This window comes from Melospiza georgiana, chromosome 1 (genome assembly GCF_028018845.1).
Source record: "Melospiza georgiana isolate bMelGeo1 chromosome 1, bMelGeo1.pri, whole genome shotgun sequence".
NCBI lineage: Eukaryota > Metazoa > Chordata > Aves > Passeriformes > Passerellidae > Melospiza > Melospiza georgiana.
The window spans coordinates 44,682,149-44,970,506 of record NC_080430.1 but is presented as its reverse complement, the minus strand read 5'-3'; the positions used below and the strand labels follow the sequence as shown (position 1 = coordinate 44,970,506).

At 42.8% G+C, this 288,358-nt stretch overlaps 10 protein-coding genes and 2 non-coding genes across 16 annotated transcripts; 5 read left to right on the top strand and 7 right to left on the bottom strand.

Annotated features, from left to right (window-relative positions):
- The first annotated feature begins 66,758 nt into the window (after window positions 1–66,758).
- On the top strand, window positions 66,759–97,633 carry TMC2 (transmembrane channel like 2). The gene is made up of 20 exons (XM_058033785.1): window positions 66,759–66,804; window positions 67,116–67,163; window positions 69,120–69,471; window positions 70,216–70,371; window positions 72,592–72,682; window positions 73,600–73,681; window positions 73,971–74,077; window positions 75,897–75,995; window positions 79,253–79,395; window positions 80,814–80,961; window positions 81,396–81,584; window positions 83,057–83,236; window positions 84,043–84,195; window positions 85,558–85,686; window positions 87,882–87,949; window positions 88,405–88,644; window positions 90,214–90,339; window positions 94,696–94,774; window positions 95,902–96,022; window positions 97,128–97,633. The coding sequence occupies exons 1-20, from the start codon at window positions 66,759–66,761 to the stop codon at window positions 97,379–97,381; spliced, it is 2,811 nt and encodes a 936-aa protein (XP_057889768.1). The 3' UTR covers window positions 97,382–97,633.
- Window positions 97,634–111,193: 13,560 nt separating this feature from the next.
- On the bottom strand, window positions 111,194–115,774 carry RPSA (ribosomal protein SA). The gene is made up of 7 exons (XM_058025709.1): window positions 115,705–115,774; window positions 115,287–115,454; window positions 114,273–114,391; window positions 112,792–113,037; window positions 111,833–111,961; window positions 111,425–111,593; window positions 111,194–111,333 (listed from the first exon to the last, which is right to left on the bottom strand). The coding sequence occupies exons 1-7, from the start codon at window positions 115,772–115,774 to the stop codon at window positions 111,239–111,241; spliced, it is 996 nt and encodes a 331-aa protein (XP_057881692.1). The 3' UTR covers window positions 111,194–111,238.
- On the bottom strand, window positions 112,482–112,640 carry LOC131094919 (small nucleolar RNA SNORA62/SNORA6 family). Its single transcript, XR_009115818.1, has one exon. It is a non-coding gene; the product is annotated as a small nucleolar RNA SNORA62/SNORA6 family (small nucleolar RNA).
- LOC131094912 (small nucleolar RNA SNORA62/SNORA6 family) lies at window positions 113,534–113,691 on the bottom strand. The gene has a single exon (XR_009115816.1). It is a non-coding gene; the product is annotated as a small nucleolar RNA SNORA62/SNORA6 family (small nucleolar RNA).
- A 4,210-nt stretch (window positions 115,775–119,984) lies between the features above and the next one.
- Window positions 119,985–129,510, bottom strand: SLC25A38 (solute carrier family 25 member 38). 3 transcript variants are annotated; one of them, XM_058039064.1, is made up of 7 exons: window positions 129,436–129,510; window positions 127,399–127,520; window positions 126,666–126,750; window positions 125,985–126,164; window positions 125,388–125,556; window positions 124,554–124,720; window positions 119,985–123,691 (listed from the first exon to the last, which is right to left on the bottom strand). In XM_058039064.1, exons 1-7 carry the CDS (start codon window positions 129,508–129,510, stop codon window positions 123,569–123,571), a joined length of 921 nt encoding a protein of 306 aa, XP_057895047.1. In that variant the 3' UTR covers window positions 119,985–123,568. The 3 variants fall into 3 exon arrangements, with proteins under 3 accessions (XP_057895047.1, XP_057895056.1, XP_057895062.1); XM_058039073.1 differs by lacking the exon at window positions 129,436–129,510 and adding an exon at window positions 128,504–128,573; XM_058039079.1 differs by lacking the exon at window positions 129,436–129,510 and adding an exon at window positions 128,345–128,442.
- Window positions 129,511–133,263: 3,753 nt separating this feature from the next.
- On the top strand, window positions 133,264–135,270 carry LOC131091824 (C-C chemokine receptor type 8-like). The gene is made up of 2 exons (XM_058038120.1): window positions 133,264–133,317; window positions 134,191–135,270. The coding sequence occupies exons 1-2, from the start codon at window positions 133,264–133,266 to the stop codon at window positions 135,268–135,270; spliced, it is 1,134 nt and encodes a 377-aa protein (XP_057894103.1).
- A 9,591-nt stretch (window positions 135,271–144,861) lies between these two features.
- On the top strand, window positions 144,862–156,685 carry CX3CR1 (C-X3-C motif chemokine receptor 1). The gene is made up of 3 exons (XM_058034232.1): window positions 144,862–145,001; window positions 146,242–146,313; window positions 155,107–156,685. Exon 3 carries the CDS (start codon window positions 155,121–155,123, stop codon window positions 156,180–156,182), a length of 1,062 nt encoding a protein of 353 aa, XP_057890215.1. The 5' UTR covers window positions 144,862–145,001; window positions 146,242–146,313; window positions 155,107–155,120; the 3' UTR covers window positions 156,183–156,685.
- Window positions 156,686–168,077: 11,392 nt separating this feature from the next.
- On the top strand, window positions 168,078–171,693 carry CCR4 (C-C motif chemokine receptor 4). The gene is made up of 2 exons (XM_058028661.1): window positions 168,078–168,604; window positions 169,891–171,693. The coding sequence occupies exon 2, from the start codon at window positions 169,907–169,909 to the stop codon at window positions 170,981–170,983; it is 1,077 nt and encodes a 358-aa protein (XP_057884644.1). The 5' UTR covers window positions 168,078–168,604; window positions 169,891–169,906; the 3' UTR covers window positions 170,984–171,693.
- Window positions 171,694–185,369: 13,676 nt separating this feature from the next.
- On the bottom strand, window positions 185,370–226,234 carry GLB1 (galactosidase beta 1). The gene is made up of 16 exons (XM_058029489.1): window positions 226,122–226,234; window positions 216,211–216,380; window positions 210,508–210,658; window positions 210,158–210,218; window positions 209,256–209,350; window positions 207,842–208,022; window positions 206,188–206,246; window positions 205,184–205,305; window positions 205,062–205,102; window positions 204,493–204,605; window positions 201,534–201,608; window positions 196,313–196,402; window positions 195,110–195,223; window positions 193,965–194,096; window positions 190,650–190,889; window positions 185,370–186,939 (listed from the first exon to the last, which is right to left on the bottom strand). Exons 1-16 carry the CDS (start codon window positions 226,173–226,175, stop codon window positions 186,679–186,681), a joined length of 1,959 nt encoding a protein of 652 aa, XP_057885472.1. The 5' UTR covers window positions 226,176–226,234; the 3' UTR covers window positions 185,370–186,678.
- TMPPE (transmembrane protein with metallophosphoesterase domain) lies at window positions 218,360–226,203 on the bottom strand. Its single transcript, XM_058029501.1, has 2 exons — window positions 226,122–226,203; window positions 218,360–223,447 (listed from the first exon to the last, which is right to left on the bottom strand). The coding sequence occupies exon 2, from the start codon at window positions 223,356–223,358 to the stop codon at window positions 222,042–222,044; it is 1,317 nt and encodes a 438-aa protein (XP_057885484.1). The 5' UTR covers window positions 223,359–223,447; window positions 226,122–226,203; the 3' UTR covers window positions 218,360–222,041.
- On the top strand, window positions 226,174–233,886 carry LOC131081320 (C-C chemokine receptor type 9-like). Its single transcript, XM_058020386.1, has 2 exons — window positions 226,174–226,716; window positions 232,726–233,886. Exons 1-2 carry the CDS (start codon window positions 226,174–226,176, stop codon window positions 233,884–233,886), a joined length of 1,704 nt encoding a protein of 567 aa, XP_057876369.1.
- Window positions 233,887–237,454: 3,568 nt separating this feature from the next.
- FYCO1 (FYVE and coiled-coil domain autophagy adaptor 1) lies at window positions 237,455–283,440 on the bottom strand. Of its 3 annotated transcripts, XM_058033046.1 has the most exons (19): window positions 283,362–283,440; window positions 274,006–274,182; window positions 271,959–272,065; window positions 270,732–270,857; window positions 267,397–267,503; window positions 266,456–266,599; window positions 265,634–265,727; window positions 262,583–265,213; window positions 261,693–261,785; window positions 260,543–260,661; window positions 259,481–259,648; window positions 258,873–259,022; window positions 257,236–257,441; window positions 256,749–256,893; window positions 247,907–247,990; window positions 244,955–245,044; window positions 243,062–243,272; window positions 241,679–241,788; window positions 237,455–241,254 (listed from the first exon to the last, which is right to left on the bottom strand). In XM_058033046.1, the coding sequence occupies exons 2-19, from the start codon at window positions 274,058–274,060 to the stop codon at window positions 241,179–241,181; spliced, it is 4,716 nt and encodes a 1,571-aa protein (XP_057889029.1). In that variant the 5' UTR covers window positions 274,061–274,182; window positions 283,362–283,440; the 3' UTR covers window positions 237,455–241,178. The 3 variants fall into 3 exon arrangements, with proteins under 3 accessions (XP_057889029.1, XP_057889010.1, XP_057889018.1); XM_058033027.1 differs by lacking the exon at window positions 247,907–247,990; XM_058033035.1 differs by lacking the exons at window positions 247,907–247,990; window positions 283,362–283,440 and adding an exon at window positions 282,458–282,527.
- Between the last annotated feature and the right edge of the window lie 4,918 nt (window positions 283,441–288,358).

Genomic DNA, 288,358 nt, shown 5'->3' with positions numbered 1-288,358 from the left:
CAAACACTGAAGAGCAATAAAGAAATTAATTATTATGAGATAATTTGGCTACATCCCAATAAATGGGAATTGCTTTGCCTTATTCTAGGAAGACATAAGCCCATCCTTCGCAAGGACTTATATCAGTCTATGGAGAAAACAGAGTACAGAGTGTGAATTCAGCACTTGGTTTAAAGGAACTGGAAAATGTCGTCATAAACCCAATTCTCACAATTGTGTATTTCAAGGGGAATCTGGACATTTCCACCCCTTCCACAAAGTCCTGTGCCCATAACAAGATTTAAGAGCTGTGCTGCCTTGTTACAGGATGAGAAGCAGCCAAGAGAATTATGTCAAACAAATTCGTGCTCATATAAATTACAAAGTAAAGCCCAGAGCAGTATCTATTTCATAATAGTGTGATGATCCTGTCTGCCAGAAACCAACGTCATCAGTAATGCTTATCTCTCAAAGCAGTTATATGTATCAATTTATATTTCAGGCACTATCTTGCAATTAAATTTCTGGGCTTAAAAAGCCTGTTTCCCACTCCCTCCCCCTTTTCAATTCTAGGTCCTCCAAGATTAACAAAACATCCTCTGTGGCAGCAAATTAATCACATTACAAAACTAAACTGTTCATTAGAGATGCAGCACACCAAAACTGCTATTAAAAACTCAATACTGCTATTTTTTGTCTTTAATTTTGTGGTGCTGTTTGCAGCATATCCTCCTCTAAGTATACACGCTGCCAAAACAAATACAGGGATAAGCCCTGAACCCTGATGGGTATTGATGTGCCATGAGCTTGCAGTGAGCTACAACATCAGAGCCCTTGTCTAGGAGCTTTTTGATGTCTACAATGTGCAAATTCCCACAAACATCAACTCCCATGGGATTTGCCAAGACAGCCCCAAAGCATTGCCTTAGCCCACATTCACTGATGCTTTGCTGCAGAGGATGAGCAGAGATGCAGCTCCACTCCCATCTTTAGCAATGACCTTGCCAGTGCCCTCTCCCTTTTCTGGCCTTTCCTTTCCCCCCCTGAAAAATCTTTAGTCTTTTTTCCTTCCTGATCCTTCACCTCTTTGGAAAGAACTCACTGATCTAGTGAGCAGGATCTCCTTCTCAGGATCTCCTCTGTTCCCTGCTCCAGGGTTTTGTAAGCTGGCTGACTACGGGCTCGTGCATGGGTCATCTGTCTTTTCTACCATTTCACCCTGGGGGAATGTCCTCTGGGTATTCATAACGTCAGCTCCTCATGAGATTTCCTTTTTTATTTAAAGCTTCTGCTTTTGTTTTGTTGCTTGTTTTGCTGTTGGGAGTACATGGGATTTTAAGCTCCTTCTTCAAAGGTAATGCTGTAGAGCAAGGGACAGCCTTGCATTTTGGATAAAAGCAAGTTGTTTCATCAAAAGCTGAGCTCCTTTGCCCTGGTGTGCAGGCTGAGGTATATACCATGGAACCCTGCTCTTAGACATCTCATTTCATATTTTGCAAAGAAAGAAAACAAGAAAGCAAAACTTGAAGAAAGCAACCCTTAAAGAAAACATGGATGTGAGCTCTCTCAAGGACTGGCTAGATCCACTGGGAGTCTACAGGAAAATGCAGCAGCCCCATCAACAAATCTCCTCATGCCCTGCAGTTTCCCTGAGTCAGCTATTGCATTAAGCACTGAAAGAAGCCCTCAGGCTTGGGCACCTCTGACTTGCAGGTAAATTATGCATGATGTTAAACATGCAAAATGAGTCCTGCGCTCCAAGGCTTCTGCTGAAGAAAGAACCCCTTTATAGAGCTTAAGCAAGAAGGTCTTAACCTGAGGAGAGCAGAGCTTTGAACCCTCTAAAAAACACCTGGGTGTAGGCTGCGGTCCTGACTTGATGAGGACAACGAAACCATGGCTTTGCTGCAGGACTCTCCCCCACATCCTGCTCCCACCCTGAGGCACAGAAGGCACATCAAAGGCACAGCAGAAGATACAGCCCTGGAGAGTCATCTCTCTCCTTAGAAGCTGTGGGAAGTCACCAGAACTCAGGCAAACTCACCTCTCCTCTGGCAAAATATCTGCCATGCCATTTAAAGAAACCCTCTTGCCTTCTATCACTCCTTACCTAAATGTGCGAAGGGGAAGACAATGAAATTTCCTTTTCTATAACACACAGATCCCTATCACTTGCTTACAAAATAATTGTGTTAATCTTGCAGCTTTCTTGCCAAAGCAGTACAGAATAGCAAATTAGTTTAAGCTTTTAGATGTGAAATACAGTGTCCAGCACTCAAGTGCTCTGATTAAATATGCATCAGCAGTACTCACGCATTGCTAGCAACCTCAACTGCTAAACAAAACTCTTCCTTACATTGCTGTCATCTCTATTTTGCTTGTTGTAATCATATATGACATTTGAAGTTGAGTAATATCATAGCTCTGTGAATTATAGTCACCTTGGCTTGCTTGCCAAGTATTCCCTATTAAAATCTGCCCCAAATCACAGGGGCATTTCTTGTTACATCTGTACAAATAGCAGCATATCTGATGTGCTTTGCTCTCTTGGAGACATCAGCTTTTTCAGCTTTAGCAAACAGGTCCTGAACAAGGACTCCAGGACTCATCAAAGAGTTTCCCCCACATTAGCAGCAGGACTGAAACAAGCTTTCTCTGAAAACCAGAAACACAGGTCTGCAGCCCTGTGCTCCTCCAGATTTTGCCTCTGCTCCCCTCTGCCCACCAATGCCCTGACAGACTGCTGGGTACCCAGCGTGAGACTTTGTCAAGCAATTTGCTTCCCCCCAGGTGTGCTGCAGGATCTGCTGGGATGCTGGAATGGTGTTTAACTCCCCACTGGGAAATCCAAGGTCCTGTTCCACTGCCTGTGCGAGCAGCTGGAGCTGGAAAGCAGAGCAGAAGAGGGAGGATGCTGGAAAGGGAGAAGGGAGAAGTGCAGGTGACAAAACACTAAGGTGAAAGCTAAACTGATTCTGCATGAGAGCTTGCAAATGCCTTTCTGATGGGAGAAACTTTACAAAGGGAAAAGAGCGCTCCTTATCCTGGAGCTGGGGTGTGAGGAGGTGCCAAGGAGCCTCCTGCAATCCTGTGGCTCCGTCCCTGGATGGAGAACCCAAAGAATGCATCATGAGTGGGATGGCTGGAGGCACCTCTACTTGTCTATCCAGCTGCAGCTTTCCCATCCTCTGTACTTCATTATTTTATTAGCAAACAGCAGTTTCCTCTGGTGATACTCATGATACTGTGGCTATTATTTTTTGAAGTGTTTATCAAAGAGATCATCAAAGCAACAGTTTTTTCTTACTTTCCCTGCTTACTTGTGTGTTTCTGCAGTAAAGAAAACAGAAGTTAATTAGTTGACTATTACCTTCATTCCTGGTGCACATGCATATACCTTACAAATTAATGTATATTTTTATTCAGATAGTGGTGTCACACAGAAACAAGATCTTGACCTAAAATATCCTGCTGTTGGTGCTGGCAGAGAAATGATGTAAAGAAGGTAGTAGCCATTTTTGTTATTCAAAATTTTGTTGTATATTACTCTATAGTTCTACAAAATGTATAGGTGGTTTTTGAACCAACCCTGTCATGATGTGGGTGCCTAGAAGTTTAGGACTTTCCTTATTTGTTTTGACTGCTTCAAACTTTGCAGATTAATTTTCATCCTCCCTTGGGGAGCCACATTTTACACCTGTCTAAAGGTGTGATGTAGCAGTGGAATGGTTTTTTAGCAAAGCAATAACTTCTTTCTTGGCCATGCTCTTCCTTCCTTCTCCCCACCACACGGCCCTGTCTCCTCCTCCTTGCTGACACAAGGAACTTCAGAGTTTGTGCCCACACAAAGAACTTCTTGCTCTTGCTCTAGATCTGGGGAAACAGGCTCAGGCACCTCAGCTTGAAATCTGAACCCATTTGGTGATCATGGCAGTGTTGGCAAATATTTTGGCTTCTCTAGAGCTCAGCTGTTAAACCCTTGCAGGTCAGAAGAGGGAACACTACTTATACCTTGCTCTCTGACCTCCCACACACCCAACATTCCCACTTTCTTGTGATTTTGCGGAGCCCAGCTACACTGGTGGAACAAGGAGCATACCTCTCCCTCTCCTCTGTAGCCCCGACAAGGTGGCATAGGGTCAAGGCATAACCTTATCTCTTAATTCTTCTTTAAATAAAATTCAGTTCAAAGCCTTAAACCCCAAATGCGGCCAAGGGGAAATCTCTCCATTTTTGTCTTTATAAAAATTCAAAGAATATTTTTTAAAAATTGCCAGTCAAGCATTTTCTTGTCTGGCTTCTGGCTTTAGGCACCTGATTCAGGGCCATTTTAAAGGGTCTAATTTTCAGAATGTGCTTAGTACCAACTTTCTTCTGAAAACCCTATTCTAACAAGTGTCTCTCAGGAGAGAAGGTATACAAACAGCCAACCTGACCCCTGTACTAAGATTCCCTGTCTTGTTGCCTGTGCTGTCTCCAGCCAAGATGCTCAAAGACACAAAAAACTTCTTTGAGCCAAGAAAAGCCCTCAGTGATGGACTGTGATACTGCAGAAAACACTGGATTTAGAGCCCTGGAGATTAGAAGCCATTACTTAGTGACAGCAGGTTTTGCAGCAGAAGCATTAAGAAAGTGCCTCACAAAATAGGTATATCATGAACACATTTCCTTCCATCATTGTAAAATCAATCTCTAAGGGGATGAGGAGATCTTCAGACACAGCTTCACTGATCAGCTGTGCTCCAGTGCTTTGCTCCTGATCCCTTAGCAGATATGTAGCTTTCAGACATGAAATATTCCTGGTCAGCATGCATTTTTCCATTAGGAGTATGATTTATTTCTTGGTAGAATCATATTTGCTTGCTTGGGAACTTTCTTCCATGCATCTCTCAGTCAGAATACCAATCAAGTGGAAATTGCTTGAGATGATATCACCAAATCACAAAATAAGCTGAGCTGGAAGAGACCCACAAGGATGATCCAGTCCAACTCCTAGCCCTGCACAGAACACCGCAAGAATCACACCTTGTGCCTGAGAGCATTGTTCAACAGCTTCCTGAACTCTGTCAGGTTGGTGCTATGACCACTTCCCTGGGGAGCCTGTTCAGTGCCCAGCCACCCTCTGGGTGAAAAAGCTTTTTCTTACACCCAGCCTAAACCTCCCTTGACACAACTTCAGGCCATTCCTTTGTGTCCTGTTACTGGCCACCACAGATAAGAAACAAGTGTCTGCCCCTTCTCTTTCACAAGGAAGTTGTAACTGCAATGAGGTCTGTCCTCAGTCTCCTCTTTTCCAGCTGAACAGACCAAGTGACATCAGCTGCTCCTCACACGGCTTCCCCTCACAGCCCTGATTCACCATCTCATAGCCCTCCTTTGGACTCTCCAATACCTTAATGTCTTTCTTATATTGTGGCTCCCAAAACTGCCCCCAGCACTCGAGGTGAGGCTGCCCCAGTGCAGAGCAGAGCAGAACAGAGCAGGGCAGGACAGTCCCCTCCTTTGCCTGGCTGGTGATGCTGTCCCTGATGCCTCCCAAGACACTCCTGGCCCTCCTGGCTCCCAGGGCACTGGTGAATCACGTTCAACTTGCCATCAACCAGGTCAGCAAATTCCCATTTGTGGTTGCACACTCTTTGCTGGCTTCTAGTCTGTGTTGGAACCAGGCCTTTGACTATGGTGAGCAGGACATTTTATCGTTGTTATCTGGAGTTTGCTCTTTCTGTGCCCCAGTGGAATTGCACCTGAGCTTTCAATATCTTTTAAAGTTCAGCTGAGCTAAAAGTGGTCAAAATCAACATTAAGGCTTTAGGGAAATTACTGAAAGCCTTCCTCTGGCTGTAAGTAATATTAAAAGCTGTTATCCTTGTTTAAACTCAGATGATGAACATTACTCAGCCCTTTCCCTGAGGCCAGTTCAGAGTTTTGCATCTTGTCAGTGCTGAGTGACATACTGCTTATCTGGTCTTTTTTGTTTGTGAACAGGCTGTTTGGGTTGACGTTGAAAAGAATAGATCTGCATGAATAACTGTGCAGAAAAACAAGAGCCTGTGCTCTCTTCAAGCTCAGTGACAGCCAGAAATACCAGCCAAAATACAGACTGTGTGGCTGTATCAGTATAGCACCAAGCTCAAGTGGTCTGTTCATGAGGGTTTGGCTTCCCCAGCCTGTGATTAAGCAACTGGATATTGCATATTTTGAACCTAGCAAGTCCTTTGGCGTTCTCTCCTGCAGCCTCTTCATAACCCAACTGATGTGGTGTCAACAGGATAACTGAAACATAAAGTGGGTGGAAATGTGGCTGGCCAAAGGGTTTTGACCAGCAGAACAGAATCCAGCTACCAGCCCACTGGTACTTGAGCCAATGTTTAGCACTTTTGCTAACACCAGAAAATGGGAATAGAATGAGGGCTCAGCAAGTTCACAAGACCAGCCTGAGGGAGCAATGGGCATGCTGCAGGATCAAGCTGCTCTTCAGGGACCTGGGCTGGGCAGGCAGGAGAGAGGGTGTTTGGGAGCATCATTAATTGAGCAAAGGCAAATCCTGTGGCTGGGATGTGATAAACCCTGCAGCACCACAGCCTAGGGGGGCTGGCAAGCAAGGATCAGTCTGGATCTGGCCTCTCATCCCACACAGCTCAAACTTCACAGCTGGAGCTGCAGCCAGGTCCCATCACAGTCATCAGGGCACCAGCACTGCAAGCTGATGTCTGCAGCACAGCTCATGAAGACATAAAACACCAGGGAAGAAGCTGGGCAAAACTGATGAGGCAAGTGCTGCTCCAGATAAGCCAAGTGGTGCAAATAGGCACCTGGCTTCCTGCACTCCTTCATGAGAGGAACAAAGATACACGGGAGAGGAGGAGTGGAGGTGCCATGACACTGCAGTCCGTGCTCCTTGCTCAGCCTGTGGCAGCTTACCTGGATCAAGAGGTAATCCCTTCCTTCCTGGGGTAAGTCCACTGCCCTGGGCCCAGCCAAGGAGTCACTCCTGGGGGATCAGCCTGCTCCAGCAGCAGGAAGGGATTTCTGTGCCTTCGATTTCTGTGAAGGTTCATGTCTTCCATAATGCGTCCTGCGCCCTGTCACTGCACAGGGAAAGGCGCAAGGCTTCTGCTGAAATTCTGAGATGACCAAAGCTCACCCCAACAGGTAACCCACTAGCAGAGACTTCCATTGGAGGATGTGGAAGGGGAAGAACAGACATGGATGTGCTAGCTCATGGCACATTCTGTTCTCTCAGGGTGAAAAACAGTGCTGACAGCACTCTCAAGTCCACCACTAATCTAACAACCCATTTCTCATCCAAAATATTTTGAGATCACTGAAAATGTTCAGTCTTTACATTTCATGATTATATGATTTTCTTTCCTCTCCTCTTTTAACCCAGGGATAAAACACTGATAACCTCAGTATAGCCCTGGCTTTGTGGCTCCTCTCAAACGAGGCAAGTCCAGCAATGGTGAATATCTCTGTGTTGTTTACTGCTATAAATTGAAAATGCTTTTGTGATATTTCAGAGAACTCCTATTTTACAACCTCTTCCTCTAGCTGTATAGCAATTTGTTTGGCTTATTACCTAGGAAAACACTTGCCATACAAAATATACTACTTCAAAGCAGAGTTAAAATGTACCCAAATTACATTGCTCTGTTATTACAAACACTAACATGTATTGAGAGAAAATTACATTACTCTGTTATTACTAACACTAAGGTATATTGAGAGCTTTACTTACATAAGCAGTTGGGTAAGGCTTAACTACACTTGCTTTTGTGCAGAATTCAAATTCTGGTATGGAAAAATACTCTATTTTGCATTCAGAAGGACTGAGCATTTGGCTGTAGATGAAATGTAGTTTTGTTTTGTAAGCAGCAGTTAGTAATTATCAGACTTGCCTATGGCTGTTTCATGGGAGGTGGGATATGAATATATTCATATTTACTGGTGCTTTATAAGGAATTATAGGTCACGTTAACACATCTAAATTATGTTTCTTTTTGAATTAATTGCTATAAATGCAGACAATCTTATAAAAACCCTGTAGTTAAATTGTCCAACATAGAAACATATGAAAACCTTCTCTTCTAAAAGAACATTTTACAACAGACCTATTTTAGTTTTCTCTTGTCACGCATCTGCTTTGCCTTCGATCCTCCTCCACTTGTGCCTTCCCTCCCTCTGCTCCACTTTACCTTTCAGAGCAGCAGCAGCAGCATCTGCAGCACTACCCACAGCTGAGCCTCTCCATCACCGGCTCTAGGGGAGCTGCTGGCAGCTCACCTTTCAATCCCGAGCATGCGGCAGCTGCGTCCGTGCTGCCGTTTTCCAACAGGAAGCTTATGGAAAGGTTCAGGAGAGATAAAAAGCGAATGAAATGCCACGGTAAAAATAACTCCCGAGGGCACGAACCATCCTTGGCATACCAGGAGCACTGAGAACAGCTGTGCCCAGGGATCTTTACCTACAGAAGTGAGGAGGTGCCTTTATTATAATTTATAATTATAAAAAAATTATAAATCTCTGCCTGTTATCTATAATTGATGCCTGTGCTCCTTAAGGACTCTTGTGACAAGCAAAGCCTCCCTGTCCCAAGCAGAAAGCCCATCCCTGCCCCACGGAGCTGGCTGTGGTGTGGTTTGAGAGGGGACATGTGCCCAGGGCAGGCAGGGGAAGGATGTGGGCAAGGGGAGGCAGGGCCAGCTCACAGAGTGACCACCAGCATCCCATCCCCAGCCTGGGGTTATCCACATCTGTGCAAGGGTCATAGCAACGGCTGATGGAGGAGTTTTTGAAAATCTATCTTTATGGTCATTGTTAGTGTTTTTCTTTTTTCTTCTCTGCTAGAATGAACAGCGTTGGAAAAAACAGAAAATGATTTGATTAAAAATTTGGCAAACAAGTGATAATGGATTATGCTCAGGCAAGAGGAAGTAGGATGATACAGCTTCCAAGTGTAGAGGGATGGGAAAGGTCATATTTACCCCAAATCTGGGCCTACAGATGGGGAGAGCATCCCCCCATCTGCAGCCAGCACCTGTGGTGTAGACACAGGACAGGTCCCTGCTTTGGGAGGAGAGATTTCTGCCCACACAAATGGTGGGGCACTTCCCATCTTGGGAAGAAAGTGCCTGCCTGTTCCCAAAAGAGATGCATTTCTTTTGCTCTGGCCAAGTAAATAAGGAATACAAAATTCACACATAATTGCTGCAGTTCTTGATGCCCAGTGAAAACTTTAGGGACTTCATTTGAGCATTATCATGCATCCTGTTATTACATTAAATCTCAACAACTCCAAAGAAGTCAATATTTATTACAGTTAATATTTATTACATCTGCATCTTTGCTAAGGAAATGCAGATGAGGTTTTCTCTGCAGATCTAGCTACTAGCTAAAGATTCACTGAGATATCTATGTGAGAAAATACAGAAGTAATATCCAGGGAGGTTTTATTTTAATAATTTCTTTTCTGCCTGTATTTCATTCTTTCTGCTGATTTTCAACTGTTCCTCTCGGGTCAGGACCTCAGTTAAAGCACAGAGGTAGAGTGCCCTATAATTCCTTTTGCCAGCTCCAAAGTGAGGAAAGCTTCAGAAAGTCAAAATGAAAAACAAGAAAGAGAAAAGTGAAGGAGGGGGGGAAGAACCCCCAAACCTACTTATATTTTTTTTTATTTCTCTTTTCTTCCAGATTGCAAGACAAGATGTTTTCTATTACCATCTGTATAGCAGATTATCTTTTGTCAAGTGGGCAGTTTGCCTTATCTCTCTCTTTGGGTGACCACAATCACTCCTCCCTCAGGAGGGGACATCTGCTGATAACAGACTATTGGATGTCACTGCATGACTGATAAGAACTAAAGCATCCCATTGTGAGATGCTCCACCCAGAGGGAGGAGCCAAGCATTCCTACCCAGATATAATCCAGAGGTTTTTGAGACACCAGCATGGCCTTCTCCACGGGATTCCCCAGAGGAACACCAGCTGTCTCTCCTTCCACTGGATTCTCAGAGGAAGAATACATCCTTCTCTACAGGACCCCCTGCTCCAACAGAACCATACCTGACACTCCAGGAGGACTGCAGCCACATTTCCAATTGACTGCTACCAGCACCCTGACCCACAGGGTGTCAGGTTGGGTTCTGACTCTGTCAGTGTTGATCTAGCGTACTGCATTGTTTATTTTATCCTTGTATTTTTTTCTTCCCTAATAAAGAACTATTATTTCTTGGTCCCATATTTTTGCCTGAGAGCCCCTAATTTAAATTTTATAGTAATTCAGAGGGGTGGGGAAGGTTTACATTCTCCATTTCAGGGAATGCTCCTGCCTTCTTTAGCAGACTCCTGTCTTTCCAAACCAAGACATTCATATTTAATTGCAGAAACAGAAAGAAAAGGGGCATACAGGAGCTCCCCTTTTGATGAAAAATTATAGATAAAAAAGAAGTTGCTAATTTATAAACATTTCCAAAGGGAAATTGTTGAGCACTGCCTCAGAAACATGCCTGTACTCTTGTGCCTTGGTGGTGCGCTGCCTCCAGCTGCATGTGACTGGGTCTGCTGGGGACTGCTGGAGTCCCCTGCTCTGTGAAGTGGCAGTGCCACAAAACTGCTTCAGTTCTTCCAAAGAATAAACTCAGAAACCCTGAAAGAGCAAGCCTATGGGATATGGGCCAGGTGCATGGCATTTCCACAGCTACAGAAGCAGGAATTTTTGCACTAAGGGGGGACACTAAATCTGCAGCTTTTTCCTGGCAGTTGGGCAGGAGTTGGGGTCTGAGCTGGTGAAATACAAGGTGCTTGGTGCTTTCATGGTGACTGTGCCACCCAGGCTCTGCATTCTCATGTTCCTTCCACTCCAGAGACCTCCACAATGCCCTGACTTACCTGGACCCTTCAGCAGCATCACGAGACCAGCAGTGCAGCCTTTGGGAGGAGAAATAGGTGGGTAATAAACAGGCCCCTTGTTAAAAGAAGAGTTACCTGACAGCAGAACAGCCTTGCCTTATTTAAGGAAATCCCAAATGATGATCATCTCCCAGCTACCCTGAGCTCAAGCTTGAGGGGAACGTGTCTGGCTGGAGGTTGTCTTAGGAAATCTGTTTTGCCATCATGAACCCCTGATTTACATTCAGGGGTTCATGATGGCAAAAAGCAAGGAAACCACATCTTGTCTTCCAGCACAGAAGGCTGGAAAGTGTCTTTAAAGCCAGAAGTAAATATGGAGTAGAGAACTGCTGCTGCAGATGAGAACAATTTTAGGTGTCTGCAGACAATCAATAAATTCCCTGATATTAAATAAAGGAGAAAAAGGGAGGAAATAGCTCTAGGCAGATCCAATACAGGGAAAATTGGGTGTTTCTCACTGCAGAGCAGACCACAGCTGGCTAAATAACCACACATGACTCTGTCTGGAGTGCTGGCAGCAACTCTGAACATATGGCTTTTGCCATTGGGCAGGCAATTGCTTTTATGAACATGAATCCCTCCTGGCCAAGAGGATGACTTTTGGCAATCAAAAGGCATAACAAGTAGACCCAAAAATGAAGCAAAAGTTATAAATGGAAAGTAGTTATGTAGTAAAAACATTTCTGGAACAATGTGGGAGTTCAGCCCTCACAAGCACCGAAGCCACCACTGAGCTGTATGAGATCACTGCAATATCAGTAAATTACACAGGACAATTATTCCCTTGCAGGGCATCACAGACCCAGCACAAGTGGGAATGGGCTCCTATGGGTCTCCATTCCAACCCTGCTCCAGTGTTTGTTCTTTTACCCCAGGGAAAAGGGGGTTCCTTAAAGCTAATCAAAGTCTTCCTTTTTCCAGCTTGTGCCTGCTGAAGAATATTAGGTCTAAAGGTCCAGATTCTCTAAGATGCCAGCTGTTCACTCAATGAGTAGGCTGTACCATGCCCATTTTTAATTTCTGGTGTGATCACTTGAGAGGGCAGAATGGGAAATAAAATAATTTAGATGCACAGAGTAAGAAGGAGTAGGAAATAAAAGGAAATCAAATATAGGGTAACAAAAGACAATATAGGCTAACAAAAGACAAATAATCAATCTCCTGAGGACAATTGCTGTTCTTTAAAGACTCAGTGCAGGACAGGATAAAAAAGACTGGATTTGGAACATAAGACAAAGGTCTGGAGGTTACAAAAGAAACTAAATTAATAAAATAGTAAGCTGTGTGATTTATTACTTTGTGATTCAGAGTATGACTATCCTAAGGAACCTGCAATAATGTCACTGAGAAAAGTTATTCAGGAGTGCTAACTAGCCTGAAGAGTCTGGTCTTCCTCACAGCCCCCTTAAGCCAGACAATGAGCCATTCAGGGATATTTTACACATTGAAATAAATCACCTCTCTGCATTATTCCATAACTGTCTTTACATTACTGGGGAAACATAATGTGGTAGAGAAAAACAAGCTTAAAACTTTTAAATGTATCAGCTCAAAAAATGGACTGCTATCATAAATATTAAAGGAAAACCTGCAGTTGAGTGAACATCATTCATCACTTCTCATGACAATCACTTTTCCTTAACTGGAGTAGACATTTCATAGTAATAAAGATAAGTTCTTGTTCTTAAAAATTGTGTTCTTAAAAATCTATTGCCAAAGTCAGAACAAGCATGATGCTCTTCCATCCACAAGTTCAACTGTGCAATAAAAAAAGGATTAATAAAAGATAAATGCTTTTACAGTGAACCCTCACAGGGTCCCAGCTGCTGCTGTTGTTGTCACCACTGCAAGAAGTTCATTTGAATCTCTTCTGGTGCTACAGCCCAAAAACTACATCTTGTTTATCAACATGCACAAGAGCACAGCAGCTCTCAATGCTTCAGATGAGGGTAGGATTAGAAAAAAGGCACAGTTAAGTGATAAACAAAGGTTTCCAGACAAAATCATTACCAGATTTTGACAAGAGCGCTGCGACTAACATGTGAGCATTTGTTAAATGATAAAGATTTACTAACTGTAGGAAGAAGAAGGTCTTCAGATTTTATTTCATTTCTTTCAGAAGAATATACTGCTACATATTGGTAGAGATAAAATGTGCCACCAGCTCATGATCAACATCTGTCTGGCATGGCCCTCTGGCTTTGCTGGGTAGAGGAAGAGCACAGACTGGCATCTGTGACTACCAAGGCACAGATCATCCCATTTGTGTACCAACACTGCTTTCTTCACTTGCTTATCCCTAAAACCAACTCTGAATATTAAACAGGGTCTGTCTCATAGGGTATCTGTGAGACCAGAGCCCAGGCTCTGATTGCTGTCCCCATGACTCAATGGCATAATATGCAGCCAGCTCCCTACCAGAATCTGGTGGTTTATTTCCTACAAACAAGTATCAAATAATCAGAAACTGAAACCTGAGAGAAGGACCCACACATTCATCCTTGGAGGAAAACTTCTGAAAAATGGCAGTCTTTACCCTAGCAAAAGAGCATCTGACTGGTGATGTGGAATAACTACTATAAATATGTATTGAGATGTCAGGAAGAAGATGGGAAATCAATGACATCAAATATTCAGAGAATATTTGAGGAAAGAAAATAATAGTGAGCTCACAATAATGAAATAGGAGAAAAAGCCCCAATTCCAAACTGAAAATAGGAGATGGCTAAGAAATCACTCAATCAACAGTGAACTAAGAAAAAAAACATATAATACCTGCTTTTATCCCATATAACCCTCATCCCAAATGCTTCTTCCTATGTTGACCCTCATTAAAATTATTTATATGCAAGCAATAACTCTGAAAGGTGGAATATAGTGGTTATCCTGTAATGAGACAATGCTCCCAAGCTCATTTCTTAGCTAGATGGGCACATTAGGATGTAACTTGTTCCTTTATAGTAATGCTGTCCAAAAGGTTTTAGTTCAGCTTCATTGGAAAGTCCCTGTGAATTAGAATCTGGCTGCAAGTAATCCTTAGAAATTCAGGACTGCCTGCAGGTAATTATTTCTGATTGTTATTCAAGGATGGTTTCCACATGCATTTTCATACAGTTTGGGGATACTTGGTTAAAGACCGCACAAAAAAATAGAATTCTGCCATTTTGGTAATCTGTACGTGAGAAAATAACAATCTGCCCTTCTGCAGCATCCAAAGGGACTGAATCCATTGCTGTACTTTTTATGCATGTAGGGAAACTGCAGCACTGGAAACATTTTGCTATTTCTTAGGGACCCTCTCTGTAGGTATCTCCAACTCTGTAGGTATCTGACTGGGAAATCCACGAGGTGTTTCACACCTTGCAGCTACCAAATGATCCAGTTTCTAATCTACCATCAAAGATCCATCCCTTCATGCCACCCCTAGTTTGGTTTTTTCCCCTTTAAGCTGTATGCCCCTTATACTACCACAGCCATTTCAGATACAACTGTAATTATCTTTGTTGCTCATGAGTTTTTCAATATGTCACCTTCAGCATAGGCAGATGATGAATGTTCATGAATTTTACTGAATTTTACTCATTATTCAGCCAAGTCTGTCTGTATCTCCCAGAAATAAAATGCATGCTTGATGGCCTCTTGTCATCTGCTGCAGCACAAACTACTTTCAAGAGACAATCCCCCCTTTTTAATAGGAAAAAAATCACAACTTTATCATTAGCAAGGAAAATGACAACAACTACTGACCTATGACCAAAAATGTGCTGTTTCTCAGAGAAAGGGAATTAAATACTGATGTGACCAAATATCAGAGGCAAACTAGAAGGATACGTAAATTGAAGCAAGTGCGGGGGTCTTCTGAAAGAGCACCAGTTTAGCAGCAGGGGAAGAGAAAAGTAAAGAAAAAATTCTGTACATTATGATGAATACCTAGTCACACTAATTCCATTTAATATACAGAATCGTAGAGCAGAATCATAGAATAGTCTGGGTTGGAATGGACCTTAAAGAGCATCTATTTCCAACCTCTGTGTCATGGGCAGGGACACCACCCATTAAACCAGGTTGCTCAAAGCCCCTTCCAGCCTGGCCTTGAACACTGCCAGGGATGGGGAATCCACAACTTCTCTGGGCAACCTATTCAAGTGCTTCATCACCCTCAGAGTAAAGCCCTTTCTTCTGCATATCTAACCTAAATTTCCCCTCTTTGAGTTTGAGGCCATTATCCTGTGTCCTACCACTAGAGCTCCTGACAAAGAGTTGCTCTCCAGCTTCCTTGTAGGCCTACCCTTCAGCAGGGATTATCCTGTACTTATTAACATATAAATGCACAGGTTTTAAAAAAGCAGTAGAAAGACATTTGAGGAGAAAAAATATATTTGAAGCCAAGACTGCCCTGCTTTTAAGACGTTTTGATGACAGCACATGACACTATGCAAGTCTTTACTCTCTGGACAGCATCAGACTCTTCTTCTGGGTTTTGATGCTCTCACCCTTTCCAAGAGCAAAGCCATCTCAAGGCTTGTATCTGAGCAGCATTCAGTGCAACATTTGAGGAGAACACTGTGTTTATTTCATGTAGAAAATATTTCATCTTTGCTCTTTAATTTCAGTCCCTTGAAGTCAATTTTCCGAGCCTGTGGCACAGCCTAAATCCAAGTACCTGCTGGTAAAGCCCCAGCTACTGAAACCTAGCAGCCAGTCCCTCTCCTCCAAAAACTCACCTTCCTCTCCAACCCAATCAGACTTAAACAAATGGAAAAAGGAGACAGCTATGATCCCAGGCTCCACAAATTATTCAGGATCCTGAGAGTTTTGCCAAGAGCAGTCAGCTCACTGTGCTGGCACAGCCAGGGATGCTCTTGGTCATAGCTGTTCCTTTGGTCACAGCCAGCTATTGTTGCTTAAAAAAAAAACATCACTCCTGGTCTTACTGCTGTGCCATATAGCATTGCATTACCATCCAACAGGGAAAAAACAGAAATTAAAAAAATATCATTGTGATGAATAACAGAATAGCCCCACATTGGTCTCTCCCACCAGAAGTCCTTATTGACCAGATAACTTGTTACCACCATACCAGGTGCTGAAGGACCCTGCCAGGTGCTGCTGTGTGGGCACTGAGCCTGCAGCCCCTGTACAAAGCCTTACATGACCTCCTCCAGCTCCCCTGTCCAAACAGAGGATTTGAGAGGCACCAGGTGGGCATGGACACCACACATGGCAAGAGGGGGCATGGGCTGCCACAGGCTGCTCCCCTGGGTGCAGGTCCTGTAGCAGGTCTTGTCCTGACAGGTCTAAAAACAGCGGCCAAGTACACCCCATGGTCTACTCACCTCTGGGAATCTGTCCCACGTCCTCATCTTCAGCTTGAATGGAGCCAACATCCGAGTATGTGAGTCAGAAACTGCCTTGCTCTACTGCTGCCCCATCCTCCCCAGAGCTCCCCTCTCACTGCTCTTTCCTCTTAACCTCTTGGCAGGTCTCCTGCATGCTAATCAGACAGCGCTGGGTGCTTACCTAGCCAGGCATTGTCTCAGGAATTCATTCAGATTTTAGATATCCCATGCAGCATCTCTGGGTGATTGATGGATGGCTGACTTGCCAGATGCACAAAGTCTGGGGCCTGGGGAAAATAAGCATACAACACAGCTCTGGTGTGAGAAACCACTGCCTCTGAAAGGCAGTCCTGCTTGATTTCATCCCTTTGTTACCTCTAGATCTAAAGAGAAAGCAGGCAGATATTTTAGATTCTAATCTCTAGCATTAAAAAAGTAATAAAAAATAATAGTAGCACAATAAGTGTTTTCAGGCTGAAGAAAGGGAATAGCAACATTTCCTAAACTGTGTTAGGTAAGAGTGAAACAAATAGATTTTACGATCTTGAAATGCCACTGCAGTGGGCTGACTTTAAGTGATAAAATGGCTTCATGCATCTTATGGCAAAATTGAAGCTAGAAACATGTATAAATAAAATTATTCCCAGTTTCCTAATAAAAGACAAACCTGTTTTATATAAATAAGTTACGCGGTGACAACCTAAATGTATTTCAAAAAGTTCCCTGTCTTCCTTTGAACTATTAAATAAATGCAGCTTTGTCCCTTTGGAGCTCTAATGAAAATCCCATCAAAATCCAATTTACAGAATGCTGCGACATAGTGCAAGTTAGGAGCGTTAAATTAATTGATTTGCCTTAAAGAGTTATCAAGACTGGATTTGTCAATCATATTTGGATGTGGAAATCTGTTGTGTTTTAGCAGGAAGATGCTCCCTTTCTCACAGCACTTCAGGGTAGCAGTAGTCATTTCTTTGGTACTCTTTCCCCATGTGCCCCTGGATGAGCTGAAGACAGGTTCACACATCTCTGCAGGAAGGCTGTGGGACACCCACCCTGCACTGAACCTCCCCCTGCTGCCCACTGGCTCTGGCACTCGTTGGGACAGCTGGGATGGACATTTCTTCCAGCTCTCCTCAGCTCCTATCTTGGAGAAGGAAGCTCCCAAGCAGGATTGATAGTGTGTGTAAAACCAGCAATGGTGTGTGGGGTCCCAAGCCAGGGTACAGGTGGAGCCAAGCCCACAAGTGAAGCCCACAAGTCAAGACTCCCCTCCTCTCCCCTGCTAACACAATTCTGGGCTGTGGAATTCTTCCCCCTCCTGCTTTCCACCTGGGATCCAAGATAGCAGTTTCTCTAGTTACACCTGAACTGCGAGATTAAATCAAGTTCAAGATTTTGCCCAAAAAAAGTGAAATAAAATTCTGCAAGTAATGTGTTGGCCTAAGGAAAAATAATAAAATCAAGAATTAAAAATTATCCATTGTTTGCGTCAAATTCAGCAGTGGATTCAGTGGGTTTGAAATAAGAATTGTTAGGTGAACTACAGCCAAAAAATGGAGGGGAAAGGGTCACTAGCAGCTTGCTGTATATTTTTAAGGCTAAAGGCCTAAAGTGGACGAGAAGAGCTGGCTCAGTTTCCTGTCACCCTTGAAGGGGTAAGATAGGACAGCCAGAGCTCCCCGTGTTCTGGGAATGTGCTCTAAACACCATGCTGTACAACACTCCCAAGGGAGCTGGCCTTCTCTCCTGGTAGCCTTATTTGAAGTTTTATAGAAGAAAAATTGACTGTCAGTGAAGGACACCCAGGATTCAAATCAGTCCTTGAACTTGGTCTCAATTTCTACCATCCTGGTTTGCCTGATGATGACAAACTAGAAATGAAAACTGAAATGTTGTCTGAGCCTCAAAGTAAGGACTTCATTCAAATAAAAAAACCCATGTGTCACTAATACTGTTACTTATTTAGTTCTAATACATGGGGAGTCAAGACAGACCCACCTAAAATGGATTTGAGCCGAGAGCAAAAGGGTGCATTCAATGGAACACACCTGAAGATGAACACAATTCTGTAGTCATTACCCTTCAACAGATATGGGTTCAAACCTTTTCTGCTTCCTCAGCTTCCCCTGAGATTTCATATAATTCATTTATAGTTTGCACAGACTCTCCTTCTGTTGAACCCTCCATTTCCCACACCTCTGCTACTCTTGTCACTCTAGACTGCAATTTGTGTTCTTAAACCTGGAGAGACCTCTCATGGCATCACAGGGATGTTTTCAAGATAAACAGCACCAAGAACAACCACTCTTGGGCTTTATATGGAAGCTTGGGGAATTAAAAAAGAAGTATTAAATGCATCTTTGATGAACATAACCCCTTGCCCCCAGGAACAGCACTGGGTTTTCCAGAGGATGCTGGGAGCACAGTAGAAAGTCCCAGCTTGCTGGGAGATACATTGCTCATTTATGGGCTTCCCTCAGTTTTCCTCCAATGCTTGCCTCTCCCCTTTGTGCCAGTCTTTGGACCACATGATGGGAGCTGCAGAGAAGCTCCTTTTCCTCTGTCCCCGAGGAACATGCTTTAATATTGTCCGTGCAGTTCTTCCTCAGAAAGCAGTGTTATTCCTTCTCTTGTTCTTAACAAGGTTTAAACAGAAATTAATAGTGGCTTGAGGAGGTGCATAAATGCTTGGAAGATCGTGTGGCTTCACTGGCACTGGGAGTGGACACCAAAATATGCACATGCACAAGCTGATATGCCAGCAGCTCCAAACAGCAAACCTGAAGTGACCATTTTGTTTCTGGTGTGGCAGCTTTTTTCTGCCAAGGAAGACTCAGACTGATCCGATGCTTCACAGAGGAAATTCATCGACTGTAAGCATTTCACAATATTCCTTGGACACCCTATTTTTGGCAGCTTTTAAATACCTCTTCCCATAGCTTCTGGATAAGAATCTAAATACATTTTTCAATCCATTGCGAGGGAGAAGGGGCTTAATTATTTTCCAGTTTTATTAAGCAATAGAATTACAACGAGCAGCATGAAACCCAAACTTATTAGCTGTGGTGGAAATAGGATTTAATACAGAAGTAAAAATAGCCCAGCTCTACTTACACTAGTGCAAAAAGCATTAAGAGATGCAAACTCCTAAAACAGGCAGAGTCCTTTTTAATTTTGCTTTATTTAGGCCTGTCTTCTAAACATCTGTGCACTCATGTGAGATGAATACCTAAAACAGTAATAACTGCAGATAGGTATTACATAAAATGATTCATACCTATCATTACCTAGTGCTTTTTGCCCCAAAAGGATTGCACAGAATTTACAACCTGTGGCTGAGATATAGTACATTAAAATGAAGTGCTCCATCCATCACTGATAGGAACAGGTAAGAAACATGATAGGAGTTTAATGTCAGAAAAAATATCAGAATTAAAGACAAGAAGATATTAAATGCTATTTTTAATATTTGAATGTCATCAAAAGGAAGTTTTCCTATATTCTGTTCTCAAATGGTAAATGAGCAACCGAGAGAAAGAGTGATGAAAGTGGTCAAGAGCTGAATTAAAATTTTAACCAGAGAATTCAAACTTTTAAAAATCAAGCAGCATCATGCTGAGAGCTGTAGCACATTGTGTCTGTGATGCTTAAAATCTAATCACTTCCGAGCATTTTCCATTTTCCTTATGGAGGGTGCTACCCAAGTGTGGGGACATGGGAGGAGGTCAAAAATTCCCTTCAATTCCCAAAATACTTACAAAGGAAACAAATGTTTTCCAAGCTGGAAATATTTAGAAGCTGAATTTGAGGATCTATCACATAGTACACTTATGTCCTATGAGCTGAACACATGGGTTCCAGCAAAAATGGGGCCAAGGATCCACAAAAGGGAAATATGAAAACCGGTGAGCTTTAAATTTATTTTCGTGACATGAAAGCATTGTTCTGGATCTCTTGTTACCTGCATGACACAGCTTTTTGTATCATAATGTTGGAGATCACCAACAGTGTACACATTGTGTGTACATTGAGTGTGTACTGAGCCTTCAGCGTGGAGTAGAGGCCCTGGTTTCTATCCACTCTAACTTATTTACATTAAATTGCCTCTAAATCAGCTTTCACATGGCCTAAGCTTTATTAGCAGAGGCTGTTCCAGGCAAGTTGAGTTCAGCTGCTCTTTTCAAACTAGGTGGGATTTTATGGAGCATAAAGGAGGTGGGTTTGGCCAGTCCCAACCTCAGCCTCTCCAAATCAAGTTTGAAGTAACAAACATACTTGCAGACCTGTCCCAATCCCACACTGGAATCATGTAATGTTTCACCTACAGGAAACTCTTACAGAATGCTAACCAGAGACAGCCCTGGTCTTAACTCCAGCACAGTTTTAACTGAAAAAGAGATGTTTGAGGGACAACACCTAAAAAGATAATCTCAGACTGCTTTCCCTATGCTTTTAGGCACAGACCATTTTTCCTGGGTCTGATCTGACATAGGTTCCTGCATCTAGTTTGAGCTCAGCAATGGTAAATGACAGCATGGCCGTGGATAATCTGATAGAGAGGCAGTGGTTGTGAATTCTACACGAGCTGACCTTGGCCTGAGAGAAGAGGACACTATCTACATCCCAGTCTCTTCAGTCTTCCCTTCTCCTTCCCTAGCATAAATGCTGGCATAACAATTATCTTTGGTTCTTCTGCCAAGCTCATTCACATGGGCCCATCCTATAAAATCACTGCCTGCCAGCCAAGCGGCTATAATGCACCTGTGAATGTTTCCAGACATTTTGAGGAGTTTAATACATGGACTTTCATTTTTCCATGAGGGTAAGATAGGCCCTGAGGCTGGTGCCTGCAGCACAGCTCTAACTCCTCCTGTGAGGCTGTGGGGCCACTTGGGACCTTCAGGACATGTCTGTGAGCTGGGTGTGAGCAGAGTCCAGTTGAATCAAAACTATTTCTGTTTTAGTTCAGCCAACAACACAAGGCATGCAGCAGGTCTGGTGCCCGAGACCTGGTTTACGTGTAAGACAATTAATTTGATGCAAGTGGAAATTGAAATTATTTTAAATTGATAATCTGATCCTGTACACACACACCTTCATAATTCTCTTTGAATGTAGAGCATGATTTTGACTGGCAGTTTCGTGCAGTCCATCCTGGGGACCTTTAGAAGTAATCACACATTTTAAACTAACTACACAGATAGCAGTCATAGGGATCCCAAAACTCTTTGAGATATGGGAACAGATTGCTAAGAAATAGAGGTTTCAGACATGATTGACATGCAAGTCAATTGCCTTCCTGACCAGAAAAGAAAAATATCAGTTCTCATTGAAGTTTGCTTCCTTCATCATTACAGACACTTGCAGATTTGGGATCATGAATGTATCTACAATACAGAAGATCTGCCTCTAGCAATTATCTTACATTGTGCTGCAATGCCACATGCAATTAGGACTGCTCCTCCAACACATCAGACAGGTATACTTCTTGCCCAGAATTATTTTTCATCTGACAGCACTGGGAAGGAAAGTGGAAAAGACAAGTAGAGAAAGCAGCTAAAGCAAATGGGGGCATTCACAGTGCCTTGGAAAGTGGAGAACCTGAAGAAAAAGCATGTAAGGTGCAGGAGGAGAAAGATCCCCAATACAAACCTCAAAAAACTCAGACTGGCTTCTCCCAAATGCTACTGAGGGCAAGTATAGGCTGTGTTGCTCCAGCATAGATATGTGTTCAGAGATGCCACTACAGGATGCCCAGCATTTCCCCCAGTAGGAGAGAGGCGCAGGAAGCCAGGTTGTGGTGGGAACAACTTCCTGCACGCAGCCTTGAAGTTACATTCAGCTCAGTCTCCCCTGCACTTCAGGCTCCCTGGGTTTCTGCTACCTCTGCACTCTTCTTCTTGCAAACCACTTCCCTGCTCTCCTTGCTAGCCTGTTCGTGCTTTTGGGAATCCACATCAGCAATATTTGGTGCTTGTGTGGCATTTTTCAGAGGCAAGTCTTGGAAAATAATCCTGTGCCCTGTCAGTCTCAGCAGTGCTTCTGTGGAAGCTGCCAAGCCAAATGGGGCCGTGGAGGGGTAGGGGAAAAAAACTGTCCCCAGAGATCAGAGGAATGGGATTGAGTATGCTAGAGAGAAAAAATTGATGTCACCATATAGTTATCAGTATTTTGCAGACTTCTGTTGGTATCAGCAAACTTTTGATCAGCTTTAAAAAGCTTCTTTTTCCAAATGGAAAAACACAGATCAAAAGTAAAACCTCTCTGAATTTGGATTGCACAGGCCACTCTGCAGCCAGATCCCTTGACTGCTCTATGTGCTGTTCCCTTCTCTGCTTTGATACAGCCAGGAGGCTGTGAATCTTTCCCATCTCACTCACATAACTGGGAATGGGACCCTGAGTGTGCAAAGATGTTTGACTTAAAAGACCAATTCAAGTGACATTTGACCTGGCCAGGATTTGCCATTTTCAGACAAGAAATAAGAGAAATGTTCAGCTGCCTAGCAGATGCCTTTCTTCCTCCCTTCACACGTCTTAAATACCAGCTCAAATGCAAGATGTGTACAATGTGAAAATAAACACCTCATCCGTGATTTTAATTGTTAGAATAATCATCTCTTCCCTTTGCATGAAGATGTGTGAATTCATACATTTAAATGTCATGTATTTGACAAATAGGCCTAAAGAGCAAGCCATCTGGAATCGAAAAAATATTGTGACAAATCTGACACTGTTTTCATATTTTTATGAATTGCTTCCCACAACACAAGCAAACAGATTAAAGGTCACTGAACAGAGAAAATGTGTATTTGTGAGTGGTTTGCTTCCTTATGCTTTATGTTTGCCTGTGAATGTGAGATATTTTACCTTTGCTTTTAGGGAAGGAGGGCAAAGAGGAGGCTGTGGGAGGACAGAGGGGCCTTTGCCTTAGAAACCAAAAGCAAATTGTTCAGCCTTCCCTGGAGACCTTGACTAATCAGGGAGTCAGCATAAGCCATGAGTATGGAGAACACCTGCTTTTTATTCAGGCTATTATTTTTTTTTTTTTTGCAAGTATCTATTAAACTTCAATTTTTAATTTTTTTTTTAAGTGTCAGCAGTTTCCCTTCCCCACGGAGACCTCAGTGCCATCCTGAAAAGAATCAACACTGATGCTAGCATAAAGGACTATTTTAAAGTTAGAGGCTGGAATTTGTATCAATACAGCAGGAGATGCCTTTCCTCCATATCTCAAGGAGATAAAAGCAAAGTTACAAACATTTCTAGGCATCTTAAGTGCCTTTTCCTGTGCAAGTCACCTCCTTTACAGAAGAGCTTTACAGAGGGTTGAGGTTGATGACTGTAGTCTGGAAATGAGGGTGTGTCCCTGATGAAGCCTACAGCTCCCAAAGTTTCCTCAGACACTCCTAGCCACAGCAATGTTTGTCAAAGAGATAATCCAAAATCTCTTGTCCATCACTGTATCTTTCCAGAGGTTAATGACTGCGCTGACCAGACTTTAATGGTTGAATACAGGCCTTGAGATCAAGCAGCATCAGCTGAATTTTAAAGCCTATCTCATGTCAAACCAGTCTGGGCAATAGGCCTTATTACAACAGGTAATTGACTCATTTTATCAATAGGAACTTTCACAGAAACTCTGTTATCAGTTTAGTAGTTTTGCATATATTTTCACCAATTGCATGCATTGAAAAGGATTTCCAGATCCAAGACTCCTAAAGAGTAAAACCCATAAACTCCAGGCTCAAGTCCTGGCTTTATAAAGTTTTTGACTGAGTTCTCATGGATGATGATACAAGTGAGTTTTCATGCACGGTCTGTACACACAATTATCTGTATTGATGTAGGTTACATCACCATGTTTATGAACTAATTTTTACTCAGAAATGCTGGCACTGAAGTGCTCAAAAATAGCAGCTGCTAGTTTACAAATTTCTCTTGCAAAGCCTCACCAGGAAATAAAATTGTCCTAGAGTGTACTTTGCTGTAACAGAACAAAAAAATTTAAAAGACCTTTGCAAATAGATAAATTAAGTAGAGTATAATTGCTTGAGGCATTTCCTATCTTTGCTTGTCAGAAGACAGATAAGAAATTGGGCACCAGTGTGTTTTAATTAATGTTTCCTGGTGCCCATTTGCCAGATTGTCGATCTATTTGGGCTTTTCAAGTACTTAGATTTTCCATTTAAAAAAATCAACTTCCAAATGCTGAGGGAAATAACTAAGTAGTACTTAATTGCCAAGCACAGAAGCAACTACTCCCATCTGAGTTAACTCTGCAGAAATGGCACTTAGTGACCGAGGTGTGTGCACTCTGCCAGCAAGGACACAGAACTCCTGGGGACAAAGTCATTCAGGAATATGAATAGTTGCACTCTCTCCTGTGTTTAGGAAAAACCTAGATTTCCATGACCTGCTGCATTATGTAAAGTAAACTAAAATAAACCAAGCCAAAACCATATTCCTTCAATCTTGTGGCCTCTCTCCCTTTTAAATATGAGCAAGTGAGTTGGTTATCTGGCCCAAGAGACTTGGGAAAATGTTGCTTGCTGCAGACCAAAGGAAAGCCTTTAGGTTAATGCTCTATTTAAACTCCTTAAATGCAAACAACAAAAGCATCCTTGGAAGCTACAGGCCACGTTGGGAGCAAAGCAATCTGTCAGGATTTAATCTTACTTACATCCTGTCCAACAGAGTGTTTGGTTGTGTTCTGCCTCCCTGTGATGATCCAGAATCCTGTCACTTTTATACTCAGGGTATATTTTATAGCATGTTATTCCAATGAGACACTTTAAAGAATGAATTTGAGAACTGGTGCCTTGAGCTAATAATTTTTCCATTTAAAGCAGCAAGTGAGGAGACTGGCATGGTGAGGGGGTACTGTGAAAAAGTGGAGAGTGATATGATTGCATGCACTGATAGGGCCAATCTTAAAGAGAGGTTTAAGTATGTGTCTTAAAGAGAGATTTAAGTATTGTGTCTTAAAGAGAGATTTTAAGTATGCCCAAAACACAAAACACAGCCATGTTAAACACTTGCATTTGAGCAGGGGTCCAGGCAGCCTGCCCACCAGAGGGAACAAAAGGGATAAAGAGTGATTGTCTGCTTCAAAACTGGGGTGCAGCCTCCAGACACCCCAGTGCTGGTCCTCTGTGAGCATCTTGCTTGAACACAGCCTCTGTTCTTGCTGCAGCTGCAGGCACTTATTTTTGGAAGCCTTCCCTATCACCTCATTTCTTCAATAAGGCAAGGAACACATATACACCTCAAAGAATGGTGAATATCTCAAGAATTTCTCTGCTGAGCAAATGAGTTTTTAGCCCTCAATACTGAACTAAAATTTAATAACAAAATCTCAAGGTGGGAAAAAAAGTTCATTTCACTGCAGAGAAGGACTTATGGTTGCAAAAAAGAAGAATGCAATGGTCTGTGTAGTTTGAACTATCTGTGGAGATGTCATTCATCAATAGATAATGCAATTTATTCCTCAGACATTTGCCAGTGTCTCAAAAACGTTGATAACAAGATCTGTACTGGCAGGATCTAATTGAGTTTAAAGGTTGCCTGCTTAGTAGAAGTCTTTAGAACAAGAAGAGTTTGGCTTACATTTCTGATTTGAGAAACCTTTGTTAAACACTACCAATAAAACAGTGAAATAGTCATGATAGACCTAGAAGGGTGGAATGGTCACAAAGAGAATTTGCTTCTCATTTCTAGCATTTTTTTATCCCCAAAGAGTTGTATCAATAAATATCTATGAGGATTTTATCTTCTGTATGCACCTCAGGAAAAAACTTCTTGGCCTTTTACTTGTACATGTGCTCTCTCTAGAGCAACCAACAGAAGTGACCATGTGGGAGCCACTCTGCCCATCCATATGAGGGACAGCAAAGAGAAATACAAAGGAAAAAACTAAATGTGAGCTCTCATTTTGGAGGGAAATATAATCTACTGTGCAATAAAGGAGTGAGAAAGACAAGGATTTTATATTGCTTGCTAGATTTTATCAAATCCACAAGAAAGCCAAGCCAACAGTCAAGCACTCCACATTTACATCTCAGCATCAAAATCTAAGGTCTCAACAGCACAGCTGAATTTTACAAGGAGTCAATCCAAAGTACCTCAAATTACAGATATTTCAGACTAAGAAGAGCACTTTTTTCTGACTCCTACAGAAATTAGGATAGGAATGCTGAACTGGTGAAGCCACACACAAAGTTGAGAAATAGAAATCCCAAAGTGCTGGCCAATGTTACTTCCCCCTGGGTATACTTAGATTTCCAAGTACTTGGATCTGGCATGCCATGCTGAGTTCTACTTTGTTACTCAAGTCCATGACTGGAAGTTGATCTGGTATGATTTTAATGTGCAAAGTATTAAGGAAACTAAAATAATGAGCAAAAAAACTCTTACTGCTATGATAGCTTTTTAGGCTAACTACTGCCACTTTCTTTTCTATGAAATATAAATTTTTGTAAAATAAACACGCACATGATTTGTGAGGCTGGGCCTTGAGAGCTTTTTCATTCCCTTTCCACTGTTTTACAAGTGCAAACACTAACAGAAGTGTTTGATAGAGTGCAGGATTGTTTTGGGAGGCAGCCGAGTCAGTGATCTAATGAAATGTAATTCCATTTGTGGTGGCTACAGATTATGCAGTCTTGGCCCAGTATAAGGATTTTCAAACTCAGAAAAATTCAACAGAGCTTTCAAAAAGTATTTGTGAAAAATGCTCAGTGGTGGAGGGGAAGGAGATGGAACAGCTACTGCCCCATTGCGCTGGAGAGTTCCTGAAACAGTCATGCACTCAAACAGCTCTGCTCCAGGCCAAATAGAAATGCTTCCAAGTACACACAAGGCATGTAGCACAACTTGGCTGGTGCTGCAGCACAGATGATCACAAGAATAAGAGAACTGAAATGAGGCCTCAGTGAAGGCCATGTTTGAAAAAGTATTTTGGAATTATTTGAATTGGGAGGCCCTGGATTGTGATACAAGAACAGCCTTTGTCTGACATGTCATCTTGACCCATTCAGAGACAGAGACTCCAGAAAAACATTTCCACACAGTGTGTTGTTGATGTGAAGCTCTCCATCTGTAGTTATTGCACTGTATGGTGTCACTTGATAAGCAGAGAAAATACATTTGAAATATCTCAAGAGCAAACTGGATTTTACTGAAGAAAGGAAAGAAATAAAGGATGTAGAGTCTTGCTGTTTAAATGAGATTTCTTCTGGCAACATTTATTAAAGTACAGTCCTGTACTTTGGAAATGTCTTCATTTTATTGTAAAGAATATTTTGATCCATCGCATCAGAGACAGTGAATTGCAAGATTATTATTCTTCAGGGAGTGAAACCCAGACCAAATGAATCCTGTTTCGTCATTTATCACTAAGAGGACTGCAGTTCCTGTGGCATTTTACAACCAGTCCTTTCATTAATTATTTGCATTGCAGTGATGAGAGATCAAGAGATAATAAACTGGGGCACACTGACCCAGCCACTGTATATTTCAAATTTTAAAGAAGAAATAATTCTTGCCCCAAATATCTCAAAGCTCTGCAAACCTATGCAGAGGGACTCCTGGGAAATTGTGTTAAAAAGAAGAAAGTATGGCTCCTGCAGCAGAATTTTCATGCAACGCAGATCAATTGGTCCACGCAAAACAAGCAAGGAAGCAGCTCAGTATCTGGTAGGGCTTTTAACCCATGCCCCAGGGGAACTTCTCCAGCTCAACTGCCCTCTCAGTGCTGCAACTCTGCACTGCACCTGAGAATGCAGAAACCTGTGGTAAATCTGATCCTGTAGGAGAGAATTCTGATTGTCCACCCACACTGTGGTTTTGGCCAAGAGTGGTGTCATCCATTTAGTCCGCCACTTGCATCCAGCAGTGCAGTGAATTTCTTTAATCTATTCTAAACGATAAAACCACTCTTAAAAGGAGCCAATTCAGCTGAGATAATGATTCCTACATGACACAGTTTAGTATTTAATAGACATAACACCATCTGTTCTAGCTTTAAACAATAAAATCTGAGACAACGGAACCAGAAGCTGCAATCATTAAAAAAAAAAAAAAACAGCCAAAGGCAGAGGAAGGAGGTGAGTGAATACATGCAGTACATGCATAGAAAATTATTGCAGGGGAAACTTTATCAAGGTACTTTGCAAGAAAGAGCTTATTGCTGCCTTCTGTATTCTGCACAGCATGTATCTGTGTTTTTTCATCTGTTTTAGGAGCAAACTAGTGGGGGACACAGGGTAATAGAGCACTACCCTGAAACAGTGAATGCCCATCAGTGCTGATTTCTTCACAGCAAACAGGGATTTACAGACAGGCCTTTTTCTTACACTGGAGAGATTATTAGATTAAATGCAGCGAGGAAGATAACACTTTTCTCTCTGGGCTGCAGACTGGTCTGAGTTGGACCTAGGGTTTATTTCCTGCTAAGTCCAGGGTCTGCATTTTCCACAAGGCATGCCTTTGCCAGCACTGCAGCACCGAGGGGGAGCAATGTTTCTGGAACCAAGAACAATACATCAGACAGGTACAAGACTGTGTTCCCTCTCTGCATCTTTTCTAGATACCTCTGCCAGTGAGCTAAAGCAACAACTGGACTGTTTTCACCAACCCTCACCCAGAGTGTCTCTTGTCAAATAGTTATAGCCTGAAGAAGATATTTGGTTGCGTTCAAAAAGGTAAAATTACATTTCACACTATTTTTTCTGAAGAAAGTTTTAAGGCTGAATAAAAATCAACCAAATAGATGATCAATCTTTATGAGCGTGTATAAGAACATGATTGCAGAAAAGTCTGTAAGGATATGCAACAGAAGAACTAAGATTTAGGATCTGATTTTAAACCTATGTCATCTTTTAATCTTACTACAGTGACATGTGTCAAAATCAAAAAGATAGCTACTGTCAGGAGAGTTAAACCCATGCTATAAAACCACAGATGAAATCAGGCTCAGTGTCTTATGTCTTACACATTCAGTGAACTCCTATTTAAAAACAAACAAACAAACAAAAAAAAACCTACAGTGGGCAGAAAGCTTTGCCAAGCATTTCAGACGAATACCATAAGAGTAACACTAGAAAAGGGATATCAAAATCCACTTGTGTCTTTAAGAGGAGCTGTGAACAATATTTGGTAAAATATCTGGGAAAGAAAACCAACGAGCCATCTGAGCAGCTGCTCCTTGTATGCACTACACCAAGAAATACACTATGCATAAATAGCTACTATACAGCCCTCAATACAGTACTAAGCCTTTGAAATAGAGCCTTATTCTCCAGTTAAAACAGTCTAAAAACACTGAAAGCTCTACAGCCAAGCCTCCTTGTACTACTTCAAGAACAGCTAAGTGTCAACCTTGATTTTATTAATAAATCAATCTTAAGCCCTAGTGAAATTTCAGCTGAAGATTCTCTCAACTTGGCTCTCAAACATTTGCCTTAAGGATTTTTCTCTTTTCTAAATCCCTCTGCACTTTCTCCCGGCAGTCCTCCCTGCCTCCTTGCTTCAAACCTGTTTTAGTGAAGAGTGTCTTGGGTCACCCCACCTGCCTAGAGGAGGTGATCATAAATCATATCCTATGACTACATCACGCAGAAATGTGAAGACCAGAAGACATGAGTGAATACTTGCCCTGTGCTGTCACTATGAGGTATCTAGTGCAAAGACAGGTGCCCAAGTCAGATTCTGACAAGATGGTCCAGTCATATATTTTACTTGCATGTCAATCAGTTTCTCCAAGGAGGTTGTAATTTTTTTTTCATTATGCCTCTTGTCTTGAAGCTTTTTCTAAATTTTCTTTGCTCGCTATTCTTTGGAAACCTGAAGGGGAAGCCTCCAGCTGGAGTCAACTTCAGTGAGACATGCTGTGGGACTCTGGAACTGACAGGATCATGTGGAAACAGCTGAGCAACAAAATCAATTAGACTATGAGGAATATAATGTAAAACACTATGCAAGATGAGTTAACGTGCCGAAACCTACATTTAAGGATGAAAATTTTGGAAGAATTAGTATAAAGTTAGAGCAGTGGCTTCTAAGATGACAAAAGCTGAACTAGACAGATTTATTTCACTGTTTTAACATGGTTTTCGTAGATAGGATAACCTTTCCCTGTGAAGAGCTTGTTCAAGATGGGTGCCAAGATGAAACTTGGATAGCATAGTACTGGTTTTGTTTGGACATCTGCTGCTACTGCTCCTATTTACGTGTTTTGGTGAACATTTGACTTGCTTGCAATAAACATGATTGTTACTGAAGGTCTGGAGCATATGCGTCATGTCTGTGGAACTAAGTGGTGAAGAACTTGGAGCTTGTTGGGTTTACTTTCAAGCAAACAATGAAATCAGCTATTTCAATTCTGGATATTGCCAAAACCATTATTTTAGTGAAATAATATGTAGTCTTTTCAGGCCTGAGGCACGAAAGAATAATCAGTGTATATAAGCTATTTTAATTTGCTTGTTTCTTTTATGTGGTTGTAACAGGACAGATGGAAGACTTGCACTGATGAGCCAAGATAAAGCCATTGATATGTTCCTGAAGGGACTTGTTATTCTGTCATGTGGAAAAGAAAATATGCCACTGAAGCATGTTTTCTTGCCATGTGTTGTGAAATCATTAGTAAATTCTAGTCGTTAATACTAACTAGATAAAGACAATGTGGTATTTAAATAATCTTAAAATGCCACACTAGATAAATCTTATCCTGGCATTTAAATAATAACATAATTTTTTAAAAAACTCTCTCCTCTGAGCTGCACCTTGGCTTGGGACAGTATTGGCAGACATGTGAGGACCATGATTGGTACAGGAAAGATGTCCCACCCTGTGAACAGGAATGTAAAGCCTGCAGAACGCTAGGCACTGAAGAGCTGCCAGCCCATGCCACAGGGAATGAGCAGAGTACATCCAGCATCCCAGTTCAACAACAGGTACCAGCAGGTACCAGTATCAGCTCCTCTGTGCCACAGCTGACACCTACCAGGACACAGGGAATAATCACTGCTGACAGAAAGGAGCGCTGCCTCCCTCGGGACTGTCCCCCCTACCCAAGCTGCCAAGCCTGACACACACAATGAGCAGACAAATCTGCTGCCTAGCTACTCTTGTGTTAGGCTAAATTGTGAGCAAACACATGAGGAGTTATCCCATCTGCCTGGGGATATCCACAAAAATTGGCAAGGTTAATAATAACCTTTATTAATTCAAGGAGAAGCTGCCTTTGTGGCTGTCTCTCTGCCCCAGTCAGTGAAGGAGGAGAAGCTCCTTTACAAAACGGGGTCAGTTCCTTCTCTTAACCTTCCTTTACAATTTCAAGAAATTTTCAAAGAATGCCCCTCCCATGAGGAGAAAACCACCTTTCACAATCTTTAAAAGAAGAAAAGGAAAACAACCTGTATACTTGATGAAAAGCCTAAACTACTCTTCATAAGGGCTCAAGAAACAATAAATGCAATATATGTAATGCACACTGAGTGAAGACAAATGATATCAAATTATATGCTGAATAAGAAATTAAATGCAATGAACTCAGAAACTTCACTTAGCTCTCTGTGGAGAGCTGGTGTTGTGCACAGGAGAGAACCTGCATGTGCATCAATGAAACAAATATGAAAGCTTCACCCAGTAGTGGGGCTGTTCTTTATTATCTGTGCTCCTGTGCTGGTTTTGCCTGGGGTAGGCTTAATTATCTTCACAGTGGCTGGAATGAGGCTGTGTTTTGGATTTGTGCTGAACACAGGGTTGATAATGTAGAGATATGTTTCTTATTGCTGAGCAGGCCTTGCACACAGCCAAGGCTTTTCCTGCCTTCCATACTGCCACACTGGCTGGGAAGGCTGGGAGGAGACACAGCCAGGACAGGAGACCCAAAGTGACCAAAGGGACATTCCAGACCATGTGACATCATGCTCAGTGTATGACAAAGTGGGGGGAAAAGGAGGAAGAGGGGATGTTGGAGTGATGGTGCTTGTCTTCCCAAGTCAGTCTTGTGTGTGATGGGGCCCTGTTCTCCTGGAGATGGCTGAACACCTGCCTGCCCATGGGAAACAGGGAATGAATCCCTTGGTTTGCTTGGCATGGGCAGCTTTGGCTTTCTCTATTAAACTGCCTTGATCTCAGCCCATGAGTTTTCTGGGTTTTGCTCTTCTGATTCTTCCCCCGGTCCTGCTGGCGGGGCAGTGAGCAAGTGGCTGTGTGGTGCCTGGCTGCTGGCTGGGTTTTAGCCCTGACACCTACTAAAATAAAGCTACTCTATCACATATAAAGCAAGGACATCTGTTTGGTTATTTGTGATCAGGCCCATTCAGTTGTTCATGCTTCTAGGAAATCTCTGACTCAGTCTGTTGGCTCTGTGTTGTCCTTATTGTATTTTGCTATTTTGCTGTGACCTCAGTTTGGATCTCTAATGTCAAGGTAAGACCAATGTGGTCTGTACGTTCATCACGAAGACTGATAAATACTTTTCTTAAAAAAGTGTAACTGTATTTGAACTCTACTGCTGCATGAAAAGGGCTAGAGGCTGTCTGTAATACACTGAGTTGCCCTCTAAAGAATCCTCTTTTACTGCCATGGCTCTATCAATGCCCAGAAAAGGAAACAAAGGCAGACATATCAGAGCTGTAGGTAGATGAACTCGGAGGATACAAACTCTGTCCATAATGTCCTGCAACCACCTTACAGTACCTGTCACACGCTGAGGTAAACTGAGTCACCTGCTCATGACTCAGTCATTGGAGGGGTGGGTTAACTAATTCCTGATATGCAGAGATTATTTTTGACTAGTACATAAAATACCTAATACTTTGGTGTCATACTAAAAATGTATGCACCATCAACTAGTAAAGTTTGTCATTAGGAATGCAGTTACTTTTTCTAAGGTGTTCCTCAGTTAAGGTTAAATAGCTAAAAATCCCCCACAGAAACAGAAGCCTTCAAGAACTAGTGCTAGATTCTGCCAAATAAAGTGGTGTCAGTAGCTGGAATTTCAGAGCATAAATATGACAAGTGGGAATAAAACTGAGAACTCAGGACTCAGAGATTCAATAAAGCATTGTATCTGCAGGCAAAAATAAGAAGTGGAGAACTCTGTTCATAACAGTGAGAGGACCTGGAAAGCAGGAGGGAAGATAATTTAAAACTAATAACTTCATGATGAATAGCCTGATCAGAAAATGCAAAGCAGATAAAGACTGGCTCTCCAAGACTGGCTTGGAGATACGTCAAAAAATAATGTTTGAACAACTTCCAAAATGCTTCTATGGTCTCAAAAGGCATGATATCAGGAGAAACAAATAAACCAAAATTAAATCTGTAAACTTGGAAAAATACTCCAGGAACTGGGAGGAAATATTTGGCAATCTTTGAGGAAAAGAAAGAAATGCAAAGCAAGCACAACCAAAAGCAAAGCACAGCTGAAAGCTGGTAAGAGGTTTCCTTCATCACAGAATCACAGAATTATTAAGGCTGGAAAAGACATTCAAGATCACTGAGTCCAACCTTAGATCACCATCCTGTCAACTGGACCACAGCTTTAAGTGCCATACCCAGCTGTTTCTTGAACACCTTCAGGGACAGTAGTGGTGTTCCACCATCACATCCTTGGACAATCTGTTCCAATGCCTGACCAGTCTTCCAGTGAAGAAATTCCTCATTACAATCCAACCCAAACTTCCCCCAGCACAGCTTGAGGCTAAGTCCCCTTGTCCTGTATCTGGTTGCCTGGGAGAAGAGGCTGACCTCCATCTGGCTACAATCTCCTTTCAGGGAGTTGTAGAGAGTGATAAGGTCACCCCTGAGCCTCCTTTTCTCCAGACTAGGCAACCCCAGCTCCTCAGTTGCTCCTTATATGATTTATTCTCCAGAGCTTTCACCAGCTTTGTTGCCCTCTCTGGACATACTCCAGTGCCTTGATGTCTTTATTTTTGCTGTGAGGGGCCTAGAACAGGACACAGCACTTGAGGTGTGGCCTCACCAGTCCAGGGGGACAATCCCTGCCCTGCTCCTGCTGGCCACACTTTGCTGGCACAGGCCAGGATGCCATTGGCCTTCTTGGCCACCTGGGCACACCCTGGCTCCTGTTCAGCAGCTGTCATCCAGCTGGTCCTTCTCCACCTTTCAGCTTTCCAGCCACTCTTTTCCCAGCCCATAGCGCTGCCTGGGTTGTTGTGAGCCAAGGGCAGGACCTGGCACTTGCTCTTCATGAGCCTCATGCAATTTGCCTCAGCCCATTGATCCAGATAATGGAAGGTAATATATGTCTGCACTTGTGTTCAGGAGAGACTGAAACACTTCCTCCCTTGGTAAATGACTTTGTAAGACGGACAACACAAACATCCAATGTTTTGCTGCCTCTTAGTGATTCTACTGGAAGGAGAGAAAAAGCAATAAAATTTGAATCCAGACAATAGCTTGCCATGAACCCTTCAGAGGACAGAAAAGCCTGGAAAGACATGGGAAAGCATCTTTTTGTACAAGCAATCCCTGCTAAGAGAGCATGGACAAGGAGTTGCCACGCAGGGGCACAGACATAGGAGGGAAGCTGCTGGGGAAGAGTGATTTGAAACAGTTTTTACTTCTCCAATAGTCACATATAAAATGGGGGCACTGCAGTAAGTTGAGAGCAAATACTGCTGGGAACAGCTCTGCCAGAAGAGAGGAGTGGATGGTCTCAAGTAAAATACAGCCACCTTCTCCCATTCCTGGGGAAAGGCACTGGGGGAACATCAGAACAGTGGAGGAGATGAAGCTGCCTGTTGCCACCCTACACGAGTGCTCACACAGTTTCACCCCAGAGGAGTCTGTGCCCACTCTCTCAGTGCTGGATTCCCATCACTGCTGCCTCACAGCACTGCGGACAGGAGCTGCTCTCCAGGAGGCAGAACAGCTGCTGCTTAAATTGACAGCACTTTGCTGAACTTGTAGCACAGCAGGCAGGAGTGCAAGGGGAGATGGCATTTCAGTCAGGATTTACTGGTTGCTGGGACACGGCTTGGCAGGGAGCACACACACACCTTGATGGGGAGGTGGCAGGGGTGGGAAGGACACACGTGCAGGCACCAGGCTCTCCTTTCCCAGGGCTCTGCAGCAAAATCATTGTGGGTGCGACAGTGGGGCACAAATATCAAACACGGAGCTGAAATGCTCTGAAGCTAGGATTTAAGGTTATTTGATCGTCTTTTCCAGTAGAAACTTTTGCTTTTGTGTGAGTATAAAAATACTCCTAAGAGAAATTGCAACCCAGAGGCACCAATTTTGATCTGAATTGTTCAGTGTTGAAGTGAGCTCAGATTTTGTGTTCATCATAAAATTATTCAATTTATTTTTTTCCTACATGAGTTCTGTGCAGCAGATGTTATCCTATGAAGAAAGGCAAATAGGACACAGAATAGAATACTAGGAGTAATTAATGGTGTTGCATGCCTCCAATTTTCAGGTACCAAAGTCTGAAATACCCTAAAAGGTAAAAGGAATGATTTTAAGAAACAGTTTTTACTGTGCCTTTTCTAGAAATCAGATTTCCTCACAAATTTTGAAAGTAAGAATCAAAAAAATTATTCAAAAATTATTTAAATTCTTGTTTCTAATGTCTGTGAAGAATAGCCTCAGTTAGCAAGTCTCTGAAACTGCAGCATCAGTCAAAGCAAACCCTAGAGCAAAAGTTAAATTTTTTTTCACACTTCTGGATATTCAGTTGCACTGATGTCACAAAAACTCTGTCCTGCAGACAAAAGGACTCAATCCAGGGCTGTAACCCTGGTTACATCATGCAGGCTCCCACAGACATGTGGATGACTTTTCTGGGACTGAACTGATCACAAACTCTATTTACAGAAGTGGAACTGAGGGTACCTGAGCCAAACCCACAGATTTCAGGGACCAACAGGTGCCAAAATGATAAAGATTTTGTCTGAAGGCTGCATGCAGCTCTGAGCAACCACTGTCACTACTGTGAAAACAAAGATTGGACCTGCAGTAGTGGAATAGCAGACCTAAAGCAATTACAAGAGGTTGCTGATCTAGAGTAGCTCTAAAAAGCATTCAAGCAGGGATGTAATTCAAGCTGCCTTTGTGCAGAATTTTATTTCAAGGGAACACAATGCTTTTGCTTTATAGCATCATGCAGTCATACACCCTTTCAAGCCAAGGGGCATCGGCTTTGTTTTCAGGAGACTCCAGAGGGGAAAAAATGAGGGAAAAAAGGCTTTTAAGCCTTCAATTTCACATTTTCCAGCCTCCTCTATGCACTGAATTTCACTTTGACACAGCACCATTGATGACAAGGGATTGGCTCTCACTCGTGCTGCATGCCCAGCTCTCTGCACACTGTGATGTCTGTGATGACAGTAAATACTCTGGGCTATCCCTCCCTTCCTCCAGCAGCCCAAAGCTCTGAGATCAAGAGGGAATCTGTTTCCTGAGAGGCAGTGAGAAATGCTCTTCAATAAGGATGCTTTCCCTGAAGCAGATCCATCTCTGACAGCATCATAAGGCGTTTCAAACACATGGGGTACCAAAGTTGCTGTCAAGAATAACCCAAAAATGGCTCTGCCTGAACCAAAATGAGAATGAGAAAAATGAGAATCCAGTCTCTAGACATGGTCAACACATCCCATCAAAATCCCAAGTGATCTGGGCTCAACAGCCCTGGATGGCCAGAGTCAAACTGGCAGCTTGTCAGTCAATTCAGGAGCTCAGGGGCAGTTTAATTTGACTTTAGCAGTTCACACATGGGCACGTTCCCATGACCAGAGGGCCAGGCTTTGACAAGTGTTAATATCACTGAAGGGAGCACAGAAGGTTTTTTGTGAGCTCTCAGCAATCCCCCACCCCAAAAAATGTCCTGTGAGTCTTTTTATCCCTGATCATGGAAACACTTTGAAAATGCAGCCAACATATCAAAATTTTCAAATCAGATGTGAAAATAACAGCCTCTTTTCTCTAAAGGCCCGGGAATCTAGGCTAGGTATATGCAAGATAAGAGATTCAATTGCAATACAGGATTAAATAAATACATGAAGTTAAATGTTCCAAGACAAAACTACATTGAATGAAAATAGAATCATATCAGCAAATTGCCTTAATCTGACAAATTCAACAAGTCATCTAGGCTTCAGTTAATGCTATTGCCTCTCCAAAATGAGCATGATGATATTTCACAGCTCCAGAAGCCTCAAGTTAATTTAACCACTGCTGTTCCTGAGCTCCAGGAGCCTTGCCAATATGACCTTTTGTTTGCTCATCACTATTGATGCAATTGATGTCATCACAGAATTGGTCTCATTTCCTGTCCTCAACATGAGATGTTTCATTATGTACTGTACCCTCTGACACCTGGCCTGGAAAACCACCAGCTACATCCAGTGCTTCACGGTAATTTTGGCTGACATAATTGCCAGGTAGTGAGAGTGACACCTCCTGCCTAGGAACTGGAGTGAGTGTGAAGATCAAGCCCTGCTGTTGGGCTCAGCTTTGTGCACCATTCCCCTCGGAGGAGGTGGGTGTCTGAATGTGAGAGCTGACAGACAGCAGAAGATGCAGGCAACTGAGCCAGCAAGAGATGATGCTCTTTTAAAGTTGGGTTTGGCACCTAATGAAGGGATTCTGAAAGAGCCACTTGAAGGAAGTAGTCTGGGATGGAGAAATTCTGAGCTGTTTACATTTAAAGAATCAAAGAGAGAGATGGGCGTCTTACAAAGGCACATGTGGAAAAATAAGGAGATCTTCTGGAAATGTAAGTCTGCTGGACTGAAAAGCTTGGAGCCTTTGGAATGCCAGAGGCTTGATATTTCCATATATCTGAGGGGAAAAGTGTTTTTTGAAGTTTCCACACGAAGCCAGAGAAGAAGCCTGTGAGAAAGCGTTCCCAGAGGGAAGGAGGACAGATCATTCGGCCTGCTAAAACCAAGGATGGGATAGGATGGTTTGGATTTAGAGGCTGAAAACACTAAGGGATATCTAGAATCCATCCCAAATCTAAGTTGAGTTGGTTTTGCCCTTTTCCAGACAATCACGTTAAAGAGGCAAAGGCAGCACAGTGACTTCCAACACTGGGATTTATGCAGCAGAATGTGGAAGAAGAGCAAATACTGTTTGGTTTTTTTTAGGAAGAGATGAACAGGACTTTGAGGGCATCCTTGAGATGTAACAGTCTGGTCTCACCAGCAAGTGTTCAGAAGAAAGCAGAGAAGAAAAGAGTCATTAAAGATAAAAAAGGGGATAACATTTAGCATATATTTAGCAATTCCAGTTATGTTGGACTAGATTCTTGTCTTTCTTTGATAAAAAAAAACTTATTATCTAGATGAAGGAAAATGTGGTAAATTGCATTCATTGGAACTTTGTTAAACCACTGTGGAGTATTATGACATGAACTGAGAATTAATACAGGAAATTTCAAGTGATTAAAGTGACTGCAACCAGCTGGGCTGAAGAAAGGTTTCATCAGGCCAGAGGAAGATTATAAGCAGAATTCATTACTGATCAATCTTTTCAAAATTTTTTTCTATTCATATTCATTAGTGTTTTCGTTGCTTACATTGTGCAATCAGCACATTTCTTACCAAGATTTCAAAGTGAGAATTCACAGTTAGTAAAGATGACAATTTGAAGATTGTCTAAGAAAAACTAGAGAACCCTGGAGGGAGGAAACAGTGGAAATTTAATTATAAAAAGTAGTAGATTGTGCACTTAAATGCCGTAGTGAATCAGATACTTCTCTGTTGGATGCCAAGGAGAGTGGGGAAGAGTGAGCTGGTTTACAATTGCCATCCAAGGTTTGGTTTGTTCCATTTGTGGACACACAGCTGCCCTCTGTAAAGAGGGGTTGGAAGCACAGGGCCTAGTGGAACAACACATGAGAATAAACTGGCCAGGAATAAATGTCTAGAGCACTCTGGTGTTAAAGCAACATCCAAAATTAATAAATAAGCCAAATTATTTGGACTACCATATTTTCAAGATAACAGCCTTTATATGATCTATAAATATTGTATAAATCAGCAACTGTGGGGGCTGCAGTCATGCACAGCTCACTGGAAAAGAACACTGTAGTCATCTGCAATCCTCTGATTTCCCCTCTGAGTTGGAGTTTTCCTCTGGAACTATTGTATTTTTGCACATGTAATCCAAACTGCCTGAAAAACACTGCTCCTCTAAAGGGGATCTGGATTCATTGCTAGTGGGAATTATTCAATGTGGTAGCTTGCAGCAGTAAAGCCTCAGGCCTGTGGCTGTAGGGACCTGTTTTACATGCTAACTCAGCCTGGGAGTGGCTGTCCCCACATCTTTAGGTGAGGAAATTAAAGACATAGGAATGGCTGTACAGGGTGGGATCAGAGGTGACCCAGCTCCTCGCAGAGGGTTTTTGCTGTAACAAGTGCCCAAAGCAGAGTGCAGAAATAGGGAAAGTGCATGGAAGTGCTTCATTGCACACTCTCCTGGGAAGCAGGGACTGAAGCAGACTATAAAGGTGATAAGACATGAAAGATTATCACTTTATAGAAGGCAATAATATCCTGCCCTCACTGAAGTCACTGTCTTGTCTATCAACTAAGCTGAAAAAATGCCATTGAGCATAGTCTGTGTGTTAGAAAAGAGCAAATACATTTGTGACTTATAGTCACAGGATGCTGCAGAATGACTTCCCACATAATTTATTTCTGCTGTCCCCAAGGCTTTTTCTCACAGATGCTGTTAGTAGAAATTAGGGAAACTCCTACCCTAAAACTGTGCTACTACATGGTATATAGTCACTTGAATTTCTCTATATTATTTCTGTAAGAAAAATATGAATAAGTAAAAAACTGTTTACCTCCTTGATAGTATACTATTAGCTTTGCCTGACCCCTGATTTTGTTAAAAATGGAAAGGTATTTTAGATTTCAGACAGTCCTAAAATATGTAATTGTACTGGGTTTGAATAGCAAGACTTTGGTAGTGGGAGGCTTTTGAGTCACTTCTGTGAGAAGCCACTGGAAGTTTCTCCATGTCCAATAAACCCAGTGCCAGATGTCTGTCTGGAAGATGGCCATGCCACTGCCCTTATCTCAACCCACAAGACTTTTGTTCTGTTTTCTCTTCCCTGTCCAGTTGAGGAGGGGAGCAACAGAGCAGATTTGATGTGCACCTGGCATCCAGCCAGAGCAAACCCACCACAGAAACAAATTCACGTAGTTCTGCATTAAGATCCCATGCAGATCTGAAGTAATGAGCCCTCAGCACCCTGAGCATATTTATTTTTCCCTCTGTAAGACTGCAGTGGAGCAAACTACTGCAGACCATTCTGAAAACACATAATTCCATTTCCATAACGATAAATGCTGCACTATGCAAATCTGAAGCATATATCCAATGCCATTATTCTACCAAGTGTGTTGGTGCTGTTCTGTAATAAAGGGGATTATTTGAACTGCTGGCTTCCCAGGCCAACACACCCCCAATTTCCTTGACTGTCCTGCCTGGTTCTCTTGTTTTCTTTGCTCCATTCCCTGAAGAAATTTAGATGGCAATTTCTCTAATTCACAGCAATGTACTGGCAAGCTCGGTAGCAGCTCCTGTCAGTAGCAGGGATAGAAATCATATTGATTTAGACACAGATTTTAGATTTATAACACAGCTTTCCAGTGTGCAGGCAGCAGGATTGCAGCGTGTAAGAGAAAAATCAAAGCTGATAGCCCCCAGGAATGATGGCTGCTCCAGCAACTGGCTCTTTGCCAGCCATCAAAACAAAGGAGAGGGGAGATCTTCAGTAAAATTAAGTATAAGGGAAACTGCAAAAATGTATTGGAGGAAGCCAGGCCCATATTCATCATGTACACAGTAAACAGGCTCAATAACAGGAATTTCTATGTATTTCAAGTAGGTGCAAAGGTTCATCAGTGAATGACTGGAGAAACAGAGTTCATCCATCAAAGCCTCAATTACTCCCACTTATCCGGGAGAGGGTATGGTTTAAATATAGACCAATGCTGGCTTCACGTCAGCTTTATGCCTTCTGTGTCAGAGGGTTTGTTTTCCTGGCAAACTTGACAGCTCTGTAACAGCAAAAAAGATGCTCTCCAAAAGGTTTGGATGGGGGGACATGTCAGCGAGGCTCTTCTGTGGCCTGAGCTGAGGTCAGCACATCAGGAAGACCTGGGGAGGCTCAGAGGAAGCTATGGATAAATAAATCTCAAAAGGAATATTCCTAGATCTGCTCTCAAAATCAGGGGAGAGAGGAATTTTTAAATCTCTCTGTCTTGTCCCTTCTTGTTTTGGCACACAGGGAGACATCTCTGCCCGTGGTGTTGAGGGATCCCTGTACTCTGGAGGGGAATAAATACAAGAAAACAGCTTGGAACACAGTGACCCCACGGCTTGGTACACATACACTTGTGAGATGGGATCAGACTGAGTCTTCCATAATCTCTTCAGTGTCAGATTTATCCTTTCCTGTTCCTCAGAAAGAGAGCCCCAAGATCTCCAGGAGATACTCAGTCCAGGTAGACACAGGGAACTGGAAGAAGATGGAGATCTGCACTTTAGGAGCTCCATCTTCTTCCAGACTGGTGGTGGTGTCTTTTCTAAAATAACAACAATTATTGTGACTCATGATTTTCAGGGCTGGTGCGTCCTAATTACAGATGCCTGTTCATTTTATATGCTCATTACACTGAATTACATCTTAGATGGAAACTTACCATTTTATTCTCAAAAAACAAAACAAAACAAAAAAATTTAGAAAACCAATTAGTCTCCCACATGTTTGAAACTCCTCAACAGTCTCTTTCTGGAAATTTAAGAAGTTGTTGAAAAACAGCCTAAATCACTAAGAGCTAGATACCCTGCTAGACAAAAGTAAATAATGAATGTGAATACCTGACTATGAAACCAGATGTTGAGGGGGGGCACCAGAATTCTGCCCCTACCAGAAAGAAAATGGAGGCAGAATACAACATTTCCCTTCAGTGAGACTGGAAGGATGAATCAATGGGAATATTCATATTCCTTATGAAATAATTCCACTAATAAACACAGTAAGCTAAAACAACCCAAAAATATGATCCCCCATAAAAGGACTTCTGCTTCTAGTCATCTGGACTCATCTGGAAAAAACAGATTTCTAGAATTGTTTTGCCAGCCCAAAATAAGGCATAAAATTTAAAGCCATTGCTAAATTTATAAGGCTTCTAAAGATTCTCCTGACACAGGTTTGCACCAGCTCAGGTGTTGCTGGCTCATGCCATGTCATGGTATGCTTATCCCACAGAGTTCCATCAGCCCTCAGCAGGCTGTGAAGCAGATGAGGACCCAACGGTCTGAGTCACATGAATTACTTAAAACTATGACTAAAAGAGCCAACTTGAACTCTAATTTGCAGGCTTTGCCAGTTTGTCAACCTAGTGATTTTCCCCAACCCTGTAAAATAAATGAAGAGCAGTATATGTGATGCTATACTCAATATTTCCATTACCTGCACAGTCCAAGACCATTTTTATGGACTTAATGTTTTGAAGGTAACAAACAAACAGTTTGTCAAATTTACAAAGCTGACTGAGCTTAACAAATTTCACAAATTGGAAACTAACTCCTGATAGATTCACTGCCAGCATCCTACAATTGTAGACAACACATAAACAGTCAGACCAATCTGCAATAAATTTGTAGAGTAAAACTGGGACTAAGACACTGAGAAACAGCTCGTATCAGGTGTGTATGCATGCCCAGGCAAAGGCTTGGGAAAACAACCAGTTGGAAAATGTGTGATGATCCCATATGCTGCCATTTCCAGTGGTCTCCTTATCTTAGCACCTACATCTACATTTGTGCAATGATCAGATCCTGTCTGCTGGCCCTAGTGGGACTCCAGGCCTTGACAGCTTCCTTCCTCAAACTCATTGTGGATAAAATAATATATAAACAATAACATCTAGTTTCTCTTTGAAATAAAAAATATATATGTTGAGAGTGTAAATGCCCCAAGTGTGTGTTATTCCAATATGACAAATTAAAATAACCTACCAGTACAAACAAGTTGATTATGATAAGAAGGGAATAAAATCACTTTTTTTTTCTGAGTATTTTGGTGTTTTTTCTCAGGTTGTTGATATATTTTGTAAACTGCAGAGATTAAATAGATCCCTGGGGTTCCCAGGTGTGAAAGATCAGCACTACTGAAAGTAGCTGAGGGAGGGAATGTTCACGAACTGTATTCTGTCATCATTAAATCATTTTGCTGAATACATCAAAATGCTAAACAGAAATATTTACATATAAATCAATTCCTCTATCTATTGACATTGCTAGCACAAACACACAAAACATATACAGAAATGTAACAGGTCCCTCCAAGGGTTTTTCCCCCAAAAAAATAATCAGAAAGGAAATTCACTATGAGAAAAATCTAAGTGATAACCCGGGATGTTACTGAGCTGTCACAGCAGCAGCTTGAGTTTGTAAACAAGCAAACCCAGCAGTTCAGACAGCATGAATCACCTGTGCTCATCTCAGGGGGGCATTAGCAGCGTTCCCAACAAGGAGCCTCCAACGCAGAAACACCGGGAGTTGTTTCACTGCTGCCCAAAGTGGGAGCGAAAGAGAAACCTGTGTGACGCACTTGGAGCAATGCCGTACTTTGGCACCACGCTGATGGAGGAGTGCCAGCTCCCAGGGGGTCTCTGCAACATTAGGGAGCCATGTCCACAGCGCTGGGGAGTTGTGCCAGGGAAGAGCCTGGTTCACCTCTTCCCAAACAGAATTTCCTTTCTCCATAGGGAGGGATTCAGAACTATAGGTAACTACTGTGACCACCTGGCTCAAACTCAGCAACCCCTACAATCCTTATGCTGTAGGCTGTCTGCACAGCCTTTACTGCTGCCAGTACTGTAGACCAGTACTGTAATCTTGCTGGTATTTTGGTTATCATTCCCAGCAGCACAGGCTTTGCTCTCCTCAAATAAAGGCAAGGGTTAGAGAATCAGGCCTTCAGCATGGCAGGATAAAGCCTCCATCTGTTTAAATTAAGGTATGGCATTGATTTATCTCCACACAGGGACCAAGATGGGCCAAGGGAGCAGCACAGAGCACTCACAGAGATTTTGTTTTCTTGCAGAACCCATCATGTCCCCTCTCATAAAACCTACATGAAAAAAGGGGACCAAACTCCAAACACACACTGGAGATTTTCAGCAATTATTGATTTTGTTATTCAAGTAGAAAGAGCGGTTCCCGTGGCAACGAGCCCATCACTCCCTACCTATGGCATCACTTGCTCTCACAACACAAAATCTTTATTTAAAGAAATATGTATGTTCCCAGAGCTGCCCCTTGGAGACTGATTTCCTTTCATTTCTCCCTGGCATAAGCAATGAACCACTCTGTGTCTGGCTGCTTGAAACCGCACTGCAAGCTTTTCCCACATTCCAGAGTTTCCACAGGAAGGGCAATGGTGGCAGCCTGGGGGTGACCCCCCAGCAGTGCTGGGGCTGATGCTGCTCCAAAGCACTTCCAGGTGAGCTTCCAAGGGAACACCCCCTTGTGCTGCTCTTTGGGGGCTCAGTGAAACCCTGCTCCTTTTGCATCAGCACTACACAAGGACAGGGGTGACCCCCCAGTTTTTATTGGTTGTGTCACAGTGAATCTGGTATTGGTGGGAGGAAAATTTACCTTCACAGTATTGCTTAAACAAAATAGAACAAGTATATAAGTTAAGTAATTAATTAATTAAAAGTGATATCACTTCACCACAGAAAATTATGGCAGTTCTGATTAGGAAAAGTCAAGCACTTTTGGTGCTTTCACCACTTAAAATAATGGACCAGCAGGACAGGCTGGCTCCTTGGGAGGTGCAAATCAGCACAGCTACCTGCAGTTTTAATGGCAGTCAGGTTGCACAGGCTGATGAGCAGGCTGCTCATCACAGAAAGAGAAACACTGCTCAGAAAGAGGGGAGGCAGCAGGTCTTCTTGGGGTGGTTGGCAGGGCAGCACTTGGGGAAATCAGGTCACACCACAACCCCTGGCTCACAGCAGGGCTTTATGTTCATCATGTGGCCCTCCCCATGCTGGGAAAGGGGAGGAAAAGGTCCCACATGCACCTGTGAGCAGCACATGGCTGGGCAGCAGCCCCCTGCAGCCACCAGGGAAGGCATTTGGGCTCAAACTAGAAATGTGAGAAGCAGCAGTGGCACTGGCTCACCTGGAAAGTTAAAAGCAAAGTCTAGTCCAGATGCAAGATCTGCTCTCTTAAAATTAGCCAGTGAAAGAGAGGAAGTGGGGATTGGTGTGACAGAGCAGGGAAAACCTGTGGCTGGGATGAAAAGGCAGCTCACTTTGCTTCTGATTATGCATGGGAGGAAAACACATGTACAGACCCAGAAATTAGACCCTGCTCACAAGTGACTTTCAGGTGAAGTTCAGTCTCCTGGCAAAATTTTATGAAACATAAGCTATTCCCAAACTCTTTTCTCACACAGCTCCAGGCCCCTTAACCATAACCTTGTGCACCCTGGCTGGGGCTACCAGTGCCTATGTGAGCAGGATTCTGGCCCCAGATGCATTTCCAGGTTGTGGTACCTAAGGGATTTGCAGCAAGATGCCTTGGTGGCTTTGCAGATCAAAAAAACCCAACATGGTGTGCACAAGCCCAGCCACTCATCTGAGCTACAGATAGTGGGGTGGCACTGCCAGAGGTGCCAGGAACCTGGACAGGAGAACCTCAAACCAGGCACAGAGGAAGGAGATGAAAATGCCTGTTCTGGAAGATGATAGAGGGAATTGTGGAGAGAATTACAGTGAGGGAGATCAGACAAGCCTTGGCTTGGAAGAAGCAAAGGTGTTAGAGCTGAAGAAACAGTGGCTAGACTGAGGAGAAGAATAAATACTAAAAGCAACAGCTGAAGGAAACAGATCAATTGGAATAGCTGGAAGTGAAAAGATACAAGATCATCAGACATATTACAGTGCAGAGCCTCCAGAGATGCAACAAAGATTGATGAGACATTAATGGATTTCAAAAAAAATGTTTTAAAAAGAGTCTCCAAGAGATGCTGGATATGAGAAAAGATGATGTGAGGAATCTTTTTGTTTTCCTATGCTTGTGTCCAGATCTGTAAAATTCCACTCAATACAAGTGAACCTCTGTTTCACAGATACTACTGGTTTGAGAGCATTAGCAAGCGTGAAGTAAATCAAGGGGTGATAGAGGGTAGGACTTGTACTTTATCAGCCCAATAATTCAGCAAAGACAAAACTGTATTTCCACTACTAATTTGCATTTTAGTCAGTTACTATAGCTGAACATATAGTCCTAAGACATGATAGAATAATTAAAAATAAGACAGGAAAGAAAGTCACTGATGTCTTGTATCACACGCTGCTTATCTAATGCCACTGATTACAGCAAAACTGCTTGTTTACCCTCAAGGCACAGAAGCTTGAGGTTCTTGCTATTTTGCCTCCTTTCCTCTTTCCATTTTCCACTGATTTTCATGGTGTTGAAGGCACTGTATCACATCTAAGGATCAGCCTATAGAGAGGCATTAAAGAGGGATGAGAGAATTATTCCTTTTTATGCAGCAGGATGCTTTGATAGGAATTATCAAATCTTTTTCAGTGTTCGTTTTTGCACCTGCACAGAATGGCTAATGAGGAATCTGAAAGAAATTCTCTGGGAATAACAGTGGGCATCAAGGTATTCCATACAGAGCCCCATTGCAGCACAGCCAGCTGTTGCCTACTGTAATGGGAAGGGAGCTGTGCAAGACAGATATCCATCTACAAGAGAATTGCTGTCAATTTAGTGCAGCCAATGTAGGAATAACAGAAGGCTTCTCCCTGCAAATATGATTGCTGCACTATTCAAGCAGAAAAAGCTGTGGCATTAGGGTTTTTTTTTTTTACTTCATTGCTGAACAAGCCTGGGATACAATAGGAAAAATGACCTTGACATCTCTTACAAAGACACATAAACAACAATAAGCCTCTTCTTGATGTCCATTGCATTAGTCATGCCTTTATAGTGCAGAATTGAGAAAGACTCCTTTACGTATAAAAAGGAGTAAATACATCTGTTTCATGATCACATCCATTAGGATAGAAAGAAAGGGATTAAAAAGTAGTTCCTCATATTTAATCTTAGGAGAATGGATGGCTCTTTTTCTGTCAACATAGAATTATTCCATGAATTAGTCATGATGGTTCAATTATGTTCAAATATGTAAAGCACAGCCTTCTAAGCAGACTAATTTGTGAGCTTGCTTCATGGTCCTCTGCTTCAATTTACCATTTAGTCCTAGATTAAAGGACAATTTGCCTTGGGGAGGTGGCATGGAGGATGTGACAGCAGGGTTTGTCTTTCCTCCTGTGAGAGCAGCGTGCTTCTTCTGTGTGTCATGGGATCAGAAAACTTGACTGCTTTTTCCATAGGACAAGCTCAAAAAGAGCACAAATGTCTCTTGTATTGTCAGAGAATGAGAGAGAAAGAAAGATCAGAGAGGATGTGAACATGGCAGGGGTTAAAATTTGCAAGTTTTGATCTTCTCCAAAGCTGCTCTGAGTTTAATCCATTGTTGAACAGCAGCCCCAAGCATCAGTGTCCTGTGGGGATGTTGCAGTTCACATGGTGGGCAGTTTGGGCACCTAGAGGCACCCACTTAATCCAGTCCATCATTAGCAAAACCACCACAGGGTTTATGTTCAAAGGTCCTCTGCTTCAATTTACCACTTACCAAAGTGCACAGGAGCTTGAAAGGACCAGGGCAGTGTGCAGCCATGAAGTGCCCTCACGTTGCACCTTCCCCAGGCTGTTTCACTGCCCCAAAGCCCAGCCCAGGCTGCCTCTGCCACAGAACCTTCCCTGCCCTGCATTTCCAACGGGAGAGGGCTCCCAGGCTCCTTGCCATCACAAAGCACCCAACATGCAGGGGACAGCAAAGCGGTGAAGAAGGTGGGAAATAATGCACTTATGAAGACAGCAAGGACATGTCTGGGACAGGAGAAAAGGAGCACCCCAAGCTGAAATAAGCTGTGAACATTTCTATGCGTACGAATGAAGGAGGCTGTAAAAAAGGATGCTTCTGGATATATATAACAGGATACTGCTTCTGCAGACATTTGAAAGTTTTTTTATTAATTGGCAAAAGCTCAGAAAATAATGATTTTTGATCTAGCAATTTGTACCTTAAATTTTTCAATGAATGCAATTCAATCTAGAAACTGTATCCAGAACTTTATCTGTACCTAGTTTGGTAAGAATCCTCTAGGACTTACAAAGAAAATCACACATACATTTACAGATGAACCCGAACTATCAGGTAAAATTGAAAAGAATATATTCATGACAATAAGATTCATCCCAAGTAAAGACTAAAAAGAAGGAGAAAGTATTTTTCTGCAATGATTGATGGAATAAGGTGGCTTGAAACGCGCTGGATCTTAGCTGTGCAAAGTCTTTAGCTTTCCAGGAAAGAGATACTTGAACCCAGCCAAAAATTTAGGCATTCACAAATGAACAAAATGCAATTACTTGACCCATGCGACAGGGAAAGCCAGATTCAAGATTCATAATTATTTGCCCAGCATTTAACTGGACTGATATCTGTCTTGCTGGTGGTAAGGATTAGGACATCTTCCAGAAGAAATTCTTCAGGGAGGGAGGTCTTCAGGCTCTAGATGCAGTGGGAAACCCTCTGAATAGGTCTACAATAGGATTTTTGATTTTTTTAGCACCTCCCCATTCACATATATTGATTTACAGCATCAGAGTTGTGAAAACCTGTTCTCCCTTAATGATCTGGGAACTACCCAAAGCCAGGATTTCTACCATTCCCACAGAGACTATTTCTAAAAGTCATCCTATGCTAGGTTTATGCAGGTTTGTATAGAAATACTAATTTTTTTTCAGTCCATACATAAGTCTTCTTTTTGGTGTAAGAAATCAGATACTAACTGATTAATAGATATTGACTGTTTCAAAGACAAACAATGTGAAAATGAAACCAGTTGTCTGTACTAGTGAATGCCCCAAGATATGAACTTGTAACCACTGATCTGAAAATAAGACACCTTCTGATACTTTCCCTTAGGCAGAGGTCAGACTACAAGGAGCAGCTCAGAAATTCCAAGACTGAAGAGTGGTTTCTGACAGGAACTGCAAAAGCAAGAGGATGATGGGGATGGACCCACCTCTCTGGGCTCTTTGGTTCTTGTGCTGGGTGTGGGGATGCTTGATGCTGCACTTCAGAACAAAGAAACAGATTGCCACAAAGGTGGTGCAGGAATACAGCCCAAGACAAATTAACAGATGCTCTCTCCTTTTTCTGAGTCCCTTGGGGCAGGCAACTTCGGATTTAACTGCTGAAAACGCAGTTAACCATAATCTGTTGCCAGATGTTTAAGAATTGAGTGGGATTCTCAGGAAGGGGTTCCCATGGAGGAGGATCAGCACACAGCTTTGTGAGTGATGTGCCAGTCAGCAGGGTAGCAGCCTCCTCCTGGGATACACAAATTGAAGGTGGTGGAGCAGAAAGGTGGAGGCTTCTGCTAACTTCACTCAAGAATGATGATTAAAAAAATTAAAAAACCCACACTAAGTAAAAGCATTGCTTCCTTTACATTGCAAAACACAGGGAGACAGCACAGAGGGCCAGTAAGAGGGACAAAAAAAAAAAATCCTCTGTGACTGGAAGTCAGGAGACCAGTCAAAAATGTGGTTTGTGTTTGCAGAGCTTCTTTAAATCCACGAGTCTTGCCATATTTTAAATCCACAGGGATTTTCCCTTTCCAGGGAGCTAATTAAACTACACAGCTTGTTTTGTTAGCTAACAAGAAGCTTATATCCTTCATGGGACTATGAAAAACTCCAAGAAGAAAGAGCCATCACGAGCAAGCACCGCACACAGGCACTGATGTTGGCAGTGCTGTGTAATGCCAAGCACACCAGCACTTCTCAAATGCTTTTCCAGGCTTTCAGAGGTTCTTTTTACCCCTAATTCCCAGTTTCCCTCCATTTCCACCTGATGCTGACTTTTTTAATTTTCCACCCAGCTGACCAGTGGAGGGCACAGCCAATATTGCTCCACACATGAGGGATGTTGCCACTCCAGGAGTATTTATGCAATAACCAAGAGAATAATTATGGATCTCATCTGCTTAAATGCAGGTGGCACCAGAGGAGGTGGGTCTGTCACCACCTAAGTTTGGGAGGATAAAAAACTCAGAGGGACTTCTGTGCTGCCTCTTTCCCTCTGGGAAAATGACCCAGTGCTGTGCCAGCAGCACCACGTGCCCAGCCCCCTGAGCTGGACGAGCTCCCTGCAGACAATCACTCTCCAACATCAGGAGCTAACACTGAATTCACACTATTGTTCTCCTTGGAAACCTTGTTCCTCTGCATGGCCAATGCTGCATTTCAAAATCTGCACTGCTTGCTCTGCTGTGCATGACCTTGGATGTTTCATCACAAGCAGCCCCTATCTTAGCCCTGAGCTCAGCATCCAGACAAAGACTGAAAGAAGTCTTGAGTTTGGCCAAAATGCGAGGCAAGATTTCTGAAAAACAAAACTAACCTTTCTCTCTAATTAGAGATCAGAGGGCCTGGCCATTAACAGTGATAGTAATTTTTCAAACACTGGGGGAGGGAAAGAAAGAAAACCAGGATGCAGCAGGAGTCTTTCCAATAATTTCCTCTTTTCTTGCTCTAACCCTCAAGTTCCACATAGGGAAAGAGACATGCCTACACGAAACGCACTGAACTACAATCAGAGGTTTGCTTTTCCTCTGCTGAGAATAAGGAAGTGCCTCACAGGCCATGCTAGACAGCCATGTATTTTGAAATGCTGGATACTGTAATTATTTCTATTCCATTTTAAGAATAACACATCAATAGTCAAGCAGCAAACATTCCCTCCACAGCAAACTGACGGAAGAGCCAGCGAGCTTGTTTAAAATTCAACACATCAGCCAGAAAAAGTGCAGCCAGAGAGAAAAGCCTGTGTGCATTTCTGCTAGCTGTCTTGAAAGAAGACAGAAGTCAGACACAGGCCACGTCAGAGGTGACAGCAGTGACCCAGAGTGAGTTCTGCCCAGCCAGCTTGCAGAATCCCATGTCCTCACTGCCATGGCCCAGCCAGCCTGCACCTGTCCTGTACCACAGGGCAGAAAAGGCAGCAAACAAACACATCATCAGCTTTCCTCTCTTCTGGGGAATGAAGGGACTTCTCTGCTTCATACGGTGCTGGGGAGATAATTTATGTATATTTGAAAGTGTACAAATACTGCAGTAGTATTACAGTGCTTAACAAGAGAGCTAACACCTCCACTTTTCCAGACTGTATCCAAAACTGATTCTTTTTGTGTTATCCCATATTTAAATTCCATCTGGGAAGCTTGACCATAGCTTTCCCTAATGCTACAAAATGGCCTTGCTGAACTATGGACTTGAACATTTGACAGTGATTTATTAATGACATCTCCTAAAAACACTGACTGCACTCAAACCAACACTAACTCTGCTTTGGCCAGCATTTCTAAACGAGACTTGTCTGGGGAAATGCACAGCTAACAAAAGGAGGCAGTGTGGGTGTCTTTGGATACAGATCTGGCCAGGTTTCCAACACTGAATAGGAATAGTAATGCTCTTCAGTACAAAAAGATGATTTATACTTTCTGAACCTCAAGGCATCATTGAGGTCTTCATCCTTATATATGAATCACAACCTTATTTCCACATGAATGAAATAGAGATATATATACACACACAGACATACATATGTATGTATATATTCACAGAGCAAGGAATCTGCAAGAACTCAGAAGAATAACCTTTCTGTTTTGCATTTCTGTGATTCTTGAGAAGAATTTGCAAAGCATTTCATGTCACAGCAAGTTGGCTGAACATGTACAGAACTCGTGATAAGAAGCTCAGGAAGAAATAAATTCAGATAAAAGGACAATGTGTCCCATCACTATGAAACCCAAAATTTAAACTGCCCAGAATGTTTCTGGCCACCCCACAGGACATCCTTCCATCCCTACTAGTGTAGGGATCACTCCTGTCAGAGTTCACGCTTCACAATGCAGATTTCTGAGTGCTTTGTGCTCACAGTTCACTACAGCACTCCTTGTGATGGTTTACTCTCCTGTGACTGCTTTCACTCTAGCATAACATTTTAATTGGGAGCAAATTAACAAAAAAATACTCCATAATATCCTTCTTTCCTCCAAGTAGTACTGAGAAGCCAGTAGGTGCCCCAGCATCATTCTTGCCTGTAGTCCAGTACAGTGATATGATGCATGGGCTTTTGTACCATGGGGATTGTAAATTGTAATTGGTTACTGATGTATTTGCTTGTGATCAAAAAGTGCCATTGACTGCCAGGGGGTGGTTCTTCAATTCATCTTCTTTGACCTAGCATATACTGGCCTTTTTCTGCTTCAGTCTCATATACATTACAATTCTGGCTTGTGTTAGTCAATATAAGAATATACACATTTGCCATTTGCCTTCTATCAAAACGTGAGGGCTTGCAGATTCCTAAAGTCAAGTATCCTTTTTCCTCAAAGCAATCTTCTCTTCATCCTGCCCTGCATCTTTCAAAAAACTGACATTTAGAAACAGATTCTTTTCAAAATTTCCTTTTGAAATCATCCACAAGAGCTTGTTCAAATCATCCACAAGAGCTTGTTCTGATTTCACACAGGATCTCTATTGTGCTTTCAACCTCTGCTACCAGTTTGCACGCTTGCAATTTTTGTTTGTGGAATCACTCTGCTAAAACAATGCACAAACAACGCTTGCGTGCCTCAAAACTGACAGAAGTATAAAAAAAAAAAAAGGATCCAGCCAGTCAAGCTTGTAAGAAACTCCAGGGAGTGAAGAAGAGCAGCCTGAATTCCATCCTGACAGCTGCTGCTGGTGATAAACACAGCAAGGAAGTTTGCTATGTGAAGAAAAGGTTGGATTTTATCTGTAGGGACCCAGGAGGGCTCTTCTGACAGACAGACTGAGATGCTTTCTAAGGTGTAAATCTATTCAAGCAACTTTGGAGGGGCCTGAAGAATTGAAAACAAATATCTTCCTTTTATCTGGCAAATATCACAGTTTATCTTCCTTTTATCTTGTCTGAAAACTTACTCGTCTGTTAATGATATCCTAATTTTCCTTTAAAAATGCCTTGGCTGTTTGACTTTTATGGATTGATCACTACACAAATCTACTGCTGCAATCATTCTCTCTCCTCTGCATTTATAGCCTTGCATCCATTAGATTTGCATATATATATATTCAAATAGGCACTTGAATCTCTGAGTTTCTTGACAGAGCAATCTAATTTTTATAATTTATATATTTTATTATAATAGCAACATTTCATTGCCAGTAAATTACCAAGTTGTTTTCAGTGGGTGCAGTAACACAACTCAGCACTCTTTCTCTGAGAAAGCAGCAAGAATCCTTCCTCTACCTCCCAATGTAACAAAACCCACTTGAGACAACACCAGTTTGCAGAATCTGGGGGAGGAAGGGTCAAAAGTGAAACCCCCCTGAAGTGGTACACTGCCATCAATGATGAGCATTGCTCAGATCCATACATCATTGTCAATATCATCTTATTTATAGCAGAATAAATTGGCTCAAACAAGCACATAGAATTAGTTTTTGTTTCATCTAGGTCTGTCTTGGTTGAAAAGGCAGTAGCTTACCCTCTTGGGGCTACTGGGGCACTGTTTGAGCTGTGGAAATCATCAAATACCTCATGTACCCAAGGACCACAAGGGATCTATTGGCTGTTACTCATCTGCCCCTGCACTCAAGCCACCCAGGATACAGCCAGGAGTGACAACATGCCTGAGGCATTTGCATTTTTAGTTCACTCTACCATAACATCTCCTTTTGGTCAGCACTGTTCTCACAGAAGATGCAGCCCCTCCAAAAGGTGCTGGGAGTCAGTGGAGATCCTGGCCTTGAGATGGTGCTTCCACATTCACTTCTCCAGATACCTCTCTGGCCATGGTCAGATACTGATAATATAGGTGCTTCCAAATTAAATTTTTGCTCTACCTAGTTTGCATTCTCACCCCGGCCTATTCAGCAGGGCAATGTCTTAATAATGGTTTTAGGAATTGCAATTCAATAAAATGGGAATTTGGTCCTACTCAGAAATCTCTAGCAGGAGAAACACATGCTCATGAAACCAAAGGTGAGGTGCAAAACCTGCAAGTAAATGTGGGTAAGAGACAAATCTGGGAATTAGAAGAGCAAAGCTGAAGAATTCATTAACCTTCTGGAGCTCCTAGTTTAACACCCTGCAGGCTCACTTTCCCTGTGGCAAAACAAGAACAAAGCTGGATTTCTCCTGGGGAAAATTTTGCTGATATTTCTCTATAGAAATGCAACATATATAAGCAGCAGTACTTTGGTAACTTAAATTGTCACAGACTGAAAATTCTTTTAGCATAACTTAGCAGGATAAAAATTTGACTCTTAGGCAAATCCCAGAAGGATTCCGAGTTTTGCAGGTCAAAATGAAGGCCTGTCACATCTTTTTCATATTCATAAAAGCATGAGGGTTAGGGAAAACTCTTCAACTTCCTATAAAGCAAAAGAAAACAAACAGTCTGGTGCTCTGGGGAAACAGGAATAGCTTTCAGGCTGGAAGCAGCAGGTGTGTGACAGCATTTCTCTCTGTCACACAGACAGAGCCCTAGCATCCTTTTTGCAAAGAAAAGGAGGGATTAAGAACTCTAGCCCAAAGTAAAGGTTTAGATTATATAGTTTAGATTAGCAGCCCTTCCTTCATTCCCTACAGAACAGCTCCCATTAGCTCACAAGTGCATGATATTTTAAAGTAAGATAGTTCAGGCTGAAAGGACACCTCAGGATGTCTCAAGTTCAACCCCTTGCTCAAAACAGGGTCCAAGGGAAGTTCAGACTGGGTTTCTTAGGACTTTGTCCATTTGGTCTTGATAGACACAGTTTGAGCTCTCTCTTCAATGGCTAGAGCAAGTTAATACTGATTCTGACAAGAGTCCTGCAGTCACAGCAAGCAGCTACAAACCAGAGGCAGGTTACTGAGGCAAAAGCATGACTGTGTAGTGACACTGGAAATGAGCACTTGCTAACAAATTGCCTCAGGAGCCAGGCCAATGCAGTTAAAGCAAAACCAAAAACCAAAATCCATTCTGCACTCCACACACAAGATTAATAGTTTAATCAACAGGGTTTTGTCTTGTTTAACTAACCTATCTTTCAAACCCTCTCATTTGGGTCTTCATGGCAGTGTAGTTCACCTCATCTTAATCTCACTCAAGGGTGATTTAACAAATTCTGTAATAAAAGTCTCTGATCAGAGAAGCACCCAAAAAACTGAGCCAGTGACTATGAGCTTTATAAAATTTAAAGCATCAGGCTAAATTTCCCCTTGTTTCACTACCACACGAGCCAAGTTTACCAGGAGTGGCTCAGCAATAACACTCAGGCTGATCTGCCCAGTGAACAACAAAACATTTCTTGGGAGTTTGCCTAAGAAACTGTTTTTCCAGCCTGTTTCAGCTTCCAGAAGATCATGAATTGCCCCAAATGGTAACACAGACAAGATGATGGAAAAGGTTGTTTGCACACACCTGCATACAATATTTAATTTAAAGTTTTGGAAAAAATCCGGTTTCATTACAAAACTGGAAACCTCATCTATACCAGCTCAGTTTTAGTTTTAACACTTGATTTACCCAACTCAAAACCTGAATCCTCCAGAAGGTGAAGGCAATATATATATTTGTAAGCTCAAAAGAAAATGAACATGAAGCCATGGCCACACAGCAGGAGAGGCATGCAGATATGTTTTACATTACACATTATATTCATTACTATATACACTCTATTAATGATAGCCATGAAATTTCAGCACATAAACACACACAAAAACACATGATCACAAACATATAGGCACACACACCTGTTATTAATAATAGGAACAAATCACCCTCTTCTTACTTCTCTAAACAAAGGGAGCTTCATCACAAACCATCAAAAGGGAATAAATGCACCAGCAGATACTCAGTGACTTTAAATAAACCCCAGGTAAAAACAATAGCTCCTCATAAGCCAATTATATCTGCCACATACTCCAGGCTAGGAAAGGACAGACTTTTATAACTATATTTTTCTTACTTATTATTTAATAATACACAATCATTTTTAATAATAAGCATGGAAATAATGAACATTTAAAAAACATGTAACTTGTTGGTGATTTTCTTCCTTTGCTACTTATTGGAAATTTAATTTGTTCATGAGACCAAAAAAACAAATGTTTCCACTGAATTTAAGGAATATTTCTCCATGAATGAGAATCAAGATGTTTCTGAAGACATTGTGGCCTGTTGCCTTAAAATTTGATACCTAAGTGTATCAGTAATACACTTAAAAATGAAACATCATAAAAGCAAATTGGGATAATTTAGAGAGACAGCCCAGAATTTTTCTTCAACAAGAGCTTTAGGTACTTCTGAAATGGATCTTTCCAGCATCACTAGACTTATACCTAAAATCAAAAGGGTTTAATTCCCGGCCTTGTGTGCCATCAGACCAACCAAGCTCCTGACACCATGCCTAGCACAAAGTATTTCCATGGCAGGGCTGCTGTCAGGTAAGTTAACTTCTCACACATTTGCACAGCCTTATCTAGCCTCATATCTAAATAATTTTCTCTTATTGTGCTGAATTACTGACCTCAGATCCCAGGCTCAGCCCTCCTGTGCAGACTGGCTGACTTGCTGAGCTCGGCTGTGATGGATGCCTCATCAAACCACCCTGCTGGGAAATAACAAGTTTGTTTTCTTCCAGCCCCTCCCCCACTAGTTTGGGGCTCTTCCTAAAGATATTTGTGATAAAGGAAAATTTTGAAAACTCTTCAGGTTAATAGTCCGAAGAGATTTTTCTCATCTGCTTTTGTTAACAAAGAGGGAATTCCAACCCCATATCTGCTTTGTTAAGGACATGAATTTATTAAAAAAAAGATAAAAAAGAAAGAAAACAGATCCTTCAATAGCAAGGTATTTCACAGAATCACAGAATAATGAGGTTGGAAGAGTCCTCTAAGATCATCTAGTCCAACCTATGCCCTAACACCTCAACTAGACTATAGCACCAAGTGCCATGTCCACTCTTTTTTTAAACACATCCAGAGATGGTGATTCTACCACCTCCCTGGGAAGAGCATTCCAGTACTTTATTATTCTTTTGGTGACAAAATTAATTTCATTTCATTTAATAGTAGTACTTCAAAGGAAAAAAATAAAAACAAAGAAAAAAAGTAGAATAGATAGAATATAAAAATTCTTCTATTAATGACTTACACGATATGAAATTAATATTGTAAATGGCCTGGCATGTCAGCCATTTGGGATAAGTGGAAGTTTAAGCCCTCAATTCCCTCTCATTTTCTTTACTTCTTTTCTGCTTACTCCAATTCTGCCCAAGAGAGCAGAAGGTGGTAATTTCAGATGTTAATACAGATGAGGCTGATATAAGAAGTCTTTGGGCTAGTTAGCGTGCTAGGAAAAAAAATAAATACCTGTTTCTCACAGGGCGAGCCCCATTCGTTCATCCAGCGTGCCGCCTCTGCCGGAGGAGGCGGTGAAGCAGCCGAGAGGGAGGATTTGCTGTGCCAAGGGGCTGCCACGAGAGGGAGGTGCCATTGCACCCGGTGGGCCCGCTCACCTGTGCTGCAATGAGCATCCCCCAGCCAGAGCCCGGGACCCACTCACCTGTGCTGCAGCATCCCCAGCCAGAGCCCGGGGCTCGCTCACCTGTGCTGCAATGAGCATCCCCAGCCAGAGCCCGGGACTCGCTCACCTGTGCTGCAACGAGCATCCCCAGCCAGAGCCCGGGACTCGCTCACCTGTGCTGAATGAGCATCCCCAGCCAGAGCCCGGGGCCCGCTCACCTGTGCTGCAGCATCCTCCAGCCAGAGCCCGGGACCCACTCACCTGTGCTGCAATGAGCATCCCCCAGCCAGAGCCCGGGACCCACTCACCTGTGCTGCAGCATCCCCAGCCAGAGCCCGGGGCTCGCTCACCTGTGCTGCAATGAGCATCCCCAGCCAGAGCCCGGGGCTCGCTCACCTGTGCTGCAATGAGCATCCCCAGCCAGAGCCCGGGACTCGCTCACCTGTGCTGCAACGAGCATCCCCAGCCAGAGCCCGGGACTCGCTCACCTGTGCTGAATGAGCATCCCCAGCCAGAGCCCGGGGCCCGCTCACCTGTGCTGCAGCATCCTCCAGCCAGAGCCCGGGGCTCACTCACCTGTGCTGCAATGAGCATCCCCAGCCAGAGCCCGGGGCCGCCGCTCCTGCTCCTCCCGCTGCTCTCCAGCCCATCCCCACATCCAGCCATCCGCACAAGGCGGACTCCATCCCCCCCGAAATGTGCTCCCTTCCCTTGGGACCTCATCTCACCTCTCCCTGCCTTGTGCGGAAATCATCCGTGGCCTGAAAATCATTTTGGTGGCACATCACTGTCAGAACCCAGGAAATTCCTCTGGCTGCCCTGGAGGACTGGAGCCCCTGCCCAGGGGGCTCAGAGACCTTGGCACAGAGCCCAAGACCCCTGTGCCTTTGATTTAGCCCTTGGAAAAAACAATTACCAACTTTATATGAAGAATTACAACAATGAAAGTTTAAGTAGAATGATAGTGAATTTATCACAGGGTGAAAAATAGGTTTTTGGGGGCTTTTAGAATAGGGGTTCAGGGGGCAAGATGGAAGAATCTGGGCATGCCCAGCCTTTCTCCTTCTTTTTCTTGGCCTCCATCTTCTGCTGTGATGTTGGCACTTTTAGATTGGTTTAGAGTAGAAGCTGACTGTCTAACATAGGTGATAGGTATTGAAAAGTAATTGTGATTATTGTACACGTGGTTTTTAGTGTAAAAAGATAACACCACCTCTGAGGTGGATGGAGTGCCTCTGACTGTCTTGCTGAGCGGACCTTGGCTGGACAGGAGAAAGAATTTTATAGATAAGATACAATAAACAACCTTGAGACTGAGAAATGAAGAGCTCTGACTCCTTCTTTGAGCACCAGGCTGGGAAAAGAGACTTTCTAACTTCTCTCAAGGTCACTCTGACCAGCTAGAGTCCCGAAATGTCACTGCTGAGCTAGCTGGGAATACACTGGGAGCATGGCACAGGCAATCCTGCTCTCACAGGGGCAGAGAGGGATTCAGTCCTGGTGCGCACATCTGCTCATCACAACTGTTCACCACACTGACACCGAGGAAAAGGAGGAAGCAGGTATATAGCATGATATAAATGAACTAAATGAATCCCTTTAGATGCCAAATCATTGCAGTCCTCTTCCTCAAACAAATTCATCCTCTTTTGTCTCACCTACCTCTCATGTTATGTGACTTCTGTCCTCCACCATGATGCTGTGATTTATTATTTTTAAAAACTTATCTGGAAAACCTAATAAAAAAAGTAATCCAACATGTTTCATTAATATGTCTTTATCTTTCTAACAGTGGCACAAAAGCCTGTGGGTTTGGACTTTTTCATCCAGTATAAATCAACCAGGTACAGGGCCTTGATATAATTTAAACAGAAATACTAATTCTGACTTCCAGTCACCCTGTCACCTCTTCTTCTCTGACACAAGCAGTAACATTCACAGGGACTATCCAACTCAGAAACAGCATTATGTGGACACCCCTCAAAATCCTGTGCATCTCTGAGCTATGATCCAGCAGAAGCCCTAGGGCTATTTGACACAAACCCATAGCTGGTGTGACTTGGCAAATCCCCATGGAAGCCACTAAAGCTTTAAGAGTTTGTAGCAGCAGAGGGTCATTGATGCAAATGAAAGCAGAGCTTCTCTGGGAGCTTTTAGAAAGAGATTTAAGCATGCAAGATCCTCCTGTCATGACTGGATTGTCAGGCAGCTTTCTCTCTAATTTCTAAATAAAAGGAAAAGAAATTAGTTGCTTTTCAGGCAAAAAGATTCTAGAAAAAATGTGGGTTCCCCCCCCCCGCCCCACACACACACAGAAATCCTCTCAGACCCAGAAGAAAAGGAGGGGAAATCCAGCAGCAGCTCCTCTGTGTCTGGAGGGGCTGGACAGGAGTCAACACAAAAGGCTCAACTTCTGTGAAAGGTGTTCTGATCTTCTCACTCTGTGACCTTCATTTATGCCCTTTCAGGGAGCTCCTACAAAGCTGAGGAGACCTTGCTGAAATTTTCCTCCAGAAGAACAGGAGTAAAAGGTGGAAAAGGAGCCCAGAAAAAATGTTCCTCAAAAAAATACCTCCTACCTCAGAATCTGTACAAAAAAACATGCCATCTTCTGGTTTTGCACACATGTTCTCCAAACCACAAGTCTTCTCATATAAATCCTATATGACAAAATCATTCTCCATTTAAATCCTGCATGCGAGTGTTGACTCATTTCATGCTTTAGATTAGTCCAGAAGATTGTTGTTTGAATACTTTTCTTGTCCTTGGAAACTTCACGAGAACTTCATTTTTGGACTTCATTTACTCTGCATAAATGGAGTAATGCGTTGGCAAATATGTTGTGTTGCCTCCGTTCCCTAAAAGTTGTGTGGGGCATGGGTAGGGGGTGTCTATATCTGGTTAGAAATCAGCACAGTTTTTCCAATGCCCCTTACTTACTCGTGCAGGGCCAGGTTCAAAGAATTGCGATACATTCCATTTTTTGGAAGAACAAGAGCCTGTTCTCCTCAAAGCCTGTCCCCAAAAATGTCAGCAGTCAGAAGGGATGATACAGCAGCAACACACATTGTCTGACCAGCACCAGACAATGCTAAACACCTTCATGTTTTGTTTTGAGAGCTCTGACAAGCTCACCCGGATCCAGGGTGACTCCAAGCACGTGGTGAACCTGAGACATGGAGTAGGTGAAGATGGCAGTAAGCTGGCAGATACTGGCTTGTGTTTTGCATTAATCTGGGGTCTTAATAACTGCAGTGTTTCCCACAAGGCTGCTGCAAATGAGGGACTCTAATCTTATACAGCTGGGTGATATGAGTGCATTTGGGGGAAAAAAATCTTTACTGGTTCCTACATGACAAGAATCAGTGGAAGACTGTGGAAGACTGAGGGGCTCTTTCCTATGATTGATCTGACATTCCAAGATATCTCTCTGAGCTGGGCCACCTCCAGGACCTGCCAGTGCACATCCTCCCCCTGTTTTGGTTTAGTTCTTCCTATACTGAAGAACCTGGCTCCTGAATCCCACTGTTCTGTGGCAATTCTTCAGCTAAGAGAGGCTAATGGCTAGCAGATCTTGTTGTGTTCCTTCACAGCACACTCCTGGCTGTGCCTTGAGGTTATGAAATAACAGGAAAGTAATAAAAAAGCAATAGTTATGTCTCTGAGGACCTTGTGCTCCCCACTCTGGGTTGGGATTACACAGATAAAGCTCATTTTCATGGGCCAAGATAACAAAGCACTGACTTGAGCATCCCCAACACCACAAGATTAATGTTGCACAACTTCTTCCAGTGGGACTTTGTCATCTTTACAAGTAACTAATGCCCACCCTGAACAGAGAGCACAGGATATGTATTTGGCATCATTTTACTGCCTTCAGCCATGGTCCAGACCTACCATTCTCTATGGGAGCCAGAGGGTTAGTTTCAAAGTCTGCAAAGTCTGAGAAATTTCTTTCCCAGATTATTTTAAGATAATGAGACTCTCTTTCCACAAGTTTGCAATCAATGCTGCCCGGTGGGTCCTTCCTTTCTGAGCATTTCCATGCTGCTCTGTCAGAGTGCACTCCAGATCCTGGTACCAAAATGCAGAATAAAACTGCAGCATTGCAGAGATTACGTGAGGGCAAGGATGAGCTCTGCATAGACAGATGCTCAGGTTAGCATGTAGCCCCTGGTGGATTTTCATGGCTTTGTTTTTGCAAAGTTGAACTCAGACATGGTCAAAAGTCAAGTTGGAGCTGAATCCAGTTTTATGAAGCACGCCTGAGAGACCCTGGAAAACATGGGTTGGGTTGGGTTTTTAAATATAAAATAATTTGGTTTTCTTTAACAGTTCAACAGAAGCAAGAAAGTGTTTGGAATTGGTCTCTCGCTTTTAAATGTCTCTCTCAGATACATTGTTAAAGTTGGCTGCAGCAATTCACAAGTTTTAGGTCCTCATCAAAATACACACACACAGGTCAGGTATTATTATTACTGTTATTATTATTATTATTGCTCAAAAACCCTTTCAATTAAAGATTACTTATAGATGAGATGAATATTGAATAAATGTAATCCATGGATTAATTAGCTAAAGCCCTATGTTAATCAGAAAGCAAGAAAGGGAGAAACACTAGCTCATTAAGCATTTACAAGTATGTTGTATGTGCTTCCAGGATTCAGTTACCCTCTCTCCATAACACAACTGTTTTTTATTTAACACTTGGATGTGTGTGAGACACCCAATGTCCTCCTAGGCTAAAACTCAAAACTGCCAAATTATATAGTGTTAGTCATCACCAGTGTGAGAAGAAAAAGACTAAATAACACAGTAAATAATATTTGTGCCACAACTCCATAAATTGCATACACATGATATTTACATAAGTAATAGCTGAATTTGTGGCTGTGCATTACTTATTCACACCTTGTGTGGAATAACTCAAGAGGTAAAGACTCATCCATTAATCTCCTCCCCCCAATCTATAATCCTAAGAAATCCTAAGCCCTGCAAGACACTTGATCCTCTTAGGAAAATCAGGCTCCTGTGCTGAGGATGGTGTTGTGCTTGGTGCTGAAGCACTGCTGAGGAGCTCCCCATTCATTGTATGGCTACGCAAGTCCTGTGGGCCCTGCATGGGTCTGTCCCCTGTCTGATGGACACACACAGACATGGAAAGTCCTCGTGTGCCACCTCCCTCACAGCCCATGAGGGGTTTTGCTGCCCTCCCAGGCCTGCCATGCTGGGGTCTCATTGTAAAATTTTTGTGTACATTTTTCCTTTAATGGAGCATCTTTTGCCATCAAAGATGGGTGTCAAACGGATGTGAAGTGCACTTTTCTTACTTCACACACAGCATTTTGTAGAATATCCCACCGTAAGGATTTTCTCCATGAATAATTCCATGTTGCAATATCTTTTTTTGTTTAAACTTTCTTTTTGTTTTTTCACCAATGCTACTGTGTCCACAAACTACAAGCAGACTATCACACAGGCAAACCCAGCCCAGAGGCACAACAAGATCTCCGCCAGCCTAAATCTGGGGAGAAATTACAGATCTCTCTGCACTTACCAAAAAAACAAGGCGAACAAGGCTGGAAAGACAACCTAAGCATTTTGCACTTTTTCTTGGTCTCATCTTAGATGACAACACTTTGCTGCACTGAATCCCACTCCTCTCCTCCCCAGGCTGTGCCGCCCAGCCTTCCTCTGTGTTACAGCCTCTAGCATTGCCTGGCCTACTCCAAAAGTGATGGCTGTTCTGCAAGCCTGCCACATGTTCCCCCAAGGACACGTACCACAAGGAATCAAGATTCCAAGGTTTCTCATCATGCTTGTGTGGCTGCACATCAGCCTCAGGGGGACCATCACTTCCAGAGGAGTCAGAGAGCATCAGATGGAGGAGGTTATTTATTTCTCTGGAGGCTCTCAGGCAAAGGGAGCAGCCTGTCATATGCAAAGGGTCTGTTGCACCACAGGCTGAGTTGGAAAGGTAATGTAGGGATTTCTCCTCAGGGGTAAGTTCTTGGGCAGACACTTTAATAACACTCTTCATTAGGAAATAATTGCCAGGCACTATGCAACTCCCTCCTCTCCATGGGAGGGAGTCCAACAGAGTCAGAAGTGAGAAAGATAAAGGTCCCTACCTACGCAAGAGTGAAATGCTGCCACCCAGCCTGTAACAGCACAGTTTTATCATGGCCAGTCCTATGACCTCTGGCAGTGCAGGTACAGGGCAGCAAAGCAACAGCCAAGCAGAGCTTATTGCAAATATGCTCCTCCATACTGACCTGTTACTTCATGACAACAATGTGAAACAGCCCCCGTTCCTGCTCTGTCCCATAGGCTGGCACCCCTCAGCCGTCACCCCCTCTGTGAGGGCACTCTTGTCCCCCCATGTGGCCAGAGGTGCCCAGGGCCTCTGTGACTGCTGTAGAAACACCACACCTGGCCCCCACTGCTGTGAGCGGACAGTAAAATCAAAGAGCAGGTGTTTCATCTCCGGGCAGCAGACAGGGGTATTACCTGGCCACACATTTTGGTAGTAAAATGAACTTACAGTCTCCATCACTTTTCAAAATCACATACTTGGTACCTATGGGCATGCTGAGTGGAACAGGCAACTTTGGAGCCTGCAGCTGTCCCAGCTCCAGTGCAGATCATGGGTGAATCACTGACTCTGTGGTGGAGTGGAAACCAGGACGCTCAACTCTGCCAATGAGATGCCCACATGAACAGGCCTTGAGCATGCAAAAAGCATCTGAGCATGCCTTGGTGGGAAAGAAGGGGTAGGGTCCATAAAAGGACAAGGGGTAATAGTTTTAAACTAAAAGAGGGTCAATTTAGGTTGGTTACAAAGAAATTTTTGACAATGAGGGTGGTAAAACAGTGTCACAGGTTGCCAAGAGAGGTGGTGGATATCTTATCCCTGGAAACATTCAAGGTCAGTTTGGATGAGGCTATGAGCAGCCTGGTCTACATGAAGATGTCCCTGCTCACTGCAGAGGAGTTGGAATAGATGGCCTTTAAAGGTCAGTTCTTGCCCAAACCATTCTGTGATTCCATGAGGCAGAAGCAGCGCTGTCACTGAGTACAGTACCAGGGGTGGAGGGTGTATGATGAGCATCCACAGCCCTTTTGCATCCTGCCACACGATTCTTCAGAAACTCGGTCTTCATTTAACTAGAAGGCCCCTACATCCTCTGTTTGGGGTAGAGATGCTTGGCACTGAGGCAACTGAAGCATCTTGCAGAAGATCTGTTCCAGCAGCCTCCAGCAGTTGGGAATTTCTCCTTTTTTTCCTGGAGCAGTATTAATTCAATGACCTAGCAATCACATTGGAAACAAACCACATCAACATATAGAGTTACAGGTGAAACTCATTCACTGGGAAGACCTTCAAAAGGTACTGTCACTGTCTTCAGACCCAGTCAAGCCCACTGGTGTGGGGAACACACAGTGAAAATGCCCTGTGCAATGAACTTGTAAGGTTAGAGCTGTTAATAATGTATGGGCCTATACCATACATTATGTATTAAGCTCAGGAGAGCTGAGCTAAAGTCAAACATAGATCAGACAATCCATGAGATTGGATTTAAAGTACTTGAAAGGTGCCCCTGGACCCAAATGCAATGAGAAAAAGTAGCAATTGAAAGGTTCAGACTGGCATCCCCTCAGTCACTACCCCTGATGCAAAGAAGGAGTCTTCAGCACATGCCAGTGGTGGCAACAGCCTCAAGCTGATCTCTGAAACAGTCCTCTCTTTTGGGAGGGAAAGGAAGGAATTAACACTCTCACTGATAATCCTTGGAAAAAAACCCATTGTGCCAGGTCCCCAAGAGACACCTGTGCAAGCCAGGGGTCTGCAGTGTGTTTCATAGATGGTGTGAGGGTAAGCTCTCCTTTTGGGAGACCAAGAGAAACCCCACACTGGGAATGCACCCTTGGGCACTCTCTGCAGAAGCCACAGCCCAGGCAGACGGGGCAGGTTTTACTCCAGACGTCACTCAGACAAAACTATTCCTGGCCCACTGAAAAAGTGCAAGCTGCAGAATGCAATACAATACTTTGTGGTTCTAAAGGACCTTCCAAATGAGGGTCTCACATTAATTAATTAAGCCTCAGAGCACCTAGAAGGAAAATCTATCCTATTTTACCAGCAAGTGGAATGAGTATGCAAAGGTCACACAGAATAGAGGAGCAAAGGAAAGAGAGATCCTGGTATCCTGACTCCTGACTCTTTGCTGCATCTATTAGCTCATGAGTCCCCTCCAAGGGACACGCATGGAGGACAAAAGGTGACCCACAGCTGTGTCCCAAGGGGCACTGGCTGAGAGATTTAATAAGATGCAGGAGAATGACTAACGGGGTTACACAGATTGTCACAGGTCAGTAAAGAATATGGCAATAAGAAAATTGATCCTTTGAAAGCCTCCAGCCACATGCTTATGTCAGAACCAGACGTGACTTGTGTCTGTGTTTCATACGACACCACCAAGTGCCCACCAAAGGGCTTTCCTTCATGTATAAATAATGAAATGCAATGCAATGCCAACAGGTGCTTTTTTCACAGGGAGAAGGGAGAAGAAGGGAAAGTGTTTGGGTAGGCTGAGGCAGAGCCCCGGTTCTCCCTGCCTCTCCCACCCCTCCCTGTCCTCCTCATGGCTCATGAGCAAGAGGTCACTGACGGCTGGACGTGCCCATCTGCCTGCAATGCCAAGGAGACAAGCACGTGGGCACTGGAAGAGGGAGTGAGCTGTGTACGACTGGGGTGTGTGCGCAGCGCAGCAGACACCGTGTCTGGGCAATAGACGGGAGCCTGCCATGGGGAAGAAAAAGAAAAGCACTCTGCAGGTCATCCTGGAAGATGGTTGGTATCACTGTGAGATCATTTCAGTTTGCATGCTGCCAGATACTTGACTAAACCTCTTGGGGCTTCCTGAGCACACCATTTTGCATCTCTCGAAGACCATACAATTTCAGGTTGCTCGGGCAGGGGACTTTCATCAGTCTGCCAGACTAAAGTAAATATTAAGAGCATCTCTGTAGGGAAGGGATATAATGTATAATCAATGAGATATTCTGCCAAGCTCAGCTGGAACTTAAGGGTCAGCTGTGTCAAGCATCACACGTGTAAATTCCAGCAACAAATGCAATTACTCCTCGTTTTTTGTTTTGCAGCTGGAATAGAGTTTGATGGAGAAGTGGAAACTGACACAGACAGTGAAGGTAATGTAGAGATTAACAAATATGGTCCTGTTTGAAATACAAGAGGTGATACCTTTTCTTTTTCTCTCTGACTTATGACTTGCTCTACAACACAAACTCTTTCATGAGTTTCTTGCAAGCAAGCAGATTTTTCCCTTGAGGTTTGACTTATAACAGTGATATGTAAATCACCATTCTTAAGCAGTCAGTCCTGTTTTATCCATGTTCCCAGAGTTGGAGCCTGTCAGAGCCCACATCCCCTGGGAGTCAGCCCCTAGTAAATCAGGCACTGCAGTAAAGCACCACCCTGTGCAGGGCTGGGGCTGCTCTGCACTACACTGAGGTCCTGCTTGCCCTCCCTGTAATGCTTGCTGAGACCATAACACACTGGGATCTTCATCAGTCATGGCTGCAAGAAGATAATGATGAAAATGGATTGAAGGGAGACTTGTGGCTTTGAGAGAAATCAGGAAAAGCCCGTGACAGGACTAAAAACACCTTTAACTCTGCAGGTATAGTATATCTCAAGTGAGAGAGCAAAGAGGTAAGACCGTAACAGCAGTGAATAGGTGATACAAATGTAGCTGTTTCTGCAAAAACAGTTCACAACTGTGTCTGTATTACTCACAGAATATGAGAAAGTAGTTTACTTTCTCATGCTACAGCAAACTATTGGAAGTTATTTTATTAAAAAAATTATAGCTGTCTTTTCCATAAAGGCAAAAGAGGCAGTAAGATAAAGGTTACAAATTAATGCTTTATAATTAGCCTAATACTTGAGAGGTTGCAAATAAAAAACCCCCTATATCATCAGCTGTCCAAAATGGACATTTTCCCAAAAAGAGCAGGTGGTCCTTTGATCTATATGATTGATCAAAATTCAGTTTAGATGGACCATTACATAGTAACTGAAACCTGCATAATGCCTCCTGAGAAATTAATTGGAAGCTCCTTCTCATTCCCAGTGTCAAATGTGACAACCACTGCCTACTAATTTTTTACCACTAAAAACCAGAAATTATTTGCTTGTCATTAATTTCTAGCTTTTCACCAAACCAAAAATGCAAATGCTCAAAATTTTTTTTTGCTTCGATTTTTCTCACCTTTTAGGGTCCTCATTTTACACTCTGGATCCCATTCCATCCCAATTTCCTTCTTCTATTACAATATCTTCAACTCTTTACTTTCATCAGACAGAAATTTTGGGAAATAAGAAGCCAGAATACTCTGGAAAACTTACTATTAATTTTAATAGGCTTGGTAGTGAAAGAGATGGAGACACTTGGGGACTTTTGAAAAATTTTTCCCCCTTGCCATAAAATTCTGCAACTAAATCATGCTCTACTTCAATACTTTAAGCTGGAAGCATTTCTGACTTCTGGAAAGAGGAGGTTTTTAGCTTGCAATGCCAGTAAGAATGAAATGTGCCTCAGAGACTGTCTGGTCTTTTTCTTCTCTGAATAGAGACCATCCAATATAAAAGAAAACTGAGAGAGAGAAAGAAAACCAGATAGTGCCTGTGCTGTGCCTTTTCCCTCTATAAATAGAAGAACTCCATTCCCAGCCTTGAAAAGTAAACATCTTTCAAGGACATCGCATCAACAAGCAAACTACACATTGTGTAACAGACTGCAATTTCTGTTTCCTTTGTTCTGGTGTGTTTACAGGTCAGGGAGATGTCTGTCTGTGCTGCCTGATGGATGGGCTTTTGCATTTGTAACTAATTTCCAATCTTCTTATGGTCACATATAAGTCACTGATGTGCTAAATCGTGGTGTCCTAAATGGGAGTTGCACAAGCAGAATTCCACATGGTTCTTGGACAGGGCATAACACAAAGCCCTTTGAGATCAACAGGCACCTGCTCTTTGAATTTACCAGGGTTTGCATCAGGTGTCCTGCCTGCCCATGCTCTTCTGATGAATCTTCATTCTGCCAGCATGGATTTCCCAATGTAACTGTTTTTTATCACTTGCAGAAGATGAAGCAAAGGACAAGAAAACTAACAAACAACACCTTAGGGAAACTGGCAGAGCAAGCACACTTCAAAGCAAAAAGCAAGAGAAAGACAAAGAAGAAAAAGAAGAAAAAGAAGAAGATGAGAGCAAAGAGGAAGACAATGGCAGTCAACAAAACAGAGTTTCTAGGAGAAAAAATTACCAAAGGAAAAACAGAAATGCAAAAAAGGCAAGAGAGGAAGGAAGCCAGAAGAAAGACAGGGGCAAAACGGCTCCTAACAAAGATCAAAAGGAATCAGAAAACAAAGAAAAGAGAACAACCAAGAGAGGGAAGGAGGGGGAGAATAAACAGAAGAAGGGCAGGAAAAACAGGTAATTAAACAATCCCTGACTACGGTGCCTTGTTCAGACTGGCAGCGATATTGACATGCCAGCGGCATATGGATCAGAATGGCAAAACCAATAGACTGCAAAAAAGTTCCAGCTCTCCTTAAAGAGACACAGTGGAAAACAGTGTAAAATGCCACAAGACCAAACTGTTTCCAAGTTAATATAATTTCTCAGCCAGGATCAGGTCTATGCATGTAGTGGAGTCTTAGTACCTACAGCCAGGGGTAGAAAAGCACCCCTAAAGAAGGTACCTTGAGAAATTTGGGCATGGAGACCTTTTTTTGGTTGGTCTATGGAAATGTTCCAGATAAAATGTATCCCTTGTGTTTTCAATTCTCTTCCTCTTCCAAATCTTGCTTGTCCCAACCTTTGTCTTCTACCCATATCTCTCCCATTTTGTTATGAAAGCATGAAAACCATTTTTCCGAAGCCAGCTGTAGCCCTGGAAGCTGTAGGCAATGTTCTTTAGCTGATATGTGGCCCAAAGCACAATATTGAGTAAATTTTAGTGGGACACAACTGGCTCCTCACTATCCTGGCTGGAAACAGCCCTGCTCTGAGTGTGATGGGCACTGGCATCACACTGAGCCAGGGGATGTTGAGGCACTGTGCCCACATCAGAGTGGAATCCCCAGGGCCAGCAGCAGCAGTCTGCCTACCCCAATCAAGGCCTTCCCTCTAACCCCTGTGAGGTTTTCTGTGTCCTTTATTTTGTGTGTCTTCCAGTACTTCTTCAGCTTCCTCCAACTCCTCCTCTGATGAGGAGTCACTGTCAGAGGAAGAGCTCGCGATGCTGAAGGAGCAGGTGGAGCAAAAGAAAAAACTGATTTCCACCATGAGGAACAAGCCCTGGAGGATGGTGAAGAAGCTCTCGGTGCTCAGGTACCCATCAAAATGGGAACCCCCCTTCCTGGGCTCTCTGCTGACTGTTATCAGGTGCACTGTGTCTTTCCTTGAAATTACATATTTGCTGCTGCTGTAACACTGTAGTATCAGAAAAAGTGACTGGCAGAACCTGGCCAGCCTGTCTGGCTAAAAATGACCAGAGTTAAAATATGCAATCTGATTTTCAGCCTCTGTAACCAAAGAACAGACAAAGTGCAAATCTGTTCAACTGATACCCACGGTCAGGACATTCTAGCCTCGTATGTAAAACCAAATGACTCACTACAGTCAGGCTGCTTGTTAAAGCAAACTCCGTACCCTGGCTTGCTTATTCATGTTATTTGTCAGACAGAAATCAGAGCAGCCCAGTGCCCTGTTAGTGCACAGTCCTGAGATGGGGCTGCTTGGAAAAAATGCTGTATTATTTTCAGAGGTTTACGGAGCAAAGAGAAATCTGCCACACAGACCCTGATGAAGGTGAGAACAACTCAGGCAGCAGCAGAGACCCCTCAGTGCTGGGCAAGGGGGAACAGTGGGGCAGAGCAGACCAGAGAAATGAAAACCCATGGGTTGATAGGGCATGGCTCATAACAAACCATTCCCCTGTCAAGGCAATGATTCAGCTCCCAGCTCTACTGCTTAAGGAACTTCTGAAACCCTTTTCCACAAGGAGAGATTTCAAAATAGCATTGCAAAGCACACATACATTTTCTTTTTAACTAAAAACCAAGCTATGTTAAACCATGACACAGCCCCAGAGGGAGTGGTGATGCCCCAGCTCTGTGTTTGCTGAGAGGTTGCTGCAGGGACTGTTCTATCAAAGCTGACAGTCACCATGTGTATTTGCTTCTCTCCTTTATGCTCTGAAGGCCAAGACCTGTTCCATCTTCCAAAAAAATCAGGAATCATGAACGCTGCCAATTACTTCTGAAAATCTGGGCAAAGATCTATAACAGGGAAGCTGTGTTAAAGTAGCTTTTCCACCTCACAGCTGTGCTATGAGCCTGAGCTCATAACAAATAAATTCTTATGGCCCTAAAATTACAAATTTCTGTAAAAAAAAAAAAAAAAAAGGAGCAAAGCAGAGTTATTTCTGATGCATTTTTTCCCCTGTGGTGTAGGATACTGACTAAAATTCTGCTTAGGATCATGTTTGACAATGTCCTTCCATACTTTCATCTTATTTCTGAGCTACAGCAATCATCACTACCTACTAATGAACCTCAACAAAACTGTTGCACTGCTTGTGCAGGGGTCTCCAGAAAGGCTCTCAGCACACTGTACAATCATTAGATATTTTTGGTTGCATGGACTCAACCCTGAGAGAAGAAATTATGAGCCACATTGCACAGATGAGGGGTGTAAAACACAAAGAGAGCAAAACAATGTGTTCAAGATTTAGAAATCTCACTTCAGATTTGCAAATGAAGTCACAGGTGATTTTCCCAAGGTTACAGGCTGACCTAGACAACTATTTATACCAAGTGGAAGTCCATCTTCCCACAGGCTTAGGATGGCATAAAACCTTCCAGCTCCTGAAATTTAATCTCTTTTCATTGGCAATGCCAATATACAATATAATTTTATTCACAAACTCAGCATACTCAGCATAACAGCATCTACCTAGACTATTTTCCTCTGTATCTCCCTTAGATATCCTAGTGTAAAACTAGTTTCATTTTGCAGCTTGATCTTACTCCTGACTAGCATATACCCATTCCTCTGGCACTGAGATTATCCCCTTGGGCTGTTTGCACATCTCTCATATTTATCCTGGGAGGTGTTCATAAAAGGAAGCTCTGCATCCTCTTGGAGTTTATTTCACTAGGCAATGTTATTTTCTCCTTGACCAATGCATCAGGAGAGAAAAATTATAACAGGCACACAGGCTGAGAGAGCTCTGCAGTGAGAGAAATGGGCAGGCTTTTAGTTTGCACCCAGGGAGAAGTGTGGAGCAAGATTTGGGGCACTAACAATACTTAAAGCTAATATAAAACATTTCTATATGAATGTGAGTGTTTTGGGCACCTGACAGTCCTGTGTGGGTGTCTGAGCTCTACATGGCACAGCAACTGATCAGCAGAGAGCAGGTGGGGAGAGAGAACAAGTCCGCACCTTGCTATGAGCACGGTTGCTTTTCCCACTGGTGCAGGCAGGGGAGAAAAGCTAAAGAGCCCTCTGCTGTTTTAATACCCTGCTTGTTTTTATTCCAATTAGGGAGGCACAAGATTTTGTAGAGAAGTTTGAAGGAGCACTGGGAAAAGGAAAGGGCAAAAAGTTGTATGCATATAAGATGATGATGGCGAAGGTAAGTGCTATGGCGATGTCAGAGAAAGGCTTGGGTACTCAGTTGTGTATTCAGCACATTTCTGGGTTTATTGACCTCTGTTTGGTGAAAGAGGCACAAGGAAGTCAGAATAAAACTTCCTGCCCACATTCAAAAAAATACTTCTTCAAATCTGCAACTAATGCAGAAAGAACAGGGGGAAATTCACACCTACCTGAACCTGATTGTGACCTTTCCTGAAGCAAGGAAGGGTTTACAGGAGCAGGGAAAACCATGGCTTTCTGGCTGCAATCTCCAAAACCTGGATATGTAAGAGAAGATACCCCTAAAGGGAAAAGAGGCCCTGCCAAACTCTTGCCCTGCCCCTCATCCTGTAAAATTTCATCTTCTCCAGCGATGAGGAGATAACAGGGAGAATGATGGCTGTGCTTTGAAGTTGGTAGCCAAGTTGCATGTTGTCATGGAGATTATATTGAGAAGTGCAAAACAGAGCCAGACCTGAGATTATGAAATCAATTGGAGTTTAGCTGCTGGCCTTGTGAGGAAAGATTCAAGATCAGTGTTTTATCAAACTAAATGTTGTTTTAAGTAGAGTTTGTTCTGAACTAATTCTTTCAATCCAGAGGCAGGTCTGAATTTCCCACCCCTATATAATCTGATCAAGCCATAGCACAATTGCAGCTTTCCAAAAGCCTGAAAAGGTTAAAAATCTTAAAACTCAAATCATAAATGTGAACACTTGGGAGTGGGAGGGGGGGAATTTTGGTTGAAGGGAGTTTCTGAAATAGTCCAAAAGATAAGACCCAGATCAGAGCTCCTGCTTTGAACTTTACACCCACACCTAATCATGCTACCAAACTCTGGTATTAGAGAGCCCTGCTTAAGAGCAGGCCCCCTCTTCACACCTCTCTGCTCACTGCAACGTTGTCTTGTTTCAGAAATGGGTGAAATTTAAGAGAGACTTTGAAAATTTTAAAACTCAGTGCATACCCTGGGAGATGAAGATAAAGGAAGTGGAGAGTAAGTTGAAGTTGCTGTGTGGTGGCAGTGGGACATTTTCTAAGATTGCCTTGTCTTCCTGCAAACAGTGTTCAAGCTTCCTGGTCCACAGTCTCCACTCGCCCTGGGCATCAGTGCCAGACAAGGAGCACGCACCCCTGGCAGCTCCAGGTGCTGCTCTCTCCAGCAGCTGTGGGGACTCCTGGGAGGCTCATGGGGAATCTCTCATGGGGAGACCTGAGGGTTAAGGGCTGCTGAGGACACTTTAATCCTCCTAAACTCCTAACCATGAAATGTCTTCTGCTTTAAGGTCACTTTGGCTCCTCTGTTGCTTCCTACTTCATATTTCTGCGCTGGATGTATGGAGTAAATCTTGTCCTTTTTGGGTTAATATTTGGACTGGTTATCATTCCAGAGGTAAGTGCTTAATTCTCCTTTCAGGAAAATCTTGCCCTTTGCTTGACACAAACATGGCATTGACAGGACAAATGCCTTATAACAGGCATCACTTTAGATAAATTAAATGCCTGAGGACAATTATTTACAAAGAGTTACTGACACAGGAGCAGAAGTTGGATTGATGTCAGGAGACATCAAATGCTATCAGAGATGCTGCACATCCAGCAGCTGAAACAGGGGCTCAACAATCAATCTAATTCAAGGCTAGTTTTACATTTTGAATAAAGTGAAGAACATGACATTCCAATCCTAGGCACAAGATCTGGTCTGCACGAGCCACAGGAAATGGAATGTGCTCTGAAAATAATTAAGTGCCCTCAGTTTTGGGCATGGCCATGGGGCAGCAGCCATGGCACAGCCCCTCAAGGAACAGACGACTTCCCAGCACTCTGCCAACTAACACTTGCTTGGGAAATAACCCTTTTCTGTACTTCCAATTCCTATGATTCACAAGCAATTGTTTTATTTTTAGTTTTTCTATTTCTCACTCTTCTTGGAGAATGAAAAAGATCTCATAGCCAACTTTATATGATCGTTTATTGAAGAATTTTTTAATGTAGCCATTACAGCTCCGGCTAAATTACTCAGTGCAGTATTTAAAGGCTGTGCAATCCACAGACACTGGCATCTGTTCTGTTCAATGCAGAATTTTATGGAGCAAATATGCACTGCAGAATGTCTCCCGAGGACCATGCTTTTGTTCCCCTTAATGTGCTCACTCACACTATGGAAAGGGAAAGCTCAGTTTCCCCCCAGGATGAGGAGACATAACCATTAGCACGGAACAATACAAATGTGTTTGGTTAGGAACTCTGCATATGGCAGGAGCTCTCCTCTCTGAAATGTGCACACTGTTACTCACTGCCTACTGAACTGTTACGATACGGGAGAGTAGCTGGGCAATAAACATTTAACCATAAATTATTTTGAGTGTAATTAGATGGCCCTAAAAAATAAGTGATAGATGATATGCCTTTCTAGGCTATGAATGCTAATGAGATATTTTGGTATTGGCACCAGTCAGCTTGTAAATAATTTTTTGTAATAATTTTCCATAGCCCTTAGCATTCTCTGTCTGGACTTCTACTGCTGCTCCAGCTGCAAGACCTGCTTTGCATGGTGCCATCAGGACAGCCTGGGCCATGAAAACTATTGTTTGCATCTTTTTGTCATACTTTTTTCCCCCCCAAACCTAATTGCCCTTTACCTCACCTTGAGAACATCTTTCAATTCAGGACTGAAAAGTATAAATTATATTGCAAGCTTGACCCAGTGCTCTTGACTTCTCTCAGAGGAGTAGCTCTGCATAAATAGATGGAGCTAATCCCTTTACTGCATTAGACCCATGAAGTTCAAGCAAAGAACTCCTTGCCAAACTAAGGACATTTCAACTGCAGATGTTCCTTGAGGGTACAGTTTCTCCAAAAAATATTTCCTGTGCAATGGATATGTCCAGGGAAAGGGAAGTCCTCTGGTTATTTGTGTGAAATTAATACTAAGTATAAACAATAAATGTAATACTGTACATTATTAAATATACATAGTACTAAATAGTAATAGATATAATTGATACTAAATAATTATAAATTAAATTAATGCTAAGCAGTTTTTTAAAAACTGCTGCTCTAGCATTAAGAAATAAAATATATATCAAAATCAACAGGATAGGAAAACCAACCAAAAACAAAACAAGACAGACTCATTAAGAAAAAAAAAACGTTAAAAACTCTATGGTGTTTTATAGTATACATGCATCATGGTCATGAATGTTCTCCAGGTCCTGATGGGAATGCCTTATGGGAGTTTGCCAAGGAAAACTGTACCCCGGGCTGAACAAGCAACAGCTATGGATTTTTCAGTACTTTGGGATTTTGAGGTAAGCATATAAGTGTTAACCACAAAAGATCATTTGAATTCCTCCTAAACCCCTCTGAAGTTAGTGAATGCTGCAAGGATGATTTTGTTCCAAGGCTAAACCAGTGGAGCACCTATTTCTTGCAGAAGAAGTCTGGAATGCCTTTAGTTGCAACAAAATCTTTGCGGATGCCGAGATTTCTGCCCAAAGCAGCATGTCCATGAGCAGACACCTGCATATGGATTTGAACCACTTCCATATACAAATGTGCTGCCTGGCATGCATCATGTGTGTGCAGACACAAAAGCCATTTTGCTGCCAACTAGAAAAGCAGCAAGCACACAGGTGAGAGGCTGGAGCTGCTCCAAACCCAGCAGCGAGACAGAGACTTCAGCTGCAGACCCCCTTCACAAGCAGGGATCACCTTGCTAGACTGCTGAAAGTGCTTGGAAAGGGGGTTGCTCCCCATGGGCCTGCCCTCCCTGTTCCCCTGAAATATTTACATGAGCCTCAAGGGCAAACAAATGTTTAGGACTTGTACCCAAAGGAAATATCAAGTTTCCAGCCATCTTTGGGTGATTGCCTGCAACACCAATCCACCTCCCATCTCAGTTACTTTGAAGATTTAAGCCAAAGGGATTAAGTGTTTTTAGGTAACAGCCCAAGAAAAGATATGTGCAGGGGGTGAAGACTGTTGGATGTAACTGGTGCCTTGGGATCTGACTTTCAAAGTAGTTACTTCTGGAAATGTTTTTTTTAAATTTTATCAGCACTGGCCCACATGCTACAAGCATGGGACGACATGCTACAGTCCTTCTGGAATAAACCCCTTTGCAATTTCTTTAGCTAAAAAAAAAAAAAAAAAAAAAAAAAAAAAAGAAAAAAAAAGAAAAAGAAAAAGAAAAAAACCAAACCAACCAAACAAAAAAGCAACCAAACAAAAAGAAAAGCTACTTTCTTGTAAACCAGATTATTTAAACTAATAAGGCTTCAAATACTGGTGTCCAGGAACCTGCTAGGGCCAGGCCTTCATTTACCCCCATAATCTGCTGAGAATCCTTTCAACTCTTCCTCTCCCTGCACTTTCCCTCACAGTCAGAATACGGAATTCAGAGGTGAATTAGGGAGATTTTTAATAGAAGTGTAAGGAATGAAAAACTCATTTGAGTAGTGCACTGTAAAAATACAAGAGGTAGCATTTAAACTCATTAATCCAGAAAAATAAAAAGCAAAATAAAACCCCCAAACAAACAAACAAACAAAAAATCTGAAGGAGTGCTGATTAAATGCAGCTGCTGATTTTCTCTGGGAGACCATAAGTAATAGACCCATCAGTAAGAAAACTTGTCTTTGGATGAGGCTGTATGCTTCCAGGAAATGCTTACTCCCATGACCTGCCGGTGTCCTGCCTCTGGCTTGGTACACACATCTACATTCCCCTGCTGTCACTGAGGAGTTGGTGCTCTGAACCCCTCTGCTGTACAGGTCCCCCTCCAGCACCCATTCCCTTCCTGTCTGACATCAGGGAATGCTATTAAAGCTCAAGAAACACCTCCAACCATGGGGCAGCCCAGTACACCAACACCCTCTGCAGCCAGGAGAAGTCAAATGAAGCCCTGTGCAGAGGTTTGCCCTTTGAAAATGAATAGAGGCTTATTCCAGCATGCTCCACAGGAGAGGTGCAGGGGGGAAATATAAATCAGAGTAGGCATAAATGAAGAGTCAATGCTGTTACCCTGAAAAATACCTTTCAGGAGAGAGGAGCTGGGGAAATGCATGCTTTGGCAGGAAGGAGGTCACATCACAGATTTCTGGAGGAGCGGAAAGGAATAAATCTCACTTGCACACCAGACACCATGTCTCACAAATGGAGTTTAAAGAGCATACTGGATGATGTGAGCAGAGAAACTCATTTTTCAGTCCCTGGCATCTGATGAATCAGGAAGACAAAGGTTTGGAATTACAGCTTGAGAAGCAAACTTCACTAGCGCCTTCCAGGGACATTATATCTCACCAGGCTTTCTTCCACCACTCCTCCCCAGCAGACACTGTGTGTAACAGGCTACGAGCCCCAAGCAGCCGTGCTGGGCTGTGCCAGCCACAGGCTTGCTGCCCTGGTAGAAGCACACACAGGATGGTCCTGGACCTGTGGCACAGTGCTTTGTGCAGGGCAAAAATGCAGCTTCTGTGGCACCTGAGGGTACCAAAGCTTTTAATTAGTCTAGGGATAAAAAGTCAAGAGTTTTTGGAGGAGTTTAGTTTGATTGATCAGTGGAAGAAAGGCCCAGAAAGGTTGTGGGAGCTCTGTCCTTGCAGATTTTTAAAGCTCAGCTGGACATAGCCCTGAGCCACAACACTTCCTTTTCCAACTGGCTCTGCCTGGAGCAGAGGGCTTGGCTAGACAGCCCCAGAAGCCCCTTTCCATGTGAACCCTTCAATGTCTCCAGACAAGATCTATTACTCAGGCTCTGATACGAGCCTCAAGTCAAGTCTTTCCAAAGGCTTGATCAGAGGGGAGCTTGCTCAACTATCATGGCCAGAGTACACTTAACTTAGGAGCTGAAAGACAAGGGGCAAAAAATAGAGACATACAATGTGCAGTGATACACATCAACTTGGATGAGATATGACAGAAAACCAGGGAGAGATTGCTAATGCAGATTAGGTGATCTGCACGCTTGTTGAATGCTCAACAGATTGCACAGCAAAAAAAAAGATTACTTGAGACAACATGGTTGATATTGTGCCTGAGCTCTGCTTTCCACAGGAAAGTAATGCTTTGATTTCGCTCTTTAGTTATATTTGCTCTGCAGGTGGCAGCCAGTAAAAGGAATTAAATCTGCAAGGCACTGAGCATCAGCTGCCTCCTACCTGAAAGGAAAAGTTTCATATCATGGCAGGAAGGCCCTTTGCTACTGCTTTTATACAAGATCTGAGTGTTTGATTATTGGCTTAGAGAAGCAGGTGGGCTGCAGCCACAAACAGCAATAAGAATGTTTTTCTGGGAGGGATGAAACAGTGATGAATCAAAACCACATTTTAGTTTTAAGCCACTATCCTCTGACGTGGTCTCCCTCATCTTACCTCTCTTAGGAAGATAAACTCTTAAGAATATGGCTTTCAAAGGTGCCAGAGCAGCAAACAGACAAGAATGAGACCCTAAAAACTTTTCCAGGTTGATTTTCCTTGTTTTAAATCTTCAGTTTTCTCTAGAAATCCCTTTCCTGCAGAGAAGAAGCTGCACAGCTTACACAGGATTTCTTTTGCTTTCCCTCCAGGGCTACATCAAATACTCAGCGCTCTTTTATGGCTACTACAACAACCAGAGGACCATTGGCTGGTTGAAATACAGGCTGCCAATGGCATATTTCATGGTTGGGATCAGCGTATTTGGCTACAGCCTGATGGTTGTTATAAGATCGTAAGTGCACCCGACACTGACCCCTCCGCAAAATCCACCCAGATGTGTCCCACAGCTGGGTTCCCCTCCCTGGGCACCCAGACTTGCTCCAGCCTTGGCTGGATGGCTGGGGGAATGTGGGCAAAGGGGGGTGTGTGCCTGCTGCTTTCCTGCACTCGGCCTCCCCATCGACCACCCTGGCCCTGGTGGGCAGAGGGCACTGGGCACTCCCCCTGCCTCATGCGTGTGCCCGTGTGCACTATTCTGAGCCATTCCTGCTCCAGCCATCCTCTCCCTTCTCCTCCCCTCCAGATCTCTTTAACCCTTCCTCCAACATTACAACAGGGCCATCAAACAGGTAATTTTGTAAATGAAGGAGGATTTTACTTGCAGTAAATTTCAAATGTTCCTTTTGCATGCTTTCATTGCAAAATAAACACTCCTGAAAGACAACATGGGTCCCACAGACAGTGCAAGGGTTGCAGAAAAGAGCCAAGTGCTACCAGACTCTGTTTGTTAAGTCCTTAAATTAATCAGTGGAGCCTGAAAGTGGCCACAATTTCTGTGTCTCTTGTGCACTGTTCCCAGCCTCAGTGAGGCTCCCACAACCAAAGCACTTGTCAGTGCTGTAATGGTCTCTGCAAAGTTAAAAATAAAAAAAATAAGCCCCTCTATATCTGCCTGAAGGACATGCCGTGAAAAGTTCTTCCTTTCTTTGGAAGAAAGGATAAGCCCACAGATTTGTACAGCTTCCTGAAACAGGCCATATTGCTGTGCAGCAGAAAGAGCTACTTGAGCCTTTGGCTGGAGGGGGACATGGGGATTTGCTGTACATTTGCCATGAAATTGCAGCATCTGTTGTCTTGCCTTCCTTGAGGGACTAGTGCTAGGAACTCTAGGGGCATTTACAAAAGGATTTCAGTGGTCAAATAATAGAGAGGAAACAGCAGAAGCCATATCTGCTCCTATGCTGATTAACAAGAATAATCCTTTCTACCTCCCTGCATGACTTCCTGCAAGCTCTTTGGCTCCAGCATTGCACAGCAAGTGAAGTCTCACTAAACCTTTGTGCTGCAGTGTATTGGATAGGACATGGAGGTCTTGACTAAATTTAACTAACTAAAGGTAGCATTGCCATATACTGCAGCCTAGGACCCAGAAGCACTGTGAACAGACTTTCTTCAGGCACCAGCTGGACAAAGCAATCCTTAACTTCCTCAATTACCTATGCTAGTTTTTCTCTGTATCACTATTTTTAATAGAAGGCCCTGCCAGTTCAGTCCTCCTTAGACCTAAAGTCCAGTGGCACATTTTAGTCACTCCCAGGCCCCAGGAATGGTTGCCCCACTCCATCTTACCCAAGCTGTGCAAAGCTGAAGGGTGTGTGGTGGCTCTGTGGAGCACTGTCTGACCTTGTCCCTGCTCACACCCTCACGCAGGATGGCTCGCAATGCCAACGAGAGCACGGCAGATGGGGATGATAACAACTTCATTTTCAGCTGGAAAATGTTCACCAGCTGGGACTACCTCATTGGCAACCCAGAGACAGCAGACAACAAGTTTGCATCCATCACCACCAGCTTCAAGGTAAACCTAACTGTCCTCTGCCTGCTCCTGGAGACACTGCCAGCACCTACCAATGGCAGAGATTTAAGGGGAAATCTGGATACCCACTCAGCATCTCTCCAAAGGAACGGGGCATGGTGCTGATCCATGGCAGATCCAGCTTCTGTGACTCACTTCCCCTAACTCCCTTTTTTTGGCCTTTAAAAGAATTTGTATTAATTATGAGTGTAGTTCCCCTGGGATATCTCAGGCTCTTTGCCATTTGATATCATTCAGTCAAACCAGGATGCCTCTATGGAGGTTAGTTTGAATTTAACTAAAACTGCCAAGTTGGATCTAGCCAGAATAGAAGAAGATTGAATTTCATGGGGTGAAAAACCTTGTGATGTCACCTCATGCATGGTGGTGCAAGATATCCATCCCAATTTCTTATGCACCCCTCCTGTTTTTTTCAGGAGTCCATTGTAGATGAGCAAGAAAGCAACAAGGATGAGAATATCCATCTGAGGAGGTTCCTGCGTGTTTTGGCCAATGTCCTCATCATTTGCTGCTTGTGTGGGAGTGGCTACCTCATTTATTTTGTGGTGAAACGCTCACAGACATTTTCCAAAATGCAAAACGTTGGATGGTATGAAAGAAATGAGGTAAGGAAACTGCTTCCAGTTTTCTGCTGGGATAATTTCCTCTGGACATCAGCAAATTAATTGTCACAGGTTGAGGACAGCATCCAAGGCAGGGGGATTCCCTACCAGGGCCCAGGAGTGCCCTTCAGTACCTTTGTACTTGTTGTAGCTGCAATGCACATCAATCTCCCTGAAAGTTCCTAGGGCAAATTAACAACTCCTGCAGAGAAGGGAAAATACTCTTATAATAAATCACTAGAAAAGTCAATGGCTTTTCAGCACTTCCAATACCAATCACCATCTTAAGAATCAAGTTGCATCATAACACTCACAAACTCTGTTGTACTAGAAAGCTCTCTGGGTGTTAGAAATGTGTGTAATCAGACTTAACTCTAAAATCAAATCTTTGTCATTCACCTTGAATAATGGGAATAAAACATTAGAACCTGCAAAAAAATGTCAACTGTCAAAGTTTCCCTTATCTGGAATGAGAAGTTCAAAATCTTTAAGCTCTTCACATACAGCAAAAAATATTTCAACCTATGCAAAGGTTTAATTTCAATATCTACTACATTAACATGTATTTATATATCAAAGCCAAATTAAATCCAAAGCCATGCATTTTTAAAATTCATTCAGAAAACTTTAGAAAGACAGCACTTGCTTACCAAATGCTTTATCACTATAGATTTTTACCAAAGAAAAAAAATCTTATTAAAAAAATTTTAATGTCTGAGTTTTCCTGGTGATAATGTGAGATCTGAACAAATATAGTGCTGGGTACTGTTACTTCTTCTGGAAAGAAAAGCACAAAGAGGAGTCAGAGACTACCTGCACCTGTACAGATGCAGGCCATGGGCCCAAAGGGCTATAAAAAAATTTAAAGCCTTTAAGTCATGCCTGAGCTAACCTTAACTGGCCAATGACCTCGTTGACTACAGTACAACTTAGTATCTGGCATGATAAAGAGGCACAAAGATACCACTGGGACACATTTTCTTGAGCTGCAAAACTGAGATCTTGACATGCTTCTGTTCAAGCCTGTAAATGCCTTCTGCAAAAGCAAAGGTGCTGAAAGTGGAAAATAAACATTAGCATTGACTAATTATCTTTATGCACACAAGCCAAGTCTTGCGCTTCCTCTGAAACTAAAATAAGAACCTTGGAGCTGATGCAAGCAATACTGCAAGGTACTTGAGGAACCTAAATATTCATGAGTCTGGACTGACAGGGAGCAAATTCTTTGCAGCTCATCCCTTTGAGATAAGAGCAAAAATGCTCCTGCAAGAGCAAGTCGTGCAGCCCGGCCCTGAAGTCTGACACTGTGCTGCCTGCACGCCGAGCGAAGCCAGAAGCTGAGTTTGCTTTGACTCCCTCCCCTTTATAAATCCTTCAGAAATATCCAACCAGTTGCCAGCAACTCCTGCTCTGCCCAAAGTAAGATAGTCACTGTTGTTACTATGAGCAGTTATCTCGTTTTCCTCACGTGGCAGGTTGAAATTGTGATGTCCCTGCTGGGCATGTTTTGCCCTCCGCTGTTTGAGACCATCGCTGCCCTAGAAAATTACCATCCCCGCATCGGGCTGAAGTGGCAGCTGGGGCGGATCTTCGCGCTCTTCCTGGGAAACCTCTACACGTTTTTGTTGGCCTTGATGGATGATGTCAACGAAAAAGTAAGAGCTGAGCCAAAAAGCCATGGTCAAATAGCATTTCCCAGAGCTGAGGGTGAACATACTCTGTCCTCACAGCCAGCAGGGACAATCACTCCTTTTGCAGAGGGTGCTTGCTCTGTCCCCAGTCCTCTTGGGCAGTGCCCCAGGGAGACTCACCAAGCAGAGTCCTTGGCTTCTCTTTACAGACCTGAGAGGAGCATAGTTGTTGTCTTCCCATAATCACAGCATGTTAGGGCAATTCTATTTTTTTTTCTCCATCTGACATTGTTTGCAATTTCTATTACTGCAGACCCTGAGGATACAGTTTATAATCCTCTTCCCCTGCCTCCCCTCTTTAACATTATCCTGGTAGCATGTTGTGGGCAGATAACTGCAGGAAAGGATAAACGTCTAACTTATCCACAGAAAAAATTACTCTGTTTTAAATGGGGAAGAATTAGAATCACCAGGGCGGTTTGCTCTGCCCTGAAAAATTATGAATAATGTGAAGGAGGAGGACTGGGTGAAGGCTACATCTGCATACAGGAGTCTTGAAGGAGATCTGACTCCTCCACGTGCAGGGAGCATGCTGCTTGTTCCCCAAAAACTCACGGAGTCTTGACCCACTCTCAGCTGTTCCCCTGCTCCAGGCAAAAGAGGAGTTTCTGTGCTATTGCCAGCACTGGCACTCCACTGTGAACAGACACAGGGTGGTAACTGCTAAGGAGCAGGGAGGAACTCAATGCCTCAGATTTCTTCAAGCACCTCCACGTTTTCTATTTTCTGATGGTTTTGTCTGGGGGGGTGTGGGTGTGTCTTCATTGCAGCTGGCAGAAGAGGATGTGGTAAAAAACATCACTCACTGGACACTGCTTGGTCACCACAACTCGTCTGCAGGGAATGACAGCGCTGTCACCCCAGCTCCCCTTGACCCTGCAGACGTGCCCAGGGGACCCTGCTGGGAGACAACTGTCGGCATTGTAAGAAATCCATTTTGTAGCAAGCCTCTGTGTTGGTTTGGGATGGTCCATTTACATTTTTCCCACTGATGCCTTTAACATTTCAAGGCTTGAAGTGTTCCTCACAAACAGCAGCTCTTTCCCCCACTCTCACACAGCATCACCAAGGCAATACCAGCCCTTGGCCATGGTTCTAAAGCCATGGTGGTGAAATCCTCAGCTGGAAGCAGCCAGGGCATGCACAGCTCTGAGGCACGGGCTGTGAAGAGCACAAAAGGCCAGGCAGTCTGCAGCCACACCTGCACCATGGTCTTGTTCAGATCATGACTGTGCCTTTGAAACAAACCTCTCTTCTCCATTTATTGTGACACTTGTTCCAGAGAGGACTTGGTGCAGGTGTAAAACCCAGCCAGAGGACATGCCTCAGGAGAGCTCCTGACATGTCCCAGTCAGTAACGCAGCATGGGGCCATGGGATGAAAGCAGAATTAGGCAAAAGAAGTCCCCTTGAAAGGCAGACAGGGCGGCCTTCAAGTCCTCAGAGCTTCACCAGACAAATCCACCTCGCATTTTTTTACCTGTTAATTATTTACCTCGCACCAAGAAGATCTGCAGCCAACTATGCACAACTTAAACAGTAAAAGGAATTGTTTGCTGGCTGATAGGGCTTGCCAAACTACAAGGCTATGGATTCCTGTGCACACACAAGGCATCTTCAAAAGCCAGGTGGTTCTCAGCCATGTGGGAGAAGACCAGCCACTGTCATTCATCAGAAGGAGCTGATCCTTGGTGTAGCTGAGCTGTCATTCAGCAGATCTTTGTTTCTCCCCCCTCATACTTTAAAAGCCTTTCTTATATTTCCTTTTGAATCCTTGGGCCACCAGCTATCTCCACCCTATGAGTGTTCCTTCAGCCTGCAATTTTATCTTCTTTCTCTTGCACATCTCCTTTTTCTACACTTGCACACAGCTCTTGTTTACAACTGAACAATTTTCTTAGAAGTCCACGTGAAAGTTAGGAGGCTGAGCCATACCAGAGCAATGCACAATCAAACCAAATGAGGGCATAAGTATATTTTACAGCAGCACTCCTGCAGCATTAGCATTCTGCTCCCACTTTCTGTGCTGCCACAGCATGCAGAGCAGTCAATAATGCCAGCAGCAGCTATCAGATCTAAAAGCTGTAACAGAGCTTGTAGCTCCCAAGCACAGAGGTAAAGCTTAGGCACTGCATAGTTTGAAAACAGGCATGGAGTTTGCTCGTGGCATGCTTTCCTGAAGATTACTGTCATATAAAGACAAATAGCCTAATAAAAAATACAATCCTGAATGTGTTACTGAAATTATAGGAGTTAAATAGGTTTTTTCCTTCTTTTAAATTGCAGGAGTTCGTGAGGCTCACTGTGTCTGATATCCTGGTGACCTACATAACCATTCTGGTGGGAGATTTCATCCGAGCTTGCTTTGTCAGATTTGTGAATTACTGTTGGTGCTGGGACCTAGAGGCTGGATTCGTAAGTACCTTATAGCCCAGTCAGTATCTTATAGCCAAGAAGACAAAAGTAATTTAGGGCCATTTGGTCAAACACTACAAATGACTTTGTTTTGAATGCTTCCAGTGGCCATCTGGTTTTGCTGGATAATTAGTATCCATATCACTATGGTATCCATAGTCTGCATCACTTTTCTGGATCAATCAGCTCCATCCCAGTAAGAACTCTACATGCAAAAATGCAGTTCTCCTCCCCATCTCAGAACTTTAAGACATGAAGCTGACTTAAGAAAGAAATCATCTGGTGTTCATTCAGTTGCTATTACCCCAAAACCTTGGGCCCTTCTATATCCCCTTTCAAAACCCCAGACCTTCCTGTTCATTGGCCACCCTGCAGGCAGGAACCTGCTTTTCTCACAGCAGTGTCTCCTGATTGTTCCTGGAAGCTTCTGCTCCAGAAGCTCTAGAAGCTCCAGATTGCTCATGGTGTTTCTTCTGCTGCAGTGGAACAAGGAGCATTTCCTTCCCCTCTCATGTGCGTGTAACACACAACAGCACTGGACTCCATTATTCATAAAGGCTGCATTACTAAACAGTCAGTACTGGGGCTGCACAAAACACCAAATAAAATAATGGAGGGAAGTCCATTGCTTCGCAGGAGAGGAAACAAAAGCAGATGGATTCAGAGATGAAAATACCTTACAAGATTACAAGCAGATCAGCGTACCCACTGCCTAGCTGTCATAGTGACAGGGCTCCCAGGAGTGGTTTGGAGAAGAGCAAAAAGGAGGGCTTTGGTCAAGGAGGAGCAGGCAGGGCACAACAGGCATTTTGCTGCTTGTGCAGCTCTGTGTTTCTTATGAGGGAGGCAGAGGACATTCCCCAGGGTGGCCTAGGAGGGTCCCCTCAGCAGCCAAGCAACATGAAATTACTTCCATTGCTTCTGCAAAGATGGTTTGCTGATGGCCAACTAACCCAACCCAGCCAGGGACACCAGCACAATTTTCTATGTGTTTTTCTAATGCAGATAATGAATAAGCTTCTTGTTTAACCCAGCCTTCTCACCTAGGAATACTCAAGGCAGAGGACAGCAGATGCTGAAAGTTGTCTTTATTTTCATGCAAAAAAGAAGCCAATATTAACTTCTAGCTGAGGATTTAAAGTAGAAATGGACCAGAATCAAAAGAACAAAAAAAAACCCCCAGTGTTTACAGCCGTCCCTTCCCAAAGCTATGAGCAGTCAGCAAAGCAAGACTCTGACTAGACTCCACTTGAGTTTTCATCATAAAGCACAAACATCTTCAACTTTATGAATTGCTGACACTATTAATAAATGCAAATGGCATAAAAACCAGACATACTACATAGGATTCCAAAGATATAAGAGCATCACTGACCATTTCTTCGAATTCTGTTTCCTGCATTGCAGTTTAAAAAAAAAATAGCTTTTTTTCAAGAAAACGTAACATGAAAGTCTTTACACAAAGTTTCATCTGACAAAAATCACCTAAGTTTTGTGCACACAAAAGTAGATATATATAGAAGTAGCTTCATCATAGGCAAATTTAACAAAATAATAATTTATAAAGCAACAAATACTGCCAGTAGATCAGACCAGCCTGTTCTGGACCTGCCACCATTAGCACCCACATCAGATAGCTAAAATAGCTAAAATACTGCTTTATATGGAGCAATAGATCAGCTAGCACAGAGTAAAATGTCACTTAATACCCATCAGGTCATATATTCCCTTGTATTTCTCTCCCTTTTCCCTGTGTTTCTGCTCTTCAGCAGCTTGGACCCAGGGACACGGACATAATCCAGCATAGCATTTGCCTTCCAGCTCATAATTATCACTGCTTCAAGATTCAATATTTTACCAGGGTGGAACTGTAAGTCCATAGCCAGGCACCAGCTGGAGTTTAAACATGGTCCCGTGCCATGCTCACAGCTGGTGTCATATTAGCAGGGAGAGAGAAACACAGAGCACTCTAAGCACCTCCATCGATCTTGGCAGCTTTCAGGAAGCCAAGAGAGGAGCAGCAGCAGCTCCAGTTCTGCTCTCCCCTCCCCGTGCTGCTCATTCAGGCAGTGTGCACGCAGCAGGAGCCCTCCCAGGAAGCCCTGCTTGCCAGCTTTGAATAAGCATCATGCACCCAGCAGAAACCCAGCAGGTACCTCCAGCAACAGCACACTCTCCTTTCTTTCCCCACACAGCCGTCCTATGCAGAGTTTGACATTAGCGGCAACGTTTTGGGTCTGGTTTTCAACCAGGGAATGATTTGGTAAGATATTTCCTTTTATTTTATTTTTCATATTATTGAGAAGACCTGTTAGTGGAGTTAGAGAGCTTCCAAGCCAACAAGATAAACCTCTGGGTTCTGTTTTTTCTGATTTGCTTTCTGTGCTTAACTATAAAAGCGTGTCTCTCTCCTCTGGTTACATTCACCTAACATTTTCCAAGCCATCTCCAAGAAATTTTTGTCACAAACTGAAAAACTTTGCAACTCCTGAGCAGTCTGAGGCCTTGGTGCCCTCAGTGAGGGGGACCATACCATAACCCATGGGTGCAGGTGACTTTTTCTGCTGTGGGCACACGTGGGTAGCACCTATCAGCCCGCTCAGCCTTTGTTTGTGAACAAACTTGTCAGCACACAAACACCTCCTTTTCTGTTCTTGAAAAGGTTAAACCTTCCAGTCTGTCAAAAAACAGCTCCTGTCCTTCTCTTTTCCTTTTCAGGATGGGATCCTTTTACGCCCCAGGGCTCGTGGGTATAAACGTGCTGCGCTTATTAACCTCCATGTATTTTCAGTGCTGGGCTGTCATGAGCAGCAATGTCCCTCATGCAAGAGTCTTCAAAGCATCCAAGTCTAACAATTTTTACATGGGATTGCTGCTGCTGATCCTCTTCCTCAGCCTCCTGCCTGTGGCTTACACCATCATGTCCCTGCCTCCCTCCTTTGACTGTGGACCTTTCAGGTACTACCAAAACACCAAAAAGAATGTTTTTGTTCTGTGGTACATGGGAAGAAAATTTTCATTTTCGCTTTCATGTTTTGAAAGCAAAATGCTCATATTTTCATGAAGTTAGAAGGATTGGATTCCAGCAGAGATGGAGTCTCAGTTCCAGAATAAAAACCCCAAAAACGCCAACAGGAGTATCCTAAAGGCTCTTTGGATCATTGAGGAAACAAAATCAGTCCAAAGGATGTATTTTACATGTTGATTTTAGTTGGCAAATACCAGGAAATGGATAGGGGTGAGCCTGTAAAATTACTGCCTTTTTTTCCCTTCTTCTTTGGTGTTTGGGTTTTTTTTTAAATGTGGGGCCTTTTTTTTCTTTTAATTAGGACAAAATCAGCACTGCACAAAGCATTCAGTGGACTGGATTAACGTGCCAATAAAGTCTAATTTGATTGAATAACGCCATTTCCTGGGCTTGCTGAATCTGACTCAGCAAGGAGCCAGCTTGGAACAAATTGTTCTTGTAGATGTTTTGGGTTATCTGCTTGCTGACGGAGAATGACATCAGAAAGCTCAAAGGCTCGGGGGAAAGGCAAGAGACCAAAATACCATCAGTTCCCTAACAAGGACAGGTGTCAACGAGTAATGTCAGAAGATCTGACAAGTAACTTGTTGCACGCACACTATCATTGGGAGATGACTAATGTGCAATGTGAAAGAGCTATTTCAATTCCCAATCAACCCTTCAAAAGCCACTCAGCCTGATTCAGACCCTTGGCAGCTCGACTGAAAGCTCAGCTCTCCTGAGCTCCTGGCAGTTGATGAGGTTGGGATGCTGTTTATCCAAGTTTTCTTTATTGGCTCTCAACATTGAGATAGAGAGTCCAACACCTTCCTGATGGGAATTCTGCAAGCTCCCAGGAAGCACTAAGCCTAAATGGGAGGAATAACCCTGATGGTGTTGAATTCCCAGACCCAGAGATGCTAGGGAGAGAAGAAGGTCAATTACATAATCCAGCCCTTTACAGATTTGTTCTTCTTTCACACAGAATACTCTCATCTGCTTTATCAATCCCATTTGAAATTACTCTTTCACTGAGTCTCCTATTAAGCAATAATCACAGCTTGCTATTTTTGTCATTACTTAGCAGCTCTTCAAGTTGGCTCATTATTTCAGAAAGCTGGAATTTGCATATGGAAAGTCATCTCTACCATGAAAAGGCCAAACTTAACAAGATATTCATCAGAAATATGTGGTTACTGCAGTCTGTAGGGTTTTATCTATTTCAGAGGGGTAAATAGTCAGGACTCATAAAGGAGTCAAGCATGGAAATAAATGTATTGACTCCAGGAGCAAGTTGGCCTAGCAAAGATTAATTGTATAGTCAACGAGGAGAGAGAGTGAGGGAATGAATGAACCAATAGATAATTTCAAATAAAGGCATTTTAAACTCCTTTGTGGCCTTCAGCAAGCTGATGTTCATTGACAGAGAGGTGAAACATGCTGCTTAGCACCATGAGAGTGGGGCATTTTGTCCCTCCAGAGGATACCTACACTCCTTAACTGGCTGTTTGTCTTCCCAGTGGAAAGAAAAGGATGTATGATGTCATTCAAGAGACCATCGAACTCGATTTTCCACTTTTTGTTGCCAAGATCTTCAGCTATTTGGCAAATCCAGGACTGATCATACCTGCAATTCTGCTCATGGTGTAAGTTTTCATTGCAATATTACATGCCTGGCTTGGGGGGAGAAGGTTGGAAAAAAATTCTGGTATATTAGTCAGGTCTAAATACAGGTTCTGCTGAGATAACAGCATGGATTAGAGCAAACACATGCTCCCTAGCCCCCTTACCTTTGCCTAACCCAATTTCCCAAAATTTAATTACCTGACCCAATTAAATACAACTTTGTGGTTGAAATGCATTGCTGACAGAGGCCTTGTAGATATCTAAGCTGTCACAGCTTCCATATGAAAAATTTTCTGTAGCCAGCAGGAAATAAATGGTCAGTCTCAGCCTGGTGCCTTTTGGAGAAGCAATTTCTGTCACAGCTGGTGTTATTTAGAGCACAGCCAAGACAGGGCATTCAAAAATTACATGTTCCAAAAATATGCAGAGTTGTGAGCTTTGTTTGGGTTTGGGGGGTTTTACTTCTTCATTTTCCAAGTAATACATCTGGTATTTGTTTTAGTGCCGTTTGATCATTTCAGCTTTGAAATCAAACTTAAATCCCCAGCACCTTCAGCAGTATTAGGATTAGCTCTCCTTTTATTTGAAAATATATTTTTGGCACCGTTCTTGAGGCTTTACAAAGCTATCAAAATGAGTAGGAGGGCTGTGGCCAAATTCTGTAGGCAGTTCTGAGCACTTCAGGCTAATCAATGGGAGATGGGGACAGAGCTGGGGAGCCTGATACATACAGAGATTCCTGTTCTGACTCTTTCTGGGGTATCCACACTTTGGAGATGAGCCTCTGGGCTGATCCTTGGGCACGGTGATGCTTCATCCTGCATAGCTACACTGAAGGTAATGCCATTCAATTCTATCAAATACTAGTTCCATACAAAGTTTCTTATACAAACAACCTGAGAAAAATCCTAAATAAACTGAAAGTGACATGTCATCCCTCTACTTACCTCAAACTACTTGCTCTTTTTAATCCCAAAAGGATGATCAGGTACTGTACATTCTGCAGGCAGATCCTACACCTGTACAGACCAGAGCAGGTCTGTGCAGGAGACACGAAGTCTCACAGCACACCCCAGCATATATTGAATTAGAAACTCTGGTCCTGGGGGCTTCACAACAGCACTGGCAGGTGCTACTGCAAACACAAAATGGAGACTGCAGAACACCCCAAATGGGCCACCTTAACAAAAGGGCTGCAGGCCAGGTTTCTGAGGCTTTGATGCAGCCCTCAAAAAAGCTGATGGGAGAGAGCACTACCTTTGAAAATAATGTGTTTTTTTTTCCAGTCACAATCTCCTGCCCTTTCCTCCACTGTCAGGTGGGAAAAGTAACAGCACAAATTCAGTTTATTTGTTGAAGAAACACTTTTTATCACACCTTCCCAGTGCTGGCTATTCCCATAGCACAGCTTTACCATCAGTCCAACTCTCCTCAAGACACAGTTTTGTCTCTGCCCTGACTTCCCTCTGAGAACTGAAAGATGCCTTATGCCCATTTTACCCAAAACATCCTCATTTTCCAGCCAGATACGCTGCCTGTATGGCCTATATGTATTACACACTTGTGATTCCCAGCTGTTCAGCTCCCAGGAGAGTCACAGCCCTAAAGAAGTGGCTTCCCCCCGTGGTGCCTGGACCAGTCAGACCTATGGCCCCTTGGCAGCAGCTCTCACATGCATTGGTGCATTGAGAGAGCACTGGGTGCCTTGCAGAGGCACTGATTGTTATCTACGTGCTCACCTGGCCTGTGATAATCCCACAGACAAAATCACAGTGAACAAACAAGGTTGTTTCTTAAGGCTTTGGCCCTTTTCTCTCTTCCTTTTCAGTCAAGTGCCCAATTTCCTGCCTTGTCTCTGAAAATCTTCAACTTCTGCTGTGGTGCAGACAGGCAGAGAGGTTTAAGCTGGAACTAGCCCGTGTGATGAACCTCATCCAGTTTTCCAAGAGATTGAAAGCAGGGAAATGCAAAAGCTTCATTTAGTCCTGATGAGCATGGAGCCAGAAGCTCTCAAAGCAGCAGGCAAGGCAACCTGCAATCCAGCCTAACTAAAAATAGCCCCTACAAAGAGCAACAGGTGGATCATAAATGGACAGTCTGTTGATTTTGATTGCAGTCTCTCAAAAATGTGTTTTCCACTTATTATGGACTGAATTAAGTAATTTTTTCTAGTCATGACAACCACTTCTCTTTTATCCAGGTGCCATCCAAAACTTATCTTCTATTTATTTTGGTTCTTAGCTCCTGGTTCCAAACAATGATGGGGTCCAGTGAGTGACATGGATGTCAAGCTCACTGTCCTGCTTTTAACTGCCCAAGGACAAGGGAAATGGAAATACAGAGAAAGAAGAATGAAAGATATTGTGTCCATGGGCACATCACCTAATCCCACTCAGGCTGACAGTAGGATTTCAAGCTGTGGCCTGCAGAGCTTCCTGGCAGAAGACAGAAGGATTTTACTGTATCAAGAAGGGGGGAAAATTAAAATTCCTCTGCAGGCTAGAAAAGGATAGTGACCCACACTCTCTCCAGAACTGGGGAAGCAATACATCAGAGAAGAGGGGCGCCAGGGTGTCATGGTTTAAACCCACTTGGAAATTAGGCACTACCCAGCTACTTGCTCAACCTCTTCTCTCTGTCTCCAATCCTGGTTGAATGAGGAGGAGAATCAAGAAAAACTTGCAGATTGAGATAAGAACAATTCAATAATCAAAATTAAAGTAAAATATAGCAATAATAGTAAATGATAATAATAAGGGAAAAATAAGTGACACACAATACAGTTCCTCACCACCACTGACTGATGACAGACCCCCTTCCCAAAACCAGACTGGCCCCTGTTAAAGGTAACTCCCCCCTATTTATACACCAGGCATGACATTCTATGATGTGGAATATCCCTTTGATCAGTTCAGGTCACCTGTCCCCCCATGCTCCCTCCCAGTTTCTTTTGTGTAACTCCTCACTGGCAGAGCTTGAGAAAAAAACAAAGGTCAACTTACGATAAACAAGAATTAGGAAAATGAAAATATCAATGTGTTATCAACATCATTCACAGCCCTGATTACAAAGTAGTATTTTCTTGATAACAGAGCTTGATAACATAGAAGCACTAAAACTATCATGCCTTTACAGAAGAACAAAAAGAAAAACAATTTCCAAGAGGATTTGCAGGACAGAGAGTCTAGATCACCAAGACTGAGTTTTGGGTTAATGTTAGACAAAAGGAAGCAAATGTGTTTCCTCTAAACAGACCTCCTAAAAAGCCTCAAGAAAGGCAATCCTAAGCACCACTTCCTGATCTTCCACCTGGAAACCCACATGCCAGTACAAGGTGCCTTGCTGGGCTTAGGGCATCAATTGATGAAATCCTTGAGTCTGGTTTGAGTTTGATGCGCCTGGGCTGGAGCAACACACACAGGTTATGAATTGTCAGGAAACCGTTTTTCTTTCCCTACCTTTGTTTTCCTTCTATAAGAGAATTTCCTACTTTATTAAAAAAAAAAAAAAAAAAAAAAAAAAAAAAAAAAAACACAACTATAGCAATGAACTGAATGGCTGGTACTTTTCCTGGAAATGGCTTGGTGTCCCTGAGCAGATGATGATTATAAGTCCACAAAAGCAGGAGAGGACTTTTTTTTACCACCAAGATATTACTGGCTGGTGAGTGTCAGAGGTGGCACGACAGGCCCAGACACCTGGGCATGTTGTAAAGCACAGCCTCCCTGTGTGCCAGAGGCTGGCAGCCAGCATGCCCTCTCCCATCCCCACTGGCCTCTCAGTTCCCACCAGTTTTGGCTCAGTTTTCCACTGGCTTTGGTGTGCCCTTTTTGGAGAAGAGAGGATCAAAACAAAAGCCCATGGCTCTGCTCCAACCTGGCTTCAACCTTGCTCCCTTCCAGGGATAGAGGATGCAGCTGGTCCTGGAAAAGGGGGACTGTTCCTTGAGCACTGCTTTTCAGGAGAGGTGTCAAGGCCCTATTCTACCACTGCTTCCCTGGTTTTCCAGTTTTTGCCGAGGTCCCTGTGTTATGTGGTCACAGTTCCATCTCAAGGCTGGTGCCTGGTTTCCCCAAGGTTGGTGCAAAGGAAGCAGAGAGAGCCCATGGCCAGCCAAGGTGGAGGCACAAGGGCAGGCTGGTCATTTTTCCTCTGTTTGAGTAGAACTGAGCTTTGGATGGGCTCAGCCTGTCTTGGCTAACCCTGCCACAGGCAGCCCAAATTTTTCCTAAACCTTGAGCTTCTAAAAGAAGTTTGGAGACAGCTGGTGGGAAAATTAGGAATTAGAGCATAGGCAAACAATTACATGTTCCTTGCTTGTGAAACTTTTTCTTTCCCCTGATCCTATCACTACAGCACCATGTTTTCTTTTCTAGCCTCACCATCTATTACCTGAATGCTGTGTCTAAAGCATATCAGCGCGCCAACGCAGAGCTGAAGAAGAAAATGCAAATGGTAGGTACTGATCTGGCAAAACCACCTTTGAAATACCATGCACTTAAATCCTGAAGCACAGCATATGCTTTAAATCACTCTTCACTTTGGTGACACAAGAAGATGACATATTTTATGCTTGCTCAGTCCCCTCTGATGGTATTTAATGTCTAGCTGTGCAGAGTGGTCACATCCCATTGTAGTCTGCTGTTTCATACATCAGAACTACAATTGGCTTTGCCATAAACTGTGGTTTTCATCTACAAAAGTAAGCTACCTCAAGGTTCAGACAATCCTTTGGTGTCTGAGATTTCCCAGGAACAATGACAAGTCCGTGGAAACCAAACCCATTTCACGGGCACAGGACAGAATCCAAGCCAAGGAAGCAGTGCCACATAAAGCAAAACATCACATAAAGCAGAGATTGGTGCAACATTAAAAGTGAGGATGTGAGCACTGAGAAATGGGACTCCACGAATTACATTCAAATGCTCAAACTCAGAATCAATCACTTGGCCTAAAGGAAGTGTCCTGGTGCAAAGGGCACCCTCAGGTACTGCAGCAGGTGAACCTGTGCTACAGCATGCTCACATTTTAGGGCATTCTATTTCACACTGCACAACCTGGCTGGAATCAGGGCTAAAGGGATCACAATGCAGGACTCAGCCCCAGCCAAAAGTACAGATTCCCTCTACTATCCAGAAGAGAATCTTTTGCAGCCCTAAATGTATGCAAGTAATGCCAAAGCCAGCCCTACAGCCCATCCCTGTGCTGCCATACCCTCTTCCTCTGGCATTTATCCCTGACACCCTCTCTCACAAGAGGCTCACATTTAAAACTAACCAATACACCAGAGAGGGCAGATTGGTAGCTGTAAAAACACACAGACAGCCTGATGGATCTAAACCATGTTATCTGCAAGTGCTTTGCTCTAACAGGAGCAGAGCCACTGTTTTCCAGTCCTGCCTGGGATGTACTTTCTTTCCTGGAAACACCTGATCACCAGATCAGGATTCAGCACCTTGAACCTGGCAAAGAGATTCATTCATACCAACAAACATTTAGCCAAACAAACACGATACCAGGCCACCATTTCCCAGATTACACCTGCAGTTTTTAACTAAACCCAATGTTTTTTATTGATGCAGCAACGAGAAGAGGAGAAAAACAAGAGAAACAACAAAGCCAGTACAAACCCTATGCTGCAAGATCTCGAGGATTTGCTTACACCAAGTACTAAGACTGAAAGTCCCCCCAAACAAGCAGAAGGTAAAATTAAAACAATCTCCCCATAACACTTCCAAAATGGCTCATTTATCCACCAAAGTGACCAGTAGGATTGAGAAACTGGAGGGATACACCTTAGCAAGGGATCGGATGAGTATCACTGGCACAGATTTTGTCCTGTTGCAGAAGTCCACCTGCCAATGGACACTCAGGAAGGGCACATTTTTAGAGTGGATTATATCTCACACAGGCTCGTCACAGTGGGAATTGTAATCTAAAATTATGATTCACATCCCAACTATTAACCATGCTGTTCATGAAACCAGCAATTTATTCTGGGAATAGTGTTTAAACTCAGTGTTGTTTCAGGGCTAGTGAGTTGAGTCAGACTTTTTCTTCCTGAGTTGAGCTTTTCATTGGAAAATTCTTCATGAATGAGGCAGAAACTTTTCACAGGATTGGGTTAAGTCTTAGAGCAAATAAATGTGTGCTCTAAGATCTGCTGTGGAGGTGCATGGGCAGAAAAAACCAGGAGGAGGCATTAGCACCAGGACTGGGTCATTTTCAAAGAAAATGGATACTCCAGGCTCAATCTCAACCAGCCACTTCCTGACTGTCAGAGCCTCCAGCTCTCACTTGTGCAAATCACCTGAAAGATTTTGATTTTATCCTGGTACATGTGAGAAAAGCAGACTAGTGCCACCATAGCTCCCATGAATTTGAAGGGCTGAGACAAACTGGAAGGCTCAGAGCAACCCAGGTCAGATCCCCTCCAAAGCACATCAAGGCATTCATTTAAATGGATATAGTGCTGGCAGTGTTTTGAGTGCACTGAAAATAAAGACTAAAATCAGGAATTACCTACCACACTCCATGCCTGGGTGTGTGCCAGCATGGCTGGTAGGATTATTGTGTCTTGTCAATGCTTCTGTAAGAAGCTGAAAAGAAGGGTTGGGCAGCAGAGACATGAACTGGCTGTTGAGTTGTGGGTGAGAACATTCTTGTTCCTGGTTCCTTCACTCAGATGCTTAAACACAAACCCCCAGACACTCTGGTTATTGCACAGAGAAGAAACAGCAGCCACTGGGGAGAGGACAAAAGGCAGTGCTTGCTACAAAGAAAATAACATTCATAATCTTTGCTCTAGACAAGAAAACAGAGTCTCCAAATGGACCCAGCCCTGCCAGGCAGCCAGGCAGAGGAGAGGGCCTGGCTGCCAGCCCCATGGCCGGCGGGAGGGGAGCAGCATTCACCGCACCATCGCCGGTGTTTGTGACACAGCCACGGACGCTGGGCGCTCGGGCACCCTACCCTGGCCAGCCCAGGCCGTGGGGACACCCCCTGGGCCCAGTCCCTGGCAGAGGGAGAGGGCAGCTATGCTACCCACGGGCTGCTCGATAACCTCAGCAAGGTTTCTCCTGCGCTGCATGAACTGCTGTAGCTTTGGTAGGAAATTATTCCCGCATGCTGGACATCCCCTCGTGGTGCTCTCTATCTGCCCAACACTCTAATGCAGATTTGTTTAGATACTTAGTAGTGATTCTGAGTTGTAACCCCTAAGGGCTGTGCTGATTTTGATCCCAAGGGAAATGGGAGGGGGTCAGAACAAAGTTCAGCTGTGACATTGCTGAAATGCTTCACACAGGATGCACTCTGTGGCCACCAACTTGCTCTGTGGAGCAAGTGCTTGCCAGTACTTTCAAAGGCTTCTTTAATTAATAAAAGTGGTGTGACTTTACCTGTCATTTAAACTGAGGTTTGTGGTGGGTTTTTCCTTTGTTCCTCTGCCTGAAGAATTTAGTGTTCTTATTAAAAATTGAGTGTCCCTGCTCAGCCACAAGGCAGCTGCTACTAGCAGTAGAGGATTCCTACCAGAGAGAATGTTTTTCAGCTGCATTTTGTCCCTTGTCATAGCTTTCCTAGAGCCTACCTCCTCCAAACTTCCATCTTTCAAATCTCACCTCCACTTTCTCTAGGTTCCCACTCCACTCCTCTTTTCACAGTCTGTTGACAGCAGCTTGCACCATTATTTCAATCCCTAGATATGATTCCTAGTCTAGCAACATCACCTAGCACAACTGAGAGACAAACAGTACCTTGGCCTAGTTTCTGATTACAACCATTTAGAAATTCCTGTTGCCATTTAAGAACAGTAGAGAAGTACTTCCAGGAGATGCAATCAAGACATAAATAAAAGGAGCCTTCAGAATTTCTCCAAAAATTAAATCATTGCATTTTTCTTTCAAATACAGCAAAGTCAATGGGTTGCTTCTAGAAGCAGCTGTTCCTGGTGCACAGCTCAAAGTGAGGAAAGTGAAGGGAGACTTGCACATCTGATCAATGATCATCGGTCTCCAATTTATTGATCCAGCTTACACACTTTTATAGTAGCGTTAATTAAGCTCATACATATTGCAAAAACCGAGCTCATCATTAGTTACAGATTACATGCCAACCCCTCCTTTGTTGCTAATACCTGTGGCTTTCTTGTTGAGACTAATACTTGTTTTTTACATCCTGCTGACTACATTCAAGGACTCCATGTTTTCCACCATGTTTTTCTCATCACTTAACCAAGCACAGAGTGTTATAGTTTATCTCGTAAGGAAAAAGGCTGAGAACTGACTACTTACAGCTGCTTTTTACTGCTTAACCAGCTGTATATGATCATGGCCTTTTTCTATAAGCCATGTCTGAACAAAAGTCTCCAACATCAAAGTCAGTTTGGCTGTTCCCAGGACACTGCTGTGGTCAGGGTTGGTCATCCTCCTATGGAGCCTCCATGTGAGAAGCTGATCATTGGATTTATTTCCTGGGCTTGGAAGGACATTTCTCTGATCTGGGTCCCACAGAAAATGTCTTGCCTTGCCTCTTTACTGTTAGAGTTGCTGATGCAACATAGGTGTGGTGAGCTCTCTGCAGAGATACCCATTCACTGGACTTGAGAAAAGTCCAACAAGAGAAGGCCTTTTCCAGGAGACATCCTTCCTTGGCCTTGGAGGTGTCCATACTGGTCAGCAGGTGCTGGGGGAAGGTGTTTGAGACCTGCCAACCCAGAAGGACATCACAGAAACAACACAGTGCCCTGATTTTGGCACAGCCTGTCTGCCCTGCAGACTGATTGCATATCTTAGGGACTGGTTGCATATCAAGGAAGAGCACTCTCCTCCACTCCTCACCTCACACTGAAACACAATTTGGAAAGGAGAGGACGTGGCTTTAGATCTCACTCACACCTGCTAGCCAACTCAAAGAGGCTGGAAGCACATGTGTGCATACATGCCTGCACACATATAAAGGCAACAAGAAGCATTATCAAGAAGACATAAAGAACTCCAGACAGGTTTTGAAAACCAGAGAAGCAGACTTAGACCAGATTAGTCACCATTACAAGATTTGGATACTCTCTGAATCAGGCCAGCAATAATATAGAGCATTCCGAAGCACTGTGTCATCTCTGGAGCACACAACTGCCCATTAGCTAATTACTCCTTCTAGGCTTGTTTATCTCTAATTATAATACATTAGGGTCACCCATTGATCAGTGTCTGTTGCAGGCTCAGAGGCTCCAGGATACAAGGGTGATAACATCAGCCAGACAACTCCTGCAGGCCAGTGGCAACTCTCTGCCCCAATCCAGTCCACTGTGGGATCCTCTGTCAGAGCACTGGAGTCATGAAAAGTGTAAAAATGCCAACCCTCAGTCCTCATATTAACTGAAATGATTACTTATCTCTTGGAGCTTTGAGTCCATTTACCAGTTATTCACATGCAACTGAAGGTTAAACTCCACAAATCACTGGAATATTCAGTAGCGTTTGGTTTCATTCCTATTTTTCTATTGCTAGAAACAGCAAAAAGCCCTTGTCTGAGCATTGATTTCCAACACCCTAACATTTGTTGAAAGACTGTATCCATCCCAATCTTCCTCCAGGGCTCAGTCTAACTTCAAGGGGAAAGACAAAAACAAAAAAAAAAAAAAGGAGAAAAGCTCAGTGGTGAGTACTGGGAACCTCCTAATAACATCTCTCACAGCTCTCAGTTTGCATTCATAGATCACTGGAAGAGCCCTCTGCATTGCAAATTTTTCACATCTTGTACTGCCACTAGCTCAAATGCTGCAGCCAAGAGGTTTTAGTAAAAAAAAAAAACAACACAAGGAAATATCTAAGCTTAATCATTTTATTATTTTTCTCATCAGAGATTTGTTTTTAAACAGGCAGCTCTCATGGGCAGCAGTTTTTAGTTTGCATGGCCAGGCAGAGCATCTGCTCAGTGTTACTAATAAACAGGAACCTCAGCAAAATAAAAAAATTTAAAGGGCAATTTTGCAAAACACATGGCTAAGCATGAGCTGTGAAGGGGATAACAATGTGCATCCCTCTCTTTTAGGGTCAAAAACATAATTCAGACATTTCTATTATAAAGAGCCCAGCTGTATACAAGATAAGGTGCTTTCTGTGCTCTCAATGAGCAGAGAACAGTAGACACCATTAAGCAGGTTTGCTCACAAAGCCAGAAAAGAATGCAAAGAATACACTGATTTTGTATTTGGTACCAAGGCACCTCAGATTCTCCAAAACAGAAAAATCAGCTTTTTGCTGCAGAAGGACAGTAAGTTCTTTTCAAAAGGGAACCTTGAAACACTTGAACTTGTATTTTCATGTGGCCTTTATGAAGCTTTCCAAGGAGAGAAAGGGAAACAAGCTCTGGGTGCCACCTTTACTGACAGCACTCCTTTTCCTGATAACCTCACATATCCTAAACAAGCAGTCAAGATCATCTTGAGCTTTTATCCTTGTCTCCCATAGCTAACCCTGCACTATGACAAAGCCATTTATCACACATTCTGAACCTCTCCAGAAATAGAATTGTCACCTTGCTTGAAAATGTGAGCTGCAGAGGTCTTGTGTGCCATCCACCTCTGCTCTTCTTTGGAATCTTTCTCTGCTCATGGACAGGAGAGAGGGTTTTCTCACACCAGCTAACAAACCAGAGCTCTGGGGATGGATTTTTAGTTTCTTTCAGGGTGCTGAGGAGGGTTTTCAGCTGCACATCCAGGCTAAAGAAACCTCTCACCTACAAACAGGCTCTAGACACCACAAGAGCCATTGTAGGGACAAAGAACACAAACTGCACTGGCACCAACACCAATTTCTCAGATCTACCCTAAAAAACTTCCTCTGACAAATCCAGGTAAGAAAGACAGCCAAAAGCCACTTCCCAGAGAAAATTCCTGACGATGGAGACTGGGATTTTATCAGTTTATCCTGCCCCACAAGCTCCTGTCTGGCTGGGCCAGAGCTCTGCCAGTGCCAGTCTGGGAATGTTCATCTTCAGGGAACTGAGCAAAGGAGTCTGGTTAGGTCAGACACGAGATAAATTCTAAAAGGATTCTGCTTTAAAGGTCTAACCCCAAAAAAACACTTAAGTATCTGTGTCCTCACAGGAATTAAGAGCTTAAATACTGCATTGTGCTCATTTGTAGAGACCTAGCTCTTTTCTTTATATCTTTGGCTTATAAAAGGCACCAGTACCTTAAAAAAAAAACAAACAAAACCCTCAGGAAATACAAGCAAGAGACAGATAAAAAAGAAACTTCAGAATTTCTCCAAAATTCAGGTGGTTGAGTTCTGCTTTCAAATACAGAAAAGCTGAGAGGTTATTTCTAGAAATAGCTGCCCCACTCAAAGGAGGACATTCACAGACTGGCACCAGCAGAAGCCCAGTGAGGCAGGGCCACTGCCAGTGTCAGGAGCACCAGAGCAGCTTCTATGTTGGTGAAGATGCACTAAGAATTAATGGAATGTCCTGTGGGCCCTTGCCTTGACCCCAGCAGGCCATGGGTACAGCAGGTCTCCCACCCAGCATGTTCAGACCCCTCCCTGCACTCCCTGCAACCACGAATCAGTGCTTTTGCTGGCACTGAAGCAGGTCAGACAGGGACCTTTGAGCCTCACCCCACCACCTCTCTAAATCACATCCCTTCAAAGTAAAAATGTCCTGGATAAAGAAAAAAAAAAACCTGAGTGCTTGCCAAAAGACTTTAAATTAGTGATTCCCCGCATTTTTGATCCATGTTGCACGCAATGTTATCAGCTCTCCAGCCTGACAGCCGTGGGGATTTTTCTGCTCTCTGTCGTGGTTTTGCCTGAGCCCTGAGGCAGCAGCTTGTCCTTTGGCAGGTGGCAGCCTGGCTTCATCTGCAGCCAAGGCTTTATCACTCCCAAATGCTCAGATTCAGTGTTCCCCTGGGGAAAAAAGTGACTCTGAAACCCCAGGATTTTAGGTCCTGGCCCATTTCTCACAGAACATAGTCATCAGTGCTGAATCAGAGCCCAGCCTTGTGTTTTAAATGCACTGTACCAACACAATGCTGGGCTGTGCTGAGCTAATGCAGGGAGGCTTGGCTCTGCTGCAATCACAGGGCACAACTCCCTGGGGTCCCTTCCCATTCCAGCACCTATAAACATCCAAACCCAGCTGTGAGCATTGTCTCTAAATCTTCAATTGGTACCACACGGTGCTACTCAGAGAATACCCAGGCTCTCCATGACCTCAGCAAACAAAGGCCACCAACCTCCCATGTATCAGGAGACAGTCTGTGTGGGCATGTATCCACACAGGCCCCGAGATCAAGATGAGTGGATTTTTTAAATGTTTGAGAATTTGTATTATTTTCTGCACCACTCCTCCATGATTGACAGCAGAACTGGAAAGCACTGAAGCACAGAGATTTCTCTCTGCAGCTGATGCTCCGAGCATGCAGGTGGAGGGAGGAGAGCTGACAGGCACCCAGGGATGGTGGATAGACAGATGCCATTTCCCAGCAAAGCTTTATGTGCATCAGCATCAAACTCCACGGAAAGACCCAATGGACAAAAGTCACTTGAAGGTGGAAGAGAAGCCAAGGGGAGGAGAGGGACAATCAATGAGACAATCCTCACCTCCTGGGGACCAGACCCAGGCAGGAGAGCAACAGTGGGACACAAGAATCTCCAGTGCTGATCTCAGCTGTGCTCCCTGGAGGCTCATGCCCGAGGAACAAGAGTGGGATTTAACCTTTAACCATCCTTTAACCCAGCTCACAGAGCTGGGAAATCAGGAGGGTAGGAAATTCAACAGCCCTGCACCTGCCTTAGGGCCAGCGTGGGGGTAAGGGCACACTGCACTCGCCACTGCTTCACAAGGCAGTGAAAAAGCTGTGCAAGGAAACAGCTGCAGGATATAAAAGCAGCAGAGCTTCTCCATTAGGAACCCAGCAATGCTTGCAGAAGCTGCCAGTGTCATCCCTCTCCTGGCAATGTGGGAGGGAGAAAAAATAACTTCAGCTCAGTTGAAAATAAAATGAAAACAACCACAGCAGCACAGCACTGTTACCTGGACTGCTTGAGGATAGACAAAACACCACAGTGATCAAGGGCACAGATCAGGTTAGTAGGAGGTGGAACATTATTTTAACAGCATTACTAACTCATTTTTCCAGGGAAGAGCAGCAGCAGAAACATCCTAAGCAGCTGAGTTCTCCCCCTTCCTCCATTCTCTCTCCCTCAAAGCAAAGTTGTTTGGGGGAGCCAAGGCTTACCTCCTACAAAAGCCTGCAGATCCAAACCTTCTTCTAATTAAGAAACATTTCACACATATGGGACTTCTGGGTTTTTTTGGATAGCAGCAGCAGTAAATAATTCAGTGCCTTGGCAGATACGTAGCATCTTCCAAATATGAAGGCTATTATCAGATTTATTTTAATAAGGTGCCTGGAGGGCTCAAGGCCAGGAAGACAGGAGAAAAAAACCCACTATAATAAAACCCATGTCCTTTTCATTAGCCAGAGCACTTTGCTACAGCAGCTTGGACAGAGCAGCACAAACACTGCCTGAACACCAGCAGAGCTTCGCTGCCACCACAGCAGCACCACTGCAGCTTGCAGGTCCCCCAGCTCCACCTGCAGCTGCTGCAGTGGCCAGGGCTGCAGGGCTTTTGCACAGGGCCCTGGCAAACTCAGCTTCTGCTCCCCAAGAAGCCCTGCAGATTTTGGAGGAAAAGGCTGCAGAAGCATTTTGATATCACATTTGCAAACATAACAAATGAGCCACTGGCAAGGTTTTCTTCACAAGCAGCTGCAGCTCTGCCTGTGGAACTCTCCACAGTTTCTGTTCAACTTTCCCCACACAGGATGGTGTTGTGCCACAGCCACAGAGACCAACAGTGGGGAAACATCTGCCTTAGCACCACCCTGAGCATTGACCCATGGACAAAAGCAGTTCCTTTGTGCAGAAGTGGTGGAAATCTCTTGTAATCCATCTCCAGGGAAGGCCCAGTGTCACGAACATGCTCTTTCAGCACTTTATGTCCTCCTCAGCACCTATGCCAGTAACAGGGAGGGTAAGTAGCTTTTAAAGACCTTTAGCTGGCTCTGAGGAGCTGAACTAGTCCTGCTGGAACAGGGCAAGTCACCACCTGGGTGTGCCACACTACCACAGTGCCACTGAAGCCAAGCACTGTACTTGAACAGGTTATCCACCAAACAGCCAAAATCATCCCATTGTTGGGGATGGGTCAGACACACATTGCTCACAGCACTCCTCCAACCCAATGCCCAGAAGGAAAAACAAATCTCCACCTAAAATAAAGGGTTTCCTCTTTCCTGCCACCACCAGACCTTGATTTCAGAGGAAAGACTATAGAAGGCAAGGCAGAGCCTCTGAAAGTAACAATTAAACTATTTGTGAAAATGCTGTTCCACCTGGCCTTCTGGGTGAGCAGGGAGCCTCTGGCAGTTTTGGGGGCTCCACAACACGCAGATGCATCCTAGACAGCATCCCTTAAATCTCATCTAACCAGGAAGATGTGCCAAGCACGCTTTTGCCACAGGGGTCCCTGTGGTACCAGCAACTACTGCCTGAGCAGCTACCACAGATGCTGAGCTCACCCAGCCTAGGAGAGCAAGGAGGCAGCTGCTCTGTGCCTGGTGCCCACCCTGCTCCCCTCTGGCTCACACTGCCCCATGGGAGGCACTCATTGCTCACCTCTGTATTTTGTGTTGCAATTATCTTAACAGCAGAAAAACAGTACCTACCCAATGGCTAGAAGGGAAGGTCAATCCACTGTTCTTGTAATGATAGAAGATTTAAGATAAAATTCAAAGAAAGCTTGACACTTACCTTAAGAGAGCAAGCTCCGTCCTTGAGATCCCAGCGGAGACAACACAGGCCACAAAAGAATGGCTTCACGGAGCACTCATCCCACCTGGGGGCCATGCAGAGTTGATAACTTGGCTCATTTTAAATCACAAGTTGCAGATTTGACATTTTAACATTTTAATAAAGTTCCTTTTTCTATATTCAAGGTATGGTTTGAGAAATCCCAGTTCTCATTTTGAAACAATAAGCACAAACACGTAGCTTTCACAGAACAAAAATAAATATAAAATGAGCACAGGCAGCATAGGAATCAAGCAGAATTCCAAGAAAGGCTTAGGGAAAAGAATTATGACTTAAAATTTGTCTCAAAACTTTTCAAAGGACTTGAGCCCTTGAAGTCAGAAAAACAAGTTGCTAGACTTCTCAGCCCTACTGAAAAAGCTGATGAAGAACCCCTACCTGCTTACAGCACACAGACAAAGTGGGTTTGCCTCACAAGCCAAGAAGAAAAGCCAGCAAACAGCACATTCACTCCTTCCCCACACCAGCCCTTGTGAGAAAATGGTAGGAGACACTTCAGCCCGTGGCACCTGGGGCTTGTAAAACCTTACCCAGCTGGGAGCAGGAATGAGGCTGAAAGGAGCCTTCTGAAAAGGTGCTGCAGAGAGGGAAGTGGTGGTGTCTTTTTTTTTTTTAATCTTTCCTCTCAAATTAGAGCCTTTAACAGCAAAACAACAAGTGAGAGAAAACGGTTCACACCTGATTCCCTCTCTGCATATGCTGCTTAATTTTTTTGTATATAAACAAGGCCAACAGGTGCAGTGAATTGTATACCTGGGAGCTTTGGGAGTACTAGGGAGAAGATGAGCTATTCTAGAAAATGCTGGAAGCAATAAGCCAAACAGGAAAGATGAGTTAGAAACATGGCTTTCCAACACGGAGTTTCTTCAACTTGGAGCACTCACAGCCAGTGGCATCCCACACTTGCTCCCTTAGGGAAATTACAGTCAAGATCAAGGTTTGCATCAGTATGGAGGCAAAAAGTTTAACACTCAGACACTTGGAGAAAAATAGTAGGGTTTCGGTCGTTTGAGGTTTTTTTATGTATCCTATTGTCCTGGTGAGACGGCACCATTCTGGTACAGGGAAGTCAAAAAGCCAGGTGAGGGACAGCTTTGTACCTTCCCTTCCCGGGTGTCCGCCCTGCCCAGCCCTCCTGCCAGGCGGGGAACGCGGGAAGCACACACAGCCCCATCTACCGGGCACCGGGAAGGATTCCCGCACTCGTACTCCGCAATTGTGCAGGCACCACCGCCATCCTCCTGTCACCTGCCCGGGGCGAGCGATGTTGGGGTGCTGGCCTGCTCCCGAAAGCCGCTTCCATCACCATGCCGGTGTCTGATGGAAAATACTGGCAGCGTCGTCCTGACCTGGTTCAGACCCAAAAAGCAAACATTGAGACCACCTCCTTCATTCTGAGCAGCCCCTGGGCTCTCAGGTAAGGTGGCAAACATTTTGGAACCAGTTCCTTGGGCAGTGCTAACTAATTCAGCACTCCAGGTGAGAACCCGAGCTTCCCAGCAGCTTTCCCGTCTGTGTGGCTGCATCCCAACATTCCCAGCTGCAGCGCGGGCAGGAGCAGTGCCAGCACGCCCTCGTATGGCAAAAGCTTGCCGCAGTCTTTGGCACAACTGCGCCCCGTGGCAGAGCAGCTCTGAGTTTTGAACTGCGCCACACCTGCCACGCTGAGCTCCCTGCTCTGCAAAACCCTCAACCTGACTGACCCACACACCTGGTGGGAGGGTGCACAGTCCCACTGAGCAGCCAAAATGTTGTTTCAGTCCTCAGCATCCAGCTCTGGCCCACGCAATAGACCCTGTTCTCCCCTTCTGAGCTGCTAACACCCAAGCCCCATACCAAGGGTAGTGGGCACAGGCTGTCTCTGTGCACTGTGCTGTTGTCACCTTATTGCAAAAGTTCCATACCTTCTCGGTGATTTCTCATGGGCATCTCCTTGCAGCACTGGCTCCTTGTCTCTCACAGCACAGTCAACAAACTCCAGCTCTCTCCTCAAGCAGCTAACCCACTTCTGTAGCTCTCATCCTTATTGGACACAGCTGTGGCCTATTAAGGGCAGGCCTGTTCCTAATCTTTGGTGGTTAGTGCAGCTGCAGCTCCTCAGGTGTGAGACTACCTTCTGCACTATCTTTTTTATTTTCTTACATTCTATCCCTCCACACTGTGGCACCCCTTGTCCTGCCCAAATGTCACCAGCAAGACAGTACCAAAACAAAGAGTGAGCTTGTGACTCAACCCCAGAAACCCTGCTGCATGTGGTGCAATGGCATTTAGCATGAAGAGAGAGATTTTCTACCAAAGCAGGTTTCTCTGGCCTTCAAAGCATGGTTTCAAAGCATAATTTCTAAGTATGCATCCTGCATCCCTTTAGAATTTATTTTATTCATGCTTCAACAGAACTAATAAAAGCAATCTTGTAGCCAGTGAAACAAACACTGACAGAAATATTTAGGACTCCATCACATGAGAAGACATACCAGGCAAACTAAAGTCTTTATTAACACTTGATGAACTGAGGGTTTAAGCAGCAGCCCAGAAAGGACATGTTCTTTCAGCTATAGAGATGTCAAAAATGTATCTTTATTATGTAGTTCTTTTCAACAGTGACTACCGAGTGTATAAATGAACAATGTAAAAATGAAAATGACATGCTTCCAAAGTTGGACAGCACAAAAATGGCAGTGAGTATTCTTAAAATCGTAAGTATTAAAAAACTAAATAAAAACAGGTTCAGAAACCAGTGCCCCATAAAGCAAGAAATTGAGAAAATCAGTGTTGTGACATAATAAGATTGTACCCATCATGCCCAAGGTGTTTATCACAGTCTGCCTCTGCGCAGAGCTGATCAGTGATGCTCTTCATTCCCAGTGCTACACACAACTGTAACACTGTCCTACCTTTACCCATCATAGACTCAATGCAGATCAGGTTTTCACTGACTCTGAGGCCTTGTGGTTTTCACAAGCTTTAGGCTGCAAGGGCTGGGAGCTGGTAGTGCCAAGCACTAGCTAGAGAGAAAAAACTGCCTGAAATGCTGGCTGATGTCTCTTTGGAAGCTGCAGGGTGCAGTGGGAACAAGCTCCAGCAACACCTTGGTCCTACAGCAATAATGATGTAAATCTGGAATGCCTTTTTTTTCTCCCTCTGCCAGGGAGAAAATATATTCAAGATGCCAGGCTTCATCTGTCCTAAGAAGGTACAAGATACACAGCTTTGGAGAGTGCTGCATTTATTTTGCAGATTTACCATGTGCTTTACTCCATGTAGAGTCTATCTTCTTCAAGATGCTAGTAATTCAAGGAAAAAAAATTGTTCCAAGATCCACTCCAACTGCATGCAGCATGCTCACAGTCCTGGCTGGGGAAGAAGCCTCCTAAGAGGAGCAGTGAGGTGAATTCATCACACACATCTCCGTTTCCTTTATATACTTATACAGTGCACAGATATGAATAAACAGGCTGACAATATATTATACTCCTAAAAGTCAGCATCAAACACCCTATAGCCATTTTCACAGTTTCACAAAATAAAACAGACTACAGATGCAAAGAGTGGAACATTTTTGCAGCCTGGATTTAAGCAGAGATGAATCTCTTCAGCTGTGCATAAAACCCTTTGCTTCCTGCAACAGAAAAACCTCGGTGTAATCTGACAATACATGGATACTAAAAATATGGTGATTATTTAGGCAAAGAAGTGACTGGAGAGGAAAAGGAACATCTGTGAATGGTGGCATATAAATAAGGGAGGGAACTGGAAAGGCTGCATGTATGAGACATTCATGGATCACACAGTACCATATTGGCAAGGACTGCACAGCTCATTTGTCCAGAGGGGTTCTACCATGCTCAGAAACCACAGCATGCTCAGAAACCAAACCACAGGCAGCTCCTGCTGAGACCAACTCTGGAAGAAGGCTATCCTAAGGAGTTCACCCAGCCCCATTCTACCTAGTTCCATCAACCCAAATCAAATACAAAGAGAAGGTCACATACAAAGGAAACACTACCGTGACCCTCAATAGAAATTGCCACTATATAGAGACCTCTGCCTAAGCCATTTTGGGTCAAATCAGATCATCAGATCAGTCCAGATCAACAGTTACAATTTTTTTCAGTGTTCTTATTCAACATCAACACTGCACCTACCAAAAAAAAAAAAAAAGCAATAACGAACAAGCCAGTGTCTCAAGGATTTGCTCCTACCTCCTCATTCCTCTACACTGTCTCTGTAGATTACATCTGCCAGGTATTCACCACAAGGGAAGCTCTGGCAGACACAGGATCTTTTGCTACATCTCTGCTGTTGTCTCCACTCCTGTTCTTCTGGCATGCTGAGGATCATAGCCTTCCTGCCATGAGCGCTCTGCTGTTACAGCCAAGGCTGCCTCCTTTCCTAAAAAGGCTGCTATTGACCCCCTCTGCAGTGCTGCAGGCAAACGAGCCCTCCTACTCTACCCACTGCCCCAACAAGGTGATTCTGAACCCACATGCAGAGATCTGTCTCCTGACCGGGCTGTGCGGATCCACCTGCCACTGCCAGCCCTTGGTTGCAAGAATGAGAATCATGAAAGTCAAAGTGATACTTTAGGAAATACTTCAATGAAGACAACCACATTGCAGTAACATGCCAGGAATATTTCAGCAGCAATTACTCAGAACCAATTGATTTAAAACAGCACCATCACCCACACAGGAGCTGTCTGATGACTTCTACATATTCCTTAACAGGAACACATTCGCAGGAAAGAAGTTACACAACGGATAAAAGGGGCAACGGTGAAACAGCAACAGTAACAGCAGAGATTGAATGTATCAAGGGGTAAGACTGTGCTCCAAGTTTGGAAATTTTTAATGGGGCAGTGAAAAAAAATCTCCTGGCCAACAGATCTTTTGAGACAATCTCAAATCTGGGGAGTCAATCAGCAGGTATATAGTCCCCAAATGACCAGGCTCTCAACACACCCTGACGCACAAGTGACAAACCTCAGGTGGCAGGAAGGAGCCTCCCCCTGCTGGATTCTGCACAGTAGCAAAGGATGTGCCACAAGCACACTTCTGAGGAATGCAGGGAACAAACAGAGCTTCTCTTTCTCTTTCAGGAACAAATGGTGAAGAGCTCACCTGTTCATTATTAACAAAACTTTTAGTCACCCTGCATGTAGTAGGTAAAGACAAGAGGAAGAAAGATCAGTCTCCTTTGGACAGATGCTGTGCAGTAATGCATAACTTGCTTTAGGTTTTTTACTGCTAATATGCACTATTACAATAAAATTAAATGAGCACATGCACCAAGAGAAAACGTTCTTTACAGGTTAATTGGCAGTGCTGAAGGTACAAAAAGAAGCATCTGCAACCACACCAATATGGGAAAATTGATCCAATCTGAACAATATTCACCTCCAACAAGCAAAACCCCATTTTCCTGGTCTACCTCCCATTATTGCTGATAATCACAGCAACATAATCTTTAAGAACTAAAGCAGATTAATTAACCTGTTTTTTTCCTGAACATTACTGCAGTATTTTTGAGGAAGGAACTGGTAATACTGATGCTAAAGCTGGGATTCCATCAGGGGAGCAGCTCCCAACTCAAGGGCTGTTCACCACACTGTTCAGTCAGGCCAGCACCCACCAGAACCATCCTCACCCTGGCAACTTGTGAAACCCCAGGTAGAGCAACAAAATCATCTGGGTGGACCCAGACAGGCTGCTATAAAAAAAAGAAAAAGTTAAAGCAAACTGCTTCACCCAGCCTCACCATGTCCTCTCCCCTGACCACACACACTGGCTGCCTCCTCACCTGGGTGGAGCCAGGGAAGGCAGGAATGTGAGACCAGCTTCACAAACTGAGAAAGACAGGAGGGACAACCCAGTGAGCTGCTGCAGGCAGGGACAAAGCCCCAGCTCCATTCAACAGGGTGTAACAGGCATGCCCCATGCTACCCACGTGTCACCAGCCAACTTTACAAACGCAGCACCAGCACACTGTGTACTAAACCAGCTTTTATTTCTCTCACAGAACAGCAGGGCTGAAGTTAAGACCATTCCGTGGCAGTGCCAACCCACTCAGTAGCCTGGGCAGTGGGAGCTGCTGACCAGTCCTCGGTGGCAGGCTGGGCACTCCAGTCCTCTGCAATCACAAGCACAACAACACTTAGTGCTCCCCAGCCTTCCACCCACAACACCCCCCACTCCTCCCCACAGACACTCCCCAAACTGACCTGTGGGGAACTGCTGGATGGGCACAGATGGGACCTGCACTCCCTCAGACCAATCTGCAACCTCAGGCTGAGGAGGAGCAGTGAATTCAGGTGCCGGGGCTGTCCATTCAGTCTGGAATTCCTCCTTTGTGACTGCTTTCTCAGCAGCTGCCTGCTCCTCCTTTTCAATCTGCAGTGGAAGAGCCCAGCCTGAGTCTCCCAGGAACACATCCCAGAACACAACCCTTATATCAAGCATCAAACAGGCACCAACTGGGAATACAATTAACCAACCACCACAGCAGAGTGTGAAGTGCCATCATTACATTAGCAAAACCTGTCCTCCACAGCAGACACACGGGACCAATGGGACATGAGCACAAGCAGAACATCCCAGAGAGACACACTCCCTGCCATGAGGATTCCTACCTCCTCGGGATCCCTGTAGAAGTACAAGTCAGGCATGACTTCCCACGGGTGCTCACGGGAGATGGTGCCACGCATGCGCAGCACCTCCCGAGCCAGCATCCACCACATCAGGCCCACCGAGTGGGCTCCCTGGAACACAACAAAGTAGGCATGAGTTGGCTGTGAAGCTAAACCTTTCCAGAAAGAGCAGAAGACCTATTTGTACGCCAAGCTTGTGCTTGGTGAAAGACGTTATTTGCCAATGCCAGACTTAAGTACTTGAACATTAAAAAAAAGGTAACTTTTTAAGTTTCCAGCGACATTTTCAGGTCTCTGCAGAAATCAAGATGCCATTACATCACAGCCTCAAGTAAGTCTCCTGTTATGGAGTTTCATGTTGCTCATCACCCTCATGTGAGTCTCATCCAAAAGACAGGGATAATGCTCACCACATACTCTAAGAATGAAAAAATTGAAAACTTGACAAAATAAACAAAGCTTATACACATCCTCACGTGTGGCTTACATTAGTTTTGTTGACTGACACTTCAATAGAGATCTAAGATAGATTCTCATCTTCCCAGACTTTACCTTTCAGGTGATTTCTGCCAAGGTAATGTCTCAGAGCAGTTTCTCCATGAGTTCATATTATCTTTAATTCATATTCATGATCTGTGGCAAGAATGACTACCAAACTCCACTCATTGGGTCACAAAGACCCTCATGGCGTCAGCGAAAAATCCTGCCAGGTTACTATAGCACACGTCCTACACTTGAGAGTTCCTTGGCCAGAAACCAGCCTCAGCTCCAAGCTCCAACTGTGTGCAGTTCATTTTCTCCTCCCCACCCACCTGCAATAGACATTCATTAGCTCATCCCCCAAGGTACACGTGAGACACGAGCCAACCCTCCCTTGCAGAAAGCATCCATCTTGGAAGCGCACGGAGGAAGCTGACAGGAGCACCGCAGGGAGGCGATACCTTGTTATTGCAGGGAATGGCGATATCCACGTAGCGCAGCGGGGAGTCCGTGTTGCACAGGGCGATGGTGGGGATGTTGACGTAGGACGCCTCGGTCAGGGGCTGGTGATCCGCCCGCGGGTCCGTCACCACCAGGAGGCGCGGCTCACGGAAAGCCGCTTGGATCTGGTTTGTGAAGGTGCCAGGGGTGAAGCGCCCGGCAATGGGAGTGGCCCCAGTGGCAGCAGCGAACTTCAGGACTGCGCGCTGCAAAAGGGACACAGCAAAGGTGAAGCAGGAAAGCTGCATTTCAACCAAACCAGAAAAGGGCATTTCAGCCAAGTCACCTAGGCACTGCCAGTGAATGTGCACAAAACGTAACAGAACTATTTGCTTCCATTCCTGTGAAATCAGGGCTCACCACCTCAGAAAGAGACAAAATAAAAATGTTATTGGAAAGAGCTACACCCTGAATTTAAAACCAGTAAGTCAGAAAATTTAAAAAAGCCTTCTCTTTCCCGCAAGTTATTGGCAAGCTCTACTCCAAATTCTCATAATCAAATCAGAGAAGGGTGAATTAAACAAAAAGCTTACAAAAAAAGCAAAGCAGGTGTTCTTCCATTACTTCTGTATCTTTTTGTTATCCAGGAACTTCAAGGAAGCACACAAAAACTCAGTAATAAATACACACAAATTGTAGCTTTGCCCCTTGAAACAGCACTTGGCAGTTCTCATTCAATTTCAACAGCTTCCAACCTGTCAGGCATGTGGCAGGGCCTACTATCAAACTCCAGTCCTAGAGGGAGCCCCTCTCCTGGCGTTAGCGAAAACCCTGCCATCATTTGCTGTCGCACACTTCCGACACTTGAGAGCTCACTGGCCAGAAACTGACCTCAGCATCAAGCTTTAATAGTGTGCACATCAAGCCCACCTTTTTTCCTTCAGAAATCCATCCCTGAATCTCCCTAAACATCTGTGGCCCCACCTGCAGGTACCCAAACAACCTAACCTCACTCAACCTCATCTCAAACTCCAGTGACTAGTTAAACGTTATCACCTTCTACAACAGAACAGTTTTGCTAATTTAAGAGTCAAAATTACAAATATACTGGCTACTATACCTTGGTCAATGATAGAAAATTTCTTCTTTGGCAACTTTCATCTCAGGGGCTTACTGTCCCCAGAAAATCACCACCAATTAAACACAGTAGCTCTGGGAGGAAGGGGTCACCAGGGGACTGACCACTAATATGACAGAAATCCAACAGGAAGAAGGACATGGAAGAAAAACAAGTTATCAAATGCCTGGAAATGGGGAGTGGGTTTCAACGAATCTGTTTAAAGCTGCCAAGTGCAACACAAAAACCATGTTTACAGAAAGCATTCCTACAGTTAAAACTGGTGTTATTGCCCATTATCACCAAGCTGTCACTGGCAGGCAGTGATGCATGCAAGGCAAGGGAGTCCTGCTCCCAAGACTGCAGGCTTCCTGATGTCCATACCTGTCCAGTGTTCCTGGAAGAAATGACGCTCACATCAGCTGGGTTCTCAATGGCAACAATGGCACGAGCTGCCAGGAGCAGCTTTTCCCAGGTCCTCTTCAGATTGATGATGTAAATACCTGCCAGCAACAAAAGGCTTTAGAGGAACCAGCAAACACAAGATCCTAAAACAGGATAGCACTCCTCTGCCATTAAACCTGTCATATGGCTGTGGTTACTCCAAAATTTAAAGAATCAGCATCGTATTCAGGTCCCTCAAACACAACTGGGCAACCTATTCCACTGTCTGACGATCCAAGCAGTGAATTTTTTTTTAATATTATCTAATCTGAATCTCCCTTATCTTAAGCCCATTTCCTCAAGTCTTTTGACTCCTGGCAGGCAGGAAAGGGTGACACTTTCTTTCAGGCAGTTGTGGAGAGCAGTGAGATCCCCCCTAAGCTGCTTCTTCTCAAGACTAAACAAACACAGCTCCTTCACTCATTCCTCATGACATTTTCTGAAGCTTTCCTGCCCTTCTCTGTACATGCTCCATCACCTTAATGTCCTTTATGAAATAATGACACTCTAGTCTCATTCTAGCTAATGGAAAGCTATCCTGAAGAAAATTCTCCCCTTATGGTTCTAATGTCACATGCTTCCAGCATTTATTATCAAAAACCCAGTCCTCATATGAATTTTAATCTTGTAAACAGGGCAGCTTATATTGAAGACCAATACAAACCAGGAGAAATCGTTACTGAGACACTAAAACCATTTTATTAATATTGTAAAGAACTAGCAAAATTACTGAAACCAGGTGTGATTGATTTACCAGATTAAAGATCAAGACAGTCAAGAACTAGTATAATTGTCCCAAAATCAGTATTTTATTCTACTTTGAGTTAACACTGGTATGCGAAGGCCATGCAGAAACCATGCTAAAGAGATGAAGCGCTAGGACTTTTCTGCTCCTCCCAGTTGTGCCCACAATATCCCAGCTGCCCAACCGGGCCTCCCATCCCCCCTATTTACCATCGCTCTTCCTTTTGTAGATGTACTGCTCCATCTGGAAGTCCAGGTTGGTACCTCCCAGGTGGGTCCCGGCAGCGAGGAATTTGAGGACATCCTCCTCCTTCATCTGCAGGACATCGAGGCCTCCGGACATTGTGGGGTTTCCCTTGGGAAGCAACGACAGGGAACCTGCGGGCACAGGGACGCGGCTCAGCCCGGCGGGGACGCGCCACGAGGTCCGGCCGCCCCGGCCGCCATCTTGGGCCGCCTCCCGCGCTACAAGCGGCAGGCCTCGGCCTTCCCCGCGGCCCGGCCCGGCCCGGCGCAGCCCGGCCGCCGGCGGTGCGGCGGGATGCACGGTGCCCCCCCCGGTGTTATCGCAGGGCGGGGAACGCGTCCCCGCCACCCCCGCGCCTCCCGCCCGGCCGCCCCGACTCACGCTGACAACGCCGTGTGGAGGCCCGGGCGGCGCGGAGCCGAAAGAGAGCCCGCCCCCCACTGACGGCCATATATAGGCTCGGCAGCCAATGGGGCGCCTCGGGGGCGGGGCTCCGCGGCGGCGGCACCTCCCCGGCATCCCCGGGCCGCGCCCGCCGCTCCGGCCCCTTCCCGACACCGGCTCTGAACGAACGAAGCTCGTGGGATTTGTGGGATTGCGGATCCAGAGAAGGGGAAAAAAGCTGGTGAAGGGTCTGCAGTGTGAGTTCTGTGAGGAGTGGCTGGGGGAGCTGGGGGTGTTTAGCCCAGAGAAAAGGAGGCTCAGGGGTGACCCCTTACCGCTTTCTATGGCTGCCTGGAAGGAGGGTGTAGCCAGGTGGGACCGGCATCTTGTCCCTGTCAGCCAGCGACGGGACGAGGGGACTCTAGTTTCACCACAGAAGGTTTAGGTTGGACATTAGGAGGAATTTCTTTACCGATGGAGTGATTAGACTTTGCAATGGGCCGCCCGGGGAGGTGGTGGAGTCACCGTCCCGTCCTGGGAGGTGTGGAAGGGAAGACTGGACGAAGCACTCAGTGCCAGGGTCTGGTTGACAAGCTGGTGTTTGCTCATGGCTCGGACTCCGTGATCTCAGAGGCCCTTTCCAACTGAACTGATTCTGTGGTTCTGTCAGTCTGGAGCTGCTTCACAGCATCTTGAGGCTTCTGCTCCAAGCAACATAAAGGCTGTTTTTGAGGTCCTGAAGGGAACAGAAAGCAAAGATTTATTTTAAACATTTTACAATTCCATTTTTCTGCTGAAAGTGAAATATATGTTCTTAGGGCTGGTGAATATTTGATGGATTATATCTAGGCTCTAAATTGCCTGCTGTGGGGGGAAGCTTCTAAAGAGCTGCAGCATCTTCCCTGCACCCAATGTCCCCTCCCTGCAGGGGCACTGCTCTGGCACCACACAGGAGAGCTTGAGCAGCCAAGGCTGTTCTTGTCCTTTGCAGAAATGACAGTAAAAACAGATGAAATTGACACTGAACTTACACATCCTTGTTCTGCAGTAGACATTTTTGTGGTACTTGCCCCTTTTTTTGTGTGTGCTGTTGGGTTTGGGATTTTTTTGTTGTTTGCTTTTAAGAAACCACAGAAAATTATGAGATTTAAGAATCTTCACCATCTTTTTAAATCTTTCTTGTCCTATTTTCAGACCTGAGAAAGAAATTTCTTGGGAAAAAAGAAAGTGATACTTTACTATGTTTGCTATCATCAAGACCTGGATACATTTCTGGACAGATTTCTGGAGTGTGCAAATACTATTGCCAGTACCTTCTGCAAGTGATAGTGATCTTCACATCTTTCCAACAACAGTGTTCCTTTAGTTTTCCCCCTTCTATTTTAACCTGGGGGAGAATTGCTCAAGTAGCAGGTTACAACATCATCTCATGTATGTTCGTTTTCTCCTGGAAAATGGCTCTCTATCCTTCTTTTCTTTGTACTTATTAGGTGGTGTTAATTAGAGAGATCACAAAATCAGCCGTAGAATATGCTGTAAGAGAGTAATTCAAACATTTGCCACATGGTGGTGACAAAGTAGGTAAAATGAAACTCAGCAAGAGGTTAGTGTGCCCTCAGCCAGAGTGTGATCTGTTACTGCCTGAGAGATTACAGACATCTGTGGCACCGGGGTAAGTGCACTGTGGATGGTGAGAGCTGACCTGATGGGGCTGTATACAAGCTGTGTCTCTCCTGAGGAGACAGGAGCAGGGTGAATATTAGCTTAGGAAGGAAGAGGAGAGGTGGTGGTGATGTCACCATGGTGTGGATAATGGATTTTGCCTGGAGAGCTCTTCTGCACTCTTGAAACCCATCTGTATTAAAAATGTATTGAAAATAATGATTGTAAATTTAGTATTGAATATTGCAGAAAGTATGATGTTATCAAGAGTGCCACTGGTCAGTGTTATAGACTCCTTTGGCATCACTAATACTTCATTTATTTTTTATTGTTATGCTTATGGACCCTTTCTGGTAAACCATGAGGTCCACAGCCCATGAGATGGCTTGGAAAAGTGGTGATGAAGCTGGACAGTAAAGTATTTCTAATTATTTTCTTAAATAACCTGAAAGCTTGCCTTTATTTTTTTATCTGCATGCTGAGACAGTTTAAAATAATCTGTTACTAATGGACATGTCCCTCAAGTGAAAGTGTATCTATCTTATCACATGTTTTAGCCAAGGTTTCCCTTGTCCAAAGTTCACACTGAACTCTGTTACACAATTACATGCAGAGCTGCTGGCAGCTCCTGGGAACACCCTTGCTCTGCAGCAAGCAAAGCCAGGAAAGGTGGATTTGAGGCACCGGCCCTCCTGAAGAGCCAGGGAGACTTGGGGCCCACAGGTGCAGAGAGAAGTGTCCCTGAGCTACCATCAGCCTTTGGGGGCTACACTGAGGACCTCAAGTAGGTGCCTGGGGTGGTCACAAAGCCCCACAAAGGGCATCTCCCAGCCAGCCAGCCCAGGCTGCAGCAGAGCAGCAGCCCTGGCCAGAAGCCTCTGAGCAGGGGGCTGTGCCAGGGCCCCAGTGCTGGGAGAGAGGACTCCTCACAGGGCTGTACAGGAGGCGTTCTGTGCTGCCAGGACAGGCCTTGCAATGAAGGGGGGAGGTTGTGTGTCTGGGGAGGAGGCTCAGGTACAAAGCTTTTCAGGCAGTATCTTCCCCACCAGACATGACAGTGGGTGTCACCCAAGAGATTGTGTAGCACCCCTGGAGAAGGCAAAGAAGAGCTGTGAAGATCAACCCACTTTCAGTGAAACTGCATAATGTTATTGTGCCTCCCTTTAAATTCCATTTTGGCTTGTGTTTCAAAGCTTTGTTATTACTTCTTACACATTTTGCGAAAACATATTTTGGCACATTTATTTCTAGTTCTACAAAGTTAGAATTGCCTAATGCCTGTTACAAAAACTTGCAGAGGTCGCATTTTAACCTCTCATTGGGATTTTGTCATTTTTACTAAAACTCCTTAATGCATTATGATAAAGACTCCTAAAGCATTTTACAATGCTAAAATTACAAATTAAGCAACTGCAATGTGGAAAATCATCTTGCTATTTTGAAATAAGCACCAAAGCCAGAAGAGATAAGCATATTCAAGAAACCCACATGGAGTTCACAAAAGTACAAATATATATATGCCTGTGTGGGATGAGGAATCTTTTCTGTGCAATTCTGGCATCAGTGGTTATGTGCGGCACCAAACTCATTGAAATTAAAAAAGCAAGCAAAATGTTTGCCCATTTTTAATGAGGAAGGGAGATCTGTAACTCAATGTTTTGTTACAACCACAGTGCCTTTAAACTTTCAATTTTCCCCGCTTTCTATCACCCAAAAGGGTTGGGTATCTTATCTGCTATCTCTTCTCACAGCTGGGGCAGCTGTCAGCAGCGTGGATGGCAACACCCACTACACAGGAGGTGGTTCTTCAAGGCAGCAGAGAGAGAGGAGAGCTCTGGGGAGCCCTGTGTGCAGGAGCAGGCACTATCCCAGGCCTAACTTGCTACCAGGAACCTGCACAAGAATTTAGGCTCAGCTGGCACAAGGCTGCATCTCAGCACTGTCTGGTAGGTCTGTCACACACAGATAACCCTCCATGTGAGAATGTATTATCTAATGTATTATCTAAGCAAGTAAAGAGGCTTGGGATCTTCACATCTGGAAGATGCACATCTCAGTATCAACAGTGTTTTGCTTAGCACAACCTGCATGCTACTGAATCCCAGGACCATACTGTGACAGCAGGAGGAGATCCCAGCAATCCAGCATTCCCTTGCAGGAGACAATTGTGTCCCAGGCACAATTTCTGGTCCCCTGCTGAGATCAGACTGCATGAGTAGCAGAAACGTGTTCAGCAGGAGACTAAAAACAGTTTCTCCCTGGAGAGCTTAAAACCCCACTGTCCTGAAGGCAGGTATTTCACCAGCTAGTACAGGGATTCAACAGCAGGCAGGCAGGCAGAGGAAGCTGTGTAAAACACAACATTCCCCAGTGCTGTGTGGTTTTTCCATTTAAGCAAAGTTGATTTAGGTTGTACTAGCACAACCTGTGCATATTATACACCACAGAAAAAGAGAATATTCCTTGCCTTTTATGGGCTCTGAACACATGCAACAGTCCTGTCCTCTTGGGAAACTCCTTTTGCCTTCTTAATCCCTCCAATCCCTTGTGCATTTAATCAGTTTGGGGCTTGTCTGTTTGGGTTCTTTAAAAGAAACACTGAAGAGATAATATCCTTAATTTTAGCAACCAGTTTTTAATAAAAACATATATTAGATCTTTTCACATAAATATTCTATATAGATACATACTATATAGACCCACAATACTCAAAGCTGTGCAATGTTTCAAAGCTCCAGTTCTGTTTAAGAGACTAAGAGAAAAAAACAAACAAATCATCACACAGAAGAAGTGGAAACATAAAGTTTCTAAAGCATGAATAATCAGACTATTTCTCTTGTGTCCTTACAACTCACTTAAACACTGCCTGCCTCAACATGCCAGCCAGCTGTGTTCTTAGCCACAGCTGCAGGGGCAAGCAGAGACAATGCATGCAGAACAGTGCACTGCCAGCAACAGAGGTCATTCCAAGAGGGATCCCACTGCCATCCTGAAGTGCACAGAGGGAGCACACCCCTGTCTCTGGAATCCAAGCCAAGATGGCTTTGGAAATGATTATCTGACAAGACTGTTAGTGCTGAACTGCTGGCATGATGGAGGTAGGTGATTAAATACCTCTGTCCAGATCTTTTATTTTATTTTCTTTACCTTTAGGCTGTACAGTGACAATTTGCTGTTAAGAATAAGCATTAAACCTCAAGGGGAATGCATCTAAACTTCAAGTCCATGCACTTGATTGTCTTGACTTGCTATAGCTCTCAAAGAGAAACTTCAATAAATCACTTCAGAAACAGAATGTTTTTGAAGAGGGGAAAGGGTGAAGGACAGTAAGGATCAGAGCTGCAAAATAGTCTTATGCCTGACCATGTGATAAAGCTTTCAGAACAGATTGAAGCAGAACTTCAGGCTTTCCCTTCTCCCATACATGAAACCTGACAAAAGAAATAACAAAGAGAAACAAACAAGCTTGCATCACAGAATTCATTCTCCCCAACTCACAAGTAGATAAGCTTTAGGATTTGCAGCACTCATGGTAGATGTAACACAGTGCAGTTTAGATTCTCTATTTCTTAAACCCAGAGGAGCCCAGGTTAATCCACAAGCCAAAAACCATACAGTTTTTCACTCTACTCCAATAACAAAGCACCAGAGCAGAATGGAAAAACCTTCCCAAAGTAAAAGCTAACACTGCTTTAGGCCAGATTAAAACAAACAAACAAACAAACCAACCCACAGTAGACCTTAAAACATTAGCACATGGAAATAAACTCTCTGCTTCTTTTGTTACTTGACCAGGCAGAAGTACAGAGACATAAAAGCCACCAAAGTGTTCCTGAAATTCAGGTTTCTGATGAGGACTTTATTTAATTCCAGATTACCTTGCATTCTTTGCTTGCCTGCCTCATTTTTAAGAGCTTAAGTTTCTGTCTGCACAGGTTGCTTATTGCTTTGGCACTGCTAAACCAGGAACAAAATATGTGTGAAGCACCTTGCAGGTGACCCCACACGCTGCCCTTGGCTACCACAGCCCAGGATGTTCAACAGATCCAATTCACATGCCAGATTTATAAAGCACCAAATAAATAAATAAATTCAGGCTCCAGCACAATTCTGGCTTGATCCCATACACAGGGGAATAAAGGACAAACGAGGTAACTCATCTGATTGCCACCTTATTCTGCCAGGTCAGCAATCCCAGACTTGGTTCCCCAGCTGTGAGTCAGTAGTGCTCAGGATAGCAAACAAGCAGGATGTGCAGTTACCAGGGTTTCATGCACTCTCACAAGTTCTGGTCACTAAGGGCAGAAGGAACAGCAAAAGAAAGGAACAGGTGTTCACATTTAGGATTTAGCAAATAACGAGCCACATGCCTGATTTGATGCAGTGCTCTGTTGCTAACACATAGATGTGCACACAGAACCCTCCACCACCATTCTTGGAGACTCCTGCACTGCAGAGCACCAGCCTCCCCTCACAGATGGGCTCAGTCTGAAAACAGGCAGCACTTTCCAAGCCTCCATTCTGTCCTCTTACACTTCCCTCAACTTTTACATCAGTCATCAAGCATTCTTGGAGTTGAAATCTGGTAAAGAACACCTTTAACAACCCACATCCCCTCTGTTCTTGCACTCGGGAAGTTGCCTGGGCAGGCAGTGACTGTCCAAAATACACTTTAAAATTTATGAACAGGTAGGTAGCACTGGTTGTTCATACAGCTACAGTGTTGTATCCTCATGTTTAGAGACAGATGCTCTGGTTCTAAAGTAAATTGCATTATCCCTAGATCTTTAAGAAAATAAAAGCCAAAGCTAAGTCTTCTGCAAGGCACTACAGAACAGGATGCACACTTCCACACCAGCTTCATGGCTATGCTAACAGAGCTGCAAGGGACCCAACCCATCACAGAGGCACAAGTGGAGGGGGGATCAGGCTGCACCTGGCACACACTGTGAGGTCTGAGTAACACAGCAGGAAAGAGTAAGAAGGCACAGAGGATGAAAAGTGTATTTAAACTCAGGCATACTCAAACGTGGACTACCTGATAAAAGGATCAGCCAGGAAAATGGGAAGGGTCTGTGTGGAGCCCTAAGGGAATTAAAGGTCACTACCAAGCACCCACAGGACTCAAACCTTGGAGAAAGCTTACAGAAATAGCAACCTTTTCTTTCCAAACCAAAGCATACTCCACATGCAATCAGCAATGTTTTAAGGGAAATCTGAAGTGCTAGTATCTACATCTGTTTCCACTGTACATTTATGCATTATGAGCCATGGCCCTAAAAGCTACATCTAAGGACCAGTTCATGCTGAGGGTGTTGATCAGGGATTAACAAATAAAGAATAAGAAGCAAACAAGTCTCTATGACAACTGCATTAAAAAATCCAACAAAACCCCTCGAGTGTTTCTGCTGCAGTTAGACCAGCAGCTTTTTTTTTGTTTTTCAGAGAACAAGTAGAACTTTGGTAGCAATCAATTCTAAAGTGCCTTATGCTCCTTAATTACTGTGCAAACTCTGCTGTAGAGGCAGAAGGACATTTCAAGAATGTTAAGGTGCTCAATAACATAACACAGAACACAGGAAGGTGGGTCCAGTTACTGTCTCTGTGATCAACCACAGTACAAAAGTGATGGCAGAGACCATGTTTGTAGCTTTTTCTCTGCACTTCATTTCTCTTCCACCCATGCCCACAATGCAAGCATCACAACACACATCCAGTTTCCCACCAGGGCCTAGTGCTCCCCTGTGAGAATAAAGCATATGAGCAAGGAGGATCTATATCAGGTGGTGATCACTGTGGCCTTTCTGGCCATGCCCACAAGGAATGGGCTAGCAGGTTCTGCCACCACTGTTTTCTCCTCAAACACTTTTGCTCTAATACTGTCTCATTGCATAAAGGTGGTGAGCACAGAGTTATTTTTAAAAGGGGCTTCTCAGCATAGTTACCAGGCTGTGAAAACCTTGCCATTTCCCACGGCAGTCTGTAAATGCAGTCCTTCTGGAATGCATTGATCAAACAACGCAAAGATCCAGTCCTTCCTTTCCTCTACTTGCCAAAAGGCCATATCCCCTGTCTCATGAAGGGCTTCCTTCCTGGCTGAGGAAGGCTTATTCCTCTGTGGAAGTGGGAACTCCTCAGTGCCAGTTGATCACAACAAGCGGGAGAAGGAGTGAAGCTGGTCCTTTCTCATGCAGCTCAGTCAGGATTTCAAGCCCATTTTTTCCATCATCTGTTCATACACCGTCCATGCCATTGCTGCCATCAGAGTGCGCCTGAGAACTCGGGGCACACCGCCTCGGAAAAAGCCAACCAGCCCAAAGTCCTGCAACAGGAGATAAACAGCAATTCATCCCAATCTGCCTAGAGAGTTTAAATTTCTCATCATTTATTGCATGGAAGATCACAGGATGTATTTCAGCTCTGACCCAGATCTGTCTCTGAAAGACCCAGGTTTAAACAGCTTTTAGTGTTTAGGAAGAACCTGTAGCACTGCACTACTGCAGGGCTACCCAGCAAAGCAGGAAGAGCAGTGAGTGGGAAAAAGAAAGGCCAAGACAACAGCTGGAGAAAGCCACAGTCAAGTCCAACAAAGAGAAGGCAAGAGTGTAATCATTTTGAGACACTACAGTAAAATAACTAGTCTTTGCTTTAGACCTTCGTATTTACAGAAATCTCTCAGCTATTCTGAGATTTCTAAGTATTGAAGCAAGAAACATAACAATTTGAGGGAAAAAAAGGTACACAAAAATGCATACACAAATAAAGAGATTACTGCTTAGGCATAGAGTTCAATATGGAAACAGAGTAAATCTGCCAAGATCTGCCCTTCTAACAGCAGGAAGGGAAAGGTGGGCTTTGACTACTTCTCCACCCCATTCCTGCAATAAAGACCCGGGCATTTATTTCTCTTCTGATGCCTAAAGAGCAAAGAATTATTTTGCAGCTGGTTTGTATCTGAAACCAGAATTTCACACTGCACACTATAGTCTTGGTCTACCACAGCATGATCCCCTTCACCATCTTGAAAATGCCGACACTGAATTGTCCAACTGCAAGAGCAGATGAAGCACTGACACTTGTTCACCTCCTTTAAAAGGCAATGACTTCTCCAGCAAAGCTGTGCTTTGAGCAAGGGGATCAAAACTGAGGATGTGGTTGTGCATGTCAGAAGGGATTCACCTCACCTTGTAGATAAAGGCAATGGCCTGGCTTGTCCTGTGGTACTTTTGGGGTGACAGCTGCATGTGTGTTTTGATGACATCAGCAGGCTGCGTTGCCAAAGAGGCCAAAATCCCCGCCAAGATCCCACAGCCAAAATTCAGCAAGGGCATGAACACTGAATCCAGCTGGTCTGCAACAGAGCAAAGGGAAGGCACTCAGACACCACTCAGGCCACGAACACTCATGCTGTGTGACAAAGTGAAAGCCATTGAATGGTTAGATCAACAGCAGAACCTAAGAGAAGTTAAAATCCATGCAGCTAGAGAAACCTTTCAAGGGGATAGGTGGCTACCAGTCAAAAGTTAGAACTATTAAGAAGCCCCACTTGCTGGGGAACTGAATTTGACAGAAAATCAGAAAAGAAAAAATTGTACAAAAGTTGCCCCAGAAAGTTCCAATATCAGAGAAGCCTCAGTTTAGTGGAAACTGAGTGGTAAGCAGACAAGCAGAAGCAGCAAGCAGTGCTTAAGGCACCCTGTCTTTCAACTGTTCACTAACCCAGTTATGCATCAGCCTTCATGAAGACAATCAATCAATTTAGGGCCAGTCTCCATTTCTGCACTGACCTCAGCTATAGGTCTACAGTTCTCCACAGGCACATGTGAATGGGTGAGTGAGTGAGTGAGTGAGTGAGTGAGTGAGTGAGTGAGTGAGTGAGTGAGTGACCCAAAGCCCTAAAGGAGACTAATTAAACTTCCGAGGTGGAGGGCAACAAGCAGAGCATGCAGGCTGTCAGCTGCAGGGCAGGATCTGAGAAGAGGAACTTTTCCACTCCAGCATCCAACACTCAGCCTCACCCTGAGGTGTGAGGCTTTTGGTCTGTGTGTAGAACATCAGGTAGATGCCAGAGAAGGGCGCATCTCGCAGCAGCGTTGCCGTGAGCCCACTGAACATGCCACGAGGCCCCTCGGTCTGATAGATACTCTTCAGGGCTCCATACACACTCCCATAGCCAAATCTTCCACTCTGCAAGAGCAGACAAAGGTCAGTCATCCATGTGCCAGGCACAGGTTGAGGAGCCCTACACACACCCTGAGGATATAACATCCAAACAAATTGTGAATTTAATGTGATGCCCAAGATGGCAACACAGACGACAACCCAAGGCAAAAACCGGGTCTCACCTGACTCAGTCTTTAAAAGAATCCTTCAGAGAGGTAAGATATGGAAGATGCTACACAAACATTGCATACAACTGAAACTTATAAATCTTAGGGCGAATTCTATTTCATCTTCTGGCCCAAATTTCATTTCCTGCACAATGTGTGAACTGAGGTGAAATCATGACTACATTCCTGGCTGTACCCAAGTGGCAGCAACCTTCTCCAGGCAGATTTTGCATCACAAGGAAGGTGTGTGACTCCATTAACAGGGGACTAATTGTAAAGTCATACCTCATATCGGGTCTTCACCACAGTCACTGGCAACATGCAAATCCCAGAAACTGCACGAGCAGCAGCACCCAGGAAGACAGACTCCAGAGCTGTGGGTGAACGGTCCACAAGAAACCTTTGCTTCATCACGTACAAAGTGCTGAAGTAAATCCCAACCCCAGGAATACATCTTGCAAAGGACTTCAGGAGAAATGGAAGCAGATGAAGAAAGGATGAACATAAGACAAAATATACTACAGAACATTTCTGAGACTGTTCAACTTGACAGGAAGCTTTGTAGAAGACAAACATATCACTAAAGCTAACATGCTGAGGAGAGAAAATAAGGTAGAAATCATTTATGCCACTGACAGACAAATTATTCAAATGATGCCAGGATTTATTGCATTCCTCAATGGCGGTTTTCTAGGAACAAGATATTCCAAACCAAAATGAAGTTCTTGCAGTTGCCACACCACATTTGCAAAAGTATTCAAATGTTCAGCTGCTCAGGACTGTCATAACCAAATCAAAGAAATTCACAACATTAATTCCTTAAAATAGAATGTAATCTAAATTATGTCATTTCCCTCATAATTGTAGAAGAGTTGGCTATTAAATTCAGGCAGACATAATTATCAATAAACAGTAAGCTTATCTATTTACTTGTTTTTACAGGTCAGAGTTAAACCAGCCACTTACTGGAGAGACACCTTTCCAGAGCCCCAGAATACTCTCAGTACGAACAACCCTAAAGAGCAGCGTCACCATCCCAGCACGACCAGACCTGAAATAAAGACAAGACAGGAACTGAAGAAATTACCTGCTTCTGCTCCTTGGCAGATGTTTTCCACAGCCACCTCCTTCACTCATCTGTGCATTAACTCAGCACCTCCAAGGTGCTCTTCCTCATCTCAGTCTGCTTTTCTTGGTCAATCTTTCCAGGGCTTCTCCATCACCTTCTGTATCTCACAATTTTTAACTTCCAGGGCTTCTCCATCACCTTCTGTATCTCACAACTTTTAACACCCATTAGTGGTTTTAGTTGCTCATTCCCTTTGTTAGCAGCAGCAGATTGTAGGTTGACTACACCAAGCTGCATGCATGAAAAATTACCTGACAACCACACAGGTTTTTTTTCAGGCAGAGGATACCCCATGAAACTGCACGGTAGCTACTCCAGCAAACACCAGTCTCTCAGATGAGAACAGATGTTGAGGTTACAACTTATTCCAGTGGCATTCATAACCACTCACAGACATTTTTGCTCTTCTGGAGCAAAATAACAATCCTTCTCCATAGTATAAAAATATACCTCCTCTTTTACAAAGCCTGATTTCCCAGATTACAACTCTGAACTCCAAGCCCCAGCCAGCAAATAAGGCAGAAGCCTGTGGCAGAGCACCTCCAGGCAGACACATCCCCCTCCTCTCACCCATCCACAGCAGGCTGCAGAGCTTGCAGGCGCGTTTTCAGCAGGTCAAGTGGTTGGAAGAGGAGTGTGGAACAAGTGCCACTGATGGAGCCGCACACAAAGGCCTTTAGGACTGGATGCATCTGGAAGAGGAAGAATAGAACTTTAAATGGCCATTTAATTAAGAATGGCACAAGAGGAAATATTTCAGCAAATACATCGCATGCTATAGGAACGAAGGTGTGCTGATGCCAGATGCTAAAGTAGCTGCTTAAGGCACAGGAAGCTTTTCCAGACCTTTTCTGAGACTGATCAAGTTTTATTTTTTGGGTTCTCTGCTTTTTCTGAGATTGTTCCAGAATCTCCCTGATATTCGGTGGTTGGTAAGAGTCTTCTGAACACCATATCTACCAGCAGCCATTAGGTTACCCTTTGCCACGGCAAAGGAAATAGGTGTCCCCTTCCCACCACCCACCTGTACCTTTGCCGCACTCCCATCCACCTCGGCTGGCAGCAGCTCCAACCCTTCCCTCCCACGCCCACACCGCGGTCCCCCCGCTGCCAGAGGCACTGGCGGGGAACCCTGCCCAGAGCCAGACACAAACCCTGCCCAGACCCAAACCCAAACCCTGCCCAGTCACAAACCCGAACCCTACCCAGACCCAGAAGCACTCAAAAGCCCCGCACGGCCTGCTCAGCTGAGGCTGCCTTTGCTGCCCACAGCGGCACTCCTCGGGAAATAATACCCCAGGAGGCACAGAGCCCACTGCAGGGTGAAGATTTTAGAGAGGGTTTATATTACTATAAACATATAACGGTGTTTGCTAATGAAGAACGCGTTTCTGCGCTAATCACGACAGACTAGAAAGCACGGACAGATCAGGAGCAGCGTGGGGCACGCTCCGAGCCAGCAGTGGCAGCCCCGAGGTCCGCCCAGACCCACCGTCACGGACCCGTCCCCTCGTACCCCCGAGGCCGCGGAACACGGCGCAGCAGCGCAGGGGGTGCAGCGAGCCCCCCTCGCCTCCCACGGGGGCGCTGCCCCCTGCCTCTCCTCGGCAGAGCGAGCGAGGAGGGCCCGGCGCAGCGACGCGACCCGGCCGAGCCCGGCCCGGCGCAGCCGTACCTCCGCCTCCCGGCCCGGCATCCCAGCGCCGCCCGCAGCCCCCGAGCGCGGCGGGCAGCGGCGAGGCCCAGCCCCGAGCCAGCCCCTCCCGGAGCACCGCCCACCCGGCGCATGCGCCTCCCGTAACCCTTCGGTCGCCGCGGCCTCGCTCTGCCGCGACCTGGGGCCGGCTCCCTTCCCGGCGCTTTTGCCCCGCATCGCGTGTTTGTCACGGCCTTTGGACGTTCTACTTCGAATCGTAAACGGAAAGGGGCTGAAATGGGTCTCTGAAGTTCATCTCGGTCCAGCCCCTGTGCTACGGGAGGGGACGCCACCCGCTAGCCCACACTGCTCCATCCAGTGTGGCTTTGAACACTGCCGTGTTTGGGGCATCGACAGCTTCTCTGGACAACCTGTTCCAGTGTCTCGCCACCCGCACAAAAAAAAAAACACCCCAAAAAATTCTTTCTAATAGCTAACATAAATTTCCTCTCTTTCAATTAATACCTGCTACTCCCTGTCCTGTAATTGCAGTCCCGATGAAGAGTCCCTCTCTGGCTTCCCTGTAGGCCCCCTCCAGATACTGGAAGGCTTCTATGAGATCCCCACAGAACCTTTTCTTCTCTAATCTGATCAGCCCCAATGTTCTCAGCCTGTCTTCATAGAACAGGTGCTCCAACTTTGTGGCCTCACCTCCAACAGTTTAACGGCCTGAAGCTGGGGTTGCCAGAATTTACTCAGTTCCAGCAGCTGTACTCTATATTCCAGTGCTGTATCCAGCAACTGAGCCCCAGCGCGCTCTGTCAGACATGGGCAGTGGGAAGGGTCAGTTCATAATGACAGCTTTCATGTCTTCCCTCAGTTCACACCTCCCACATCCCCACAAAACCAGCTTCCCATGGATACCCATGGTGTTGTTCAAAAACCTGAGATGCACACTGATGCATCCTTACCCCTGTTGCTAGTGTTTCCACTTGCTCATCCACATCCTGGGCCCTGAGCAGAGGAAGGCTGGCTTTCCAGAGCATTGAGGAAGTGAGCACCAAAATGAAGAGTTTCAGTATTAGACCTGTGCCAGCCCTGAGACTGGCTTCACAGTGCCTGCAGAGCCAGACACTGCTTATCAGCAACAAAACTGGAGGAGCTGGGAGGAGCAAGTTACGGCTTTGGAAGCTGCTTTTCTAAGAATTGCCTGTTTGCTGGGCCTTGGCCAAGTAAGGAACGACATGTCCAGAACGTCATGCTCCAGGTGTTCCGAGAAAGAAAACCCTGTGTGCAACAGTAGCCATTATGCACAAACTACTTCCTCTCCTGTGCTCACTTTGCCTTGTGGCAGCCCCTGGAGAAAGAGAGAACATACTTCTCTGAGAAAATGTTGCACACAGGCTCACAAAAGCACTTCCTTACGAACTCCCACTTCCCTTTGGCAAGCTCCTTTCTTGTTAAGCAGTTCCCTCCTTGGTGAGTGAATGCCTTTCATTTCATCAGCTAACTTTGTCTGCTGACTCATGGAAAAAATCAGCTTGTCCTCTTCCCTCCTAGTGCTTCTTTCCTCACCTTACATCTTGCTCCACTGTGCACTAACACAGATACAACATGCATCATCACAGGCTGCATGGGAATCTCTGCTCCACTGCCTGGAGCTCTTCCTTCCTCTCCATCTTCACCAGCTGTGGGCTCTGCAGGGCATTTCTTTCACATATTCTCACTCTGTCACAGCTGCTGCTGCTGCACAGTGTTTCTGAATCACAGAGGCACTACCAATATCACCAATGGGCTTAGCTTTGACCAGCGGCAGGGCCGTCTTGGAGTCAGCTGGAACTGGCTACTGTTGAGAGTTTTTTGCAGGACAACGGGCATATGCAACATATGCACAATCCAGCCTTCATAGAAACTGAGTAAGGTCACAATGCCCTTGAAGGACACGAAAGAAGAAGAACGCACTCAGAAAGCAGATGGTTCAGGATGCAAAGGCAGGCAAGAAAACCACAGCGAGACACATGAAGAAGAAAAACTAACTAAAATTCTAAAATTAACTGAAGTATTAAAATGCTTGCGTAGAAGGATTTAACCAATCATTTATTAGCTTGAGGCATGAACAATAGAGAACAGTATAAATACAGCTTGCTTTTTGCAATAAATCAGCTTCACTTGATCATTTTGATCATGGTGTGATGTCCCATTACTGATCCTCCACAGGGTACTACCACCACGGGGGCAGATTCTGGCATCTTCTCACATCAGGCAGCCCTGCATCCCTCTTGCTACCAAAACTTTTCCTTTTAAACCCAATCTGTTATACAATTGATTGTATAAGGAAGCTGTCTGGGATGTATGTGTCATTTTGAAAAAGCCCCTTTGGCTATTTCTTTTGGCGTGTTTCTGGCTGTTCTGGACGGGATTGGGTAAGTAGATTGTCTAGAGGACTAAGCTTAACTGTAGTAAGGCTGACAAACTCAAGTGATGCATTTAAAATGTTTTTATATGGAACTGGGGATGGTGTGGCTAGATTCTCTTACTCCATATCTTTGAGTGGAGCAACAATTGACATTTTTGTAGTTTTCTGAAGCAAGATGGGCTGCAACAATATTGGCCAAGTGGCTTGCATCCCAAGAAAGAGTTCATCCAGCATGAAACCCTGGCAGCAGCAGCAGTCTCCAGGTTATTACCTTGCTGTAGAAGCCTTTTCTTCCTTAAAATAAGCCTCATGATGAACGAAGAGGTGAAACAGCGCTGCTGATCTCTCACATCTCTGCAGGGATGTGCCTCAATTCTGCAGGGATGCCCAGCAGAGGGAGCCGCGTCCCTTCGTGTCGCTGTCCTTGTGCTCTGATAGCCTGTCATCTCTGTTTAGGAGATGAAAGATGAGAGGCACGGAACTGCCAAATCCCGTTTGGTGGACACATCTTTTTCCACATTGAATAATTCCTGGTTGTTTTCTTTTCCACTTTAGCACCGAGAGAGTTGTGAGTGCCGTTTTAATCCTGCATTAGGGCAGTGGAGATCAAGCTTCAACACTGCCAGCAACTGCATGTAACACTGCCTGTAACAGAAGATTGTGTTTCTGGTTTTAATTCTTAGTTTCAGATTTTGTAAGAGTTAATACCCAGCAGAGCTTGGCTGTCATGGCTTGACTCACATGTAAAACTTTGACCTAATGTCACACTGCCCACCACGGCCGAGGAAAGCCATCTACTGCTACACATGCAATAGTTGCAGATTTTCTTGGTTCACAGAAATTTATCCCTCTGCCTTTGGAGCGATGGTGAGTGAAGGTGAACATCCAAAGGGTTTGAGAAAGGGTTTGAATTTCCATTTGGAATGGTTTGTTGAGAAATGCTATGGACTGATGCCCAGTGAGGTACTCTTTGTTCAAAAACAAACAAAATGATGATATGACTTGTTGCAGACAGGTAGAAATATTATAAAAGAAAGGTCTTTTTAAATATGGTTTAGACCCTGCTACTCTAGTTAAGCTAGCAGTAGCTTCTAAGTTACCATAAGGAAAAGTCGTAAGAATGAAGACAGCACAACAACCTATTCTAGTAAGAAAAATAAGTTTGCACCTGCATAAACAATAGATCTGTCTCATGAGAATCAGTGAAGAAAATATGTCAACAATCCATGAATAGAGAGATTTGGTGGAAAGGTAAAATGACAATTAGTAACCAATTAATTGAGCAAGAAAACTAGTAGCCAATTGGAGTTGAGCACAAGGTCTGTGAAAAGTGTATAAAAATGAATTATATTAATAAAGAATTGGCTTTTTCTGCTTGAGGAAACTGAGTCCCATCTGTTTATTAATGCAACACAACTTGCCTGAATTTCAGTAATGCACCAAGCTCTAGTGAGGAGCAGCAGTATTTAAGGAGATAACACACACTTCAAATGCTCCCTGTTGCTCAGTAGGGCTGCTCCTTCCCCTGTATCCTGTGTTGTGGGGAAGACTGGGGACAGCTGTGGGATGGAAGCTGTGTTGGGTCTGGATGTGGTTGCAGTGGGTATGTGGTAGGGTTGGTGGGAATTCAGGGCTGCTCAGGGCTTTATTTCAGTGTTAGTCTGTGAGAGCATCCTGCAGCATGCGTATTCTGGGAAGAAAGGTTCAAATGTACTTGGCAGTGTTAGGATTACAGTTGGACTCAATGATCTTAAGTGCCTTTTCCAACCTAAATAGCTATGATTCTATGATCATTTCCCTTAGGTATTCCTGTCTGTGCTCAGGTGGGTGCGGGGGGAAGGTGCCTTCCAAGGAAAAATGAAATGTTGAAGCCCTTTGCCATTGCTGGCTATTGGCAGCATTGGGCCATCCCCCTTAGTCATCTTCACCAAAAGCCCTAGGAGCAGGGCAGAGACAGCACTACTTACTCTCTCCTAGACACCAGAACTTCAGAGCAGGGACATGCAGGTGGGAGACAGGAGCACTTCAAAGATGTGGAGGAAATTGCAGATTTCTTCCACTGAAGAATGTAAATGCTCAAAATGAAAACTTTGTGATCATACAGAAGATAAAGCTGACATTTCCGTTCTGTGGGTGTTAAGTACAGAGGCTGAACTTAAGGCTGGCTTGGGGTTTTATACATCTTTAATGTAGCAGTGGTCACACAGGGAAAGCGACTTTAGGACTGTGCACTGCCACAGTAAGGACCTTACCAGCGACTTGGCATTGCAGCATAAGCTAAGGTAAATATTGCCAGCCTATATACTCAAAGGTATGCCTGCTTCTTAAAAATATGCGATATAAAGACAGGGTTTTTGCACTCTTTCAGACACAGAGTTGGATTATGGAGCAGAATTTGACAGACCTGCTGGGCAGCATTGGCTCTGAGGACATATTGGTGAGTCACTCCCTGCCGGGCTCTCTCCTGCAAGCCGGGGCCAGTAGCGCATTTTAGAGGTTCAGTTTTTCCTGTGGGGATACAGTGGAGATAGTGGGCATTCAGAAGAAACCACTGTGATTGTTGTTCTCTGGAAAGAAACAAAACACAGGGTGAAAATATCTTTAGCTGATGACACTGTGCTTGTGGAAGAAGACTGTCCTTGAGGGCAGAGGTAGTGCTAGGAGTGTCCTATGGAGGACATCCTGTCAGGGACGCTGCTCTCCATCTTCTTTAGTTGTTTGCTGTCACAAGTACTGCCCTGGGGGGTGGGCGAGCTGCGAGGAGCTGGTGAACAGGAGGGGGACATGCCACTGCTGCTGGTGCATCCCATTTCTGGCACTCAGCTAACTGGAAACAAAGCTTTTGGGAGATGAGTGTTAATATGTCAGTTTCTCCCTGGGCCACGGTCTCTTTCTCCTTTCAGAAGGAAACATGAATTAGGACCCCAAAAGCCATATCAGGGGCTCTCAGCCTCCTGGCCATGCCCATGTTGTTGCTGGTTTGAGGATGGTCCCTGTCTCTGGTCTTAGTACCCTACCTGGACTCAAGCATGGGCCATGGCCCCACATGGAGCCAGCAGGAGGATGCTGGTAACCTCTACCACCACAGCTGTGTTTTCCTTGATCTCCTCTGCCCCTGTGATGCTCCAGGATTCATCCTGGGTCTTACAGGGGGATGGCCAGTCACTCGTGTTCATTCCTCATTTGCATCTTATACCACAGCTGTGGCACATCTGTTTTGTCCTCATGTAGCTTGGTGTGAGCAGACTCGTGCCAGGTATATCTGCTAATGTGGGATTTGGCTCATATGAATTTCATTGTCCTTGAACAGATGAGTTACATCTCACCAACACCTAACTCCTCTGCAGCCTATGAATATGCCTTGTACTACTCAGAGCTACACATCATCTGCAATCCTGAAGGTGTTCCAGCATTTGCATCTACCTTCTTTCCAGTGCTGTACTCCATACTGTTTGTGGCAGGCCTCGTGGGAAATGCTTTGGTTGTTTGGATTCTGGCAGTTTCCATGAAAATCAAGACCATGACTGACGTGTATCTGCTGAATCTGACAGTCTCTGACCTCCTCTTGATATTCTCCCTGCCCTTCTTGGTTCAGTACTCCATTGTGAGCCAGTGGAGTTTTGGAAATGCACTGTGTAAAATTATCAGCTCAGTTTACTTCATTGGTTTCTACAGCAATGTCTTCTTCATAACCATCATGAGTGTCGACAGGTACTTGGCCATAGTCCACTCCCTCCATGTCCAAGGGATTCGGACAACTGCCGTTGGCTTTATCACCAGTCTGGTCGTTTGGGCAGTTGCCATTTTAGCATCAATGCCAGACTTACTTTTTTTCCAGGAAGTGAATGACAATAACCAGATTAAGTGCCTCCCTCACTATCCTGATGGCCACAATGGCTGGAAGACTTTCAGTAATTTTTTAGTCAACATCCTGGGGTGGCTAATCCCTGTTGTTGTCCTCGTTTTCTCCTATCACAGCATCTTGAAAAACCTTCAGAAGTGCCATACCAAGAACAAGTACAAAGCAATTAAACTGGTTTTTATTGTTGTCGTTGTGTTCTTTCTCTCCTGGACCCCTGTCAACATTGTGCTGTTTTTGGACTCTCTGAGGAACATGTCCATCATCGACGACTGCCAGACAAGCCAAAGGCTAGACCTAGCCGTGGAGCTGACTGAGGCACTCTCCTTTGTCCACTGCTGCCTCAACCCAGTCATCTATGCTTTTGTGGGTGAGAAGTTCAAAAAGCATCTCTGTGACATTTTCAAAAAATCTGCATGTTTTCTGTCGAACTGCAAAGGCTGCGGGGCTTTCAGTGGGCGCAGCCTGGACAAGCACTCCTCTCTGCACACAAAGTCCTCACAGTTGTCTTATGTTGGCACTGTCTTGTAGAACAAGTACAAAACTATCATCCTGGACAGGTGACCTAAAATTGAGAAATCCTCCACTGTGCATCCACAGCCATCGACTGTTTGAGCAACCTTTTAGGACACAAAAAGTAGAAGCAGCTGCTTGGTTTTGCTTTTATTGTGGTTGCTTTTGGTGTTCTCACTTTTTAGAGGTTTTCTTTTTTTTTTTTTAATCATCCTCCCTTTCCCTAGGCACCTCCTGCCTTGCTTGCTTCATGAAATTACCAGCAGACTCCCACACAGCCAGAGCAACATGGAGAGGTACCTCAGAAACATACCATCCCCCCTTCAGACTCATTACTGAAAAGAACTGTTTATGTTTCCAAACCCTGGACACTTGGCCGTTCCTTCTCTTGTCTCAGCAGAGTGTGGTGGCTTTGTGAGCAGGGATGGGACTCACTGCAGAAGTGGGAGCCTGCTCTTTGGAGGAAAATGGGGCCCAAGCTTAAGGTGTCATGCCAGGGCCTGGCTCCCAGCTGACAGATCTGAACAGTGCTTCCAGCCCCAGAAGAGCTTAGTGAGCGAGTAATTGGATAAGCAACCAAGAAATAAATGCTGTCCATGTTTTCGTAAAATCAATATCAATTAATATCTAGGTATGATCCTGATCATCCTGACTCCCTCTTCTACCAGGGCCTGCAGCTTCTTGGCTGGAAGGGTTTGAAGCTGTAGCTCAGAAATGATGCTGTGAATGTCAAGCAGCAGCCCCTATGGGAATGAATGAGTGCTGTAGGAGTGGATGGAGAAATTTTTACCAGGAAAAAGGCTGAAGAGTGGAAAAAATAGTGGGTGTGAGCTGTCACATGTCGCTATCAGGGGACTTTCTGAACAGTTTTGAACTTTTTGAACTGGTAACTGGTGTGCCAGTGTGGTCACTGCTCTTGAGCAAGCATCTGGGGTTGACATTCCAGCTACTTGGAATGACTGATTTTATATATGTGAATGGCTACCCATTCGTATAGATATATCTATATGTATCTGTATGTATAGAGCTATATACATATGCATGCATATCTGTACTTGCCCGTGTGTGTATATATACACAAATACACACCCATACACCCATATATATACTTTTATATGTGCAAATACTGTTAGATAAATGCAATGGTTTTCTAAAGCTTTTTGTTCTCTTCTGTTTGTCCCTACAAGATAGCACCGTATTTTAAGTTTCATAATAAAGACACTGTGTGCAGTATAATTGCACTATCTTTACATCTGAGGAACCTGTTTCATCGTTATTTGTGTCACCATCTGCATTTCATTCTGTCCTGGACAGATCTACATGACTGACAGTCCTTCCAGCTGCCTCTTCTCTGCCCCCTCTTCAGTTCAGCAGTACAGTCTCTACCTTTCAGGTGCCTTATTGCCAGCCAGGCCTTTTTGGATATACAAACCCTCATGTTTTCTAAAAAGGGTTTCACAAAAACTCAGGGCAAAGCCAAAGGGTGGTGGGCAGGAGGGTGGCACCAACTCTCTCCCCTGCAGGTTCACAGTGTGAGCCCTCTGGAGCACAAGAGCACAGAAGCACAAGAGATGGGAATGATTTCTGCAGCCTCAGCAGCCTCACCCTGCACCCCTTGTGCGAGTGCTTTGGGACAGGTGCTGGGACCCATTTGCCCAAGCTGGCAAGATGATGATGGCCTTTCTCTGGTTGCTGAGCATGTCTGCTGGGGGACATCTTCCTCTGCTCAGAGGTTTCATTGATTGCTGTTATGTAGCTGTTGGAGGGAGGCTGTGATCCAGGGCTTCCCCACAAGGGCTGTAACCCAGTGGCATGAGGGTAGCCTAAACATGCAGAGCCTTCTTTGCAGTCTTTCACTTTTTGAGCTCTCACTGGAGGAAATCCTGCCCTGTTGTTGCCACAACACCTTCTAGCAAGGAAGCAAGAGATGTTTTCTGCAGCTTAAAGGGTTTTTCTGCCAGAGGCAACTGGCTTCTGTTTTATCTGTTTTATCAGCAATAGCAGGAGCTCTGAGTTGGACCTGACCTCAACTTCTCCTCACTGCCCAACTGCTTTAAGCTGGTACTGCTGCCTTCCTGTGCAAAGGGAGAAGGTGATACCCACATCTGGGGAGTGCTTTGCTGGCAGGAGCTGCCCTGTGTTGCTCTGGGTGGCCAGAAACACTCCTGTGGGTCATAGAGCTCCTCTGCTTTCTGAAGGGATGAGCCTGGAGCAGTCTGCTGCCCTTCCAGTGCCTGTGAGAGCATTGAGAGCAGAAGACACCTTCCTGTATCTGTGCAAGCTGACAGCTAGAGGAAAATTCCAAATTTTAGGGTTTTCCCAAGAGCAGGGATCACAGGAAGCTGAAGCTAAAGCATCCAGCACAGCCCCAGTGCCTGCTCACCTACTTGCATAAAAGGTACCCAGCACAGCTGTTCCACCACAGCTGTTGTATGGCTGCTGCTCATATCTGCTGCTTACCTTCACATTCTGATCTTGTTTTTTCTTTCTGCTGAGATAATGCAGGTTAAAGAGGATTTGGAATGATGTTGGCACATGAAAACAGTCAGATGTAATCATGTTTTGGCTTCTGCACATCATCTTAAAACAGAGACCACATTCAAGCTTAAACCTAAAGTGCATACTTGTTTTCTTTTGATTTACTAGTGTTACTTGCACCAGAGGGTCCCTCCTACAGAGGTTCTCTTAGAAAGATGGAGACTTTGTCTGATGACACTCATGATGCTCTGGATGGAAAGGCCTTGACAGGCTGGAGCACTGCAGTGGCACCGGGGTGCTCATCACTTCCCACACTGCAAGCATGTGCAGCAGTTGTATGGGCATGTTTAAGGACCATGCTGTTCAACCACAGCAGCAAAAGTGGGATGTATGAGGGAGGACATGCCAGCTTATGATGTTGCTAGATCCCTCAGAAAATAGTGTCAAGTGGGACCTAGCAGATTGTTCCTCATCTCAGCTCTGAGCTGCAGGACTGCCACTTTAGCACAGATAATCATAGTCTGTTGTCCCAAAACAGTAAAATATCCTGAAATAAGAAACTAGTCCATATCTGGCCTTTTCTGGCATTATGCTGAAGCCCCCTTCCCAAGGCAACATGGAGACAAACTTATTAAATCCTTGCCAGAATCTCTGGCCTTCAGGCCACTTGTTCAGGCCAGTGCATGCAGTTTGGGGATGAGGATGGGACTGACTTGCTGCTGCCTGGAGGAGCCCTGCCAGCCAGCAGCACAACTCTGCCTCTTTCTGTTGTGGTAACATGCAGCTACAGCTGGAGGTCAGAACCAGGCAAAACTTTAGGGAGGAGAAAAAGAAAGGTTAATGAAGGGTATTTGTGTCCCACTCTTCTCTTAGCTGAAGGATGCTCCTGTGCAGGGATGGGCCTCTACATTAGCATACATGAAAATGCCCAAGCCTGACTCCCAAAGTTAATTGTGTCATATCCAGGAGAATCCTGTTTTATTTTCAGCCTCTTGAAAATGCTTTTTATATATACAACTATATGTGTACCAATTATGAAGCAGCATGGAAATTGCTGGTCCAGAAAGGTGCCTCATGACAGAAGAAAAAACCCCATGACTTTAGCTATTCTGTCCAGATATAAAAATAGTTTGGGGAGTTGAAAGGTAATTATAACTTCAGTCTGAACATATCAGATTTAACTGTAATGTGTGGGCTGATATTTATATTTGGTTAACGGTACCTTAAATGTTAATGTCCCTTAAAAGGCAGCAAGTAATACTGGACAAAGCAAAGCTGCTCCTGTAGGGCGTCAGTTTTGACGCACGACTTGTGAGCAGTGCGCTTCTGCTCTAGGTAAATCTGTGTTTCTGCTGACTTGGCTGAAATGCCAAAATGCACGGAAACAGGTCACAGAAATCCCCACCTCAGAGTAGCACTGATTTGGGTTCCTCCAGCCTCTGCTGACGTGTGTGTCTGCTGGGGCCTCATTCTGACCCCACATAGCTCTCCGGGCCTCCGGGTGTCCCTGCGGCTCTGCTGTGCTTTCCAGCAGCCAGTGCAATGCTGGCGTCAGCAGCTGGGTCAGGCTTACCACGTTGGATGAGCTCTATGCAAGAGAAAAGTACCACCAGGCAAACAGCAGTGCCAGCTCTGTCACCCCAGCAAACAACTCTTCCTCCCCATGCTCCGATATCCAGGCAGATTTCCCACTAACATTAATGAATGTGCATGCAGGTCTGCATTGCCAAGACATTCATCCCTTTCTTCACCTGGCACCCTTGGAGGATGTGCAGTCTCTGTGATCCTCCACATGCCTGAGTTCAGAGAAGGTGGGAATGTGCGTGCAGAATGTGAGGATGGACAGAAGGAAGGAAGGAAGGACAGAGCCCTGGCCTAACACAGCCTGCCAGGACATTGCAAAAATATTGATTGCCCTTGGTGTTTGAGTCAGCACCAACCTTGACTGCAGCCCGCAGCAAGGTAAAGAGATCGGTGTAGCAAGAAATGTTTGCAAACCCGCTGCCTTTCCTATACAACAAGGAGTAGAGGAAACAGGTCTCGTTCCCTAATGCTCAGGTATTCAGCTGGGCTGAGAGCAAAGAGCAATGCTGGGTGGTTTTCTTGGCTCTTTGTCCATGCTCACTGCAAGGCAGGCAGCATTTCCAATTTCCTCTCTCCCTATGTCTGCATCTGTCTCTGTACCCATGCACATCTTGCACCACCATCTCTGCACATCTCGGTGTCCCCAGCACCACCCTTCCCTGAAGTGTGCTCAGCTGCAGAGACAGGGGTGGTGCTGGTGCAAATGTACCCAACAGCTTCACCTCTCATAAGCAGCACAAGGGAGAGAGAGGGGAGGGGGTGAGGGAAGGAGGGAGGAAAGGCAGTTCTTTATTCAGCATCTCGAACAGCAGCTTGCTGTTGGAGTGTGGCTCTGCAGCCATTCCTCCTGCCTGCATGAGCCTGGGAGGGAAGGGATGCGGTTGCCCAGCCAAAGGCTTCTTCCCATCTTTCTTGGGCCGTCTTTGTTGGAGCTGACCTCACGAGCAGGGCAGCCTCACAATGCACTGTGAGTGATCAGCGTAACTCAGATACACCCTGAAAGAGGCGGGTCCGAGCAACTCACAGGCACATCACCTATCCCAGGGGAGGAGGACACCTGCAGGAGACCTGGCTGAGCCTCTGCCACCTCTCCAGGGCAGGACAGCACCTTATCTGTGTGACAGCTGGAGCTCAGGAGCACAATGGGGTCACCAAGGCATGAGTGAGCCTAAGCGCTAAACTGTTTCGTTGTCCCTATCCCGTCTGTGACATTTCTAACTTGGGAACAAATGTTTCTCTTAATTTTTGGTATCTGTTTGAGCCACACTCCTTCTGCTTGTGGAAACTGTGCAAATATTCAGCTTTCTGTCACTCTTCCCTTCAGCAGCCCTCAGAATGAAACCTTTTCATCCCTAGACATGACTTCTCTCTTCCTCAGTCTGGATAATTTCTGCATCTCCACCTTTTAAATGTAGAATAAATGCAGCTCCCACCAGTTGCTCCCACCAGAGCTCAGTTGTCTTCTTGCATGTCTGCAGAACAATGCCATGAAGGGATGAGGCTCCATCTGCTGGGTTTTGTCTCAAAAGTGAGGCACAGAAATGGTTTCTGTGATTTTTGGGTGTGTCTGTGTGTGAGCGGCTGGTGCTCACATCTGCACCAACAGCTGCCGGACAGCATGGGAGGAACAGGACGCCGATGTGGCAGGGGCGCAGTTCCACAAGTGCCTCTACCCAGCTGACAGAAAAGATGAGAGTTTTGGAGAAATGATAAGAGAAAAGATGCCCAGCAGGGGTCAGTGCAGTCACGGCTATGGTGTGTGTCGTGCTGCTGTGCCATGCAGGGCGGCTCTGCACCCCAGAGCTCCTGTGGGACTCAGGGGCTCCGTCCCGGGAGGATGGTGCAGGTACCCCCAGGCCACTACTGTTCTCCGTTGGCCTGCAAAGGGGACTCCAGTGGAACTCTTGAGAACCAAGAGAGCCTCTTTTCGTAGAAAATCACCACCATCAGGCTTTCCTCCATGGCAGCAAAAGCAGAGTGTGATGGGGAGAGCAGCATTTTGATCCTTCAAACTAGACAATTCTTTACCGAGTGCTTTAGTCCACAAAGCTTGAACTTGCCAGTGATACTGTGCAAAACCCTGCCTCCCCAAGCTGACCTGGCAGCCTGGCACAGAGCAGGAGGAGATGCCAGTGGTGTTGAAGTACCTCTGGTCTCCCCAGATATTCAAGAAATGAGTTTTCAAATTTGGAAGGCCACTCAGAGGGATGTGGAATAAAAAGAACAGTGTGTTTGCCCCTCTTTATCCACAGGGTCCCTGCACATACCTCCTTTACTTTTGATTTCTTCCTGTAAAATCATTGTGTGCCTCCCAGCTGGGAAAGCAGCACACTGCACCTGGCCCTTCCCAGGAAAAGTCTCTCTGGTTACAAGGGATGCAATGTCTTTTTTGTTTTAGCTTGGAGAAACAAAAGATGTTTTCATCTATAGTGTATGTATCTGAATGAAAATCTTTTCAGCAGCTTCCTCAGAATTTTTTATTCCTGAGCTATCCTCAATATGAGTGAACAGAGGCTGAAGATGGAGAGCAGATATATGGTTGATGTGGCAGTTGCCTTTCAGGTGGTATTGGTTTCACATCTCTCTATGCTGCACTACAAGTGCACACCATAATAATGAGTAGCACTCTTATCTAGGTTTATCACTCATAGCAGAATACAGCAGAATGCCTTTAGTGTCTCCCAGGGATGCCTGCTGAGGATCTCTGTGAGTCAGCTTGACTTGGTTTCTCTTTAATTGAAGTCTCCAGATAAAACCTGTGTGGGTAAAATTTGGCAAACTTCATTTCCTTTTTAGGTTAATAGCCTGCTCTGTGCTTGGTTCCAGTTAAATTCTGGGCACACAGGAGGAAGAGGTTGATGACCACCTTCAAGAGAACCCTGTTGCTAGGAGGTTCTTTCTACCTGGAAGTAAGCAATGCCTGGGGTCAGCCTCTCCTGCTGTTACATATGGGAAGTCCTGACCCCCCTTCTTTTTGGTTTTTGCCTACAAAAAGCTACACCAGAGGTACTGTGCTGAGTATTGGTGACCTAGGAGCGGGTGCCTGTCACTATGACAGTTCCTGAAAAATCCCTTCACCAGGATTACTTCTCCTGGGAAGATGAGGAGCCTCAGCTTCTCCATGTTTTGCTGCTCCAGAATGTGATTTGAAGAATTGTTTACCCCACATGTGAATTGTTTTTTTTCTTAATTACCAATCCCAGTCCAGCTGTGTCAGACTCTCTGGTCAGTCACGGGCCTTTATTATTCATTCTTGTCTAGCCTTCTGATGTATCCTTTCTCTTTATTTAGTATAGTTTTAGAATAATATAATATAATATAATATAATATAATATAATATAATATAATATAATATAATATAATAATAAATCAGCCTTCTGAGATCATGAAGTCAATTCCTCATCTCTCACCTCGTCCTGGGGACCCAACACAACAGGTGCCCACCAAGGTGAGGGTGGCTGTGTCTCTCTGGGTTCTGCCCATGTTTTACAGCTCAGCAGCAAACCAGCTTGGCATGTGCAGGTCCCCACTGGGGAAGCTCCTGCTGGTCTATCTGTGCCTTCTTTACAAGGCTGAGGGAGGTGGGGCATGGAGGGACACAGCCCTTCATCATCCCATGAGGACATGTGAGACAAATTTAGATTTGGGTGTCCTCTAAACAACAGCACTCCTACAGACACAGCAGTGCTGCTCTGATAGTATTAGACTATCACTGGCTTGAGGAAAGCTTCATTCAACTTTCTGAATCTCATGATTCTCACACAATGAGAACATTTTCTTAGTACCATCTACCAGAAATGATCTTTCCGAAAGTTAAACTTGGGTAGTCATAGATCCTGCTTTCAGGATGTGGGGAGAAACCAGCCTTTTGATGTTGTCCTGAAAACAGTGCAGAGTGCTTTACCTCTGTTTTTAAAGTGGTCTGCTGGCACTTGTCAGAGAAAAGGGCGAGTTTTGAAAATTCACTGCTCTGGCCCTTTATAATTCCCTACCCTTTAAACTTTCTTTCCAGCAGTGTATCTTTGCTGTCCCTGGCTAAGACCTGTCCAGGAGTTAGTTCCCTGATTATTTCCACAGGTGCTTGTTCTGGCTTACTTGGCTGATATCACTTGCATATTTTGGCTGATATTGGAGGCCCATCAAGGTTTGACCTTAACTACATTGCTATGTTGGGGATGTAACATTTGCTAGATAAAGCATAATACAGTAAAACCCACAAAATCTGGCAGAAATACCAGAACTGAACTTACATGGAGATGTTTGCCTGGTAACTTGCTAATCAATCCACAAGCAACAGCTCAGGCAACCTGGAAGATACTCTCCACCCACAAAACCCCACCAAGGTCAGCCTGCCTGAAGACAGCACAACTCTGCCTTTTGGGAGAAGGCATTTTAATCTCCCTTGACTTTTGAGGCAGGGGCAGTACCTGGGGGTGTTTCCAGGACTGCATTCCTTGTGTCCTGGAGGGCCTTGGTATTGGTGCAGCAGCCAGCTGCATGCAGCGTCTGTTTCCCCTAACACACCCACTGCACATCCTCCTGCCCTGCTCCACCCCAGAGGAGCTGCTTTTGTGTCCAGGGGTGCCTGACAATGTGCTTCACAGCACCCAAATTGTGCTGCACTCATGGTGCAACCCTGAGCAGGGTGCTCAGGTCAGGGGCCAAGAAGGGTCCTTGATTTTTGAACATCCCAGAATTTTAAACCTTCTGACTCCACTGGGCTGCAGAGACAGAATAAGCTTAAAACCTTGTTTACAGGCAAAGGAGGGGCACAATGTATCATAGGTAGAGCCAAGAATTTATTGTGAGTGCAATGACATTCTCAAGGCTCCAATTGCTATCAGTTTAAATCTGCTGGTTGCAGAAGAACAAGAACATTACTGCAGCTTCAATTTTTTGCACACACATAGTTTCTATCCATTTTCCTGGCATTATGCTCACCCTTATCCCTGCTCCTTTGAGTCCTAAGGCTGGTGGTTGTGGTGAAGTGAGGTGTCAGAGAGAGCTGTGAGCACCTCCAGTCCTTCCCTGGGATGAGTGCAATGCTCACCCTGATTTTCCTTTTTTTTTTTCCTGGATCTCTTTTGGATCGTTTTTCTATGTTTTTTAACATGCTTCTGTACCTTCTTCTCTCTTCACTGGTCTATACACAACCTACCATTTTACCATCTCCAGATCTGCATTTTTTTTTACCTGACCATCAGTGAGTTGTGTAGTGCCAGTGCCAGCCTGTGCCCCATCTTCTACCACGCCATACCTGTGCTCCTCTGTGCTGCATCCTTCATCCCCACAGCTCAAGGACCCTGCTATTGTACCAAACTTGTATTTCTACACACTGTTCTGTGTCTGAGTGAAAAATGTCTCATTCTGCACAGAATGGGGGAAACTAAGGGAGTGACAGCTATCACATGCTGTCGTGGCACCTCAGGCCACTTCTGTCTCTGTGCAAATCCTGTCCCCTGTAAGCACTTCTGTCCCTCTGAGTGGCTGCATCCGACTTGGTGATTTCACAAGAAGCCAGCAGGACCCCAGCACATCAGTGCTTTCTCAGCTCAGCCCCGAAGCTCTGCCCAGGAAGCCAACACGTTCATATAGGCACGAGCATTAGAGAAGAGGAAACATACATTTAAATCCAAACAGGCTCATCTGGAAGAAAACATTGGTTTTCAATGCAGCTATGAATTAAGGTAAGGGACAATTATATTTCCCCTATAATTTGACAGAGCAAAATGAGACAAAAGGGTGTCTCATGAACTTAAGGAAATTCTTCACTGCTTAGTGCTTGGAACCAAAATGATATTTAATTTCATGGGTAAAGATGGTGTGGGTACTGTTTACAAACTGTGGAAGTAAAAAGGGAAGCACTTCTGTTAACAAAGTGAACCAGGGCAGATAAATTTTACTCAGTCACTAATTATTTGTGGCATCTTGTGGTACGAGGAATATTCACCCTGGGTAGAAATCCTCAAGGTTAGTAAATGCTGATATATGACTAGTGTGCAACATTAACCTAGAAGGACAGAGCGAGAAGATACAGCCCTTCTACTTCATTAGAAGTTTTTTCTTTGATGTCTGCAGAGATTGCACAACTCACCAGCATTGCTTGCTTCTAGTTTTAGTCAGTGAACCAACATCCAAAACATCACTGATACTGAAGGACAGCCCAAAGGAGAAAATCTGGTAGTCAATAGAAAGCACCTGATACAGACAGACCAGCAAGAGAGCAATGGAAATTAAAGACATTTTAAACCCCTACCTTTCTGTATGGCATACTTGATTTTCCTGTGACTCAGCTTTCCACAGGAAAGATGTTACATGAAGATGTCTGCCGGTTTGGGTGAGACATTTGAGTAATGCCACAGTGGTGGCAACCCACTGAGTACTTGTGAGATATAAACACAGATCCACAGCAGTGGTTTCCAAAATCTGGTCTGCTGGGGCAAGCCCTGTGTGCAGCCAGAGGCAGGGAACTGGATGACAGGATAAAAGAAGGCAACTGCAATGAATCAAAAGGGCTTCAGCAGTACAGAAAAAGTCCAAAAGGGAGAAAAAAAGGCTAAAATTTGACAAAAGACAGCACATAATAAATTGAGACTAAGTCCCATAGAAAACTTGATATTCACAGGAAGCAGCTGGCAACTCCAGAACATAAATCTCAGCCATACATAATCAAGAAGGTTTAATGTGGTCTGCTCTCAGAAATGTTGGAGAAGGTGATTTAAAAGATCTCCAACTGCTGAAGAGCCTTCTCTGCTTTCTCAGGGATGCTGAGGCAATTTGAAATTTGGCACAAAAGGGGTGGGGGCCGGAAGCAAATAGATGCCACAATAAAGGCAGCGAGAGGACAGAACCAACAGTAACCATAAACAATTACAAACAGTGCTCATAGCTACAAATAATCACCTGTTTTTGCTGTCCCTTCAACAGAAAATACAAAAGAAATTTGAATGCTTCTTCAGAAGAGAAAGCCTGGGAAAAAGAATTACTGAGGAAGAGCAGGTAAGAGAAAACACTGGGAAAAAGTTCAGCTATATATTTGAAAAAATAGATACAGAGTGCCTGAGCAACTGTGCAAGCAGAAAAGGCAATTAGGGGAACTTACAGGTTAGATGAAATTACTGTGAAATAAGTTTTCCAAGAAAATCCTGATCCTGGCAGTCACCATTCAGTCACCACTGTCAGATGACAGCCCCAGCCACGCAGTTCCCTGGAGGCAGCTCTTGGGAGGGCAGCTGCTCCCTCAGCTCTGCCACTGCTTCCCCAGCAGCTGAGCTAAAGTGCTCCCCAGCCTCTGTGAGGACCAAAATAAGCACTGCTCTACAACAATATCACTATTTACCGAATTTCCTATCCCCTGGCTGATCCCTGGCAGCAGGGCACTGCCAGGAAACCATCTCAGGCTGCAGAAGCTCTGCAGAGGTCCCTTGCTTCTGGGCATAGGATCAAGACCACCCTGAGAGACATGGATGCAAATTTCAGAACCATTTCAGTGATTTTTGAACCTCAATTTTAACATGCAGGGGAGACACGGGCGTCTGAGTCGCACTGTCACATCATCTTTCCTAAATGCATGGAGTCATTTCTGAAACAGCTTCATGTGCTCAAGAGACTTTCTCATGCCCTGAAACATGAAACTATTGCCTGCTCCATTAAGTGTGCAGTCACCAAGGCTCCTGCATATCCACCCTGGCAGCCTCAGAGGGGCTTTGTCCGCCCAGAGCTGAGATGAAACCACTGAAAGCTTCGGCTCCCTCTATAAATACACCAGCAACCACAGGGGTGAGCTGGCAGGGCTTTATCAGGACTTAACTTGGCCCTGGCAAACCACACGCTGCTGTGGTGAAGCTGTCCCTTCCAGCTGGCACACAGCCAGTCTGCCTGGTGGGGCAAAAAAACAGCAAGTGGGGGGATGTTTCTGTGGGCAGGATGTGCCCAGGACACCTGGGTTCGGTGCCCTGTGCCTGCTTTGCTGTGGGGGCAGCACAAACAACCTGAGTGAGGCCACCAGCCTGGCCAGGGCACTGAGGGAGCAAGGGCAAGGTTCAAAATAATACCTCTGTTGTTGCTCTGAAAGACAGGTGATGTAGCCCTTGACATTGGCAGAGACATCCAGCAGAAAGTCTGTGGTTTGGGGTTTTCTTTATACATCTTGAATACACCTAATTTTGATGTGATGGGCTAATATAAATCTTGTGCTCTGATTACTTGCTGCTACCTCCAGGTATGCATGGAGCATCATTGAGAAAGCACTTTCCAAAACTGTAATGCCCTAGGCAAAAGTGAGAGAGACTCTAGAGATTTTGGACTCTGCATTATCTCCTCCTGCCATCCATGATCAAAGTCTGATCTTTCCAAGTACATTTTTCCACCAAAAACCTATGGTTTAAGTTTGTAGGTTTACATGCTTCCCTTTTTCAGCTAATGGTGTCTGCTTCTAATTTAGTTTGTGGTATTGGTGTAAAAACTGTAGAATTGGATCAGGAATCTGGCATTTTTAAAATATCTTTCACCTAAATACTTTTGTAAGGGGATCCAAGATCTTTGCAATATTCAGTCATGTTCTTATCAGCAGTGGTTTTATTGCCTTCTATTTCTGAGTCATTTACTTTTGACACTTTAGTGGCCTAATTCTTTGAAAGCCTCAGCATCATGTTTCTGCACCTTCAACTTCACCTTAAATTGGAAAATTCAATAACAAAGCATCCCAGAGAACTACTTGCTTTTAAAAAACTCATCCTCAAATTACTGGGGGAAGCCCCCACAAATTAAATTAATTACCAAATTGAAAAGCAATTATTAGGTTTGCAGAATTCTGATGGGCCACAGAAATAGTCCAGTTGATCTGAGAGTAAATAATAGAAGAAAGAAGAAACACCAAAGAAAGACATTTCCTCATCCTAAAGTCATTAAGGAAGAACTGGAGGGACAGCAAGCATGTGGCATTACTCCACACTCACTCAGAAGCTGGGGAGGAATGAAAAAATAACTGGTTAGGTGGGAAAATACACAGGTTTCACCAGGGTGGTTATTTGATAATAACCTCTCCGAACTGTGCTGCTTTCTTTCCACAGCTATCACGATAGCCTCACTGCTAACCCCACAGCAGCAGCTGCTCCGTGGTTTTCGGAGGACCCTCTTCCTTCCAGGGCTCACGTCCCATTTAATATTTGAGCTAGCTGGTGCTGGGCAGAGCTCAAAGGGTCTAGCTTTTCCAGTCATTTATTACCAGAAGAGAGTCATGGCTGTTCAGAGAATTGTGCCCCAACCTGATCTGCCTCCCTGCCTGTCAAGGGCTGTAGGATTTAATCCAGCACCCTCCTACTCAGCTTCTCCACTATGTCTGGCCTAAACCCATTTCTCAGACTGATACCTTCTCTCAAAGTGAAGACCCTCAGACATGCAGAGATGTCCTTTTCCCACCTGAAGTCTGTTCCAGTCATTAGCCTTTCACTATTAAAAATGTTCATCTTATTCCTGTCTTGCATGTTTCTGATTTGAATTTCCCTGCATCACTGTAAAGGATAGCTAATCTAATCTCACTCAAATAATTAGCAAGATTATTAACATAAACAAAACTGATATCAGGTGTTACCAATCCCTGTATCCCCTGCCTGCATCCCCTGTATCAAGCTCTGCTATGGTAAAGTCATCCCTCTTTTGTTCTTTCCCACCTGAAAACCCTTTTAACACCTGAGGGTTGCATCAGCTTTTCTTGCAGTCTAGTTTCCTTTCAGAGATATGCCCCCACTGTTGAGACATGGCCCGTGTTGTTTAACTCCCAAGCATGTTACTTTGGTTACATTTGGCTCCATTAGGGCCAATGTGAATCATCCAGGAAGCCCCAGATTATTCAGATGGTCTGAATCACTCTCTAGTCCTGTAACCCTTCTATCATGTGCCCCTGCCTGCTCTCATTGCCAATGTGCTTTCAGAACAATGATGAAAACACCAAAGAGTTTTTGGCTTTCAACTTGTCATTTCCACAGACATTTTGCAAGCAATATTCCCAGTTCAGCAAGGCTTCTTCCATGGATGTCTGTCTTCTGAGATCTGATATCTAACTGCTCCAAATCCCATTGCAATGCTTTGTTGGTCTTTCTTTGGGCTGGAGACGTGTTACCAAATAAGCATGCAGTGCAAGTCAGAGCTCCAATTCGCCCACACAGATCCCTTTTTCAGCCTTGCAATCCCATCAAATGCCCAAACTAAAAATCCTCTTCTACAAAGCCACACAGATTGACTTTAGCTGCACTCTGCCCCTTACCAGTTTAAATTCATTTTGCCTGAGTTAAGGGTTAGGTTAGATCAGCCCTCTCACCTTGCTTCCCACTTTCAAAGGTCTGCATGTAGAGGTGGAATAGGGAAACATCTCCCCACTTCAGGACTGAATGAAACTTAAGATTTAAAGTAACTGCCTTTGATGGGATGGGCTTGCTTTTGACCCTGGCTATTTAATATGATCCCAACCAGCTCCACAGGCCATTGCCTATGAATGGAACCACCCTGACCTGAAAAATAAACTAAGTGTATTACAGGAACTAGCAGGATGTAGGACTAGAAACCATGCCCCATCTCTGGTTAATGTATTAACCCTAACACCTACGTTTGGGGTGGTGTATTATCTAAACCATGGGTAGAGCTGTCTGTGGCAGTCTAGTTTCTGTGGTAGCTGCTTGCCAGGGTGTTTAAGTTTTACCCAGAGTGCTATCTCCTCCTAGTTCTCACCCAGTTCTGGTTATTTACTTTAATCTCTTTTCTTTTGTGTGTTAGAAGTGCCACCATAGCTTCAACATTTCATTTGGAGGTGCCTGAGGTCATGCCTGTGTTCTTGCTGAGAATCACTAGCTTATAAGACGCAGGCGGGTGTAGTTGCAAATGCAAAAAAGCAAGAGCATTTATATTTGGGTGGGGTGATGGCAGCTCAGATCTAAGGGTGAAAAAGGGATACTCACACACCTGTAGGGTTTCACAGGGTTTCTCACAAAGCCTACAGCTTTCCAGGGCCAGCTGATTCATCAGGTTATTCTGGGTGCATTGAAAACATGTTTTTTCTAGCATGAGAAAAGCATGTAAGCATCACTCAGAAATGCTGACTAAGGTGTCAAAATCTTTCTGAGGCTGAAATACTTTTATTAGTATATTGTGCAAACCTGAAGCGTGACCCTCTAGCAGAGGTCTGGATTTGGTCATTGTTTTCACTTCTTTTAATTGTTGGTAGGAGCAGCATGAGAGGGAGTCAAACTGCTTGTTGATCTCCCTCTTTTTGGCAGTAAAGCCTGTAACATGGTACTTGGCTAAAGTGCCAGGGGTGATACCTGGAAAGAATCTGATATATCTGATATCTAGACATATAAACAAGATTTGCTCTTATGTCACCCAGCCTGGTGCCAGTGTAGCTTGAAGATTGAAATGCAACTTCTGTTCCGTAGAGGAGTTTGCAGACCTCTCGCAATTTCACTTCCCTCTGTATTTCATGGGGTGCACATGGTGGTTGGGTTGAGAAACCAGGGGTCCTGGTCTTGCAGACTTTGGTCTTTGAGATAGCTACAAACATGATTAGGAGCAGAAGTGTTTGTGAAGAGTGGGGTGTAAAATTGATGGGGAAATCCAGAGAGAGAGAAAAGTGGTTGAGCAGTTCCATGAGAAGCAGAAGTGAATCTACTATTTCCTGTAGTCAGCAAGGGAAAATATCTCATGGAGAAACCTCAAGGCATTGCAGTCCTCCTGTGTCCTCTACACTCTTCAGTTCACTCTGAAGGTGAACATTTATTGTAAGCATAAAAGAGAAAATTGTGTTGAAGCTGATGGTAAGAAACCTGCAGCGTGTGCTGCAGTGGACTTTGGGAGGCTGACAGAGAATATGTGACAGGAAAGGATGGAGGGTGGTCAGATCTAAGTTTCTCTCTTTAAGGTGCAATATAATTTCAACACATTATCCCTATCTGGCATGGGCTGGGTTCTGGGAGCCCTTTGAAATTTGCAGCCCATTCACTGAGTATCAACAGTTGAAACTGAGCAAAGTGGTATCAGAGGAGCTAAATACTCAAACAGTGCTGGTAGCATTGCCTGTGCAGCATGAGTGGTGGTGGAAGGATATGAGTGACTGCTGAAAGTGAAATCCAGGAGACAGAGAGTGAATAAGCCACAGACTGCCAGCAGATTCAAACACCAACGTCATTTTAGTAAGTGCAGTCCTTGCTTGCCTCTGGACATGCAATACACAGTCTTACCTTTCCACTGCTGTAGGTACCACAGACCCCACAAGCACCCAACCAAGGGTAAAGGAAATAATTTGTTACTGTAGAAATTAATGATCCTCATCAGTAAGCTAGAGGAGATTACTTGACTGAAAAGGTATTTCAGGAAATATCCCAGCACAAGCAATGTTTCTGTTTACTTCACTGAGGCCCGGAGTTTCTCCTGTACATCTGTGTAAATGTTCTCCAGTGAAGAAGGTGGCCATTCCCGCAATCAACTCTCTCTCCAGGCAATGTCCAGTTTAGAAGTCTGTGCAGAATTCGGCCAGACCTGAGGGCTAGCCCCTGGTGGGAGCTGCATTTCCTTCTTTGTGTGATATCCTGTGTCCAACAGAGCACAATGAATTCTACAGACACATATGGAAACTCTTCAGACAAGCTTCCTTTCTCAATTAAGGGAGCAAGCATGTTAAAAACCAGCATAGCTCAAGGTTCTTAGAGAGGAGAGTAAAGCAATGTGCATTTCCTCTCTCCAGAGCAGGGATTTCACACTGCACAGACAGTCAGGGCAAGCATCACCAAACAGCTCTCTCTGGATGACAGCATAATTAGCAAAGGTGTTAAGGGGATACAAGCAGGCGTTGATCAGTTTTTTCCTCTTTGTCTGATGAGACCTCTGGCTGTCATATCAGGAATGACATGTCTGAAACAGGAGCTGACTTGGCAGAGAAGAAGCTGGAGCAGTTTGCAGAAACAGCACAATCTCTGACTGGCATTGCCGCAGAATCACAGGGATAGGACAGGACTTCTGGAGGTCTCTCGTCCAAACCCATGCACAGAGCAGGGCCAGCTGAGTTTCAAGTACTTCCAGGGATTAGATCTCACAACCTCTCTGGAGCCCCATCCTGGTGTTTGACCACCATCATGGCAAAAATTTATTTTCAATACATTAAGTAATGATATCCCATGGCTATTGCTATTTATTCCCCCAGGAAAGTTTCTGCTTCACCTTTACACCTTCTCCCTAAATCCCTCTTGAGACATCTCTTGTTGAGGCTGACCAAACCCTTCTCGTGGGCCATGTGCTCCTGCCCCAGTCAGTCCCTTGTGCAGCCCTCAGCCACCGCTGCTTGAGTGCAGAACCAGCTGTGGAGCACATGAGCCCACAGAGAAAGGCGTGGGCTCTGGGTGCACAGATGGGTGCAGGAACAGCTCAGTGGCAAGGAAGCTGGGAGGGCTGACAGTGACACATATTCAGCACAGGAGATTTGGTACCCTGCTGCTTTTTCTGCATACATTTAATCTAAGAAAGAAAGAAATCAGGATGGGATAGCAGAAAATGATGGGTTATTGAGATTATATGGGATATCTCCTGCTCATATGTGTGTCACTCAACAGGGCAGATAAAGAGATGGCAACTCTTTATCTATGTCACCAGTAGAAAATAAACATCTTTTTTGCAATTGCTGTCAGCTTCTGCCCCAGCACCTAAGCTTTTCCAGCTTGTATCCCTTTTCCTGTGCTGGTGCCAGATACCTCCTCTCCAGAGGCTGGAGAATTGAAGTCACTGTAATCCCTGTATTCCTTTACCCGTGCTGGTGCCAGATACCCCCTCTCCAGAGGCTGGAGAATTGAAGCCACTGTTATCCCTGGGCTGACAGGCAGGGACTGGACAGACCCTGAACGCAGACTCAGCTCCCAGTTCAAGTGGATACACACTGCAAGAGCCACTGTGCCCATGGGCGTGCCTGCCTGCTGCAAACAGCTCTCCCCATTCTGCACCCATGCCCCAGAGCTACCAGTGCTGAGACAGCCTTTTCTAGCCCATTTTTCCTGTATGCGAACCACAAAGATGTTTTTAGAGTCTCTAGGCAGACATTCAGGTTTGAACATTCAGGTTAAAAATGTTTTAAAATTGAGAGCCTGAATTAGACAAAAAAATACACTCTTTAAGATATTGCTACAAAATAAGAGGCCAGAACTTCACAGCCAACACCACAAACGATGCTCTGGCAATGAGGCATTAGGGGAAAATGTCAGTATGGTCACAGTAGCTACTCATGGGGAAGATTGTTGTAGTTACCACCATGTCATAGAAAACTGTCTCACACCTGAGGACATCTTTATTTCAAGTTCAATTTTGAATGGCTTATTTGAAACAGAAGTTATAAAAACGATTGCTGTTGCTGAAATGTGGATTCCAGTCACTTAGCTCTAAGTGTCAGGAGTCAGAGTAGCTATGCACCATCAGCACCCACTACTGAGCAGTGTGTCCATGCTCACCTTATATCCAGGAAAAGAAGTTTCATCAGTGTGGTCAGCGGTCTGGAAAGCAGTCTGTCTTGTCTTGAAGCAGATTTGGCCTGACCTGCACTGGATGAATATGCACTGCTCTTTGTTGGCTGTACTTATCACATCTCCCACTAACAGGAGATGTAAACATAGGCGGCCTGTGGTGACTGAACTGAGTCCCTTCTGTACAGGCAGCGGGGGGTTCCTGTGAGAAGATGTGGCCAAGGGGTAGTTGTTAGTTGCAGTTTGGTTATCACTGACCTTTTCTTTCAGTCTCAGCTTTAAACAGGCTGGTTTGGCCATGTAATCATCTCCCTGGGCTTCTGGACAGTGTATCACACTCACTTTCTTTCATCTCCTACAGTGAGACCAAGTAATGGATACTTCCAAGCTCTTTACCCAACCAGGGAGCAGACCAAATACAGCAACATCTGCACTCCTAGAGGATTTTTGATTCCTTGCAAACAGAAATCTTTGCAGGGACTTGAACACCACATTCTAAAGGAGAGCAGATGAAATGACAGGTGCTCTGTTTTTGGGTGTGCAGACCACTGAGCCTAGAGGTCACACACCTGCGCCCCACAGTCTCTTTGGATTCAGCCAAGGTGAATTCCTGGCTGCAGCCTCACAGCCAGAGCAGGAGCAGTCATGAGATGCTTTGTTACTTGAGGAAAAGGGTCAATATATTTTCTCTTATTTTGATCACAGGATGATTTTTAGAAAAGCCTCATCAAAGACAGGCTTGCTGCCAGCAATGTCTCAGTAAAGACTCGCTCCTCCCTTATCAGCAAGCATCAGCTCAGGCCTGGCCAAACCAAAGGGTGCCTTGTACCCTTCCAGCCCAGGGTTGGTGAGAGCGGAAGATGGGTCTGTTGGGGTGTTTATAGGCACTGAATCTGCTCAACATCTACTTGTGAACTATCGTTTCCTGCCAAGCACTGCCCACAGACCAACAGCACCTGCCTTGCTCGTGGTGATGCCATGCATCATATGCACAGCTCAGTCAGATCTCAGCTCAGCTCCTGCTGCACTTCAATAAGTAGGGGCTTATGTGACAGCCCTTGAAAATCTCATTAATTTTTTATTATTCTAAAGAGTTAATTTTCAGTGAAGTACACGTAACAGCAGAGTCTGGGCTTTTGTCATAACATAACTACCATCAGCTCCACAGTAATACAACCCTCACTAAAATAAATAGTGACAAAATCCCAAAGTATGCTTGGTGCAGTCTTTCAGTATTTACCACAGCACATATAAGATCACTCTAATGTTATTTTCTTTACTCTTTCCATTTTGCCTCTAGCCAGCAAATTCAGCATGACAGAAGCCTACTCACAAGTCACAACTGAATACATTTACGATGAAGATGCTTTCTTCTGCAATAAAACCGACATCCAAGAGTTTGGGAAAATATTTCTGCCACTATTTTACATCATCGTGTTTGCTCTTGGCCTCACGGGGAATCTAATGGTGGTTTTTGCCATTGTGAAAGGCAATAAAAAAAGCATCACTGACATCTATCTCCTGAACTTGGCCATCTCTGACCTTCTCTTTGTGATCTCCCTCCCGTTCTGGGCGTCCAACACAGTCCGTGGATGGACTCTTGGGACCGTTGCATGTACTGCTGTTTCCTCACTGTATTACATTGGTTTCTTTGGGGGAATGTTCTTTATCACTGCTATCAGCATTGACAGGTACTTGGCCATTGTCAGGGCAACTTACTCTCTGAGATCCAGGACAGTAAGACATGGCCTTCTGGTAAGCTGTGGAGTGTGGGCAATAGCAGTGCTAGTGTCGGTGCCACAGTTTGTGTTCTCCCAGCTCATAGAAAATTACTGCATTGCTGTCTACCCAGAGAAGCTGGAGAACATCTGGCCAGTGTTCTGCAATATGGAGCTGAACACCATTGGCTTTCTCATCCCAGTCTGTATCATATTCTATTGCTACTGTGGGATCATCAAAACTCTTTTGTCCTGCAAAAATCAGAAAAAAGCCCGAGCCATAAAACTGATATTGATTGTGGTGGTGGTTTTTTTTCTGTTTTGGTCCCCTTACAATGTACTGATTTTTCTAGATACTTTAAATCACTATGAGTTATTCACAGATTGCAACCAAATTAAGTCATTGGACTATGCAATGCACCTGGCTGAAACCATTGCATTCAGTCACTGTTGTCTCAATCCTTTTATCTATGCATTTGCTGGGGAAAAATTCAGGAAATACCTTTATCATGTCTGCTTGAAGTACTGTCCATTCGTGTGTTTCTGTGGGCCCTGCAGTCAGTACCAGGTCTCTCATTCACTTAGTTATGCAGAAAGTGTGGTGAACAGCAACATTACCCAGAACACCAGTGACCAGGACGGCTCTGTCTTTGTCTAAAAGGGTCTCAGAAGGAGAAATGTATCAATACCTGTCTTCTGCAGGGATAGCAGCCACTGAGGGGTTCCATTTACCCATCTGAAGAGCCTTAAAGGCTTCCCTGAATTACTGACATGCCTCTAGTTAACCATTAAATATACTAAAACAGCAAAGATTTTAAAAACAAAAGCAATACAATATGTCAGTGTTGGACATGGAATGGAATCAAAAGCAAGGAAGAGGGAAAGTAGAAACAAAAGGAGCTCTCTGTGCTTAGAAAAGGAAGAGAGTAGGGAACTTTTTGAACAGTTCCACCACTGGAACTTGTGCATGTGTCAGTGTATCTGCATGTGATACTGATGTACATAGACCTAAACTCATTTTTTATAAGGGAAGAGAAGTCTTTTTAATGAAAGGTGACTAAGTTTTTGGAGAGGGGAATATTTTTGATAGTAAAGGGGTGTATTTTTGATGCTAAGTATCCATAAGGAAGTGATTTCTTGGTTATTGATTGCAACAAATGTTTTAACTGTGCTTTCATTTGTAATAAAATCACACTGTTTTTAAAAAAAGGAGGCATTATTTCTGAACATGTGTTCAGTGTCACCTGTTCACTCTGTGTTTATAGCATGCAATAATCAGAGCAAGGATCTCTAATCCATCCTTTAGGACTAGAGATGTGCCAGTGGGTGTATCTCCTGATTTCCATCTTGGCTTGGCCTCAGCCAAATGCCAGCCCTCAGTGGAGCCCTTCACGGAGCACATCCCCAGGGGCTCTGACCAGTGGACACCAGCAGCCTCTGGAACAATGGGAGCTAGAAGTGTGGGTTTGGATATCCCTGTGCTTGGTCCAAACACAGCACATTCAATCTGAAAGTCCCTGCCTCTCACCCATGCCCTGCTTGCCACATGTTGTAAACACCAGCCATGTCTACACTGTCACAGACAATGGCTCTGGGGACAAAATAATCACTGGCCCATTCTCCTTACCATAACCTTCCTCAGGATTTGGGGCCTCTCCCACCACAGCTGATTCCCCCAGGGAAAACTGCAGTTGTACCCAGACTTAATGCATCCCAGAGGACACATTTCCCATGTGCACTGCACAGCCTCCAAATATCCTTGTTACTCCTGCAGTAACAATGCACTGGGGATGCAAAATGTCCATCAGAGAATGGAGTCCTTTACCTGGGCATCCCTGTCATCATCTGCTGCAAAAGTAAAGGAGAATTTGTTGGCACTGTAGACTAGAGTTAGGGGAGTGGAAAAAGGAACTGTTGCCAGTAATGAAGTTGACATCACCTTACAAGGAAAAATCAAGGACCAGTCTTACAAAACAAGTCCATGACAGTGGAACCCTATTTCTGTACACTGATGGAACTGGTAATATGTCAAATCAAAGAAACACTCTCACTTTTGAACAAAAACAAAAGAGTTGATTCAGACTGTCAGGGGGAGGAGTAGGGCCTTTCTTTGTGAACCTTAGTACCACCTTGTTTCCTAGAAAATGTGCAGGAGAGTGTGTCCATTGAGCAATTTTTCCCATAATTACACAAGTATTCAATTTTTTGCTACTGAACATTCATCAGTAAAAAAGCCAACTGAACCCAACGTTTTCCTAAAGCTATTTGTATTTGGTGGAAATATATTCTCTATGCTCAACTTTGTAATTTTCAGTTATAAGTAGTCTTCCAGACTCCAGACTAGTTGTCTAAGATTAAGTGTAGCATGAGTGTCAAATGAAATTAAATTATTTTTTCAAAATTCAGTCTGCCTAATCAAGTGATATAAGGCAACTTTGTTTGTCACTCCCTCCAAGAAGGTGGTATTTTAAGAAATGGCATTTTTACAATGTTTTTTAAGGAAATGCCAAGATGTGCAGAAAGAAAGAGGAAGGCTCTGAGACTAAACAAGAAGTTATCAGCCTGAAGTCAGCCTGAAGACAGTGGATTGCCAAACTGAGCAACGCAATCATGCTTGGTTTATTTAACTTCCCTTTGATTTTTCAGACAATTGTGAGTTACTGAGTGGGAAAAGGAAAAGGCACCTTTAAATATGATCCATGTGCTGTCTGCAGAATGGAAGGTGGAAACCCAGAGCTTTATGCCAGCTCTCCAGGAAAAGAGAGGTTTTTGCTGCTTTGGCCCAGTGGTTCCCCAGCAATGCTATCAGCAGCACAATGTGTCCTTCTCCTTCCAGATGCATCTCCCTCTGGCAGGACAGACTTGCTACTGTGAGTCAGAACTGCCTTGACAGCCCTGGGTCCTCTGCAAGCTGCCAAAAACCTTCACTTCCAAACTCACTTCACTTCTGAAATCCTGCACTCCTGTCTTCTCTGTCACACTGTGCAATGGAATGCTTCCAAGGATTGCCAGCATAACATTGTCAAGTTTTATGCCATGCATTTACAAGTTATTATGGTTGCCCTTTATTTTTCATGGTTTTGTTGCTCAATAGGTGAGCATTTGTATGACATTAAAAACTTTAGGGGGTTTGTAGGCATTTGGCTCCACCACAGACTGCTAGTTTTTGCAGGTTCCTCCTCATAGGAGCAGCAGTAAATCTTTGAAAACCCAAGTGAAAACCAAAACCACAGTTTTCATTTTGTTTGTATTAACAGGAAGAGTATTCTTGTAATTGTTCTTTAAAAACTTCAGCACCCATGGTACATACCTGTGCTCTGAGAGCAGCAAGTAGCAAACTTTACCAGGTCTGGGTTCAGCTGCAAGCTGAGACAGGCATTGCTGCCCTTGCTGTGCTGCACCATTCAAGCCTGGCAGAAAGTCCATTCATGTCTCTTTAACAACTGGACTTTCAGTTAATTGTAGCCTTTTTTTGAAGGCACAACTTCTCTTTCAAAACCTCTGCAGCAGGAAGCTGCTGTTTTCTAACTGCCTGGTTGGTTTCTGACCTGCAAAGCTTTTCTATGTACAGCAGTAATGATACATTTATCCTTAGACTGGATCAACACATCCCTGAGGAGCAGCAACATCCAGTTCCTCCCCATTACCCATGAGAAAGTAAATCACTCTCTCAGTATGGGATAAAACCTTTTCATCCGCTATAAATTAAGGACAGACTCTTGCTTACTTAGCAAGTCACAATTTACACATGGAAATGCACACACGCTTGTATCTATCCACTGAATAGAATTTAGATGTGCAAAAAGAAGGTGAGGAAATCTCTGGGTTTGGGGGGTGGGTGTTGGGCTTTGGGGTTTTGAGGTTGATGAGCCATCTTTGCATCCTAATTTTTCATTATTATCAAGTTTTTTTCCTTTTTGAGAATCACGCTGACACTTACTATAAATCTTTTCCCAGCTGGGTTAAGTTTGAGGAACTAGTAAAACCTGAATCCAAATGTCCTTGGCAGGTTCATGACTATATTTCATGTTCTACTTAAAAACAGAATAAACAAGACCCATATTTAGCTGAACTGCTTGCAGTGAGATACATGGACATCAGTATTTTTTTAGGTGCCACTGTGAATGCACCTCATTCAAATATTACAACGCAGTTCCAAAACAATAGGATTTACATTTCTTCTTCCTTTTTTTTTTCTTTTTTTTGATTCTTGAGGATTTTTTTAACAAAAAAACTTATGCAAAAAGCTTAGAAGTGCAGCTGGTCAAAGCATCAGTTTGGCCTAGGAAATTGCTCAGCAGTGAAAGCTGACATTTCCAACACTGGCACCAGAAGGACCAGTCACAATCCACATACTTCCTTTGGGTTCAGAATTTGGTGGAAGTGGATTTGAAGTCCTGGCCCAGGGTAGTCTGAAATTTTAATGATGTTCTTCAAAGAGAAACTATTAATGAATTAATGGGTTATGGGTTAAGTTCTGTCATTTCTGATTTGTCTCTATAACCTTTGTGAGGTCCCCTACTGTGATCTTGTGAGTGATATAAGGCCCTAGTCTTAGCAGGACAATGAGGGAACAAGTCTGATCTATGCAAGTCCCAAGTCCTGCTATCACTAAAAAAAAAAGATAATTTTTCAAAGAAAATCTGAAGTTGCACTATCTCTACCCACTGTTGCTTTTTCAGGTCCCATCTGGTAATGTCTTTCCTCTGTAGTTATAGCCCAAGCATGATGCATATTTGCCAAAGGCCATTAACACACCACTTCTAAAATAGCCACTGAATGAAATATTTTCTGTATTAAGAACATACCTAGTCCTGCTCAAAGTTTTGGTTTGCACTTCAGTTTCTTAAATCTTTAGGACACTTGAAACTCTAATGAAATTCTGTGTCATCCAGAGTTATTATTTTGAAATTGAAGTTCAGTAATGAAAGCAAAAATTGAGAACTATTTCTAACTATTAAAAATGTTTTTCTGACACTTAACCACATACATTTAGTTTCTGTTGAAGTTAGCAATAATTCTGCTGTCACTTGTAAGCAGAACTTCCTAATTTATTTTGTAGCCACTGTTAGAGCTTGGTTTTCACCATATACACACCCAAACCTCTAGATCTGTGTTTTACAGGGCCAGGGTTAACACATTGTTTTCAAAATGGAAAAAAAAAAAATCCACCAATTTTTCCTGTCTGATTTTGCTTGTTATAATAATATGCATCACAAAAATGTTTATATATTGCATTTTTCATTCCTCTCCCTAAAGAAATACTGTGAAACAACTCCCATTGGACATGATGAAAATGGTTTGCTTTTGAAGAACATTTTGCATTTACCACATTTCTAACCATGATATTTCAATCAGCAGGAAGGAGCACGTGAACTTCGCATCACTGAAGGCAGAGGCTGGTGAATGGAATAGAGAATGCCAGCAAGAACTCTGGCACTGCTGTTTCACTATACAGGGAATATAATCCATTTTCAAACTGCTGCTGTCACTGGAACAGTCTGTTTCCCACCCCACTCAGATTTTAATTCTCTGATAAATTGCATGCATTTGTCACTGCCCCATATCCAGCTGCAGCACTGCTGTCCCACAACACGTAGGTCCAATATGCCAGGATAATGCAGCAACTGAGAAGCTGCATTTCTCCCATGAGGAGTTCACGTTTAGCTGATCAACTTGCTACATTAAAATTAAAGCCAGCGCCACCGAGAGGCATAGAAATGCCAGCAGAGATTGCAGTGGCCCAAACTTGCAGGGCACATCGGAGGACACGGACAAAACCGAAGAAGCAGAGCGGTGGTGGCTCCTGTGACAAGACAGTTCCCCCTGGTGTCAGACACGGGCTGCTGTCCCCCTGAGGAATCTCCTGTGCCACGGAGCAGGACGGTTCCGTGCAGGTAATAGCTGCTTGAAACCCTGAGCTGCTGCTTCAATGATTTCTCCAGTCTCCAACCAAGAAGAAGCAAACCAGAAGGAAATGGTAAATCTGAAACGCACCTGGAGCAGGTTCTCGAACCACCTTTGTCCACAGCCCTTTGCTCCCCACTTCACCCCAGGCAATTGCTGAGCAACATAGATCAAGTTCATAGATCCCAGTTTGGCCACAGCTGGAGCACAAGGCAATGGGAGCTTTTCCCACAGGAAAAAGGGAATCAGCAGTGCTAATGGCCTGTAAGCATCCAGGCTTGGGGAGCTGGCTAAGTGTGCCCAGGAATTGCTTCTTCAGCACTTCCTAGGGATGAATGAAATGAAGGATGAAGGAAATGAAATTTCCTTTTGGGAAGGGAAACGAAGTCTTGCGATTTCAATGGTGATCAATTGGGCAAGCTTTGGTGCACTTGATGGCATGCCATGGCTTTTGATGGCTTTTGTATCACCTACGATTATATTTTTTTTTTCAGTATCCATGCTGCGTCCCTCATATCTTCCCCTCTGAGTTGTGTCTTCCTCCTTGATTTTTTCCCTTGCTTTTGCAACATCTGTGAAGTTAGTTTTGGCCTCTTTTGGTTCTTTGCACTGCACCTGATGTAATCCCTGTCTATTTTCTTGTAGTCACTAAATTTCCCAAATTTCTTTTTTTTTTCCTTCAATTTTATTTCCCTTGGTGGTATCTCCATTCCAGAGTGTTCCTAAATCTTTCTTTACCGTTTTGGCCTTCAATGGGGATCAATTTGGGCAAGTTTTGGTGCATGTCCCTGCACTTGATGGTATGCCATGCTTTTTCATAGCTTTCCCTTCACCGAAGATTTTGCTTTTTTTTTCCTTTTCTTTTTCAGTACCCATGCAATGTCCCTCATATCTTCCCCTCCAAGTTGTGTCTTCCTCCTTGATTTTTCCCCCTGTTTTTGCAACATCTCTGAGGTTTGTTTTGGCCTGGTTTGGTCATTTGCACTGCAGCTCATTTCCTCAGAGACCATTTCTTGAAGGCAGTACATCTCCTGATTTTCTGCTTTTTGGTGGGTTTTTTTCAATTGCATTTCATTTGATCTTATCTCCTTTCCAGAGTGTTTGTAAGCCTTTCTTTTCTGTGTCACAAGATACCGTTTCCTTTCCTGAAAAAATCAACCCAGGTCTCCTGGTACAGATGAAGGACCTTCACTTCACATCTTCTTTGCCTGGAAGGATTGTGTCTGAGGAGGCTCAAAGCCGAGTTTGCCTGTTTTGGAAATGGCAGTGTTAGAGTTTACTAAAATTGACCAGGTCATAACCCCTAAGTTGCTTCAGTGCACCTCTGTAGTGAGTCTCTGCTTTATTGTAGTCCCCCTCCCTCTTGGACTCCTGTGTTAGAAAATAGGTATCCTCATACTGTGATATGCTTTTTCTATTTCCTTTTTTGATTGTTTGGTTTTATTCTTGTGTTTTTTGTTTTGCTTTGTGTTTTGGTTTGTTTTTTGCTTTTGGGTTTTGTGGTTTTTTTGTGGTTTGCTTTGTTTTGATTTTGATTTTTTTCCCCAAGAGAGCCCTCATTTGAATAATTAAGGCTCATCCTACTTGGTCTCTTGTTTAGTTCCTTTTTCTTGGTCCCATTGCTGAGCCTTGCTCTCCAGATCCTCCTGGTAGTTCAGGTTTCAGGAAGCTACGGTGAAGGAATGGACAAAATTCAAGTTACAATAAAAGCAACACAGAATGCCCAGGCCAGGGTTTACAGTTCAAGTCAGATTCAGAAGGTGCAGCTGTAGACAGTGGCATATGTCTTTTTGCACAAGGCTAACAGCACCTGGAGCCAAATATTTCCAGAGTCACCACACCCTTTCACTATCCCTGTAATCACCCTAGCTCACACAGCCCTGACTGAGTTCATTCCATCATTCCTTGTGCCCATCTTTAGTGTCAGTGCTATCTTTGCATTTCCCCCAGAAGGTGGCATTATTAAACTCCGTTAGACCTGAAAGTCATTCATGGCTAAAGCAGGGCACCCCAGTCAAGCAAGTGGAGTCACTGATGAGCAAGTACAGAGTGTAAAAAATATGTTTATGAAAAGTAAGAAAAAATTAGTCATTACATTGTGCTGATGGAAGAAACATTTTCTCCAAGGTTTTATTTATATGCTTGCAAGCAAATGAAAGTCTGTGGATATAAAATTAACTACAGGCAGTTTCACCAACAATTCACAAAGCACATCAGAATATCCTGTGAATCACAAAGATGACAGAGATGCTCCAGTGAAAACCTTTTGTTGTGCCTGTCACATTTTTATTTTGGTGTCCTGAGTGGTTTCCCCTGCTACTAAAACTGAACTGAATATTATATAAGTTGGCTATACAGATTGTCTTGAACAGGCCTTGCAATGAAACAGCTTTTCCATGGGATAACACAGTGCCTGGGCCTTGGCAAACATGGAAAGATTAGCAATCATTAAGATAAGTATTAGTTCTTACTTTCTCTTGATCCTCTGCAAATACCTTAATTCTTTTAACTAGCCTCCTTTATATTACATCTGCCATGGAAGGAACAAGGCAGGAGAGACTTTGAAGATGCAGATGTTCAGGATAAGGCCAGTCATTTAATAAGCTTTTAAAGGCTACCAGCAACTGAAGTGTTTGTGACTTGGGGGGCACCAACACAAAGCACACAGAACACAAAGCCTTTACACCACATTGCCATCCTTCCTCTGTATCTAAACTCATCACAAAAGTGGCCTGAGCACACTTCTGCTTTCACCACTGCCTTTCTTCTTTTTTTCTTTTTTTTTTTCCCAGAAAGGCCAGCCTTTAAGAGGATCTCATAGTGATGATTAGGTGATGGCTGAGACATTTAGAAAAAAAAATTCAATCTTGGGTGTCAGCTACTCCTCAGAGTGGAAACAGCACCGACTTCTTACCTACCTGTAGAAACTGCTTGGTGACATTTAAGAGATCACTGAACATGTCAAAAAAGCTCCCTGCTGTGCCATTTCACATTTAAGAAGAATAAACTCATCACCCCTAAAAGTGTCACTTGATGTTTTTTGCATCAGTGATTTTTATTTTAAGCAAAATTCAGCATACAAAATGACTATTTCTGTCATGTTTGAGGTAGGAAGTTTCAGTTCTTTTTTTTTAAATCAGGAGTTCTGTCTGTAGCAGCTTTGCAAGCACAGCATGTAGAAAGAAAGCAAATGAGGCTGAGGAAAAGGATGACTGACACCATTCACAGAATCACCAGTGGAAAGAAACAGTAGAATGCACAGGACTGGTCCACTGAAAGAAAAAAAATTAGGGGAATTGCAGCTTAGCACTGAACAAGGAAAAGATGTCTTCGGCTTAAATAATTTCCTTGTCAGCACAAACAGCTATCTTAGCCAAAGGGAATGCATGCATTCAAGAAGATCGAAATAAATTGTGAGTGAATCACCTGAGAAACAACAATAGTGGATGTCTCTAAAACTAGGAAATTATTCTCTTCCTTTTTTAAGGAACCTTCTCTGTCAGATTGCTCTTTTTTGCTACAGGAAATTTGGAATACATTAAGAAATTACAAGGAAAGGAACTGTACAATGAACTGGTAGTGCAAACACTTTGCTAACAAGGAAGAATGGGAGCTACAGATGTGCAAAAAGTGATTTAAATTCACCTGAACTGCAAAAGAAGAACCCCACAAGGCCAGACAACGCACAAAGGAGCTGGCTACTTGAGGGAGAGAAAGGTTTGATGAGAAAGGTAAATTTTTGCCCATCTGTGACTTTGGCAGCCTGAATCCTGCACCAATCCACATAATCAGTCATAATACTACTTCTTGGAATAGTTGTCCCTTTTTATTTACTGTCATCTGCTTCTCTTATGGGCCAGCCTCTTCCAAATGAGGACTTGTCTGAATAATCTGTCCCTGGCCAGCACTGAGATCAGACAGAATGGATGGTGCACTGGCATATCAGTGGTATGCATTTAGTGGGTTAGGCAAATGTCTATCTCCATTTCTTCCTTGGGCAAAACTCCTATGCCTCCTGTGAAATTAATGATAAGACTTCCCATAAAAGATGGGAGGGGCTGAAATAATCTTCTGGTGGAAAGCAAAGTTTTTTTATGGTATGGGTTGTTCCACATTTTGCTTTTATTAAGTTCCTTCCTGTTGCAGCTAATGTGCCCCCACACAGACACCATCCCATACAAAAGGTTAATCTCCTTCCAGTCAGGCCAATCAGGTTTGGTCCACCCTGTGATTTATCTGACTGCTGTCACATATCCTGATGCCATTTAGTAAAGAGGTGAAATGACTTCTTCTCTTCTTCTCTTCCCCTGCAAAACCTTGAGTTTTACAGCAGCATCACTGAGAATGCTTTCCCCTTCCCCTGTAATCTTGCCATCTCCTGCCAGTCTCCTTTTCTTAGTCTCTGCCAGGTTCTCCAAGAAGCATCTGAAAAAGACAGGCCGCCATGTGTTACAAGGGAACCTCAGAGCTCCCCCACTGGACACTGCAGTTATGCTCAGCCCCTTCCACTCTTTTCTCTCCAATCAATTGCAGGACCAGCACTCACAACACCTTTCCTCTATTTTCTGCATTGTCTCATTTGCTCAGAGATTTCTTTTGGGTTTTTTTTCCTGTTTTCTCTCCAGTTTTCCATGCAGGCTCTCCCAGGGACTCTGTTCATTGGTAAGCCGTCAGAAGGTAATCCAGAATTCATTCACATCCTCTTGATTTTCATGAACTGGCAGATAAATGTTTTAATCTTAATTTTCTGGAGTTCACACATCATAGGTTTTCAGCATCTGTAACTGCAACTGTTTTTCTCTTTTTTGTGGCTGAGCATTCCTCTTTCTGCAGAAACATTCTTGCTCAATTTCCTTAAAAAGACAGCTCTTCCCATCTGGCAATTTAGTATGAAGTGAGTTGATATTATGGCAGGTGCATTTGCTACTCAAAAGCCTTCCAAAGAAGGACTGGGCAAAAGGCACTGTGCCAGGTAGATGCTTTCTTCAAGCTAGTGCCATATGGATCATTCTAAACTGGAATTCACATGGCTGCAGACTTTTTCCCTGCTGACAGAATACCTGAAAGATCAGAAGCATGTCTGAAGTGCAGCCTGTGTGCTAAGGATAGGTCTCGTAAGACTGGTGATGGATGATGATCAACACCTCTCACAAAATGTTGTTGCTGATGGGAAATCATTCCTTAACCAAGCAGGGTTCCTACAGAGTCAAAGAGATTTAATATCTGGATTCAGTTCTATTCACCTCTTCATCTGGAAATCAAGAAAAATCATCACTGATGAAATTCAAAGAAGATATCTAGTTTGATAGAGCTGAAAATAATGAGTGGGACAAGATAAACATGCAGATGCTTGGTGGCTTATTGAGGAGAAAAAATTTACAGCCAGAACTGAGAAACATCAATGCCTAAGAGAGCATTGTAAAGAGCAAGAGATGTTTTCTTTCCTGAAAAGCATGCACTCAAAGAAAGATTTTCTGTCATAGTTATTGCGGCTGAAGAGCTGAGCTTGTGGCTCTAGTGCAACAACATGTCAAAGAAGAGATTAAGGACGCCCTTAGAGAGACAAAAGAACAGCAAGAGGAACAGTTCTGGTTTCTGTGAGCAGACCTGATGAAATGGGTACAACAGTGTTGTCAGCTTATCTGATGTCCACATCCTTTAAGGACTTCTACTAAACTGAAGAGAAAATGTAAGTGATCTGCAGAGCAATAACCAGTACAGGAGGAATATCTCCCAGAGACCAATTTTAAAATCTACAGATCCAGCTTGTGAAAGATGACTGACAAGGTCCTTCCCACACAGTTTGATTCTGGCAAAACCTGAGACCAGTAAATCCTGCATCTCATGCTTCAGGCTTTTCGCATTACATTCACATCAAGCTCTTCAGCCAAACATCAGTTATTGGGCAGTGTAACAGTGTCAGAGGCATATGAGATAACAGCAAATGGCATAAATGAACAAAAGCTGCACCTGTGTCTGGAATAACACCAGAGATCAAACAAGAAAACATAATCTCTTGTGGACAGAGATGTCTGATTCTTACTACTCTCACTACCACCTTCTGTAGATTTCTTGTTTCTGCTTCTCATTGCATATTTTCAGTTTCCCCTGTTGAGAAATGGGTTGTACTTTTTCTTGGCTGGCCTTTTCTGGGAAACAGAGGAGACCAGCACCTGCCAGCTGCCAGCACAGCTGTTCTGTTGGCAGGACTCACAACCATCCCTCTTGGCTACCATATGTCCTCTATGCTCTCTTCTCCCTTCTCAGGATCCTTCAAAAGACAAATAAGGCCCATCTCACTCTCAAGAGAAATTCATAGAAGCTGCTGAGCTTCCTACTGTGACATAAAGCCTTGGTAAACCTCAGCACTATGCACACTCTGCCCTTAAACCACACACACGTGCGCACATCTTACTTCTTATTAAGTATTCTGACCACTGTTACATTTTGTCCTGGGCAATAGTAGAAGGTAGATTTGCTGTACATAAAATCTGCAACAGAAGACATCAAGAAAAAAGGTAGTGTGAATTAACATGTCTTCATTTCTATTTTTAGTATGATAAGTAGGAGTTAGTGATAAGCAATAGTGATTAGAAGGAACCTTCCCTACACTATCTATACAGCTTTTCTCTTCTACAATTACATAATGCAACTTGCAAAATTAGTTATCTGTCAGAGGACTAGAAACACACTTCCCACACACCCACCAAGTGCCTGCCTCCTCTCTGCTCTCTACAGAGGATTCTTTGATTTTTTTTTTCTGAGATTAAGAAAAGAACAAGGTTTCAGTTGAATGAGAGTTGAGTGACATCTGTGCTCAGTGACATCACTTTTAATGATTGTTGGATGAAATGAAAATGCTTTAACTCAGTAATCAGTCTCCCAGTGGAAACTGTGGGCTTTTTTAAACGTTATGTGTTTAATTCTATTTCTGACTTAAAGGGACTGTCTCTGATGAGCACAGGAGAGAAGTACTTGTGATACAAGTCTAAGGAAGTCGAAGCTTCCGCTAAGAGACAGAGCTACCTAGTGATATCTGCTTTTTACATCTGGAGAACACTGCTGTGTGGGCAGCACCTCACTGGCAGAGCTACCTGAAGAAAAGCAAGAGACTCTGCACCCTGAGAGCAAAGAAGATTCTTCATCTCATCTGAGAGGAAAGGAGGAGAAAAGGTAAAATTCATGAAACGCAATTGCTCAAACATTTTTGTATCATGTACACTCATGATATGTGTGAATGTAATACTTTTTCATTTACCATTTATAGCTGTTAAGGTAATTTTTTTAAGCAGTTTTAAGAATTCTTGCATCATCAGACGTGGTTGTAGTCTGTGAGCATATATTTTTAAGTATTCAAATGTATTATGCTGAACCTAGACTAAATTCAGGTATGTCTGGGTGCAGTTGCTGTAAAGCTGTCTTTTCTACACCACTGGTGTCAAACAGTTCTGTCCTTGTGACTTGTAAATCAGATTAAATTCCTCTCTGTGTAGAATGGAATGGAACTGTAGGCTGGAAAGGTGTCATGCTTGGGAACACACACGGTAGGTCTCAGATTAATGATTATCAACGTTTGCTGGTACATAGCAGCAACACACAGGACTAAGAGAAGTAAATCTAAGAAACACTTCTCTTCTGCTTTACATTCATAAAATGAAGACAAAGGGGAAGAAAACAGCACAGGCTTAGAGTTCTGATATGATAGGCTAGAAAAATGCCACTTGTGATGTGAATAACTGACACAAGTAAGAACAGAACTCAGACTTAAATTTCTGGTATGTTAAACTAAAAAAAATGATGCTGTGATATGAATAACACACAAACTCGTAAGTCAGCAAGATATTTTCCCTGTGTCCAACTTACATCACTTACAACTCTGTATCTGCCTATTAGAAAAGAACATAAATATGAAGATGACAAATTCCTGTAATTCATTTAGCCACTGAAAATAAGCCCTTATTGAAAGCTCACGACAGCTTTCAGTAAAGGTAATTGCATAAGAAAAGTCTGATGAATGTTTATCACTGTCTTCTTATGGTGGGTGACATATACCTGATGGGAAAGGTGGGTGAGTAAAATTCTGAACTGCTATGAACACTGAGTTTGCTTTTTACTTTGCTCTACATGGAACTTAACTCTCTCTAATTTGACACTGATGTGGCCCACATCTTTCACTCCTATTTGCTTTCCTGTCACCCATTTGAACATCCCTTTGTGCTCAACATGCAAGTTGCACAGCACTGCAAGGACGAAGCACATGCATGCTAAGGACAATACCTTGCTCAAATGTGCACATGCATCCATCCTATAATGCTTACATAATGTCTGAGAACCTGCAGTGAGTCGTGTCCTGAGCTGTCACTTCTGATTCAGGTTTGTGGAGTAACTATGTGGTCTTGACGCACTGAAAGCCACTGACATTTTTATATTCTGACATTTTTATATTCTTCCCTTCTCAGAACTGGGGGAAAAAACATGAGTTCTTCAAGTACAGAGTCCCTTGAAGTCGAACCCTCAACCTTTTATGACTATTATGATAGTTATTACGATGCTCCAAAACTGTGCAGTAAAGAAGGCGTCAGGAGGTTTGCAGCCTCCTTCCTTCCTGTTCTGTATTCCCTGGTATTCCTGGTCGGGCTCGCTGGAAACATTCTGGTCATCGTGGTCCTCTTCAAATACAAGAGGCTGAGGAGCATGACTGATGTGTACCTGCTAAACCTCGCCATCTCAGATTTGCTCTTCGTTTTATCCTTGCCATTCTGGTCTTATTTCACAGTAGACCAATGGGTTTTTGGGACTCCCTGGTGTAAAATCATTTCGTGGATCTACCTGGTTGGGTTTTACAGTGGGATATTTTTTATCATGCTTATGAGCATAGACAGATACCTGGCAATTGTTCGTGCAGTGCTTTCCTTGAAAGCAAGGACCACCTTCCATGGTTTTATTACTAGCCTTGTTGTGTGGCTAGTAGCTTTTTCAGCCTCAGTCCCCGAGCTTGTATTTAGAGAGTCTTTTAATGAACATAATTTTACTACCTGCAAGCCGAGATTTACAGGCAATTTCACAACATGGAAGCTTTTTTCCACTTTGGAAGTCAACATTTTAGGGCTCCTAATCCCTTTTATAATTATGACATTTTGCTACTCCATGATCATTAAAACATTAGTTCACTGTAGAAATGACAAAAAGAATAAGGCTGTGAAGATGATTTTTGTTGTCATGATTGTGTTTTTCTTTTTTTGGACCCCCTACAACATTGTTATTTTCTTACAACTGCTGGAATTTATGGGAGTCATTAAAGACTGTCAAGTGAGCAGGAATCTGGACTATGCTTTCCAGGTAACAGAAATCCTCGGCCTTTTTCACTGCTGCCTCAACCCAGTCATCTACTTCTTCATGGGGGAGAAATTCAAGAAGTACCTGAAGATGCTCTTTAAGAACTGGCAGCTACCAGGGTATTTCTGCAAGTGGTGTGGAGTTCACATCACTTACCACACTGAACCTACCAGTTCATTCCACACACAGTCTACAGGAGACCAAGACGCTCTGTAAAACATTTCAGACCAGCCACTGAACTCAGCAGCAAGCAAACTGACAACAAACAGCAGGAACTTTGAAAAGCAGGAATTTTGAAAAGCTAAGCAAATGTAGACACATTTAACAATAAGCTAGTGCCGGATGATTACTTACTTCAGCTTTATTTGTGCCTCTAGATTTTCTCAGTATTATGACAGAAGGTGTCCCAAATATGGAACATGGAGGATGGACATGCAAGGTTTCTCTGCTGTGATTACAAATCACTGCTCAGCTCTGTGCAAAGCAGTGCACTGTGTGCCTTCTTTGTCACCAGCTTCAGTAGATTGGCCTGCATGGAGGGGCAGAGGTGAGAGAGCACCTTGTCATCAGCACATGCACTTGGAATACATATTAATGTACTCAAGAAGAATGATTGTAACCACACTTTTTTATTCTGCAGTTGATCTGTGTAGGACTTGTTCACCTGTGACTCTTAGGCAGCTATTAGCAGTACCTGCTACTTTTAAATGTTTCATTTCAGGGGGGGTGATATATCTCCTGTCATTAAGAAAAAGCACAAAATATATTCTCTACATGCACAAAGACTCAAAGCAAAGCCATTACTTTTCATTGTAGGTCCATTTTCTTTCAGGTTGACATATATGCCTATATGTAGGTGTATATATAGGCATTTTGAATTACTTTATCACTGTCATTCAGGATATCACGTCTGTATTTTAATGAAAATGGGAAATATTTTGAATATTTTTGAATAAAAGTGTTTAAAAGAACTTATTTTCCAGCATGCATCAATAAATTTGAAGCATCTTGGTCAAAAGTATATATTTTAAAATTAATGCCCTTTCTTCCAAAAGTACTTAACCCCAAAACTTGATTTTCATTCACTGAAGATGTATCTGGCAAAACAAAAGAAAGTAAAAACAGAGATTGTGTACAAAGGGTATGTCATAACTTAGAAACCACACATAGAATCCTTGCATTTGATAACAGCACAATGCAAGCAGTGTGATACCCCAGTAGCCGCTCACAGGATATTAATTCATCAGCAATCTGTAACAGGAAGGAAACTCACACAGCAGTGTTTAGATTTTGGCACAAAAATGATTTTAAAATAGGCCAAAAATCAATATGTGGTGGCAGACAAATTAAGAGTTGAAAAATATGTATTAGAAGATATTTCTGGTGTGTCTTTTTGCTGGACAACAACAATTCATATTTCTTACTATAAAAGATGAATTTTATCGTAAGAGATTAATTATTTTCTTACACTGTCAGTAACAAAGGGCCTGCTCAGCATTCAGCCAAGGCTGCAAAGAGCAAACAAGGCATTAAAATGTATCAGGAAAGGGCTGAAGAAGAAATGTAAAAACATTGTAGTGCCATTGTGCTCATGACTCTAAATGAGAGATGTAAGTGAAAGCTCATCTCCATGTGACCTCTCTCATGATACAAGACTGAAAATAAAATGCAGTGCACTTAAATCTCACACACACATGTATCCATCATAACTTTGGGAATGCACTACCATTTGCAGTTTGCTGAGAATGACAAGCAAGGATCTGCATTACTGCAGATAACAATAGCTGTGGAAGACATTACTTGTAGTAAGAGAGAGCCTTTATATTGAAGAAAAAGACTATAAATTCTTAATACTCAAAACCTTAGAATCCAAAATGTAATCACTTAGGAAAACTGATAGAAAGAGTGGGTTATGCCACCCACCCTTTTTGAAAAGGAAGACAAATTTAAAGTGTGAGATGCTTCAAATTGTCACAGATGACACTGAAGCCATCATAACATCCCAAGGTAACATGGCACATCATCCTCACAGCAGAGGCACTGGGAACTGCTGAGCTGTGCACTTGTCTGGGGCACAGACTGCCCTGGAAGCCAGACAGCTTCCACTGCAGCTTCTTTTTCCTTTGTCCTGCTCTGTGATCCCTCTGGTCAACAACAATGGCCCTTGCTTTCCAGACTAAGGGAAAAGCTGCCTGTGCTGGGCTGGCAAAAATGAGGGTCAGCAAGGAACAAGCAAGCTGAAGGCTCTTGACAGCTGTGATGTGAGAGACATCCAGGGCAAAGAGTGGTATCAGAGAATGGCTTGCAAGTTGGTCCAGGTCTGGGCAAACTCTGTGGTGAAGGAGAATGCTGTGGAATTAATGGGGTGCACCCAGCAGCCATGCAGCAATGCCACAAACAGAGCCAGTGCAGGGCCCTTCTCCCACACAAAACTCAAATGTGCCTCAGTCACTGCTCAGCTTTGTACCCCATGGCCTGTGCACGTTTCCCTTGCTGCAGAGGGGGCCTGGTGCAACCAGAACTCCTCCCAGATGAATATTGTCTTGCTTTTCTGTGCCAAATAGCCTCTTCCAGCTCTCCCAGTAATACTCACAGGTGCTCAATGGGTGTGCTGGACCAGCAACTGAGCTGAGCTGAAAGTTGAGCTCTGAGCAGCTTTGCTTCATTGGGTGCAAAGAGGAGCTCATGTTAAATTGATGGGTTCAGGAAACCAGGTCCTGAGGCTGGAGCTCATTGAACATGGGTGGCTTCCTCCTCTGTCACCTGAACAAACCCCCCTCCCAACATGCACCAAGCTGCAGTGGACAATGCCACTCCTCTTTTGAGAGAGGGTTTTGAAATCTGCTGATGAGAAAGGACAAGATAATAGTATTAATACAGACAAAAATAAAGTAGGGATTTTCAAAATGTCATTTGACAAAGGGGTTATTTCAGCTGAACAAGAGTTTCCAGCAATGAAGAATATTCGTACAAACCCACTGAACCATGAAAGACGATGGATAGATATTTGAGTGAACCAAAGCTGACTCATTCTTAAAGCCACAATTTTACATCAAGGTTCCTCAGAAGGCCACCCTGCATCCTCTCTTCAGTTATGCTAAGCAGCCACAGAAAGGTAGACAAAGGGGGAAATCAGCTAATTAGATTAAATACAAATAATGATGAAAAGATAACAAGTTGATTGGTTTTCATAGCGTGCTTAGGCCACCACAGTCACTCCCTAACCAAAAAGCTGAATTACACCTTTACTCTGGAGGACAGCTTTACCCCTTCTAATTGTGCAAAAGCAGCATCATGGCCAGTAGCCTGCTCCCTTGTCAATCTGCTCCTCTCAGTCTGAAAGCCGGTGAGGAATTGCAGTTCTCCTTCCTAGACTGCAGCTGTTTGTCACTGTCCCAGCAGTGACTGCTTGTCACTGTCACAGCATTGTCCCAGCAGTGACTGCCTGTCACTGTCCCAGCTCTGCACACCTGCTCTGAAGGGGAGCACAATTCCACAGGCATCAGAGTCTTCCTCTGTCACCAGGATGCTTCTAAACTGCCAGCAGGGATCTACATCACACATTTTCCTGCAAGAGCTCTTAATTCTTTGCAGTTTTATCCAACATCTCTCTCTTAACACAACCAGAGACCAGTTTCATCACATCCTGTCTCTTATGCCAACATCTCCATCTGACTTGATTTACAGTTAGAAATCAAGGGCCATTTAATAATATAAATCAAAATAATCATTAAAATAGTGCTTAAGTCAATGCCTACTGAAAGTTCAACTTTGGTACTCCAGTCACGAAAGGAGGAGACTGGAAATGATACAATAGTGGTGAGATTTGTAGCATTTGTATAACTGATAAGACCATTCAAAGGAGAAGGAGTGGTGGTTGTATCTGCAATCACCTTACTGTGCCACAGCAAGTGCCAATGGCAATCATGGACAAATCAGTCCTAAAGCAATGAGCCTTACCACTGAGTAAACACCAAGTTAGAAGGTCCCAGGGTGATTTTCTTTTTCACAGTCATCCAGCAGCAACACCCATCACAAAACTAACAAAATCCCATTTTAGGGGACAATCACTGAAATGAAGTGATTTCTTCTCACAGAAATGAAGCTCAAAAACAAAACTCTTATCTGTTCTGGATAAAAATCAGAACAAAATCAAGTTTTCCATGTAATGCAGACCAAAAACATGACTGATAAATGGATCACACTCCTCTAATTTTTGTACTTTTTGAATTTATTTTTTATTTTTCAAGTCAAGTTTGAAGGGTTGAAGTTTCTCAGGGTTTTAATTTCTTGTTTCAAAACAAGTTACAGAAGACATCCAGTATAAGTAGCTCTGTAACTGCATAATGCAAGCTCTTTGTGAATTCAAGTGTTGCAAAATAAAACTACTAAGGCACTAAGAATTTTTTAAATTCCAAGATTTTTGCTTGTTTGCATTTAACAACAATGGCAAGTAATCAAGAATCTGATCTGCAAGAATCAGATATTTTTCCATAGATACAAAACACTCATAAAAAGTATTCTTGGTGATGTTAGTAACATGTAAGACAGAGAATTAATGAAGATTGACATTACTAAATGAACTCTTCTTCTCAAAAGAGATTGTGGCATACAATCAGCATTTTCCAAGAAGGTCCAAGCAGCCAAGTTCAGGAAGAGACTTTTGTATCTGGGAGAGTGGTTGGAACAATGGGTGGACATCCCTGCATGAAAAGCATATTTGTTTCTTTTGCACAGGAACTTTGCACCCCTTAAAGAACCTCCAAGGGAGTACTGTGGTTTGGGCAGGGCAATGGAAGAGAGGGGCCCTCCCTAGCATTTCACCTGTCACCATTACTCACAAACAGAGAGAGCAGTACTGGCTCATAGTCACACAAAAGCATCTTCATCAAAGTGAGGAAAGACCACAACACATCTCTGTACTTGCTTATAACTGGTAAACTGAAATTGGACCCCAAGCAAGATCATGACTACAGGCTCAGTGACTTGCCTTTTCTGCCATCAGAGTATGTGGGAAAGCTGCAAAAAGTGTATAAAAGGAATATAAGGATGGATTTTGCTGTTGTTTACGCCCCTTTTCCTCATTCACAAGCACTGGGAACAGAAAGCAAATATGTCTCATTGATTGCAGGGAGCAATGTCATGTTCTGCAGGCCCTGCAGACAAACAGCACTGAGAAGCTGCAGAGGACAGCTCTGCCCTTGCTCTCAAGATTCTTGTTTATGCTTTCTAGAACAGTGAGACCCATAGTATGAGGTGTCACAAAAACCTCCCCAGTCCTACAGAGAAGGAGCTGAAGGGTCTACAAAAAGAAAGATTCTGGCTGTTTTCTCCTCAGTTCTGCTTTACCAGCCCATCCTTGCATAATGTAGGTCACTACTCGCTTCCTTTCCTCAGCAATATTAGGGAACATCCAAAATCTCCCACGGGAACGTTGGCCCTGACTGCTGCTGCTCTGGCTTGTTGCATGAACCTCACATGCCATCACCTCATCTCCACAGTCACATGGAATCCATTCACATGTCAATCCATTCACTTCCTCACTGGCTTAAGCTCACGTTCTCTGCTGGCAGAAGTCACACAGTGGGATGGATGCTTGTCTTGTCACAACACCACAGAGTGTTTTCCTTTTGACAAGGCAGTTTCATGAAGATGTCCCTGCTCATTGCAGGCAAGTTTGACTGGATGACCTTTAAAGGTCCCTTCCAACCCAAACACTTCTATGATTTGAAGAAAATATGGAAAGGGCAAATGTTTGATGGCAGGTGCGTTGACTAATGATAAACACCTTTTAACCTAAAATTCCCTCCACATTTTTATAATCTTCACATTAAAACCATTTTATAGTAAGTCAAGCCTATTTGTCAACATTACTGCAACAAAGTATTTTATAAATTCTGCTCTGAATTCTCATTAAAGTTTTATTCTGATGGGGGAAATAATTTCAGAAGTCCTCATGTAACCAAAAATTGTAGAAAAAAATCAAGGATTTGTCTTATTTAAGACACTTAAACAGCTTAAATAGAATAAGTGCACTACACTGCTCAATAAGTATCTTATTACACATATCCATATGAATGTACCAGAACTTAGGAAAAAAGCCAGCATTAGAAGCATAACTTCAGTGAAGTGATGAGTGCTGAAGACTACTGAATAAAAATAGGAATTTTTTTCTGTGTTTTTTTAAATCTACTGCCTATAGTGTAAAAGACTACAGTATTTTATAGACTCCATCAACATGAGACTGAATTTAAACAACCAATCATCATATTAGCATTTATGAAAGGTCAATTCTTAAGTGATAACTATTCACAATTTGTGTCAGAGACTGAGAAAGCAAGGTTAGTACTAGATACACAAGGTTCTGCTGAATTTTAATTTGCATGTTGGTTTTTTTTTAATTCCAGGAACGGGTTTGCACAGAGGCAGAGCAACTATTAATAGTGTCAGAAAAAAGGGGGAAGAAAAACAGCCTACCTTTTCTCTAAGGTAATTCACAATGAAGACCTCAGTCACAATATGATACAACTGAATGAGACCTGAATTTTCAGGAGAGCACATGCCAAATTCTTTAATTGTCATACCAGCATAATTCAGTGGGTACACAGAGGCTTCTAGGTCCCTAGAGAAATGTTAAAAAACCCTCTATAATTGTCAACTAATTGTACAGAGATAGCTTTGGAAGGGCTGATACTGCCCAATATTGGAACAAATAGGCAGCTAGTATCAATGCCAATTTTAGACTTTAAAAATTCTGCCATGTTTTCTAGACCCGAGGCCACAAGATTGTTTTGTTACTGTTTTGCAAAAGTTACTGCTTTTGCAAAAGCAAAATGAAACACAGTAAAAAACAGAAATTAAAAAAAAATAAATAAATCAGTGAGAACCTTCACAACAAAAGCTCCAGCTGCCTGGTCAGGGAATGGCACGAGAGCAGCAGCTGAGGACCCGGTAGGTGAGACCTCGTACAGACTCAGCAGACAGATGTGACATTTGAATGAAAGTGTTTCTCCTTTGTGACTGCAAGAGAGTCCCACACAGACAGATTGTGGTGGATGGGGGCAGAATGCAATTGGCACCAGCTGTATTTGTGCAGATAATGGTCATGTTCAGAAAAACCCCATGTTTTATTAACACTGCCCTACTAAATGCCCTCCACTGTCTGCACTGGCTTCCTTATCATGGTGGTGCAGATGCCAACCAGGCAGAAGTAACCCAGCCATATCAGTACCTCTCAATCTGAGTTAATATACCCAAACCAGACTGTAGGACCCTAGTCCTATACTTCTCCCTGAAAACAGACAAACAAAATCTGTTGAGGATCGACCTTTAGCTTTGCAAAGGATGTTGGTCAATCTGAGTCTTGCATTTGCAACATAGAAATCAAAACTCTGTCCTCCTTTGTAGAACAAGGCATGCTGCAGATGAAAAGTACTACAATTAGATAGTATTACAGAAACAAAAACCTGTGCATTACTTGCCAGATTCCTTGCTTTGTCTCAAGACATCAAGAACCATGCACTCTCATTTACTCACAGCCCAGAAAGTTTAATCTCCTTCCACAGAAGATGAAAACAACTTCATAATGGATTATTCTAAACACAAGTCTTTGGTTTTGAGCAATTTCTTCCAAACATTTCTCAGCCAATGGGTGATTGTCCTGAATCATGAAGTTTGAAGACTAAACCCCTACTCTTTTTAACTTGCTTGCCCAATTTAACTGAGGTTTTGACATTTGTAATCAGCAGGGGGTTTCACCAATTTGCATGAACACACTAAAACAGGTAACAGGAAAAAACAGAACTTCACAAGAAAGGATAGGAACATTCTTTCAAAACCAAACCAGCATCAAAATTTTACATCAAAAGGTCTACAGCCTGACAACAAATGAACAACCTCCCAAACCAGAATACACTATGGAGCACCAATCAAGACTGTTGAACAGAACTTAAACTTTTAAATTATTTCAATTGCTGTACTTCAGTTAGCCTTGCAGAGCATGAACTTCAGAGTTTTGAGATGTTGTTTTTGCAAACTGAGTCATGGCAAGTGAGCAGCTGAATCAGCAAAGTCTGAGTCTGTTGTACTGAAAAGAACTTAAAAACACTGAAATTCTAGCTCAACTTTGTACAAAAAAAAGACTTCACCTTAAATTTCCCAGTCCTGAAACTCAAAAGAAGATGATCTGATATGCTCTGCTTCAAAACATGATACTGGGCTAGATGGACCTTAGGCAAACTCAGTGCCATTATTCTTATATGAAAAAACAAAGTACTACTAAATGAGATAAAGAGATCAAATGCAACAAAAAATGTGAGCTGATCTTTGTGTATTTTTAATGCCCTCAGCCTCTGACACAAAAGGGTTCTTGTGAGCTGTGCCAAATCCTTAACAAACTCAGAGAGAGGAGAAACCTTGGGAATCTCTGAAAGTTCTTTCACTCACCTTGCAGGAGAAGCACAACAGGATGGTTATGTGTCCAGAGAAGATGCTTGCTCACCAGCAACCACAGTGAAAGCAAACCAGAGACCATCCAAATTACTGTTTTGTGAACTGAAAATAGATGATGCCTATCAATGACTGACAGAACCAGCACAGTTTCTACCTTGCTCAGATAAAATGAAAGACAAGATGGTAATGAGCAGGTGGGGATAAAGTACCAGCAGACCTGGTACTGATGGACATTCCCCATTCTTGCAGTTAGGCAGATTTTATTAAGATTTGGATTAATTTTCCCCACTTTGCACATCCAACCAGGGGAGCTGAACCTTTACTACAGTTCACCTCCCTTCTTTCATGTAAAAATTCTCCACTTGTAGCTAAGAAATCTGAAAACTACAGAGCTCAGCATCATTCACCTTTAGTGAGATGCAAGGTCACAGTCTGTAGCTGGAGGTACCAGAAGGGGAAATTATTTTTCTTCCCGTCTCCAATGCCAAGCTGCTTAGTTTAAAAAGAAAAACAAATCCCCAATAAACAAAAAACCAAGGAAAGCAAAACCAACACAAAATCAAAACCAAAAAAGAACCCACCCTTTACCCAACATATTATTATGCCTTCCCCAGTCCTCACTAGGCTTCACATCCAGATCATGCTTTGTAACACTGAATATCCTTTTCAGCTTGTAGCTTCATAGTGCTTAAACATCCCCAGTTGCAGCACTTTGTACTGTACCTACAGGAACAGGAGAAACAACTTTCATGCAAGTCAAGTATGCTACTACTGTGATCTCTTTTCAGTATCTTTGCATGGACGGAGTTTTTCAGAATTTAAAAGAAAAAAACAAAACCACAACAAAAAGCCTCCTGGCTCATTTCAGCATAGGTAGTGTCTGCTCTTGTATCTAAATTACTGGCATCTGTCCAAGTTCTCCTTATTTCCTAGGATGGGTGAAAAAGCTTAATTTTGGGGTGTTAACGGTGGTCCTTCTTATCACAATAAAAGACATTAAGAAGAATATAAAATTTGGCTAATCCAGACAGGATCTATCTTTCTTTTTTCTTTTTTTTCCCCAGCACCTCTGAAGCCTTTGAATCAAAGCAAACAGACCTGAGGGGTTAGACTAGAAAAAGTTAAAAATAGGCAGCTTGCTGCTAGCTGTTTTTGCTAAACTTTCCTCTACTTCAGCACAAGCTAGATGGACTCAGTGCTTTAAACAAAGTCACATCAGAAAGTCTCTCTGGTCAGAGTCAAAAGACTGAAATTGTCTTGACTTCAGCTTTTGAAGTAGATACTGCTCAGGATCAAAGGACCAGCAAAGCAACACAGACGGGGATGCACAACAGACAGTATTTTGCAGGAAATCATGCTAACACTTTGTGAGTTCAGTATAAGACTCTTGGGTTCTTCAGCCCACTGAATCTACCAATTTATTATTAGTACAGACCACATCCTAAAATTGAGGAGGAAAAAGCTAAACAGCTTAAAAGAAAATATGTAAAGTGTATGCAGGATCCAGACCCATCTCTCAGAGTTTAAAGTCTTCCAGGAAGCCCTGATGGTACAGCAGAGTGTTTCAACATCCAGAAATAGAATTCAACATGGAAGACAAGAAAAGAGTGAAAATTTTTCTTCTTCACAGTTTCTATGTTATTCCATTTCTGCTTGCTGTGAAAAGAGCAATGAACACTTTTAGCAAACAGAAGATCTAAAGTTCAGCAACAGGCAAGGCATGAGGAAGGTTAGGAGCAAGCTACCAGTCTATTTTTCTTCCTTCTCCTCAACAATTCATCCTGGACAGCCCCTTCAGCCATAGCAGAGGAACAAAACCAGATCCCACAGCCACAAGACACAACAGCAGTTCACCCTCTCCCAGGGCAAGTGCTTTGGACAGCGTTATTGGACAAGCCCACAGCCAGGGCAGACTTCTGTCAAAATTTAGACTAGAGATGCATAAAGAGTGCTCACTCTGTACATCTGACCAAGAGGAACTTAAGAAAAGGAACCTCTGAATGAAATTTGAAAGAAAGGAGACAGGCATAAGCAAGCTGGATGCACAGGCATCTTCATCCAGGTTGCAAACTGCCAATGCATAGGTGGAAGGATTGGAGATCAACTCCATTTTAGACAAATAAACACATATTGAAGGAATTTTTTTCAGTTTTTCTACATGTAAGACTTCCCTACTGTGGGAGGAAGAACCAGCAAGAGTTCAGGAAGAATGAAACAGGAACTAGGTAAGAATTTCTTAGCTACAGCATCAGAAGGATGAGTTGCTAGGCATCTGCCCACTCTGGCCCAGATCTGTGCTCTGGCCCACATTTACAAACACTGAAAATGCTCAGCTAATATTAGTATAGAAGCATGAGCCCTACAGAAGCACTAAGTTTAATAAAAATACTGCATATACTGACAGTGAAAAAGAAAACAGGAAAAGCCTTTCAGACCATAGATATTGCCTAGATATTCTTACTGAATTTGCACTGATATTCAACAAATCTACTGTACTTTAAAAAGGTACCTCCAGATGGAGTTTCAAACTGAATTCTCAGTTTTATAAGGGTGCCAGTTTTTTCCCCTCTCTTGTCTACCAAAAGATTTTAAGAGGCTGAGTTACAATCACACAGCTGTAAGCACAACAACAGAGTGCAAGACAGTGAGGTAACCATGATGCTGGCACAGGGTCTGCTATCAAACTGTGCTGGGGAGCCTCAGGAACAAGCCTGTGCTTCCCAGTCCAACTCTATGGAGTTAAATGTGGGACCTTCCTAAGATCCTGACTCTGGAGCTCTGTGTGTACTTGCCTCCTGAGGGACAGGTGCATGTGCTAAAGCCCAAAACAGGAGTTCTTAAATATATCCCAAATTCCTTGGCCACACCATATATCCTAGTTAAAGGGGATTGCATTACCTGAAATAAGCTGTGGTTTTATGAAATGTCTTGAGGTAACACAGACCTTCAACATTTCCCCCGAAACAGGGAAAGGTCACTACTCCCATATTTGATAATGTAACAAGCAACAGGAAATATCTTCTGAAAAGGGATTTTTACATACACACAGTTTATTCAGCAAAAGAATAAGTAAGATCTTTGTGATGTACTTTTTGAACATTTTTCCATTCAGCCACAGCACCAAGTTCTAAGATAATCTATTTCTGCCTGGTTTTGCCTTCTCATTGAAGGAGAGCCACTAAAGCAGACCACATTCTTCTGCAGTTTCCAGTTTCTTCTTTCACATAAGCTCCCAGCCAGGACTTTGAGGTTAACTGCTATGCCTTAAGTCCCAGCCTGCAAGACAACTGTCTTGCAACTCAGTAACTTCTATTGAAAAGAGATGCTGTAACACCTGGGCCAAGTCATTCAGGAGCTGGCTGCCCTTTCACATCCTTGCTAAATCTTCTCTGTGTTACCCTGCACCTCTTAAAATTTCTCTAAATAAGTTAAAAGAGATAAGAAAGTGAAAGGGCACAAAACAGCCTCAGAGCACAATACTTTGTGTTGGCCGTGGACAGTGAAAGTTATAACTGGCTTACACACAGCAATGATGGCTTCAGTTATTACTAGCAAGTTTCCTAATACTAAACACTGGAATAACTTGCCCAGGAAAGACTGGAGTTTTCATCACAAGAAATCTTGAAGGCTAGGTTAAAGAAACACACTGAGAATATTTAAGATACAAATGATGTTGCCTTAGGGTAGAGAGACATAGGGCTAGATTATCTCTTACAAACCTTTCATTGTGTATTATCTGTTAAAATGTTGTCACCTTCTCAGCCTGTACAATAACAGCATCACCTCCTTCAAAGCACACTGCAAACCACAGGATTATCCTTCTTCTGCAATTGTCATTTCTGAACACCTGACACACATCTGTCAGGTGGATAGGTTTTCCTGTCCAGGCAGAAGGATTATTTCTAGTCACTCCTGAAAGCATTCAAACTGCGCAAACAAAAAATTAGTATTTCATCCAAAAAACTGCGAGAGAAAACAACAGGCACTGTGAAGCTCCCAAAGAGGAGGAGATTGGAGAGCTGTCTGCACCAGAGAATTACAAAAGGCACAGAGAGTCTAAAGGACAACAAGGTCAAGTCTCAATCCTGTCATTCAGGGACTAGAAAATGTTGACTAACATTTAGTAAGATAGTTAAATTATGAAAGAGTCTCATACATAAGTTAAGAAATAGAATTCAATTATATAGCACACAGTCAGTTCTTGTTCCTCTATTTGCTCATTCATCCCAAATAACCACATTTAAAGGCTTTCATTCATGCATAAACAGGATTATAGAATAAGTTTACAAACCCCACTCTAGAGCTGAAAAAAAAAAATCTATGGTAAGCTGAGCCACTACAGCTACTCTATGGGTAAATTTCAAAGGACATCCCCCTACAGAATTGCAAGCATCTGCCTACCCTCCAGAGGGAATCAGTGTAAAACTTCTGTTTTTTATGAACTAATTCCGACAAAATACCATACTTCAAAATGAGAGAATATTGTGCTCATTACTCAGCTCCTGTGCAAGCAACACACTTGCAAATTCCAAGGAGATGCACCAGGAAAGATTTGAGGACCCACAGTTTTAGCATTAGGAATATTCCTTCTTGCCAGGCCTTCAGGAGGCAGCTGGCTCCACCAGAGGGACCATCCTGTTGAACACCAGCACTTGGAATAGCTCATACAACTACACCACAGGTTCCAGCCAGGGGTCTGACAATGCTTTCACACCTTGCCTTTCAAAAACAAATTGGAACTAGGCCCACCAGTGCCTTGCCCACAGGGTCAAAGTCAGCCAGGTAACTCCCTATGGCCCCTGTTCTCTTACTCATTTTCCCTCAGTCAGAAGGTTTAATTTTGATTACATTTCCACTCTGGACATGGCTGAACTACATTAGAGGACAGGTTAAAATGACTAACCAGCCTGAGGCTGCAAAGGAGGAAATGCCACACTGTCCTGTTTTGTATCACACTCAGTCCCAGCAGGACTCCATGCCCAGGCTAGGAAACCTAAGGTAAGTCCCAGGCATGTGCTGTGGGCACAGTGCCCCAGTGTGGGCACAGGCAGGGCACAACACTCAGCTGCAGCACCTGCAGACACATCCTTGGTAAAGCAGCAGCAACTGGCAACAGGTTCCTCCTGCTAGAGCTGTATTCTGAAGGTCCTTTGTCACAGGGACCTCCTTTCTGAACATTCAGATAACATGTCCAGCAGTGTTTCCAAGTAGGCAGAAGAGGATTAGGAATCGGGGCCACAATTTTCAGCTCTTTTCTGTGGACAGGAGACCACTTCACTGAAAGCAGTAAATAGGCAAGTATGCTAAAGAAGCTATCTAGAGCCCTACTTGAAAAACTTTAAACCCATTCTTTCCACATTGCTACTGTTATTCTTAGAACTAATCAGATGCATGTTTATAAATCTTGATGCAAAGCCCTTCTGCAGGTAATATTACATAATTTTCATGGTGAAAAGTGAAGTCTCACAGATCACGTTGTACATTTTACGTTTTCACAAGTACAACATAAAGAAGTTAGAGTGAGAACCAGGAGTTCCACTGCCCTCACAGCACTAACTGCCATACAAATAAAAATACTGTCAGCTGCAACAGCACTGAGCTTAAATAATACATTAATAGTACTGTCATTCTGCACACTCCAAGCCACAAAACCCATCAGTTAAAAACTGATTCTGTTTCATCCTTTACTTTCAAGGCCTAGTTCTGAGGTAATTAATACTTGATAATTAATTGCATGCAGAGCATATTCCAGATGCACCATAGGGATGGTGCCAAGAAAGAAAAAAATCTGTGGTCAGAGCAGACCATTCCAAGAATCAATCATGTCTGGGTACAGAACACACAGCCCTCAGACCCTGGAACTGACATTTGAATTTACAAGCAGAACTGCTCTGTCCTGGACGAGCCACATTTGTCTCCTTTGGAAGTCCATCAAACATGCCAAACATGCAGCAGTGGGTGGTGCTCTTTCACACCCTCTTCTCCAGTGATAGTATTGGTCCTCATCAGAGGAAATAGCCAGGATCTTGCACTGGCTATGTCAGAAAAGGGTGGCACCTCCAGTTTATGGTCAGCTCATCTAGCTGCTTCATTTTTCTTTGTACAGATCTTGGTAACAGAGAAAATTAACAAGACATTAACAAGAATAACTCCTCATCCACCAAGACTTTCCAATCTCATTTCTCTCTTAATATATATGCTCATAATTCTCTCATCCTTTTTTTCTTTCTCAAACACACAGAGGAAGAATTTAATCTTTAAATAATCATTTTAATAATGTCAGACAAAAATCAAAGGAAGAAATCACAGATTATGAAAATACTTGATTTGATCATTTTCTGTTATTTAAATATCACCATGTAATTTGCATGACTGACACCAAAATCACAAGAATCAAAAAGAAGATTCTGCCTTCAGAAAGTCAAATGTACTGATGGAGTTTGTGCATCTTTGCAAATATCAGTCACTTACAAAGACCATCAGTTTACTTGAACAAAACAGCTGATGTGAATTAATGACCAAAAGAGAAATAAAATTCTTTGCATTCCACTTCCAAGTTGCTGGCCTATGAAAAGCAGGTTCACCACGACCAATAGGGAAAAAAAAGAAATAACACAAACAAACAAACAAACCAGAAAAAACCCAACTCAAACAAAAAAAAATAAAGAAAGAAATTCATAATTTTAAAACCACATTCTGCAGGCAGGTTAGTCAGACGTTGTGGTTCCATCAAAGCAGCCTAAATTTCACTTGTCTTTGTACATATCAATTTACTTTAAGTCTTCAGAGATAGCATCAGGGAAGCCGTAAATTGGCTTTCCAAGAGGGGACAGATGAGACTCCATGTTACTGCTGTTTGGAACAGCTGGCATCTGAATGCTCTCTTCCACAGTTTTTCTCACTGGTCCTATAAGAAATCAACTGAAATTTTCTGAAAGTCACTTGCATTAAAAAATGAGGTCCACTCAATGCTGGCAGTAAGCCAAATAAAATTAAAATGATGTTGATACTCTAATAAAGTGATTAGGCAAGCTAAAGGGTCTTGTCTATTGGCAGCTCTGACTTACCAGTTCACTTAAGTGAAACCAGCAAGGTAGTGGGGGCTGCACACCTTTTGTGGCTCCTCTCTCCCGTTGCAAAACATGGTGAAAAATAAAAGCATAGGAAGGTTACTGCATATAAGCAGAGTACAAGGACTACATTTTCACTAGGCTGATGAAAACATTACCTTCCAGTTGAGTGCAATTTCACAGTCCAAGGCAAATTTCAAAGCTCCAGCTTTTATTTTTAAAAAGAAATTCAATATTTAACTGAGAGATTTTAAAAAAATTTATATCTTTGAAGGATTTAAGAAGTTGCCTCACCTAAACAACCTCCCCTTTTCGAAGACCCTGTGTTACACAGAATGGTTTTAGGGAAAGAGAAGCAAAGGGCAGAGGGTGGAATAAATACTTCAATCATTATAGATGCTTTGTCCACATCTCTCTAATAAAGAGTGGGGGTTTCTCAATTTCATGCAGTAGGGTTGCATTGATATTAGGTTCATCTACAAACTCTATGTCGCACGCCTGGGCGCTGCAGGGAGAGCGCTCCAGCTCCAGCACTGTTATGTTGTTTGGCGCCGAGGCAACGAGCACATTCCTTGGAACATAAAGGGTCAGCTGGGGACCACGGGCTGGCCAGTAGCGACCAAGATTAAAGCCATTGATCCAAATTTGCCCCTGTCAAGAGAGAAAGAAAAAATAACAACATTTTAATAATCTGTCAGAGGTGAAATGACAAAATAGGCTCAAGCATAACATTCTTAATATAGTAACTGAACTCCTTTCACCTTTCAGTTTGATTGAACACAAGGATAGAAAATCTATGCTAATGACAGTCAAAAGAACCCAAATTCCCTGAGCAGTCAAAGCCATTGCTAATATTTAAAAAGGAAGTGGTAAAATACTGCAGTAACTCCAAATATGACAATAACTAGAGAAACAACTGCAGGCTCCTTGCACTGATTTTTGCTCCAAGTTTAAGACCAAAACAAATCCAAAAACTGTATTTGCTTGAAGCTAATTGTTAAAAGGAGAAAGAAGTCACAGAAGAAAAAAGCAGATCATAAGGCTCTTATGGTTTTCTGTACAAGTATAAGACTACAACACCTTGGTAGCCCCAGTTCTGTGATTTCAAAATCACAAGATACAAGATACAGCTTGTCTAGACACATGAAATTCAGATCTCTCTTTTACTTGTAATAGCTTGGTCGACAAAAGTACTTCTGCAATCACACTGCAATAAAGTACTGTTGTAGTTACACACAACCATTAAAAGCCTTGGGATCTCCTAGTATTATTTTAAGTACTATGAAATTGTGGCATATAAATTTTTAAAACTGCTTTTTATAGTTGAGGGGGTCAGAACCCCTAGCTCAAAATAACGTACTAACATCATAAATACCTTAAATTCAAAAGATTAAAATAAATGGGCAAGGAAAAAAGTAAAAAGTGAAAACACTAATTTATCTACAGACACACTGAAGTGACATAAATGCAGATTTTTCCAGAAGTCCATAAATTGGCAGGCTGCAGAATGTTTAGTAAAACTGTAAACTGACTCCTACTGAGTTGAGCTATGTCTTGGCTCTCAAGACAGAGGGAGGATATACTGCTGATTTGCATAAATATTTTGGTTTTACTCCTCCAAAGGGTCCTTTCACTGTGTATCAAACAAGAGTTTAGTGTCAAGAAAAGGGATGGAAACAGATAACTGCATCTGTGTTTCTCCCTCTTGCTTTGGCCTTTGGTAATCAAAACAGAGGAAAACCAGACTCATGGCATGGATGTACACGGATAAACATAATAAAATTGTCTGAATCAGTGGAAAGTAGGACTTTTGCTGCATTCAGTGACTTCTAAAGTTGTTTGGGATAGCTGATATCAGAATATTTTAACACAATTTACAGAAGCAGAAATGTAATATAACAAGTATTGCTGGTTCAAGCTGCTTTAGAGGTATTTTTCTAGTGTTTCTTTCTTCAGGTATTTATGAAAATAAATTTTACGAACTCACAAGAGAAACTTTTTAAGGAGTTAGTAACGTGCAAATGCAGCTGAATTATTTCACCTCTGTATCCACTTCCGTGGTATAAGATCCTATCTTGCACTGTTCTGCCAAGGTGTTAATAAACCTTGGCCTCAAATGCTTTTTTTTTAAAATCAAGTTTGTCTTTATTCAAACACACTACTCTCTGTAGTAGGTTTAGAAGAAAACATGGCATGAATGCAAGTTCCCCACACACAAAATGGATGAGTGAGTGTACCCACTAGACTGTGGCCCTCCTCTCACAGAGAATGACAGCAATCTGTGGGAAGTAGGTGTTGAGTGTGGGAATCAACTGCAGTAGAGTTCTGATGCAGGAGATATGATCAGACAGGTCTCTGTTTCTGATCTGAATCAGTCACTGGCTGTAACTCTTTTTTCCAGTAAAGCTAAGAACTTACATTTCTCAACTCCAAACTGGCTTTCTTATCACTGCAATTTCTAAAGACTCCACACTCAGGAATTTGTAAGCCCCAAACAAGCAAATTATGACATCATATCTACTAATAAATACGCCCTAGACAAAATAAAAGAGGGAGGAACTTCATCTTCACTAGCAAGATTTCCTTTAGTAGGGACAGCAATTATAGCCCATGATTCCACAGAAAACAAGAACAGTTCTGACTCCAAATCCTCTTTTCTTTTGAAGAAAAAACGGTCCAGTAAATCTAAATATTCACTCAGTGGCGTGTATGCTTAAGAGCATTGTGATTCCTCATGTGGAGGGTGGAGTAAGTTTTATTACTACTGAAAGGTTTAAGCAAGCAAACTACAACACAGGTTAACACTGTTAATACTGCACCTTTCCTTCCAGGCTGTCCCTCATGCTATATTCCTTGCCTTTGCAAAGGCAGAACCCATCATTAGGACTTTAAGTTTTCTTGGTAAGTGCTGCTTCTGTGGTTTTTCAACTACTCAGACAGGTGAATTTTAACTCCTGTTAAGAATCCCACTCCACACTTAAGTAATTTACACAGTGCCATGCAAGGAACTAAGGCACACATACAGTGACTGGAATTTATACCCATCTACCTTAAAGGCATTTGCTCATTTGTAAAATTATCTGAAAGTCTCAGTTTCCAGGTATCTTACTTCAAACTCTCATCCAATCCATATAAAGCTTGAAGGATAAATTCAACAGCCAAACTAAAGCTCATCTGGAATCTCTCCCCAGGACTGCTCTACAGGGTAAAAAAACTACATAGAACAGAGGTTTCCATGGATCAGAGTAAAAGATTTCACCAGTACCTAAGAATTCTTGGACTACCTTGCCATTTTAAAACTGGCATGTGTGGCCACCTCACTTCCTGAAGAAGATTTATGACTGATAGGGTCACAGAATTTACTAAAAAGCTATTTTTTCAATTTTATTCAGTGATTGTGTGACATGCACTATACAGGGACAGGGACTAAGACAGACTTTCTCATCTAAGCTCAGTGTCAGCAACACCAAGAGCATGCCATGAGTCACAGCCTACTGCATATTGTGAAGTGCTTTAACCACTACAATACTGGCAGTGGAGACAGACCAAAAGCAGTTCTTTCTCCTACTTTATTTTAATAGCAGTAAATTAATTGTTTCAGAAAAGAACAATTTTGCTATTTAACACTGCCACAGGCATTTCCCTAAAGCCTGAAGTTAAACACTTAGGCTTCCAAAGAGGAGCACTTCAGTGCACACACTCTGCTCCCTGTGCCTCCCACCAGGAGCTGCTCCTCACCCATCCTGCATGCTGGTGGTTTCAGACATGTCACTATGAAAACACACTCCTTCCTGCTCTAGCTACACTCCAACCCTGTGAGAAATTCCCATTGGCAAAGATCTGCCCACAGCTTCTCACAGCAGTGCTCCCTCATCCATTCAGTCCAGGTACAGGCAACCATGCACTAGATCCACATCTGTGGCACACCATCAGCCACAGAGTCCAACTCTTTATGCTTTGCAACAGGATCCATAGTTCCTAACATAGCACCTCAAATACGATCCAAAAAAACTCCCTGCACAACCAAATGCAACACTTCTAAACAGCCTGACAGTTAATCTTTCTCACTGCTGAAAAACTTGGGTGCATTGGTTCAGTTGTTTTGGTTTGGGGGTGTTTTTTGTGATGCTCCACTTTGTACATCAACACCATGTATCTTCTGAATATGTTTCCCTTTTCTTGTTTCATCCCCAGATTTATTTAAAGCAAAGAATCCATTTCTTAGTCATTTAAATAAATTTGAGACACCCACCTCTATGACCAATGTCTACCCATCTAGGAGAGGTGGACTTTGATTGTCCATAGAAGTTTCAGTAGCTTTTTAAGTGGACTTTGAGGTTTTTACAGCAAAAAATGTGTACCTTTGTCCAACCAGGAAAATTGACATAGGTGTCCTGTGGCAAGTCTGGAATCCCTCCAGGAATTGAAAGAGTACCGGTGTAAAATGTAGGTACTTCATAACTCAGTGCTTTGACAGCAGATGTGTTCTGGTTAGGAAGGGGATAAATAATGTCATAGTTCACTGCTCCATCTATGTCTAGAGGATAGATTTCCCATCCAACAAGTATATCTTCAGCAAGAGTTAAATTTGAAACTAGACCCTAGGAGAAAGAAAAAAGAAACAATACAAAAATATAATTAGCTGATGTTATTGAAGTTATTTGGGTGTAACTATAAATCAGTCACAAATAAAAACTGAATCAAAGTAACAGCTGACTCCCAATCTGTTTACACAAACCACAAGCATCTGGTCTTCACCAAGTTATAAGCTTTGCTTAAAAATAAAGGGCTTCATTTATTCTCTGTGAAAGATCTGTTCCTCTTCAGAGCTTCAGGCTTTCATTGATACATAAGAGTTTTTTTAAAATTCTTTTGCTGTAACTGGAAAAATGTCTGTTTTGCTTTTACATGGACACGATTCCAAAACCTGAGGCTTAATAAAAAGGAGAAGCAACATTAAATGTCATTAAGCCTGAGATACCATCGCTTGGTAGCACTGAGTCATTAACCCAAGACATTAAACTTGTGCAATAGCAGAGAAAGTGGTATTTACTTCCCGCATATCTTCTCCAGACAAGATACAGTACAGTAAAATCAATGCACATGCCCAATTCAGTGAAATGCTTTCAGCTTACAGCCAGCTTCAAGCCCGTGGAATCCCATCTCATTCCTATGGGACCATGTACACAGGGGTGCACAGCACACTGGGGTGCTTGCACACCGAATGGCAAAGCAAGGTTAGGTCATCATTTAAGAAGAATGAAAAGAACATGAAGTTACCCCTGCACACACCCTAACCTTGTTACAGTAATGGTTCCTAAAGCAGTGTTTCAGTGCAATGCAAGGGGCTGGTTTTAACTGCTCGACCCTGCACAGAAGCTGATTTTCACAGCTGGTGCAACACTAGTTATGTTGCAAACATCACATGTCAAACAGGAACAAGCTAACCACAGTTTCCATGGCTTTGGAGAGCTGATACTATGTCGTGTGTCTGCTGTGATATCTCCTAAGCATTGCACTGTCTCCAAAAAGCTCACCACCTGTATGAGCACTAAGAGGTTTTCTCTTCCTTTACCTAATGTCCACTACAGAACAGGAGCTTATTTTGCTTATGTCAAAAAAATATCTGCAAGTGTCAAAAGTTAAGTGAGAGAACTTTTCTATACAACCTAGACTCTATTCTCTCTAGCAATCAATTGAAGTTATGCAACATAACTTTAGCCTGAACTTTCTAACCTGCCTCCCTAAGCTCATCCGTAGTCACTATCAACAGAGTGATTTTTCAAATTACATTAAGTACGTACTAAACATTCTTACTTAGGTCTGCATAAGAATACACATTCAATGATCCTTATCTGGAGAAGATTTATAGGAAGTAAATACCACTTTCTCCGCTATTGTACAAGTTTATGTCCTGGGCTAGTGACTCAGTGTACCAAGATGTGGATATACATTTTCCGAGTAAAACGGAGATATAGGTGCCAGTGTGCATGTGAATAGACACATAAAATAACAGAAACCACACTCTTCCTTCCTTTGTGTCTTTTAACAACATGACTTAGATCAACAGGATGTTTTAAAACCAAAATCCTTTAAAAATTCCTTCCCAAAAGCTAGATGCCTAGTTCCATCTCAAGCTCAAAAAAGTGATGAAGCTCCAGCCAAACAAAACCCTGAAAACCTATCCTCCTTGTTAAAAAATGGAAGGCTTCACAAGACAGGAATCTCTTCCCCCTAACTGATTTTCAAAACCACATGGGTTTTTAAAACCCAAGGTATAATTATACCCAGTTTTCAAAATCAACATGAAGGAGAGCATGAGGGATGGAGTCTACAGAAAGAAGCAATGCACATAGTCCAAAGCTACCCAAGGAAGGCTGCCTTTTCTACTCAGAAAGATCCTGCTTTTAGAGGATTATTTTCCCTGTGGACATGTCTCTTAATCCTGCTTTCACTCTTATATGGTTAAAAGGTATAAGTGTGAATTTCAGCTCAACCACAGCAACTGAGCACCTCATTAATCCAACCTCTACTCTCTTTTCTTAATTTAAAACTAAGCATATAGGTTTCCTTATCATCTGACTGTTAATAAATTATTAATTAATTAGTTAATAAAAGCAGTGTCTCTGCTGCCTCAACATGAAGGCAAAACACTGGGGTACCAGCTTCCTTCCCCTGCCACTTAGATAAAGGCAAAGTACCTTGAAGAGACAGTATGAACTGAATTGTAATGAACAATTTGCACTACTGCTACCTACTGCATCCTAATAATATCAAAAATCAAGAAAAAGGAAAGCTGTGAACTGTACACAGCACGAACATAATACAAGACTCACCTCTAAAGCACTCCTGTCTTTTATTGGCTGTTATGCAGCACTGGGGATCCCATTAAGTCTAAAACCAGAAAAGTTTACTTTTTGCCCCTGCCCTTCCTAGGGCTACATTAGTGGTACCTCCATGGTACTCTTTATTGTATTTTCTCCCCCTCTCCTGTTGGTGGAGGACGAGTGACAGAATGAGCACAGCCAAGGCCAACCCACCACAGCCTCTCATGCATGGAGGTGACAGTCCTGAAGTGTAGCACACACCCAGAATCTCTGTGATAATAGCAACACCAGGTCAGTTTGGGTGAACTGGCACTTTTGCATGCTGAAGTGCTCATGGACAGCCTTTCCCAGCCACACACAGAGTACTGCAAGGGTACACTGCTGCCAAATGAAATGGGGCAAGAAGAAAGATACATAAATACCAAGGGTATTTATGTACACATACATACATCCTCCCAGCCTCCAAAAGCAACCCCAGGATTCACAAGCCTCAAAGTGCAATCAAGTTCTGGACCAATTTCCCACTCATTTTTGGAGTTTATAGAAACAATTTTAATACTACTATTTATAAACTCATCTGAACCGGAAAATCTTGTGGGTAGCACTTTGGCTGACCATGTAAGCAAAAAACAATAAAAGTTCAAAAGATGTCTAGCAGCTTTTAATTTCACATTGATTCTGATTGAGTCTGGAAAACTCAGATGGAAACTACTGACTAGTTATATTTTAGGTAAAGTTACAGCTGCCTAATCCTGACCTTTTTGCTCTTCCTAATTCACTACTTTCTTTTTAACCTGTGGAAAAGACGAAAAGCCATCACAATCCAGTAACTCAATAGATTTTACTTACCTTAAAGTCATTATTGTATCTACCAAAGTTGACTCGGCCCATATTCTCTACCAATATGTCCAGATTTGCTCCAGCTTGCCCAGTTATATTTATCTTAAGTGATTTCTCCCTTTCAAGGATACCCTGAGGTACCTATATGAATTGCAACAAGAAGAAGAAAACAATAAACACTAAAACCCAAGAATGCCCTGTTACTTATTTTTCCAACTTGCATGAAAAGATTAAAAGTGCAAAGGAAAAAAAAAGAGTAAAGAAAATCCCTTTCCTCTCCATCTCCTGCATGTGAGCACATGCACACACAAAGGGCTTCTACATCAACATTCACATTTCACTACATCAGCTGGATGTGATAGTGGGTTTTGAGGCATCTGACTCACAAAAGAAAGTTCCCAAATTTAGTCCAGTGACTGAAAAGATTTTGGCAATATCAGTGACTTAATCATTGGCTTCATTTGACTTAATCATTGGCTTCATTTTCCAATTATGTGTGCAACAATATTTAGTTTTATTTATTCCTGTTCCCACAACACAAGGAAAGATGAGCTTGATCTGGACACAAAGGTGATAAGAGTCCATATGCATCAAATATTAATTGACTGTAAAATACATGAATTTATATTCTCATTAAGCAAGGCCAAAACCCTGCTTATGGAAAGAAAGACTAAGTTTACATTCTGTACAATAAACTTTTTTTTTGAAACTGTGGTTAGAAGCCAGTTCTATAAGGTAAGACATTGGCTCAGACTTTCTCTTTCTTCCATCCTCAAAGGAAGAAATAAGAAAAAACTAATAAAAAATTTGCAAATATTGCAGAAAAACACCAAGTATATATATCAGTAACATATTCCATAAACCTGCAAGTAAATCCATTCTCTAGGTCTTTTATTCACCTCAGTCATGAATATGTATCAACATTCAAATATGTCAAAAATGGCAAGATAATAGATAGTCATGTTTTCTGCAATACTAATTGGAACATCGGATATGCACCAAGTCTATACTTCCTTATTTTCCTCATGTGATTAAACATGATCAGGGTTGCTTTGGTGATCTGAAGAAAGGAGAAAAAAAAATCCAGTCTGCATCCTAGACTTTCATGAAGGCCACTGACGGCATAAATTAATACCAGCAAACAGTGATTTTACCCCATTGACAGAGACATAGGCACGATCATGGACTCCATTTAAAGTTGAAGACAGTGGTGTTGGTTCCACACAGTTCTTTGGAAGTGTAGTTCTATACAATACATATCCAAAATACTAGGAAAAGAAAAGAAAAAACCCCAACAGATTAATGAACCAAGTAATTCTGTTGTTTCAATTCAGGTCATGAATTAAAAATATCGCACGTTGCTGCCTACATGCCTGCACTGAAATGCTAGCTTTCATTCACTTCAGACAGTGACTATCACAGATATCATTTCAGGTTAGAGTTTATTTTGACCTTTAGGTAATGGGTGACCTTTAGGTAAACTGGTGAAAATCCCTTTATAACTGAGTTTACACAAAAAACTTTTAAGTTCACTTCTCACTCAGTGCCCAGAAACTGATACATCCATCAAGTCAACATTATCTTGTTATCCATTAAATATTACATGGTTTACATCAGGAACATTTTGGAATAATTTTCACTAAGTTCCCCATCAGGAATGGAAAGAATATGTCATAGCCATTGCTGAGACCTTAGCAGGCTGGAGAGTTGGGTGGAGAGGTAAGTAACAAACTTCAAAAAAAGGCAAGTGCAGGGTCCTGCACTTGGAGAATAATAACCCCATGTACCAGCACAGACTGGGGGCTGATCTGCTGGAAGCAGCTCTGAGAAGAAGGACCTGGGGTGGACAACAAGCTGTTCCTGAGGCAGCAGTGCCCTGGGGACCAAGGAGGCTGATGGTCCTAAGGACATTAAGAAAAAACATGGACAGTAGGTCAAGGGATACGATCCCACCCCTCTTCTCAGCCCTTCTGAGGCCACATCTGGAATGTTGTGTTCAGTTCTGGGCTCCTCAGAAAAAGAGGACACAGAATTACTGAAGCAGATCCAGCAGAGGGCTATGAAGATGGTTAAAAAAAAAGCCATTTAAGACCTGAAAATTAATATTTCAGAGAGGAGAGAAATCAAGGTGAAAGCCTAGACAGCACAGACATCCACAGGAAGAAGAAAGCCTCAGGTGCAAAACACTGTAGAATATGAAAAGGCCCCCGAAACAAAAATCCAGGACACCTTTATAATACTATTACTTGTGTCCTAGATAAAGTGTAAGACATGACATAAGAAGAGTAATATCACAGAGGGTTGCCCAAATAAACTCCAAAAAATTACTGTGAAGTGACTACTGAAGGAATCCTCACCTGCTTTAGCTCAACAAAAGTCAATGGGTAAGTGCTTCTCACTGGTCCAGAACGTGACAGTCCATCAAGAACCTCCAACACAGTGCCTGCCTGCAGCACAGAAAAGGCAGATACACGAAAGTCAGTAAGTTTCAGTTGAAATATAACAGCTGGCACATCCACCCATGAAGTCAGCTAGCTCCATGTGTCCAGAAGGTTAACAAATATTTACACCATCCTTGCAGACATTTAAAATACAATATAGCAGACACAACTGATGAACTCTGAAACATGCCACATGTAGAGCAGTGTTTTAATAAAAACAGATGCTCTAATTTTGCTATGCATTCACAAAAATGAAAGTGACCCTTTATTATTTAACTAGAACTACCCCAGGAGTTTCTCACAAAAGTTGTATAAACAAACACAACTGCTCAGTATGATTAATACAAAGCAATATATTATCTAAATTTTGCTCAGTTATACTTAGAATCAACAAGAGAAAATGCAGTGATTCCCACTGAGTTACTCCAGAATCATTCTGAACTAAGTAGGGATACAGTTTAATTCCATCAAGAGCCATCCAAGATGAATTTACTCTATTTAGTCTTCCTCTCATATACCAGATTTACATTCAAATGCTTAATAAAAAGGGTGTTTAAAAACATGTAAAACTATACTGTAAGAGTACTCACAGCAGTACAAACTTCTGAAGGTACTTAAATAACAGAAATATTCAACAACTGAAAACTGAACTTTTGCAGAATTTACATGAAAGTTATATATTAAAAGGCACATACAGTATTTTGCAGTGATTTTGAACAGAAGCCAGCATGAATTGTCTATGTACACATAATTAAGTCTGCAGTTTTGGCTGGGATACAGTTAATTTTCTTCAGAGAAGTTAGCATGGGGCTGTGTTTTGGATTCTTGCTACGACTGCTGATAACACAGGGATATTTTGGTCATTGCTGAGCAGGGCTGACACAGATTCAAGAACTTTTCTGCTCCTCTCACCAGACAGCAGGCTGGGGATGCTCAAGAAGCTGGGAGGGAACACAGCCAGGACAGCTGACCCCCACTGACCAAAGGCATATTCTGTACCATTGATGTCATGCTCAGCAATAAAAGTTGGAGGAAAAAGGAGGAAGGAGAGACGTTTGGCATGACAGTGTTTATCTTGTCAAGTAACCAACACACACAAATTGTTCAAAAGGTGTGTGATGTGGCACTCTGGAACATGGTTTAGTGAAGAACACAGTAGTGGCTGGGTTAATGCTTGGACTCAGTAACCTCAGAGTTTTTTTCCAACATTAATGATGCTGTGATGGAGCCCTGCTTACCTGGGAAGGCTGAGTGCCTCCCTCTGCAAAGGTAGTAGCAAATGAGCTCCTTATTTTGCTTTACTTATGTGAGCAGTTTTTGCTTACCTACAGAACTGTCTTTATCTCAACCCACAAGTTTTCACACCTCTACCTTTCTGATTCTCTCCCCCACCCTACTGGGGGAGAATGAGTGGCTGCAGGGTGCTTAGCTGCCTACCAGGATTAAACCACAACAACCATGTAGACACAGATCTAAACAGACTTCTGAAATGAGACTGTGTTAACTCTAGGTAGGAACAAGCAACACATAAGGAAATAAAAGGTAACACCAACACTGTCTGGTGGTTGGGTCACCTTTACTAGCCCACAGCTAAGCATGTTCACTTGTGCAAGAAGATTGCTGGTCAAACATGGCTTGCAAAATTTTGATGAAAGTTGCTTGCTCTCGTGTTTTCAGTTTAAAAGTCATACCTAAAATTGCAATCATTTTTCATGCAGTAAAATCTCCCAAACATTCCAGACTGCATACATGGTCCACTCCTTATCCTGTGCTCCTCCAAGGGAGCCAGTAATGTTACAGCAATATGCAAATTTGTCATGCCACAGGAGAGATTTAGCTAAATCAGGTCTTCTACAAGAGCTGTGAAGCAAGAGATGCACAAACACTGACAAAGGTAATTTATAGAATTGAACAATTCTATGGGCTTTAATAGTCTTAGCCCTAGGTGGACAGCAAAACCAGAAATGACTACAAGCAGCATTAAGACATGGTCATCACTTGAATGAGCAACTAAGTGGCAATGAAAGCTGCTTTGTGCCTTGCTGACCTGAGTATTAGCAGCTTGTACATGTGCCTGTTGGACTTTTTATTTTTAAGTCCCTGCTACCAAAGGGGCTTCTCTTCTGAATATGGGTCAACCAGGTATGATTCTCTTAGGGATTGGTAGAAGGTTGTTTCCTTGAAACTCCAGGAGTTTATTTTTGTTCAGCTTTTCAGTCTTTGGTGATACATACAAAAACAGCCTTCAAGACAAGATTTGGTCTTGCTGCACATTCCTGTTGACTGCTACTTAGTGGACAATCAGTACCACAAGAGAAATGTACCAGTAAACTTAAAAATTACAAATATTGTCAGGAATTTCTAAAAACAACCTGTAAAACAACAGATGACTGCCAAAAATAAAAGCAATACTTATTTAATCCTCCAAAGCAAAGTCTTCAAAACCAAGTGTAAAGTCAAGCATGACAGAAAAAAGGAATGAAATAGCTCCAACAGGAATATCAACTACAGTCAGCATCCTGTTTGCTTAACCCCTTTCTAGCCCCAACACACACCAGCACTGCCTGCTACTTGCTATTGCTTGAGCTCTCCACATTTTAAGAACTGAATACTTCTCCAGAATTTAAAAGTCTGCAGGCTGCTGTGCTAGGGCAAGCACTTCCTTGTGACCAAGCACTTCTCAGGGGCCCCCAGGTGCTAACCAGAAACTATCACCTGCTCACAAGCCTGCACAACCATGTGGATACATCACAGGAACCAAGATTAATTTACTCTCCTCTGGAACAATGCTTCCCAAGTTCTGGGGCTTAAAGTCCTTAAAATCTATCATCTTGTTCACACTTCTACTGTGGTTCTGCCTTTGCTTGCCCTCATTCCTCATCTTCAACACTTCTCTTCTGCATCTGTGCAACAAGATTTTTTCCATATCACCTGCTTTCCTGCCTTTGCTCTTACATAGCAATGTCAGCACACAGCATCTTCTAAGAAACTGCATTTTTCCCACCCAGTAAGATTCTTTAAATAAATCAATAGCTCAGAATGAGTAACTGTCTCATCAGGGGAGTTGATACTTAAGGACTGAACTACCACAGAATATCTTGAGGAAAAAAAAGATAGAGAACATCTTGCTCTGGTTACATGTACCTCTGTAAAGTACATTCATATGACCCCTAAAAATACTCCAGAGTCTCCTTTCTCTCATCCTTTCTGCAAAAGTGTCAGGGGAGTTGGTTCACTGGAGTAGACACAATGCTCTCTGTGGCAGACTGACTGCTGGACGTCAGCTGCAGAGTGAAAATCCACACAGTACCTGTGTGAGCACTGACTGTGACTGCAAATGACATAGCTAGGAAGTTTACTGTTACCAAAGCTAAGTGCTATTATTTAGAATATTCCCTCTCTGATAGTCACCAAAATACATTAAGGCTTCTTCATACAACAAGGTGTATTGGAGCTGGTTCCAGCTAGAGCTAGAAAGGAGTTGGGAAAACAGCTTTGAGCTGGCACAGTACAAACCCTCTGTGATTGGAGGCTTGACTTGTGTTGCAGGGTAACCCAGCAGAGCAAAAGCTAAGCAGTGGGTCACAGAGCAATAGGCCACCTTCTTCACAGAAAACAGTTCCAGAGGCTCTCAGTGCAGATGGCACTATATGTACAAGCATGACAGGAACCTTACATCTGGCAGTTTAGACATGCCATCTGCATTCCTAAAACTGATGTCTGGAGAGCGAAATGCTTCCTCTCAAAAAATCACAAGGTGTAGAAGGGGCAGATCAGGTCAAAGATGCAATATTTGACTAAGTTTGGTCATCTGACTCTTGCAAGAGTCCAGCAGCATTTCCTGAAGGCATGAAAGAGAAAGTTTTTCATTCTACTGAAACTGGACAGCCTTATCTGAGAGCCACAGCCCATGACAAGATGGGAGAGTCAAGATCTGATAACTGGGCTGCCAAGTGCTCGCAACCAAAGACAGCAGCTATGGTGGTGGGTGTAGTGGTAAGAGCCTATAATTAGTCACTGCTGCCAGTTCAGTGAAACCTCATCTGGGAAGAAGACACTCAAAGGTTGTTGAAAGTGATACAGATCTCTTTCAACTTCACAGATGAACCACTTCTATGCAAACATTTCTTCTGCCCACCACTTGAGCGGAATGACTTGAAAATGCCTGCAAAGCCTTATCGCTACTAAATTTTGCAATGCTTCAGTTGCAGAGATGAGATACCTGACTAACTGGAAAAATAACTGCCAAATTGAAATTACATAGTGTGAAATCAGAGCATTAGGAGTTACAGTATCCAGCACATCAACTGCAGTAATCCTCCCTCTCAAAACTTGTCTGTGCCCAGCCGAAAGAATGTAGCCAAGTTCATACCTGCAGGGTCCTCTGTTGCCCATTAAACCATCCACTTCACTCACAGCAGGAACCTAGCTCTCAAATGTATCTCACAAAAAATTGTCCTCGGTCCTAAAATGATGGTGCTGCAGTCAAACCCCAGATACTTGTGAGCTGACCAGCTATACCACTACTGTCACACAGGCTGGGTTCTGAGTGCTTAGTTCTGTGTGCTTTTCCCTTAGCAGGAAACCAATCTAATTTCTCTCATCAGCTACAGATCTTGTCAGAAACTTTATCAATAAAACTTTCAAATTTATCAAAAATACTCCACATTCAAAATTTAAAGGTCATGAAGTATTTTAAATACATATATCCTACTTTTCCTTCCACTTTAGAGGCATCATGAGCTACAAAAACACTTTGCTGTAAGTCTCATGGTAATATTCCCCCAGCTACATGAGTAATCCCCCAGCTACTGATATATGAGTAATCTTAAACAACTATGAATCTGTTGTGTTAATAATATATTAATTTCAGTTCAGCAAAGCTTCAGGCACATACTGCATATTGTACACACTATCTTTTTACAGCCAGGTAAGATGCATTTGATCATTTTCTAACATGGGCATGATTCCTAATTCCCAAACTCTCCCTCCTTCCTGAAAGTTTGCTTTCAAGGTTTTCCTCTTTATTTTGTAGGATATCTAGAGCATGTTGTGACACCCTCATAAATATTTTTAATAAAAAGCAAACAGGGAGCATCATGAAAAGATACACAGTGTATTACCGATGTTAATTTACCTTCTGCAGGCGAACCTTCCCATATGCAAATTTGGGTGTTGTTGGAGGGATAAGACCTTCTGGTAACTCCTTATACTAGAAAGAGAAGGAGAAAAAACACACACAAACACACACAAGTTAAATACAAACACACTTTAACTGAATTCTCACTTTACACTTCACAACTTACAGAATTATAACTTTGGCTAAAAGTAAATAACCCCCCTAGAGGCTACAGATGTATCTAGTCTTCAGATGGAGGGTTTTTTCTTTTTTCAAAAGAAAAAAATTGACTTGATCACATATGGTGAAAAATTTTTCATAACCATTCGACATTAGGTAAAGTAAAAAGCATAATTAACAAAGTGAACTACCAAAATTCCCAATGCCCTTGGAGCCCTCCTGTGGCTAGAGCCTGAGTTACTCTCTTCCACAGCTTTTCTGCAGTCCTCTCCCAGTTCATGGGAGCTTGAGTGAACCTTTACAAATCTGTAAGACATCTCACCCTTTGTGAGCAACACCTCCTTATAGGAATTACTACCTCCAGTACCTTTCCTCTCAGTGTTCCTCCAGTGTTACCTTTCCTCTCCATGATCAACCTGCTACTCCATTACTGCCTGGGCTGGGGTCTTTGAGAAACAAGTCTGGAGACCACAGCTCCATGAACTCAGCTCCATGAACCTCTGAGGTCCCATCTTTAGCTTCCCTCTGTTCCTGTTCTAGACACCTGTCCAGTCAGTCACAGGGAAACATGACAAAGAAACGCTCTGACCACCCATCCACTTCTGGTTGCTTCTTGTCCTATACTTTTAAGAATGATCACCATAAATCAGCAGAGAAAAGGGATGAAGGGCCTCCACTCACCCACTACTTTCCTGGACACCCTTGAGATGTGGCAGACCAGACAGTGGCTTTCTGCCCAGTACTTTGGCCTTCTCCTTTCTGTGCCTACAACCTTCTTTTCTCCTTGCCATCATCACCTTCTCCCCTCCTGCCACTATTTAATAGCCACTCTTCCCATCTGTTCTTTCATTAACGAGGCATGGCCTGTCTGCATATCAGAGAAAAAACTTCTGCAGATGAGATACCCATATGAACAAGCAATCCAAGACTACATTCTAATAAACATGTACAAAAGATCAACCTTGTGAAGAGTGTCTCCATCTGCAAATTGGTAACTTTGGAGTGCTTACCTTGTCAGGGTTTTGTTCAAATAAATTTGATTAGGGGCTGAAAGGGTTTTTGATTTAGCTGGAGGCTTTTTGTTTTGTTTTTAACAGACCACAGCACTAAATTCCCAATGCTACCGTGTCAAGTGTCAGTCATGGATGGATGAAAGCTTGATTTACATTTCCAGTAAGAAGTTAATTTCTTCTCCTTTGTATTAGAACACAATCAAGATTCCCAAATTTAAAGAAAACATAAGTTGTATTCACCCAAGAGGAGAAATCAAAAAGAAATCAAAAAGAAATCAAAAGCAGGAAATTTCAACTCCAATAGTAAAAATTAAAAGAATGCTAACAGTAATTGAAAGAAACTGTAGACTGAAATTCTTCATTACATTTTTTAACTAATGGAAACTGTAAAAGAAGACTTTAATGTTATCCTTGTAGCACAGCTAACACGTTGAACAGAGTCATTTGTTAAAAGTAACTTTATTTCCTTTCATCAGCTTCACCTCAAACAGCAACTGAGTGGAAAATTTGTTAGAATTTGGTTTAGAATCCACAGTAGTGACAGGAAAACATCACTGAAAATCTATGGACATGTAAATTAAGAAACAAACCAACCACAGCAAAAAATGACTCAATGCACCTGAGGTTATAGTGAACATTTCACATCTTATCAAGGCTCTCTCACTGCACTAGATTACTACTTACATCTCAGAGAGGGGTCTTGCACCTTGAAGAAAACAACTCAAAATCAGGAAGTTTGTGGATTTCTCTGGTGAGAAAAGCTGTATCAAGACAGGAAACTCCCCTTGGAAAGGCCATCAAAATTATCCCATCAATTTATCCGATCAGGCTTAGGGATAATGGTGAAATGGAAGAAAAAAAAATCCACAGCAGGCCTTCCACAGTTAAAGACATAAAGGCATTCTCCACCCTAGAGAAAGTGTAGTACACTTTTGGGAGACCTACTCTTAAAATAAAAATGTCTTCTAGTGCATAGGAATGTTGCTGGTATGCAACAGGATAGTGACTATAAGCCTGAGCCTTGGGATTCACATGGAACCTGTTTTTAAGCCTCATCTGAACAGCCTCCAATGCAAGGCTATTCAAAACACAGACAGAGGTTCCATGTTCTACTTCAATCTCCAGTTTGTGGAGACACTGAATTTTTACAGCAAGGCAAAGCTGGTCCCACCCACTAGTTGCAGTTTGTGAAAACACAAAACCAAGATGTGCTCTTTTGAGTAAGCCTGGTCTTTCTCAGAGGCCCAAAACCTCAACATGGAGTTTGGGACAGCCAAAGCACCAAACTGCAGCACAGATTGGGCTGACATCAGCTCATCAGCCTAAGTTGACTGAATGGCTGACTGATGCTGCAAGGAAAAAGCTCTGTACACTCCTCCTCCATCTCTACTCCCAGCCAAACCCTTCCCACCTCCCTCTGCTCCCCCTGTGGCAGCACTGGCTCTCATCCTACTGAGTGAGGTGATTCACCTTACTGACCTTGAGAGAAAACAAATGTAGGAAAAAAGAAGAGCTGAACCATGTCAGAGTCAGACCTACACCAGTATCCTCTCCTCTAAAAGGAAGGAGGAAGCCACTGGGACAGAAAGAATAGCTAGAGAGGGGCAAGATCTTTTGTTTTTTGTAACAAGAAGCAGTTAAGTTGGCCTAATTGTCAGGTTCCATTTCACTTCCCCCAGCTGCAGAAAATAGTACATTGAGGAGTAACTTCCACCAACACAAGAACAAGACAGTTTGGAGAATGTCTCAAAGAACCATTCTAAAAATGTCCTGGGGACACTCACCATACCAATGACTTTTCTGATGGTGAAATACTTTTCTGTCAGATCTCCTGCCTCGCTCAGGGGAGCATCATAGTCATAACTAGTGGGCTGAGGCATATAAGGCATATTAGCACCTAGGGGAGGAGGAAAAAAGAAAAAGCAATAAAAACAGTGGAAGGGATGGATTTTTTCCCAAAGGTATCAACTGCCAGAATTCTTTCTGATTTCAGACAGATTCTGCTACACTTTTAGATTCAGTGTAGGCCTTGATGTTTGGGATTTGGCATAAAAAACTGAAGGAGGACAATGTCCTTGTGAGCTTACACCACTCTGTGAAATATTCTGAAGAGAAACATATTTATTTGTGCTCCAACTGTTTCACAGCACCAAGTGAAGCAGAAGTAGCCTTGGAAAAGACAAATACCATGTTGGTTTGGTACAAAATGTTGGCAATAAACAAAGAACAGCTAGCGCAGTCATGTCTTTTGCCATGGGCAAGTAGGCACAGCTCATTCTTTCACAAAATACATTACTACCTAATTCAAAAGGAGCTCCCCTCCACCATTAGTATAATTTAAGTAATTTCTTACCATTCCAATAGGCAAAGTTAGTCCCACCTATAAACATGTACCTAAAAAGAAAAAAAATCAGGTTTTGCTGAACTGGGAAAAGAAATCCCCCCAAAATTAAGCTCTACTGAACACACACTTACAGGTTAACGTTAGCACCACGTGCCAGGATTTCATTAAGTGTTTTAGCTATAGTTTCTGCGGGCACAACAGAATGACGGTGCCCCCAGTGATCCAACCATCCAGTATAAAACTCAGAATTAACCTGAAAGGAGGAAGGGCAAAAGAGGAAGGGAAAACGTGAAGAGGGAACAAGAACTGAATGCAATGTGAACTAAGGTTCCTAACTGTAAGAGGGAAGGAAAAAAAGGCACCTTGACTAATTTGAGCCATTTTTAAACTACTATAAATACAGCAAAGTACATACTAGATCAGTTCTTTTCAGCAGACTGCAGGTCAAAGGAATTAAAAGATTGTTTCAATAATTTTATAGGGACATTTTGAAAAAAACTGCTTAAGCATCAAAGAGTATGGATTTCTTGGGAACCTGGCAACAAGGATGTGTTTCAGATGCTTGGCATTCAAATAAATGACGGAATCAACATATTCTCTGCAGAACAGCATATACAACCTGGATGTAATGAAAAATATTTCAAATTGCTTTCTAAACAACTCCTTAGCACAGAGATAATTTTGTAGCCTCAACAGGCCTTCTCCCTTTCTCAAAATGGCTTCCAGTGTTCTCACATCCCACTACAGCTTGTATAAAACCTCTAAGGTAGGTGAAAACAGGAAACAACTTCTAATCTGCCCTTTTAATTCTGCTTTTAACTTCTACCTACACACATATCTCACTAACTTGTCTAACCATCCTTAGTGTTTCCGCCGCTTTGTAAACATTTGTCTTAGCAAGGAAAACTACTGAAGCAAAATCATTACTTTTTGAGACTAAAATAGCATTTGGAGAGCAGCAGTTGATGTGGATTTTACAAACACACAGCAAAGTTCCTCTATTCACTTTTCTGACTTGGAAATTATAGCTTTGTGAACAGGTCCCTAAAATTGTTCAAGCAGTGCTGTCAATCCCTCTCTGATTAACAACTTCAAGATTAGACATGATACAAAAAGTTTAAGTGAAAACACATACCAAAGGGCCCATGGGTTCACTGCTCCTTTGAGCTAAGAATGCTGCTGTGACATTGCCACCTATAAACAGAAAGAAATAAAAATGAGTTGCTATATCCATGATTTTCTGGGTTCATCATTTTATTGAAATTGGTGTCTTATCTCCCTTCCAGCCTAGCAAAAAATAATGACAAGAAAGCTGCTCCAGCAAACACAGGAATGAATACTTCTGATGTTTAACTTGCAAAACTTATTTTAAATATATACATGCACATATGCATGCCTGTGTGTCTTTGCTTTTGAGACACATCCTTTGAAAACCCAGCTTTTCTCAGAAATGACATCCTGGCACAAAGAAGTCTGAGATGTGTCAGAATTGCTATTGATCATTGGAAAGTCTAAGTCTGGGGTTACGTTACCAAGGCTACGGGGAAGAGTAGAAACCAGGCAATCTCTAAAGAGGTGTTTCACTCTTGATCACTCCTAGTGGCTCAAGCCACAGTGGCTGGAAACAACTTCTCTGGTGGAATGGTGGCTCACCATTGCATAAAGGATATCGGTGTAATTTTGCCTGACTGGTGGGAGGAATGATGAGGAGGACTCCATGATATCAGAAGGCTAATTAATTACATTATTATACTATTATACTGTACTATATTACACTATATTACACTACATCTAAACTGAAACTGCACAAGCACTCAACTCAACTGAACAAAATCTCTTGACTGTCTGCTGACTGGCAGTCTGGACACGTACTTGGCCCTCACAGGCCAAGGAAACAAAACACCATCACTTTGGGTAAACAATTTCCATATTGCATTCTACTTGGGCACAACACAGGAGCAGTAAATGAGATAAGAATTGTTTTGATCATTCTCTTCTCTGCTTTTCTCACTGCTTGTCTCAGGTTCAGAGAATGTGAATCCCACAAAAGGATCTACATGAAGACATCCACAATTTCAAGAAAACAGATCTCTGCTAAGCACGTGTTTGGTTGTAGAGAGAATAAAGTACAGAAGAGGCCAATAAAAAATTAAAAATAAAAAAAAATTAAAATATGCACAATAAAAAACCCAAAAATATCTGTCTTGGAGTTTGTTTCTTGTGCCCTAAGCCTATTTTGTCAAGTCCATGCAGTATACAAACATTTAAATTCTTAACTCGTCTATCAAAAGGGTACTCTCTGATCACACTAATAATGCTTAGCTTAGCCATCTGTCAGACCTATAACACAATAAATTGTAGCAGTGTGCACATTTCTCATGATGATCTTCAACAGTATTTTTTTCCTAATAACCTCTGGCATAAAAAGAAATGTATTTGGATGGCTGGATTCCAGGACAGACAGAGAACATTAAAAAACCTCAACACCAAAAAGGTATATTAAAATAATCAAGGAATCAATGTCAACTATTATTGCTAATTTTTAGGAGATATGTGCTATGAGCAGCAAAACTGGCTATTCATGATTCCAAGATGCAAGGAAGTGATTATGACATTCTAACTGAGCAGTCATGGGTGATTCTTGAATGTTTAAGAGTACGTTAAATACACATAAACGCCTGTTAACCCATTTAAACAAAGCAGGCAAATTTGGCAAGCAGTCAAGTAAGTTTGTCCTGCAACAAACACACAGAGCTCAGAATTTCTGGAACCAAACAGCAGTCTCCAACCTGGAGCAAAGTCCACCGTTGCATAGAGACCCTGGAGAGCCCCACATTTCAAGTGAAACTGGCTGGCACCATCAGTTGTGAAGAGCACCACCTCATCCCCAAGATGCTGGCGAAAGAGCTTCAGGAGGAAGCGCAGGTAGTCGTAGTCACAAGCGAAGTAGCTTCCGTACTCATTCTCTACCTGCAGAGCAAAGGCAAGTCAGTAAAGCCATCACCAATTCAGTCTGCATCTGATAACAAAACAGAAAGCACAAATTCAACCCTCTTGTTCCTTTGATAGCAATATTGAAAATGTCACTAAGTCCAGATGTGAGGAGTATGAGAAGACAAGACTCATTCCTATCAACTGTACTTTACAGTGGACCCATCACTGTGCAGAGCTAAGCCATTTTCCTGCAAAATTCATCCTCCCCCCATAGTATCTGTTTAGCTACAGTGATCATAATAGAGTCTCTATTAAAATCTGAGATCTATAACCCACCTCCCAAGCAGACCAATAAAACCATAGAACAGGTTGTGAAATGATCAAAACTACAACAAAACTGGACATTCAGAACAGAGACATCTACAAAGGGCTCACATGAACCACAAAGCCCTGAAATAGACTCAAAAGGATTGAAGGGAGAACAACTGTGCTACTACTGCAAGGCACACATCTTGCCCCTTTTCCAAGGAGATGAACTTTTCAGCTCCAGATCCAATAGGTTTCAATCCTGAAGGTTATTTCTGAAAATCCTGTTATAAGCATCTTACTTCTGCCAAAGAATAATTTTTCCCAGTGCTTCTGCTCAACAGACAGAACACACCGTTCAACGAGATTATCTTGGGCATATTACAAGAAGGGTCTCTTATCCCAACCTGTGCCAGTCAGGGAGTTTAAAGAAATTGAAATAAAGCTTTATTAAGATCAAATACTACAAATATAGGACAATCACTCCCACACGTCTATCTAGAAGGAGTTTAGAACAGAAGCTACTCACCATGAACATACAAAATTGTGCTCTGAAACATTTAAAACTCAAATTAGGTGCTAAATTAGGCTTACTCCATACTGCTTTTGCTTCTATCTAAGGGTATTCTTATCCCCGTTTTTCTTGTCAGATTGTTTCAGGAAACTGCATGCATTTTGGCTTTATGTGAGAATTGCCACAAACCTCAGATCTAAAAAGCTACAAAAGTTCCCTCTATTGCCTTATACAGCTGTGGGAAACAACTTTGACAGAGCAGATGAGGGCTCTCTGAGTCCTAGAAACAGTGGATTCAGTTCTTTAGGATAAGGTATTTCATCAGAATCTTGCAGCTGCCTGAAAGTTAAGAAACACCTGTGACACCACCACCCAAGACTCATGGTGTGCCTGCAAGAGCAGTGTAAGCATTCATGCTGTTTGGGTTCATCTGGTTTTCAGAAAGTTACCTGCACCATGATGATTGGACCTCCATTTTGATAGAGATAAGGCCTCATCTTTGGCAAAAGGACACCCATCCATCTCTCTACCGCTTTTAGGTAATCTGTGATACACAAAGTATACATATTTCACAACTTTTCTGCCTTTTTCTAATTTTGTTTTAAATTACATATGGGTCATCTTTACATAGTATTCTAATTATGTAATTTATGAACAGCATTTAATGAACAGTTTGCTCTTATACTTGAACAAATGTGCTCTTCTACTTGGTCATAAATGCTTCCAATACAGTTTACTAAAAAATAAAACATTTAAATACTGATGAACTTGGAAAATTATCAAAAGAACTTCATTATGTCTCACAGGTTGTCGTAATGCATTAGAACAGGAAGAAAAATTCAACTGTTGATCTATGTACTATTTTTTAAATAGATAATTTAACCACAGTTAGCAGAACTGAAGTTGGATATGATATCTATATATTCACCCCCTACATTCACTCCAACAAACACATTAACCTCCTGTCTCATCTTACTCTCCCATGTCTGATTCTTAAACAGGAGCACATGAGAATGCTGTAACTTGTTCTGGACTGCATGCTGACCAGCCAAGAAAGATCCCCATTATGACTGGCTGTGGCAAATCCAAAAACCTCAAGGCTGAAGCATTCTTTTCCTCAATGGTGACAATGATTCCCCTCTTGGCACCAACTTGACAATACCTTGGAAACTTTCTCCCCTACTTTAATTGTTCTACACACTTTTTGAATGCACGCTTCTAATTAAAAGCATTGAAGATTTTACTCACAAGAAAACTTGGGCTGAAATATTAATTATCTAGTAATGGCCTCAAACAGAAAGTTGCCTTGCTGTTACAGTGTATTTTTAATGGCCTTTTCTGATGCCTCTACCTGAATCAGAAGACCTGAGAACAATAGATTTCTTTTCCAACAGCCATGCAGGAAGACCTCCCTGGGAAAAGAAAGGGAAACAGTGACATATTTAGGACTCCTAAGAAGAATTTAGCCTCTTATTAAGACACATACTGAGACAGGAAAACTGATTTTCTACAAGTAGTAATTCCTAAAGAAAAAAATACAGAGTAAGTTTGTATTGTAAGAAGTCACTTAGGATGCATGGATTTTAACGCACTACACCAAGACTCTTGTCTAAGGATACAACAATGAGTAAGTCTGTTTACTTTAAGAAATACTTGCACTAGATTTACCCTAGAAGTGAGCTGTTACAAAAGGTTGTATACCATGTCCCATTCTGCACAGATGTAAGGTCCAGCTCTCAGGATAACAAGCAATCCAGTGTCATTGGCAAGCTGCAGGAAATACTCTAGATCTTTGCCACCAAAAAAGTCATACGTGCCCATCTGGGGTTCGTGGTAGTTCCATGGGACATACCTATTAAGAGAGAAAATCACCTTCCATTAGGGAAACTGAGACTAAACCTGAATTCTAGAAAACAGCTACTTGCAGTACATGCCCCAGAGATCAGTAATGCTGCTGATCCTTTGCATCAGTAGAAGACAGGAGTAACTCTCTGGCCTTTCTTCTGCCAGGTATTTCATACAGCAGAAGGCTTTAAAATTGACACTGAAATTAGGGTTATGTCTGCAGGAGTCCCTATCAGAGCAAGAACAGGTTCTGATAGTGCCGTTGTGAAACCATGATATCTGTTCCAAAATTAAATAAACAGATTTGAAGCTGGCAAGGCAGCTGGCAGCTGTATAGTGGGGGGAGATTGATGAGTAGATGAATGTGGTAAACCACTCATGAAGGAGGAGGCCAAGAACAAGCACAAAACAGCACGTGACCCTTCATGAATGGATCACCCAGCTTGCACAGAGAACACCAACCAGGCTCTCAGGTCTATGCTGCTGCCACTGCAAAGAATTTGAAAAACACTTAAGCCTCAAGTCATATTGCATCTAGGTCCCAAAAGTTTTCATTGACCAGGAACAATGCAAGTCCTGGAAAACCACCACCGGAAGAACAATTAAGTTAAGAAACGTTAAGGTGCCCAAGAACTTGGACAAAGCAAAGCTTAATTTCAACTAAGTAACAAAGATGTCAAACAAGCACATCACCATTTGAAAGAACACCTCTCTCCTATGTCTAGGACTCAGGAGACCACAGCCTCAGCACAGAACATCTCACAGAAATAAAAAAAAACCCACTTGGTTTCAAGACAACAAAGAAATAGAAATCTACCAAATGCCATGAGCAGTGTTGTAGGTGATAATCCCTGCTTGACAACCATGTTGTGTTTGCCATGGTACTAAGTGGCAGTCTAGCACAGACAGACTAAAATTAGGGATGAGTACAACCCGAGCAAGGATTCAAGGGAATGTGAAAACTCATTCCCCTAAAATTTCTAAAATTCCCAAAACTGTGTCTAGTCAAGCAAAGATCCTCTAAGGCAACACTTTCTTTACTGCCTGGGTTTGTTAGTATGTTCCACATTTAATTTTGCAAAAACCACCCAAGAGGGAAATAAAGTCCCTAAAACAATGCTTTCAATAAGGAAGAAAAACAGGAACCCTCTCATGAGTACACTACTAAAATGGTCATATACAGACAGACATGTACATGAACATCAAATACAAAACCTATAATATTTCAACCTTCGTGAATATTATAACATCTCAAATGCCAAAATTTTAAGCCTCTGTTCGAAAAGATAAAGCTTCAAATTTGAGTGCCAGGATATAGTCAGAGCAATGCACTCAGGCATCAAAATGCAGATTTTTCTTCCATGTGGTATATTTTATTTCTGTGTCAAGCTGCTCTAATTGTTTTTGAAGCACAATTAACTCACTTGTAAAAAAAACTACATGTGCATTTAATGAATATATGAACCATATGAAAATACACTCATTGAATTATCAACTTGTTCAGAAAGAAGTCTTAAGGTTTAAATGCACTTAATACTGTCTGAGGTGAGGATGAAAGGTTTTCTCCAGCTCCCTTATGCTCAAGATGGAAGAAAATAGAAAAATCCTTCCAGAAACAGTTTTAATTTATGTCACATGCTTGACCACAAGACTGGAAAAAAAGCAGATTCTAGCAGAGAAAAAGGGAAGAAGCACAAGAAAAAAACCTATCTGAAACCATTGTTTTATATAATGAATCATGATAAAAATTTATTTTAAACATTGGTCTAAAAATGGTTACTAAGACACTTTAATCCAGCAATACATTTTCTACAGCTAGTGATGGTCTCAAATGAAATAATTGAAATTGTTATCTTTAATGAATATATTTGTTACACACCATTGTCAAAATTTACAGTCAGTTGTTAATCCTGTACTGCTTTAGCTACAGAATAATGAACTTATAAAGGAAAATCTCATTCTTTTTCAATCTTTTCAATCTCATCATCCTTTTTTGAAATATGGTATTTATTCTGTATTTGAGTTTACTTTCCATTTACACACAATTTCTAAGCTTCATGCTATAACCTCCCTTTCTTTAGAAGTTACAGCTTTCCTCTCCTATTTCAGATATTATCAACAGGCAAAAAATCACACTTCAACTTCTTTAATGTACAGATAATTCTCTCTCTAATACCAGGCTGGGATTATCTTAATAGTGTAAAATTGAATAAATTGTACTATTTTCATCAATGAGCATGCTAGTTAGATTACTCATTTATGAGTCTTTAAAAAAGTCTTTAATTTGTGTTTAAATTTTAAATATTTCATATTCTAAACAGCAGCTCCTTCATAGAAGGACTTTGTACAGGTTTACACCCCTCTGTTCTTTAGTCAACAAATAGAGTAAAACAAAGAAAATGCTCAACATTCTTTAACTTTCTATGAGCCTGTAAAGGTAACTGTGGATTCTTCCAGGAAGCATCTCCACTGATCAGTAAATTCTGTATACATCTTCTGCCCCATCTAGTGGCAATTGTTTATCTGCTCTGCACAAAACAAACCCCAGACCTCCCGTGCTTTCCAGATGCCTTCTTCAGCCAGCACTCATTTCCAGCTGGCAGACACAGTCCAGAAACTGAAAACAAGGACCTGTGTGACCAGACACCTCTGCTGAGGTGGGGAGTGAGCTCCTCAGCATCCTCCTCCACCACCTTCTGGGACATCACACCAACCACATTAAATTTCAGCCTGCTCTTTAGAAGGGGTAAGCCTTGATCTCTTAGGCTTTCATATAAGATCAAGCTTACTGTCATCTGTTTTCTCGTGTTCTGTTTTTGCTTAAGGTGTTACCAGGTGCAGACCATTATATTCATGTACTGACTTCACCTATTCGAGAGACCAGGAGGAATTGCTGCCTCAGTCATGAGCTGAATGATGCATCAAGGCACAGGCAGCCTTTTGGAAAAAAGGCTGCAGAGAACAGGAAGGAGAACATGTCTGGTTTGGCTTTATCCACAAGATATTTACAAGCACAATCCCATAACATAAGGATCCTGTTTCCATTGAAGTGGTAAACCTCACTGGGAACGCCTTGATAAGAACAAGGAAGGTTCCCATATTTCAAATTATAGCAGGACCATTCCCTGTCTTGTGGAAAAAAATCCCAAGCAACAAAATCACAGTCTTCAGATGAGGCCTCAAGATTGAGAATCCAACCACCACATTCTGCCAGAGAGTTTGGCAGTGCTGCTGCCCATTCATTCCAGAATGACTTTACAAAATTTGTACCTCTGTCCCTTGCTAGCAGTATTACTGATCCAGGAGAGAGTATGCAGAAGAAGAGAAAACAAAAACCCAATCACATAGACCAATTTCCATTTTTTTTACCAAAATCACACAAAATCACAGAAGATTTCTTTGGGGTAATATGAATACTCATAGATTTATCTCAAATAATCAAAAGCAGCAAGACTTGATTATCGACAAACCTCAAAGAAAAACAAAAGGTTTTTTTTGTAGGTGAGGTGCTTTTTTAGCATCAGGAGAGACAGTGATTAGTGTCAGATGGAAAGACACATGGATTTGACTCTTGTAGAAAATGCAAGGCACTGGAGCACTTTCTGCTTCTAAAGTACATTTTCAGATTTATCTTTCACCATAGCAGAAAAAATCCAGATGTGAGCAATAATCGGAGAGAAAGTCAAAGAACCTCAGTCTGCTCTTAGAAAAACAAGAGGAGACTAATAAAGCTGTTATGATGTGATCCAGCAGCAACACCTAAAGCCACAGTTGCCATAACCACTTGCCAGCTGCACAGCACCTTTTGTGCCAAAACAGACACAGCTCAGCTCTCCCAAGACCAACACAGATCAGCTGGCACCAGCAAGACAACAAATCTTCACTGCTTCCTGCACAGCAGAAAGATACTAAGGCAAAACAGTAAAGCAGAGTAAGAAGTCTCAACAAGGGAAAAAAGCAGAAAAGAAAGAAGGAAACACCCACCTTGTTAGTGGGAGATCACAAATGAAGAGGGAGAAAGCAACAAGAAAAAACCCAAACTGGCCCTGCAGCAATTTTGCCATTGAACAACAGTGACAAAGGGAATGGAAAAGAAAATATATCTATCTCAATTCCAGTGATGCATCAGAGACATGAAAAGGCAATTTTAAAAAATTAAAAAGAAAAAAATGGACTACTTGAAAAAGCTGGAAATGAACAAAGGGCATTGAAAACACATGGGTGTTGGGAGGAGGAAGAAAATTAATGAGAGACATAAGGGAAGTATGAGACACTATGGATCACAGGAGTAACTGATCATAGGGTCAGTCACAGGCTGACCCTCAAGCCAGACACCAAAAGACATAATTTCCAGGTCCACTTTAAATTACTTTTATTTCAGCAAAAAGTAATTACTTGGGCAAATCCAGCAACCTGGTCCTGAGCAAGTGTGTTTCTTAATCCCATTGCTCTTATTAATGTGAGCAAAGACAGAACTTGATTCCTTAAAAGAAAAAAACAAAAACAGCTACAAAACCACTCAACAGAGTGACTGCATCATCCCAACACAGGCAAGAGTCTTAAGATATGCAAAAAAATAGAGAACCCTAAATTTGGAAAAATTCAACTTTTTTTTCTCTCCCTGCTGTCTGTTCTTCAGCTACTAACTCTGACTAGTCTCATCCCCGAGGGTACAAAGGAACCATGCAACTTGCAGGTCTAACAACAACACAGATTTCAAGGGTGAGAAACCATTCCTAGAGAGCCTACAAGCTCTGCACTGCCAGAACCTGAACTTTTTACAGCACAAAAGCAGGTGGTTTCAAAGAGAAGCTCTAAGCCTTGCAATGACTTAAGAAAAGAAAACAAACCTGTTTGGGAATTACAACAATTGCCTGAAAAGACTGTGCCTTACACAGTACCACTTCCCTTGTCAATGAAGCCATGGCAAAAATAAGAGAAAGAATTTGTGCCTCATCTGTTGAATTAAGTACACAGCCAGGTAGAAAAGACAAGGACTAGGGGTTTTGCACACACACACACACAAATGAAAGCTGTTTAAGCTTTTTCTTTTTAAATAAGTACACCTAGCTCCCCATCCATTTATCTAAATTTAAATGCTTCTGGTAAAACAGCTTTTAAATGTTACTGCAGTATTCACCAACATTTTCAAGGCTTCTGAGTGATACCAACCCAGGCTTGTACTAACAGGTTATTGTTTCCTCACACCTAGTCTGCCTTTTGACCAGAGAGTACAGTGTCCCTGGCAGAGGCAGAGCATGTATAATTGTTCCATAGTTGCCAAAGTTCATAGTCCAACAATTTATTTCAGTCACACTTGCACCCTGGGTTGTGAAGCCAGAGGAGTAGCCTATCATCAGGGGAACAGACTGCTGGTTACAACCTGCCCAGCTGCCCCCATTTATGTGGTCAAAAGTCATCCTGTACCACCCTTCACTTCTCCAGAGCTTCCTCACCTATTACTGGAAAAATAATAAACAAGTAACAATGGCAGGCTCTTAATGAGTTCTCATACAGCTCCCAGGACCACAAATCCATCAGAAATCAACAGCTACTCACGTTTGAATGGCATCAAGCCCTGCCATCTTCATCTTCAGCAGGCGGTCCTTCCAGTAATACGAGGGCACCCGTGAGTAGTGAATGCTACCGGAGATGTAACGGAAAGGTTTCCCATCCTTGACAAAGCTGTTGGATTCATAATCAATCCCAAAACTCCTCCCAGGTACATTCTGTACACAAAACCAAACCAAAACAAAAAAAAGACACAGTGTCATTTTTTTCTGCCTTGAAAGACACAGAGAACAGGCTATACAACATCTGTGGGTTGTCTACAATAGAAGATACAATGGTCCTAAAATAAGAGATGGTGAATGACTTTCCTCTAGCCATCTATAGCCCACCTGAGTCTTAGCACAACAAATCAGCAGAAGGGAGTCAGTGCAAAGTGTCACAGGATAAAAGAACAAGGAAACTAGTAGATATAGTTGTTAGAAAACACACTCCCTCCTGAAAAATGGAGGACAAAATTGCTAAGCCAATATGCCTATCCCCAGACTGTAATTACAGAGCAACTGAGATAGCACTTTACAATCATTTCAAGACTACAAACTCCAAGGAGGAAGACAACAGCATGTTCCATCTGCAACAAAAGCATTATTTTACAGAAAACCTAAAAAATGTAGGGGAAAATGTCCTAGATACACATAGCAATTCAAAGCATTCTGCCAACAGGGAACAAGTGAAATTGTGTGGTGGATGGGTAGCAACAAGTATGAGAGGATAAAGCAAGGAGCTGGCAGGGAAACACAAAAAGGAAGTGCTGCACAGCACTGGCTTTTTATGCTCTGTTTCCACAAACTTGGACCCACTCTTATGATTACTTAATTTTATTAAGATAAATAAATCTTGATTCAACAAAGGTATGGGCACGTCAGGCCTTTCCAAAATCAGGACCACACAGAATTCAGAAATACAAACCAACTGCTCTGGAATAAATGTAACTCAAGGGTTAGGATTCTCCATAGGAAATTATGATGCTACAGTAACTCCAGGCTGTTAGACCTCAAGCAAACTATTGCTGAAAAGGATGTACAGGTAGGTATAGCTGCTTACTTCCTGTTCAATTTAAATGTATGTGACTTTTTCCTGATCTTTCATTTATAACCTGCATCCTGACAGCTGGGCATGCTGCACTAGGATGGAATTGTCCCATATGTACCCGTGAAGGAAACTATTATACCCTTACAGACACCAAGCAGATGTTTCATATTCTTCAAATGTTTTTACTCTAGGGCACCATGACAAGTCACAGCACTAATGCAGAGCTGAGTGCTTCAAAATGAACATGACTAAGTGGAACTCTGAAACCCAACACAACAACACAGAAAAGAAACCCAATAAAAGCACCACTATGGATAGAAGTACCTTACACATTAAAAGACCATTATCCCTGGAAATAAGGAGAGGTGAAATAAATTGCTGTGATGTCCCTCTGTAAGAGGATTTTAGCTTCCTCATTCAGGCTAACCATATCAAGAAGTCTATGGAAAAGACACTTAGTTCCATTCATGGCAGAGAACTGTTGAGATGATGAATGTTAAAAAAACTTTACATGCCCTCAGGGACAGACACTTATGGCAGAGAGCCATGGCTATCTTAAAACAATTAAAGGGAGGTATTAATTATGAAAGTGGTAATCACTAAACCAGTTACCATTTAGAAGTCAGGTTTTTGAAGCTGTGACCATGGGTGTAAATCACCTTCCCAACAGATACACTTCCTGCCACAGTGCTGAGGACAGGGAGGAAGCTACCAGAATACTTCGAATTCACCTCATTCATCATTCATTGTAAACAGACCTCCTTCATGATCAATTGCTCAGCATTACTTCATTGTCAGGGGATGATCCAGAGCTTGCAACAAAAACAAGAGAGCTGTCCTCATGAATTCATGTCAGGCTCTGCCAATGCCGTATACTCACCCTTGTGAGCATGCAGGGAATTCACTCCCACTTTGTGTCCCTTGAAGATGGGGTAGTGGCTCTGCTCGTTTGGTAAGCAACGCAAACAGCACTGGTTGGGGTGCCACTTCCTTCATACCAATTCCTATCAGTGCCCAGCTGGAAATTCAGACCCTTACAGGCAATGGTATCATGTTGCACCCTACACCCTCAGAGCATACTCATATGGAAATGAGAAGAACTAAAGAATTTGTCCTTGCTTAAATCGAGTAAGAGTTTATTTCTGCAACCTTAATGCAATTTCAACATTTTATAATGTGCATGTCTCTTGACACAAATTTTTTTTTCCATTTTCAACACACCGAATGGTTTATCAGTGGCAAAAATCTCACATTCTCCAAATTTACAAAACCGGGGTTGTTTTTTTTTTTTCTTATTTAGAAAGCAAACAAATGCAGGTACAAATCCTCCATCTCCGAAGATTTTTAGCCTCTCTTAGACCAGTCACAGAACATCTCTTTCTCCACCTCAAGTATCAAAATTGAGAACCACAAATCACCCATTTTCTTCAGTTCCTTCCAAAATATTCTCTTAGTAACCTTTCTGTGCCCTGTCAGTGGTCCTTTTCTCAGCATCACATCCTCACCCCTGCTGTCTGCATCTTTTTCTCCTAGCAGGCTTCAGGCAAATGTAACAGTGGCCTTTCCCACTTTCCACTATGACTGATTGAGCAGTAAGGGTGTAGGAGTTTACAAAACTAGTAAGGTTTATTGTTGGTAGCTTTTTGTTGGTAAATAGAATGAGTGTGTTAAAACTATTCAGCACAAACTGCTACAATGCAAACTGGTACAAAATAAAAGGTCACTAGAGGCCTCATAGTTGATTATAAGAATAAAGTTTTATTAAATCTCAACATTTAAAGCATTTGTTATACCACAATTTACATATCTTCCAATCCATTCTATAGTAATTATATAATAAATATAATTTTCACAAAGTGACAATACTATTATATTCTGCTATTAATTCTGACATTAATTAACTCCTCCTCAGCCCCCAATGAACTGGCCTTTTATAGGATGAAATATATATTCATTTAGTTAAGTTCTCTAGATTAAATACATTACACACACACATAAAATTTACAAAAAAATTTTAAAAATTAAAAAATAAGCAGCACAGCAATTTTTCTTCATCTGAAATACTGAACATAGGTCTGCATTGTGTACATTCAAATCCAACTGGAAAAAGTATAGAAAGAACCTTGAAGGACAGTTAGAGATTGCTGAGTAGAGAGATTATAGAAACGGTTCATTCCTTTCATCAAACAGAAAGTTGATATAGGATACTTTCCATCCATAACTAAAAAGCAAAATAAGAAAAGGCTTTGAAGTCTTTTGGCACAGAAAGAAAGCATTTAAAGTAAGAAGTAATCATCAGCAAACAACCTTTCAGAAGGAGAGATACAAAAAAAAGGGGCAAGAACTAAATTACATCAGGAGAACTCAACGAATGTATGAAATGACAATGACCACTCGTAAAATGATGCATATCTGCTTCTGAAAGGATACGTAATTATTTTCTAAGAGAGGCACACACAAAGTAATGAAGAAATTCTGAGACAGAAGGACCCCTTCAGCTATGTTTCTGCATACACTTGATCAGAATGAAGAGAGAAATAAAAAGGGCAGGAAGAAAAAAGTAAATAATACTAGCATCTCACTGAGAAACTGACACAATCTAAAATCAGTCCCACAAATGCCTCCTGTAGAGGAAACTGGCTTAACAATTAGCCTTCTTAACATGGTAAGAACACTCAGTGCAACAAGTGTAAAAATCCTCCTGGACTACTGGCCAGGTGAGAATACTCTGCACCACTAAACCCAGAACACAGCTCTTAACTGAAGGCGAGTTGACAAGTAACCAGAGAGCAATCAAAATTCCTTCCTCATTCCCTCCTATGTCACCAACTGCAAAAAGCAGTGTTGAATACACATGGAAACCTTAGGATACTTAAACAGATATTATCACACTATCATAAAAAAGCTTACAAAATTATAGGTGGTGAGAAACAGAAACTATCTAATCTGGCAAGCAGAGAGCATGGCTGGTAAGATACTCAGTCTTTCAGAAGAGGACTGACTTCTCCAGCAATTCCACTAACCTTTGTGACACATTTAGAGTATTTCTCATTATTCCTGAGTAAAAATGTAAGATGTTTGTACAGAGGAGCAGGATACAAAACTAGCATAGGAATTAGAAGCTCTGCCTGGGAGATGTTCAGAGTGGATGAAGTCAAACCTCAACATTTAACTTAAAAAAACTCTCAAGTTTACAAAGACTACAGTACTTTTCAAACACACCTCTACCTATCTCCTTCAATATGAGAACAGAAGCTGAAGAATGGGACCAATGTTTATGGTTGTCTGGTTCAGGATCACACAGGAAGGCGGGAAAAGACTGAACACCACAGCTCTGGTCTCCCATCCTCAGTCTCCTGGATAAGAACCACTCTTTCGCCCCATGCTGTGGGTCTGCCTGAGGGGAACATGGGCACTGCTGGAGAAAGGCAGAGCAAGGAAAGCCCTGTGGCTACAGCTGCAGACTAGAGAGGCAGGATTCCCAGGCTCTAGTGGTTTGTGATATTTCATGCAGCAGAAATGAGGTGGGAGAGGAAGAGAGAGAAGATGCACAGAAGTAAAGTGTTTCATCGGCCTGGACAAAAGTCACACATTATTTTACATTCTGGCTTTCTTACATGAATGCAAAGATACAGAAACAAGAATTTGTATCAATTATTCTCTAATACCTCAAAAATCCCACAATTATGTTAATTTATGATAAGCCCTCCTATGAAAGATGGGAAGAAATCCTCTATTCATTATCCCATAGCAGTGTCTCTCATGTGCCCATCAGACAACCAGGACACTGACATGCAAATGCTCTTAAGGAAAGTCACCTGTTGCAGAGTTTAGTCTCAATAAAAGAGGATGCAATTTACTTAAATATTAAAGCCTTCAACAAATTTCAAGCATTAACTTATTTGCATTGTATTGAAATAAAAATTTCTCTTCTTGCAAGAGAAAAACGATGGAGGAGAAATTAGGCAGAAAGAAAAAAAATACAGAAATAAGACAAAAGACACTGAGTATTTCAGCTTTGGAATTAGTGCTTTATATAAGGAGGTTCTGTATGCTCAGACAGCAAAAGAAGTTAATTTTGGAATTCTCCTAATTTGCTTTTATTAGAGCTATTTTCAGTAAACAATTACTGGATGCCCAACTATTCTGGGGAAAATGCCTGAGAAAGACAGCTACTTTCACCTTTGGTGTCAGTCTCACCAAATTTTTTGCATGCTGCAGACAGCTAGCAGGATAAAAATATCCAGTCTCAATTAAAAAAAAAAAAAAAAGGCAACCCTAAACTATTAAACTCTTCCTTACCCATAGCAATTCCAGCATACGAGTTTACATACTCAGTGCACATTCTTGCAGGCCTTTCTGCAAAGGACACATCAGTGACTTCACTGTACAAGCTCAGAACTTCACCTGCCTGAGATTTGGTGAGGCAGCTGCCTGATGGACACCAAACAGTGGAACATGAAGTAGCTGCAGGACACAGGTATTACTAAACATGCACAGGACACACATTATCTCTGTGACACCAGTGTTATCTTTAAGTGCAGAACCTCAAAATAATGAAGTCAAAGACATAATTATTTCAATAATTTAACATGTCCCAAATTTGTTTCATAGGCCCAAGACACAATTAGTGTTCTCTGCTCAAACTTAACAGAACCTACTGAAGTTCAGCCCAACACATCTCTGGCTTCCCTGAAAAAGGATTTGCTTTCATTGTAGAAGAGCCAATATACTGGCCAAAAAAAAAAAAAAAAAAAAAAAAATTAGGAGTCTGTCAAATGGAAAACTCCTCAAGGAGAACGTAGAATAATCTCTGTTATTTCAGCTCTGCTGCCCAGTCTCATGGGTATTCCATAGTACATCGTCCCTGGGCTGACGTAGACGAAGGTATTCTGCCCAACTTGGTACAAGCCAACAAAGAATGGATTCAGCAGATAAGCTCCAGCATTTAGAGGGAAAATCTGCCCTCCATGAGTATGGCCAGAGAGAATTAAATTTATGTCTGGTCTCTCCTGAAGGGCCCACTTTGCAGCAATTGGCTGATGAGCAAGGAGCACTATTGCATGCTCACTGCTACAACCTCTGAGAGCTTTTTTCAAATCCATGCCATGTCCCGAGTAACGCAACACATCAGCTTCAATATCATCCACGCCAGCCAGGCAGAACCAGTCAGAAGTGCTCTTTGGTGAAACAATCTTCACATTCTCGTTATGCAATGGCTGAATGTTAAATGATTTTAAGAGCTCGAACCAGTTGCTAACATCTGAGGTGTAGTACTCATGGTTTCCTGTGACAAAGTAAGTCCCCAAAGGAGAATCAAGTTCTCCAAGAGGCTCAACAGCAGGTCGGATGATCTTTGCCTCAGCATCAGACAGGTCCCCAACAATCACGGTGATGTCTGGCTTTAAAGCCTTAACCATTCTCACTATCATGGCAAGCTTGGTTTTCCCAACCGTGGGCCCCAGATGGATGTCTGAAAGCAACACCACTTTCAGGTTATTCATTGCTGAGGGCAGCTTGTGAACTGGAATCTCCACAGAATTCACAGTAGGGGGCTGGGAAGCATTTAACAGCCCAACAACAGTCAGCACAACAGTCAGCAAGACTGCCAGAACTGGTTTCAGTGCTGTTCTGTTCTTGTTGCCAGTGCTTGCTTTAGCACCTCTCCCAGCCAAGAACTTGTAAGCCTGCTCTACAGAGCCTAGAGTGAAGAGGAAAAAGATGAGAATAATATAGGCTCCCAAGCAAGTGTAGGCAGCTAAAGAAAAGAAATAGGGCTCTTCTGCAACAAGAAACAGCAATGTAAAGAAGCTTGAATGAGCCAAAGCTAGAAACATGAACACAGCTATTTTCCACAGCATGAAACAGAAGGAGCTGGCAGCTGAAGACCTGGTGAACGTGGTGACTGTGCTTCTCCAAACATGAAGAGATCCCATCAACATGAGTGTATTAGCAAATAGTGCCATTTGCAGCCTTAGAAGCCAGCGCCGCGTCCTGAAATCGAGTTTTTCCGCCAGGTAACTCCGTGAGAGCATCATGGAGAAGAAAACCACTCCTGCAGCCACTGCAGCCTTGGCTTCAATGGGCAGTTGCTTGAAGGAGATCATCTTTGCTTCCTGACTGTTCTCCTCTGTTCTGCAGAAGTCTCCAGAAGTCAATAATGTGGTTATGAAGGGATGCCTTGGGTCAACAAAGCCTGCAACCAGGAACCAGTATGAGCCGCTTTAAAATATTACACACATTCCCTTTTTCCCAGACTGCAATAAAGGACTGTTACTCTACACACTACACAAGATGCTGGGTCATGCAGAATCACTGTCGTAACGACAAAAAGGAGATGTCCTGAAGTGGAGTAAACCAGACAACAGAAAAGACTGGATGCTGGAAGTCTCCTTCCAAGCTCCCTGTCTGCCCCCCTCAATCATTTCTCCCCCATACCCCCTTTCCTTTTAAACACCTTTTTCTCATCAAGACTTCCTAATAGTAGATGGCAATACATCACAACGAGGATGCAATGAGTCCTGGGAAAAACCATTGTAGCATTTGTAAATCCCGTACATGTTCTGGGACTGCTTCTGATATTAACTTAATACATGATTTCTGTTCTTCTTGCCAAGCAGTTGGCTCCATCTGAAAAGCAGGCATCACCCTGCATCATCCTTACCAAATGCAAGATGTTTTACTAACACATGCTACAGCAGCAGTGAAATCCCCATGGAACAGATGCAACTGTGGTCCCAGAAACTGCAGATGATCAGCAGATATCCCTGCCTGCTGTTGTGAATCAGATCTCTCCAAAGCCCTGGAAATCAGTAGGATCAGTGAAACTCACACTGTGTTTTGCTACTCGCTTCCAGCTCCCTTCCACTACAAGTAGAGTTTTCTAAAACCTCAACACCTGTTCTAGTATATCCTGGTCTAACAGGATGCAACCAAGTTGAAAAGGGATTAAAATACCACACCCTGCTCCTTTAGATGGGAGTACACAATCTAATGCATGACTGCTCACAGACTGGAAACAAACAAGCAAGGATCAGTTATGTTTAAATGGTAGCAGAATTCCCTGTTTTGCTCTGTATTTTGCTTAGTCACGTGTTTCTATTAATGCTCAAGTTGCACATTGCTATTTAGAAGAAACCTATTGTTTTATTTTAGTTATAGATGAAAAAAGTTTGGGTAGTCTTTCATAACATACAACAGAGACCATGTCTGACATAATAGCGTCATAATAGCACAATTATTTTCAAAACACTTCCTGCCACACTCAGAGAAAGCAAGCAATCATTACAGCCAAAAATATCTCAGAACTAGGGCACAAAAGCAGCATTGTAGGGCTCAGCAGTGAGCCTAAGCCCAGAAGTCTGCAAACCCCAGTCTGCCAGGTTGCTTATCTGCTGCATATGTCCTCTCAAGCTAATTTAAAAGAACATGAGCACATCTGTGATGACAGGACCCTGATCTACTTTGAGGACTAGACCAAGTTTTTTAACCTAACCCCTTCCCCCATTGCTTGTGTTAGGGAACTGTGGGCTGATAAGGGAAACCATGCCTGGCAGCCTCAGCTCCTCAAACCCTCTCCGTTGTTACTAAACTACTCTTAAGAAATAGTGCTATTTTGCACGTATGTCTCTACAGAAAACACCCAGAGCTAGGAAGATAAGAGCACAATAAATGCTCTACTTATTCAAGTCCATAGGTCCTCCAGGCACTCTATCTGGACAGCAGTAAGAAACACTATTTAAATAAATGACAGGACCCTGGCCACAGTCTGTGGTTTGCTCCTTCATACTCCTTCAGCTGACACAGCTGCTACACTAGGGATGTTAGAGGGCAAATCTCTTGCACAGTCATTTCTTGTTGAAAATGGATGTTGGAAAGTCTTGGATGTTGCTTATGAGCCTGAGGTATTTAAATGTGGCAAATCCATTTTTTTTAATTTGTTGAGTACTATCTGGTTTTACAACCTCCCATGGCAGCAAATTCTCAAAACGATGTATTTTTACAGTATTTTATCTGTCTGAAACGAACCTATTAAATCCCCCAAAAGTGCTCATACTACCAAATTTGAAGAGCATTTGTTCTTGCCTGCTACCTTCAAAATTTTGGAAGGCCCAGCAACAACCTCACCCCTAAGAAAGCACAACCGTGACCCAATCTTCCCTCCCATAAGGTCTCACATGATGTTGTTCAATTTTTCAAACATCTTTAACCACCCGTGCCTCATGCAACTACAACATCTACCACGGTAATAGTACCACTCTGCCTTCAACTCGAGGCACAAACCACGAGACCTGTGGAGCATGAGGATTCGTCCTTAGGCTGTGGGATTGCGTCCCCCGGGACAAGGCGGCTACAACAGAATCCATGCAGAACAGGAAAAACCTCTTTCCCTCCTCCTCTCACACAGCACAGGAGGAGCACGTTTTCCCACGGCATGTACCAGCAGTGTCGGTACCGGTTCCCCACGGCCCCGGGTTGCTCAGCGAGGCCTCGGCCGATTCCCGGGCGCGCAGGGAGCCCCGGCGCCGGCAGCACCGCTCCGGCCGGGCGGCCCCGCCAGCCCTTCCACCCCTGCGGCGGGCCGGGAGCGGCCGGCCTGCTCGGGAGAACCGCACGGACCCCTCCCTGCCCCGGCTCCGGGATCTCCCCTCGGCGCAGCCACAAGCCCGGCACCCGCGCCCTGTGCGCCGCCCGTGAGCCCTGAATCGCTCGTGGTTTAAAAGAGGAACGAGGCGAAGCGCCTTCCTCCAGCGGCGGCAGGAGGCCCCTGCCAGCCCTCCCTCGGCCACGGCGGCCCCCGCGCCCCTCGGAGCCGGCCCCCGCTGCCCCCGGGTGTCCCTGGCGGAGGGGGAGGCGAGGCGGGCACTCACCGCCGCCCGGAGGAGCGCGGCCAGGGCGGCCAGCGGGAGCAGGAGCCGCAGCATGGCGGGCGGCAGCCAGGAAACGGCGGCGTCAGCTGACGGCTCCGCCGGGAAACGGCCGGCGCAGGACGGGCATCCCTCCTCCTCCGCCTCCCTCCCCACCCGCACCGCGGCAGCGGCGCTCCACCCTCCGAGCCCGGCCTCCTCCTGCCCTGCCCTCCCCTCCCGGGACGCCCCCCCGGCTGCCCCGCCTGAGGCCCTGCGGCTGGGCGCGCTGCTTCCCGTGTTTCAGCGCTGCTATGCAGTGTCAGGAGCTCACGGGAGACTTCGGGATACAACCTGGGATGCTGAATACGTCCAAGGATTTCTCCCACGCAGAAGTTTCCAAGATGGAAAGGTCTTGCTGACCTTTGTCTCCCCTGGGCAGCCCATCATCCTGACAGGAAGCACTGGGCCTGGGTGCTCTCCTTCCCATGTTAAAGCACTGTCATCCTCTTTCGGGAGAAATCGTGACACAACCGCCAATGCTGAGTACATCTCCAAAGATTGCTCTCGCACAATAGGTGCTGGGACAGAAAGCTGGTTCTGGCCTTTACCTCCAATGGTCAGACCATCATCTGCAGCAGCACACACACTCCGGCTGGTCCCAGGCTTGCCCCAGCTCCCCAAAGGAATGACAGAAGAGCTGCAGCCTCTGCCAAATTTGCTGGGCAGAAAGAGGCATTTTCCCAGAGGACCTCACTAACTAGTTCCTAGAACAGCCTGGATTTTGCTCACTTCATATCCAGAGTTGAAGTTTTGCTGGCAGTTTTCCTCCTGTCAGCAGAGATTTTAAACTTGATTGCTTCGTGGTTGCTATGGCCAAGAAAGCCACAAGTCATCACTCAAGAAAGTCACAAATCGTCCCTTTGCCCACAAGTCCCTCTCTGTTAATAAGCAACAAATCAAGGAGGGCACCTTTCCCAGTCAGTTCTCGTAGTACCTGTACCTAGAGGTATAGGTGCTTCAGGAATCTTATGGACCTGTTATCAGCTATGTTGATTTACAAGTACTTCTTAGTTGCTTAAAGACTAATTTGTTGGTGTTGTCATCCTGGCTGGGTGGCCTATAGTAGACTCCCACAATCACACCCACTTTATTTGTTTGTCCTTTAATCCTTACCTGGAGGCTCTCTTATGCCGGTGACTGTGCATCTCTGGGGCTGAGCCAAGGCTTCTAAGCTCCTCTTGCTTATTCCTCATGCTGTGTGTAGAAGCACTTCAAATGCAGTTCTTTGTACTCAGTGCCTCGTGTAGACAGCTAAGGATCTCACTGGCTGGCACACAGCCTCTCAATATTTGGTGTGCCATTCTTTTGCTCATTCCTGGTGAGTGTCGTTGTATCCCTTTGCCCTGCACACTTCTGCAGGGAGTTAACTCAAGAATTAAAAGTCACAGTATGAGCCAGCCTGCAGCATGAGTAACAAAGCCATTGGTTCTCCTAAAATAGTAGTCGGACCTGAGATCTGTAAAGTTTTTCTATCCCTTGGGAACAGATGCAGCCAAAAGAATGTTTACTCTAAAATGGATACTACAAACTAGGCAGGCAGGCACAGGCAGCTCCCAATTTAATTAAGAATACACAGCATAGGTATATGAAGACCTAACAGAAATGAGAATGTTTAACACCAGCCTCTGGTTTGTCTATCCCTGCTTGCCAAGTGCTCTGTAAAAGGGGCTGCTGGTGACATGGCTCTTCACAGGAATTGCTAAAACATTCCATGCCAGCAAACAGGAATTGGGTTCACAGAAATATGTATATATATTGTGTATATATATATATATGTATGTAAGGGGGGTTTTTGGTTTTTTTTGTTTGTTTGTTTGTGGGTTTTTTTGGTTTTGTTTTGTTGGGTTTTTTTTGTGGTCAAAACTGGATTACCTGTGTGTCTTCAGTACCTAGACTTTAAACTTGTCCTATTTTTGTGGCGGAAAAGAGTTGCTACACTTAGGGTAGTATAAATAATACTGTTTTTCCTTCATGTTCTGTGTTTGCAACCCATCCTTACAGGCAAAACTTTTATTTCAGCTATTTTTAGTTTACCTATGCAGGCCTGGGCTGATACATTTTGTGATGGATGTTCTAATTGCCAGGGCCACTCAGATAGTTTTCAAGCTGGTTTTGTACTTTAACTCCCCACCTTTCTGAAGAGAAGGAAAAGTTTAATGACTGTGGACCCATGCACAAGAGGACCCTTTTGTCTCCTGTTTATGGAAATCTCCAGGGACTTCTGTGTGTAATCTACATAAACAAGTAACCTGGCTAAAATTGCACTGATCTCACTGACTGTGAATATCCTCCCCACAGAGGCCAGTGAATTGCAGCCACAGCCTCTCCCCTAAACGGACCGTCTGAGGAGTTATTGAACCTCTCAAGCAGCCTGCTTGGAATGAAGCAGATTAATGTCCTCTTTTTACCCAAGGAAAGGAAAATCGGCATGTTAAAAGATAGATTTACCTCAAACATGGTGCAGTTTTCACTGTGAAAGAAGGAAACTTCTTGGTCAGGCTCAGAAGAGGATATAGCCCTAAGTTTTGTTTTATTTCTGCAAAATCTTTCCAGTTAAGTAAAAGCTAGTGTCAAGCTAAGTACTTCTCTGCCTATAGTACCTGCAATAAATGAAGAACTTTAAAAATCATCCCCAAATTATGCTTAAGCACCCCAAAGTTAAAAAGAAGACAGAAGAAGTACCAGTGGGTTTAGTTTTCTCACTTTAAACAAAACAAAAAACAGTGTTTCACTTGCAAGTTCTCTTGATGAACATGAAAGCAATATATTTGTAAGGAAAACAGAGATGCTTAGTTTTGCATCAATATGAGCTGAAGGGAAATCACAAGTTATCTCACAATGCATGCTGAGATATGATGTAAGAGCTGACTGCCTTGTCTCTGGTTTTGCTTGAAAGGATTTAACTGTGGATGGCATTGAGTGAGCATACAAATCAGGAACCATTTTGGCAGAAATGTGGTAAGAGGACTAACATTCACACTGTTTTGCTTCTATGTGCATTCTTGGGGGCAGAAAAGCTGCTGTTGTCAGCAACACTCACTTAACAAATGTCATGTGGCAGAAAAGTGATGAACAGGATGAGCAGCTGCCTGTGTTCTGGTCTGGAGGTTTATCTACCCTGGGGCTTTTAGCACAGTGGGACTGGCTCTGTAAAGGGGTGGGCTAAATCATACTTATTACTTTGCTGCCAGGGAGAATTAAACTAAGTCTAATTAAAGTCAGGTAAATCCTGAACGTGAGGGTTCGGATTCACAAAGGAGAGACCAAAGGATGTGAAGATCCTTTGCATCTGAGGCTTTGCTCATGGGCATGCCTTTACCCTACTGCAGTTAATGTAGCTCTCCCAATGCTGAATCAGGCTGCATTATACCAAGGGCCAAACGAGCTTGAATTACAGGTAATTACTGTGGATCCACCATCAGGCAGCCATTTGCAAGCTCAGGGAAACTTGTCCCTAATCCCAGAGTCTATGCCTTTGCTTTCACATGTGCTTTCCTTAGCAGGTGCCCTGGGCTTTGGCTGAGATCTACTCCCCCTCTTCTGTTTTTCTGCAGGATGGCCCAGGAGGTAGTGGAGGCCAAATCCTGTACAGTGGTATCATCATACAGACCTATGCCTGTTTCACGAGGAGTTTCAAGATGACAACCAATTATTAGAGATACCCAGACACCTTAGGAGAGAATTTGCAGTGGAATATGGAGCATCCTGGGCTTCTTCCCCTTGGAAGGAGATGCTTTGCTGCTGACATGAGTATGGTGCCAAGTAACAGCAGAGCCCAGCTCAAAACCTAGCCAGAATCACTGTTTTCTCCATAATTGGAACTGAACCTGAACTGTGATTTGGACATTTCCTTGAAGTCTGAGTCAAACAAGCATTGGTCACAGCTGAACACCATCATTAAAGCAAAAACCCAAGGTGCTCAGACTTCCTGCAGAGAGGGGAACTTAAGTCTGTATCATTTGCATGCCAGCTTACCAGAAAGAAGACATAAGATGTGCATGTTCATATTTTTACTAACCACTTCTCACTGCCTTTTCAAAGTCTTCCCTGCCACACTCTTCTGGATGGTTGTCACATAAAGATGTGCCACCAGTAGGGACTTTATGGGACTGTCTGCCATCTTGTCCTGGGTCTCCCCACTTTCTGCAGCAGGAATAGCCTGGCCTTTCCTCTTGAAGGTGGCATACTTTTGGTTTGCTCCCTTTTGCTGTTGTTTGCAAAGCACGTGGTGTTGCAGGGCAGGAGACAGACCCTGCAGTCTTGCCTCCTGCCTGCTGGCATCCCTGGCAGGCAGTAGTGGGAAGCTGTGACCTTGGGTCAGCCTGGAGAGGTCAGGACTAGACCCAGCTGCTCATTCCTGTCCCAGCCTCCCAAAAAGACACTGGAAGCTGCCCAGAGGAGTCCAGTTCTTGTTCAAGGGTACTTTTTCTCCCCAGGAAAGTGTTCTGCAGCAGGACACAGCCTAGGAGCAGTATCTGATTTGCCCTGTGCTAGATGATGCACGTGAGCAGAAAATTGATGGTATGAGACATTGTCCTTTTGGTATCAAAAGAGCTTACCAGGAAAAAACCTCAAAATAAAAATAAAAGAAAGAAAAGATTACCACGTGTGTTTGAGCCACCGAAAACATGAAAACCACAGAGTAAGCAGTCTGGGACAGGTCTAATCATGCTGAGGCCCCAGGAGCACACACTCAGCTCGGCCTACAAAAAGGTTAACTGTAGGTCTAAAGAGCAAACATTACATGCAGAGTGTGACTCCTGGGTGCCACATCCAGGCTGGCCCCCCTGCAGCAACTGTCCCGATGAGTCCCCTCACTCCTCCCCTATTCATGTCTCTCTTTCCCATGAGCAGCCTCCATGGAAAAGGAACTAAATTACAAATCACCTATTTTTTTCCCCCCCACAGAACTGGCCCAGTTACAATGATCTTTTTGTTTGCAATTTAAGGTAGGTCTGACAGCTAGAAGAAAGTAACATAAAAAAGCTCCCTGGGGATACACAGCTCTGCACCCTTCACCAGATGCTTCAGTGCCATGTTAGAAGGAAGTTCTGGGGAGAAATCAGGAGCTTACTGACTGCTGCCAGCCACAGCCACAGGTGCTTTTTGTCAGCCCACAAGGAGCAGTCAGAGGGAAGTCAGAGCATGAACATGGGCCATTTCCCCATGGAGGAGGTTTGGCTCCATCCACTTCTGCTGTGGCTTCTGCAAGGCGACCTCTCAGTTACATGAGCTGTTTTTCAATGGGTCTGGAGGAAAAATCTGTGCTAGTTGAAGGTCCCCAGTAGCACTGACTCACCTTGTGTTGTAACAAGGCATTATTCTGGACAAGCTGGTCCAGAACATGTGGAATACTTAGGTGCATTTGTGTTGCATCAAGCCCACCAGGCTCAGCTACCTTTTGTGATGATGGACCAACTAGAAAAGCAATCTGCAGCAGAAAAAACCCAATTTTTTTGTTTACTGGGGCTCAATGATCAGCTTTGCAGGCCAACAGCAATGAGCACTAAAGAATCACAGATAAGAAAGAGAAGTTGCAGGTAGAGATTAATCACTTGCTGCAGAGGATGCAAATATTTAAGACTGCAAAGAACTACTAAAGCCAGGTACTTTTCCTTCTTAGTTGCTAGATAATTTTAGAGGAAAATTTCAATTTTGCTCATGAATCTTTTGCAAGATACAGTACTTTTAGATTACTTTTTACATGTGCACACTGGGGAGCCTACAGCTTGATAAAAATGAGATAGCAGTAACTATAGTGCATCCAAGGACTTAATCAGCACAGTGCCATAGAGAAGCTGAAGACCTAATCTAGGCTAAATGTAAATTTGTAAAATGGAAATAAGTAAATAATTCAAATCAGCAGCATCAATTTCTGTGTGGTTTGTTCATCTTCCGGCCAGAGCTGTTTCAAGGAGTTGAGGTTTTTATTAAAGGTAGAAGAAGAAGAAGTACAAGGAAGAGGTCACAGTCCTGCTTCAGAGTTGTTTCAAATCAGTTGTTTTCCCCCATCTTTCCTCTCCAGGCTACGGAGCTTCCTTCAGGACTGAGGAGCAATCTGGCTGAAGATGGAAGCTGCAAATGTTGTGAGTATACAGCTATGTCACTGTTCATCTCCTTTTCCTTCCCCTCCTCTGTCTCCATCAGTTTTCTGCCTCTTTCAAGCCACTGGTACTATCCCAATGTAGCAGTAACACAAAGACTTCTTCTCCACCTCTTTCCAAGCTGGGCATTTTGCCTTTTGTTATGTATTTGAAGCCAAGCAAACCATGGTTTGAATTATCTGACAGACATAATGCTTTCACCACCTGCCATTTTCATGACTGAAGTTGGCTGGATGTCGTGGACTGCTCTTTTGTGAGTTTTTCACTCAATGGGTCATTTTTATAAATCTCTGCTGTGCTGCACACTCCGAGCAATCTGAAATTATCTGTTTCACTGGCATCCTTTGCAATTTTTCATTTAAACGGAATAAATTAAGCATTTTAATTGCATCGGTTGGAGAGGGGCAAATGTACGTTTTACTGAGCCTCTCAACACAAATTTACTAGATGTCCTATTGCAGGTCACACATCCTGGCAGGAGTAGCTTGGATTACTACAGGAATGACAGCATGGTGCTGTCCCTGTGTGAGATCCCAGTGAACAGCACAGACTTCATGTGTGACAAGAGGCAGGTCAGGCAGTTTGCTCAAGCCTTCCTGCCAGTGTTTTTCTGGCTCATCTTCACTGTGGGCACAGTGGGGAACACTTTGGTCGTGCTTGTCTATTGCAAATACCACTTCAGGAGGAGCATGATGGATCTGTACCTGTTGCACCTGGCCATCGCCGACCTCCTGCTCCTTTTCACCTTCCCCTTCTGGGCCAAGGCTGCTTCAGATGGATGGATCTTTAAGGACTTCATGTGCAAAGTTGTCAACAGCATGTATAAGATCAATTTCTATGGCTGCAGCTTGCTTCTAACCTGCATCAGCTTTGACAGGTACATCACGGTAGTGCAAGCGATGAAAGCAAAAACTTGTAGGCGCAGGTGGCTTCTGCGCAGCAGGCTCATGTGCCTGGCTGTCTGGCTGACGTCTGTGAGCCTGTGCATCCCAGAACTCATTTACAGCCAGAGCACACAGGTGGGTGACCTAACAGTTTGCAAAATCATGTACCCACCAAACGTCAGTGTGATCTTCAGAGTTATGGTCCTGGCCTTGAAAGTCATCATAGGATTCTTCCTCCCGCTCCTTGTCATGGTGATTTGTTATGCCCTTATCATCAACACCCTCCTACAGGCCAAAAGATTTCAAAAGCAGAAGTCGCTGAAGATCATCACCATGATCCTCACCGCTTTCCTCCTCTCTCAGTTCCCATACAATATTGTTTTGCTGGTCAAAGCCATCGACACCTACACGGGGGTGGTGCACAGTTGTCAGGTTGCCAACCAGCTGGACATCGGGCTGCAGGTCACCCAGATGATCGCCTTCCTCCACAGCTGCCTCAACCCCTTCCTCTATGTCTTTGCTGGTGAGCGGTTCAGGATGGCGCTGGGCAGGATGATGCAAAGCTGGGGCTGCTGCTGGAGCAGGGCCCAAGAGCACTCCTCTGCCTGTGACAGCCAGGAGCACAGCTCAAACTGGTCCTTTGCCATGCTGGGGGGACGGCGGGTCAGGAACTCCCTGATCCTCAACACTCACTGGACCTCCTCTGTTATGTCTCCTCCTTGCAAAGTCATCCTGTAAGTTAGTCCTCACCTTCTCCTCTCCAGAGAAGCACCAAACTCTTTGGAAACCCTCTGTATACCCCAAAAGATTATCCCAGAGGGGCAGAAAGGGTTGGGGACCTGCCCTTGATGTGTGGGAACCAACTGAGGGCTGCTGGCTGAGAGAACAGGAAACCTTTGGCAGATGGGAGCAAAATGGAACCATATAAACGTTCATATGCTATAAACAGAACTGTCACAAAAAATATCTTTGTGACAGCTGGCCCATCTGCAGCTCAGACCACAACCTGAAATAACAAGTCTCACAGCAGGTGGTAAACCCAGCTATGGCTGCAACACAGGCAGATGAAGCTTTCTGTCCTTAGGAAGCAGCAGGAGGGGGCTCAGCCTTCATTTGCTGTCACACCAGGTTCCCCTATGAATGTGGCCTGACTTGGGAGCCCTGCCAGATTCCTACACCAGATCCCGTCCCGTGTAAAGGAGAATGGCCTTTAGCTCTGACACTGGTTTGTAGCAGTGACCAAATGCTGCTCTCTGTGCCTGGGCAAATGCAGCTCCATTTGGCTGCATAGGTGTTTTTTCTTGCAAAGAAAAGCCAGTTGTTCATGTACATAAAATGGGCATTGCAGAATGTGGTCTGTCTTTCTCCTGTATTTTAGCTGTGTGATGTCAGGTATGATGGCTCCTGTTTTGATACTGGAAACAAATCACCCCTCACAATAAAAAATAAGGGCTTCAGAGACATTGACTTGTCTGTCCTGGGGATATTTGGTGTATGGTGCAAAGGTGTCATAAACCAGAGCACAGAAACCAAACCCATGGTTCAGCTGACCACCAGTAATGCACCAATATCTTTGGAAAGTATATTTAACCTAGGAGCAGCAAGACAGGGAGTAATTAAGTGTCAAACCTAATGAAATTTGGAATGAGACATCAGGTTGTGGAGGCTGCCATTCCCAGAAGTGGTGTACTGTAATGCACCTCAAAACCTGAGCCCACAGGGCATCATTTATGTGTTCCCCATTGCTCATCCCCTCACAGGGACATGGCCTCACCTGTCCTGCCTGACCACAGCCTGCACTCCCACTCTTCAATTGCAGGATGTAGTGCTCAGGAGGCTTTGTTTTAAATAATCTCATCTAACCTGGTTTGCCTTCTGGTACTTAGTTCTTCCAGGGAAAAAGGGTTTTCACTGTGCATTTATGATTAAAGCATGTTGGTAAACAAGAGCTTTCTGCACAGTTTGGTGCTGCTTTTCTAGCTAATTGGGTATACCTAAGCAGATGGGGTTCAAGTTTCATATACACTTACTAGGATTTTTTTTTTTTACCTTTTCCTTAGAAAGAAAAATGGTCAAAGATGTATATAATTCTCACTGTATGTATAAGAAAGGTGTGTGGGGTTTTTGTAATTTGTGCTCAGCAAACACAAGCCAAAATTAAATAAAGGCACTGCCACATACACCAAGGGGATGAACTGGTTGTTTCTTGCCCACGCATCCTTCCCAGTTTGGATCCATACACATAACCTGCTTGCAACCACATCATTTACCCCTCTCAAAAGAGGCCAAAGGAAAACTTTGCTAAGAGGGTCTATTTCAAATATCTAACCCTTGTGGTGTGGAAGCTGCAGCTGATAACCCTGCAGGCACCAGAACAGGTTTAGGCTCCTGAGGCGAGGGCTGGGGTGCTGTCTGGGGAAGCAGGGCAGGTTTCTGCAGTAGGGGAGGAGGGAGCACATTGGGGGCAGATGCTTCCCCACAGCAGCACAGTCCCACTACCCCTTCCTGAGACTGGGGGTGATAGGGCTCTTCTCAGAGGGTTCTCCTGGCCCCCAAAGAGCCCTTGAGTTATGCAAACAACTTAGTATGCAAACCTTAGCTGCTGCAAGCTCCTCTTCCCTGCACTACATCTCACCAACCCCAGGAACCTGAACTTTGTGGCCATCTCACAGAAATAAAGCTTCTTCAGTCCCCAAAACCCAGTGGGAAACATTCATGCTCAATCAGCAGGTGAAACTGCGGAGGGTGGTGAAACAGCAATTTGCAGCAGTTTGGGGTGACAGGGTTGTCCCTGGGTCATGCACATCCTGCTCTGAGTCAGGCTGCTCCCATCACTGTGCCAGGGAAGCTGGTGACCAACCTCCCTGGAGGTGGTTTTCCCTCCTGGGCTTGGTTCCACCAAGGCTGCCTGCAGTCCAGCAGCTGCTGGTGGCTCCCCAAGCTGCTCCCACCACACAAACTTGGGGGGAAGCTGCCTCCCTGCACCCCTCTGGCTGCAGCCTCATCAGCAACCCTTCTTGTTGGTCAGCACACAGCAGGGACTCAGTCATGGAGGTGTTTTCTGCCATTACTCCCTCTTGCATCTGCTGGGGGCCTCCATCTGCCAGCAGCACAGCTCCTGGTAGTCAAACCCTTCTTGGGCTCCTCTGTCCCTCTGCCCTGATATTTTACTTGGATTTATCCCACCACAATCCCCCTTGTGTCTGGCTAGGGTGTCCCCCACCTTCACCTGATGCTGTCTTCCAGGATGGGAGGTTTCCTCACAGGCAAAGGGTATTTTTGCCTCCCTTGCTCCATGAGCAGTCCCAGGGGAGTCTGCTCATGTTTTACGCACAGCTCTAGCAGGATGGGCACGCAGCAGTTGCTTGAAGTCCTGGGAGAGGCCTGAGATCTTCATAGCTTGGGTCCCCTCCCTTCTCTTTGAAGCCAGTTTTTCCTGGATGTTCCCAGTTTTGGGCTGTAGTTTCCTATGCTGTTGCTGTTCCTGGAAGAGGCAGCTGAGCTGGTCCCTGCCCCAAGTGCTGCGTTGTCACCGTGGTGCAGGCAGTCACGCAGCGCAGCACCAGCCTGCTTGTGGTACAGGGGGTGGGAGAGCCATGGGAAACTTGCACTCTCTGCAGGCAAACCTGCCCACCTGGTGCCTGCTCTGCCCAAAACAGAGACATCTTTATAGAAGCACCTCTTCCAGAGAGCAGGGAAATGATGGAAGGGTGTGAAAGTACGGGCATTATTACTATATTTGGACTTTAAAGCATCCCTGTGACACTTCAAGGACTAATGACAGCCTTGCAGCAGCTTCACATTGTCCCCCCAGAAAAATGTTATCCTATGTGTGCCAAGGTCTGTTTTTGGGGCACAGACTGAGAAATATAAGGCAGAAGCAGGGTTGGGAGAGCCTTTCCCTTAGCACCAAGGGAGGGGATATTACCCAGGATGGATAAAAATGAATTACCGGAGATGAACACAAAGACTTCCAACGGCTGCAGCAGTTCCCTGCAGAGCTGAGGTACAGCAAGGTATGGTCACTTTCACATGTACTGGCTATGTGTAAAACTCACTCTCTGCAGGTCCCTCATACTCCAGATTAGGCTTTGCTGGAGCCTCTCCTAGAGGGAAGCTTCTGAACGTGGAGCCAGGTCTCCAGATGCCTCTGGAGATGCTCTGAACCTTCTATTGCTAATTGTAGCTTGGAAATGAGGGGATGGAACAACATAAATTTCATAAAACCCCCAAGTAGATTATATAATTATCAGATTTATCTTCCACACAATGCTATCTCTACAAGCCAAAAAAGGGACAAACATTCACAATGATAAAGAATTTTATTCTTAAATTCCTGAGGTTAAAAAAGGAAAAAAAAGCATCAAGAAAAACATTCCAACACAACCATTAACATTTCTGTAACTGTACAGACACTGGTATACATGATTTTTCCCATATCTGGAGCAGGAAGTTTGATGTGAACAGGGCTTGCAATTCTTTGGCAGTTAAGACCAAAAGATGCTTCTGAACAAGTTACAACCTCAGTGATTGAGTATAATGAAATCTATAGTGCAATTTCAGTTTTAGGAAAGAAGTCAGGCTTTTGTAGCTTTGCTATTTTTTAATGTGGTACACTCTTGTGCAATACCTCGCTCATTTTTCACAAAGAAACATTGAGTAATGTTGAGTAAAGGAACACTGTCATTTTCTTGAAGAAACTGCATTCTTTCCTGTGCATAAACCTCTTTGTAATAAAAAATCTTACCCTCCATATCTCCTTACCCTTTCCAGCACCCAGAAAAACATCTAATTACTTATGCTAACCACAATGTGTAATCTCATTGTCCAATGAATGTGACATCTCCTTCAATTTATTTCATGATCAATTAAAAATATTTTTCTCTTCATTGCATTCCTGCAGATAATGAAAAGCCCAATTCAACAAATCACCTGAGCACCTATAAATAAATAATTTTCCAGCATTGCTGGCTTAGCTCACATGAACAAGAATTTTATGAATGGAAGAATGAGGTGCCTGAATGAAATAATCTCTTGCACAAGCCTGCCCTTGTGCAAAGTCCCTTACTGGGTTTCCATGATTCCAGAAATGAAATGTCTGGGACATTTAAACAAAAGGTCTCTACTAATGTCAGGTTCATTACTGTCTCTGCACAGCCTCTTCCAACAGCAATCATGGATTACTGCTCCTGGGAAGCTTCTTTGAACAGCTGCACTCCTGTCCACTTGCACCTTACCAGCCTGATATTTCATAATTTGAAACTTTTTTTGCTTAGGTACTGTCTTTGGTCAGAAGCAAACATTTTCTTTTCATCCTTAAACTACAGGTTCTGACTGCCACTCTTAGTCCTCTTTCAGAGAGAGAAAAAAAACAGCCATAAAATTACTCTTAAAGGGCAGGAAAACCTGAAGAAAAGGGACCACAAAGACTCAAATGCTAAATGAGAACAATGCAGTGGATTTACTCCCCTTCTCCCAAACACAGGCTTCAGCCAGTCTCAGGACTGTCTACATAAGAGACCTCCAGAAAAACATCTGGCTTACTACATGGAGACAATTATTTTGAGAGCTACATGAACAGGGGGTTAAAAATATTTGCCACAGGATAAAAAAAATGTCGGGAACTGGATGTGAGGAGAAATCAAGAGGCGAGGCTGTCAAATTATTTTTAGTAGAGAGACTTCAAATAATTTTTAACAGAGATGTCATATTTTGGCTGATACTTGACAGTGTCCCTTTACCTTACATTTGGCATGTTAGAAAGATATCCCTGGTATTAGGGATTCTAAGTAAAATTAGTATTCTAAGTAAACAACAGCAAAATGTTTTTAAAAACCACACCTAAAAGCTTAAAAGAAAACTGCAGCAGACTTCAGTAACAGCTCAGTGAAATTGCATAGCATATGGTACACAGTACTCCATTTTTAAGCAATAAATAATCTCTTCTCGCCTAATTAAATATAAACATAGCTTCAAGATTGAAATAACCTGTAATTCGTGAACTGATCCACGCCATTTATTGCTGTTTATTACCCACATCAGCCTCTTGTCCATCTCATTTTCATGCATACAACCAGGTCAGGGCTTAACCACACTGCAGCCTTCAAGGGCTTGCACCTTCCACTGACCACTCTGCCTGGCAGAGGGTTGGGAGCACATCACCACCATGGGGAAAAAGGCAGCTGAAGGCAAGGGAATGCTACTGATGAGCCAGAGACCTAAATCCTAGGTGCTCCATGAAAAGTAGTCATTCTTTCACAATCTTTTTCAGGATCACTGTATTATAGATTGTTAACAACTGGAATAAATGATGAGCAACCTTTAGCTTTAACTGCAATTATTTTCTTTTCTATGATCAGAAATTTCCCTCTGCCTCAGCTGCTCCTGTGTAAATGTCCAACACTTGGTTGGTGATCTCCACCTTTTAAACAACCAGTCCTTTGGGGTGGGAGATCCCTTATGGGTATTGGATTGGACCAGCAATGCATAAACACCAGCTGGCCTCTCCTGACCACCTTCCCTACCTGAGCTCATCCCTCAATTCCCTCTCCTTGCTTTCACAAGTATGCCCCTTTCCTCTCCCCAAACCATTTGCTGCAGTTTTTTCTTGCCATTTTTTCTTCTTCCCCTTCATGCTTTATTTCCTGTCTCCCACCAGAACCCTGTATGTCAGCTACAGCTGGCATCAAGTCTCTATAGGGTTCCTCACAGGTTTCACTGGTCTTCTACCAACTGCTGCACTAAAACCTTTCAAGTCTGAGGTTTCTTGGGAGAACAGTTATATGAGAAATCAGACACACTTTAATTATGAGGAGGGCTGGTTGGGAGAAAGAGCTTTTCTTCTTTCTCCTGCCAAATGTTTTGCCATTGGAAGACAGGGGTTTTTTACAGAAAAATCCACTTTCGGGTATTTTGACAAGAAGCTGAAATTCTATATGGAAAGCAGATGGTTTGCATACAAATTTTGTATAAGTGAGAACCCAGTCTTCCCTTAAAAGGCAGTGTTAACAGCCCACAAATCTGAGAGGGAAAGCTAGCAGTTGGTTAGGGCAATTGCAAGGCTTAGGAAAGGGACAGAATGCACTAACACCACTGGGTGGAGAGCTCACCAGGCCTGGATATGCATTCCATTTTGGATGGATGTTCTGAGACCTGTTCAAACATTATTGCTGCCTTCCATGTGGTCTAGAGACAGAGATGTTGCTGATCTCCTCAGAAACTGTGCTTTCCTGTGAATGCTGATGACTAAGGTGCTAAGGCAGGAAAAAGGAATGCTCCTCTTCCCAGTATCACCCAGTGACCAGAACTTTATTCCACAGGGGATGTTCTGTTCTGCCACTGGTGCTCACCATAGGAACTGGTGGGTCAACGTACAGAGCATGGTGAGCCAAAGTGAAAGGAGTTGCTGCTTCGTGCTTATTCTTGTGTAACTGGTATTCAGTGCCAAAGCACTGGAAAGAGCCAGTTAAGACTTACCAAATCTTAGCCCAAAATATATAAAACTCCTATGGTTTGCTGCTTATAAAACTTGGAAAAGATAAAAAATTCTAGATGGATTACAATAATTGTGAAGACTGAAGTATAGCATAATTGCTGCTCTGACTGTAAGAGCAATACAGCAGAACAGAGATGGTTATGTTTACACCTCAGTGAAGAGGTCAAAAATAGGCATTTTTCTTTACATTTCCTTTTGAAGGATATTTTTGGAAGAAAAATAGCTCCATTTTCAGCAGAGGATTTCAGTTTGCATTTAGATACCTCCACACTTATTTTTCTCCCCACTGAAAAAAAATTGGTTATTATTGACCTGTTAAACCAAACAACATGGCTTTTCAGCAATCTGTACACAGTACAGAACCATTAGTGTTCCTGAAAAGGCTTCTGTTTTTAGTGTACACATCTCCTCTTAAGTGCATTAGAACTATTGCATAGTTTCAAAGTCTTCAAATACAGTGGTAATCAGAATGCTTACACATGTTCATAAATAATAGCATATCTTAAAAATTTAAAAATACACAGTATAGTAAAGGCTATGGAAAATCACTTCCATCATAGATGACAGGTCGCTCAACAGCCAAGTGATAAAACACTCTTTTTGAGATAAACCTGTTAAGGAAAGAAACAGAGCAAAAAGATTCCATTAGCTGAAGCCAACAAAGAGGGGAAGCCTTAAAAGTACATTCAGTCTTGTTTCACTGCTGTCAAAAATATGCCTGTGCAAGGGCCATCAGATTTGTTGTTAAAAAGATGACAATCCTGACTGAACTGTCTTGGAATGAGTCACCAATGACCTGCTTACTTCTGTTAACCCTCCCAGAGGTTCAGAAAGAAGAGTGGAATTCAGGTGTGGGGGTAGAAAAAAAAAAACCCAAACAAGAACAAGAACCAAAATTCAGTCTTGAAGACCTCTTGGCAAGCGAGGAAAATTTTCTTATACTTACTTCTGGATGGCAGAATAATGGTACATCTGATCAGTTCCACAGCTGTAAAACCAAGCTTATTTCACCTTTTATGCCTTTCTAGGACCTACCTAGAGAATGTGTTGTCAAATATCAGGGTGTAGATTCCAGCATTTCTGACTTTCACCTGTCCTCTGATAGTTTCCTTATGAGAGTTGCAGCGAGTCATAGGGATAAGAACCTGGAATTCAATACAAATCAAAATGAAGTTTGCTCTTTGCCCTATGAATTGGCATTTTCTTTGCCATGATTGCAGCCACCTTGAAACTCCCGAAGTGCATCTACGCCTGTAAAACTAATTACTCTGATTAGCATTAAGAATTCCCACAAACTAAAATCTCACAGTGAGACATCTGTTTTCCTTGGATTGTATCTTTACAGCACTAACCTATAGCTATTAATCTCTGCTTCAGAGATAGGATAAATTCCTGAACTTGTAAATGTTAATCTAAACTTTAATAACTTAATCAAGTGGTATATTAAATCCATATATCCAAAAGCAGGATTTCACTAAATATATATTTTATTATATATTTTTATACTCCCTGCGTTATAAAATCAGCTTTCTCAGCAAATCCTAATTTTTTATATGAGCTTACAGCAAAAAATGTTTGCATCTGTGGTTCTATGTGAGTCTGGCTGTAAAACCCTAGCACAGCTGTCAGAAGAGCAGCTGACATAGATCAAGGATGACCCTATACAACACAAAGTTTAACCAAAGAAATATATCAAGACAAAAGCAGCATTCACACTTCATTCAGCTTTCAGATTAAAAAAAAGAGATATTTTACATGGAGTTAATAGCTGTGCAGTGAATTAACACAAGCTATATAAATGTCTTATTCCCCCAGTAAATCACAGCCATAGAGTTTACCCTACCATGGTGAATTAAACAGCCGCTTTGTCTTCAGCAAAACTTGCAAATAGCTGAGTAAAATAGATTCACTTCATCTGTAATCCTCATGAAATATGGACAGCACATATAAAACTGGGTACCTTGGGCACTTGGCAATGAGATTTTGCACACCATCCAGGCACTTAAGTATATGCTTCATTGTAAGAAATGAAGGTAAACCAAGAAATGAAACTGTTTCCCTGTGGCTTTTTCTCAAGTGTCTGGCAAAACGAGCCTTAAAGAGTTTACCAACTAAGTGAAATTGAGAAACAAAAAGGATCTTGCAGATTTGGATGTTTAATTTTGCTTAATAATACTGGGTGAATTTCAGATGCAACCAACAGAAGCTACAGGGCTTTTCAACTCAACTTCTGCAGGCAACATTAAAGATGTAGCTTTGCCTTTAGCAGAACTGCAGCTTAACTGGAGAAACAAATCCTTAATGCATTAGCAAGTGGCATTCTGGTGAAGATCTCCTAGCAATACTTGTCAATTCCTGTAGGCTGGATGAGTGTGGAGCAGTACAACCTCTGAGGCAGTAAGGAGACAAAGGCCTTACTTTGCACTGATCCAGCGGCGTGTCGTCGGCCTCTTGGTAGACAACACTGAAGGATATGCTTTTGGGGTCTGATGAGAAGATCCAGCTGATTGTTAGTCCCATCTCTGTAACAGTGATGGGAATGATACTGTAGGTGCTGGATTTGATGAACAGCTCTCTGTTGCTTTCTCCAAAATTCATGATCTCTTCTACTGTAAGGGGTAATTTCATCCTGTGAGGGAGAAACATATGATTACTTGAAGAGATCCAATCCACTTACTCAGACAAAACCACTAATCATTGATTTTTATTTTCTGTCTATTTCAGGTAGACTCCACAGTGTATTTGGGACACATCCGGAAAATGCATGAAAATTCAGCCTCAGATGAAGGAAAAAACTACAAAAAAGCTGATTGATATTAAGAACCCTCACTGCTCTGGCACAAGTGCATTTTTTTCACATATTTATTTCATTTCAACTGAAGAAAACCAGTGCTGGAATACAGCTTTTTAGAGTTACTGCAGATAAGAAGGGAGTGCTGCCCTCTACTGTTCTTTTTAAACAAAAAAGTAAGTGACCTGGTTTCTTCACCTTCCTAGTTGAATATAAAAATTTGCACAGGAAACAGGAGGGATCAGGATTACAGAGGGGACAGGTGGATGAAATGTGAACAGCACTTCTATTCTGAAACACTTAACACATTTGGGTCTCTTTTACCCAACCAAGCTGCAAAAAAAATGACTCAAATACTTCCAGTTAAAAAGGAAATTCTTAGCACCTAGATGATGCAGAGTCCTACAGCATTAGATAAGCTGATTTCATTTTGGTATCTGTTTAACTCTGTGATCAGTGAGGCCCTGAAGCAGGAGAACACTGGTTACTTTCTTCAGGGAAAACCTGTAATTTCTAAGATCTGTGGGATCTCACCTACATTACCTTACCTAATAATGATGATACCTAGTATCATCTGTCACTCTTCAGGCCAAATAAACTGTTTGCAAATCAATGAGATCACAGTAAACCACAGTCCTGCCATGTCGCAGGTGACCTTTGATTTTAGTAAACTAAATGTTATTCTTGGTTTTGCCTTACAGCCCAGCTACGATTCTAGTTACTGCTTCATTTACCTGGATCTCTGAACAGCAGCAACAAGGTAGAAACATGGACTGATTTATCTCCTTGCAGTCACAAGTTTAAAACCTTTCCCATAACTAAGGCAAAATTTCAAAGCTAGGTTTAAGGGGACAGTGAGCAAAGGTGAATTTCTCTAAGTCATGTGCATCTCCCCATATTGGATTCTATTCTTGTCTGTGCAAGACATGCTGTATCACTAGTGCATGTAATTAGGAATTTCAGAGCAGGACACCTGCAGAGAATTGTACAAACACAGAGCTTGAGTTGAGGCTTAGATGAAATTTTATGCAATGGCATGTATCAACCAGAGCGGGCAAAACAGATTCTGGGAGGCCATCAATAAATAACAGATACATGCTCCAAAAGGCCATGAACTCCCTCCCTTTGGCAAAGGTCCAACTAGAGCTGCATTCCCTCACTTGCCCTTGAAGTTTCTTTCAGAGACTGTTAGAACTGCACAGCCCTTTCTCTAAACTCCCTTTGCGTTGACAGCAATTCCTGTAATAAAAATAGGAAATGTTTTCTCATGTGATGTGGACCTACAACTTTCCTTCTTATTTCACTGTGACTGTTGCACAGAGACTGAAGAGAGAGGACCTGGCTCATTGATGCTGCTCTGTGTGGTTGAGTTACACCCTCTCATCCTCCTCAGACCAAACTCTACCATGGGACACAAGTGAGCAGCTCTTCCAGGAGCCTGCAAGGCTTGTGCTCACATAGCTGGTATCTGAGCTCAGCCTTTAGGCTTTCACCTATAGCAATGAAATTGTTCTGCTTACATAATTTCTCCTGACTTCAACAAGCATATCTCAGCATCTTGAGCAACTTGCCAGTCTTCAGATTCATCGAAAGTTGAAGAAGTGCTGTTTCTAGAACAAGGAAAAGAAGGAAAACCATGATTCTCTGAGTAGTATGTAATCAAATACAATCTGCATGCTGATGCCTTCCCAAAATAGAAATGTTTTGATAGTCCTGATACCAAATTCTAGGATTCTTAGTTGGCCCATTCCAGTGACAAAACTGGGCAAAACCGCAGCCCCCTTCTGCTCATCACTGCACAACGTAAAACTGTTTTCATCCTCGTTTCATGAGCTAAGAGGAATATATATATATACATCCAGAAAATCTTTTCTGCAATCATAACATAAATTTCTTATTGAGATGATGACAGGTTTTGAAGATTCTCTGGCAGGTTGAGGGGCAGACACAAGCACAACAGTCTGCACTGGTCCCTCAAACAAAGCTTGCAAAAGGATAAGACGTCTCCCTGGATTTAATCTGGGAGGTGTTCTACAGACATATTATCCACTTCCTTATTCTGACAACGTACACAAAACATATTCTATTGCTGTAGAATTGCTACCATGTGTCTTCTTTTCCTACAAAAAGTACTGCATGATTCAAACACAAATACACCAAAGATACTTTAAAAGATAACAAAGCAGGATGTTTCCCCCACACCATGATGTGTCCCAGTGAGCAGTGAAACAGAGGGAAGAACCTTCTATCCACTCCTTACCTCAAAAAAGGTGTATGCTCGGGACTAGCACTGGACTAGCCCCAGGTATGAATTACAGGGCTGGACACAGAGAGAAGGATGAGTCTGAGAGTCAGGAAACAAACACTGATAGTTTCCAAGTAAGTTAGAGCTTCTCTGACTGATTCTTGTTTTGTTTCTCTGCATTCCAGCAGTTTGAGAAAATTAAGCTCTTGTTCCCAGAAAAAAATTCCAAGGATTCTTATTTATAGGGAACCAGATGGTTGGTTCCTTCCAAATCCATGGAAATCTAATAAAATGTTAATACCATATGTGCTTCTGAACCATCAAGTGCAGTAATGCCCCTAGAGAGCATAACTGCCATACTTGCTGTTGACCAATTCCCAAAACTAATGCACAGTTTAGCATTTTCTTTTAAATCCAGTGGGATATAGCTCTACAAGCAGCATTGCTGAGAAGAAGAGCATGAGAAAATATCTCCTTCAGGTGGTGATGAGCAGCATCTGAATATACTGTGTCAACAACATGCAATCACATACCATTTTAGTGCAGTGACATTATGGTTTGGAAACAGGATGAATTCACTGTTATAACTGCAAATTAAACTGCATTCACTGTCTACACTTTTCCTGAACCGTTATCTTGATATTCCTGTTCTTTTATTTTTGCAGTCTCTTGAGTAACTCTTGACTTCTTCAGTCACACCAGTACTGTTAATACCCTGAAGTGACAGCTGGGATGTGCATGGGAGACTCAAAGCTGTAATTAAGTGCCAAAACCTGAGCTGTACCCGGACACAAGGAATGTAGGCATGAAGTACTTACTAGGTGTTGGTCCATAAAGGTTAGTACAATACCTGTGCAAATACTTACTGATACAAATAACTTCTTGTTAACTGTCTTTATACAACCAGATAAGAAAACTGATTCTGAAAAAAACCTCAAACCAACAAACTAGAAAACTGAACTATAGCTTGTAAACCTACACATACATTTTGCTTGCACAGTGGGAACAGCAACCAGCTTCATGCTGTGATCCATGTAAGTCTCCCATCCCACCAGGTTAGCTACACAGCTTTTATTTCATAGACTTGAATTCATGCAGAGCAAGAGAACTACACAATTACAGGCAACTACACAATTCAGAAGTGTCAAACTCTATGATTTACGACACAATGCCAGTAGAGCTCTAGATTTAGTCCATTAATTTCATCTTTTATATGGAAACCTAAAATGTAAATTGAATCACAGGACCAATATATGTTCATGTTCTCCTCTAATACATGATTTTCCTTATTCCTGCTGCAACCCAGTACATGGTTAGGTGGTTACATGGCCACCTTGCCACTTGGCTCTACCAACCCAATACATTCACCACACATCTAAGGCTAAGGGAGTGCTAAGTCTCCTGATTTGTGTATTAAACCAAAGTGCCTATAATCACAAAGAAAATCCTCCTTCTTTTTATGACATCTCACTGAGTCTAACAGTCTAAACTAAGGTCTGGTAGGCTATAAGAAACAGTATCATGATTCAACTGGAGCATTTTTCCCTTGACAAGAGAATTTATTCTTGTGTGACCCATTCACCTTTTGTGTTAGCACAAAGGATGTTCCTACAGTTTGCCAGGTCCCCAGATTATGAATATGCAGCCTCTGGTGTATCTATTTAAACAGTCTGTATTCTTTCACTTCTACTTTTTAAAAGTAAAATGAAGTGGGACTAAAAGCAGAAAGAAGTGAAACATGGAAAAGACACTACAGCAAGAAGAGAACAGCTCTGATTCAGCAAAGCCTCTAGACACAGATTGCTGGAAGCTGATAGAGCCTTTTGAAGAATTATTGCTTCATGCTGGTCTTGTTCTTATGCAATTCCTCGGGCACCTGCTGTTGGTCACTGTCCCTAAGTTCCCTAAGCCTTGTCCACTGTGCCTGTTCTTATACAGGGATTACATTTCTTACAAATTATACTAAAAATACTGTGGCCAACATCATAAATGGCTTGGGGAGTTAAAAGTTAGAAGCCACTTTTAGAATTAAAACTTGAAAAAAGATGGTTCAAATCTAGACTCAGCAATTTTCTGTTTTCACAAACACCTGAGCTGTGACAGCTGTAGCTACATGTCAGAGGTGTTGGCTTCATGTGGCTGAGCAGTGAAATCCCAGAAGCCATCTGCCTCTCAGCAGTGCAGTGATTTCTGGAGAGAACTTCTGTCATCCAGGGGAGAGTCTTACCGAATTGTGTGAAAGGCAGAAACCTGAAACGGAGACTGGAGGCTGTACAGAGCCCCTAACAGCTGCTTAGCCCAGCAAACACATCTGAAAATGCAAAGAAACAATCAAAGGCATTATGCTGAAGTGCACCAATGATTCCCTGGGCCTGCTGGTATCTAGCAGGTCAAACCCACCCCAGGCACCCTAACTTAGTTATTAGCCTTCCTCTCCAACCCAACAGAGAGAAGTAAAAATAGAAAGATGACAGCAAGGGATCAGAAGAAAGGATACCACAGACAGTCCTTGACATGGGCAACAAAAGAGGAATGATTTGGGATGGAGCAAGGGGGATACAGAGCTCACTGAGTTTTTAACAGGGTGCAAGACTGTGTCTTTCATGCAGGTGTATGGGTGGGAAAGGGATGGAAGTGTTAAGAGCAAACCCTGGCACATGTTGAGATGGGAAAGCATCACACAGACAATTGCAAAACTACACAGAAAAAGATGGATGGACATGAAGATCCATCACTGTCTGCAATGGGTGAGGTGCTTACTGCTATAAATGAAATCCCAGCTATTTCTCAAAAAAGTATCTATGACTTAGCTATGCCACATTCTGTATGAAACAAAGAAAAACAACCAACAAACAAAACAAAAGGACTCCCCAGCCTTAAAACTGGACACACTCTATCTTCAAGACAAGAAACTATACACAGAAAGCAAGCTAGGGAAACAATCATGACAAAGGAATCTTTCTGTGCTCTGAGTGACAACACACAAAATATTTTTTATTTCTTAATTGGTTTTGTTTTGTTTTGCTTTTTATTGTGATAGGGAAGATGTTTGGCAAAGGCCATGAGATGAAGATAGCTTTCAAACACTGCATTTGTAAAATGTTCGGAACAAGCAATTAGGGATTACCAGGGTGCTTTCCTCCCAGCAGGAGGCAGCAAACAGACGACTGGAAATCAACACTAAAAATACTGACAAGCTGCTGCCAGTATAGCCCAAATACTGCAGCCTGTAGATCACCAAGGCTACAGCCACCTCTGTGAGTAACACTAGTTAAGATACCTTTGAGTTTTCTTTTCACACAGTTCTTTAGAGGCTGTTAAGGGAAACTGAGGCAGGAGAGATTTAGCAAAAGCATTTTCTGGCCTGAGTTTACACCAGTACCCACCAGGAGCCCCATGTCCTTTCAGCAGAGCTCCTGCCCAACGCTCCCTGCCCAGCCTGTAGCTCCACAGAGGCTGCTCCATCCCAGAGCCTGCAGGTTCCCTGCAGCCAGGGTGGTTTCTGCACCCAAGGTCCTTCACAGCTCTACAATCAAATGTTCTTCAGACTGACCCATCCAGGAGTAACAGCTACTCTCTCAGCCCACTCCCTATAGGGGATAAATTCATACAACCCAGATGTCACCAGACAGTTTAGTCACTGCTGTGTCATCCTCATACCTTATTCTGCATCTCAAAATGACTGATAAAAGCAGGTGGTTATCACAATGTATTGCTCCCCTCTTTGACAGGAACAGTTTGTGAATATTTAGCACCTTGCTCCCGGTTGGTTTCTTAGAGGCAGAGAAATTTCTATCACATGCAATGAAGCACAAGGGAGAACTCAGTTTTTAAAAAGCATTACACAGCCCTTACATTTCTTGTGTCAGTAGTGTTCTTTCAATAATGATGCTGCAGAAGTAAGACAAATTTGGTGCTGTTTTTCTTTATATGCATTTGCAGGTACCAAACTCAAGCAGCCAGAGATACAAGCTCACTGCTCTACAAATCAGAGTCCCAGAAGCACTCCAGCTATGGTAGCACAGGCTGCTGCAAAGATCTGCCTGAATGGGCTTGCTTCTCTTAATAGAACTTCCCTCTCTTGCAAAACCAAGGGACATTCAAACTGCTGTACTTTAGAACTCACTGGGTGAAACCTTTCAGGCAATCTTGAATCAGAGGTGAGTTCTGCTAATCTTATGCTGAGTAATATCTTGTAGTAGGATTAATCTCACAGAAACATGGTTTTTGTAGCTCAAAAGAGAGGGCATTTAGCTTTTGGGCTAAATCTTTAAAAAGCCAATAAACCTATCTTACAAAACACTTAATTTACCAGGTAAACAGCTTGCAAAGATCAGTAGTCTTAGGGCTGTTACTTTTGTGTGCTGGCAACAGCCCTGACTGCAGTTAAATTGAGTTAAGGAGAGGCTTAAGGGGTTAAGCCTCTCCTTGGAGAGCTGACAGTGCAAAACCCCATAGACCCTTGAGAGGGAATGTGATGGAAGGGGCTGACAGAGGATTGGTCACCCCTTCCTCTGAGAGTAATACAAATGTAGTGCATTAACAAAAATCCTCCATGTTTCAGTAAGTCACTTGAAATGGGGAAAGGAAGAAATGCTGCCATGTGATGATGTGACTGACATCTGAAGAACAAGATGAGGCTTAACTGAAACACAGGTTCTGAAGTACTCGTTGAGACTCAAACCCTGCCTTTTGGGACAGGTCCAACCCAAGCCAAATAACTCTGATGCTCAGAGTCTGCAACCTGAGCCTAAATGGTAAATTTGGCAAAACAAATTTTATTTCTCTCATGGGTTTCCCCAGAAACCTCAATCCAAGCACTAAATCATGGATGTATTAGAAAGCCTAATCCTTATACTGTTTTCAGAAGCCTCTTTGTAATTGTCTTCTGAGTATGTTTTTGAATCCCTATCAGTATAAATCTGGTAACAGATGATGTGTTCAAATCCACCAGCTGTTGTGCTTGGGTCTTGACTGTCAACACAATCCTCTTCAGCAAATAAATAGATTTGCTTTTGTCTGTCATGGATGCTTTACTACAATTCTTATCTGTTAGCACTTAGGATTTTGTCTGTCTCCTGGATGCATTAGGATTTAATTATTTGCTGAGTAAAAATCCCAATATGTCTCCTTCCAGGCTGCCTTTAAAAAAAAGGCAACATGGCAACTACAGATAGTGCTAACTTTTATAATAACTTCTCCATCACTGACCCCTATAAAAACAGAAATGAGAATTTTCATATTAGTAAGAGTCTTCCTGCCAAATACGTATTTTGTTGCTTTCATCCTTGACCTAGCAGGAAAGGCACTGGCCTTTGTCATACTAAGTTTCTACATGAAACTGAAGACACTGACAGAAACTGACAGTACTTTTGCTGAACCTGGCTATAGCTGACTGCATTTTGCTTTGGATGCAGCCACTCTGGGCATACTCTGCTGCTCAAGAGTGAATTTCAGGCACTGTGGCATGTCATGGGACTTGTATACACTTCAATGTTAACTCTAATGTCTATCACCTTTGACCAGCTTATTGCTGTTACTTTTGCCACCAAAGCACATGTGTCAAACCAAACAAATGATATGGGGCAAATTACTCTCTGTCTTGATCTCACAAGCATTTGCTGCACCACACTTTGTTTTTTGGGAGGTGTTAATTTTGGGAGGCAGTATGTCAGGAAGAATACCCAAACTGTCACACAGAACTGGCTCTTGAAGTGATCCAAGTGACTCTTGCTTATTTTATTCCCATGCTAGCCATGATCATCTGCTACTCACTAATTACTAAAACCTTACTGTGTGCTAGAAGTCTTAAAAAGAACAAATGTAAAAAAAATATTTTCTGTACTTGTCCTCTTTATTTTTACCCAGATACCCTATACTTTCTTCAGATTGATAAAAATCACAGACTGGAGCTTTAAATTGAACAGCAGCTTTGAATATGCAATTACCATAACAAAAGCTCTTGCTTATTTTTATGCCTGTCTTAATCCTCTATTTCTTCAAGGGAATGAAAATCAGGAAGCACTAACACAAAGTTATTAAAAAATCAAGATGTGCCAAATGGCAAGTTACAGCTCAACAGTGGCAAACCACTGAAGAGGAAGATTCTAAATCTTTTACTGCTTCATAGACTGCAGATGCCACAAACATGTACCCACTATAAAACTACCTAGAAAATCTGGCAACTCTTTTTCAGCTTCTATTTTTTCTGTTTGTTTTGTTTGCAAATACTGATGTAGGGAGTCTGAGTGAAAGAGGAAATACCATTAGTAAAAACACTGTGATCAGCTTAGAACCAACCTATTTTCATCATGATACTTCATTGCTTCCTGCTTTTTCAGTCCAAGCTGGTAACTGAGTTAACAGTGCAGAAGATCTTCAAAAAGTATAAAAACCAATGAGATAAAATTCCACTTTTCATAAAGGTAATTTAAATTTCCTGACTCCCAAACCTCTGGCCTGCTGGTTTTCTATGAATGGTGTTTATTTTATTGAAAGCTTTTATGAGTTGTTTCAAATATATTACATATTTTATGTAATATCTTCAGCCCATTCATTTAATGAGAATTCCTGAATTTTAAAAATATATGTTTCAATCTTCATGCTGGGGTTTTTTGGATGTTTTAGGGGTTTTTTTCCATCTAGGACAAGGTCTGTACACAAAATCCTTTAGTGTTCATCTAAAATTTCTGTAATAAAGCAGCATTTTCACCTGCTATCAGGTTCACAGTCTGAATGTCCCATACACATCTTTGTATCTTATATCTGATAACAGACCTCATGTTGCCAGATTACCAGGGCCCTTGTGAACAGCAGGAATATCATATCACACACACATGGACTCCAACACTGAGCAGTGTTTCTGTAGATGCAAACTCTCACACCCTGATTCCCCACACATTCTTTGCATCATGACATCCTTCCAGTCTGTTTTTCCTGGCACCTTGGTTCCCTTCTCATGAAACTGCTGATTTCTTGGTTGTTTTCCAACCTTGTTCCACCAGTTCTCCCTTTCCACCTCCAGTCTTTTCACTTCCAAACTGGAGGGAAAAATATGCGCAGGGGAAAGAAAAGTGTGCAAAAGCTCTTGCACAAAGTAGTAGAGCAGGTGTGGAGACTGTAACAGGGAAAAGAAAGAAGAGATGTTGCAGAGGAGCAAAGGGAGGACTTTATATAGCTGTGGCTGCTTGCAATAAAGGCAGGGTTGGGTCTGACCCAAAGGGTCGAAGTCCTTTGCATTACAGCTTTGAAATACCAATTTTAACTGCTTCAAACCATTCTTGCAAAAACCACACTGCCTGGATGTTCCTTTACTCCCCATTAATACCCAGGCCTTCCTATCAGAGCACTGCAGCTCAGAGGTACCTGACCCTTTTTGGCAGCAACGTGCCCATCTCACCACTTTTCCCTTTAGGAAACAGCTCCTTAGGCAATCCTTTCCTCACTACACAATCTCTTGTTTCTCCCAAGTGAAATATCCTTAAAAACAAAGCTATGAAGCAATGTGGTGTGACTGCATGTGTAAAGGTGCCATCTCAACACACAGCTGCAATGCAGGCTTTGCCAGCATAGGGTGGCAAGAGGTGCTGCTGTCCCCTCTCCCTCCTGGCTGCTTCTGCGTGGGGCAGGGCACTCTTCAGAGCACATTCACTTCCCCCTTTCGGCCACACCGCACCCTGCCCGGCCACGTGAGCTGTAATTAGGCCAGCCAAGAGTGTTATGAGTCATCAAGAAAAAAACAATCCAAACCAAAGCAACTACTGTGCAGACAGGCTGAGATGTTCTTTCTACCACTACCAAGGTGTGAATAAACTCTTTGTTCCTGTACCAGGCTAGTGGCAACTTTGGGGTTTTCTTCAGTCTTCTGCTGTCTGTGATCTTGATTTTGCTGCTGCAACATTTACTACAGGCAAGTTATGCCTACAAAACATAAAAATGGAAACACAGTGCACTGGTTTATCCTGGGGCCCTTGGTTTTAGAACACAATTTGCATATATGAATGCTTTAGAAATAAGAGTTCAAAAATACAACACTTCAAAAGAAAACCCATGAGCCTTGAAGTAGCAGGATGTATCACAATTGCACAATTAATCTCAGCCCCTCACATTCAAGATTTTGATCAGGTTGGTCCAAACACAAATAACAAACCTGAAAGGCTGAAGTAACTGCTGCTTAATCCTAACCTTTAGGAAATAGCTACTTCAAGGTCAGTCAGAGTTATGTTGGTATAGTCATCTCTCTTATTCTGCCACACACCTCTGCAGCTGATGACTAAGGTGAGTTTTAATTGATTCTCAACTGACCTACACCAATAAAGGCACACTCTCAAGATTTGCTGTTATGAAATAATTTTGTTGTAATTGTGTCATGTCACTTCAAGGAAAGAACAACAGTGGCAGGGCTAAGACACCAAGTGAAAAATAGAGTAAATATACAGTAGGCACCAAAAGGGGGACGAATAGGAACAGGAATGTCCTTTAAGATAATTCACTGCTTTGAGGACCAGCTTGCATTTTTAGTCCAGCAAGGACTCACACCTAGTATTCTAGGTATGGTCAGTGTGAGAATCTCTGCTGTCAGCCAGAGAGAGATCCTAAGAAACTTTGTCAGCAGAGCATGTCAGTTGCAGATCTTCTACTTGGACAGAAAGCTTCCCTTCTCTTCCCTCTCCTGGCTGCTCATCTCCTCCATTTTTAAAGCTCCACCAGCTGGTTCAAATCTCTGGCAAAACCAAAATAGCTTGGATTATTTTCAGCAGATCTCAATAAAGAAGTTTAGCCTGAAAACTGACTTTTTGTATGCCTTCCTCAGACATGCATCTAGCAACCACAGTCTTGGATCCTTTGTGTGTTCCCCAGACACTATATCTAAGCAAATTCTACTCCAAATATTCAATTTAATGCAAAGAGAACATTATTGGAATGCCAGTGGAGACTATGTGAAGTTTCCACCTAGAAATCAGGCCACATTTAGCTGGACTCTTTAGAAAGAGAAAGAATAAAGAAGATAAGTCTACATGAAGTTCAAGGTGGTCAGGTCAGTACAGCCAACAATTCTGCAGCAATCAAACCAGTAGCTCAGAAAGTCACTAAACGGCAGGCCCTTGAAATGTGGGAGAAAACACTGTGGAAAATTCTCAGTACATGTCTCAAGGGCTGCTGTCCAAGACAGGACAGAGGGTCAGCAGACAATACAGTGGCTCTGGCACATTTACTCACAAACAACCCATCTATCTCATGCTGCACTTCCTGCTCCTTCCTGTGCTAAGTGACACTCGAGCTTTGGGTACACATGTACTCCTCACCACAGAAACAAGTGAGAAGACCTGTGTGCTGTCACAGTCAGCACTGTGCCCTGCTGTTTTTCTTTAACATGCACCACCAGCACCACACCATCATCTGACTCACATATCAGTTTCTAGATCTCTCCCATAACACAAACCCACAATCAACAAGTCATCTGCAATGCAAGAAAGGCCATTCTCCTCTCCACTGCTCAGGCTAGTGACCCTGAGCCTTCCAAACATTACAGGTGCCATGGGAAAGGGCAGGTGTCATTTGTGTTCTCTGCAAAGAATGTCTCAGGTTCAAAGTACAGCCACAGTAGGACTCACCCACCTGCTCATGAAACTGCTAACAAAAAGCAACAGAGGATAAAGCACTATTTCCTGGCTCTCCTGCTTATAATCTGACAAGGGAAGCTGGACAACCTCTAAAAGTTTATGTAGTGCAAGTAAGTTGTTCCATGGGTGCTCTTCAAGAATAGTAGCCTCTTGTTAGTGACAATCCTTCCTTCCTGCCTGAATACTTTGTCAGACAAGATGAATTTAGACCAATCTCAAATTAAAACAAATGGTGACCCACACTTATTTCTCTTTTCCTGGTTGTTTTCTCCAGAGCTAACTCACCTGTAACATACCTCCTGCAGATAGTATGAATTAAAAAAAGTAATACACTTCGCTTTTTTCTTCACAAAACAAACAAACAAAAATTCCCCACAAAAACCTGTCTTTTTGCAAAACACTAAATACACAAGAGCACTGTGAAGCTCAATTCATTCCAGCACATGATGAGAGGAATACACTGTCAGTGTTAACTGTGTACAAAGTAGGAAGAACACACTTAAGGTATTTACCAAGAAACAAATATGTAGAATTTTGAAAAGTCTTTTTACCAAATAAACAAGTCTGTACTGTTTGTCTTCAACCCAAACTGCAAGTCATTGTGGTTTATACCGGAAATGTGTCTGTTGGGTGTAAAAGAGTCTAGGTCTGCTTTCTCAGCAGCAGACTATTTACTCTGTGACTATTTTCACTTCAGCATTTATATTTATCCTGTCTATTTTTCTGCTTGGAAGCAAAGCAAGTACACAATTTAGGTGAAATTTCTCTTTTTGTTTTTTCTTCTCAAAAGACAATATATTTTAAAGAACAGAATTTTTGTAAAACATTTGAAAATATTTGAACAATAGTAAAACAATATTTTGCCTAAACTGTACAAATTAAACATAATAAATAAATAAAGATACAAATTAAACTATAATACTACAATGTCATTTGCAAACCAAGTATTTGGACATTCAGATGGCCTTAAATCCTTTTCATTAGTATTTAGGTTGAATTATATATTAAAACATTACTGAAATCTGCACTCACTCCCATTTTCTTCAAAAAGAAAAGAACAAACTTGTGCCAGATGTAGCTACACAATTGTTCTTTTCTGTAAGCTGTCATCTCTAAGGTAGTAAGGAAGTCTACAGACACAGAGAGCCTGGATGCAGACTTTAATGGTGACAGCTGGCCTGATGACAGCACAGAGCTGGGACTACTCCCCTGTGTTGTGGTGAAGCAGGTGGAGAGAGAGCATGGAGTGGTTTAGATTTACTAGATTGAATGCTGGCTGTGCAAATAGACCAAAATGATCTTGTGTTGTTCTACTGAACATGTGGCCTGGGAGCAGAGATCTTCACTTTACACAGAGGTTGACTATTCTCACTGAATGGGAGAAAAAGAAGAACATTCTAAACAAATCCCAAAGAGTCCCCTCTTTGAGAAGCAGTGTTTACTCACAGATCTGTCACACTTTGATCCAGAGAGTCTCTTTCTATCTGACTTTCATTGTGGAGAGAGTCTGATTCCTGTACTTGGCACAGCTCCTCATCAGTGATTATATCAAAAGCTGCATCATCTGGTGGTTTAGAGGCTTCACTTGCAACTGTGCCATAAAAAACATGAGAAGAAACATGAACACTCTTAGCTGGTTGTCTGGAAAACAAACGAGCAAAACCCTTAAGGGGCAAGCCTGGGCCATTCCTCTTCATTTACAGAAGCATTAGATAACTATTAGAATAATGGAAAATCTTGGTCTGACTGACACTCATTTAATATATTAATGTTTCTCTCAATATCCATTAAATTCAAAGACAGGGTCAGTCCCATCCTGAAAACTCTCCATGACCTCCTGCAGGTCATTGGAGCAGGAGGTGACCATGTGGTTTTTTGGAGACTGTCAAAGAACAGCACTTATTTCTCCACAGCATGCAAACAATAAACTAACCAAAAGCCCTCTCAGATGGTGACACAGGCGATTCCAATGAAGCTGGTGATCCTTCCTGGTTGGCACTGGATCCAGAGTCATCTGCACTGTCCACAATGACTCTAGGCTTGTTAAAGCAAGCTCTGCAGCAACGCTCCTTTTTTCCACCAAGCTTTGTCACCATGTAGTTGTTGCAGCAGTAGTAGCAGAAAATGCGGCCACACATTCTAGAAATGATTCAAAACCAGGTGTTAGAAAAATACCACACACAGCCAGAACATATCTCCATGGCAGAGGCTGGGGCTCTCTCATAATGGTCTTGTTTTCTGCAAAAGCATGAAAGCTACACCCATTGGCAGAACTCAGAGCACACTCCTTCCTGAAGTGAAACAAGTCTTCTTGACAAGCACAGGATAGAAATTCACATTCATGCTTTGCTACCATAACAAACAGATAAAACAGAAAAAACTAAAAATACAAAAAATAAATATAAAAATATAAAACAATCAAATGTTCACAAATACACAATGCAAACAAATTATATTTGTATTAAGTATGTAAGAAGAAAATTAACTTAATACTACACAGGTCAAATCTCACAGACAGGTAGAACAAAACTTGATTTGATTATAAGGACTTTAAAAACACATCTGTATGTCTCTGCTTCATAATGACTGTCTTCCCTTCAGAAAGGAAAAAAATCCAGTATTGGACACGTATGTTTACATTCATTCCTCCTGCCCTCTCCAGTTTGAAGTCTCGCAGTATTAAACTTGTCAACTACTTTTTAATGTTGAGATTTTTATGAATTAAAGCATCCAACAGGGATGACTGCTACTCAGGAAATTTTAATAGTTTTGTTTTTCTTAATCATTTAAATCATTACTGGGTGAAGACACAAGCAGCTTTCAGAGACCTTTGCAGAAATGAGTAATTTGGAAGCTGTTACTCAAAATGACTTCACGATTCACTAATTCCTATGGAATGTTGTTTACATTCACGTGAAATGGAAACAGTTCTAGCGCTTCCTTCTTTCCTTACATGACAAATCAGGTCATGAGGCTAAGGAACAGTAAAGAACCAAACCAAACATATCACTAAGACCCTGAAATGTATCCATTTAAATACTTTTTAATAAATCTAGATTGGATAACTAACACTAACTGTAGGGGAAATAATTTAATATCCACTTACAAAAAAAAAAAAGATAACTCTGCAATAGTTGATTAGCTCTGAACAAACCTAGTGTAAGTAAACAAATTTATAATTGTACAGCATGTTGAAACATGTTCTGGAATACTTCCACCACAGTAGCAAAGCCATCCTAGTGAATATTGTGTGGAGAAGAGCAGAGCAGTGCAGAGCAGTCCTTCAAAGAAACACACTATACAGGGTTTGATTATCTTTGTTTCCAGAAATGAGAAACTAACAGACTCCCCAAGTCAGAGTTGCATCCAGATCTTTGTCTTAATACATGTCAAGGGATCTTTCCAATAATGTCTTATACCCTCATAAGCACATGTGTTCTTTCAGCCTCTAAAATGTCATGTATCAACAATTTTGATCACTGAACTGTGAACATCAAGAAATATTTCCTCCACACAGACAACCATACTGAGTTTTACTTTGGAACAGTGCAATACAGTTCAACAACTGACCTGCAGTGGTGTCGGCGCACCATCCACGAGAATTCTCTCTGGCAGTCCAGACAGTGATTAACTTCTGTGTCCCCCTGCCACCTCTGCTCTGCACTAAGCTTCTGCTGGAACTCCAGAGCATCAGACTTTTGCCACAAAGCATCCTTGTCTCTGCAGTGACACAGTTAAAAGAAAGAAAAACACATATAAGTTAAAAGAAAGAAAAACACACACACTGTGACCAGTGTTGGTTTATTGCTAACCAACCTCAACTGGAATGCTGGTGAAAGCTTCACAGTAAAAATTCCTTTGCTCCTAAAATTCTGAGAAGCTTTCAGACATAAAGATAGATCAAAAAACCTACTGAAGCTTCTGCAAAGATAGGGAGAAGAACACTTTCCATGCAGAGAACTACATATTATTTCAAAATAGATAGGAAATTAAGGAGATATTATTGAGTGTTACATTTTTTGACTATATAATGGAAATGCAAAATTTCAACTGCTAATGATTTTGGCCTTCACTTGTATCTTCAATTTGGGAATATAAGCCTGGATGACCTAAGCAGAATCCCTGAACATCCTAAGCAAGGATTTTAATTTCTGCTTGCTGTTCATTTTGATGCCAACCTGATAAGCTCTATCAAACGTTCTTCAAGGAACTGCTTTGTTCTTGTCAGGTCATCCAGCTCAGCAAATAACTTCTGGTCACTGCTATCTTTATCTGCTGCCACCTTGCTGAGCTTCTCAGTGTAATCCAGGATCTTCTCTTTTGCTTCATCAGCTTCTTTTTGGATTCTGATCAAACACAAAGGCAATTATTAATCATTTTTAGCTCACGTAAATTCAAGTCTTCCCTGTGGAAGGAAGGGCTCTTCCACCCTGATAAACTGGTAGTTTCAGTGAAATTTTTCTCAGTGTGCATATTTTTTAGAGCTAGGCAGAATCTCCCCAGTTTTCCGCATCACTGAAAATGCACATAGATCCATTATCTAGTGAACACAGCCAGCAACCAGCAATTTCTTGGACGCCCTGCTTATAGTAAAGCTTCTGATGGTATCAACTAGAGATAATACATATGATATCAGCACAAATGTATAAAAATACATAGGCTTTGGTTAACCTGTTAGACTCTGTGTGAGCCCACACACCCATGAAGATCTATTTCTGACTGCCAGATTATCCACACCACATAGGCCCACATTACAGACTTTGAAAACACATCCTGAGTTAGATTATTAAAGCTGATAAGAAACCTAACAAAGATATGCAGGATGTGGTCCCATTCAGATAATTCTTACTGATTGCCTGAAACTTCGCAAAGAGGAGAGACAAAAGAAACTGTCCAAAAGTACAAATTTTGCATTTCTCACAAAGAACTCCAGTATTAATTTTGTGCTTAACCTGTAAGATAAAAAGAGGTTATAAAAATGTCTCTCATTAATTTATATCAGCTAAATTAACAATACAGTAAAAACTAAGCTGTGCATCACGTGTGCTGTATAATTTGCATGTTTCTTATGTGAAGTGTCAATCTGATATTCCCTGCCAGTGCCCATGAGCTCTTTGTTCTATAAAAACCCTGTGACATATGGTACTTCATAAACCATGGTGATTTTCAACATGTTTTGATTATTGTCCTCTTGCTTGGCCTACAAATGAATAGCTCCTGTAAAGAATCCAAACTCTCACCTTTCCAAGAGTTCTCTAAGAGAAGTCACTTCCTCTTCCTTTTGCAGCCGAGCAGATTCTGATTCTGACAGTTGCTCTCTAGCTTCATCCAACTTTCTACACAAACTCGTGTTTGCAGCCTAGTAAAATGAATTACAGTATTTCCTTACATACAAAAACAAGATTTTACCATGCATAGGACAATTACCAAGACAGCTAACAATGTTTTAAAAGAATCAGTTACAGCCAAATGACCAATTAAGATATTATTGTATAAGCAGGCAGTAATTAGTTGTGTACTAGTGACTGATTACTTCTGTCACACTGAATAAGGGATACATGCTAAAGTGACACAGTGTTAAGCCTGTAATTCTTGTTAGTCTGTGTCAGTTGAAGTTTTGCCTCCTTATCAAGAAAAATCTCTCAAAAATAATGGTAAAAGAATACACCCTGAAAGCTTTCTCACCACCTAAAAGCTTCAAAAGAAAAAAATTAAATAGAAGGAAAATGTTGTTTATTAAAAGCCATATTGAATATGAAGGACAATCAAAAACAACCCAACTTCTTTCACAGCTAGACTCTCCAGAGAAGTCTGCCAAATTTGGAGTCCTCAGGGCACATAGCTAATTGCATCTAAAGGTATGTATTTCTCCTAGCAGGCAAGGTCACATCCAGTAATCTTAAATTTCTTCTTTCTGGATTCCTTACAACTCAGTATGACCCTTCTAACCCAACCACTTGATAAACTTATTGCAAAAATTCTGGTTTTTTCTGGCTGGGTCATTTCTCAGCTACATTAATTCTCTGATTCAGTGCTTTTTGCAGCCTGCAAATAGATGGATCTACACATGTGGCTGTATGGGAATGCAGGGCCTAAGAAAAACACATCTTAAACACACACCTCCATTCAGGAAGAGAACACACAGCCAGGTCTTACATAAAACCCGACCAGCTTTCAAGGCAGGACAAATCCTAAGTGATATCATGCTTTTCATAATCTCTGCTTCAGTGGCTGTCAGCTGCCCAGTATTTTGTCTGCAGCAGCTGTATTTATACAGAGGCATTCTCAGACTCACAGTCAGTCATCAGAAATGCTGCTCACCTTCCCAGTTGTAACACTAATGCCTGCTGACACAAACACCTCTGGTTTTAATTCAGATCAAGCACCTACTTGTAACCCTGTAATCTCTTCCTCCGCTGCATGCTGTTGTCGCTTCTGCTCCTCAAGTTGCTCTCTTACTTTCCCACACTCCTCACTGACAGCCTGGCAGAGAGATTGAGGCAGTAGTTAATAATCCTCCAGCAGCCACCCCTTCACCTACAGCTGTGAATTATGAGTGCTTTACTGCCATGCATGGGATAAATGCAGTGCCACTGGCTCATGAAAGACAGCTAAAGACACTCTCAGAATCAAGCAAACTCACTTTGTCGTGGCACATTGACTGTGCTTTACTGTTACTTTGCATTGGCTGTTGCAAATCTCAACAAAAAGAAGGTCAAACCCATGCAGTGGCATAAGCCTCTGATCAACCACCAATCTTAGACAATTTATCAGAATGGCAAAGCAAACACAATGAAATCTTCAGCCTTGAGGTGTGCGGTTTCATATACACAGGGCTGACTCATGCTTTTTGGAAGCAACACTTGATCTTCCCAGCTGCTACCTTGAGCAGCTGAAAGCAAAAATACATGAGGGAATTTAACACAAAAGCAACTGGTCTCAGTGTCTAAGTTTCTTTTCATCAAAATCAGTTCTTAGAAGAAGCAGTATTATAGATGTGAGGAACAGGTCTTGAAATGTTCCTACCAAAAAAGGAAACAACCACAGCTGTGACCAGAGGGACAGAAGACACCACCTTCACCGCCAGTGTAAGAAATCATCACCCTTTTACTTTAGATAGGCTTAGGTCATGAGCACAGATATATTTTCAGATTCCCAGGCTAAGGCAGGTTGCAGTTAGTCTCAGAGCCTGACCCACACAAACCTCAGGATTTCATGCAGTAATTGCTGTAGCAGATGGCAAAGCAGCTCCCTCAGCTATAATAATTACATTAATTTACCTTGAATTTTGTCTGATAATTTAGAATCTCTGTGCTCATTTGAAATTTTATTGCAGACAGCTCTTCTTGGCTGGTCTCTTGGAAACTCTGTGCCTGTTTCTTTATTGTCTCCAGCTGCAATTGCAGACTTGGGACAGCTGCGGCACACATTTGAGCCTCCTCTAATTTCTCTTGCAGGCTCTTGTTCTCCTCTCTGAGATTAGAGATGTCAAGCTTCAGCTTCTCCTGTTGCTCTGCTGCCTGTTCTTCCAGTTCTTTGAACCTTTCCATGGCCTGGGCCAACTGCTCTTCTGCATCCACTTTTTCAGAGGTCAAGGCACAAATCTGAATGCCAAGTTCGGCCATATCAGTGTTGGTCCTGTGGAGGAGATCTTTATTTTCTTCGTTTTCCACTCTAGCATTTTCCAAATACCGCTTAACCTTAGACAGCTCTTCCTTTAGGTTCATCAAATTACTTTCCAGCTCAGCTTTTTGATGGGCTGTTCTCTCCTGCTCTTTTTTCAGGTTTTCTTCCCTTTCTTTACATTCCACCAGTTCTTGCACATGATTTCTGTTGAGAGACTCACTCTGCTCTTTCAGCTGCTGGACAAGCGTCTTCTGCTCACTCAAGACAGTCTCAGTGACTGCCAGCTCACCTCTCATCCTCTCTTTCTCATCAGTGGCCTGCTGAAGCTTGACTCGCAGATCCAGGACTTCTGCCTGCAGCCTGGACACTTCACCTCTGTTGACCTCCAGCTGCTCTTCACTCATGGTCAGTCTGAAGGCCAGCTCTTTTGCCTCCTTCTCCAGGGATGCTGCCTGCTGTAGTTGCTGTTTTTCCACTGATTCCTTTTCTGATGTGAGAGATTCTATAAGTTTTGTCTGATGAAGGCATGTCTTTTCAACACTGAGCTTTTCCGTCTCAAGAGTCTCTGCTTTCTTCTTGTGTCTTTCAGCTTCTGCTCTTAGCTGCTGACATTGGCTCTCCATGCCCTGCAGTTCTACTTCCTTCTGTGTGAGCTGCGACTGGAGACACTCTTCGCTTTCCTTCAAGGTGTCCAAGCTTTTTTCCATTTGTAAACTATGCTGTTTGGCACTCTTCAGCTGTGCTTCAAGTGAAGCATAAGACTCCTTGGAGGTCTCTTCTCTTTGCTTTAGTTCTTCATATTCTGAGTGCAGAGCCTCCAGCCTCTCCTCTAGAATTTGGCTTTGCCTCCTGGCATTCTGCAAGTCTTCATCCAGCTGTTTGTTCTCACTCCGGAGCTTCTTCTCTTTTTCATCAACTGACACCAGGGCATCATCTATCTCACTCTGAAGTTGTTTCTCAGAGGCTCTCAACTTGGCTACATCAGCTTCTAGGGAAGCTTTAGAAGCTTCCAGATTTTTCAGCTTCTCTTCCATCTTCTTCTTAGACTGCTGCAAATTTTCATTCTCTGCTTTCAGTTTCCTGCTCTCCTCATCCAATTCACTCACTGCAGAGTTTTGCTGCTCCATCTGCTCCTCCAGCTCCTTGACTTTCTGCCTGAGATGCTCCTTCTCAGACATGAGTTTCTGGTTTTGCTCCTGAAGGCTACACACAGTCTGACTCACCTTTGTTAAGCGACCCTCCTGTAGTTCAAGTTGCTCTGCTTGTGACTGGACTTCCTGCTTCAGTGCTCCTTCTCTCCTACCATACTCCTCCTCAAGTTTTTCCTTTTCCTTCCTGGCTTCCTCAAGATTTTTTTCCAGCGAACCCACCTGAGCCAGCGACCCCATTACCTGGGTCTGAAGCTCAGCCATCTCCTTTCCTTTCAGAGTCAGGACCTCCTGAAGTGCATCCTTTTCCTTTGCCACTGTCTCCAGGCTCCCAGTCAGCTTTTCACTCTCTTCTTTGGAGTTAGCAGAGAGGCTACTGTATCTGGATTCCAGTTCCTTCTGTGCCTGTTCTTTCAGCAGCAGCTCCTCCCTTGCTGCTTTCAGCTGAGATGCATGTTCAGCATTGAGTCTTTGCATATCTGCCTTTTCCTTTTCCATCTCCTGAAGCTTCTCTAACAGTGCCCGTATTTGTAGGGCAGAGTCATACTGGGCTGTGGCTTGCTGTCCCTTTTCATCCAAGGCAGCATCAACTTTTGCAAGGAGGTTGAGGTTCTTCTGTTCTGTGGAACTCAGCTTGGCTTTGAGCTCATCAATACAAAGATCCTTCACAGCAATCAAAGCCCTAGAGGTCTCCAGCTCCTGATTTGAAACCTGCAATTTTGAGGCACAATCTTCCTTACTGGTCAAAAGCTGCTCCACCTTTGTTGAGTGTTCCTTCAGCTGCTCTGCTGCACTCAGTTCCAGTGACTGTAGGCACTTCTGCAGGTCATGCACAGTGCTCTGAGTGGAGTGTGAGACCTCACACTGCTTCTGTAACTCTGTGATCATCTTTGTCAGCCGGGAGTTCTCCTCGCTGTAGTTATTGCTCTTCTCCTTTTCTACCTGTACTTGTTCCTTTTGAAGGCTGACAGCTGCCTGGAGCTCCTGGTTTTCCATTTCTAGCTGGTGAATACGATCTTGAAGTTCCCTCTGCCTCAGCTCAGCCTGGTCAAGTTCTAAACGCATCTCTTCGTAGCCCTCAAGGTGTTCAACATTTAGTGAGTTATTCACATCAGGGCTGGAAGGAAACTCTTGTGCCTAAATGAACAGAAGGGGAAAATGAGAAAGTTTAGCAGCATTAAACATTCATTCAAATGGTGTGTTCGATGGAAAGCAAGTTCAGGTTCTTAATGTACAGTGACATTATGTGTTGCCTTCATAGCACTACAAGATATCAACTTGTAGGAAATGGGGCTTGTTTTCTCAAAAGATAAATGAAAATATGCCTGTCTGCAGGTAGTCTTATGAACATATTTCTTTCTTTTACAAGATTTGCATGTTAAGTTGAAGCAGCTGACAATTCCCTTTACTTTTAATTAAAATGCTTCCCTTTACTTTTAATTAAAATGCTTTTTGCTGTTTAGATTATAAGACTCATAACCATCATAAAAGTTTTCTGAAACTATGTCAACGAAGGACCTACAATGACATATAAACATTTATTTACAATTTGCTTACCTGCAAATAATTGCTCACTAAACTGCTCATGCTGGAACTGCGACTTGGGGGCTTCCATAAAAATGCTGAAGATCCAAGTGAGGACAGAGTCCTCCTGTTTAGAGAAATAATATCTAAGGTAAGTCTAAGCACATATATATGTATCTTTCCACTTGTATATGTAAGATTGATCTAGGGGTAACTACAACATAAAAAAGGATATAACTGCCCCTGCAGTCTCAGCCAGCAACCACTGAAGTTGATGAAAATTAAGATAGGGATATTCGAGGCATCTATAAAAGGTGATGGGGCTGGCAGCTGTCACTTCCCTCATCCACAAGAACCAATGCAGCCTTGCCCTAAGGAATTGCATCGCTGTGTGGGGGCGGCTCAACCAGAGGATGGCAGCAAAGGGCCCTCGGAAACCCCCATGGATACAAATGCCTCTGGACCAGACCTGGTAGTTTTGTTATCCTCCACTTGTAGGTGGGATCACCGTGGCTGCAAGTGAAGCACACGGCTTGGCTGTGCAGTCACTACACGTCTCAGCTCTTGAAACAGAGGAAGCTAAGAAGATTTCTTCTTGTGTGTGTATAGATGAGAATAGCTTGGGATTTGGGCCAAAACTGCAGCTACTGAAGTGCCATATTACAGAGCACCATCTCTGATCCCTGGTTCTCACTATACTGAAGGACAAACAGGACAATTTGGTCATGGAAAAAGCATATACCTGCTCAAACACAAGTGTTCCTACCCACAAAAGCAGGAGCTTTTACAGATTCTTTAGCAAGCAGGTGTTTTATGGCCTTGTAAATACAAAATCACATTGTGGCTCCATCTTACCTGGCAAATGCTGGCCAAGCAGCATCTAAATCATAGCCTCTTGATGCCAAGTCAAACTGAACATCAGTGAGCTCATAGAGTTGACCCACAATGTCAGAACTCATTTTGGAATTCAGAAATGGACTTCTTGCATAGTACCAGTCACTTGAAAACAAACAAAAGAGAAGTAATACTCATTCATAGGCAAAAGGGAAGCAGCAGTTTCTCTTACATAAAACTCCCTACATCATTATTCACTCCACCACAGAAAAACTATGATACAGTATTTTAAACACAAATGAAAACAATTAGACCCACCAAACAATATTCTATCCTTTCAATGTCAATGAAATGAAACAAATTTAATTAATTCCACATCTTTAAAGGGATCCCTGCACAAAATGTTTTTTCCTCAAGTGCATGGGCAAATCACTGACAATAAAAAATATTTGCAATACACTGGATAATCACACAGTAACTAAAGCATACATTTAATACATCAAAAATAAGGAACAGAAGCAGCATCCAGAGATAAATACATCGTGAAAATAGCTGGCTTTTTCTTAAAGCCCTAGCAGTGCCCCTCCAACCAAATACAAACTATTATATGTAAATACTTTCTGGGCTTTGTGCAACACATCCAAATTATTCCTCTCTCATGATGAATAGTCCATCAAACCCAGGATCTTCAATACTTACAAATACATGACCTTTGAAACTGACGTACAGAAGCATCAGCACAACCCACTCCACATATATTAAGCTGTAATAACTTTCAATCTTTACAAGCCCAAGATAGGAATGAACCAGTGACCCAGGCCAAAAGGTCTATGATCCCTCATATCCTATTACCAGCTCTCTAAGCCAAACAACTGGAAGTGTTTCAATTTCTTTCAGTAAGGTGATGTTGCTTGATCACACTGAGCAAACACCCATTAGTTAAAAAGTGCTTTGCTATTCACCTGGTCACTTTGGTGTTCATAAAACATTGCTGCAAGGTGTCTGCTAGCCTTTGGTGAACCAGGGAATAACGAATAAATGCTCTTCCTTTTCCAAGAGAGGTTCGTAGCTAGAAGGGAGAAACCACAAGAAACGAAAGTTAAGTATCATTTGTGATCATGTAGAGACATGGCCAGAACAGCCTACAAAGCAGCACAAAAATACTCACAATAAGCCACTGTAAAGCAAAAAGTTGAAAAGGAAAAAGTTGTACAGGAAGCCAGTAAGAACTGCCACTGAGAAACACCTTTTCCTAAGTCTGTCATTGGGTGGAATCTTTTCAGAATGATGAATTTGTTTCTACAGCTGGCTATTGTTCACTTTATAATAATATAAAAGGCACCACAGGACCAATGAATCATCTAATATATAGAGTACCTGACCACAGACTATGCTAAGAACACTTAAAAATAAAAGGCAAATCTCAATGTGCCCAGCCAAGATGGAAGTGACAGCTTAAGTTACTGAAGATGTGTATGGCCACAGCTGGAAGAGCTTTAGGAAAGATTAAGTAATAGAACAAAGATGTACACATATACAAATACACATCCCCATGGACACAGTAACCCCACACAAATGCAAGAAGCCTTTCTTATTTAGCTGCTAAGTTGATTAAAATCTAATTATTTTTTCAGATCAAGAACAGCTGCAGGACCAAAATTAATGGATCTTTTATGAAAACAGCTGTTAAATCAACATAAGGGGATAACAAAGCTCAGTACTGAATTTTTTTTAGCTATTGACTTGAAAAATCAATACTTTGTTTTTACATCTGAAGCATTTTCTGTCCAGCAAAATAGTGAAACACTGAATAGTGGTGTTTCTTCTTTCCATCAAAGTCAGTAATCAATTTAGAAATGGAAAAGGATGAAAGAATTTCTCACCTAACTGCTCATCTAACTAACAAAGCAAGCACATTTATGATTTAAAATAGAAGCCAAGACAAATAACAGAGAGGCTGAGGCCCAAGTTAGTAGGCTACTGTAGACTTTGCTTGAAAGGTTAGTGTGAAAGAAGGCTCAGAGGTCACACAAGCTTTCTTTCCCAGCTGTCAGTATTCCACTGTGCTGAAGTGAGAGCAATACCCTCAGTTTCCCTGTTTTTGCTGTTACTGGGCTTCTGCTCTGAACTAACACAAGCTCTTCATTTAGTTCAGTAACCCACTACATACAAAAATGTTCCTTATAAATGGAACCCCAATGAAATGTAAGCAAAGACAGCAACACTTTTTACTGATTTTTGTTTTGAATTCTACAGAATATAAAGTGCAAAATGCCACAGTCCCTAAGCACTATGTATCCCAGAAACAGCAAATTTAACTTAATTTACCACCTGGTTTTCACCCTCATTCACCCTGCAGATATATGAACATTTCTTCCAGGAGATGCTATCCCTACTCTGTGCACAGTAGCTTAAAAGTGTTTTTTCCTAACTAGGCATATTTAGTCAATATCCTAAGAACTGTCCAAAAAAAACCCCAAACCCTGGAAGCCACAGAATTAATCCTATCCTTACTCCCATTGGTTATCAATTTAAATTCTGATACTTTCCATAAGCAATATGGAGACATCAGAAAAAAAGGTACATGATGAGAACCAGAGGAAAATATTTACATATATGCAGCTAAAAGTAGCCAAAGACTATTTGACTAGGAAACAAAACCATGCCACCTCCTGCTGGAGCCCTGTTAGAAATCAGGGAGGCAGAGTGTCTGGAATTGACAATATTTCCATGTGCCAGCAAACATTGTAGCTAAGGTGCAGCCTATGGCTGTAAATATTTGGAAAGATGTGTATTCAGTGTAATCACCTTTGGAAAGGGAAAGGGGAATGACTAGAACTCACTGCTCACCTACTGCTCTCAAGAATAAGGCCCTCTACTTAATTAACAGGTAACATTTTCCAGGATATTCTTATTTGCTTCCTTGCTCCACCTCTCTAGCATATCCTGCACCCTAATATTAGAAGCACTGCAAGCAGAGCAGAAGAAGCTGTTGAATGTCTGACTGTTCTTTAACTTAACTGCTATTACTCTTTCCTTTTGGTTAACTTCCAGGTTTGAAAGTCAACTAGTATTGTTCAGTAACCAAATAAAGGACATTTGGAAATCTTTATGTCCTTCTATCCAACCAGGTTCACAAAATTTGCTGCTGATTTCTACCTGTAATGAAGGGGAGTAACAAACATATATTTATGCCATGTGTCATCTAATTTCTGAGCCCAAGTCTGCCAGCTCACTTATCCAAAACAGATCACTGATTCTTTTTTTAAGAGTTTGTATTTCTAAATCACAAGTTAATAAAGATTAAAGAAGCCTTCTACAAGCTAATTTCTATGGCTGCACATGAATTGAAGTAGAAAATTGCTTCCAAATTATAATTTCTGACACTGTGCTAACAATTTAACAGCCAGAGGTATTGAAGAAGGAAAAAGCAGAGCAGCCTTTACATGTGGCAATATGCAGGTGACACCACAGGCAACAAACTGTTGAAGACTACAGCACAGCCACCTTTGCAGAGAAATCTGCAATCACCACAACACTGCCTCTTCTATCCACTAGGAAAATCTTCTTCAAACAATTCTAAAGACTCAGACAGGATCAACACAGAAAGCTTCTCACAGCTTTTATTTCACCAACGCATTAAGCTGAAGACATAATGTGGTTTTTAACAAGATAAAGCTTTTATTACTAATCTAAATCTAACAGGAACAAGGCCTTTTGTGCTGTTCCTGACAGCTTATCCAAGGGAATAATGACAGTCATCCCTAGTCATTGCATCATGCTATTTCACACAGAGGAACAGAGTTCAGACAGAAGATGAAATTGCTGCTCTCAGTCAGTCCTCCTCAACTCTATGGACCAGTTTAAAAAGTCTTAACAAAAGTCAAATATGGTGAACATTTCATCTTACACTTAGAGCCAGGTCCTGCCGTAAGCTTTGCTGAAGATGGCATGCTCTACCCTTGACTTAGTTTTTAATTTCTTTTTAGAGAAAATGACTTTAAGTTTATGAAAACACAGGGCATAACCAGAGACAAACTGGTCCATTCACTTGTGTAAGTGGTCTTTGAAACAGGAATCAGGCTTTGGAACCCTACATAACATAGTGCCCCAGTAAAAAAAGTAATCTTGCATTTTTATACTTCATGTGAAAATTAGAAAAAAAAAAAAAAAACAACAGTTTTTTTTTGCTATATGTTAAAAGCTTTTTTTTTGTTTTTGGTTTGTTGCTACTGGTCTTTGAAAAAACATGGCAAAACATAAACCACATATTCTGATGCTTAACTGATATACTTACTTCTGTAATAGACTTGACAAAGCGGATTCCATCATTAGCTCCTTTGATTTTTGCCAGACAATCACAGAAATAATCCCAGTAGTCTTTTCTGTTCCCCAACAATGTGCTTTTTTCTTTCTGGTCAAACTTAAACCAGGAAAACAAAATACAATGAGCAAAATTTAAATAGAAATACACTTATATATAGCTACTTGGAATCCTGTTCTTCTCCCAGCAGCATGTGCTTTCATAATTCCTCTTAGCTTTAGCCAATGCATTCACAAAGGAAAGAGACACTGCACTGTACCACTGCAATCCAGCACTTACAAAAGCTACTTAACTGACAGTAAGAGATAATGATGTTCTGGGTCTCTTTAAAATACAGACATCCATTCTAAACTCCTGAAACAAAGGCTGGCAGCAGATTCAGCAGCTGTTCAAGAGCAAGGCACTAACAACCAGCTGCTCAGAGACCTACAATTAAGCGTGGCAGTACCACATGGGTATGTACCAGAAAAACCTGCTCTAGCTAAATCATGTTCAGAGCAGCAATGCAGCAAGTATATGGACTGAACCCTGGACCATTCAAATCTCAAACGATTTTCCAGTTTCTGCTCTGCAACCCCATTAAAACTCCCTTGCCTAGATTAAAGCTAGATTAGCATTTGTTGCAAATTAGCATTTGTTGCAATCACTGGCATGATTATGGCATATATGGACACCACACTATGCAAACTGAATTTCAGTTTGCCCAGCAGCGTCCTCTTTTACTTAAAGGTGGACAAAAAGCAGCAGTCCAAATTAAAAATCAGCCTTTTGCCTTAAGCTGTCCATACAACAAAAAAACCTTTCTAAAGCAAAATTGTTGAAAATTTTATAAATTACTTACATCCAATATTTATTTTTCATTAAAATGTCAAGGTATCATTGACACAGTTTTTTCAGGGTAATTTAGCAAGATATGTCTTTAAAATCAAGTTCAAATCTTTCAGATCAATAAAGAAATGCCTTACATTCCTCAAGTCAAACTTCAAGCACTGCCTTTTGATTACATTTATTTTCACTTGAAATAAGTATAATAGGCAGCACATATTTCAGTCCTCTTATTACACACACCAAAATACAATAGAGAGACTCAACTGGATATTTATGGTTATTTGAGTTAAAATCCACAGGGTGAAGAGTCAGCAAGAGAAAATAAGGCCAACTTTTGCTGGTGGATTACAAATGACACAAATCACTTTTTACCTGTAAGAGGTACTCAAGCTTGTAGGAGAATTTTTGCAAGTTGACACTGTCGTCTGTGATCGGTTCGCCTCCTTCTTTAAATTCTTTACTTAATTCAGTCACTGCATCTTTAAAACAAACAGCGAAATAGTTAACTAATGCTGAGAACATATAGCACTGAATCCATAAACAACTAAATAAATACTTTCTTCACAGACACTCTGCATGTGGACTCATTTTCTTTTAGCTGAAATGTCTTAATGACAATATGGAGAAATGACTGATAAGCTTGCTATTTGAGACCACCCATAAGAAAACAAGAGTTCAAAGTGTTTCAATCAGTTGTATGGATTATTTCTTCTTTAAACATACCTAGCACTTCTGACACTTAGCAAAACCTGCTAACAGACAATTGCTAAATTGCTACCTCAGCAGAGGGAAGAGAAATAACTTTTTGCTGTCTCATGTGCACATTAAGGTATTGCCACAGGACAAACAGAATTCTGATTAGAAAGGACAAAGCATGTAATCTGCTAAAGGGGATCAGTAACACGAGAACAGTCATTCAGTCAGCACATTTATGTTCTCCATGCTTTATTCAGGAAGGTTCAGCTGGTGCTGGTTGCAAACACAAATGAAAAAAATAATTTACAGAAAAAATAAGCATACAGCAACTCCATTTCCCTGAAATGTACACCCATAGTGGGTAAGGAAATCTCAAGTCAAATATACTTTATTGTCTCCCTGGACACTCTAGCCCCAAAAGGATGTACTTCTCAGCATCAGAAATTACTGATTTTGAGCTTGCTTTCCCCTTGGTCTTATATTTATTTCAGGTGACTGAGTGAGCTTTAGCTCTCAGTCCCACTCCTTAACCCTTTGGGAAATAAAATTTCCTCTTGTTAGTAGTGAGATAGATCTCCTTTTTTATGTTACAGGAAGGTGTAGATTTTCAGCTTTGGTGCATATACCTTTTATTTAATAAAAATTAAAAGGAAAAATATCAGAATCTTGGTAGAGGCAGCTGATGAGGACAGAAAGAAAGCAGAAGAACTGTTATGAATCCGACAACAATCCTGCCTGCAACAGAACTGTTTAAATGAAGTTGGCTACTTCTAGTGGAAGACAGGTTCCACTGCAGCAAGAACAGCAGGTGTAATTCTCCAGCACCCTTCCTCTGGGTCACCTTTCCCAGCTAGGTTTGGCCTCCTGGTATCAATGTAATTGATATAGGGTGACTCTATTTGGGGAATAATGTGCTCTGACTCCATGATTTTAGAAAGTTGAACAATGTTTTATTAAGTTATATAATATAACACTAATACTATACTAAATTACATACTAAAGAAATACTATATTACGAAGATACTAAAAAAAACTTGTGACTGTCTGAGACACTCAAGACACAGCTTTGACCCAATTGGCCAAAGAATCAAAACAACTTTCACTGGTGTCTAATTAGCAAATCACTTTAGGTAAACACTCTCTGTAACACATTTTACATTTGCAAAACAAGAGTAGTAAATAGAGATGAGAATCGTTTTCTCTTCTTCTCTAAGTTTCTCACTGCCTTCCCCAGGAAAAATCCTGGGAGAGAAAATTATGTGTCTCTCTGTTCAGAGAATGTGAATACTACATCCTGTTTTTTTCCCTTACCATATTAGCATCAACTCCACACCATCTTCCCAATAAGGAAGGCTGAGTTTTAGGCCCTTTCTCTTTACTTCACATGAAGTCTTGTAGCAGTACAGCTTTATGCATGCTGATGAAGTACTAGTTAACAATGCACATCTCACACACCCCTTTCTTTAAACTGTAAAACTTATTTTTTCTCTTACATGTTTAAATTTACAGAATTTAAGAACTCAGGGTCCTGCAGAAGGTACAGAATTTGTCTCACAAAAAAAAAAAAAAATCAGTCACACTGCACACTTTGAATTATGTCGCTACAATGCTGCAGGAAAAAGTTACACAATAGAAAGCACAACTCCTGCTCTGTGTTATCTAAACCCAGGCTGGATGCAGCCCAGCCTCCAGAAGGTATCTGTCAGCATGGCTCTCAGTGTACCTTGCAAGTCTCTGATAATCCGCTGCAGCTGGCTTTCGCCACTCGTGGCTGCCATCTTGGGAACAAAAGGAACTCCCCTCCTGGGCCGGTAACCTTTTCATCCATCTAGATAAAAACTGCAGAGTTCATATCCTTGAAGACCATTGGGTTGATGATGATTATTTTTCTCTGTGACACCTGCAATTGTAAAAGTCAAAAATAAAATGGAAGTCTTTATCAGCTCAAACAAGTAGAAAATAAATGCTTTGACATTTTAGATCCTGTTGAGTAATGAATTCCAAAGCCCACCCTTTTCCAGGAATCTCCTTAATGTTTTCTTCTAGTTTTCACTTTCTATTTCAGTTATTTCTTCAGTTATATCTTTCACAACAACCAAGCAAACCTCAGAGAGCAATTTTCTCTGGCTGGAGTTACAACACAGTTGGTAGTACAGCTCAGCTCTGGCTGGCATTTCACTCAATCTATCTTGTGACCCTGAGGAAGGTTCCAATGACATGTGATTTTCCCTCCCCAAACTCTCTGCCAGATCTTCCCTACAGGCTGTAGAGTAAAAAGGTAAGACAAATTTTCCATTTCAGAAGGACTTTCAAGACACAGAGTAGGCACGAGCCAAGGAGTCAAAAGTGATACACGCTTGACTCTCTGACATTGGAGCATATTTTTAATGTGCAAGAACTATTAAAATATTTAGTACTGGAGTGTGATTTTAGCACAAGGAGCACCTCACACCTCACCTTCTCAGAACCCACTGTTCCCTACACATGTAAGATGACACCACTTTATTTTAAGCTCTGTTACAGCATCCCTGGCTGGATCAACATACCTTGCACCACCTTCTTTGCTTAGGATGAGTTATACTTGGCACTCACAGAAAATCTTTCTTAAGGTAAAATTAATTAAAAGCTTCAAACACTTTAATAAAACAACCATGCCTGGGGATGTAATCTTTCCAATGCTAATCTGGGAATAATCATTCAAAGAAAAAAGCCACATAGAAACTACATAGGGAACCTATACTAAGCATCCTATTCAAAGGTTGTTCAGAATTCTGTCTGCAGAGGTACAGTCAAAGTTTCAAGCAAAGACAACACCCAAAGTACTGAATCTTTTAAAAAATTGCTGTTACATATCAGTACTTTTGTTATGATTCAAGCTGAACTACAATGAAATTATGCTGTAATTAAAATCTTGCAAACTTTTGAATCTAATGTGATTAGGTCACATTATTATATCTCCTTTCTCTTCCCATTCTTTCACTCCCAAAAGAGCTACATTGGCATGGCTGAAGTAAGTGTCTGAATTAATCAAACAGATCATCCTTCCTACCCTATGTATTAAGGTATTGCTAGGAAGTGATCCCAATGTGATCCTGTATTCTTTTCTGTTTGAAACAAAGCAAACATTTCCAAAGTCATAGAGACAGAAGAACATCAAGTATAAAGAGAAGGCTGAAACTAGACTTACTGCTGAGTTTCTCTGCATACCTGTGCTTTGTTACATGCTAGTTTCCATTTCCATGTTTTGATGTTAGTTGTTATGTTATGACACAAGTGTTACATGGACCATGCACTGCCTGGGGAAAGGCTTTTGCCTGCAAAATCCCCACCACAACCAATTGCTTCATGGACAGAAGACCAGAATAGCATAGACTACCTGACCTGTGGTGCCAAACACAGTTTTTTACCTTAAATCAATAATGTGACATATCCAAGATTCCTATCTCGATGCTACCCAGAGACCATACAAAGTACCACACTTCTTGGGACAGTTGGGGTACTACTGAAAAAAAGCAAGAGTAACAAACTCAGTGAGTCAATGTTTCCTTTTCTAAACACTCACAGTAATGTCAGCCTGCCTGATCAGTTTGGCAACTGTTACAGAAAGGAGCTGAAGTGAGAAGACTCTGCCGCGTGGGCAATCAAAGACAAAAAGTGCCTCCAAACCTTTTCCTCACACCAAGAGGGAGAAGAGCAAGGACCAACAAGGGGTCCTGCCTATGTTTCCCAAAGGACAGAATAAGCTCCCATTCAAGGCTCCAGAGACACAAAGGCTTTGGAAGAGGCATGCCAGGAAAACAGCGAGCAGATCAACTGCAGACATCTACAGAGAGGGCAGGAAGTTGGAAATTGAGCCTTTATTTAGCAATAACCAGCAGGGAGTGGGACCCTGGGCATCCTATGGCAGCCAGGCACAGCATGGGACCTTGTCAAGTGCTAATTCCCAGCAGGGTGCACAGGCAGACATTCACTGGGAGAGGACTAAGGCTGTTCAGTTTCCCCAGCCCCATTAGCACTGCTTAAATCAGTGTGCATGCCCAGAAGTCACAAATAAATGACTACTGGGTGCACAACAGCTCAGTGGCACAGGGCAAGAGAAGGCTCTGTGCTCCCAGTGGATTGATCTTGTTGAGCCAAAGCAGCCAAAGACACACATCTTTATTCCTGCTTGGATCTCTAGGTAGAATGTGAGAACCCTGAAAAGAAACCACAACTCAGCTGGAGGCATGAAGCTGCACAGCCCACTCTGCCTACTCCCTGTCGCCTCTCAATACCTGGAGCAAGGTCTCACAGCTTCCCCCTTCCTTGCATCAGCTCCCACACATGACACATGCATTTATCCCCTTCTCTTCCCAGAGCTGAAGGGGATCTTTTGTCCTGGACTATGGCATAGGGCAAATGTGCTGAAACTTCTACTTGTCTTCTCCTCTACAAAATGAGGAGAAAGGCTCTTCTCCCCTCCATGGTCCTTCCAGAGGTATTCTTAGAAAGCACAGCTCATCCCACAGAAAGGTGCATAGCTCTCAATTCCTATGGCAAAGAAAGTTGAAAATGTATCTTAACTGGTTTCTCAAGGCTTCAAAATAGGAAGAGCTTCTGTAAAAACCTGATCTAGTCCCTCCTGATCACAGAACATTTTGCCCAGAATTCCTTAATTCCTCCAGAATTCTCTGTTCCTCCAGCATTTCCTATCCTACTATGCACACCTATAAATATTTGCTTTGTGAAAACAGCATGATACATTTCTCAGGCATCAGTGACCTGCTGTGGGTCGGGAGCTTTTTAGATGATGCATTGTTACCTCTTATATAAGAGCACTGGACTAAGGCAGATGGCATTAACTTGCCCAGAACTGCTGAGCTGCAATGACACCAGCACAGCTACACCAAGGACCTGGCACAGAGGAGGCAAGACAGGGCATGCCACCAGTCCCTCCTCGCACTCCTGGGCCGTGCCTGCTGATCTCTGAAGGTGGTTCCTGCCTTCCCTGCTGGCATAAGTGCTAGTGTGGGGGTGGCAATCTTCTTTACAGAGGAGGATATCCTGGAGATTAAAGAAAGAAGCAGAAAGGAAATAGCCCACATACAAGAAAAGGAAAGATTTACCCGAAGGGGAGTGAGACACATATAAAACAGGCAACAAAGTACAATGACTATAATTAAACTGGTTAATGAAGTAGCTACAATGACCTATATTAAATCTGATTCTATAAAATTTATCTATCTTCATTTTTTACATCATGTCTGCATCTCCAACATCTCGCTTTTTATTTTTTTATCAATTGGTCAATTTTAGGCAACTTTGACAGAAGGCAGCCATCTTCAAAATATAACATCTTCAAAATATAACATCTTCAAAATACTACTTCTCCATGTGCAATGAAAACAGGAAGCAGGGAGGATGTCCATGAGCAAAGTGTTTCTGCATTGTTAAAAATGCTACAGTGAGATCTCCGTTGTAGCTTGATACCAGAGAATCCATTCCCCACCCAAATGTGTTTTCAGTGTGCAGTAAGAGCAGAACTCACACTGCAGACTTGGTGTAATTCACGTAAACAGTAAATCAGATTTGCAAAAAATATTCATTGGAAACCAAGATCCACTACTTTCTACTGCTTACAGAAATATCTCTTTTTAATATGATTACTCTGATCTAGTTGTTCCAAACAAGGGCACTTCATCACATGGCCCCAGATGGTATCACAAGACCTTTAATTATTTGGTGCCCACAATCCTACACTGTTTCTAACATTCTATATGAAACAAAACAGGCAAGGGAATATACTGAGAAAAATGCTATGTTTGTAAGTCATAACTTTAACTGCATTATTTCTTTGTGTAGGGTGAACATGATAAGTTCTATAAAAGCAGATACTGACTGATAACTGCAAGTCACACAATGGAAAAAACCTCCAAACAGCCTACCTGGTCATCCAGCTGGCTAAAAGACACACTGACAAAAGACACTGAATGCAAAACTCATGGCAAAGATGAAGGAAGAACTGGGGGAAAAAAGTCCCTAACTCTCAGAACTGCAACAGCATTGATTCAGTTAAATAATTTCATTCCAGTAATTGTCTGAAAAAACTACTTTGTACTTTGTTAGAGCAGCAAACATAGAGCCTCAGTGAAATTCACGGTAGCTGTGCTGCAGCTTTTCTTATTTTGTACCATGCAGGCACATAGAGCCACATATCCATAAAGCTGGAGAGCTATTTGCTGAAAGTAAGGATCTGAGGTATAAAAGAGACAGCATGACTCTTCTGTCACGCACACATGTGCTTTTTATAGGGCAACTCAACCCTTTGTGCTCTAACATTGCATACAAAGATATGTAACTGATAGAAACACACACTGGACTATATTAAATAGGAGGATTAAAAGCAAAAGGCAGGCACAGTCTGAAAGACAGCTAGGGTTTCCATTCTGAGAAGTGAAATTTTCTTTCCAAATTAATCATCCCCCTTCATTTTCTACACCAACAAAACTTCACATTTCAGTGACAAAAACATGGTTTGGGAATATAAACAATTAGCAATAAAAGACATCTTGCACATGTCCAGAAAAACAAATTCTCAGAGGATCATAACATAGCGGAAGAGAGTACTAGATGAAAAGCATAAATACATTCACATTTCACAAATGCTTGGCAGAAAATGAGCATTTTTATAGTTAAGGACTCCTTACAGTAAAGCCTTTTTGTGGGAAGGCTCTGGTGCTCTAGGAATATTTGCATTTTACAGCATAAGAACACTAACTAATGACATTCATAAAATGCAGGTTGTACCCCATACATGACAGAAGAGACTGATACAAAAGAATCCGTAAAGTTTTAAAGGTTTTTTTGTGCAATCCTCTCTATTCTATGGACAACTGACCTACATTCCATCCCTATTCCTTGTATTTGCAACCTCTTCTCAGAAAGAGATCAAAACTAGGCAACACACAAGAGTATACAGTGGCACGATAAGAACTCCATGAGACTGAGTTAATTTTTAACCTTGAGTGGACAAAGCTGGCACCCTAACAATTTTTTTTAATGCTGCACCTATCAAATTGGATCTCCACTCTAACACCTGGCTTGAAACCTTTTAAAACCTTACATTGCACTCTGCCAAGGAGGACAGATGCATCAGACTAGGGACACAGATTCCTGACCTGGAGAAAATTGTTTTTTCTCTGATATTCCTTCACATCAATAACTGAACAACAACATCATGAACAACATGAACTCAAATGACCACTTTCTGCAAACAACACCACAGGGATGACCTAGTACATATCTCACAAAGACAACCTTGTCTCAGCCCTATCTCATGATGACAGAACTTCCCTGTTTGAGGAAGCAGTCAGTTTACAAAGTGAAGAGCTCTCTTCTGATAACAGGAATTTTACAATTATTGCTTTTAACAAACTTGCCTGCCCTTTTCCCTTAGGACACATGGGGCCACTCTGTGTCCTATGTCAGGAAAGCTACACTTTGTTTACTAACATCTGTCAATTAACCCAACCATAACTCTCCCAGAGACTTGCTTCTCCACACTGCTCCCATCCTATTTCACTCCCCCTGGGAGAAGGTACCCCTCCTGTCTCAATGCCTGTATGGTGAGCTGAAAATACAGAATTCATTCTAAAGTGAAAAGGCTTTTTTCCCCCTTCATGCTCTCATTCTCCCAAACAATTCTCCCTGTGTCCCTCCCTGCCACAAAATCTGCTCTTTCTCTCTACAACTCATACAACTATTTAAATGCCTTACACATTCTTCAGGCCAGGCACATGACACTCAGGAGGAGCTACTCTGAGGAGCACCATGAAGACACCTACAGAAACAGAAACACCAGGGGACTTCCAGCTGCAGAGGAGCATTTGGTGATTCATGGCACTCAACTCGCTCATTGTACAAGCTTGGAGATGACAAAATCTCTTTCAGGTCTCCAAAATTGGTCTCTGAGCCTTGTTAACTTCCTCAGCAAGCTTGGCCTGACTCAAGTATCTCAGCCACGTCTGAGACTTCGGGATCGTTAAAACCAACAACAATTAAATGCTGGATTTTAATGGGACCCTTCCTCAGCAGCACTTTTTACCTCCGTATCTACCGTTGCACACTGTCCCTCCAAGCTGAGGTCTCAGAAGTACTTGAAAAGGCTTCCTCCAGCTAATGGTTTTGGCAAGTCTGGCAGATGGATGTGGGCCTTGCCCACTTGTAGCACCTCATGTGTCCTCCCTCCAGCCAGCAGCTCCCCAGAATAACTCCTGGCCAATATGCAGTTCCCAGTGAAATACCAACTTGCAACACTGAAAATTACAGGTTTTGACCACACATGTAGACCAAATAGAGGGTGAGGCAAGCAAAAACCAGGCTGAGACAACCCAAACTGACAGGCCACTGAGTGAGTCATGCTGCCCAGAGTCAACAGAAAGAATTCTTGTTTTCCTTCCTCTGTAGCAGGAAGAATGGAGTATTTCCTCTCTCCCTCTTTTCTTGTGTTTTCCAGTGAGGGTCACCATTTCTGGGGGAAAGGGGAAATTTCAGAGTTAAAAATTCCAAAGATTTAGAAGCATTTGGAGGAGATGCCTGTACGAGACTGTCATGCTGGGTGGCTGGGAGGAGACAGGCTCACAGATGACGCAGGTTTGGCATGAGCCCAGTTATTTGGGATATCCTGATCCAACCAGCTCACCTTCGAAACCTAAACTGCCTTGTAGCAGTAGCAGGACCTTTCCTGTCCTCATCCTTCTTCCCAGCAGGACTCATTCAGGGGTTCACTGTTTGTAAATACCTGCCAAGGTCACTATCCCACCAATCTACACAGAATACCAACATGGGCAAAAGTATTAAACCAAAGGAAGGGCATACAAGTCAAGGTCCTGTGCTTACACTGAGATCCAGGCACTTTGCATAAAAAGTTCTGCTCTTTCTATCAGTGTTACAAACTGTAAAACCTTCTTCAGAATACATTTGGGCAAAGGATTTTAAATTATTACTATTAGAGAAATTTTGGACACAAACAGCTACCCCTTCACGAACAAAATGGAATTACTACATCAAAATATGAACTAGACTAGATACAAGCTGCTAAAGTGTCCTTGCATTGGCAAAACCGAACTAATAAATACACAGTAATACAAATAAATATATTAAAGTGATCATGTGTAACAATAAAAACACTTAGGGTTCTTACAGTTCCCTTAAGTTTAATAATCTCAAAAACATGTAAAGAATAGTAGAAGAGTTTGACGTTTATCTGACAAATAAACAATTGTTAATTTTTAAATGCAATCAACTAAGAAAAACAAATAACAATCTGGGTTAAAAAAAATTCAGTATTACTTTTCCTTGAGTCCACTGCATAATTTCTGCAATTTCAGACTACATCTTGACTAGTTTTATCTCCCTAGTTGTTTCTTTAGGTCTCCATCATGCACCAAACAAGAGGAACCCAGCCTCCAGGATGTTAGGACAAATTCCTATTCCTTTTACGTAACCCTCTAGCAGTGGAGAGAGGGACTGCAAACATAATACACTCTTTCACTGTTATCAAATGGTGTACATAAGAGACTCCTTTATACATGAAAATCAGGCTCCATAACTAACAGGTTCTTGTGAAGTAGTAGTGAAACCAGGTTTATAACAAATGCTGTCAGATATATATACTACAGATGATACATATGTATACTACAACAACCAGAGCAAAATTGACTATTAGTTGTTGTTTTGCACCACAGTATCTTAAGATACAACTTTTTAACTGCAGCACAGTCTCCTAAATGTGAATGTTGGGAAATGCTATTTGGAAACCCTAGAACATTTTTTAAATTCAAGCACTCCCACGAGGACCATTGGAAGACTCCAAGAAACTGCCTTGCACACCATAAAATCTGGAAAACATAAAACACACTACTGCATGGCAGTAAGAGAGAACATGTTGCCATGCTACTGACCAGAAAGAGAACATGTTTTACCCTGTAAGTTTCACCCTGGCTTGCCTTCATGAGCATTCAAAGTCAGAGCTGGATAAAATCATCCACTTTCACTCTTCAGCATTAAAGAAACAAAGGCCTGGTACTTCTCCCTCTGTTCAACTTCAAATTTAAAACTTCAAGCTTGGTTTCAAGTGACAGGCAAAACCAGGAGAGTGAAATCTACAGCTGACCAACTCTGCGTGCCAAACCAACCTTGCAAAAATCAGCGGCAGGCTGGATGCAGTGACCCGGACAGAAAGGGGGCCCAGTGCTGGGGCAGCTGCAGCACCGGGGGATTCACCAGCTTCCAGAACACGGCACAGCCCCTCCACAGCCCGACTCACCACCGCAGCACCCCTGCCCGAGAGGAATCCCGTGTCCAAAGGCAGCAGACAACCATTTCACTAAAACCTTGGGTTTTTTCCTTCTCCTTGCTCACTCTGGATTACCAGGATCAACATAAGCCGGAGGAGGAGGGCCGGCTGCAAACCCGGCATCTGCTCTGGAGACAGCCCCAGCCTCCCCGTGTGCCAGCAAAACCCTCTCCCTATCCATCCGCCGCAGATTTGCCGACACAAGGGCGAAGTGGGATTAGGGCCGCGGCAAATATTTGCCTGTCAGCACTTTACAGCGGGGTGAGGGCACGGACGCGGGCGGGTGTTTGGTTTCCAGCAGGGTGACTCCGCTCTCCCTGCAGCTGCAGGAGGGCAGAAAACAGAGGGCAGTGCTGATGTCGGCCTAAAGTCAGCGCTCTCAGCGGGACACGATGACACTTCAGGGGACTGGGTCTAGGTGGTGGCCCTGAGGGACGGGGACCCTCCGTTCCCGGGGGTTCCCATGCGATGCCAGCTAGCATCCAGCCCACCTCGGGCTGATGTGCCCCCGCCATGCCCGCGCTCACTCCGCCGCTGAGCCGACCCGGGCACCCCCTAAAGCGCCCGGCAACTCTCGCCCCGCCAGGGCTCCTCCCCTCGAAGCCGAGCTCGGCGAAGCAACAAGTGGAAGCCGCCGAAGTCACTTCCCCCTCTCCCCGTCAGCTCCCTCCGCCCGCCGCCGCCTCCCCGCCCCCGGCGCCGCCGCGCTCCCTCGGGGCTGCGCGGGAAGGGTCGCTCGGTACCTGCGTGGCCGCCGCCGCCATGTCGCGCACAGGCGGCCCGGGGTGAGGCTCCGGCCCTCCCCGCCCGACTACAACTCCCGTGAGGCCGCGGAGGGGCCGCCCCGCAGCCTGGGCGCTGTCTGGCTGCGGCGCCGGGAGGTGGCGGAGACCGAGCGCCGCGGGGAGAGCTGAGGGGTTTGGAGCGGCTTTGGGGGAGAAATCGTCGCTTTCGGCTACAGCTGCAGCTTTGGGGTGGTTTCCTTTCGGGGAGGCTGGTGTTTCTGGTGGCCTCACGCAAGGTTGCTCTTAACAGAATCACAGAGTTCTTAGGATTGAGTTGGACTCTGGGGACTTCTGGTCCAACCCCCTTCCAAGGCAGAGTCACCTCCAGCAGGTGACACAGGAGCGCGGCCAGGTGGGTTTGGAATGTCTCCAGAGGGGGAGACTCCATGGCCTCCCTGGGCAACCTGTGCAGTGCTCTGCCACCTTCACTGTAAAATTCTTCCTCACGCTGAGGTGAGACGTCCCTGTGTTTTGACTTATTGGCCATTGCTCCTTGGGCACCACTGGAAAAAAAAAACCACCCTTAATAAATTTTTGGTTTTTGTTTCGGTACATTTTAATATAGTACTGACTTGCTTTTACAATTATTCTGTATCTGTATGGGTTACATACAGATACAGAATAGTATCTGGGTTTTTTTTTTTTAGTGGGCTTTTTTTTCCTCATTTGCACATCAGTTCATCAAGCTCTTTGCACGGACAACTTGAGGCAAATGTGAAAGTCAGGCATGATAAATCTGGTATGCAGCAGATTTCGCCTCTCTGCTCTTGCCAGTTGATGAAAGGAAAATTCTCATCCCTGAACTGAAGGGATGAGAGAACATAGTCTCAAGCTGTGCCAGGGGAGGTTTAGGTTGGACATTAGGTGGAATTTCTTCACATAAGGGGTGATTAGACATTGGAGTGAGCTGCCCCAGGAGGTGGAGGAGTCACCACCCCTGGAGGTATTAAAGGAAAGACTGAACATGGCACTCAGTGCCATGGTCTGGTTGACAGGGTTGTGTTTGTTTGTTATGGGTTGGACTCAATCTCAGAGGTCTTACCCAACCTAATTGATTTTGTGACTCTGTGAAAGACGTAGGGCGAGATTACTATGTCCACATAAAATCAGAGACTGGCTGAAAGAGGGTGTGAAACTGGAACAAGAGGTTGCTTCCTGAGACAGGGTGTGGGGACTACAGGGACACAGGGTTTCTAACACTCCAAGCTTCAGGCTCCTATGAGCAGGCTATTTCCTCCTTTCAGATTTTATCCCTCCCACAATGCATGGGATTCTCTGAAAGGACATTTCTTTTCCAGTGCCTGAAATAGGCTACTCTTGTTTTCCAATTGAAGTGCAAACTTGAAAAACTTCCTTTGCTTTTTTCCCCACATTGCTTTGGTAAATAAAAGATTTTAAATTAAACTCGTGAGCAAGCAGTTTGTCATCAGTTCTTGCCGCAATGCTTGTGACTTTCTTAGCGTCATAAACATCATCTTAAGCTGAAGATCAAAGCCTCGAATTTTCAAGAGTGTTGAGGAAATATGTGTAGTGTGTGGTCACTGACATGTCATCATCATCCGTCACACATAAGAATGACTAAGTGACCTTAGGTTTTGGTGATTAATCTTCATCTAGTGTATGTTTTTTGAATAGCTCAAAAGCATTTTAGTGCCCTCAGAAATGCAGGTTGTATGCCTTTAGGATGCAGTGGGATGTCTTACACTGTTTGGAAGCAACCTTCAGGCTTACTTTTCTTGGCACACTTTGCTGAATCATGCAGCAGTGCCAGGAGCATCTGCTGAAAATGAGTGTTTGTTTTCCATTGATCTCTAGGCAACTGGGTGTCTTCCAAAAGTAATCTCAGGGTCATCAGACACAAATAATGGTAAATAAAACCCCATATAATTTCACTGCAATGGATTTTATTTTACAAATTTTCAAAAAGTCTGTGCGGAATTCTACTTTTCATTTGAAAATAATCAATTAGAATGGATTGTTCCTCTTTTTAATTATGTAGTAACAAGCTACTTTCAGAAATATTTAATTATTGAAGTATTGCCTGTTTATGTATTCATCAAGTTCTTCAGACAAAAACATGCTGTTTCCAACTAGATCCATAGCTGACCAACACTTCCTTAGAATTTTCCATATTTCATGGCAATAGAAGATGTTGGAAATCTTTCCTTTTTGGAAGCTGCACTAGAAAAAACCCGCATTGTCTGCTCAACGTGTGTTGCTTTCCTGTATGTTTGCTCTCATAAAATTTATTGATTAACTTCTTCATAAACCATGATGGGCTAGATGGGAATTATTTTCAGTTTTACTAGCCAGGAAAGGCAATGTCAGTCATGTCCCCAAAAGGAAAGCCTTTGCTGGGAAAAGTTTTTTCACTGGGTGATAGAGAGAGCCAACTCAATCAACTAAAACAACTAAATTGCTGCTTAGTGGTCTCCTGTGCACCACAGATGAGAGTTTTATGATGATCTCTGAGTATGTGTCCATAGAATGTGTTCCTTCCATCTGTCTGACATTGTTATATGTGCTACATGTTTTCTTTAAGTTTTTTGCAAGAGTTAATTGATGTTATATAATGACGGAAGGGCTTTGCTTCCACTAGCACTTGAGGTATTTTTTGAGAGTAGTTAACTCCCAGTTCCCCTGGTCACCCTCAATGGATTAACATACCATTGTAGCTAGACTGAACAACAGGCTGCTGTTCATCATCAGAAACCTTCTGTGACTGTGGGGAGAAAGCTTTGGAAGCACTTTTTGTATTTGTTTGCATTCTGTTTTGAATAGGTGGACAAATAATTGTCAGTAGGTATAAAGCTGGGAGCAGGCAACATAAAAAGAACCAGAAAAGCTCTGGAAAACATCTAAAAGCAAATATGGCATTTAGACATTTTAGGCTGAGGACCTTGGAAGAATATTCTGCTAAATATCAGGTCAGCTTCTGAGACTGACTTCCACCAGAACACATCAGATTTAGGAGCTAATCAGAAGTGCTTGCATTACACTCCTGTGGACAAAGTAGGTACCAAGAATTTTATCTAGTTTGGTGCTGGTTCAACTGCACCAGCAACAATGTGGGAGCGCCAAGACATAGACTCGACAGTGCAGTTTAAATGAAACAGAGTCTTTTATATACATCTATATGGATGGCACAGAGATAAAGAGCTTTTTTTCCTTTTTTTTCCTTTTTTTTTTTTTTTCTTCTCTTTGTTGGAAGAAAGCAGTATTGTTTAGAGGAATGAAACAAACTCAAATGTGTTTTGGTTTTGTTACCTGAGCAGTTCCTGAGTATGGAGAGAGTACTCCACTCCTCACGCTTTTCTTTGTCCTTCTCAGTATTTTGTTTCTGTGGATGAGCAAGGGCATTTTCAGCTGCAGAGTAACCATAAGGAGAAGATAAAGTAGAATTTTACTTATGGTTGCAATAAACTCAATATTTCAAAACATTGAGAACATGAAAGTTTCCTGACTCTCAGTGAAAACACTTGTGGCAGTAAAGAAGTACAGGCTGGGCTTTGCCAAAATTGCACATATTTGTGCATCTGATTCTTGCTCTGATTATGATCAGAAGCAAAATTTTCATTGATTTTAGTGGAAACAGGGTGTTTCCTTAAAGATGGGGTTAGAGGTCAGCTTTGCCAGAAAAGATCTTGGATTTCGAGTGGACAGAAATAGAACACAGCACAGGCATGTGGCCTTGCAGCAGTGAGGACTAACTGTTTATGGGCCTGTGCTGCCATCAGGCTGAGGGAAGCCTTTTTTCCACTGTGCCTGACATTCTCGTGGCCACTGACAATGTCTCAGTACTGCAGGTCTCATGGTCTGCAGTAGAGTATCTAGTTTTGGGGCCGAAAATGCAAGAAAGGGACATTGACCGACTGAAGCCAGTCCTATGTAGGATCACCAAGATGGACAGGGAGTTGGAGCACATGATGTATGAGGACACTAAATTGGCTGGGATATATTTAGCCCCAGGAAAAAACGAGGTTTAGGGGAGATCTGATGGCTCTTTTCCATTCTCTAATGTGAAGACACAGAGAAGGCAAGGAAAAAGCAACATCACCAGGTTGCAGCAAAAGAAATTTTGTTTGTATGGAAGCAAAAACATCCACCATAAGAGTCATTAAGCATTGCAACAAGGGCTCAGAGGACTTGGAGTCCCTGTTCTTGCAGATTATCAGTTTGACCAGATAAAGCCCTGAGTGACCTTGTCTGATCAGGCAGATAAAACTTATGTGAGCAGCACAGAGCACTGGATCACCTCCAGAAGTCTCTTCCATGCTAAGTTAACCTATGGCAATTTACAATTACTTCTTCAATTGAAAATACCTTAATAGGTGGTTATCAGAGGCTGAGAATAATAGTCACAGGGTAGAATTCCATTGGATTTCTTAATGTTTATTAGTACTAATTCATTATATCAGGAGGCAACATATCTACATTCTGAGTTACTTTGTTATGTCAGCAATACAGTTGGGTAATATCAAGAATTCTTTTTACATACTCAGATACACTGTAATATATATTAAAAAATTACAAAATATGCTGAAGTTACAAGCAGATTTAAATAATTTGCTAAAAACTGGGCAGAGCAGTATCAGTTCAGACTTTGTGCTTCTATTATAATTCTCAACTTTGTTTTAGACAGATGTAAAATATATGAAAATTAAATATTTCACATTCATGTGGCTCCAGGACAATGAGTTGAATGACAGCTTGTTGAAATTATGTAGGTGCATGAGACCTTCTTGGTACTCATGGTCACAGTATTTTCCTCATGTGGAGATTTGCTGGTACCAATGACGTGGTCCTGGCTTACCAGAATAGAAGAAATTGGACTAATTTTTCCTTCAATAATTTATCTCTTCAATAATTGATGGTATTCAGTCCCCAGCCCAAATTCTCTTGAAGCCACATTCATTTCAAATGAAATTCAAATTAATTTTTTGTCAGGAAGCAAT

Coding starts and splice junctions, on each gene's coding strand:
- TMC2 (XM_058033785.1), top strand. CDS start 66,759: ATGGGGAAGAAAAAGAAAAGCACTCTGCAGGTCATCCTGGAAGATG. Junction 69,472..70,215: donor AAGAAGGGCAGGAAAAACAG/GTAATTAAACAA, acceptor TGTGTCTTCCAG/TACTTCTTCAGCTTCCTCCA. Junction 87,950..88,404: donor TTCAACCAGGGAATGATTTG/GTAAGATATTTC, acceptor TTTCCTTTTCAG/GATGGGATCCTTTTACGCCC.
- RPSA (XM_058025709.1), bottom strand. CDS start 115,774: ATGGCCGTCAGTGGGGGGCGGGCTCTCTTTCGGCTCCGCGCCGCCCGG. Junction 115,455..115,704: donor CTCCACACGGCGTTGTCAGC/GTGAGTCGGGGC, acceptor CTGTGCCCGCAG/GTTCCCTGTCGTTGCTTCCC. Junction 111,962..112,791: donor CCATTCCCTGCAATAACAAG/GTATCGCCTCCC, acceptor GTTGTGTTCCAG/GGAGCCCACTCGGTGGGCCT.
- SLC25A38 (XM_058039064.1), bottom strand. CDS start 129,510: ATGCTCTGGAAAGCCAGCCTTCCTCTGCTCAGGGCCCAGGATGTGGAT. Junction 126,165..126,665: donor TCTGGAAAGGTGTCTCTCCA/GTAAGTGGCTGG, acceptor TTTCTCCTGAAG/TCCTTTGCAAGATGTATTCC. Junction 124,721..125,387: donor CAAAAGCCTCACACCTCAGG/GTGAGGCTGAGT, acceptor GCTCTGTTGCAG/ACCAGCTGGATTCAGTGTTC.
- LOC131091824 (XM_058038120.1), top strand. CDS start 133,264: ATGGAGCAGAATTTGACAGACCTGCTGGGCAGCATTGGCTCTGAGGAC. Junction 133,318..134,190: donor TTGGCTCTGAGGACATATTG/GTGAGTCACTCC, acceptor GTCCTTGAACAG/ATGAGTTACATCTCACCAAC.
- CX3CR1 (XM_058034232.1), top strand. CDS start 155,121: ATGACAGAAGCCTACTCACAAGTCACAACTGAATACATTTACGATGAA.
- CCR4 (XM_058028661.1), top strand. CDS start 169,907: ATGAGTTCTTCAAGTACAGAGTCCCTTGAAGTCGAACCCTCAACCTTT.
- TMPPE (XM_058029501.1), bottom strand. CDS start 223,358: ATGATCTCCTTCAAGCAACTGCCCATTGAAGCCAAGGCTGCAGTGGCT.
- LOC131081320 (XM_058020386.1), top strand. CDS start 226,174: ATGGCGGGCGGCAGCCAGGAAACGGCGGCGTCAGCTGACGGCTCCGCC. Junction 226,717..232,725: donor TCTGGCCTTTACCTCCAATG/GTCAGACCATCA, acceptor GTCCTATTGCAG/GTCACACATCCTGGCAGGAG.
- GLB1 (XM_058029489.1), bottom strand. CDS start 226,175: ATGCTGCGGCTCCTGCTCCCGCTGGCCGCCCTGGCCGCGCTCCTCCGG. Junction 204,606..205,061: donor TAACTTTGCCTATTGGAATG/GTAAGAAATTAC, acceptor CTCCTCCCCTAG/GTGCTAATATGCCTTATATG. Junction 186,940..190,649: donor ATTTTCCTGGTTGGACAAAG/GTACACATTTTT, acceptor CTCTCTTGACAG/GGGCAAATTTGGATCAATGG.
- FYCO1 (XM_058033046.1), bottom strand. CDS start 274,060: ATGGCAGCCACGAGTGGCGAAAGCCAGCTGCAGCGGATTATCAGAGAC. Junction 259,023..259,480: donor CGTTTGATAGAGCTTATCAG/GTTGGCATCAAA, acceptor GTGTCACTGCAG/AGACAAGGATGCTTTGTGGC. Junction 257,442..258,872: donor GTGCGCCGACACCACTGCAG/GTCAGTTGTTGA, acceptor AATCATTTCTAG/AATGTGTGGCCGCATTTTCT.